At 42.1% G+C, this 257,457-nt stretch overlaps 2 protein-coding genes and 1 long non-coding RNA gene across 4 annotated transcripts; 1 reads left to right on the top strand and 2 right to left on the bottom strand.

The window, feature by feature from the left end:
• The first annotated feature begins 27,783 nt into the window (after positions 1–27,783).
• On the top strand, positions 27,784–69,131 carry LOC140458132 (uncharacterized). Its single transcript, XR_011953439.1, has 3 exons — positions 27,784–28,232; positions 67,467–67,724; positions 68,705–69,131. It is a non-coding gene; the product is annotated as an uncharacterized lncRNA (long non-coding RNA).
• On the bottom strand, positions 50,126–168,752 carry LOC140458131 (uncharacterized). The gene is given in 20 exon segments (XM_072552241.1): positions 50,126–51,571; positions 51,573–51,768; positions 79,002–79,090; positions 80,969–81,135; positions 82,726–82,863; positions 83,621–83,735; positions 84,224–84,352; positions 94,070–94,164; positions 99,624–99,690; positions 103,389–103,448; positions 104,927–105,057; positions 112,386–112,471; positions 114,113–114,233; positions 115,364–115,490; positions 116,414–116,520; positions 118,937–119,048; positions 149,012–149,186; positions 153,916–154,030; positions 155,225–155,322; positions 168,368–168,752. Coding segments are annotated over 20 exon segments (2,289 nt in total). The 5' UTR covers positions 168,490–168,752; the 3' UTR covers positions 50,126–51,532.
• Positions 168,753–178,268: 9,516 nt separating this feature from the next.
• Positions 178,269–254,523, bottom strand: LOC140458130 (cystine/glutamate transporter-like). 2 transcript variants are annotated; one of them, XM_072552239.1, is made up of 12 exons: positions 254,173–254,523; positions 250,719–250,845; positions 242,941–243,056; positions 240,884–241,009; positions 234,295–234,394; positions 210,678–210,722; positions 206,875–206,998; positions 202,713–202,816; positions 201,143–201,239; positions 196,640–196,789; positions 192,052–192,229; positions 178,270–179,747 (listed from the first exon to the last, which is right to left on the bottom strand). In XM_072552239.1, the coding sequence occupies exons 1-12, from the start codon at positions 254,390–254,392 to the stop codon at positions 179,683–179,685; spliced, it is 1,452 nt and encodes a 483-aa protein (XP_072408340.1). In that variant the 5' UTR covers positions 254,393–254,523; the 3' UTR covers positions 178,270–179,682. The 2 variants fall into 2 exon arrangements, with proteins under 2 accessions (XP_072408341.1, XP_072408340.1); XM_072552240.1 differs by lacking the exon at positions 192,052–192,229 and having other exon boundaries at positions 178,269–179,747.
• Positions 254,524–257,457: the final 2,934 nt, after the last annotated feature.

Below are 257,457 nucleotides of genomic sequence, written 5' to 3'. Positions count from 1 at the left end.
GAACGTCAGGATGCGAGCTACAAACCAGGCTTCCCTTCCTCTTAGAATCTCCAAGCTTTTAAAATGCCAACATTGCACATTGGCTTCTCTCATCTGGTCTCTCTACTTTTTAAAATTTCAGTGAAATCCTGTCTATGTCTTTTGAAAAACAACAATTGACGTGGTGATTATTGAACTTGGTTCTGAAGATCGCTGATGCATCTTAAATATTCTAAGTTCCTTGATGAAATAAAATGAAAGTTTCCCTAGTCCTAGAGGACCACTCTCTTTAGAGAAAGACAACTGCTGGTGAGTTGAATTTGAGAACCACCTTGCTTCAGGAGAGGGATGAGATTGAGAAGGCAGAACCTTTTATGGTGACCTCACCTGGAACAAGAATTGAATCTATACTGTTAGTGCCACTCTGCATCACAAACAACCATTCAGCCAGTTGACCCAAGTCACCCCAATATTTTCTTTTATACAATATTGAAAGTGTAATAGTTTGTAAGCTGTGTCGTTTATCTATCACTTACCTATTTACATCTTAACAAAGATATTTATATATATGCATACCCTGTCTATGGAAAATTTACTTTACACTCTGTTGTCACACTTTTTGGCTAGCCTTTGGATTTTCATATTTTGAATGAGATAACCGAAGGGAGCCTGCGACCATGTAGTTGCACAATCTGGCCACCAGATAGCATTGTATTATCATTTCCCCCACAACATTTTGAATTATTTTCCTCAATAACTGAAATTTTTAATGTCCAAAAAAGCTTTTCTCAAGTGGGAATTGTTTGTTGTAATTGTCTATTTTCTATAAATGTATTGACTTATTTCCCAAACACACATTGGTTTGTCATATCACCAATGTACCATCTGGCTGATATCTCTTTTTCAATTTGACTTTGTTTTAACATTAAAGTTTATGATCTTGAAGAATGTATAATTTGTCATCCATTTCGTAATGAAAATTGCATCATGGTCAGAGTATGTAAGTTGTTTTATTGATTTTATCTACTATTTTATAATATGCTTCTAAACACCTCTGACAGCATGTTCCAGACACTCACCACCTTGCTCATCTCTTTGAAAATCCCCCGCCCCCATATCTTGAACCTGTATCCCCTAGTAATTGACCCCTCCACTCTGGAAAAAACTCATACTTTCCACTCTATCCATATCATTCATAATATTATAAACTTCTGTCACACTGTCCCTTAACCTCCTGCGTTCCAGAGAAAACAAACCCAGTCTATCCAACCTTTCTTCTTAGTTAAAATCTCCCATACAAGGCAACATCCTGGTGAAGCTTTTCTGTATCCTGTCCAAAGCATCCACATTCTCCTGGTAGTGTGGTGTCCAGAACTGTATGCAATATGTGCTTGCTTCTCAATTCAAATAATACTGATCTGGAGCCTTCATCTAATAGGTAGAGTACTACCACCTGTAAATCAACAAAATTGTTCTCGCAGAAAGTTGTACAGTAAGATAAAATGTAAAATTACAATTTAATAATACGTTTATGGGTGTGTATTTGAATTTAGAGAAAATAGACATTGGAATTGATGGAGTACAATCCTACCAGAGTCTGCTCTGCCGTGCACCACCTGCCAAAATTTAATATATAAAAGCTCTTCATGCTACATCAAAATATGCAATTTAGTCATGATTTTTTGAATATAGGAAGAAAATGTTCTCCTTCAAAAACAAATCTCTGTTGTAGTTGAAAATTGCAGACTTTATGCAGTCATTATATTATCTCTATAGAATGCAAACCAGTAGGTAATGCTAAATGAAGAAAATAATTGGGGTGATTTTAAATCGCAAGATGTGTGGGGTGGAATCTGGTCAGACCTTAAAGTGTAAATAAATCTACATTCTACTGCCAACCCAACACACCCACTTTTTTTTATATATAAATGTTTTTATTGAAAATAAGATTTTAGGTTTTTTACAAAATTCCAGAAAAAAACAAAAAAAACCTATAAAAACTACAGTTCAATAACTAGCCAAGGAGAAAGAAGAAAAAAATAAACAGACAAAATAAAATTAAAACAAGTTATAACAAGGTAACTTAAATGATATTCAGTTAAATTACTGCACTCAGCGCAATCTCATCACAGCTCTCCACCACTGGGAGCAATAGTAAACAGACCTGTATTTGTTCAGGACTCTTCCTCCCAGGGGCACCCAAACCAACACAGTCCTTACGGCTAAACAAAGGTCCTGAGTAATATAGCCAATATATCTACATCAATATAATTCAAAAAGGCCACCATATTCTGTAAAACAATTCCGTTTTCTGGTGCACCACACTCATAAGGAAGTCCAGGAGTATGTGTTCAATGACTATCCTATGCCAACTTGAGAGTCCTGGGGGACTCTCCAACACCCAGCTCATTAAAATTCTCTTGTTCGCGCAAAAAGAAAGAATGCTAAACAATTTCTTCCCATGCGTGTCCAAGGAGGGAAGATTGGGAGACCCAAAAGGAGGGATACCAGATCTAACCTAACCTCAGTTCCCAGAACCTTTACTAAAGCACTCGCTCTGTCATCCCAATACCTGCAGATCTTGTGGCATGGCCACAAGCAATGAGTGAGAGTATCTACCTCCATTTTGCATGTGGGGCACATTAGGGACACTCCTGTCTTGAATTTTACAAGCTGTTCTGGTGCAAGGTGAACCCTATGAAGTACCTTCAGTTAAATAGCCTGGGTCCTATTACAAATCGAGATCTTCCTAACATTTTCCCACTTATGGTTTTAATGGAGTCACATGGAACTGTTGGGGCTGTGTGGTAGTTGAATTAAGGAAGTTACTTGGCAAATTAATTTATTTTATTCCTTCATGGCATGAGGATGTTGCTGCCTGGGTGAGCATTTGTTTTCCATCCCTAATTGCCCAGAGGACAATTAAGAGTCAACCACATTGCTGTGGAGTTGCATGTAGGCCAAACCAGGTAAGAATGGCAGTTTCCTTTTGTAAAGGGCATTAGTGAACCAGATGATTTTTTTTCCTGACACTCAACAATGGATTCATCATCATCTTTAGATTCTTAATTCCAGATCTTTAATTCAAATTCCACCATCTGCTGTAATGGAATTTGAACCTGGGTCTCTGGATTAACAATCCAGTAATAATACCATTAGACTGTCACCTCTCCTTAAATGCACTCATTATTATTCAAAGGTGTGAATACAGCAATAGAAACCAGGACTCCCAACCTTTGGGGAATCCATAGTTAAATCCGGGTGATGACTGATGGATGTAGGAGCCCCATAACTGGATTTTTGATCTCTTCCCACCTTCACCACCTCCACTTCAAGCTGCAGTTCAACTCAAACTTTTAATATCATTAAAAATGTGCAGCTATAATAATAATTGGATTTGAATAAGAAAATGGGAAGGCAAAAGGTACCTTTGCCTTCACTGCAAGAGGATTTACGTGCTAAAGTGAAGAGATCTTGCTGCATTTATACAAATTTTTTGTGAGACCATACCTTGATTGTCAACTTACCAAAGGAAGGAGATACTTGCCATTGAGGGAATGCAATGAGGTCCACCACTTCAATCCCTGGGTTGACAGGATTATTCAATGAGAGATTGAGAAAAGAGGGGCTAAACAATCTAGAAGAATGCGATATACAAAAATCATACAAGGCTTGACAGAGTAACCTGCTGAGGAAGGATATCTTCAATGAGGGGAAACTATCTCAGAACGTGGGGTAGGCCATTTAGGGCTGAGCTGACGAATTTCCTCACTGGTAAATATTTGGAATTCTGTACTCCAGAGGAAGGTGAAGATTCAGTCATTTGACTATATTTTTGACAGAGATTGTTAGGTTTCTCAATATGAAAGATGTCAAGGGATTTGGGGATAAATCAAGAGAAACGTGTTAAGGGTGAAAGTCAGTCATGATCCATTTGAATGGAGGAGCAGACTCGAGGGGCCAAATGACCAATCCTACTTCTATTTTCTATATTACGAGTGTGTTTAGTCACTTTGTTTAGTCGCTTTAGTGCCAGCAGATCTACACATTATTTGGGGCAAGTTTATCTCATATGCTACAAAAACACATATCTCTTTGGAAGAGTAGTGTTAATTCCGAATGTATTTTTCATACTGTTGGACTGACTGATAGTTACATTGTTAGTTTGCAAGAGTTGCAAAAGGTTTATGGATTTCTTTGTCAATAATTTGGTCAGCTGCCTCAGCCACTTTTCTCCTTGTAGCCCACTTGGAGTCACATGTAAGCCAGACTGGGTAAGGATGGCAAATATTCTTCCCTTAAGGACATATGTCAGTCAGATGCTTTTTTATGACCATCAACAATGAAACAATCACCATTAAGATGGCATTTTTAATTCTAGGTTTTTAAAAATTTGATTGAATTTGAATTCATGTCTGCAGGACATTAGCCTAGACTTCTGGTTTGCTAGCCCAGGGACATTACCATTGTGTCACTACCTCCTCTAATAGAATCATCATTGCCCTACAGTGTAGAAGTAGGACTTTCAGCCCGTTCAGTCCACACTGACCCCCCAAAAGACATCCTAGCTAGCTAAACTCACAAACAGGTGAACATCTGATGAAACTTTTGAAACAATATGGTGCTGGACTATGCATCAATAACAATTAGAATTAGAATCAGAATCCCTACAGTATGAAAACAGACCCTTCGGCCCAACAGGTCCACACCGACCCTCTAAAGAGTATCCCACCCAGGCCCATTCCCCTACCCTATTATTCTACATTTCCCCTGACTAATGCACCTAATCTACATGTCCCTGAACACTATGGGCAATTTAGCTTGGCTGGACTATGGGAAGAAACCAGAATAATTGGAGGAAACCCACACAGACACAGGGAGAATGTGCAGACTCCATACAGGCAGTTGCCTGAGACTGGAATCAAACCTAAGTCCTTGGTGCTGTGAGGCAGCAGTGCTAACCACTGAGCCATCATACCACCCTAAAGAAGTTTTAAAAACTCGGTGATGAAGCTGATCTCAGACTCAGGAAGTACTTGGGAAGAACAGGTAGAAAGGGACACTATGCATTGGCCAGGAATCAAACCACGTGGCAGGAGAGAATTCTACCTCTGAAATTCCAATGCAAGTGGCATTGAATGCAGTCATTCGAATGGATCAAGAAAATGCTGATGTCTTCAGAGGTCCTGGCACATGATAATATTGTAACAGCAGATGCATCGTCCACAGCTCTGGGAGCAGTCTTACTGCATATTCAGTGTAATAGGAGAAGAAGACTTGTCTGTCATGCTCAAGGGCTGTCACAGAAATTAACCAACAATAGAGAAAGAAGCATTCTCAGCAATGTGGATGTGTGAGAAATTCCCTCACCACATCTTGAGCCCACCATTTAAGATTGAAACTGCTGACAAGACCACTGGTAATTTTATTGAATACAAATGAGATTTGCCAGTCAGCCAAAGTTGCAAGCAGGAATCCAGTACTGTTGATTGTGGCTGATGCAGTATGACATTATTACAGTATGAAGTATGTGCAAAGAAATTGTCAATCTGCTGATGAAGCTGTATCAAGGATATCCTTCCCACCCCCCAACAAAAGCTTAGTAAAAAGGATGAACATTTTGTCCAAGATATCAAGCTCTCCTAGTCTTAACTGTGCAATATGTATCAGCACCAACAAGGAAGAAGTAACGAAGAATGTGCATTTACTGCCTTGATGGTTGGCCAGAGCAGGTAGGCAGTAACCAGTCCTGCAGCATCATTTTTGAAAAATATCACATCAGTGTTAATGCTGATCACTTAGACTATTAAGGGAGCTTTGTGGATCCCTAAGCTTTCTGTATGGACCTCTTCCAGACAATTCATATTGGTAATTCCAAGTATTGAACCAGGGCACAACAATCGTTATAGTGTCCAGATATCTCATGTTCTCTTCACATATGGTCTCCAACTGTGCCACCTTGGGATTCATAGGCAAGTGCCCTTAACTTTTCCAAAAAGCCTGTGGGAATTCCTGGGTATTGACCTATTTTAGTTCCAAGAGACAGTCTTTTGCTGAAAGGTGACAAGTAACATTTGCACCCCACAAATGTCATGCAATGAGAGATAATCTAACTACAACTTCTTGACATTCAATTACCATCACTGAATCCCCCAATATCAACATCCTGGAGGTTACGATTGACCAGAAACTCAACTAGACTCATTATATAAATAAAGTGGCTACGAGAGCTGGTCAGAGGCTAGGAATCCTGCAGTGAGTAACTCATCTCCTGACACCCCCCTCCCCCCGCCTAGAGCCAGGCCACCACCAACAAGGCACAAGTCAGGAGTGTGATGGAATATTGCCCACTTGCTTGGATGAGTGCAGCTCAAACAACCTCAAAAAGCTTACAGATTTAAGTTGGCACGAATCCTTAAATGGGAGCAGATTGTATTTATTCTCTAGGAGTAGTAGAGTTGATTGTCTCAATTACCTTCTCTCATTCCATGCTTTCTAACAATAGTCTCACTTGTCCTTCTAGATCTTTATTATTCTCTGTATGACAAACTGCAGACATTCCACAATCCAACACAGGAAAATGGCAGCATTTTTTTTATTTTGTGCATTTAAACAGATACATGTTCAATACAAAGTGTTAAGGCCCTCAATTTTGAAAATGTACAGCTAAATATATTTTGCACTGCACTGTAATTAATAAAAATATCCTTTTGCAGGGCCATTAATTCAGGCATAGCTAATTATATGTAAGCTCCATAACATGAGTTTAATTTTTTTTGGCAGTCTTTCCTATTATAACAGTCTTTCAAAGTTAAAAATGATAAGCATAGATTTAATATTATCAATGTAAACATTGCAGCTATGTCTTACAAACAACTCATTCAATTTCTTTCCCTAGACCAAACATAGTCTTAAATTGAATCGTTGAAGCTCAGTCAGACATTTCAGCTGTCCAGTGTTGCAGGACGTTCTGAATAAATCCATCTGGCAGAGAGAGGAAGAAAAATCTAGTTAAACTATGCATGGTATGCTGTAAGGTGTGATTTAGGATTAGTTTAATATTACTTAATATTGAGTTTGGATTTTTGAATTTGAACTAGTGGTAAATGGGTATCTGAAGGGGGTTTATTGGTTAACTTGTAAATATTTCTTTAGCCATGGGAATTTTAAAAAATAGTTTGAGTGAGGTAGTTTCGGAGGCTAATGGGAATTTGTTTACATTGGTAAAGTTATAAGTGAACAAAGTAAACAGGGTAGTGCATTAAGTTTTCAGATAGAAGATTCTGGAATTTTCTTTAGGCTTAGAGATAACACCCAAAACTTGTAAAAAAAAAGGTTGTTTTAGTTTCAGTTTGAAAAGTGCTGCAGAACCGGCTGTAGTTGAATGTATAAAGCAAATGTTTATGAGAAGTGAGAAGACAGTTTTAAAGTGTTAAAAATAAGTTATCTTAGTGTAAAGATTTTATTACTTACAGTGTGGAAACAGACCCTTCGGCCCAACAAGTCCACACCAACCCTTTGCAGAGCAACCCACCCAGACCCATTCACCTAAGCTGCATGTTTTTGGACCACCCGGAGGAAACCCACACAGACACAGGGAGAATGTGCAAACTCCACACGGACAATCGCCTGAGGCAGGAATTGAACCCAGATCTCTGGTGCTGTGAGGCAGCAATGCTAACCACTGTGCCACTGTGCTGCCCACTAGTTGAAAATCAAAAGAGTTTAAAACCCTAGATGGGTTATGTTCTGCTGAAAAACATCTAGACTCAGTTATATGAAGAACAAGGAGAGACTATCAGATTCTCATGATCAGGAATTGAAATCACAACTATGTCAAAATCTGTGTGGGATAGAATAGGGCATTCTCTCTGGTATTTGAATACTGTAATAAGATGATGTTGAGATTCATTGGTTTGCATTTTTATTGTGTTTCAAAGTCTTTAAACATATGCCATATTGATTTTTTTCTATTTTACCTTCATTTCTTATGTATGATAAGCTTCTGTTTCATGGTTAGTACCAAATATCAAAATAAGTTCTTCCAGTTTTTACAAAATTGCATGTTTACGTTTCAGTGAGAGACCACCTCGTTAAAACAAAAAAGAAATCTATGAAGCTAGATTTCAGCCTGGAATCTGACATATTCAGTAATAACATCAGCTGGATAAAAATTTGATAACCATGCAACTATTATAAGTGACCCTTGACAATGAGTGTCAACAGACTATCAGGCAGTGGGATGACTCACAGACTAAAGCATTCTACCTTTACGACATATCTACACTAATATTCTTCAAGCCAGGGTCACATTTAGGTGTGTGTATCCTTGCTAATATTTATTTCCTTCCCAAGGTTAATTTGGAGACATTGTGACTAATTATACTCTTCACACATAAACCTGCAGAGATCAGCTAACCGACCATTACTTGGAAATCAAACTTTCTCATTGAAGAAGCTCATTGAGCAACTTGGAATCTCTGAGCTCTGCTGACACTTACATTTTAGCTGAAGCTTTGTATCTCTGTAGATGTACATCTATGATTCTTAACATATGGGAGGGATAGACGATATATTATTAAAAATACCAACCTTTCTCATATTTCCGTTTAGCTGTCCCTCAGGTCATTTCACATTTCTTCACTACATTTTCTATATTCTTCAGTCAGATGCTAATTTGATGGACTCACCTATGGGAATGGAGAATTTTTGGATCCTGCTTGAAAAGTACTTTACCTGTCTTTTTCGAAACACCTTTGAGTTCACACTTTGCCAATGCGATGTTGCATGTGTAGAGTCCAAGGCAACCTCGACACTCCGAAATTCTGGTGCAGGATCTAGTTTCAATATCTGCACAGGTGCTCTGTGGGAAGACAGTAAAACCACACACAAGTTTTGTTGACTGGAATATCAAGATGCTGTTCAGCACCATAATGCTCTTGTGTCTAGGATAACAGGTCTCTCACCATATATGAACTATCAATTGTGATTAAAAGCATGAACTCAGTATTCCTTTTCTTAACCTAGAATACTTATCAAATATATAGTTATAGCATCTCCTCTGGAGCTCAAATTTGAGTTATAGATAGATTGAACCAGAGATCTTTTTTGGCTGTAGGATTATTGCCACTGTGTGAGGTGAGATATGTTTAAATGGTGAGAAACCTTTAAATATTTGAATAAAAGTTCAGACTGAAGACATAATATCAGACTCAAAAAGTTAACTCTGCATCTCCCTTGAAAAGAGTCAAGTAATTTGTAAAATTAACAAGAGTCATGCATGACTCAAAACATTAGCTCTGTTTCTGTCCCTACGGATGCTGCCAGACATGCTGAATTTCACTACATTCTCTGTGTGAACTTTTAATTATTGATGTTCAGTGAGACTTTTTTTATGGTTCATGTTTGTGTTCATCACTAGCTAGGCCAGCGTTTATTGCCCTGCCTTTAATTATCCTGAAAATGCTGTGATGAGTATCCTTCTTAAATTTTTGCAGTCCCACTCGCTGTGCTGTTGGGAAGAGAACTCCCAAGAATTTGCCCCAGTGACAGTGTAGGAATGGAGATAGGACGGTGTGTAACTTGGCGGGAAACTTGCAGGTGGTAGTATTCTCATGCATCTGCTGCCCTAAGTGATAAAGGGTGTATTTGAACAGGAAACATAAAAAGTAAGCATACAGTTCCAGGAAGCAATTAGGAAGGCAAATGATACATTTACTTTACTACAAAGAATTTGGAATTTAAGGGCAAACACGTTTTAAACTATAATACATGTCATTGATGACACCACACCTGGTGCTATGCACAGTTTTGGTCTCCTTATCCAAGGAAAGATATATTTACCATGGAGGTAGTGTTGTGAAGCTTTAGTTCTGAGAAGATTGCCCAGTAATGAGAGGTTGTGTAGATTGGGCTAATCTTCTTTGGAGTTCAGAAGAATGAGAAGAAATCTCCCTGAAAAAGATTCTGAGAGAAATTGACAGGATAAATGCAGAAAGGCTGTCTCCCTTTTGCTGGAGTCTCAATCTGAGGAATGCAGACTCAGGATAAGGGGCTGATTATTTAAAATTGAGATGAGGATGAATTTCTTCAGTCAAATCACTGTGAAACAATGGAATTCTCCACCCCAGAGAGCTGGTGAATTATCAGGCATTGAGTACATTTAGAGGGCTGAGGTAGTTTTTTTTATTGCAGGAGAGGTGCCATGAGGATCTTGAAGGGGTTGGTGTATGTTGAATGCTAATGTCTATGTGTAAGAGAGTATGTGATGTTCATAGATTGTGCCCTGAGTTGCTTTTTTTGGTTGCTTTTTTAGGCAAGTTTCCATATGCTAACCCGATTTTAAAAACTGTCTATTTCAGGAAGGAAAAATGACAAACTTCTTTAAAGTAAGTTGTAAGTTTGGCTTTCGCAGCTGTTCTTACATTACCTGAAGGTCAGCCTTGCATTAAATGCAAAATATTGAACTAACACCTTTAGGATGTAACTGTGTCACTATCCGCACCCAGGGAGAACACGGAGCAAATGCTATCATTAGCATGAAGATGAACGAAGTTCTACTTTGAGACATTATTTGGTGTCATTTCTCTCATCTCAGGCCTGGGGTTGAGATCTCCACGGTTTCCAAACTGTTGCAAACCTTAACCCTCCCGCCCAAAAATGAATGCAAGATTTCTCCGTCAGAGAGGACCCCCACACTTTTACAGTTTCTTGGCTGTACCAGGAGCAGAAAGAACAGGAAATTATTTTAAACCATTACAAACAGAAGAAAAAGAGACAAATCTCAATGTTAATTAGTTTTCATAAGAATACCTACAGCAGCAAAATATCATTGAACTTTTTTTACTGAATTCTGTTAGTTGAATTATATAAATATCGTTGTTTAATTCGAAATCCCACCAGAAGTAAACGGGAAGAGTGTGTTGTGACTGTGATTATTACCGTGTCCGAGTTGAACCTGCCATGACCCTTCAGGTAGGCGAGAAGTCTCTGCTGATGTTCTGTCTGATGTTCCTGGCTGCTGGCCACTCGCTCCTCACTCGGCCTGGTCGTGCTCCTCCATGCCTGGGGCGGGTCAGTGCTCACCCCAAGCCGCTCTTGGGCAACAGGCGGGGGGGATTGGGTTGGCTGCTGGTTGGCTGCAGCCGGCGGCTTGAGATGGGAGGCCACCGTCACTGCGATGGAGGGTAGGAGAATGAGGGTCAACATGCATGAATGCAACTTGATGCTGTTCATTTCAGAATCAGAAAATAGATCTCAAGAACACTTCTACTGAAACAAATAGGAATGAGAGAGCTTTGTACCTCTTGCAGCCTTGCTCTGCAGCGATAGTTGAGGTGCTGTCCCTGATATAGGTGAAAGACCCCTCCTCCCAGTGTTAGTCATCCCCTGGCAGGCCACCCTAAGCCTTACCTGGGATCTTACCGACACAAACTGTCCTCAGTATTTGTGGCTTCCTAACGGGCTCAGCATAGGAGTGTATCATTAGATAAGTGTTTTGCAACACGTTTGAAACATAATCCCATTTGACATGCCCATCTAGATCCTTTTGTGATGTAGTAATAATTCCCGTGCTCAAATTTTCCATTCTTGGGTTGGGCGTGTTCCCCCTCAGAAATGTCCCTCAGAATGTGTCTAAACACAGGCCATCATTGGCAGTGTTCGTTTTAGCTTTTGCACTTACTTTCTTCGGTGTCCTTTCAAAAAGACTTTTGATCGAACCTCCTTGGAAATGGTCCAGTTGAGTGAGACAGTAACTGGAATCAGTTTGTGCCTCAAAGTGGAGGCACCCGCGCAGTAGAACGCTGGTCAAACCAGCTTCGGCTTGTCATTTTAGATTGGCCTTGGAACCACTTGCAGGATGTAGCTGTAGAAATGCAATCAATGCCCAATGACAATCCTCCAAATTCCCAAAATCCAATTCAGGTCACCAGTCGCTCAGGCTCAACAATGTGGAAGTAATCCACCCTGAGCATCCTAGTATCGGGAAATTTGGAAGCAGAAAGCTGGAGGTGATGTGAGGAGCGCGTGGGAGAGTCCCTTAAACTTGGGATAGTCTTTGTACACCAGTTGAATCGTGCCAGACCAGTAACTGGACAATAAGTGTGTTATTCAATTTTAAAATGTAGGTGATTTTTACATTTAAGAACACTGTTATCGATCACCGTCTGTACGATACAGAAGTAGCAGAAAGTTCTCAAGCCTTTCTCTGGCTCCAGTGCAGGCAGAATTATTGCTGTGTATAAAGTTTCCTTTGTGAATGTGGAAGTTGGTTAGTGCCTGTAAAAGGGTTTAGAATTTTTCACTCCCTCCCATCAATTTTCTGGGATACAACCAGCCGTATAGAGTAGCAGCATATTATCAGTGCCCCATTACAACTGTATAACCACGCTGTTTCAGTGAAAATGATATTGAAACAAAGGACGTAATCAGATTTATCTGACTTAAATTCACCTTACAAGCATTAAAATGCAAACTTTTTAAAACAGTGATTAATTTTGAGGTGTTCCATTTTCACATATATAAAAACTCAGATAAGTCGTTCCAAAACGTGATAGAACTTTTTCTTTAAAATATCTGCTAAATCTTGATAAAAGTCTTTTATTATATAAATATGCAGTTTAAAATATTTCAGACTGATATTTCAATTCGATTTATCGGACTTGTTAAAAGAGGATCCTACATTAAAACAATGAAATTATATTTTTAATAAGTTTTAATATGAACACGGTAAAACAGTACGAAATACCTTACACATTTAAGAAATCAAATAAATGTTTGTTAAAAACATTTATTTGAAAATCAACTTTAACATTAAAAGGTCTTTTTTAAAAAAAACGTTAAAAAGTGTAGGCTTTCTTACTTAATACTCACGAGGCCCTTGCATGTCTAGAATGACCAGGCCTACAGTTTATAATTCGTAATTAGTGCGGAATTAGTTCCAAGTCACACTGGCTCTGGGCCAACTGTTTAAATCTGCAGCTCATCGCTAAAAGTAGCCCTGAGAGTAACATTTGATTAACACACCGTAACTTTCCAACTAAGTGTCACAGTCTGGAGGTTGTCGGTGATGCTTGGACATGTAAAACCCAAGCCAAAATAGTTGAACTTCCCTCTAAAACTGTGAGCTAATGACTCACTTTGTGTCTTGTGTCCACCATTTCAGCGCAGGCGTGAAGCAGTGCAGCATTGTAGGATGATCGGGGGGGGGGGGGGTGAGGTAATGGTCAGTTTCAAGGAAGCTCACTTGCCTGTGCTTGGTTTAATGTATGTATAAAAGAGTGGCGTTGTGCTTTTATTCAAAGGAGAACAAAATGGATTCTACAAAGGTGCTGTCCGACATTCATGTCTCAACCAATGCCTTCAAAAACATTGATCTAGACGCTGCTGTGGAATTTTCCTAAATGCAAACTGATGGCTGCATTTCCTCACTGAACAACAATAACTATAGCTCCCTGACTTGGGACGACACAAGAGACGCTAGAAAAATGCAAGTTTAGAAGACAATTGATAAGCACCAGCAGGAGCATTCACAAGGTAAAGAGAATGACCAGGAATTTCCTACTAGTCGCCTGAGCACTGTAACTTCAACAGTGCGTAATTGCAATGGCACATCCTCCTGATCACTCTCCGAGTTCCATGGATGGTTCTCCAGTTTGATATTCAGAACTTCAACTTAATTTTGAAACCCAATCATAATAATCATTAAATCATAATTATAAATCATTCTTTTTATACAGTGACTCCTTTCAGAAACTGGAGGTCAACACATGAGTGGTCATTCTCACTTTTGATCAGCTCAAGCTGGGGAGCTGATGACCTAGTGGTATTACCACTAGACAGTTAACCAAGAGAACCAAGATAATGTTCTGGGACTGAGGTTTGAATCCCATCATGACAGATAATGAAATTTGAATTCAATAAAAATCTGGGATTAAGAGTCTAATGAAGAGTAAGAAATTATTGGGGGAAAGATCTTTATTGTTAAAATTATGTCATTTGGTTTTTTGCTGCACTGTACCTTTTTGGTACCATTACTGTAATGGTGATGTCACCAGGCTCATAATCCAGAAACCCTGGCTAATGTTCTTGGGATGTGGGTTCTAATCCCATCATGGCGGATGGTGAAATTTGAATGCAATTAAAGTAAATTTTGGAATAAATAGCTCTCCTAATTCCAACTCTGTAACTATTGACAATTATCATAAAAACCCATCTGGTTCACTAATGTCCTTTAAAGAAGGAAACCTGTCATCTTTACCTGGTTTGGACTACATGTTACTCCAGAATCCAGACCCACAGCAATGTGGTTGGTACTTAGTTGCTATTTGGGCATTTAAGGATGGCAATAAAAACTGGCGTCACTAGCAATGCCCACATTCCACAAATGAATAATAATAAAAAAATCCGTATTATAGAATATATAGATACAACAAGCAATTAGGAAAGCAAATGCATAATGGCCTTTACTGTAAGGAGATTAGAGTACAAGAATAAAGAAGTTTCATTATGTTCTTTTAACATGGTGAGATGACACTGAGTACTGAGCACACTTTAGGCCTCCATATTTACTTGCTTTGAGCGCAAGATCACATTTTTGTCCCTGGGGTGAGAGGGTTGTCTTCTGATTTAAAGGGGGGGGGGGGCATAGAGTAAGCTGGCCCCATATACTGTAATGGTTAGGTGAGAGGTAATCTCATTGAAACGCAGAAAATTCAGAAGCGACTTGACAGAATAGATGGCAAGAGGTTGCTTCTCCTAGCTCAGGCATCTAGAAAACATCAGCACATCTGTGGATAAGGGACTGCTCATTTAGGACTGAGATGGGGAGAAATGTCTTCACTCAAGGTCTTTTTGAGTTTTCTATCGCAATAGGTTGTGGCTATTCGATCAATGAATAAATTTAAGGCTGGAAAAAAACAAACCTTTAGTCTCCCAGGGAATCAAGAGACATTAGGAACAAGAAGGAAAGTGAAGTTGGTACTGAAGATCAAACATATGATGTTATGATTAGTGGAGCAGACTCAAGACACTGTATGGCCTACCCTTACTCCAATTTCTTATGTTCTTTCACATAAAATACAATATAGTGTGAAAGACAGCCCGTTTAGGATCTGTCAAAACCTTGTGTTAAGCTCTCCTCTCTCTTCCCAATTGTTCTGTAATGAGACCATATCATCTTAGAAATTAGGTGTTAATTATACGAGTAACATTTACTTGATATGATGTTACATCAGAAAATATTGCAAATTCTTATCTTTAGAACATTTCAGTGGTTCTGAAGTTAAAAAATAATTCTGGAAGTACTTTTTTTTACTGTATACATCAATATTGTGTACTTTAAACAGGAAGCATTTCATCATCAGTGAACATAAAAACAATGATCCTGAGCTATTAAATGTCAAATATGAAGTGAAGATATAAAATGTAATAAATAACAAAAGACCATCTTTGACACATTACTACTTCAAGCAGTTATGTCACCCCCCCACCCCCTCACCCATCACTCCCTGATCTTAGTTGCAAAATGTCCAAGCTATCTAGTTAGTCCAATATTCTGTATTGAAATCAATGGATCAGTATCATTCTCTCACCTTCAGATCAGAGATCCAAGGATAGCCAGACTGAAGTTATAAAACTAAATATACTCTAATTATGAAGAATCAAAAGTGAAATGGGTCTGTAACATTGTAAACCCATTTCCTGGCAGACCACAAATCCTTATTTAAACTGACATTGACGTTTTAAAAAAATCTCTCATGTCAGCTATTCTCATAACTATTTTAAATGAATAATTTCACGTAAATTTCTGAATCCTTTACAGCTAGTAACAATACTTCAATTTTCCCCAAGGAATAGACCCTACTAGCCAAAAATTGAACACTACTTACTCATTTGAAAATCATTCTAAATTAGGATAATATTTGCCGTTCATTTAAAGTGAGCAGAATGGTCATTTTTATTCCTGTTTCATGCTAGGATGATTAGTGGTTCTCTTGAATAGATTTTACATTGTTTTGGTGTGAGTAGCAATAGTTATTGATGATAATTTAGGAGGATAATCATAATCATTGTTGCACAAAAAGCCATTTGGCCTATCACATTTCATGCTGGCTCCCATACAGCCATCCTGTCAGACCTATTTCCTTAATCTATCCCCATAATCTTGAAAGTTTATTACCTTCAATTATCTATCAATTCTATTTGAAATTATTGGTCACCTCTGCCTTCACTGCTCTTTTAGGCAGCAAATTCACAGTCACTATCACACACTACGTAAAACATTTTTCCTTACACCCCAACCTGGATCTCTTGTCCAAACCTTATATCTATGTCACCTAGTCCTTGTGCAACCAGATCAGCTAATGGGAGCTTCTTTGTCTACCAGGGTTCTTGAAGTTTGTGAAGACAGTAACAATTGCATCTATCCAAACTGTTCTACTTTCTAATATGATTGAACGGCAACTGACATGGCTTCTTCATTTACTTATCTAGAATTGACCAAATCTGACCACCTTTCGCTGCTCCAGAGTTAATGAGGTTACATTTGACTTGCCAATCTGATATATTGTGGCCAGTTCAGATTATATGTTGCTCTACGTGAGATTTATTTACACCTTGAAGGCCATCTGTGAACTAGAATGGTTTTATGATATGATGCTATATTTGTATTGGGCCGGAGGAAAGCTTGCTGCCCAATTAATATCTCGGAGCTCTGCCAGTGGTTGGAAAATGCTGTTGGAATGGGGTCCAAAGCTACTCAGCTCGGAAGGCAAGAAGTTGCTTCTCCTAGCTCAGGCATCTAGAAAACATCAGCACATCTATGGGACTGCTTATTTAGGACTGAGATGGGGAGAAATTTCTTCACTCAAGGTCAGTGAGTCTTTTTGGGTTTTCTACCCCAATAGGTTATGGCTATTCCATCACTGAGTACATTTAAGGCTGGGAAAAACAGACCTTTAGTCTCCCAGGGAATCAAGAGACATTAGTAATGCTGCCACCTTGTGCAAGAGAGATTGGCGGAGTGCTGGGGGCCAGAAACCCCACTCAGCACTCACAGAACTGGGACAGCATCACCCATTCTTGCACTGAAAGGCTTGTTGGGTTTTCTTTTGTGTCTCTGTGATATAGAAACTTTGTAACTTCTCATATGGACTGATAGCTGGGTGCAGGCACCACACTGGGGATGGCGATTTAAATTTAGAAATAGCCCCTGGATGAAACTCCCCCTTGAGCTCCTCAAAAGGTTTACGGGTCGTGAATTAGAGATGTGCATGTTCCCAGTTCCCCTAGACCCATCCTGTCTTTGCAGGGATATCATTACCATATCTTCTTAAGTCTTGCAAGATATTTGTTCTTGACCAAACCTTCAGATCAATTAAAGAGATGTTGGATGACTTTTGATAATATTTGTAAAAGAAAATGGCTGTTGAAATTAATTTAAAATTAGTTTCATTTAGTAGAAACATGTCAATTTTGGAAAAGGTTGACCTTTTCTTTGAAAACTTTGTAAAGGCCAGTGTTTACGTTGTCTTTACTCACGGATTTTTCTGTAACCCCTGTTATAATTAGCTATTTCATATAAGAGTGGACAGAATATAATTCTCACAGAATTCTCAACAGAATTTGATTCTCTGTATGTAAAGATGATACTTAAAGTTTAAATCAATTACAACAAAGAGGATATTATGCCCCGAAAACATGTTTAAATATAATGGCTCAAAAACCCCAAAAAACTAAGGATACTGGAAATCAGAAACAAAACCGAAAATTGCTGGGAGATTCAGCAGGTTTGGCAATACCTGTGGAGGGAAATCAGAGTTAACTCTTCTTCACAAGGTTAGCTGGAGCTGAAAGGTTGACTCTGCTTTCTGTCCGTACATGCTGCCAGATGTGCTGTGTCTTCCTGGCAATTTCTGTTTTCATGTTATATACAGTAATGGAATACTATATAAGAATATGTTCAATGTGTCTCAGCGTGATACATTACAATTAAGAGTATATTGTTGGGAGAAAGGGTGTGCCCTGGATAGATCTGAACAAGCTCCATTCCTGTTGTAGTACAATTATGAATAGAACCTAGAGGCCAGTGTACTTATCACATTATCAGGTACCAAATTGAGAAACCTTACAAAATTATCCATTTTGTTATTTATAGGCTAAGTACCATTCTCGGGAAAACATAACTGTAATTGTTCATTAGCATCTTATAACTGTGTTTAGTTGATTCAACAATTATGCAAGGCTTCCATAATTCTTGAATCAGACACCAGGTGGCACACTAAAACAGTAAGAACAGAAGATTCATGGCAAGAATTGGGAACTCTGTATTTGCAAATATTTCACGCTCATGTGCAATAACTTTAGACTAATGACAATTTCAATACAGCACATGGGACCAGCAATAAAACCAGTCAGGAAAGAGGTAGTTTTATTATAGGGAAAAAGAATGGCAAAAATACTTATTTTGCCTGTGTGTTTACAAAGTCATTGAAGGAGGAATCACAAGCATATTGGAAGAGAATAGAGAGAACCTTTTAGTTTTGATTAGTTATACAATTTAAATGTATTTTCTGTCTTTCATCTTTATGCTGCCCCTTGATGACATCACTTGAAAGCTTGTTTTCCCAGGTATACTGATGATTCCCAGTTCTACCTCACTACCAGCGTTCCCTAAATGATCAGATTGCTTATCTGACATCCAAAATGCACTCCTAATAAATACATGAAAAGCTGAAGCCATTGTTTTTAGACACCCCTCTTCCTAAGCCAGTCTGTTTGCAATTTCAGTGCCTTATTTGACCCACATTCATTTTCTAACCTCACATCTATGGCATCACTAAGATTACTTATTCCCATCTCCGTGACATTGTCCAATTTCTCCCCGACTCAGTTCATCTGTTTCCAATCCCTCACTTTCTTACTTCGAACTCAATAGTTCCAATATATTTCTAGCTAGTGCCCCATTTTTCTACTTCCTTTATTCTTGAGATCATTCAAAAATCTGCCTCCTCTAACAAAACTTTCACTAACAGTCGTCCCCTGTTATCCTTTGTTGATCCACATTGGTTCTTGGTCAAGCAATATCTTAAAATCATACTTTTTTTGTATTTTAAAAAGTTTCTCCATAGCCTCAACTTTGTCCCATCTCTGTGATCTCCTCCAGCCACTAATCCACTGCAATATTTGGACTCTTCTAATTCCAGCCTCTTTAGCGCCCTCAAATTCTGCTATTAGTGATGGTACCTTAAATTGTCTCATCGCTAGTCTCTGGAAATCCCTCTGTACATCTTCCCATTATTTCACCTCACTTCCTTTTTTAAGAAACCCCTTAAAACCCACCTTTTTGACCAAGCTTTTGGTTCTCTGACCTCATAACTCCAATGGGTCTTAGTTTGTTTTAGAATGCCCCTCTGAAGTGTCTTGGGACAGTTTATTTCATTAATGGTGCTTTATAAATAGAAGTTATGTTTTTTGTTCAATGCTTTTATCTCATTTACATATAGATTTTATTAGACTACCTGAACCAAGTGACCTGGCAGGATTACATTTACTGCAACTCTCACAACCAAAAATGATCTACATCAGATGTAATCTTTAATTTATGAAATAGAAAAGATAATTGTTAGTCCTATGACAAGTTCTCTTGCTTTGACTGCACATAAAAATACAAGATTCCGTTCGCAGAAGTTATAAATCTGTTTATGGAAGTTGTTACTTTGCTGTGGTCAAGCTATTGGGTCATTGGGTTGAAATGAAATCATGTATAAATGTCCATCCTAGTCTGCTGTAGTCTTGCGATCTCTATGATGAGACACATTTATCTTACACTCTCTTGAATATAGAACTTGTGTTGAACATATTACTGTACTGTTTGCTCAAAGAAGGGCATCAGAAGTAGCACTGACGTGACTCTTTCAGTGCTGTATGAAAGCACAGCCAGTGACAGGGTGACACGGGGCTGTGGGCTTTAAGGAAAACAAGGAATTTTGCCACGACTTGCAAAGGCAAAAATCTTCACCAACCTAGATGTGAAGGATGGTTACTGGCAACTGAAATTGGATCAAAGCAGCAGCTTTCTATCCACATTCTGAATGCCCTTTGGGATGCACTTGCAGTTTGGCATTTCCACTGCTCCAGCAAAAGATATATTTTGTGATCTCCATGGAGTGGAAGCTTTGGTGGATGATCTGCTAGTTTACAAAATATTAAGACACAATGGAAGAAGCCATTGCTAACCATGATCAAAATCGAGTGCAATCGAGCTAACCAGGTGAACTAAGCTAACCAAGAAAAAAATTACAACTATAGGTGTCTGAATCAAGTTCCTAGATTGGGTACTAACATCTGGATCCCAAAAAAGGTGGAAGGTACAGAAAGACAGTTGAATTCAATCACAAGCCATTTAAAAGCATTTTACTCATGCTGGTACTATCTACTCCAAGGCATCTGTGAAGAATGTTGCAGAGAAATGACCTAGATGTAACATACGATCAAGGGAAGCAGAAGTACGTCGCAGACATACTGCCAAGAACAGTGCTCTTAATGGAAAGAAAAGAAATTACCTCAACAGAGTGTGAAATATTACAGCTTCAATGTGAAACAGAAACTTGGAAGATATCAAGTTACAAGGACAAATCATGCAAACTACCCAACAAGATGTAAATCTTCAACTAATGTAAGAAACAATAAGTTTGAAAGTGTCAAAGAACACTTGTTGCTCTGAGAGAGAATAAGACATGAATTGACAGCCGAAGATGGCTCATTGTGCAATGGACATAGATTCATTATTCCAAATGCTTTGAGAGGAAGATGTTAAAGAGCATCAATGCAAGCCACCAAGTATTGGAGTCAAGTTTGAGGAAGGCAAGGGGTCTGCTGTACTGGCCAAACATAAGCAACAAAATCAAGAATCACATCAGCCAGTGTAGTGTTTGTGATGAGTTCCAAGCTAAGAAAGCAAGCGAGGAGAATGATACACAACATCTCAGACAGACCATAGTTGAAAATGGGAGTAGAACTCTTCACACTCTCAGGAACTGATTACCTTGTCTACAGTTGACTACGATATTGTCTACTGCAAGGCTGATCAGTTTATTTCAATGACTGCCACTAAGATTGTCAAATACCTTCAGTCATTATGGTATTCCTGACACTATCATGAGCAACAATGGCATCCTTTTCATGAAATAATAATGCAGTTACTTCATATACAGTCTATCAAAATGCTGAAGTGGTAGTGTAAAGGTATCATAAAGAAATTATGCAAATCTCTCAAAAACATGTACAAGGTAAGCTTCAAGTAGAGAAACACACCCACTGAAGGCATGGAAAATAGTCCAATTTAAAAACTAATGTTGCTGGCAAGTGACTCTTGCAAAAGCAATAAAACTGCTGAAACTAGAAATAATAATGTCTGTGTAACAAAATCAAAGTGAAACAACAGAAAACCAAATCTCATTTTGACAGACTGCTAAACCATTGATTAAGTTAAGCATTAGCGAGTCAGTCAGGGTACGATCAATGCTCACAATAAAAGCCAGTTCAAGTGACCTGTGTGGAGAAGTGGTTATGAATGACCAGACATACCTACACAGGCACATACGACCAGTTGGAGAAACTGTTCCTCAGCTGCAGATAGCTGATCAGGAAGAGATATATCCACCTCTGTACAGATCACACATCAACCATGAGAGCCAGAGGTCCACAGCAACCCAACCACAGCATTGGAACAACAGGTTCCAAAGTAATACCCAAATGAACAGCCAATGACAATAATATGACATGCACCATTGACAGACCAGCACAATCTGACAACCAAGTCTGCAAAATATGTGCATAGACTGGCAGGAATAAGGAACTGCTAAGGCATTTTATATATATATATATTTGGCGAGTTGGGCAACCCCTCTAAATATCTATGATCATGAGTGCACTTTTTCTGGATAATAAAAGGAATGTTTGGATCGAAATATGATCATGCACAAATAAGCTCTCCAAGTCTGCTGTAGTCATGTGACCTCTAGCATTAGGTGCACTCACTGTAGGAAGAATCATAGGTGTTATTTGAACAAAGACCTTGTGTTGTACACTCAAAACTTTGGGAGCCATATAGAATTGTAACAGTTTCACTCTAGATGAACATAATGTAGAATTGTTGCCATACAATTATTTTTAGTTTAATATACAAGATCATTTTCATCTCAATCTGTGTTGTCTACACTTTAAACGACTATCCATAATGTCCTATTTGTTTTCGTTCATGTTGTTATTACTGGGAAAGCCTTAAGAGTTAACCACATTGCTGTGAATCTGGAGTCACCTGTAGGCTATTCCAGGCAAGCATTCCAGGCTTCCTCTTTCCTAGAGGCTATTAGTAAACTAGATGGACTTTTATGACATTCAGCAATGGTACACTTCCATCTCTAGGCCAGTTTATTTCTGCAAGTCTAGATTTTTATTAAATTCAAATTTCACCATCTACCACAGTGGAATGGCTACAGATTTGTGTTAGGACAATTCTGTTGGAACATTCAGCCTGTGAAGACAAAATCTTCTCTCTCCTGCTTCTGTGGCAGAGAATAAAAAAAGGCAGATAGGTACTCTCTGCAAATTCCCTTCCTGAAAGGAAAATTGCCACCTCAGAAATGCTGAAAAGGCAAATCCGTAACTGATGAAACAAAGGTTAGGAATGAATGTATCCAAAGGATATCCTCAAGGGAATGGAAGGGAACTGAAGGAAAACACCTCATCAATGCCTGTAGTCCGACTGCTGCCAGAACTGTGCTTCCCTTTTTTGTTTTTCTCAACCTGTAATATTTGTCTGTGTGTATGTATGTGTATGAGATTTATTTTTAAATTATAGAGGGCTAAGTTAGCAATTAGTGTTTTTAACTGATGGCAGAAAAGAAACAATAAATTTCTTAAGTGCACAAACTTGGTGTGTGTTTTCTACTTTTCATTGTAACTAGGTAAAAGTGACAATATTAATCTAAATCTAAAAACTATTAACCTGGACTTGTTAGTGAGGTAGACTGGGATGTTTGATTGAATCTTTTCACATTTCTGATGGCTCTAGGAATCATGGAGCTTGTTTTCCAGCACGCTACCCTAATGAGTTGTGACATTATTTTAACTGATCTTGACAGTCGCAGTATGATGAGCAGTCTCCATTACTGTGTACATGCTGAGTAGAAGAGTTGGAAACTGGGGTCGTGTCACATGGTGGTAGCCTCCCAACTGCTCTGGAGGAGTGTCATAACATGTCCAAACTGGTTGATGTTAAAACTTGTTAAAGGCACAAACCTCACATCAGTTAGACTGTTGGTTCTCTAATATGTGTTGTTAGTGGTAGATTGTGGGTGTGATTTGGGGAGTTGGTTTATTGGTATAAATGGCTTATGCTCATTCTCCTGTCTTTTAATGTACATGCCCAATTAGGTTTTGAAATTATGCCAAACATGGCAGGAAATTCTTCCCTAGTTCTTTATACCTTAAAAAAGAAATCAGTGTGTGTTCTTGAAGTAGCTACACATCGGGAGAATGTACAGTCACACAGTTATAATCAAATTGACTAAAACCAAAATACTGAGAATGCTGGACAAAATACAAGAAAATGTTGGAAAAGTTGAGCAGTTCAGGCAGCATCTGTGGATGGAGAAACAGGGTTCACATTTTGAGTCCAATTTGATTCTTTTCTGGGAATGCTCTGAATTTATATTGAGCTTGACATTAGATGTGCAGTCTTTCATATTGTTGTTAGGTGCCAGTTCTGGAATGCTAGGGCCATGGCAAGTTCTGAAACACCATTTTGCAGTACCATTGATGGAATATTGTCAGGGCCCTTGGTCTTTACAGTACCCAATACCTTCAATAATTTCTTGACTCTGTGGCCAGCAGTGAAAAATCAGAATGGTGTGTTGCTTCCCTGGTGTCTCAGAGAGGGTGCAGAATGTTCTCACGGGGGAGAGGGGCCAGCAGGAGGTCATTGTCCACATTGGAACCAATGATATAGGAAGGGAAAAGCTTGAGATTCTGAAGGGAGATTACAGAGAGTTAGGCAGGAATTTAAAAAGGAGGTCCTCAAGGGTAGTAATATCTGGATTACTCCCGGTGCTATGAGCTAGTGAGGGCAGGAAGAGGAGGACAAAGCAGATGAATGCATGGCTGAGGAGCTGGTGTATGGGAGAAGGATTCACATTTTTGGATCATTGGAATCTCTTTTGAGGTAGAAGTGACCTGTACAAGAAGGACGGATTGCACCTAAATTGGAAGGGGACTAATATACAGGCAGGGAGATTTGCTAGAACTGCTCGGGCAGATTTAAACTAGTAAGGTGGGGGGGGGGGTGGGACCCGGGGAGATAGTGAGGAAAGAGATCGATCTGATATGGGTACAGTTGAGAACAGAAGCGACTCAAACATTCAGGGCAGGTAGGGACAAGATAGGACTAATAAATTAAACTGAATTTATTTCAATGCACGAGGCCTAACAGGGAAGGCAGATGAACTCAGGGCATGGTTAGGAACATGGGACTGGGATATCATAGCAATTACAGAAATATGGCTCAGGGATGGACAGGACTGGCAGCTTAATGTTCCAGGATACAAATACTACAGGAAGGATAGAAAGGGAGGCAAGAGAGGAGGGGGAGTGGCATTTTTGATAAGGGATAGCATTACAGCTGTGCTGAGGGAGGATATTCCCGAAAATACATCCAGGGAAGTTATTTGGTTGGAACTGAGAAATAAGAAAGGGATGATCAACTTATTGGGATTGTATTATAGACCCCCTAATAGTCAGAGGGAAATTGAGAAACAAACTTGTAAGGAGATCTCAGCTATCTGTAAGAATAATAGGGTGGTTATGGTAGGGGATTTTAACTTTCCAAACATAGACTGGGACTGTCATAGTGTTAAGGGTTTAGATGGAGAGGAATTTGTTAAGTGTGTACAAGAAAATTTTCTAATTCAGTAAGTGGATGTACCTACTGGAGAAGGTGCAAAACTTGACCTACTCTTGGGAAATAAGGCAGGGCAGGTGACTGAGGTGTCAGTGGGGGAGCACTTTGGGGCCAGTGACCATAATTCTATTAGATTTAAAATAGTGATGGAAAAGGAAAGACCAGATCTAAAAGTTGAAGTTCTGAATTGGAGAAAGGTCAATTTTGACGGTATTAGGCAAGAACTTTCGAAAACTGACTGGGGGCAGATGTTAGCAGGTAAAGGGACAGCTGGAAAATGGGAAGCCTTCAGAAATGAGATAACGAGAATCCAGAGAAAGTATATTCCTGTTAGGGTGTAAGGAAAGGCTGGTAGGTATAGGGAATGCCTGGATGACTAAAGAAATTGAGGGTTTGGTTAAGAAACTAAAGGAAGCATATGTCAGGAAAAGACAGGATAGATCGAGTGAATCCTTAGAAGAGTATAAAGCCTGTAGGAGTGTACTTGAGAGGGAAATCAGGAGGGCAAAAAGATGACATGAGATAACTTTGACAAATAGAATTAAGGAGAATCCAAAGGGTTTTTACGAATACATTAAGGACAAGAGGGTAACTAGGGAGAGAATAGGGCCCCTCAAAGATCAGCAAGGCGGCCTTTGTGTGGAGCCTCAGAAAATGGGGGAGGTACTAAAATAGTATTTTGCATCAGTATTTACTGTGGAAAAGGACATGGAAGATATAAAATGTAGGGAAATAGAGGGTGACACCTTGCAAAATGTCCACATTACAGAGGAAGAAGTGCTGGATGTCTTGAAATGCATAAAGGTGGATAAATCCCCAGTACCTGATCAAGTCTGATGGGAAGCTAGAGAAGTGGTTGCTGGGCCTCTTGCTGAGATATTTGTATCATCGATAGTCACAGGTGAGGTGCTGGAAGACTGGAGGTTGGCTAACGTGGTGCCACTGTTTAAGAAGGGTGGTAAAGACAAGCCAAGGAACTATAGACCAGTGAGCCTGACGTCGGTGGTGGGCAAGTTGTTGGAGGGAATCCTGAGGGACAGGATGTACATGTATTTGGAAAGGCAAGGACTGATTCGGGATAGTCAACACGGCTTTGTGCGTGGGAAATCATGTCTCACAAACTTGATTGAGTCTTTTGAAGAAGTAACAAAGAGGATTGATGAGGGCAGAGTGGTAGATGTGATCTATATGGACTTCAGTAAGGCGTTCGACAAGGTTCCCCATGGGAGACTGATTAGCAAGGTTAGATCTCACGAAATACAGAGAGAACTAGCCATTTGGATACAGGACGAGCTCAAAGGTAGAAGACAGAGGGTGGTGGTGGAGGGTTGTTTTTCAGACTGGAGGCCTGTGACCAGTGGAGTGCCATAAGGATCGGTGCTGGGTCCTCTACTTTTTGTCATTTACATAAATGATTTGAATGCGAGCATAAGAGGTACAGTTAGTAAGTTTGCAGATGACACCAAAATTGGAGGTGTAGTGGACAGCAAAGAAGGTTACCTCAAATTACAACAGGCTCTGGACCAGATGGACCAATGGGCTGAGAAGTGGCAGATGGAGTTTAATTCAGATAAATGTGAGGTGCTGCATTTTGGGAAAGCAAATCTTAGCAGGACTTACACACTTAATGGTAAGGTCCTAGGGAGTGATGCGGAACAAAGAGACCTTGGAGTGCAGGTTCATAGCTCCTTGAAAGTGGAGTTGCAGGTAGATAGAATAGTGAAGAAGGCTTTTGGTATGCTTTCCTTTATTGGTCAGAGTACTGAGTACAGGAGTTGGGAGGTCATGTTGCGGCTGTACAGGACATTGGTTAGGCCACTATTGGAATATTGCATGCAATTCTGGTCTCCTTCCTATCGGAAAGATGTTGTGAAACTTGAAAGGGTCCAGAAAAGATTTACAAGGATGTTGCCAGGGTTGGAGGATTTGAGCTATAGGGAGAGGCAGAACAGGCTGGGACTGTTTTCCCTGGAGCGTCGGAGGCTGAGGGGTGACCTTATAGAGGTTTACAAAATTATGAGGGGCATGGGATAGGGTAAATAGGCAAAGTCATTTCCCTGGAGTCAGGGAGTCCAGAACTAGAGGGCATAGGTTTAGGGTGAGAGGGGAAAGATATAAAAGAGACCTAAAGGGCAACTTTTTCACACAGAGGTGATACGTGTATGGAATGAGCTGCCAGAGGAGGGGGTTGAGGCTGGTACAATTGCAACATTTAAGAGGCATTTGGGGGACTCGGCAAGATGGCGGCGATTCTGTAAAACTGCTGTGGACAGTTCTGCCTAACAGCCAAGTCATACAGGTGTTTTTTGCTATCCCTGGCCAACTTATGTGGTGGAATTATTAGTTTAAAACCTTACAAACACATATTTGTTAATATTTGGGAGTGGGAAGGATGCCAAAGGGAAAAGGAGCAAGCAAACAGCAGCAGCGAGGACATTCCCCTGCAGCACCTACAACACCAGAGATTGCAGCAGCCTCTCCTGAAGCCCCCCTGGGGACCTGACAGACTCACAGGAATTAGCTGCAGTGATGGAGAGACTTACCTTAAAAGTTGCAGCTGCGTCTGAGGAAATCCATGGGGAGATTTGTGTCCAGGTCCAACCTATTGCATCCATGCTGCAGAAGCACGAGCAGGAGATGCAGGGCCTCGGGGAGAGGCTGGAGGAGGTGGAGGGTCAAACTAAGGCCTTGGAAGCTGCGATGGAGTCCTCATCCAGTCGGATCCAGGTGCTGGAGCGAGAGGCGCAGACCTTGCAAGACCATATCAATTACCTCGAAAATTGAGGTTGGAGGATAAATCTCTGAATTGTTGGGCTCCCTGAAGGTGAGGAAGGTGTGCAGCCAGTCAGCTTCTTTGAAAGCTGGCTGCCAAAGTTTTTGGGCCTTTGCGTTGAGTCCAGCAAGCTTCAGATTGAAAGGGCTTATTGGGTTACAATGCATAGGTCAGGGCCGGTGCAGCGTTCCCGCTCGGTCCTAGTGCACTTCCACTCATATAAGGACAAACAAAAAGTCATAGAAGCTTCCAGATCCCTTGGAAAAGATCTGCAGGCACTGCTATACAAGGGGTCAAAAATCATGTTTTTCCAGGATTTCTCTGCAGCTGTAATTTGAAAGAGGAAGTCCTTCGATGAAGTTAAAAAGAGGCTGAGGAACCTGGGCATCCAGTACTACATGAGATACCCCTCAGTGCTCCATTTCAGCCACAAGGACTCGGTTTATACATTTGACTCAGCGGATAAAGCTAAAGACTTTGTGGACACTTTAAAATAGACGGATTGACCTGAAGAATAAGGTTAATGTTTGTTCTCTTTTCTATCTTTCCCCATGTTTTCCCATCCCTTTTTTTATTCCTTTCTTTCTCCCTAATAATTTCCTTTTTGGAAATGGAGGAAAAGACTTTGGAATTAATTGTTCCTTTTTTTTAATAACTGGATTTTCTGATGGGAAATTTTGTGGATGTTCTTTGTTGTCTCTCCCTTTTTTTTGTTTGTTCTGCTTCTCTTTTAGTCATAAGTAGAAAGTTAAAAATCACACAACACCAGGTTATAGTCCAACAACTTGAGTTTAATTGGAAGCACACTAGCTTTCGGAGCGACGTTCCTTCATCAGGTGATAGTGGAGGGCTCGATCGTAACACAGAATTTATAGCAAAAATTTGCAGTGTGATGTAACTGAAATTATACATTGGAAAATTTATTGTCTGTTAAGCCTTTCATCTGTTAGAGTACAGTGATAGCTAGACAATATGTTGAAGATGTTAGCCCCCTGTGTTCTCTGTCTATGACCTGATGTTTAGATTGATTCTAATCTAAAAAGTGAGATAACAGAGTTTTACATAAATTCATGCAATGTTTGAGCTCAGAGTTCTACATGAATGTATGTGGTTTTTGAGCAAAGTACAATGTAACTCTGCAAGTACAAATTCACCCCACAAAATATATGTGTGCGCATGTGGGTCTTTGTCTGTGTGTGTGTGTCTGTCTGGGGTAGGGGCTGTATGTGTGAGAAAGTGTGTGTGTGTGTGTGTAGTGAGTGCAGAGTGTCTTAAGTCTGTGAGGGGGTGCATGTGTGAGTGTGGGAGTGTGTGTCTATAAGGGTGTGTGTGGGTGTCTGTGTGCGCATCTGTGTGTACCTGTGTCCGTGTGTATGTTAGAGTGTGTGTGTGTAGGAATATCTATGTGTGTGTGTAGTGCAATGGTGATCACCTGTAATGTGACATGAACCCAAGGTCCCGGTTGAGGCCCTCCCTATGGGTACCGAACTTAGCTATCAGCCTCTACTCAGCCACTTTCCTCTGCTGCCTGTCCCGAAGTCCACCTTGGAGGATGGTCACCCGAAGGTCCGAAATGTCCTAGATCACTGAAGTGTTCCCCAACTGGGAGGGAATACTCCTGTCTGTTGATTGCTGTGTGGTGCCCATTCATCCATTATCGTAGCCTTTGCTCAGTTTCCCCAATGTACCATGCCTCCGGGCATCCTTGCCTGCAACGTATAAGGTAGACAACGTTGGCTGAGTCACATGAGTACCTATCATGTACAAGGTGGGAGGTGTTCCCACGCGTAATAGTGGTATCTATGTCCACAATCTGACACGTCTTGCAGCGTCCACCATGACAGGGTTGTATGGAGTTGTCCTGAGAGCCAGGCAGTTTGCTACGAACAATGATCTGTTTGAGGTTTGGCGGTTGTTTAAAGGCAAGTAGTGGAGGTGTGGGGAAGGTCTTGGTGAGGTGCTCATCCTCATTGATAATGTGTTGCAGGTCACGAAGAACATGGCGTAGTTTTTCAGCCCCTGGGAAGTACTGAACAACGAAGGGTACCCTGTCAGTTGTAGCACGTGTCTGTCTCCTGAGGAGGTCATTAGAGTTCCTTGCTGTGGCACGTCAGAAATGGCGGTCGATGAGTTGAGCATCGTACCCCGTTCTAATGAGGGCATCCTTGAGTACATCCAGGTGTCCGTCACTTTCCTCCTCATCTGAGCAGATCCAGTGTATGCGTAGGGCTTGTCCATAGGGAATGGCTGTTTTAATAGGTTTTGGGTGGAAGCTGGAGAAGTGTAGCATTGTGAGGTTGTCTGTGGGTTTGCAGTAGAGTTTGGTGCTGAGGTGTCCATCCTTGATGGAGACACATGTGTCCAAGAAAGAGACAGACAGTCAAGAGTAGTCCATGGTGAGTTTGATGGTGATGTCACTGTGTAATTTTATCAGTGACTCCTCACCATGGGTCCTGAGGAAGAAAATGTCATCAATGTACCTGGTGTACAATGTTGGTTGGAGATCCTGCATAGAGAAGAAATCTTGTTCGAACCTGTGCATAAAAATGTTGGCATATTGGGGTGCAAATTTGGTCCCCATGGCTGTTCTGTGTGTTTGGATGAAGAATTGGTTGTCAAAGGTGAAGACGTTATGATCGAGGATAAAGCAGATGAGTTGTAGGATGGTGTTTGGAGATTGGCAGTTGTTGGTGTTGAGTACTGAGGCTGTTGCCGCGATGCCATCATTGTGGGGGATGCTGGTATAGAGTGCGGAAACGTCCATTGTGACGAGGAATATTCCTGGTTCAACTGGTCCGTGGGTGCTGAGTTTCTGTAAGAAATCCGTAGTGTCGCGACAGAAGCTGGAGATCCCCTGTACAATAGGTTTCAAGATGCCTTCCACATAACCAGAGAGATTCTCACATAGGGTCCCATTGCCCGACACGATGGGACGTCCCGGTGTGTTGGCTTTGTGTACCTTTGGAAGGCAGTAGAAGTCGCCAACACGAGAAGTACATGGGATGAGGGCACGTGGGGAGCTCTGAAGGACTGGATCCAAAGTTCTGATCAGTGTGTTTAATTCACGGGTGTATTCTTTGGTCGGATCAGCTGGTAGTTGCCTGTAGTGTTCCTGGTTGTTCAGTTGTCAGTACACCTCCTTACAGTAATCTGTTCTATTCTGAATGACAACGGCTCCTCCTTTATCTGCTGGTTTGATGACAATGTTGTGATTGGTTTTGAGAGCCTGGTTGGCATTGCATTGTGAACGGGTGATGTTTTGTTTTACCTTGTGGGTACGGCTGATGAATATTTATATATTTCCTGACGGTTTGAGCATACATGTCAAGGCCAGGGCAGCGGCCCTCCGGTGGGGTCCAAGTTGACACCTTCTTTGGTCGCTCCTCTACAGATCCACGTGATGACTGTTCCAGTTCCTCAGTGGGCTCCGTGGGATCACTGCTGGCACCTTGAAAGAATTCCCAGAGTCTCACTCGTCTGATGAACTCCTCTGTGTCTGCTGCCAGAACCAACGGATCCAATTTGGTGGTGGGGCAGAAGTTGAGACTCCTACTCAGGACCTCAATCTCTTCCGATCGAAGGGTGAAGATGTTATGATCAAGGATAAAGCAGATGAGTTGTAGGATGGTGTTTGGAGACTGGCAGTTGTTGGTGTTGAGTACTGAGGCTGTTGCCACGATGCCATCATTGTGGGGGATGCTGGTATAGAGTGCGGAAACATCCATTGTGACGAGGAATATTCCTGGTTCGACTGGTCTGTGGGTGCTGATAAGTTGACAATAGACTTCCCCGCAGTGATAATGTTGTCTACTGTGGTTCCAGGGCGGGCTTTGCTATTACTGGTGAGAATGCCGAGTTTCTTCAGTTTTTTTGTTCTTGGCGTGCATGTATGTGGTGTAGTTTTGTTGCCTTGTCTGTTTGGCAATGTCACATAATTGTACTGATTTATCCTGTGTGCAGGCTGTGAATGTGGACTCCATCTAAATTTCAAGGTTGTGGCGCCTGCTGTAGAGTTGGTGCACGAGATGATTGAGAAGTTTACGAGATGTGTAGTGGCAAATTCTCTCTGTGTAGTCTGTGTTGTAGGTCGACCTAAGTGGGTTCGTGATCCGTAATCCTTTCGGGATCTTTCTGCTTGCCTGCATTCCTGTAGAAACTTGATGTCTGTGTCGATATGTGCAATCTTCTTGGAGATCCTCTCCACTTTAAGCCGACAGTTAGTGGTGTCGATAGTAGTCATGATTTGGAGATGCTGGTGTTGGACTGGGATGTACAAAGTTAAAAATCACACAACACCAGGTTATAGTCCAACAGGTTTAATTGGAAGCACACTAGCTTTCGGAGCGACGCTCCTTCATCAGGTGATAGTGGAGGGCTCGATCGTAACACAGAATTTATAGCAAAAATTTACAGTGTGATGTAACTGAAATTATACATTGAAAAATTGATTGTCTGTTAAGCCTTTCAGTCATAAGTAGGGGTGACATGAATGTGTTCATCCTGACTTTGTCTTTTGTCTGTTGATTTAAGGATCATCTCCTTGTTTTTTTTTCTGGCCTAAGGCTGGGGCACAGTCCAGGTTTGAAGGAGCTATGAAGGAGGGGATGGGTTGGGTGACTGCCCCCTATGGGCAGGGGGAAGAGTCTTCCATTCAAGGTTTTATAGTTGGTTTTCTTCGTAGTTTTTTGGTAGTAACAGTTGTTTATAGTTATGATAGAGTAGTTTTTGTATATATAGTTTTTCAATTCTATGAGTCTTTATTTACTTATGCTCAGCGCTTTGTAAGCAGGGTTCTCCCTCCGAGGGGTTCAAGGGTCTCTGAAAGGGGATATGGCTAAGTGTCTTATTAAATGGTGCACCTGGAACATTAAGGGAAGCCATTTGCCTGTTAAAAGGAAAAAAGTACTTTCTAGCCTTAAGAGGGAAAGGGTTGATATCACTTTGTTGCAGGAACACCTGAAATTACAAAAGGGGGTTATGACCGGGTTTTCTTTTCATCCTTTACTACTAAAAGTAGGGGAGTGGCGGTACTTATCCAGAAAAAATTTCCATTCACATTATTAGAGCAGGTGAAAGATGATAGATACATGGAGAGGAATATGGCATTTTAAATGTCTACTTTCCTCCGGGGCATCCCCTCAAATTTTTGATTATGCTTTCTCTAAGTTGAGTGCTTTTGGAACACGGCACATTATTAAAGGGGGGAGTTTTAATTGTCTTTTGGATCCAACAGTGGACAGGATGCCTTGTGGGCCCCCAACTATTTCTTCGCAGGCCAAGCAGGTGGTTGCCTTATGCGAGGAGTTGGGGCTGGTGGATATTTGGAGATGTCTTCACCCTACCGGCAGGGACTTCACCTTTTTTTCAAACCCACATAAATGTCACATGAGGATTAACCTCTTTCTGGCTCCCTCGGCCCTTCTGGGTTTGACTATGGATTGTAAACTTGGGAATATAGCTGTCTCTGATCATGCAGCAGTGTATTTGGAGGTTAAGGCCAAGAGTGAGGGGCTAGGTTTGCTGCACTGGCGTTTGGACCCCTTTCTCCTTAAGGATTCCAAATTTGTGAAATATGTTTGAAAGAGTTTCAGGAATTCTTGACTATCAACTCAGGCATGGGTGATAGCTCGTCCATGCTATGGGAGACTGCTAAGGCCTTTGCTAGGGAATTAGCTATTTCCTATTCGGCGAGCTGGAAACGACAGAAGGAGGAACAGCAGCATCTACTTGAGACGCAGTTGAAAGCCGCCAAGGTGGCACATTTTGAGCGGCCTTTGGTGACTAAGCTACGGCGGATCACAGCCCTCCGGGCTGCCTTGAATTCAATAATGACACAAAATGCAAAGAAAGAACTTGCTTTTGCTAGACAAAGGTTGTTCGAATATGGGGATAGGCCAGGGAAGTATTTAGCGTACCTGACTAGGAAAAAGCCTGCTTCCCAATCCATTACTGTAATCAGAGATAGCGCCGGGGTCCTTACATACGATGCTAAAAAGATTAATGAGGCTCTTCGGAGCTTTTACTCTGAATTGTATCAGCCTGAAGGTTGCGAGGACAGGAGGGCTAAAATGGAGACCTTTTTTAAGAACCTGGACCTCCCAGGGATAACCTTGGAACAGGCCTCTCTCCTTAATGCCCCCTTGACAGTTCAGGAAATACAGGAGGCAGCTAGGCAACTTCAGAGTGGGAAAGTGCCTGGCCCTGGTGGTGTCCTGGGTGAGTTGTATAAGGAGTTTATAGGGATTCTGTCAGGGCTGATGTTGGAGATGTACAATCATTCCTATATGCATGAACGCCTACCACCATCTTTGAAAGAAGCTAATATTTCCTTAATTCTTAAGAAGGGGAAGGTTCCTGAGGATCGTGCCTCGTGCAGGCCCATCTCTCTATTAAATTCAGACTTCAAGATTCTGTCCAAGATCCTGGCGCTGAGATTGGAAAGGGTGTTGCACCATATTATTAAAGAGGACCAGACAGGCTTTATAAGGGGCATTAGGTCCTTAATATTAGAAGGTTGCTGAATGTGGTCCAAGTTTGTCAGCAACGATCGATTCAGGGGTTGGTGATTTCCTTAGACGCAGAGAAAGCATTTGACCGGGTGGAATGGCCGTATCTTTTTTATGTCTTAGAACAGTTTGGGTTGGGTGGGGTCTTTGTGAGGTGGGTGGAGGTTTTATATCGCTACTCTCTGGCCGCGGTCATCACCAATGGGGTGAAGTCTGGGAATTTTAGGATTGGTAGCGGTAGTTGGCAAGGCTGCCCCCTCTCACCATTGTTGTTTACGTTGGTGATAGAGCCGCTGGCAGAGGCCATTCGTCAAAACGTCCACATAACCGCTCCGGAAGTGGGATCGAGGGCACACAAGATTACACTGTATACGGATGATGTCCTTCTGTTTTTATCGAACCCGATGACCTCTGTACCCCATTTGATACAATGTATCAATTCATTTGGGGCTATTTCAAGATTTAAGATTAACTTTGCAAAATTGGAGACTATGCCTTTGGGGAACCTTCAGGATGTGCCAGAAGTTGAAGGTGGCTCTAAGTGGTCACGGGCAGGGTTCCAGTACATAGACATTTTTATTACCCCCACGTTTGATCTGTTATTTTGGAATAACTTTGCTCATTTGCTTGACAATATTAGGCGAGATCTCCAGAGATGGGAGGCTCTTCCAATTTCATAACTGGGCTGAATATCTCTCATTAAGATGAATGTTCTTCCTCATTTGCTTTATCCCATGCATATGCTCCCTATAATGTTTCCCAGGTCAACACTGCAGAAGCTTATGGGGTTCGTCTGGCATCGTGGGCAGCCCCACATCAAACTTACTAAATTGCAGTTGCCTCATGGAGGGGGAGGAGTTGATTTCCCAGACATCAGGAGGTATCAATTGAGTTCCCTGCTGTCCTTTGTCTGCGATTGGGTAGGTAACGATCCAAACTCAATATGGCTGGATATTGAGGCCTCCCAAACAAAGTGCCCTCTTATTAACCTGTTGTTCATGGATAAGATGAGGACAGTTATGGACCACTGCCGGAACCCCATTGTCATTAGTACAGTCAAGGCATGGAGGACGATGCGTCAGAGTGAGGGTTGTTTATCCAAGACTTTGCCACTTACACTTATAGATGGCATGCCAGGGTTCCGACCAGGGATGATGGACTCAGGGTTCAAACTATGGGCAGCGAGAGGAGTTTCTAGTTTGGGAGATTTTTTTGACAGGGAGGGTGTGATGTCTTTTGAGCAACTGAGCTGCAAATACGGGTTACCCAGCAGTTTTCCGGTTTTTTTTCAGGTTAGGGATTTCATCCAGCAGAAGACTACGTTTCTCACTAAACCCTATAAGCCCGATACAGAGAAGTTGTTGCTACGTTCCACAAAGACCCTTTTGGTTAGTGCCCTCTATCGCCTGCTAGATGGCAGGGCCTGGCAGGATATTAACCGGTTATGTGAAGTCTGGGAGTAAGGAGTGGAGCTAGGAGAGCTGGGAGTGGAGATCTCTTCTGAAACATGGGAGAACATATGGGAGAATACTTGAAAGATCTCAATCTGTAATAGGATATGCGCTACGCAGTTAAAAGTTCTGTACAGGGCTCATCTGGCACCAGACCGTCTGGCGAAGTTTAAAAAAGGGGCATCTTCACTGTGCCCCAAATGTGAAATAAGTGTAGGTACTCTTACCCATTGCTTCTGGACATGCCACAGGCTCCGTGTTTATCAGAGCGCTAGGGAGAGATAGGGAGGGTATTGAGGACTGAAGTCAAAGTATCTCTCCTCTACCGAATTTACCATCTTCAGACGGGCATGGGAAGAAACTATTTAATATTCTTGCATACTGTGCATGGAAGAATATTCTGATGAACTGGGAGTCTGAGAACCCGCTGGACTTGCTGGGATGGCAGAAATTAATTATGGAGCACATTCCCTTGGACCTTTTTACAAACATGGTGCACCACACGACAGACCATGTTTATAAGACATGGCAGCTCTACTTGAGTTATTTGGAAACAGATTTGTCAGTTGTCTTAACTAGGGCGTTTGTTTAACCAGGATGGTTAGATTTGTCAAGCCCTGGGCCCTGGAGGGAGTCTCCTGAGTTAATATGGATATATATACAATGCTCCCGTTCCTTTGTTTGGGAGCCTTGCGCTGAGCATAGCTGTTCTGTATTTGTGGTTTTTTTTGCTTTTCTTTCTTTTTTTGGTGTTGCTTTGCACAGTGTTAGGGTTTGTTTTGTATTAGATGGTAGGTTAATTGTTAGGAGACAGTAGTTGTATTGTAATGTGTTTTTTTTCTTTTTATTATACTGATATTTGTTATTGATTATATTTTTCAATAATTTTATATGTTTGTAAAGTTAAAAAAATTTGCTAATAAATATATTTACAAAACAAAAGGCATTTGGATGGGTATATGAATAGGAAGGGTTTGGAGGGATATGGGCCAGGTGCTGGCAGGTGGGACTAGATTGGGTTGGGATATCTGGTCGGCATGGACGGGTTGGACCAAAGGGTCTGTTACCATGCTCTACATCTCGATGACTCTATGACATGGAATGGACTGAATTGTTTGAAGACAGACATCTGTACTGCTAGGGACCTGAGGAAAAGGTTGGGATGGATCATCCACTTGATGCTTCCTCTGGTTGAACATGGATGCAAACTTACTTGTACTGATGTAATGGGCTCCCCCATCATTCAAAATGGGGACATTTTGTGGAGCTTCCTTCTCCAGTCAGTCGTTTAATTGTTCACCATCATTCATGGTTAGATATGCAGGACTCCAGAGCTTAGATTGGAGCTGTTGGTCGTGGGATCATTTAGGTTTGACGTATGTTGTTTGGTACCGACGCAGTCCTCTGGCTTCAAAGAGCTTCACGTTGAGATGGCATTTTTAGGTTGGCCTGGTGCTGCTCGTGGCAGCCACCTGCCTGTTCTTCACTGAACGAGGGTTGATCTCCCGATTTAATGTCATGGTCAAATTTCAGGCCATGAGGTTATAGATTGTAGTTGAATATAATTCTGCAGCTAATGGCCCACAGCATCTGATGAAAGCCCAGTCTTACATTGCTAGATCTATCCCAAACAGCGAAGTGGTAATGTCACATTGCACAATGGAGGCTTTCTTCAATGTGAAGACAAGACTTCATCCGTACAAGGACTGGGTGGTGGTCACTCCTACTACTGCTGTCATGGATGGAGCTATGTCCTTTAGGATTTGGTCAGCTTAGTAGTGGTGAGACCAAGCCATTTTTGGTGATGGATATTGAAGACTCCACCCAGAGACTATCCTGTGCTCTTACTACTCAATGCATCCTCCCAATGTGGAGGAGAACTGGTTGATAAGTTGGGAGGAGGGTCCTGTGGTGACAGGTGATGAACACCAGGTGGTCTCCTGGCCCATGTTTGACCTCATGCTATGACTCTTCATGGGGGTCAGAGTTTATGTTGAGGATTTCCACAGTAATTTTCTCTCAAATGTATACCATTATGCTGCCACTTCTATTGGGTCTATCCCATTGGTGGGACAGGACATATCCAGGAATGGTGATACCAGTGTTTGGGACATAGTCATTCTCACAAACACAATGCGAGGCTGCTGCTTTAGGAGTCTGTGGAATAGCTTTCTAACTTGGTAAAGACAAGGTTAAGTCTGACTCCTTCAGGACCAAGCTAGCTTAGTCAGTTTTGGCAATGGACAATTAAGTATCATACCTTTCATCCACTCTGTGTCTTTGCTACCTTCAGATCAACCACAAATTCAAAAAATGATCGTTACTTTACAGATAACAGCATGCGATCTTTGTTCAGCTCAAAAGGACTGTGAGAAAATAATTTTACATTTTGTATGCAGGACTTTTGATCTTCAGAATTCTGTTTAGTTTGTCGATATTCTTTTCCCAACTATCATAAGTGTCAAGCCTTTTATCTTTTGTCTCTTAATCGTGATTACGCATTTGGGGGTTTGTAGGAATATAGTTTAAGTTGCTTAGTTATAGATTAGAAATCCTTTCTTTTCTCTCCGCTTGCCAAAATTAAGTGTTACAATCAGTTATTTTAACTGCTACTGACAATACCTGATGTGAATTGTTCTTTGTAGCAATCGGTCCAACAAAAATGGTCACTTTAGTAGTCTCATTAGGATTTTATACATTTCATGATGGCTTGTGGAACAGTAGGATACGATTATCAATGCAAGCTTCTCAGTTAAGTCATGACAAAGGCAATTCTGTAGCTGAGGCTAAACGCCAGCTCGCGGACACCTCCTCCTACTATCCCCTTGACCATGACCCCACCTCCCACCACCAAACCATCATCTCCCAGACCATCCATAACCTCATCACCTCAGGGGATCTCCCATCCACCATCTCCAACCTCATAGTCCCACAACCCCGCACCACCCGTTTCTACCTCCTGCCCAAAATCCACAAACCTGACTGCCACAGCCGACCCATTGTCTCAGCATGCTCCTGCCCCACCGAACTCATCTCTGCATACCTCAACACGGTCCTGTCCCCCTTAGTCCAAGAACTCCCCACCTACATTCGGGACACCACCCACGCCCTCCACCTTCTCCATGATTTTTTCTTCCCCGATTCCCAACGCCTTATCTTCACCATGGACATCCAGTCCCTGTACACCTCCATCCCCCATCACGAAGGACTCAAAGCCCTCCGCTTCTTCCTTTCCCGCCGTACCAACCAGTACCCTTCCACTGACACCCTCCTTCGACTGACTGAACTGGTCCTCACCCTGAACAACTTCTCTTTCCAATCCTCCCACTTCCTCCAAACCAAAGGAGTAGCCATGGGCACCTGCATGGGCCCCAGCTATGCCTGCCTCTTCATCGGATATGTGGAACAGTCCATCTTCCGCAGCTACACTGGCACCACCCCCACCTTTTCCTTCGCTACATCGATGACTGTATCGGCGCTGCCTCGTGCTCCCACAAGGAGGTTGAACAGTTCATCCATTTTACTAACACCTTCCACCCCGACCTCAAATTTACCTGGACCGTCTCAGACTCCTCCTTCCCCTTCCTAGATCTCTCCATTTCTATCTCGGGCGACCGAATCAACACGGACATTTACTATAAACCGACCGACTCCCACAGCTACCTAGACTACACCTCCTCCCACCCTGCCCCCTGTAAAAATGCCATCCCATATTCCCAATTCCTTTGTCTCCACCGCATCTGCTCCCAGGAAGACCAGTTCCAATACCGAACAACCCAGATGTTCTCTTTCTTCAAAGACCGCAATTTCCCCCCAGACGTGATCGACGATGCCCTCCACCGCATCTCCTCCACTTCCTGCTCCTCCGCCCTTGAGCCCTGCACCTCCAACCGCCACCAGGACAGAACCCCACTGATCCTCACCTACCACCCCACCAACCTCCATGTACAGCGTATCATCCACTGTCATTTCCGCCACCTCCAAACGGACCCCACCACCAGGGATATATTTCCCTTCCCTCCCCTATCAGTGTTCCGAAAAGACTACTCCCTCCGTGACTCCCTCGTCAGGGCTACACCCCCCACCAACCCAACCTCCACTCCCGGCACCTTCCCCTGCAACCGCAAGAAATGCAAAACTTGCGCCCACACCTCCCCCCTTACTTCCCTCCAAGGCCCCAAGGGATCCTTCCATATCCGCCACAAATTCACCTGCACCTCCACACACATCATTTACTGCATCCGCTGCACCCGATGTGGCTTCCTCCATATTGGGGAGACAGGCCGCCTACTTGCGGAACGTTTCAGAGAACACCTCTGGGACACCCGGACCAACCAACCCAACCACCCCGTGGCTCAACACTTCAACTCCCCCTCCCACTCCACCAAGGACATGCAGGTCCTTGGACTCCTCCATCGCCAGACTGTAGCAACACAACAGTTAGAGGAAGAGCGCCTCATCTTCCGCCTAGGAACCCTCCAACCACAAGGGATGAACTCAGATTTCTCCAGTTTCCTCATTTCCCCTCCCCCCACCTTGTCTCAGTCCCAACCCTCAGACTCAGCACCGCCTTCCTAACCTGCAATCTTCGCCCCCACTCCACTCCGACCTATCACCCTCACCTTAACCTCCTTCCACCTATCGCATTTCCAACACCCCTCCCCCAAGTCCTTCCTCCCTACCTTTTATCTTAGCCTGCTGGACACACTTTCCTCATTCCTGAAGAAGGGCTTATGCCTGAAACGTCGATTCTCCTGCTCCTTGGATGCTGCGCTTTTCCAGCAACACATTTTCAATTCTGTAGCTACATTTGATAGGATTAAAACATCCTGTGCTGGTCTATTACCTGCCCTTGACCTCGTTATTTCCAACTGCTGCCGAGACATTGACCACCTCAACCTGTCCACCCCCCTCCCCCACTCCAACCTTTCACCCTCACAATGTGCAGCCCTCGACCCCCTCTGCTCCAACCCCAACCTCACCATCAAACCAGCGGACAAAGGGGTACAGTGGTGGTTTGGCACACTGACCTCTATACCACTGAGGCCAGGCGCCAACTCGAAGATACCTCTCCTACTGCCCCCTCGACCATGACCTCACCCCCCCATCACCAAACCATCATCTCACCTCAGGGGATTTCCCACCCACAGCTTCCAGCCTCATAGTTTGAGAACCCCACTCCGCCCGATTTTACCTCCTACCCAAGATCCACAAGCCTGACTACCCTGACCGACCCATCATCTCAGCCTGCTCCTGCCCACTGAATTCATCTCCACTTACTGTCCTATCCCCCCTGGTCCAGGAACTCCCCACATACGTACGGGACATCACGCACGCCCTCCCCACCTTCCCCAAGACTTCTGTTTCCCCGGCCCCCAATGCCTCACCTTCACCATGGACATCCAATCCCTCTACCCCTCCATCCGTCATGACCAGGGCCTCCAAGCCCTCCATTTCTTTCTCTCCCAACATCCTGTTGGACTTTAGCTCAATCTACCAGCTTACTTTCGTCTATGTGTGAGCCGAGTCCTGCGTGTTCTTTTCAATGAAGCAATAGGAGAAAATATTTGGTCTCAAACTCTTAGTTTATTTTAGCCGTAAGTGGATAAAGTATACAGAGCTCTGGGTCTAGGACTTTCCGTCCCTGACAAACAGCAAAGTGTGTCAGTTCACTAAGTCCAACGCATTCCTGTCCCTGACCCAGTCTTTTATACAGTACAGAACGTCATGCAATCACTGAGGTGGGATTGTCTTCTGATTGGGTGTTGATCTGACTCCATTCTCCGCCCCCTTGCATTCCCGGATGTCTAACCCCATGTGACTTCCTTTTGCCCGTGAAACAGAGCACCACGTGATCTCCTCTTGCACGTGAAACAGATACATCATCAAAGGCTTCTGAATGCCGTGTGGAGGAAACCATATATTTACAAGTCCCCCTTGAGACCAACAAACCAGTTTTATACATCACATTCGCTCTCCGATGCATAGTCTTCCCTTCCTGCCAGAGCCATAGTTTATGTCTCCATCTGTGACATCTGGTAGGGCGGGGGAGCCTTCCCTTCAATTGCTGTGATGATTACCCTGTTTAACAGAGATCTAATACAGGGGATACAACAACATCCACACAACACTAACACAGTCATCATACCAACGAGGGACATAAACACAGACACAATCAACCCTTTCCATTTCCCAAACCATGAGTCGAAAATGCCTCCTAGAGGATTGTCAATACCTGAATGTTCATGCATTTCTTCAGACAAGGTTCTTAGTCCTTCTGGTTACTGAGCCATCAGGTGCTGTATTGTTGGGGATGAATGTACAACATTGATCTCTGAACATAGAGCACACTCCCCCCTTTTTCCAGAACCCTCTTCCTGCAAAAATTAAAAGTTTAAGACCCTTCTACTCTTTTTCTGTTCTTATTTGTTCTACAGTTCTTGTTGGCTGTTCCATGGCTGCACACTAGCTCCAATGGCACCAGCTTTCTCCTTTCCCCTGTAGTCTGACCACATGAGTTTCCTTTCCACCACCTTGTAAGGTCCTGTCCACCTTGGCTCCGACCACTTCCGTTTGATCACCTTCAGCAGGACCCAGTCTGTGGTAGATGGCGCCTGGCTCTGTAGGTCCCCCTTTGCCGATCCAACCTGTTTGGAGAAAGCTGACACCAAAGTTGTTAGTTGGTCATAGTAAGGTTTATACCTTAGAGAGGCTCCTCCTCCCTCTAAAATCTGTATTCTAGCTCCTGGTCCCGGGAAGTGCGCCCTGTTGTTAACTCGTACGGGGTGAACCCTGTGATAGAGTTTACTGAGCTTCTAATGGACATTAAAGCTAAGGGTAGGGCATCCACCCAGCTTAACTTTGTTTGTGTACACACTTTTTCTATTTTTCCTTTTATGGATTGATTCATTCTTTCCACTTTTCCCTGTGACTGAGGATGGTACACTGTTCCAAACGCATGTTTCAGTCCTAAAGCTGCTTCAATTCTTGCAGGTCTTTGTTCTTGAAATGTGTGCCATTATCTGACCTGACTCTCTTTGGAAACCCATGCATTGGAATGTATTGGTTTATCAAGAATTTGATCACTGTTTTTGCGTCTTCCTTTTTCGCAGGGTATCGCTTCTGGCCAACCAGTGTATGCATCCACTGCTACCAAAAGGTACCGGTATCCGTTTACTCTATCATGTCAATGTAGTCAATCTCTATTTCCTGACCTGGCATCCTTGGGAGAGGGAATTTTCCCTCGTGTGTTTCACTGTTGCTTTTACATTATATTCTGTACACGTTTTACATTCTCTGATGTAATTTTCAATCATTGCTGGCAAGAATGGATGCCACCAATGTGTCAGATACCTCTGCATCTGTGCTTTTCCACAATGTGTAAACCCATGAGCTTCCTGGAGCATGGAAGCTATCAAACCTGGGGGTAGGACTGGTCTACCGTCCGGTGACCTCCAAATCCCTTCTGACTCTGTGGCCCCTCTCTCTCTCCAAACTGTCAGTTCATGAGGAGAGGCTTTCTGCTGCTCTTTTATTAACACATTTACATCGCAGGCAGGCAGCAGGTCATACACTGTTCTCTCTGTTTGCATCGTTATGTACTGGGGTGCATATCCTGCTGCTTTTTTTGCTGTTAAGTCTGCTTCCTGATTGCCCTTAGTGACTGTTGTATCAGTTCTGTCATGTCCTCTACACTTGACCACCGCCACTTCTGCAGGTTTCATTAGGGCCTCCGCTAATCTTCTCACATCTTTTTCATGTTTGATTGGGGGTTTTTGCTGTTGTTAAGAATCCTGCTCTGATCCATTGACTGAGTTCTACCTGTATAGCCCCTACCACATATGCAGAGTCGGTGTAGATGTTCACTCTTTTTCCCTCTGACCATTCTAACGCAGCTATCATTGCCTGTAGTTCAGCCAACTGGGCTGATTCTTTGCCTGTCACTTTTCCTGTCAACACTTCCTCAAATCCCTCACTTGTCCGTCGCACCACTGCATTGGCTGCTTTAAGTCCTTCAGTTGGATGTCTGTAGCAACAACCATCTGTGAACAACACTTCTTCTGGGTCTACTAGTGGTTTTGCCCATGAGTCTGCCCTAACTTTGATGTCTGTCTGTACCCTTTCCTCACACATGTGTGGTTTTCCTTCTCCCATGTTGTCAGCCATGTTGATTCCTTCGTGTGTGAAAGTTATATGTGGTGCATTCAGGATTTTCTCTAACCTGGTTTGCCGCAGTGACGTCATTGTGAAGGCTGTTGAGTTCCCATAGGCCACTATACTGTGTGTCGTCAGTACAGTTAGTGAATGGCCCATGACTATATGTGCTAGCTTTTGGAGAATTTTTGCTACCCCTACTGCATGTCTTGTACATGGCGGGTGTCTGTCCTCTTTTGGGTCAAAGGTAACACTTACATACATCAGCACCTGCTTGCCTCCCACTTTTTTCTGAAAAAGAACACCATTTATTGTGTGTGATTTTTCAGAAATATCGAGGAAAAATGGCTCTTTGTAATCTGGGACCGCTAAATCAGCAGCCCGCGTTAGGGCCTGTTTAAGAGAGATGAAACTTTTGTCTGCCTCCGTGGTCCACTGCAAATGGGCCGACAAATTTCCCATGCCTTGCTCATTTACCATGGCCCTCAGAGGGAAAGTGAGCTCCACATATGATGCAATGAATTGTCTACTGTATCCTGCCAACCCAAGAAAGGAGAACATGTCTTTGACAGTGACTGGTTCGGTATGATGCAGAATGGAGGATCTATGGGACGGAGACACACCTGTTCCTTTAGCGGAAATAACTCTACCCAGAAAAGACACCGTTTGTCTGCAGCATTGCAATTTAGCCCGTGAGACTTTGAAACCGACGTTATACAGGTGAATCAGCAACGACTTTGTGGCTGCCAGATAAGAAACATAGTCGGGTGCCGCCAGAAGAATGTCATCCACATACTGGACCCCCTTTGGGAGCGTCAGGTCCTTCAGCTGCTGTTTCAGTACCTGATTAAACACCCCCGCCGACAAAACGAACCCTTGAGGGAGCCTTGTGTAACGTAGTTGTTGGCCTTTGTAGGTGAATGAGAAAATGTCCCTCAAATGATCAGCTGGGGTCAAACAGAAGAACGTGTTGGCCAGATCAATGCACGAGAACCACTTATGGTCAGGGGTCAGCACAGACATCACAGTGTAGGGGTTTGGAACTGGAACTGTTGGAGTAGAGACAACACTATTGATCCATCTAAGATCATGCGCCATCCTATATTTACCTGTATTCTGCTTCTCGACAGGTAAGATAGGAGTGTTCCAGGCTGACTGGGAGGGTTCTAGCACCCCTGCTGCTAACAATCCTTCAATTGTGTCGGCAATGCCGGCTTCAGCTTCTGGTTTGTGTGAGTATTGTCTCTGCCAAATCGGAGTGTGGTCTATTAAATCGAAGGTGATTGGTGTGACGTGTTTGCAGTGACCAACGTCCGTTGAACTTGCTGACCACAAGGTATCTGGTAGAGTGTCAAGCATCGCTGCAGCCTGTGGATGGTCTGTTTTTCCCCTACCATGAAACCTTTCAATCTGCCTATGTTCCAGCAGTACCTTGTCAGTTGTCCTATACATAATTCTGTAGGCTTCCTCTGATGGTGAGTATTGTAAACCGGGTAGCTGAGTCCAAACCCGATCAGTTAGTGCCATCAAACGTTTGGACATAGGTCCCAGATCCTTGGCCTGATGTTTCGCACGCACGGCTAATGTGACATGAGGTATAGCTTCTTCAGACATCTCATACCATTCCAACTGTTCTGCAGTTAGTTCAACAACACCCGCCACACCTTCTTTTCCAAGCAGAATGCAACTGGAGGAAATATCCCATTGAGTCCCTTCTAGGTGCTGATAGAATGCATGCTGATAGATTTCATTGTCATCTCTATCATAATATAAGGTAACATGAAGGGGATCTGCAGGAGGAGCATAGGGGTGCAGCATCTGAAACCAGGGTCGCCATTGGTTGTATAAAGACTGTATACCGTTGTACTGCCTGTTTTTGGGTTCTAGGAGTCCCCAGTATATATCTGCCCACTGTCCTTCTGCCATTGGTGATGTGTCCGCTGGTAGCATCATTTGGGATCCAGAGTGAATCATTGTCATGGAACAGTTAACAGAGTAACCATTCGGAAAGGTCACTACCGGCCCGTCTGGTCCGCACAAAACCGAGACCCCACATCTCACCAGCAAATCACGGCCCATCAGATTGACAGGGCATGGAGGTGATGAAATATACCGGTGACGGAAGGTCTGTCCGGCCACTGATGTGATCAGTGGTGATGTCAAAGGCAGATTTTCCGGTTTACCCGAGAACTCTACTAACTGGACGCTGGAGAATGACATGTTTGACCGAGGTATGTCACAAGTGATGATAGAAAATCTTGCACCCGCGTCAACCAAAAAAGACAGTCCGTTACCCTCATTTGCATGTAGGGGTCTGCCAACCCCACATGTCCCTGAGTACTCGGGCCCCGTCAATATTCGTACCCCTGCCCTTCCGGCATGGTTTGGGGGTACTGTCCTTGCACCGGGGCTGCAGCTGCATTTGTGGCTTGGTAAGGCTGAACAGCCTGTTGAGAAGGAGGCTGTCTTGAGCGGACATACTGTCCTCGGATCGATCCCTGGCCTCCCTGGGGTCCCCACAACATGGGATAATTTCTTCTCCAATGCCCGGGTTGGCCACATTCAAAACAGGTTTTGGGTGGCTGACTTCTGAGTCCTCCGCGGCCCCTTCCTTTACCACGCATTCCTCCTGCTAAGCCTAGAGGCCTGCCCCCATAGTGGGGGTAGTGTGGCATCCAATCAGGTGTTGGGTCAAGACTCGGGAGGTTATTTTGTGGCGACGGCTGCTGAACCATCTGATGAGTTGTCTTTTGGGAGGCCTTCCTTGTATCATTAGCCTTCCTCCTAGCCTCATCGAGCTGTAACTTCAGCAACGGCACTTGAGCTGACTCGTTGCTCTGTTTTATCTTCATCCTGTTTTGTCCTGTGGCACTTCATGTGGTGTGTCAAGTGTTTTTCCCACTGTTCTGTAGAACAACCTGGGATGTCGGGATTACTCTCTATTGCCTCTTTTACTTCCTTAGGCATTCCTGCCATAACGGCATTTCTAAATAACGTGGTCTGTAGCTGACCCGACCCTGGATGGCTCCCTGCAATATCTGTCCATGTGCCCTTACATCTGGCCAAAAAGGCAGGCTTATCCTCACCCTCCTTCATTGTGAAGGTGAGTGAGTGCATCGCTCCCGGTGGAATCGGAAATCTATCCCTCATTGCCCTTCCCACGCAGGTGGCATACTGCGTGAACGGGTCTGAATCAAGTAGTAAGGTGGTCTCTGCAGAAGCTTCAATCTGCTGTATTTCCCACATACTCAATTGCTTGCCCAACAATGCTCTCCAGTCACCCATAGCTAACTTGTGGCCTAGTGTATATTGGCAAAATTTAGTCATCCAGGGCCCACCTCCCTCCATGGGTGGGGACATTTTATCCAGGATGCAGTTCATGTCAGTAAATGTAAAGGACTGATAAACATCACCCATATAAGAGCCTCTGTAAATTAATGGCATTTGGTGGTGCTGATACTTTATGGGTTGTCGTAATGTGTCTCTTTGACGCAGGTTATATCTTGTTTCAGGTAGGGGCTTCAGTGGAGGGCCGTGTTCCGTCTGCATTGTGAGTGAGCCTGTGAAAGTGGTAGGTGTGTGGATCATCATCTATCAGGGATTCTTCATCCTCAATTTCTGTACTATTTTGAGATGCCTCCTCATCCAATTTCTCTCTGTCTCTTTCTTCCCTCAACTCTCTCCTTCTTCTGTCTGAGAACCCGTCATCTAGTAACTGACCTGAATCATGTAATCTTCCCCTCTTTTCACTCTCAGCACTATATGGTGTCGAGTGAGCATCTGGCTCTTGCACTGATGAATATCTCCCCTTCCATTTTATGTGTTGTTTTTTTGTTTTTAATCCTCCCGTCCAGTAGTCAGTTGGTTTGGATGTAATATAACTGAGCAACCAACCCAATCAGAGACAAATCTGGTGGCCAGTCAGTTTGTATGGAGTACACCTGAGCAACTGACCCTTTCAGTGAGAATTAACAGCAGTTTCGTTGTCACCGTTAGGTTTCCACTGCCGATTCTCTCTCGCTGAGACACCACCGTCTTTGTCTCCGAGACACTACTGGCTTTTCTGCCACCCTCCGTACGTTCCCCAATATAATTTTAAAACTTACAACACATCAATTATAAACCAAAATTTGTGAGCGTTGCTTTTATGAGATCCTGCTCAATGGACTTTAAACCTCCTCACACTTATGTACCTTGTTGCTTTTATGGGGACTCTAACCCTACGGGACTTTAAACCCTTACGTTTTAAATCAATGCTTCATCCACTTACTATTACGAGGTCACTTGCAGTATAATGACAACAATCAATTTGGTATCTTCAATTGCAGAACTTTGATATAAACAGGCATCTGCTCACCTTTTTATGTGGCGCCGCTTGTTGTTTCTATTTTTCTCTCTTTTCTGTCACTTCTCCGTCTTCATCACGTCAGGGTCACCAAATTGTTGGACTTTAGCTCAATCTACCAGCTTACCTTCCTCTATGTGTGAGCCGAGTCCTGCGTGTTCTTTTCAATGAAGCAATAGGAGAAGATATTCGGTCTCAAACTCTTAGGGGTTTATTTTATTTAGCAGTAAGTGGATAAAGTATACAGAGCTCTGGGTCTAGGTCTTCCCGTCCCTGACAAACAGCAAAGTGTGTCAGTTCACTAAGTCCGACGCATTCCTGTCCCTGACCCAGAGAACGTCATGCAATCACTGAGGTTGGATTGTCTTCTGATTGGGTGTTGATCTGACTCCATTCTCCGCCCCCTCGCATTCCCGGATGTCTAACCCCATGTGACCTCCTTTTGCCTGCGAAACAGAGCACCACGTGACCTCCTTTTGCGCGTGAAACAGATACATCAAAGGCTTCTGGATGCTGTGTGGACGAAGCCATATATTTACAATCCCCACCAGTACCCTTCCACTAACACTCTAATTCATTTGGCTGAACTGGTCCTCACCCTCAACAATTTCTCCTTTGAATCCTCCCATTTCCGCCAGACAAAAGGAGTAGCCATGGGCACCTGCATGGGCCCCAGTTATGCCTGTCTCTTTGTCGGCTACGTAGAACAATCCATCTTCTGGAGTTACACCGGCACCACTCCCCATCTCTTCCCCCACTACACTGATGATTGCATCACTGCCACCTCATGCTCCCACAAAGAGGTTGAACAGTTCATCAACTTCACCAACACATTCCACCCCGACCTTAAACTCATCTGGACCATCTCTAATACCTCCCTCCCCTTCCTGGGCTTCTCAATCTCCAGAGATGACCGACTTAAAACTGACATTATTTACTAACCCACTGACTCCCAGAGCTACCTGGATGACACCTCCTCCCACCCTACCTCCTGCAAAAATGCTATCCATTATTCCCAATTCCTCCGCCTCCGCCGCATCTGATTGCAGGAGGACCAGTTCCACCACAGAACATACCAGATGGCCTCCTTCTTTAAAGACCGCAATTTCCCCTCCAACATATCTCATCCATGTCCCACATCTCTGCCCTCGAACCCCATCCCTTCAACTTAACAAGGACAGAAATGCCCCTGGTCCTCACCTTCCACCCATCAAACTCCGTATATACATCGCATAATCTGCTGACATTTCCGTCACCTCCAAACGGACCACACCAGCAGGGATATATTTCCCTCCCCACCCCTACCCGCTTTCCGCAAAGACCGTTCCCTCCACGACAACTTGATCAAGTCCACGCCCTCCAACAACCCACCCTCCCCTGCCACCACAGGAACTGCAAAACCTGCACCCACACCTCCCCCCTCACCTCCGTCCAAAGGAGCCATCCACATCCATCAAAGTTTAACCTGCACATCCACCAATGTAATTTATTGTATCTGTTGCTCCCAATGCCGTCTCCTCTACATTGGGGAGACCAGATGCCTTCTCGCAGAGCGCTTCAGAGAACATCTCTGGGAAACCTACACCAATCAACCCCACCAACCCGTGGCTCAACATTTCAACTCCCCCTCCCATTCTGCCAAGGACATGCAGTTCCTGGGCCTCCTCCATCGCCATTCCCTTACCACTTTACGCCTGGAGGACGAACGCCTCATCTTCTGCCACAGGACCCTTCAACCTCATGGCATCAATGTGGATTTCACCAGTTTCCACATTTCCCCTCCCCCCACCTTACCCAGTTCCAACCTTGCAGCTCAGCACTGTCCTCATGACCTGTCCCACCTGTCAATCTTCCTTCCCACCTCTCCACTCCGCCCTCATCTCTGACCTATCACCTTCACCCCCACCTCCATCCACCTAATGCACTCTCAGCCTCTTCTCCCCAGCCCCACCCCGCTCCCACTTATCTATCCATCCCTGAGGCTCCCAGCTTCATTTCTGATTAAGGGCTTTTGCCTGAAACGTCGATTTTTCCTGCTCCTTGGATGCTGCCTGACCTGCTGCGACTTTCCAGCACCACTCTAATCTCCAGTAATTGCAGTACTCTCCTGCCAAGGATTAAAACAGGGCAAGTGCAATACCACCCAGCTGGATGAGAGTGGGGTGGAACTAGAGAAGGGTTTTGTGATCAACTGTGCTAAAGCTATAAACTCTGTGACCCTGCATTGACAGGCTAAGTGAGTGTGACACTTTGTTGCCCAGAGTGAACTCATGACTTGAGTTAAAGTCAGGGGTTCAGCAGAGTTTCAGAGTCACAAGCGATTGTAATTGGTTGAGCATGTGATATAGAAATGTTTCATTTATATCTAAAATATTGGAAGTAATAACAATATTATTGATTCACAAAATTTTAAGGAAGGCAAAGGTTTTGCTTTTTTTAAAGAACATATTAAGATTGTATACATTTAGGTGTTGGAGTCTGGATGGACTTTGATAGTTTGCATTAGTCAAAAATGGACAGGGTCAAATAATGGGATCTCTGAAGTGACAAAGTTGAAAACTGTAATTACAATCAAAATGTACAAATGAAACCCACTCAATACAGAATCAACATAATGCTGCAGAATATGACATTCCATGAAAACGATGCTATCCAATGTAGAGCAATGTCAAAGAAGTACTGAATTATTGGGTTATTTGCCAGGTCTTATAAATAATATTATTTACTATATCTCACTTGGTGGGCTATAACCTTTTCCATCTGTTAATCATAGTAATGCTCTTCCTTAATCACTAAACAATTCAAGTGAGGTCAGGTAAAGCAGTTACACTGTGTCCTGAAATACATTTGTGTTCATTAACTTTATGGGTTTCAATATTGGGAAAGGGTACTCTTCTAGACATTGCTCTTTGTGTCAGCACTGAGTTTGTCCACCTGAGTTATGACTGGAGATTGGTGTAAGATGACAACTCCAATTTGATTTTCAATCTATTAGTTTAAAGAGGACAAAAATCAAATACATTTTTAAATTAGACAAATAAATGCTCCATACTGCCTAGCTTGAATATAACTCCCAAAGTACTTTGGCCTCAATTACTGAGAACAGTAGAACAGGGCTCCCTCCTGGACACTCCTCCATTCCTGATGTTAACATAGGTAGTAATTCATGCTCAATTACTGTTAAATTCTAGACAGTTTAATAGTGTATTTAGAATAATAATTTAGTGGAGGATCCTTTGAACTAACTTTGCAAAGCTTTGATCCTAATTTCTGTTCAATTGTCAACCGTTTCCTCAATATTACATAATTTTTCTGAACAAATTTAATATCCTGCTATTTTTAATCAATCCCAAAAGAATCAGGTCAAGTCTCTGCGAAGTTATTGTTCACTGTTGGCGGATGCTTTGTTCTCGTAATGGTATGTTGGTTGCTGCCATACTCTGTCAATGACCTGCTGTGGGTTCACACTATCTGTGCTGATTTGTGTGGAGATGGCTTCTTGTGACTTGAGTGAGTAGCTGGCAGCCAGTAAGCCCATCCGGATGCAAGTGTGAGTCTCCTGTTGTGTCAGAATGCCTGCTATAATTCCAGCAGCAAGGCTGTAAAGAGAAAAAAAATGATGTGATTCATAATAAAGTTCCAGAATATTCCCGACAACCTTTTGAAACAATCTGAGCGGCTTGGTTGTAGGTTTGCCAATGGGCTGTGACATTGCACTTTGTGGGTTATTGGCAGATGGAGCACTTCACTCACCTGGTGAATGACCATCATTTTGTGAAACGGACAATGAAAGCTTTTCAAATGTTAACTCTTTTAGTGTTTGTGTTTTAGAAATTAAATAATACAGCAGGCCAACTGTTAACAGGGAAACCTAGGTGACTGTAAAATGAAAGACAAAGGCTAACTCAGGACAGAAGAAGCATGTGACAGATGCAGAGATATGTACAATACGGAACAGAGCCAAAATGGTCAGAAGCACTAAGGAATTGACAAAATGTGGCTGAGAGTGGGTGAGGGTGAAACCACAGAAAAGGTATCAACAAGGACATTAGTTTTGCTTGTTGTCTGTATGTCATTTACAAATACTTTACAAGAACCGTAACAAACACTACATTGGACAAACAGGCAGAAAACTAGCAACCAGGATACATGAACATTAGCGAGCCACAAAACAACATGACCCTCTCTCACTAACATCCTTACATACAGATGATGAAGGACACCAGTTTGACTGGGACATCTATCCTAGGACAAGACAAACAGAGACACGCGTGAAAAATTCTAGAAGCATGGCATTCCAACCAGAACTCTATCAGCAAACACATTGACTTGGACCCCATTTATCAACCTTTGAGAAAAAAGAACAGGAAATGACATCACCACAGGAAATGACATCACCAACCCAAGGAAACCTAAACACATAAATAGAAAGCAGATCACTATCACCAGAGGCTCACTGATGACCTTACCGAATATGGTGATGAAATGTCTGAAAATGAACCTTCCAGCTCAGCAAGCAAACTTACATCATGGATGTGCTCGTTACTGCTAATATCCTAAGATACAGTTTTCTTCTGACAGATTGGGAGGATAGTATCTTTATGTGGAAGGGGGAGAGGAGTCTCAAGAGGAACAGAACAACAATCTGATGAGTCACACCTCCCGTTATCTTTATTGCTTTGCATTAGCTCTTTACAAGGGTCACTTGTACATTAAGAGCAAGCTGTTTGGCGTAATGAAAGCTAATAGGGGAGAGAAGCAACCTCCAATTCCTCTTCTCCTATCCAGCCATTGCTTTTTTTTTAATGATTTAAAAAAGAATACTGCAGATGCTGGAGATCTGGGAAAAATAAACACAACGTACTGGTGAAACAGTTGGTCTGGTCGAATCTTTAGACAGACGATCAGAATTAATGTGTGGAAATGTAACCGAGACCTGAATAATGTGGAAAATGGCAAGAAATGTGGTGGAACTGTGGGAGAAGTCTGGTGAAGCTGATCTCAATCTTGATATCAGGAGCAACTCACTGCTCCCTTTAACTAAGCTCCGTGTGTGGAATAAAGATTTTCGTGACACAGCAGCGAGTTGTTTACTAATGGGGATTATTACTTGTTCTTGCCTCATTAATATGTAGCTTCCTTTCCTACCAGCTGTTGTGAACAAACCAGACACCAGGAATTCTCAATGAGTAAGTCAGAGCGGGTACCTGGCAACTTTAGTTCACCCACTGCTGTTCCAAAGGACCTCCATATTAGGCACCAGGTAGCTCAGAGCATCGTCCACACACATCCAGCAAAGACAGTCACTGGCACCCGACAGGTGTCAGCCTCCAAACACCCTCATGCCACATCTTTGATCCACTTATAGGACACTTCAGCATTTTAATGCTGCATCTCAGGGCCTAATGACAACTATCATTGTAACGCTGCAGCAAAGATACTGCGTGTTCTAGGACCCCACCCAGGCTACATCTAGGGGCTGTCTGCCTGCTCTCATAACAGGGAGCCAGCCTTTACTCAGGGGATCCGGAAGTCAAGGGCAGCCCGATACCAGTCCAGAGGCTTGGACACAGAAGATAAGCTACTCAGGCAGTCAGAGTCAGGCTCCTCACCATGTGAGACATGAGCAGCCGAATGAGACAGCCCACCGCCAATCTTGACACTTTCTGCTCTGTTTCAGTCCTGAAATGAGAGGCAGGTTTTCAGAGGGTGGAGGTGGAGCTGGGGTGATCTGGGTGACTGAGTTGGCAGTGTTGAGGGCGTGCAGATTTGGTGCTGTGGAGTGGGTTAGAACGAGCGAGGGAGGATGTGCAGATCCCAGGGGAAAGAGGACGGCCCATATCTGCACCACCTCATCCAGTAGGACCTCTAAGTCTAAGTCTGCAATGTGTGGTGCCAAGTTTCCTATCACTGCTACGTCTGGGGCAAATGTCAGGAACTGTACAGGCCAGATCCACACAGGAAGTGTATGGCTAGATGTACACAGTGGCCTTTTAAAGATGGCACAGATGTCCACGATCCCAGTCAACTGAGGGATATCCCAGCAGTCACTATTTTTTCCTGGAAATGGCACTTGGCAGGATAGGCCCAGAATCTGGTGACAGGGGTGCCAAAGAGGCAGGGCAGATCATTAATGATGAGAGGTTGGTAAGGTACAGTGAGAAATTTCTTTAGACAATTCAGTGATAAACCCTCCAAAAATAACCTGATGAGACTGACACTTAAGCTGAAACAAATCAGAAGATTCAACCCAATGTTTCAAGACTAACATAAATCCTGAAGAGTCATATTGTACTTGGAATCTTAACTCTTTTAATTTTCTCTCCACAGATGCTGCCAGACCTGCTGATATTCTGCAGCACTTTGTTTTGATATTTGAAGATAGGCTGACCTAAAGGCAGCAGTGAAAAACTACAACATTACCTTCACTAAATTCCCCACCACTCTTGGGGTAACCATTAACCAGAAACTTAACTGAACCAGCTACATGACCCACCTTCTGACTTCCTGAAGTTTGACCACCATTTACTGGGTATAGATTGTGATTGTGATAAAATATTTTCCATTTGCCTGCATCTCAACAATCAAAGATCTCAATGACATCCAGGATAAAGCAGTCTGCTTGATCAGCCCCCATCATCATGCATTGAAGTAGCAGTGTGTACCATATATAAGATGCACTGTCATAACTCACTCTGGTTTCTCCAACAGCACAACCTAAACCTGCAATCCAATCCAGCAGTCAATGCACAAGAACAGCACCACTTGCAAATTCCTCTCAAAATTGCACAACATCCTGACTTGAAATATAGAGGTAATCCTTCATCATAGCAAAGTTCAAATCTCAAACTTTCCCGTCTAATAGCACTGCGGCTTCGCTGCACAGTCTCTAAATGGGAGACAAATTGTTTTTTTTCAGGGTGCAGTCAAGGGCAAGAGTGGGATTGAGAGTGAAATTGGAAAGAGAAAATTCAAAAAAACAATATCGTGGCATTGGCACAATTTGTTTATTGGAAATTTATATCCACTGAGAACTAATAGGTGCCTTAATTTCCAAATAAGAGAAAGATGTATCAACATATCTAAATACACAACTTCTATCACAACTAGATTTGATGCATAACCTAATTGGGTGGAGACACAAATGATTGTTGATACTGGTTCCAGTTTTCAGTTAAATGTGATTTCTATTAAATCTGTGACTCATTTTCTCTTTGATATCAAACTAAAAGGACAAGTACTTTGTTCTTAAAATGGCTACGACAATGGAAAATCCTAGCTGTGGGGCATTTCATAGTAATAGGTGCCATTGGATTAATATCACATGGTGGAAATATGTACTTTTGAAGGTAAAGTAGCTTCTGTTTATTCCCCACTGTATTTCTTTCCTTATCCCTTTGGGCCATGCAACAGTGGAGAGTATTAGTCTTTCTATCATTTTTCTTCCCGATACTCCATTTTTTTAACCCCCAACAGTAATTATGGTAATCCATACTTTCCATTTTGAACCAGTCAGATAAAAATGATAAATCAAACACCATTTGCTATTGTTATTAACGTTGGAGCATGTGTTGTGGTTGCACATGAGAATCTTTGGTCAATCTCAGATGGCCATTTCCCAGGACCCAAGAAGCTGCTGATAGGTGGTGGGAGGACCTTGAACCTATGACCACAGAATAACGACAAGCATTTAAGTAGCTCTTTTACACCACCGTCAGACAATTTTCCAGCTAATTAAGTACTTTTGGGATGTAGTCACTGTTATAATGTGGAAAATACAGTAGCCAAAATACTCAGTAAGTTCCTACAAGCAGCAATGTATTAATGAATAGATAATAAGCAGTTAATGTGGGATAAAATATTAACCAGGACACTGGGCAGAATTCCCCTGTTCCTCTTTCAAGTAGAACGTTTACATCCACTTGAACAGGCAGATGGATTCTCTGTTTGAATTCACATCTGAAAGGCTGGACTTTGAGTGTCATTCTTGATTTTTCTGTTGAGGACTTAAAGTGTGAGTTGAATCAGGAGTCCTGTGACTCAGGAGGCAGCAGTGTGATAGACCCAGACACAAAAAGGCCAGTCAGAGCATTGTGTTATTGGGCTGAGCTGAAAGCTGAGGCCAGAAAGTAAGCTTATCTAAATGTAATTGCCTAAGTCACGCCAAGTCAAGTCACAATTTCCAAACTCTGTGCATTTAAGACTCCAATAGATTGTGACCTACTTGTTTAATTCCAGGGGAGAATGAAAACATTGAATGGAGCCATGTTTTTCTGATGTAAATCATTCCCACTTTCATTAGCTCAGTCATTAAACTGGCTGACATTCAGAGATAGCCCAGATACTGACACTTGGTTTAGCCTGCAATCCATTTTAGAGTTCTCTGCTCAAATTTAACCTTTGTTTTTGTTTACTGCTAAATGAACTGAACAAAGACTGCAGCTGCTGTGAATTCTAGGTATTCTACTCCTAACTCTAGGAAAACAGGGAAACCACACTGAAAACAGTGGCAGAAGTGAAAATGCTGACTGGATGGTATTTATTTATCCTGGGGAAACGTGCACAGATGCCTCACAGGAACATAAACAGATAAAAACTGACATCAAATCAAAGAAGGGGGTATTAAGACAGGTGACCAAATTCTGGATGAAAGAAGTCATTTTTACACAGTGTCTTAAAAAAAGCAAAATAATGTAGTGAGGGAGAGGTTTGGGATGGAATGCCAGAGCTTGCAGCTCAGTCAGCTGTAGACACAGTCCACTGATACAGACTTATGGATCGCTGGATCGAAGCAATAGGTGGAGCTGACTAGTTCCATCACATAATTTTCATGCAGCTATCAAAGGGACACAAAGAACGTGATATAGTTTTCTAACTTGGTTGGCCTGAAGGCAAGAGTAGTCATTCCAAGCTGCAGAAGAGGAAACCTGGTGGGGGGTTAGTACCACAACAAACTCACCCTGATTCCAAAAAACTGAGTCAAATCATACATCTTGTTTGTTAGACAGAACATTGTTTCACCTAAGATTTAGACAAGATGTCCATGTACAGAACTATGGTGATTAACATAGATGTCCAAGAGTCCAGAAAAGTATGAGAAGAATTTAATCAAAACATTTTGGCCTATACTGGATCAATTATGAACTGGAGAAATCCAGTTATTTTCACAAATTCACCTTGACTTAACCGCACACATCTAAATTGACAGGTGATTATCAAAATATATACACTTTGTGACACTTTTGAAGAACTGGAAAGTACTGTAATTGCGTCAGGGTTTTAAAGCATCAATAGGGTACCTTGGATATTTAAAGTGCAAACATTTGTAGGATCATTGATAATGGCACAGGAGTGAAACAAACTGATAATGTTTTCAAAGAACCAGCAAAGGTGAGACAACTTCACAGAGGGCACTATCCTGTCACCAAATTACTTTATTTATACTACTTATAATACTGCATATTACTTGATACTGATCTGGCTTCCTCTGAGGAGGCTCTGAGTGAACAGAACCTCTGACACTCCTGTTTATATCTCTCAGCCAGGACTCCCTGATCAGACCAGGTTAACAGACCCAGTCAGGGAACTCAATTTTTAAAAATTCATTCAAGGGATGAGGGCATCACTGGCTAGGCAGCATTTATTGCCCATTCCTAATTGCCCAGAGGGCAGTTAAGACTCAACCACATTGTTGTGGGTCTGGAGTCATATGTAGGCCAGGTAAGGATGGCAGTTTCCTTCCCTAAACGACCTTAGTGAACCAGATGGGCTTTTCTGACAATTGACAATGGGTTCACAGTTATGATTAGATTCTTACTTCCAGATTTTACTGAGTTCAAATTACACCATCTGCTGTGACAGGAATCCGAACTTGGGTCCCCAGAACATTACCTAGGTCTCTGGAATAACAACTGAGCGATAATATCACTAGGCCATTGCCTCCCCTTCTGCGAGGTTCACCTGACTGACCTCAATCCTATCACTACATTCTCCACACACACCCCCCACCACCCCCGCCCCCCCCAACAATCCTGGGGATGTAGGCCTATTCTTTTTCTTGTAGCCATTTTTATTAGACTTATTAGATTCCCTACAGTGTGGAAACAGGCCCTTCGGCCCAATAAGTCCACACCAACCCTCTGAAGAGTAATTCACCCAGACCCATTTCCCTCTGACTAATGCACCCAACACTATGGGCAATTTAGCGTGGCCAATTCACCTGAGCTGCACATCTTTGGACTGTGGGAGGAAACCAGAGCACCCGGAGGAAACCCATGCAGACACGGGGAGAATGTGCAAACTCCACACAGACAGTCACCCAAGGCTGGAATCGAACCTGGGTCCCTGGCGTTGTGAAGCAGCAGTACTAACCACTGAGCCACCGTGCCATCCCATTCCTGGGACATTTTCACACTGGTCCAATTCCTCTGCCTCAGTCTCGGATATGGGCAGTGTAACTGACCATAGACCAACTCCTGTGCCCAGAGCATCTTGGAAGAAGTTCATCCTCTTTTTCAGGAAGTAAATCTGTTGAAGCTGTAACAATTGTTATGTGCATCTCAGACTTCGAGGTCTCTTTGATGTTAGATGAAGAGGGAGAAGCCAGGGGTTCAGATGCCTTTCCGACTGTTCTGAGGGACCAGGTATGTTTTGCTCCTGCCCTTTTTATGAGTTTGCAACTTTCATGTGGTGGACGTATTTGTTCAGGACCACCTCACCTACCCAAACATTGTACATCACAGGACCTGACCTCATGTCAACCATGTGTCTGACCATGCAGGGCCATCTCTGTGGTTTCAGCACCAACCTTCATCCCCTAAAGAAATCTGTCTCTGTCCCTTACAGGAGTCTTGTGTGTGACACTGGCATTCTTGATGCCATTTCACCCACCCTCCCAGGTCCAAGAAGGTCAGATTTAACCTGGTCTGGAGTCTTCTCCCCATTAGCAACTCTTCTGGAGCAATTCCTGCAATTGCATGAGGGACAGTCCGATAATCAAACAGGAAGCGGGACAGGTTGGAATCTAGTGAAGCTGTAGGCTGTTTCTTTCAGCCTCCCTTTGAAGTTGGGACTGCTCTTTCTGCCAGACCATGGGACAATGAATGGAATGGAGCTGTCCTCATATGCCAAAAGCCACTCAACTTTAGGAAATACTCAAATTCCCTGCTGGTAAATGATGGCCCGTTGTCTGTGACCAACACTACTGGTCGCCCATGTATTGCAAAAGATGCTCAAAGTTTTTTTATCGCCATCCCTGTGTTTGATGAGTGACTAGTAATGTTGAGCCCATGAAAGGTTCAAATATCCATGTGTAACCAAATCCAGGGTTTAACCAGCCAATCCCATGACTGTGGGGGAGCTGCCGGCATTAATTTTTGTCCTTGTTGGCACAGCAGGCACTGCCCCACCAACAGGCTATGTCTGCATCCAATCCTGGCCACCAGGTATAGCTTCTTGCCAATATCTTTATTTTGGAAACCCCTGAATGACACTGGTAGTTTTTAGCCAGTATCTGGCAGCAACCTTTACTCTGGACAATCACTCTTGCTCCCAATAATAACATGAGATCCTGTATGGTGATCTGGTCTCAACAGGTCCAGCAAGATTTCAATCCTGATAGAGCTGGCCCTTTTGTTTCCCCATCACCAGCAGCTGTTTTAGTTTTGTCAGGACCAGACTTTTTTGATATTGTCAGATGCGACTGGAAGGGTGGGCAGAAAGTTCAAAACCAAATGGATTCTTCAAGTGGTAGCACCATCGATGGGATATCTGCTGGTGGGAGGCGGGTCAAGGCATCCAAATTTGCTACTTGTTTTCTGGACAGTGTTCCAACTGGTAATTGTACGCACCAGAATGATAGCCCATTGCTGAATGCCATCTGAAGCTGTGGGTGGCATGGCCTTTTGAGTAGTCCTTGCAGGGTGTTGTGGTCTTTATTATTACAAGTTTATGTCTGTAAAGGTATTGATGAACATTCGCACACCAAAGATGGCCACCAAACTTCCTTTCCTCTCTGGGCATTACGCTCTGCATCAGCCAATGTCCGGGAAGTATATCATATTGGGCATCCCTCTCCACGGGGCAATCCGTGAGTCAACACTACCCCAATACCATATGGGGCAGCATCGCATATCAGCACAGGATCTCGCTTGGGATCATAGTGTTTTGCCAGGATGGTTTCCAACACCTTAGATGATGATAGCTGCTTCTTCACTTTCCTAAAGCCTGTGGCTTGGCTACAATACTATTTCCAAGGCTGACCCTTTTTTATAGATGAGATAAGGGTGCCAGGTCCATAATAATTCACCAATCCAAGGAATACCTGGAAGAGGTATTTCTCCCTTCTAAGGTGCATGCCCCCACCCCACTCACCCTCCCAGGGGAAAGGTCTGAGGACTATGTCCAAGTTCTCTAAGTGCTTCTTACTGGTCTTCCAGCACTATGTCATCTAGGTAACTGGTGATCTGAGGTAGACCTTATAAAATGTTCTGCATCGTATGCTGAAAAATGGCACAGACTGATAATACTCCAAATGGCAGTCTCATATACTGATACAAAGCCTTGTGGGTATTAATTGTAGCACACGTCTGGGAATCCTCATCTAACCGCAAATGCAAGTACACATGGCTCATGTCCGTCTTCGTGATAGACTGTCCCTCCTGCCAGTTATGTGTACAAGTTCTCTATGTGAAGGATTGGATATTTATTCAGCTGCAAGGAATGGTTTACTGTTTATTTAAGATCCACACAAACGTGAATCGACCCATCGAGTTCCACAATTGGTATGACTGGCACTGCCCATTCCACAAGCTAGATTGGTTTGGTGATTCCTTTGCTTTCAAGCCTTTGGACTTCAGCCTCTACTTTTGCCCATCAGGCAAATGGCACCTGGCGGGCCTTGCAGAATCGTGGGATTGCTTCCTGGTCAACATGCAAGGTGGCCTTGGCTCCTTTGATAGTCCCTTGACCTTGCTGAAAAATGCCCAGTATTTAATGAGGACTCCCCTCAGGCAGTCATTTTCTAATCAAAAATATTGAGCCAATCAAGGCAAATCTTTTTGAACCATCAGGCTTGGGCCCAAACGTTTCACCACAATTGGCAAGTGAACCAGCTGTTTCTCATAAGAGACTAGAACCAGAGTTGTCCCCTTAATCTGTAAAGGTTGCCTGGCATAAGACCTCGGCTAGACTGAGAACCTATGAAAATTTAAGGTCGGAGTCCAGACTGGTTCTGAAATCACTGATACAGCTGTGCCAGTATCACCATTCATTAGAATCAGGTGGCCATTTAACCAGACTATTTTGATTGGTTCTGATTTGGATGTTGGTAAGCAATTTAACTGTTCCAAGCCAGATGTAGGTGCACCCTCCTGGATATCAGCCTACTGCTCAATTAAGGCCTTTTGCTGTCTCGAGTTTGTATACCAGTAGCAACTTTAATTGCTTGCTGGCCGAGTTCCTGAAGAAAATGTTAACCTGTTTGGCTGAGGTTTTGGCTTTGTTTTGGTGTTTTGCTGTGGGCAGACCTAGAGTCCCTAGGTCCTGAGTGAAGCTATACAATTTCCTTCACTCAAATGGGTGTCCTCCAAGCTCAGACAGCCTTGCAAGGGTGTTCACTTCCAACAGTATATCCTGAAATTCATATGCTCCACTTGCTGCATTTTCCAATGACAAGGCCAGTTGCAGTGCCTGCTTGAAGTTCAGTTGGGCTTTGGCTAGTACGCACTTTTGCATGGTTACATCATTAATCCCAAATACCAATTAGTTTCTCAGCATCTTAATAAGGGTTAAACTAAAAACACATGCCTCTGGCAGCTATCTTAACCTTGTCAAAAATCCCGACACAGATTATCCAGGGTTTTGAACTACCGAGTAAAACCAATAGCATCTCAGAATTAGAGGAAGCTTGGGGTTGTATCTTCCTTAACTAAATCCGTCAACTCTTGAAATGTTTTACTATCTGGTGCTTCAGGAAATGTTAGGCTCCTAATAACCAAAAAAGCTGCAGGTCTACAAGCTGTCAGCAGAATTACTCGTTGCTTTTCTTCTGCCCCATTCATTGCCTGGAAAAAATAATGCATTCTTTCTACATACTGGGCCCAGTCTTTGACAACAGCAGGATTGAATAAGTCAAGCTTAACAAATAACAGCATGATGCCAGAACTGCTTATCCCAATTGAAAGGCAACTGTTGCGAGTGAATTTCTTCAGGAGCATTTTTTTTTGCTCATTGCTACTTAAATAATCCACAGAGGCCGGCATCCTGTCATCAAGTCATCTTTTATTTACACACGTATAGTACTTAACATTGTTCTGGTTTCCTCAGAGCCAGCTCTCTGAGTGAACAGAACCTCTGACAGTCCTGTTTATGTCATTCAGTCAGAGTCCCTGACTGGACCAGATTAACAGCCCCATCCTGTGAACTCCACCTGCTGACCTCATTGCAATCACTACATGGTACAATGGGCTGAGTGGCCTCTTTCCGTGTTGCATCATTTTATGATTCAAGAATGTGTAAGCCTCCTTCTCCCACAAAAATAGTTGCTACTGAAAGGTGTATCTACAAATTGTAGATAATTGGCTATTTGAAATGTTCAAACTTTATTTTCTTTTAGTTTGTTATCCAGCTGATTTCTTGCAGACCCTGTGCAGGTTTTGAGACTGAAAACTATCAGTAACACCTATTGCCTTTCACAGTTATTGCAGTAAGATCCAATCCATCTCAAAGCCTTATCTGTAGATAAAATGTATGTTTTTGCCACTTTAAGTGTTAACACTCCAATACAGTTTTTTTTAAAATGGTAAAAATTTCTCAAATGACCTTTGTTTATCTTTAGTAATTTTTCTGATCTTTGCATCACTTAAAGAAATTAGGATTTGTGTATTCATTCATTCATTCAACCAAATGGAAAGGCACAACAAACATACGTTCTAAACCAGAGAGTAAGAAGGGATTATGGATATCTGATGGTCTGACATGTTATAATATCAATGGTGTAGTACAGCAAGCTTTAATCACCCTTTGACCAAACTTTGAACATCTGGCCTAATGTGCTTCAGTGCAGATTATGGATGATAATACTTATAAAGTGCTCTTGGACATTCTTTATGCTGAAGCTTCTATAGAAGTCACTTTACCTGGGTGAGTCGAGTGATCATGGCAAAGCCCTGTGAGATCATATTACATTGTGCAGCCCTAGAAAATATAGTATCTGACTTTCAAACTGCAATGCTGTGCAGATGTTTTGAAGATGCCAACAGCTGATCCTTGGAAGGTTACAGCAGCAAAGTTCAGGGCCACAGTGACTTTGATGGATATTCACAGAGCATGATGAGCAGGGCTGCAAAGTGTGAGACCTGTGGCAATGAAGGCACAAGTAGCAGCAACAATTTACCTGGAGAGCTGTAGTCTCCTGCAGTATTGGCTTCATCACCTGTGGCAGATCCTATGTCGGGACATGGCCTCAGCACCCTTTCTGCTTGTCAATCCTCATCACTGGAACCAAAATTGCTGGCCACTTCCTTACATTGCCAAGGACAGTTGAGAGGCCATCTGACCAATCTTGTTCCTAGTCTTGCACCCTCCCAATACAAGGAGGGTGCCAACCATCTGCACTTGCCAGTGTGGTTACCGCTCACTCCTTTTGTCAGATATACTCGGCCAAAGGTACTTGACTATCAGTGGAGGCAGCCACCTCTGCCATTGACTTTTATGGGGTACAGCTAAATCCTGGGGGTGCCTGTGACCAGCACCCACCTGCACACCCATCTCTCCAACTGGTCTGTTCCAGTATGTGCAATCTCTGCTCTCCTGTGCAAATCCTGACATTCTCACATCAGCAAGTTCTTAATTAGCACTTTAATTAGTTTTAATTAGGGACTGGACAGGATCACAGGATTGCCCTCTCCCCACCCTCATGAATACGGTCAGCACTGGATAATGCATCAAAAAACTATCATATCGAAAATACGATCGCCAATCTCCAGCCACAAATATCCTGGCCAAAGCCAAACATCCATCTCAATATTTTTGATTGAACTATTCCCAAAGAAGCCGCTTAGGAAATCTGCTTCTTATTCTCTCCTCTCAATGAGGAATTGTAGCTTATTTCTACTTCACTACCTGCTCCTGTTGTTGAAACTAATACTGAGAAGCCCAAGTGGTTACTTTGTGAATGTAACCTGTATGCGATTTAGGAGAGATAAAGAACACTAATCCTTGCATTCTGTGGCTGAGTATGGCACGGAGTTGACAGCTTTTGCATTTTGATTCCATTTTCACACAACCGCATGAACAGGACTTTCCCCTTGGTGTCAGAGTTAGCAATAATTCTTCAGCAGCTTCACAGATTTCTTGAGCACCTTCCACCCTCCATTGTTGGAAACAGAATAGGGTTACCCTTATAAACAAAAGCTTGGTAATAATTGACTAAATCATTGTGATTATTATCTGTGGCTTTCAGAGTTCTCCGAAATGCTGACATAGTTTTTTTGAAGTTAAAAATCACACAACACCAGGTTATAGTCCAACAGGTTTAATTGGAAGCGCACTAGCTTTCGGAGCGATGCTCCTTCATCAGGTTATAGGAGCGTCGTTCCGGAAGCTAGTGTGCTTCCAATTAAACCTGTTGGACTATAACCTGGTGTTGTGTGATTTTTAACTTTGTACACCCCAGTCCAACACTGGCATCTCCTAATCATAGTTTTTTCAACTTCTAGATAACGCATATGCTGTACAATTTTTAACTTTGATTTGAACAAGTGTTTAAATTATTTAAGACTGCATCCTTCTGTATTACTTAATCGTAAAAACACCCTTATTTCAAACAAAACAAAACATGCCTGAGAGTATAACTGAAGCAGTTATATCTATGTTGTTTTAAAATTATAAAATGGAAATTGAAAAATGAAAGCCAAGAAATGTATTTCTCCCCAGAAGTTTGTAATTTCTTGCTCTAATATTTGGGGGTACTGTGATCTTTGCAAGACAGAACACGGAGCACTAATCAAGCAGAGATTGTAGGAAAATATGACATCAGTGTTTGTACAATGATTATTTCAGCTATTACACTGGTAGTTAAGGACATTGTGATGGGGTTTTTCATTTACTATTCTGTATCTAGGCGCTTACCAATACATAAAAGGATCCAATAATCACCAGTGAATGAATGCAGTCTGTTTCCTGAGGCCAGGCAGCATTTGCATCCACTTTGTTAACTTGTCTCCGACACAAAGCAACATCTTTATAGCAGTTAACATTTTTAAAAAAAATTCATTTCCTCAGTAAACAGTATCAAAAGTGTATCCAAACCTATCAATATTTGTTACTCCAATCTCCTGTCATTGACATAGTCCTTGGACATATGATCCACAAGGCTCCTGGCAAGCATTCAATATCTTGCTGAAGTAGCTAATCTTCATGAATCAGGTTAGACAGCAGGAATTTACTGTCTATTTGGCCAGAAAGACAGGACAGGATGTGACAACAACACCTTGCATTTATATTGCACCTTTACAATAATAAAACATCACAACGCACTTCACAGCAATGTTATAAAGCAAAATTTGATGCCAAGCCACACATATTAGGGAAGGTAGCCAAAGCTTAGATCAAAGAGACAGGTTGCAAGGAGCATCTAAAAGAAGGAAAGAGAAAAGAGGAGGCTTAATGAGGGGATTCCAGAATTTAGGCTCCAGGCAGATTAAGGCATGGTCATGAATGCAAAGGGATGCAAATTGAGGGTGACCAAAAAGTCAGAATCAAAAGTACAACAGTTGAAGATGATTGTACCTAGGATGCTATCTTGAGGAACTCCTGCAGAGAGGTGTCCTGGAGCTGAACGACTTACTTCTAACAAGCACAAGCATCTTCCTTTGTGCCAGGTATGACTCTAACGCAGGCTCCTTTAACACCACTTTCCAAATCCAAGGCCACAACTATCTGAAAGGGCAGAAGATACGTGGGAACACCACCATCTGCAAGTTTCCATCCAAGTCAACATGGTGACTTGGAAATATATCGCTGTTCCTTCATCGTTGCAGGATTAAGATCCTGCAGTTCCTCTGCCAATAGCATTCTGAGTTAACCTGCAGCACCAGGTCTGCAGCATTTCAAGGAAGCAGCTCATCACCACTTTCTCAAGGGCAATTAGGGACGGGCAATAAATGCTGACCAGTGAAGTCCATGTACCATCACTTAATTTATCAAAAATCTGAGGACTTTCAGAATAGAGGAGATTACAGAGGCAGGAAGCGATAAAGCCAAGTAGAGATTTGAAAAGGAGGCTGAGTTTTAAAATCAAGACGTTGCTTGATGGGCGAAGTAGACTTGGTGTAATTAAAGGCACAGTTTTTGATAGTCTCATGGTTTTAGATAGTAGATTGTGGGAATGTGGCTGGGGTGTATTTAGTCAAGTCTATGGGGGAAGACCATAGAGATTCCATTTCAGCAAGGAATATTAGATCGCAATAACAATGGGTCATTGACCTCGGGATGCTGAAATCAATCTAACATTCCCTCTGGTAGTTCTAAGCAGCTACCACTCACACATATTCCTCTATTAGTAAATAGATATGTTTGGAATCCTATTCAAAGGCAGATAGAGTAAATCCATGGATGAGATAATAGGTGTAATCAAATATTAAAAGACATTTAAATAAGTACATGAATAAGAAATGTTTGGAGGGATATGGGCCAAGTGAAGGCAGGTGGAACTAGTTTAGTGTCAGCACAGACTAGTTGAACCGAAGGGTCTGTTTCCATGCTGTATGACTAAATATATGATAGATCTTTTAGCTTCCTTAAATAGTTCCATGAACAGGTAAAACAATGTGACCCCCTTTTAAAAAAAAGGACTAAACTAATGGTTTAAAGGTTTAGTGTGTTCTCAGTTTTAATCATTTAGCCATTGTGATGAAACTTTGAGATTTAGGTCTATGCATTTTAACACAGTTTACTGCAAATTTGGATTTGAAATTCTAAGTTAAACATACAGAGTTGTTTTCACCTTGTTTATCTTCATTTCTGTTTTTAATGAACTCTTGTTTTATTATTATAAAACAAAGACTGCAGAAATCCATGTCTAATCTTTGGTAAAAGATCACTTCAGTAAAAAAAAAACAAAAAATATCTATTTAGCCAGTTTCCAGTCATGGATCGGAATGATCCAGTAATAATATCAACTCAGCCCATAAAAACTGGGACTGCTAGATCATAAGATTATCCTACTGACTGCTTTCCCTGAATAAATACTGTGGTTACAGCTTCTCTTATTCATAATTGTTGCCATTTATTTCAGGCATTTCTTTGAAGAATTCTGGCAAAATAGAACTTTCTCCGATCAAAAGTGGATAGATGATACAAAAACCATTGGAAACACAACATTTGATGTGGAGAGAGTTTAAAATATCACATAAAAGAGTCAGATTGAAAATCAGAAACCACTTGATTTCTACAGATCAGAGAAAAATGGGACATGGAAGGAGGGTAAATGCAATTTATGAAGAAAGAAAAAGAAGAAATGCTGAACTTTTGGTGGCTGCTCAGTGGAGGGAAGGTATGCCTGGGTTTTCTTCATTAGTGCTGTGAGCAGTGTTACAGGATAAACTAGTTTAATTCCTTTGCTCAAGTCAACATTTACAATAGTCAATTCCATGAGTGCTATATCACTCTGAGCTAGAGAACAGAAACTAGAGATAATCTACCTTTTCATGCCCTAATTTGAACCCAGTGAGAAGTATTGTACAAATCACTGTGGGCTTCTTCCTTTCTTCATAATCCAAAATGTGACACATGTTTTGTTGCCAAAGCAGCAAGTTGCTTAAATGCCTTTGGCCACAGGCTCACAGTACTTGGATCATTTCTTGCTTCATAACCCCTGCCTTCCTGCATTCTCCCGCATATAATTAGCTACTCCCCCTGAAATGCATCATCGCTAGCTGCCTCATCTCTACCTTATGGTAGTGAGCTTATATTCTAACCACTCTGAATAAATATGTTTCTCCTGAATTCCCTATTTGACTTATAATCTATTTTGTATTTATGGCACCAAGTTCTAGTCCCCTCTATAAGTAAAAATACCTCTATGTCCAGTCTATCAAACCATCACAGAATATTAAAACCTCGATATGGTCACTCTTCAGTTTTTCCTTTCTATGAAAAGGACCCCTGGCCAGTTCAACATATTAGTTTTGCTCCTATTCTAGTCCCTATTCCAATGTCTCCATATTATTTTTTATAATATTCAGAACAGGATTTTGTTCACAATAGTACTCTAAGCACTTCAAGCATTTCTCAATGATTTAAAGAGGGAAAAATGTGGCCAATTCATCGTGCAAAAATAAGAGATCTTGCAAAGTGCATGCACTATTTAGCTTGAGAGCTTTTCTTGCAAATTAGATGAGATTTTTTGGTTTAAGTTTCATTATTTTGTTAATATAACTGTAGGATGAAAGAAAGTCTGTATTTTAAAAATATCCATTATTAAAGAGAGGAGGAGCAGCTGCTCACAACAAGATGTTGTGGTTCACCATGCAGGCATACAAATCAAAAAGACCGAATTCAAAAAGGCTGCAAGGTTCACAGAGGTTTCACTTGAGGACGAATATCTGGGGGTGGAGCCAGGGGCGCAGACTGGACTCAGCCTTGCTGTGAAAGATATTTCAGAGGTTATAAATTCCCAGGCTGAGAAAGGAGAAGAACAGAAGCAAACCTGATGAAGCTAAAAATTACTTTGGACTAACTAACTGTGGGAGAACTGAATGTGTAGAGATTGTATGAAGTACTTTTGAAGTTGTGCTTTAAAGTTTTTTGCCTCTAAAGAAAGGTTTTAGTCAATATTGCTTTTCGTTTTTTGTTACAGTAAAACGCTTTAAAATTTGTAATCTTGTTATGTGATCCGATTAGCTATGAATGGGAAGTTCAAATTTCTTTTTGTGATTCTCTGCAAGAATTGTAACATAATTCATTCAGTGCTTCTCCTAAAATATCTGCCATACTGATCTATTTAAAGCAGTTTAAATTCATATTTTAGGCAATACTGTATATTCACCAAATTTTGCTTAATTATATTAATATCTTCAAATAACTTGAGAAAATGCTAATTTTCACTCCAGTATGTATTTCCATCCAATTTTGCACCATGTAGCACATGGTTCAATTTACAGTGCCATGAAAACAGAAAACTGTGGAAACCCTAGCATTGCATTATATGAATATGAGACATTAAACAGCATTATACAACCCTGCTTCATTGCCACACCACTTCAACATACTTAAATACATACTAGTTTTAACATTATCTGGATCATAAAATTTCATGCTACCCCCCACAGTTTAGTAACTATCTCCACCTGTTGATTTTATCAAAATAAGGTTTTCTTTGTTCAGCGAGTTTTTTCTTACAAATTTTTTATTTGCAGTTTTTATTAAAATGTTTCTTTCCTTTTCTTTCTCCTTTTCCAAAGTTTTTTTTAAGCCATGAAAGCTCTGCTCTACAACTGTGAACAATTTCCTGATTGAACTCTTGCTTGACCTCCCTGTTCAGATTTCATCAGCTTTTTCCCCAGAAGATTCAAATCAGAAACAGTTCTACTTTCATTCCACGATAGACAGGATCAGGAAACTCTTCCTTAATCAGGGCAAATTTCAAGTTCAAGCCATGCCACAATATTGCTTCCTTTTATATTCTTAACTTAGCTATGACTTTTGTCCAAACATCTTGCAAACTATCCGAACAATGTGGCTCTCAAATATTGATATTCCACATAATGTTAGTCACTTTGACGCACACACTGAATTGGATTTACAGTTATTTATGTTAAAAGCCAGAATTCATCAAGAATGATAATTAAAAGGCTAGCTCATCCTCCCAGGTATTTTAGAGATTTGTAGGATGTAAGGATGGCCAAGAATGAATTGGAATAGCAGTGTTTGGAGGGTGCAATGCATGCTAGAGGGTGAGGGTAGCATAAAGACTGAGGTGAAAACAAAGACAGTTAATCTTAAGATAAACGTGGACAGTCTTTGTGAGACTGAACTTGGAGAAGACATAGGAGGTGGGAGGGAAACCTGAGGGACAAGGGAATTGAGGGCTGTGACTAGAGGAAAACCAGCTGGATATTTGGTTAAATCTGCAAGGAGATGGGGGAAGCAGTAGAGAAATGTGAAAGTTGGTTTCAAAGAACAAAGAGGTCATGAGATCCTTGACTTGCAGGTGATGAGGGTGGAACAGATAGGGTTTTATTGAAGCAGCTGATTATACAGTTAACATTAACCCTCATTGGGCAGGAACATTAATTTATTTTTAAACAGGAAAAATTAGCTCTCAAGAACAGAAGCTTTTGTTTCTAATTCTTAAAAATAAATCAGATTTGATTCTGCAGGGCTGGGAAGTGATGAAGCAAAACACCACAACCTGTTTTCACTGTAATTTTGTGAGAATATCTTTAAACTTTAAAATTATGGAAATTGCAGCTGAGTGTCAATGCAAAGATCTGTTAAAAATTACAACATACAATTTTGGAAGCTGATTTGAGATTGTTGCCTCAGGATTTAACAAATGTGTAAGTCACAGTTTTGAACCTGCAAAGCTATTAACATTCAATGAGTGTGCTTAGGTGGATATGAGCATTTAACAAAATCTGCAGGCTTAAACACAGCATGATCCGTTGCTATTGCCACAATGACAAATAATAAAAAAAACATTGACTGGCGAGTAAGGAGGAATCAAAACTAGTATGAGAGAGAATTGAGGATGACAAATATGACTGAGGTACAGAACAGGTAAGGCACGACCATGAACAAAATTTTTTAAAGAAAATTACTAATATATTTAATAAGGAGAAACTGCAATTACTTTCAAATACTTGATTCCATTTAATTTGAATTAAAACACAAAACTTGTCACTTATCAAGAATTCAGTTATCAATTAAATAAATTAAATGCACAATTTGTTTGCATTCCTCTGTTTAGAATGTGGGATAGCTCTTACAGGGTAATATGATTTTAATATGGCCGTAAGTTGATCAACTGTACATAACCAGGGGCTGTATATATGAAGAAATTTTACGGGGATGATTGATTATTTTTGAGAATGCTTTATTTCGCACAATTATCTACAATTCAAACAACTGGGATAGATCCTAATGATGCTGTTTTTGTGAGTTGGCTTAACTGTTCAGCTTCATTTAATCCAGAGTAAATTCGCTCTGACCTGCTGCCAAGTTTGAGCCTGTGGAGAAGGCTTGCAGAGGATACAGGACTATCCCACTTTCTCAGTATACAGCTGAACAACACCAGCCCTCCCGCCCATAAGCAGAAACCATGGATTCGAAGCTCCCGGAGCTCTTGGCTTACACTGGACTAATCTAGACGCAGGAGTTAGGATGCTACAATCAGTGATAGTCTATCAATAGCAATGTAAACTTCCTCCCTGGGTTTGAATGCAATTATGATCTTTAAGGATTTAAGATGTTGATGGTATTTTTTTTATATAGGGTAATGCTGGTAAAGCACAGCAGGTCAGGCAGCATCCGAGGAGCAGGATGAAGAGCTTTTGCCCGGAACATCGATTTTCCTGCTCCTTGGATGCTGCCTGACCTGCTGTGCTTTTCCAGCAACACTCTAATCTTGACTCTAATATCCAGCGTCTGCAGTCCTCAGTTGTGCCTTTTTTTATATATCCAACTGCACTATCAAATACTTCCAAGCCATTTAGAGTTTCAGGTAGGGAATTAGTGAAGCTTCATTTACATTGCCCTGTTAGCCTCTCCCTGATTAAGTATCAGATGTCATAGTTATAGATTTGCATATCCCTGTTTGCACTTTAAAACAAGACCAAAATAACATCAGTTTAAATGCAAATTTACTGCATTTGTTTGGTGCTCTCTCTGACCTTGACCTAGAAGACTAGAGCTCATTCTGGAAATGGGCAGGACCGTGATCAATGTTAATCAGGATGTGATGAAGTTACAGCCTCCAACTAGCTCTATTCACTGGATTATTATCTCCCATTGATGTCCCACTGAACATCTGCAGTCCGAAGCAGGGCAGAGCCATTTTGAACATATATTCAAGGGATGTTCAACACAAGTCAGGTAAAACTGGATGAAGGTGGAAATATAGTGCCTTTTTGAAAGCTACTGTGTTCAAAAGTGTATACATGTTCCATTTAAGTGTCCCAGCTGTAACAGGTGCTATACACATTTTGCTGCTGCTCAAAACTGGGACTTCCTTTCACTTGTAAAGTTTTCTGAGTGTGTAGGCCAGCCAGATGAACACTGAAATAGTGTGTTATGGGTCTCAAGCTCACTTAGGTTGAAATTTTTGCAAACAGTTTGATTTAACCTGAGTCAGTAGCTGGAAATCACTGGCAAGGGTTTGTGGACTGAACATGACAGAACAAAATGGTTTCGGGCTCTATTATGTTTAAACAGATTATTGAAGACTGCATGTTACAGAAGCAGTCTGACAACACAAAGGCAGTGGAGCATTTGTGGAGATGTAGTAGAGATGTAGAGCTGGGTCTTGTTAACGTACTTACAGGAGCCCATCCCAACAGAAGATATCCCTGAGGGACAGCGTGTCGAAGGTGTGGTGGAGGAAGAAAAGTGGGTCCTGGAAGGTGTGGGGATGGTAGTTGAGACAGTGTGGAGAAATAATTGTATAACAGAAAGGAACCAAACCCAACAGAGAGAGGAAATTGGAGGAGTATCATGTGCTAGACTGTGGCGAAGGCTGCAGAATAGTGGTGAGGAGATGAGGATGAGAAGAGATAAGGAGAAAAGAAATGGAGCAAGTGAGGACATCATTCAATATGATCATGACTGATCATTGTTCTTCAGTTCCCCTCTTGCTTTCCATATCCCTAACCATGAATGTAGGTTGTAAATAGCTGAAGCCCTGAATGCTGATGCTTTCACCATTTCACTAGTGACAGCCCTCCAAGTAAAAAAATGCCCCTTATTACTCTTATGGTTTCCTGTCTGATATCCAGTCCTCTAGCATACTAATATGACCTTAACTCCATGACCCCTTATCAGGCATATGACCTTTTGTATTGTATTGCATCTTATCATATTCCACTTGGAAGTTCATAAGAGTAACACTACCGATGCACTTTTATCCATCCTCAAAAAAGCTTACATTTTTCAAATATTATTTCCCTTTCATAAAATCACATTAGAAGATCATAGTATGATTCAAAAAAGTGCATTGCTCAGACTTCCTTACAATGTGACTCTAGCATTCTTACGGTGACCGATGCGACATTAACTGTCTGTATCCTGTTTTATTTCTCCACCATTAATATACTATGGACAAAGCCAGCCAACGTCTGTGAAGGGATTGGAAGTCTTACTGGTGAGATTTAAAAGTGGAGCTGCAAAATGAGTAGCAGCAATCTGGAGGGGAAGAGATTGTTAGAGATGGGGTGATAGTCTGCAAGGATGGAGGGAGTTACTAAGAGCTACTTTTAAAAGTATGTGGATCCTAGCAAGGATCTCTTTTGATATTTTCAAGTACGAGACTTTGTACAAAAAAAAGACCACATTGATGACTAATCCTTATAATTCGGCCAATGGGTGCACCCTCGGTCAGTACTCTCTATCACTCACTAGGTAATAATGTATTGAAGGACATAGAACGGCTATATAAAACCTGGACTCAAGAATTAAGGATGGAAATCTCCTTAGAGATGTGGGAGGACATCTGGGAAAATGTCAGGAAGATCTCTATCTGTAATAGGACTCAAGCTATTAAATTGATGATACTTCATACGGCCCATATAAAAACAGAGTGACTTGCAAAGTTTAAGGCAGGAGCATCTCCAATGTGTCCTAAATGTAAAATAGAAGTTGGTACTCTCACTCATTGTTTGTGGACATGCCATAAGATTCATAGATACTGGGACAGTGTAGCGAATGCCTTGGCAAAGATTTTGGGAACGGAGATTGGGTTAGACCTGGTGTCTCTCCTTTTTGGCTCTTCAAATCTTCCCTCTCTAGATGGATATGGGAAGAAATTATTTTCTATCCTCTCCTTTTGTGCAAGGAAAAACATATTAGCAAGCTGGGTATCCAAAAGTCCTCCTGGACTTTCGAACTGGCATAGGATAGTTATGGAATATATCTCTCTAGACTTCCGTATGAATATGGAGCACCAAAAAACAAAACTGTTTTATAGAACGTGGAGATCCTTCCTGAGCTACACCAATGCAGATGTATCAGCCATATTGTCTAGGGCCTTTGTTTAGCCATGAGGACTATGTCTGTCGGTTCAGGGGCCCCTGGGAGGAAGAATCCCATATAAATATGCGTTTTGTTATGACTTGATGTAATTTTACTTTGAATGTTTATTTATTTACTTTTTCCTCTTTTTTCCTCTCTCTCTTTTTGTTGTTAGTTATGTACTATACTGTAGAGTCATAGTCATAGAGATGTACAGCATGGAAACAGACCCTTCGGTCCAACCTGTCCATGCCGACCAGATATCCCAACCCAGTCTAGTCCCACCTGCCAGTACCTGGCCCATATCCCTCCAAACCTTCCTACTCATATACCCATCCAAATGCCTCCTAAATGTTATAATTATACCAGCCTCCACCACATCCTCTGGCAGCTCATTCCATACACGTACCACCCTCTATGTGAAAAAGTTGCCCCTTAGGTCTCTTTTATATCTTTCCCCTCTCACCCTAAACTTATGCCCTCTAGTTCTGGACTCCCCGACCCCAGGCAAAAGACTTTGTCTATTTATCCTATCCATGCCCCTCATAATTTTGTAAACCTCTATAAGGTCACCCCTCAGCCTCTGATGCTCCAGGGAAAACAGCCCCAGCCTATTCAGCCTCACCCTATAGCTCAAACCATCCAACCCTCGCAACATCCTTGTAAATCTTTTCTGAACCCTTTCAAGTTTCACAACATCCTTCCGATAGGGAAGAGACCAGAATTGCACGCAATATTCCAACAGTGGCCTAACCAATGTTAATATATAGATTTTTTTCTTCCTATATCTTATTTTGTGTTTTGGTAGTTTGTAGAGTAGATTAACAGCTAACTTTTTTCATATTGATAGTCATTATACTGTAAAGTGGTTTCACTATTTTGTGTTAGTTTTGTAATTTTGTAAAAAACCTAAAAACGTTTTTTTCTGTTCAATAAAAATATTTATAAAAAATGTATGTGGATAATACATGAGAAGAAATATATGATATGAGCTACTGTGGGCACCAGGAAGGCAAGTAGGGCGATAAATATTTCATAAAGATACAGTTAAGAGAGTAGATGGTAGATTTGAGAACAAATAAGCTTAGAAAGTTTGGCAAAAAATAAAAATGAGAAAGCTCACATCATGCTGTTGGCATCACACTGCATTGCAAACTAGCTGTCCAGCTAACTGAGCATAGAAAACTATGGCGTTGGAAGCTCTTTGGTCTGTCGGGTATGTACCATCTCTACCAAAGGGCAATCTGGTTAGTCTCTCTATTTAGCCTTTTGCCCATATCTTGCAATACTTCCTTTGGCTACTGAATTTGAATTCATAAGCCTTTGGAGTGCTGCTCCTTTGACAGGTATATGAGCAGCACTCCGACAGCTTTAGATTTCAAATAAAGCTGTTGGACTATAATCTGGTGTTGTGCGACTTCTGATTTTATTCCAAAACTAAACCAAGACCTTTTTCATCTTCTTTCACCTTGCTGCCTCGGCATCTTTTGTCAATCACTTTGATCCTCCAGGTAATGATGTATCTCTTTGACATTGTCAAAGCTCCAAGACACCCAGTAAGGCATCACTCTGTGCATTGCATTTCATATTGAGCATTGAAAACTGGATTACTGAAAAACCATCAATTTATATACTGCAGACGTAAATGTGATCTTATCCACTTCAATTCTGCCTGGTAATGAATCAACTGTAGCTATATATGCTGAATCATAGGATGAGTTGCTGACTCTACCTGTCATTCATCCCTAAAAGTGCAGTATTTTGCTGGCATCATTATCTAGTTAAATTTGAGTAGAATGTTGTGAAAATAGATTTGCCACACAACAGTACAATTTACTTTAAAATTACAAGGTAGGAGATTCATAGGATAATTCATCACTGAAAAACCAATCAGCACAATAGGTTGTGCAGGACCTTTCAAAGAGCTTTCAATTCATCTCACATCTCTGCCCTTTACCTATAAATCTACAAAATTTCCCCCATCAAATACCCCAGAAACTCCATTAACGAAACAAACCTTGGCAACACCAAGATCTCCATAATGTTGGACTATGCTTTGAAAATGGAGCAGACTTGGGTGCATGATTTGACAGTCACGTGTCAATTCAGAGTCCGGCTGAAAGTAATTGATGAATAAACCTCTCCAGTTCTCACCCGGTATTCCTAAATGCCGAGGTGATTTAGTTGAACTCTTTTGCACAATTTTGAGCTGTCGTACAAGTCTGTTTCAACATTGTAGTTCCACAAGTGGCTATTGTGTCTAAATCTTCAGGTAAATAACAAGAAAAGAGAAGCTCTCTGAATTAAAGCAGGACTATAGGATGTTAGGTGTAAACTTCCAACAAACAGAACTGGTGATCATTCCAACACTGCAACCATAATCACCAGACCAAACAAGACTGGGGTTAAAGAAGGAAGAAAAGCACAGAGAAATTGTTTTTAAGTAGAAGAATATATTTTCAGGGATTGGAATGGAGGTCAGACCGAATACACTACAAAGAGGTTTTGTATGTAAGGTGGCCCCAAACAGATGGGCGGGCACTCCCCAATAAATTGAGTAGGAGGAAGATTCCTTTCAAGGGCGGGTTGGCGGTCCACGATCAGAGTGGGTAGGACACTGTGCAATTTCCTTGCTGGTAGGAAGAACGCGACAAACATGAAAGAACAAGTTTGCAGAAAATAGTCACCATTTCACGCACGCGAGGTTGGCTACTTCGAATTGTTGCCTTTCTACCAGAAACGGCTATGGATTTCTTATCTGAAAACAACTAATACAGAAATATGGAAAAGGTAAAATCTGGGATCGACTTTTATTTAATATTTATGGTAGTGGAGGTAAATAATCCATTTTAATGTTTGTCAGTTAGTTTATTTCTATTCAACATCACCCTTCACATGTTTTCTACGTTCACAAATTCTGTGCTAATCTGTATAATCAAAGGAAATCCCTTGCTTCTTTGAACTAATCCTTTCCAAATCGTTACTTTACTGTGGTTAGGGTGGGAAGATGATAGCTGTAACTACTGCAGAATGAAGTGAGATTAGAAAGCTGGTTGAGGGATTTGTCACCTTGTTTGAGGTGCATTATTTCCAATACTTCTGTACATGCTCCTACAAATGGCAAAAACTAGAACCTCGTCCTCACATAGTCTGGTTGTAACCAAGCTTCTTGGACACATTCTCTATCACATGACTTGATAATACAGTTTCAAGTGTGCTGCTTGAGTGACTGCTTGAGTAAAAATGTTTACAGTAAGATAACTGAAAGATGTGCCACAGCCTGAAGTGTGATGAGACATAATTCAGTAATGGCTTAAATTGCAACCCAATTAACATTTCCATTCTTCCAACGTAGCTAGTCCTTCAAAACGTTTTCATTCTAACTGATTGTGGAGATTCCACACCCTCCAAGATGAAGTGGACTTCTTGCTGAAGTGTAGTTCCACAAGAAACACTCACCTGCCAGACCTCACCAATGTGCCCATTATTGGTATACGGATTTTGGTGTTCAGAAAATGTTCCCTCACTCACTGGGTTACAGGACCCAAATATATTCTCGCTGATGAACAAACTAATAAACTTTCATTAGGTGACCACCGGATAGCAATCCCAGAGCTCTTGTTTACTGAGCACTTAGCTGGAAGCTCAACCCAAGGATTTCCCTGGTTCAGATTCTGCACATAGCTATCACAGATTGGAGCATATATGTCACCATGTGAAGCTCCAAAAATCCCCCGAAGCTCCGAAAATGTGAACTGCCAGTGTGGGTGGTCACCGTTTTGAAATGTGGAAGGTCATTTATATTTATATGGCATGGTTTGCTGAATGGATTAATCCTACAGAATTAGCTTTAGCCACAATCAAACAATTCAGAAATCTGTCAAAGTCACTGTCTTTAACCTCTGATGAAAAGAGTTCATGGAATTTATTCTGAGTGAATTTAGCTGGCTATGACATCATCACAAATATCCCACTCTGGATCAGATGCGGTTCTTTCAGTTTCATAACTGTCCCTCCACCACGACCCATCTCCCTCTCAACTCACTGAATTGGATAGTCTGCATTTTTTGAACAATCTGGTGCCAATTTGTGCACTGTGATCCCATGGTCAACACGTGGACACCCACATCAGGAAGTGGGTCAGACATATCTCCACTTTTTTATGCAGTTACTCGCTCTCAATCATTCACCTATCCTGTTGGGTGTGAAGATGATTTTTGAAAGACTTGTTGGAGGCACATACTGAAAGGTTGCCCTTCTTACATAACTGCATCTTAGCAAAATGAGGTCTTCTTATAGGCTGGGTTGATTTGCACACAATCTGTGATACTTGTCTCCTCTCATAGCTCGGTTGAGTTTGGAGGTTACAGGCAGAAATAGTGAATTTGTACCCAATATCTACACATTAACTTTCCAAAAGAATATTTCAGAGATTCACCTTGTTTAGAATCAGTGTCGACTGGAAAAATTCTTTCTAGAATAACACATCCAAATGCAACTGCCCAAAATGAAAATATTTCTCTAACTGAGAAGATACATTTCATTGTTCATTGACAGAATCGACACAGAGTTATCAGATGCACATCAGATGGTTAAGGTGCCTTACCTGTCACCAGCTCCAGATACATTCAATATTTCTTTGGGTTCAACAGCAATTGCTGGGTAATGGATAGCACAAACTTTACCAGGTACAATCTGGAGAAAGTACAAAGACATTTATATGCAGAGTCACCACCTATTGGAGCACATGGTGTGGGGTAATGGAATGCGAATGAAAATGTGCAGAAATGGAGTGACCAGTCTTAACCACGCTGTTTGAAGGAGGTGTCAATCAGAAGGTCAGTACTTGTCCCACTTGGAGAACAAGGTAGACTGGAGATTGGGTAGCCCCAGTCATTCTTGGTTTCAGGAATGAGTGTGTGCTTAAGGATTGTCACATTCTTTTTCCTACCTTTTGTAGGTAACTCACTGGCCAGGGGCTAATTTGACATTACATTATGGGACAAACTCAAGAACAAAAATCTGACAGTAAGAACACAATAGAAAATTAAGGAGCGTGGTGATACAGCAGGGAACATGGGTGACCATCAGAGGGGTGAGAAATGGACAATAAAAACAAGATGGCCCAAGAAAATTTACATTTTTAAATAAGTCTAAAACAAGGAAAATTAGGTATCTAAGTAGGTTTTTCAAATATGGCATTAACACAGAGTCCCAGGTGGAGAGCTCAGCAATATGGGTATAAACATAGTAATGACAGAGGATTCAATTGTTGGAAAGGCTAACTAAACAAGACCAACGTTTTAATGTATTCTAGCTGCTAGGCTCCAGTGTACCTGGGCTTTGAGAAGGTTCAAGGGAACAGAGTTGGTAGCATATTAAACTGAATTACAATTAATGTGTAGAAACTAAGGCAGTTCTCCCAGATGGTTTTTAAGTAGGAATAGATTTTCTTGAAGATTATGTTCTGAGAACATTTCTGTTCATTACATCTAACCAGAGTGTTCAGGATGTGTCATCATCGAAGGTTGACCTAGACAAACAGATTGATATGACGAATGGGCAGGAAAGCAGAGTGGAAGCCCTACAGTAACCTGATTGCTTTGAATAAACAAGCAAACCCAACAGGCTACTGGGTTTACTCCGGCTCCTGTTTCTTATATTCTCAACAATGATTTACAGAGAAGATGGGATTGGTTGATGCTGAAATTTGCAGATGATACCAAAATATGTACAGTCTAGGCTTTATCACCAAGTGTAGATAACAAGAATCCAACATGAAAGATCTTAACAGGATCTTCATTCACGCTAGAATATATTGCAGATTCAACAGAAAGGTGTCAGGTAAGAGAAATATGAAGAAAACCATGAAATATTGGATCATTTTTCAACAGACAAATATAAATGATCAATGGTGAAATAGAGGAACTCATGGTAATGAAAGGATGTGACGCAGAGTAGCTGAAGGGGCAAGATTGAAGATTAATAATTACAGGAATAAATAAACATTATTCACATGACAAGAGAACTGAGGCTATGAAATGATATTCTGGGATTAGTGCTCTAGTTAAAACCTGTGAATATTCAACATTAAGTGGAATAGATAGATGGAGCAACAGGGATTGAGTATTTGGCAATATAGTGAGTAAATTTAATTATTCATTTGTGTGAACTTAAATTTTAATGGAATGTTTGCACTAAAAGTTTGCTTTTATATTTTAACTTTTATGTATTTGCAAGGTAACAACTCATTTCAGTTGTGCAGTGGTAGCCAATGATGTAACAAAAATCGAGGAGCTACTCCGTGGGGAGTTATTGGCTTGTGACAACACACTAACGTTCTATATATGGATTAACTGAATTGTGTCCTAACCCAACAACCACTCCCACCTCAGACACCACTCAACAACAACTAGTAACCTTGGAGCAAGTTGCTGATCACCTTGTTGCCAAAGCAATGTGTGCAATGTTTGAGAAGGGACCAGAATTAATATCAACATTTTGTGAATGAATAAACAGAAGATGTAAATAGGTTTCAAGTCAATGAATGAACATTTCAATTTAGTTGCATACCTTAGAAGCTTTCTTTGGCTGAAGAAAAATAGTTCCTTCTTCACTTCTGCCACACAGCAGTACGCCTTGGTGACCCAGAGTTACAATCACACATTGCAAGTGTTTCAACAGTGGCTGTGACATGTCCAGCGCAACACCAATGACCTCATCCATCAATGTGGGCAACTCTGCAATTGAGAAAAGGAGGATGATAACCTTACAGACACTGAAGGAAAGCTCAAATGATGAGTGGATGTTGAGTGCAGAAGTGCATTGATCTAACAAATGGCCAACAGCTATGTGCATTCATATTGACAGAACATCACATCTACACTGCTTGAATAAAATAATGCCACCAATTCTGATCGTTTTTCCTATTCAAATGCAAGTTATTTAGAAACAGAACAAATTAACAGATATATTAGATTGTCCAAATGTATAGGATTTAAATTCCTAAGAATGGGATTTACATTTCCAGTGCTCAGTAAGAGGCCTGATCCACCTCCCATGGATTGTACATTCACAATATAAACTGATCACCTCATGGGCAAAGATGGAGATATACAAATATTTGTATAAAATATAAGCCAATAGATGTGCTTCACCAAAAAGTGATAAATGTCAACCATTGCTTATACTGAGTTGCCCTCATGGCATCCTCCTCCTTGTTTCACAAACTTCTAACTAAAATACTTCCAAAAATACAAGTCAACTCCCAATGCAGTGACATATCAGTTTATAGAGCTGGTGTGTTACTGTAGTGTGGAGAGTGTGTGTGTAAACACACGCACGAACACAGTTTTTGATTGTTGCTGTGTTGACGTAGCTCTACTAAAAGCAGTCGCTCCCATAAAAGATGTATCTATGGGAGGTCAATTCCCACAGGAGGATTTGTATCAGAATGAACAATGGGCCTGTGAGGAAGAAAATATCTTTTTTTGAAGAAATAAAGTGGAGTCTCAGTATTAATCAAACATAGAATGCCCAACACAAATATAGTAATGAAAGATTGAGTTTGTGACAATAAGGGGAGTAATGGGAAATACTTGCTCTACTAATTGGGAAGTCTAGTTCCAAAAGGCTGCAGATGTCAACAGTGACTGTGCCTCTTGGAGATGCTGGTGCTCACACATGTTCAGAACCTGATCCTCTGTTTGCAGGTGTCCCTTCCCCCTGCCCTTTGCAGCAGCATGTGGCTGAGGAGAAGGCAGATATTGCTGGTGCTGGTGTTGCTATTCCTCACTGCAGCTGCAAGCTACAGCTACATAAGCTGTTCCAATCACACAGTGAAGGTTGATAGCAGGAAACTGCAGGTGAAGGTCAGTGAAGTCTGAAGTCACCTGTCAAGAAGTGAGAGCACACTCTCAGTACAAGTGCTGTGAGCACCAGACTCGCTCACAAGCAGGACTTGTAGTTATTTCGTTTCTATGCTTGAAGCCTTCCCAGTTTTATTGAAGAAACATTATCCTCTTCACATGCACCGAGTTGACTGCAGCTTGAGGAACCTGTACACCTGCTCTAAACACCAGATTGTTGGATTAAATTCACAGCTAACTGCGAATTTCAATACTTCAATTCTTTACCCAGCAGCCCCACAGTTTAATAGCAAACCTTGAAGTGGGTGGGATTGTGTTAGGTTTCTGCCCCTGCACCATTTTGTGAAGCTTTAAACTTGCTCACACCTGAAACCACCTGACAGTTTGAACTCTGCCTTTTACCTGTGTTAGCTCAAATTTGTTTGAAACGTGCTGCAAAATAAACACATTGGAAATGATCACCTGTTGGCACTGGTAGTCCAAGAGCCTCATTCATTGCCCGTAGTTCCTGCAGATTGGGTGATGTGAATGTCAGAGATTTCCAACTATCTGACTCAAATGGTTTGCAAGCTGCGATAGAGTCTGTCGGTTCAAATAACACTGCAGACAAGACAATGCATATAAAAGGTGGTGAAGTTTCCTTTAACATCCCATGGTTTTAGCAACCACATTTAAATACTGTTTCTGTTACCAAGAGAATGTCAGTTTTTTTGTGCAGAAGTGGCATAACTATCATTGCTGTTGCTGCTTTGATGGAACCAGTACTGGATAAATACTGTTGCCCTCAGCAGTTAGTTGTACTGCATAGTAAGACACCTAAGATCGCCTTTCAATGTATAAATGAATAATTTTTTTGTCACATATATTTAGGGAGATATAGTGAAAAACATTTTGTTGCCACAATCCAGTGCCATTTTAAGTTACAAAAAGAATAAAGTCCTTAAATTGAGTTCATCTTCATCAGTCAGTGTCCCAAACACAGGTCCAGGCCTTTTGCAAGATCTCTACACAATTGGTGTCAAGGATTCCCTGCTCCAGGTACAGCAATGATGACGCTGATGCCCCAGGAGACCCTGGCACCTCATGCTGCTGCTGTCCTATTGACACTGTAAGAGACTCCACTTAGGGCCTGCTAATATCTGGAGGCCCCACTGCAGCACTGACACTGTCGCGACTGATGAGGGGTGAGGTGCCCCTAGGCAAATTAACTTGGAATTGCAGTAATAACAACTAAATGACCAGTGGAACCATATTGTTGTGTAATCATTAACGAGTCTTTAGGTCCTATTTTGTTTGGTTTGAAATCCTAACTCATTGATGTAACACTTTCAGTTATGTACCTGGTGCAGTCCATTACCTGGTGTTCCATGTTCTTTCGCAACACTGCAGACATAATGGATAGTCGATGCAGGGATATTCCCATCTAGACACACTAATGAGGCTGATTGGAGTTGCTCCTTGAATTTAGAAACCTAACAAATAACAAGCAGTTCAGAAACACAGAGATCAGAATTATGGGAGCCAGGGGAACAAACTCTGTGGAAAAGTGAGCTGGTAGAGTCATTCTCTCGCAGAAATTCTATCAATTCATTCTAATGTCAGTTTCTGTGTGTATGTGCCGATTAATGCTAGGGATAGTAATTCTATCTGCTAATGTCAGTGTTAACTTTAATTAAATGGCAGGAACAAGGGTTGGTTTGGGTCAGGCTCCCATTTTATACCTAGTCCAATTCAACAGGACATTGATTTAAATGGAAAGCATACGTCATGGAACAAAGATGGGGCCTTCAGCTTTGCATGATTCAAAACCATGTCACACTGTTGCCAAGAAGGAAGTTGAGAAAGAACCAAATTGGTTTAATTCCTCTTTTGTTGTGTACAGTTTCTGAAATGTAAAGGTTACCACAGCTAGTCTGACAAGGGGCAGAGGATTGTGGATGAGGAGTTGGGTTTCTCTTACATACTGCTCTGTTATTTGTCGGTGAATGTCCATGTCTCCAAGGCCCAGGCTTAGCTCTCCATTTGCTGCAATCACTGCACAGTACACTGCTGTGCTATGTCCTGGTAATACTGCCACACCACCAGTATCCTAGAAAGCAGGAAGACAGTATCTTAATCTGAGCGCAGTCAAATAGCACCATATAAAACAGAATCGGTAATATGTGCTATGTACTTCCATGTGCTATGTACTGCAATGGTACCATTGTGACCAACATCAACTTGCACTTATTTGTCACCTTTGATGCAAAATAGATCCTGGATTCTTTTAGGACATTCTCTCTCCAGCCTGTAATCTTTCCCTCCAGCATCTGCAGTCCCCACTTTTGCAGTACCATGTATCCAGTACCCAGTCCTGTCATTTTTTGAAAAAGATTGTCATTCTTATTACATTTCCACTTGGTGATCTGCACCTGTAGCTCACCAACCTTACTTACCTCATTCTGAATATTCACATACATAACATGTTGAATAAAAGATTAGTCACAAGAGAACACTAGCCACTAGGATTGTAAATAGCGAACAACCAGTAACCATTGGTTAACTATTAAACACACTGAATTATATTGTAAATGAAGAAGTGATTAACAATCAATAGTTAATAAAGACTGTATATTTACAAACTTAAACTAATTATATTAACTGCCTGTATTTTTAAAAGGATTGTAGGTCATGTGGGAAAACTTGTGGTCGGTGCATCATCGAGGGCCTGTACTGCACCATAATGTTCTATGTTCTAAAACAAGGAACAAGACACCTCAGTAATCTTACTGACAGCATTATCTTGGAGTTTTAAATCATAAACACACTCATGAATAAAGGGCTGTTTATTTTAAAGATGAAATCAACACTCTAAAACACTGTAATGTCTCATCTTTAAGGCAATGAGCACACGCGGATAGATTCAAACTGACCATTCCGACACTATGAACAAATTTGATTTCAACACCAACTTTTAATTAGTTTTTGGTGGTGGGAGGGTAGGTAGCGTTCCATCTCACTGAGTATGAAAAGCTTGCAAGAACAATTATATATAACTGCATGGTTTATCTTGAGACAGCAGGACAGTATATTCCTGCCTCAGGACAGGATTAGATTGATCTGAATTTACCTCATTTTCAGTGCCAGTTCTTGTCGGTTACTTTCATTGGTGAGTCAGACTCCTCTCAGTGCAAAAACTGGAGGAGGTTGGTGTTAGGGAAGGGAAGGTTTCCAGTCCTCAAACCGGGTTCTGGACTGGCCACCCAGTTCAAAGTCTGTCCTCTGTTTTCGATTTGGGATAACCACTTTTTGTATTCTTTGTTAGCCAGTTCAATAGTTCTTAGATATTAGATGTGTTATTATATTTAATAAAACTTGGTATTATTCATTGACTTCACATTCTTCTTTTGCCTGATGGAAATCTAAAGCAGCTGTATGAAATGGTTAATTCAAGACTTTTAATTTGATGTGCACAACCAAACTGAGCTAATTTAAATTACTGAAAGAACAACTTTTCCACCTTGTAGAGGTGATATATTTACATTAAGATGGGATTGCCTAACAAATAGGAAACAGAGTCAAGATAAACTGGTCTATTTCAAGTTGGCAAATTGCAACTAGTGGAGTGCTTCAAGGATCAGTACTGGAACTTCAACTATTTAGAGTCTATAATAAGGACCGTGGCAAAGGAACCAACTGTACTGTAGCCAAATTGCTGACAGTACAAAGATGGAGTCAAGAATGTGGTGCTGGAAAAGCACAGCTGGTCAGGCAGCATCCGAGAAGCAGGAGAATCGATGCTTTGGCTATCAGGAATGAGGGCTGAGAGATAAATGGGACGGGGGTGGGGTTGGGGGGGGAAGGTAACTGGGAAAATGATTGGTGGCTGTAGGTGAGGGAGAAGGTGATAGGTCAGAGGGGGCAGTGATGGACAGATCTGGAGGGCAGTGCTGAGTTGGAGACTTCAGACTGGGATAATGTGGGGGGAGGGGAAATGAGGAAGCTGTTGAAATCCACATTTATCCCGCATGTTGCAGGGTCCCAAGGTGGAATCTGAGGCGTTCCTCCTCCAGGAGTCGGGTGGTAACAGTTTGGTGGTGGAGAAGGCCGAGGACCTTTATGTCCTTGACAAGAGTGGGAGGGGGAGTTGAAGTGTTCAGCCACGGGGCGGTGGTGTTGGTAGGTGCGGGTGTCCCAGAGGTGTTCTCTGTCATGGAGGGAATGGTCTTTTCGGAACACTGATAGGGGTGGGGAGGGAAATATATCTCTGGTGGTGGGGTCCGTTTGGAGGTGGCGGAAGTAGTAGAGGATGATGCGTTGTACGTGGAGGTTGGCGGGGTGGAAGGGATGTAGTGGAGGATCAGGTTGGGGGGGTGGTGTGGGTGGTGCCGATGTAACTGCGCAAGATGGACTGTTCCACATATCTGACAAACAGGAAGGCATAGCTGGGTCCCATGTGGGTGTCCATGGCTATCTCTTTGGTTTGCAGGAAGTGGGAGGATTGGAAGGAGGAGTTGATGAGGTGAGAAAGCAAGTTGGGAGGAGGGACAAAGTGTTTGCAAAGGTATACATGGGCTAAGTGAGTGCACAAAGATTTAGTAGATGGAATACAATGGGAGAAAATAAGAGGCTTTCCACTTTGGCAAGGAGCACGGAAGAGGAGAATTTATTCCATTATTTAAATGGATAGAAATGGCAGAATGCAGCAATGGAGGGATTGGAGTTTCATATATGAATTATAACATGTCAGCACGCACAGTAATTAGAACAGCAAAGGAATATTGGTCTTTTCACAAGGAGGACTGAATATAAACATTTGGAGAGGATTCCAGTTTTGATCAACTTATTTAGGAGAGGACGAACTCCCAAAGAAAGTAGTTCAGAGAAGATTCACTAGGGTGATTCCTGAGATGAGGGTTTTAAAAATATTTGCTCAGATTATGTGGGTGTTGTGGACTAGCCCAGTATTTATTGCCCTCTCTAATGATCCCTGAGAAGGTGTTGCTGAGTTCATGTCTTGGACTGTTGCAGTCTAGAGTGAGTAGGTACAATGCTGTTAGGGAAGGAATGATAAGGCTTTGTAGCAGTTTGGTACAACTGAGTGGTTTGCTAAAAGCAAATTACTGCAGATGCTGGAATCTGAAATCAAAAAAGAGAAAATGCTGGAAAATCTCAGCAAGTCTGGCAGCATCTGTAAGGAGAGAAAACAGCTGACCTTTCGTGTCTAACTGACCAGCTTTGACAAAGGGTCAGTTAGACTTGAAACGTCAGCTCTTTTCTCTCCTTACAGATGCTGCCAGACTTGCTGAGATTTTCCAGCATTTTCTCTTTTTTGGCGAGTGGTTTGCTAGACTGTTGCACAGGGCAGTTAAAGGTCAACCACACTGATGCAGATCTGGAGTCACATGTAGACCAGATAAAGTGAGGACAGTAGACTTCCTTCCCGAAAGGAGATGAGTCAATCAACAATAGTTTCAAGGTCTGTTTTAGACTCTGTTTTAATTCCAAATTTATTAGCAGCCATAGTGAGATACAAACCCATGCTCCTAGAACCTTACAAACAAAGGGACATGGATAGGTTCAATAGCCAAGGTCTTTCCCCAGGGTAGGGGTGTCCAAAACTACAGTGCTTAGGTTTACAGTGAGGGGAAAGATTTAAAACAGACCAAGGAGCATCTTTTTTATGTAAAGGGTTGTGTGTGTATGGAATGAGCGGCCAGAGGGAATGGGGAGGCTGGTACAATGACAACATTTAAAAGGCATCTGGATGGGTATATGAAGAAGAAGGGTTCAGAAGGATATAGGCCAAATGCTCACAAATGGGACTAAACTAGATATAGGATTAGAATATCTGGGCGGCACGGATGAGTTGGACAGAAGGGTTGTTTCTGTGCTGTATAACTTTATGACCTTACAACCTTTTCTAATTATAGCTTAGAAAAATGGGAGGTGATCGTATTGAAAAGTATGGGATTTTGAGAGTGGTTGACAAGGTAAGGTGCTGGCAGGATGTTTCCCTTCAAGGGGAGCATTTAAGGCCAGGGGAACACAATTTTAAAATAAGGGCTCTTTAATTTAACTCAGGGCTGATGAGGAATTTCATCTCTCAAAGGGTTATTAGTCTTTAGAATTCTCTTCCCCAGTCAACAGTAGTCGCTTGAGTGTAATTAAAGCTGAGCAAATTTTGATTGACAAGAGAGTAAGAGGTAACAATGGAGCAGGTGGGAAAGAGGTGTTAAGGCTACAATCAGATCAGCTATGAGCTTACTGAATCGTTGAGCAAGCTTGTGGAGCTGAATGTAATAAACTCACAGGATTGGACGAGGGTGCTTGAGATCTTCCTTGGTTCAGAGCAGAAACTACAGAGCAGTTTTCTCAGCTGGATGAAACTGACCAAGATGTCAGTTAGTAATAAGGCCATTATAGCCAAAGGCCAACATGCCCCTTTCAGCTGGCAGTAAGGCCATGGAATGCATATTGAGCTCAGAGGAACATAAGAATATAAGAACTTGGAGCAGGAGTAAGCCATTTGGCCCCTCGAGCCTGCTCCACCATTCAATAAGATCATGGCTGATCTCTACATGGACTCTGCTCCACTTATTGGCACTCTCACCATACCCCTTAATTCCACTATTATTCAAAAAAAAAACTCGGTTTTAAAAACATTGGCTGAAATAGCATCAACTACTTTCCTAGGCAAGGAATTCCATAGATTTACAATTAACTCCTAAATCTGCTCCCTCTAATCTTGAAGCTATGTCCTCTTGTCCTAGTTTTACCTGCCAGTGGAAACATCCTCTCCAGTTCTATCTTATCTATTCCCTTCATAATTTCATATGTTGTGATAAGATCCCTCCTCTTTCTTCTGAATTCCCTTGAATATAATCCCAGTCTACTCAGTCTCCCTTCATAAACCAACCCCCTCAACTCCAGAATCAACCTGGTGAACCTCCTCTGCACTCTCTCCAGTGCCAGCACATCCTTTCTCAAGGAGACCAAAACTGCACACAATACTCAAGGTGTGGCCTCACCAGCACCCTGTATAGCTGCAACATAAACTCCCTGCTTTTAAACTCAATACCTTTAGCAATGAAGGACAAAATTCCATTTACCTTCCTAATTACTTGTTGTACCTGCAGACCAACCTTCTGTGATTCATGCACAAGGACACCCAGGTCCCTCTGCACAGCAGCATGCTGCAACATTTTACCATTCAACTAATAATCCTTTTCACTGTTACTCCTTCCAAAATGGATGACTTCACATTTATTAACATTGTATTCCATCTGCCAGACCTTTACCCACTCACTCAAAGTTCCTCTGCAAAGTTTCACAGTCCTCTGCACACTTTGTTCTGCCACTAATCTTAGTGTCATCTGTAAACTTTAACACACTACACGTGGTCCCCAACTCCAAATCATCGATATAAATTGGGAATAATTGCAATCCCAACACCAATCCCAGAGCCACACCACTTGGTACTGATTGCCAGCCAGAATAACACTCTTTTATCCCTACTCTTTGCTTCCTGTTAGTCAACCAATCCTCTATCCATGCTAATATGTTACCCATAATGCTATGCATCCTTGTCTTACGCAGCAGCCTCTTCTGCGGTACCTTATTGAAGGCCTTTTGGAAATCTAGGTACACCACATCAACTGGGTCCCCATTGTCCACCTTGCTCGTAACATCTCCACAGAATTCCAAAAAATGTGTTAAGCATGACCTACCCTTCATGAACCAGTTTTGCTTCTGCCCAACAGGACAACTTCTATCGAGATGCCTTGCTATTTCTTGCTTGATAACAGACTTAAGCATCTACCCCATTACAGAGGTTAAGCTAACCGGTCTATCATCTCCATCTTTTGTCTAACTTCCTTTTTAAACAGTGGTGGCACATTTGCTATTTTCCAATCTGCTGGGTTTGCCTCAGAATCCATCAAATTTTGGAAAATTACCACAAGCGTACTTGCTAATTTTCCCACCATTTCTTTTAGTACCCAGGGATGCATTCCAGCAGGGCTAGGAGACTGGTCTATCCTTAGCTCCATTCACTTGCCCAACACTACATCTTCCATAATAATGATTGTTTCCAGATCCTCAACTACCTTCATCTCTTTGTTAATCAGTGCCCTCCACTATGAAGACTGAAACAAAATACCTGTTCAATGCTTCAGCCATTTCATCATATCCCATAACTAAATGCCCCTTCTCACCCTCTAAAGGACCAAAATTTACTTTAGCCACTCATTTTTGTTTTGTATATTTACAGAAACTTTTGCTATTAGTCTTTATATTCTGTGCTAGTTTTTTCTCATGTTCTATCTTACTTTTCTATATAGCTCTTTTTGTGTTATTTCCCAATCTTCTACTTTTCTGCTGTTCTTGGCCATTTTGTATGCCTTCTCTTTCACTTTGGTAGCCTCCCTTATTTCCTTAGACACTCATGGCAGGAGCCCCTTTTCTTACAGTCCTTCCTTTTCACTGGAATATATTTTTGCTGAGCACTTTCAAAAATTGCTTTGAAAGTCCACAGCTACTTGTCAACTGTCCTACCATAAAATCTTTGTTTCCAGTCTACTTTAGCCAAGGCCTCCCTCATTCTATTTAAGTTGCCCTTGTTTAAGCACAGGATCCTGATATTGGATTTTACCTTCACACTCTCCATCTGTATTCTAAATTCAACCATACTGTGATCACTCCTTCCAAGAGGATCCCTACCTATGGGGTCATTAATTATTCCTATTTCATTACACAGGACCAGATCTAGGATAGCTCATTGCCTTTTCAGTTCCATTATACACTGTACAAGAAAACTATCACGGATACCCTCAACAAACTCCTCCTCAAGGCTACCCTGACCGAGCTGGTTTGACCAATCAACATGTAGATTAAAATCCCCCATGATAATAGCCATACCATTTTTACAGGCATTAATTATTTCTTTGTTTATTGCCTGCCCCAATGTGATGTTGTTATTTGGTGGCCTATAGACCAAGCCTATCAGTGACATTTTCTTCTCAGAATTTCTAATTTCCATCCAAATGGATTCAAGCTTATTCCCCATAGAACCTACATCATCTATCAGCACTGCCCTGGTATCATCCTTGAATATTAGGGCTACACCACCTCCCTTACCTTCCTATCTGTCCTTCCGAATAGTCTAATACTCCTGGATATTTAACTCCCAGTCATGACCATCCTGTAACCATGTCTCCATAATGGCTACCAAATCATAATCATTCACGACGATTTGTGCCATTAACTCATCTACCTTGGTACAAATGCTATGAGCATTCAAGTAAAGTGCCCTTCTGCTATATTTCTTATCCTCACAATTTCCAACATCTCTAATAATATCTCCTGAGTTATCCTTCCTTCTTACTTCTTCCATAGTCTGCTTTGAACTTAAACCCTCCTGCTAACCTGCTACTTACCTTATTATTTACCATCATACTCCCTGTTGCTTTCCCTTTCCCCCAACTCACTTGGTTAACGTCCCAGTGACTGCCCTATTTATCCTTTTTGCTAGAACACTGGTTGCAGATCGGTTCAGGTGGAGACCGTCCCATCGGTACAGATCCCCCCGCCCCCCGGTTCCAAAACTGATGCCCATGCCCCATGAAATGGAACCTCTCTTTTCCACACCACTCCCTTAGTCACATGTTTACTTCCCTACTTTCCTTATCCCTAAGCCAATTTGCATGTGGCTTGGGCAGTAATTGGGAGATATGACCCTTGAGGACCTGTTCCTTAATTTTGTTCCGAGTGCTTGATAATCCCCAAAAAGGTCCTCCATCCTAGCCTAGCCTATGCTGTTTCTCCCAGCGTGGACCACAACAACTGAATCATCGCCTTCCATCTCCAATATCCTTTTAAGCCAGTCAGAGATGTCCTCGAGTCATAGGGTTGCTCAGCATGGAAACAGACCCTTCAGTCCAACTCGTCCATGTCAACCAGATATCCAAAATTAATCTAATTCCATGTGTGAGCACGTGGCCCATATTCCCTCTAAACCCTTCCTATTCATACACCCATCCAGATGCCTTTTAAATGCTGCAATTGTACCAGCCTCTACCACTTCCTCTGGCAACTCATTCCATACAGCAGCATCCTTTGTGTGAAAAAGTTGCCCCTGAGGGCCCTTTTAAATCTTTCCGCTCTCACCTTAAACCTTGTGGGAGGCACGGTGGCACAGTAGTTACCACTGCTGCCTCACAGCGCCAGAGACCCGGGTTCAATTCCCACCTCAGGCGACTGACTGTGTGGAGTTTGCACGTTCTCCCTGTGTCGGCATGGGTTTCCTCCGGGTGCTCCGGTTTCCTCCCACAGTCCAAAGATGTGCAGGTCAGGTAAATTGGCCATGCTAAATTGCCTGTAGTGTTAGGTAAGGGGTAAATGTAGGAGTATGGGTGGGTTGTGCTTCGGCAGGGCGGAGTGGACTTGTGGGGCTGAAGGGCCTGTTTCCACACTGTAAGTAATCTAATCTATGCCCTCTAGTTCTGGCCTCCCCCACACCAGTCAAAAGACCTTGTCTATTTACCCTATCCATGCTCCTCATAATTTTATACAATACAATAGACAATAGGTGCAGGAGTAGGCCATTCTGCCCTTCGAGCCTGCACCACCAATTAATATGATCATGGCTGATCATCCTTAATCAGTATCCTGTTCCTGCCTTATCTCCATAACCCTTGATTCCACTATCCTTGAGAGCTCTATCCACTCTTTCTTAAATGAATCCAGACACTGGGCCTCCACTGCCCTCTGGGGCAGAGCATTCCACACAGCCACCACTCTCTGGGTGAAGAAGTTTCTCCTCATCTCTGTCCTAAATGGTCTACCCTGTATTTTTAAGCTGTGTCCTCTGGTTCGGGACTCACCCATCAGTGGAAACATGTTTCCTGCCTCCAGAGTGTCCAATCCTTTAACAATCTTATATGTCTCAATCAGATCCCCTCTCAGTCTTCTAAACTCAAGGATATACAAGCCCAGTCGCTCCAGTCTTTTAGCGTAAGGTAGTCCCGCCATTCCAGGAATTGACCCCGTGAACCTAAGGTCATCCCTCAGCCTCTGACACTCCAGGGAAAACAGCCCAAGCCTATTCAGCCTATCCCTATAGCTCAAATCCTCCAACCCTGGCAACAATCCTTGTAAATCCTTTCTGAACCCTTTCAAGTTTCACAAGATTTTTTTTAGGAGAGAGACCAGAGTTAGACACAATATTCCAAAAGTGGCCGAACCAATGTCCTGTACAGTCGCAACATGACCTCCCAACCAAGGATGTTGATTCAGATCAATATCTCTCCCACATCTTGCTGTATCTACCCTGAAGTGAGGAGGTTTCAAGCTAATGCCCAGTTGTTTGCAGTGTGGGTAAAGGTAGAATTCAAACCCCAGCTGCCTGTGCATATATGCCATCTAGCGGAGAGCTTCAGAATGGCATCTCTGGAAGGGTTTACTCAACAGAGGCATGGTCCTAAATAAAGGTATAGAGGTGCTGGTGTTGGACAAGTTCATAAGTCACATGACACCAGGTCATAGTCCAAACAGGTTTATTTGAAATCACAAGCTTTTGGACTGCTGCTCCTTCATCAGATGTCACCTGGTGAACGAGCATCACTTCAAAAGCCTGTGATTTCAAATAAACCTGTTTGGACGATGACTTGGTGTTGTGTGACTTGTGACCAGCTCCTAAGTAAAGGGGAGGTGCAGATAAAGGCATTTTTAAAAGAGGCTTTGAAAAGCATCCTGGGTCAGTAATATATTTATTAAGTTGCATTTAGAAAAGAGTTACTGATCTGAACGAAACACATAAAAAGCCTACCATGTGACTGCAAAAGGAAAGAACTGCTTCTCCATTGTCATCCTTTCCAATGGCAGAGATGAACAGTGGATTCAACCCTAAGCGACTTAGACAGTCTGAAAAACAGGAAGAAATACAAGCCTTGGTAACTGTGCAGTCAGCTCTCCCTTTACTCAAACTGTGGATGAAACAGGTCCATAAGAACACTTAAAGGGATTGATCAAGTTATCTTAGCAGTTGTTCATGTCTAACCCTGGGCTTCCTTTAAATGTTTACAAACTGTTCTCAAGGATTAAATCTGCAACGAGTAGAAAACTGTGTTGTCTGAGAAAAAAGAGAGTAAACAATGAACCTGACATAGAGAATGTTTCATTACAGTGATTCCTGACTCACCAGCATTAAATAATCCCAATCAAAAAGCACAACTACGATGATTAAAGTTAAGAAAAGCACAAATTTGTGTTAAAGAAAAATAATGTGATGTATTATATCTTTTTTCTTGTATTGCAGAGGGTGCACATATCAATGAACCAAACTGCCTGATCTACCAACCTTACCAAATGGTCTGTGCCATTTCTCAGGATAGCTAATTACACTTATCAATGGGAAAAGCAGTCATGAACTCAACTAAGCCATTCAGATTTCCTGTATTTCTGTGGTAGAGCCAGTAAGTGCTAGCTAAGTTGAAACCCTTAAATCAGGCAATGGAGGGGTAAAATGTGGTTCACAAAGAAAATGCTCAAACTGCGATGACCTGTTTTAAGCGGCAATACCACAAAAAGATGTGGCAGGGAATTCCATCAGGAATTGGGTCAGCACGGTGGCTCAGAGATTAGCACTGCTGCCTCACAGCATCAGGGACCCAGGTTTGATTCCAGCCTTGGGTGGCAGTCTTTGTGGAATTTGCACATTCTCCCTGTTGTTATAACATGGGGTAAACCCTCCTGCTTAATTTAAATCAGCAACACAGAAAAAATCTATCCCATGCAGTAACCTGTGAAAATTTGAGAGGCCAAGAACTATTTAAAATAAAAATTATCAACTTTATTTTTTAAAGTATCACAGTGAATAATTAACTCACAACTATTTACACCTCCTTTCTCTAACCTATCTTTACTTTCCCTTCTATAATACTAGTCCAATAAACTCCCAATTAAGATTTACAGGAAAATTCAAATTTTAAAACCAGCCAGCGGCTGAATCTTCTCTCTATCTTTGTCGGTAAATTGGCTCTCCAGGTCAGTTTTGAGGTTTCTCTCTGCGCAAACTCCTTCTCGAGACAGGTATCTCTCAGAGAGTTCTGACTGGCAGCTGTTGGCCTGGTGGTAGTTCTCCTCCCAACTATTCAATTTTCCCTGGTCTTATACCCCAAAGCGTTGGGTTGTGTCATTGGCTTTTAAGATTGTCTATATACTCACTTTAAGCTTGATTGGAATTTGGTATTTTTTCTGGGTATAATTTAAACTGATGGGTCGAATTCAAACCTGTTTTGTTGTTTCCAGACAATAAGCTACCCCAGTAGCTGGAGCACATGTTACATTGTGTCTTATTGAGAACACTTGGTGCTGTCACTGCGAGCTTTTACTTTCTTGAAGGTATAGTACACCTACGTCTTCAAAACACTGTCTGTGTGTGATTCCTCCGGGTGCTCCGGTTTCCTCCCACAGATGTACAGGTTAGATGGATTGGCCATGCTAAATTTCCCACAGTGTCCAGAGATGTGCAGGCTAGGTGGATTAGCCATGGGAAATGCAGGGTTACAGAGACACAGGGTGTAGGTGGGATGCTCCTCAGAAGGTCAGTGTGGACTCAATGGGCTGAATGGCCTGCTTCCACACTGTATGGATTCTATGATTCTTCTATGAAATGACAGAAATCAGAAAGACCAACATTCTTTTTGCCTCCTAGTGGATGATTCAGGTCGTGATGGAAGAACGATGGGTATAAATCCAGTAAAGATCATATTGAGTGTAGAGGTGCACAGTAGGACAATAGCGAAATGAAGAGGAGGGGAGAAGGCGAGTTCTGTACAAAGCAAAAAGTTTACATCTAAACAGGACTGGAACAAACATCCTCACAAGCTTTAAACTGGATAGTCAGGGGATGGGATCCTGTGGGCTGATTCAAAGCACAAAACAGGTAACAGAAAATTAGCAAATGACCCAGAAAGATAGGAGGAACACAGGTTAAAAAAATAAACAGCACGCGTGCTTGGCAGTGTTAAAAGATACATATGTGAATACGAGGAATATAGCTGACAGCACAGAATAGCTCAAGGCAGAATGATACCACTGCTATTTCAGAAATGTGGCTTCATGAGAGGCAGGTATAAGACCATAAGACCATAAGACATAGGAGTGGAAGTAAGGCCATTCGGCCCATCGAGTCCACTCCGCCATTCAATCATGGCTGCTGGGTACTTCAACTCCACTTACCCGCATTCTCCCCGTAGCCCTTAATTCCTCGAATCTATCAATTTCTGCCTTGAAGACATTTAGTGTCCCGGCCTCCACTGCACTCTGCGGCAATGAATTCCACAGGCCCACCACTCTCTGGCTGAAGAAATGTCTCTGCATTTCTGTTCTGAATTTACCCCCTCTAATTCTAAGGCTGTGTCCACAGGTCCTAATTAGATTAGATTAGATTATTTACAGTGTGGAAACAGGCCCTTCGGCCCAACAAGTCCACACCGCCCCGCCGAAGCGCAACTCACCCATACCCCTTACCTAACACTACGGGCAATTTAACATGGCCAATTCACCTGACCTGCACATCTTTGGACTGTGGGAGGAAACCCACGCAGACACGGGGAGAACGTGCAAACTCCACACAGTCAGTCGCCTGAGGCAGGAATTGAACCCGGGTCTCTGGCGCTGTGAGGCAGCAGTGCTAACCACTGTGCCACTGTGCCTAACGGAAACAATTTCCTAGCATCCACCCTTTCCAAGCCATGTATTATCTTGTACGTCTCTATTAAGTCTCCCCTTAATCTTCTAAACTCCAATGAATACAATCCCAGGATCCTCAGCCGTTCCTCATATGTTAGACCTGCCATTCCAGGGATCATCCGTGTGAATCTCTGCTGGACACGTTCCAGTGCCAGTATGTCCTTCCTGAGGTGTGGGGACCAAAACTGGACACAGTACTCCAAATGGGGCCTAACCAGAGCTTTATAAAGTCTCAGTAGCACAATGGTGTTTTTATATTCCAACCCTCTTGAGATAAGTGACAACATCGCATTCGCTTTCTTAATCACAGACTCAACCTGCATGTTGACCTTTAGAGAATCCTCGACTAGCACTCCCAGATCCCTTTGTACTTTGGCTTTACGAATTTTCTCACCGTTTAGAAAGTAGTCTGTGCTTTTATTCTTTTTGCCAAAGTGCAAGACCTTGCATTTGTTCACGTTGAATTCCATCAGCCATTTCCTGGACCACTCTCCCAAACTGTCTAGATCCTTCTGCAGCCTCCCCACTTCCTCAGTACTACGTGCCTGTCCATCTAACTTCGTATCATCTGCAAACTTCGCTAGAATGCCGCCAGTCCCTTCATCCAGATCATTAATATATAATGGCTGCTCCATATAACTATGTAGGATTTTCAGGCATAACGGTGAAGAGGATAAAAGAAATGTGGTGTGTAGCTCTAGTGGTTGGGTTTCCTTTATTAACATGTCCAAAAAATGGAAACCTATATAGAAATGACTATGTACTAACTGAACCGAAAATTACTGGTTCAGTAATTTGAATTTTTAAGAGTGAAATAACATTCAGTAACTAGAAATAATAGCTTCTTAAGACCACCAGACATTTGCATTACTGTACCTCACAAACTCTAGTCAAAAAGCTGGAGTCAACTGTCTAAAAAAATTAAGAGATAATCATCTTGCAGAAGTATAAGTGAGCATCTTCTGACCTATTTACCAGACCCATCTAAAAAAATCACGTGTATTCAGCTGGGAGGAGACCAAGCATTAGATTCAATCACTTCAGATGATGAACTCTAGCCAATAAAAGGAACTCATCCAGCCATAATCCAAATCATGTAAATCATGGACCTACAATAAACTAGCAATGACCATCTTTGTACAAGTGGTAAAGTGCGAGAATGGATCATGTCACGAGTCAACTAACTCTCCTTTGTGTTTAAGAAATTGTTTTCTTCCAGGTCACAGGACAGAGCAGAAGAGATGCCAAAGAAGTAGGATCCCTAACATGAGGTACTCTCTCTTTCTCTATATCCTTCCAAAGGCAAGATCCCTGCCTGCCAACTGACAAATTGTGCACTGCAGTATCAACCTTCCAACTGTCGTCTCCATTAGAAACGGTAAATTTTCTCTATGCCAAACCTGGGTGGACCATTGACCTCAGTCTGAAATCATCGAAATGCATTCAAACATATACTATTGGTATAAACTGATACACCATAAACTATTAGCTTTTACTGATTTAAAATACTGCTTAATCTATCCTTCCAACTTGTAACTTGTGTGTGTGCATGTTGTGTACCCTTAAATGCATGTGTTTGAGAATGTCAATGCATTTTTAAATCTTTTTTACTTAAGCTGAGTGTTAAGTACAACAAATACTATTTCCCCTTTTAAAAATCTTAAAGGAGACTGAGACATCTGCCATTTTTGGTTACAGAATGTTAACATTTAAACATCAACTAAATAGGCAAGCATATCCTTTTTAAAAGCATGGCTGTGTAGGCAAGCACTAATGGAAGCGAGGAATGAGAACATAAGCCTACTACTCTTCACCTAACCATAACACAGTACAGAACATCGGTTCAGTCTCAATAGAGTATTGTGTCAATTTTGCGCATCAGACCATAGGAAAGATGAGAAGGCATAGTAGTGCAGAAAAGATTCACATAAACGATCCCAGGGGTGAAGAACTTCAGTTACATAGACTGCAGAGGTTGGTATGCTATTCCTTGAAAGAGATGTTTGAGAGGACAATTGATATAAGTATTCAAAACTATGAAAGGTCTGGTCAGAGTAAATAAGGATAAACTATTCACATTGGTGTAAGAATTGAGAACCATTTAAGGTAATTGGGAAAAGAAGCAAAGGCAACACGTGGGAAAACATTTTTATGCAGTGAGTGGTTATGACTGTATTGTATTGTCTCGCCCAAGATATAGTGGAGACAGGATACATTAAGATATCCAACTGGGAACTGAATGGTTATCTGAAAATCAGAATATGTAGGGACACTGGGAGAAGACATCCGAATAGCACAAGGGAAACTAGTCCAATGGAAAGTCAGTATATAGAGGCAAAAGGCCTTTCTCTGTGCTATATTAATTCTGTGATTCTGTCCTGGCATTATTTTCTAATGACCTGCTCGATATTCCTTCCATGACCTTGAAGACAGATGACCTGTGTTCACTTTATTGGCGACAGTATCTGATGGACAATGTCATCAAATAGTGCTAAAAGGCACTAATATCTCTATAACATTACCGCAGGAGCATAAAGAAACGATATCCAGTAGATTGTTTCAATTACTGCCATTAATTATTCCCTCAACATTCAATCTAAAAGGACCAAGAGATGACAAAACTGTACCTGCAAGGTTTCTACCGACTCCCCCTATTGACTGGCGTACGGTACCACGGTTTGTGGATCCAGCAAACTACAATACAATAAAGAAACAGACTGCATTGAGACAGCAGATGTAACATCAAAGCCTACACATTTTATTCAGGTGTCAGAGATGGCTTGGTGGTAGAAAGTTCACCCCCAAGGAAGGCGCGGATATTGTCGAGCCCTACTCTACAATTATGAACATTTGAATAAGGAGATGGGTAGACCATTCAGCCCCTTGAACCTGCTGTGCTACTCATTAACATTATTGATGATCTGCTTGTGTTTCAAACTCTGCACTTCCACCTACTGTCAATAATCTTCGATTCTCTTACCCCAAACAAGAATCTATTGGCTAGTGCCAGAAAAATATTCAGGGCACTTCAATAAAGTCACCCCCCTCAATTTTTCAAAACTCCACAGGAAACATGCCCAGACAGTCCAACCTTCCTAATAAGCCAACCCTCTCATTCCAGGTATTAATTCAATAAACCTCCTCTGAACCACCTTCAAAATATTTACATCTTTCCCTGAATACAGTGACCAAAACTGCACACAGTTTTCAAGATGTGATCCCACAAATGTCCCATATCACTCAAGTATAACATTCTTACCTTTATAATCAATTCCTTTTGCAATAAGGGAGAGCATTTCATTCACCTTAATTACCTAATGTATCTGTACATAACTTATACAGCCTCATACGTTAAAGCATCCAAATCTCTGATTCTCAGAATTCTGCAGCTGTTTTCCACTTAAGTCATATGTTGCTATTTTTATTCTTTCTGCTGATGTGAACTATTTTCCATTTCCCCACATTGTACCAGACCTGACAAACATCTGCGCACTGCCTTAACCCTTTTAATTCAGCTGCCAACAAATTTCTTTTACGTCTTCTTCACAACGTGCTTTCTTACCCATATTAGTGACACTTGCACATTTAGCTACTATATCTTCACTCCCCTCATTTAAGTCATTGACTTGACTGAAATATACTGATTTGGAGATGCCGGTGTTGGACTGGGGTGTACAAAGTTAAAAATCACACAACACCAGGTTATAGTCCAACAGGTTTAATTGGAAGCACACTAGCTTTCGGAGCATCGCTCCTTCATCAGGTGATAGTCGCTCCTTCCATCAGGACACTTAAACCTTCCAATTAAACCTGTTGGACTATAACCTGGCATTGTGTGATTTTTAACAAAATATACTGAGTGAGTCTACGTGCACCATCTCTCTCAGTCTGAGTCCTGTAAGCCTACATTCGCCCCCTCCCTCAGTGTATACTGAGTCAGCCCACATTCACTCCCACCCTCAGTCCAAGTCCTGTCAGTCTACATTCACCACTCCCTCCCTCAGTCCTGTCAGTCTAGATTCAAGTCCTGAGCCTCCTCCACTGCCAAATCGTAGCCATCCGACGGCTGGAGGAAGAACACCTCATCTTCCACCTCATCCTCCAGCCACATGGAATCAATGTCGATTTCACCAGTTTTCTCATCTCCCCTTCTCCCACTTTCTCCCAGATCCAACCCTTCACTCAGCACCACCCTCTTGAACTTTCCTACCTGTCCATCTTCCTTCCCACTTATTTGCTCCAGCCTCCACTCGGACCTATTATCATCTACCCCTACCTTCATCTACCTATCACGTTCCTAGTTACCTTGCCTCAGCCCCATTCCCCACAACCTCCACATTCCTGATAAAAAGCCTACATTCACCCCCTCCCTCAGCCTGAAGTCTGAATGAGTCTCTCTTTAACTGGCCAAAGATTTCTGTATTTTTATCAGATTCTTTATTTTCCTGCCATCTCTAAGTCTTCTTTATGGTAATAGTTCAGGAGTTCTCTGTGAGATGCCTGTGCTCTAAATTACTTACCTACTATAGGTCTTGGAACTGGTGAAGACAGTGAGCACAAGTATCCTGCTCAATGCCACAACCAAAGTAAACTTCCATCCCGACAGGATGTCACTGTCTCATCATGTGAACGGATGGTTATTGTCAGGCAACAGGGCCACCAAGTGGCCAGAGTGATTAAAACCACACTTTATTCAGAGCTGGGTTTTATTTGTAGTAATGAAGGAATTGCATTTTAGAAGGGGAGTAAGAATTAAAACTCTCTATCTCAGCTCAGGTCCTCCACTGAAAGCACTGGACCCGATAGAGAGTCACAGTTTGGACTGCAACAGAGTTTGCACTTGCTGAGAACTGATTCTCAGTGACTCTTGTTTTGATTTTGAATGTGAATTTCTAATCAAAAAAGAACGCTGTTGTCAAAACCATTAATGCCTTCTCCAAAATTTATTTTGGGGGTTGGAGCGCTCCATGATTAAAGTACTGTTTGAATCACTGTGGCCACTTGATAGCACTGTTGCCTGACAATAAACACAAGTCCTTGCTGAAAAATGTATTAGTCTTTGAGGAGGTAATGAGCAGGGTAAATAAAGAGGAGACAGTGGATGATATATATCATTTATAATTTCCAAAAGGCATTGATAAGGTACCACACATACAACCCATGGTGTTAGGGGTAGTATATTAGTATTTACAGAAGTTTGGCTAACTAATTCAAGACAGAGTTAGAATAAAGGGGAGCATTTTCACGATGGTAATTGTAAACCTGTAGAGTGCCACAGCAATCAGTGCTGGGACCATAATTATTTATAAAGAATACTAATAATTTAGATGATGAAAGTAAATATATTATCACCAAGTTTGTGGATGACACAAAATAGTTGGAAGATAAGTTGTGAGAATAAACAAAGAGTGTATGCGGGAATACTGGCAGGTGAAGTGAGTGGGCAAAAACTTGGCAGATAGAATATAATGTAGGAAAATGTGAGGTTGTGCACTTTGGCAGGAAGAAAAGAGGAGTTAAATTTTAAATGAAGTAAAACTGCAGAAAACTGCAGCAGAGAGGGATTCAGGTTCAGAGTGAATCACATAAAGCTAGAATCCAAGTTCAGCAGTTAACAGAGAAGGCAAATTAAATATTTGCCTTTATTTCAAAGGGAATGAAATATAAAAATATGGCAGATATTGCCAGAACTTTACACAGCACTGGTCACACTACAGGTAGAATACTGCAAACAGTTTTGGTCCCCTGAAGCAGACATCTGCTGGCATTGGAGGCATTCAAGAGAAAGTTCATCCTGAGCATGTCTGATTTTCTTATGAGGAGAGGTTGGGCCTTTTCGGAGAATGAGAGGTGACTTTTTGAAATACACGAGATTCTTAGATGGTTTGATAATGTAGATGCAGAGTGGTGCTTCCCTTTGTGAAAGAGCTGGGACCAGAGGGCAGAATGTTGGCTGAGGGCTAATAGATTGACTGATAGTGCAAAGAAATATCCTGCTCATCCTCAAATAGCACCATGTGATGTTTTCCATTCAGATGGTTCAGTTTAACGTTGCTTCCAAAGATAGACACTTCTGACAGCATCATATTCCTTCAATACTTCAAACAAGCCCATCCGCGTGACTCCCTATCCCTTTCTACTTACAAGTTACAAAGAGGCAACAATGAGGTTACAAAAGCCAGGAATAAAAATAGAAAATGCTGAAAATACTCAACAGGTTAGGTAGCATCTCTGAAAACAGAAATAGAGTTAATTCTCCAGGTCTGTGACCTTGTATCAAAACTGGGGAAGAGGGGAGGGAAAGGCATGGAAAAAAATGGGGGATGGATATGATAACATGGAAGGCAGGAAAGAATAAATGATAAGAAACAAAATATGCCGTGCTTACTTACCACCAGATCACCTCCTTTTGCCTTTGCAATGAAATCAACATTGCAGCCACCAATTACAACCTGTGGACGCACATCAAAGAGGAACAGGCAGTCAAGTTTCAGTTTAAAAAGAGCGGCATTTTCTCTTCCGTTGTTCCTGACATTTTACTTGACTTTAAATTGATGACAGAGTGACAGTATATAGCACTGTCTTAGCAGAACAGGCTGTCTAAGCAATTCAGCCTTTTAGGATTTTATTTTTGAATTTCCTCTATGACACAGCAAAAATATCGAGCCTCCTTACCACCACAAACGCTTACTTAATTAATGAGATTGGGCAATTTTTCTGCGTCACATCACAGGCAAAATGAGAAATGGAAAAATGTTACTGGTCCACAGCATATCTAAGGAATTCAAATATTGCAAGTCAGAAGATGAAACTGCTTCTTTGGATCCAAAATAATTTAGCAACTTAACAAGCCTCAAAATATATAATTTTTATAATTGTCATTACAAAGTTTCACAAGCTGTCTTTTCAAAGGGATCACAATCTACATGCATTCTCTATGACAATACCATCATTATGGACATTGCTGTTTTTCTGTGCCCTACTGTAAGTGGAATCTAATTTTATAATTTGAATTATAATTAGATCTGCTGCAATATTTTTACAATTAACTGATTTACCATTGAACAACCCTTGTAAATAAATAAATTATTTATTATATAGGGGTTTTATTACTCAGTACTATGGGAACTTTCTTTGATCTTCCTGTTGAAGTTGAGAGAGCTCAGACATGATCTGTTCCTAGACCTCTACGTCTGCAGGTCTGAACAGAGGAGGTGAACCCAACAGTAACAAATAACAATTACACATAGAGTTTACTTTTTAGGCTCTGTGGAAATAGGATCGATTCTTTTTTCAACTTAACCTCTCTCCCTCCCCCCCCCCCCCCCTCAATGAGAACATGGATTATTCCATAAAGTGATACCTGAAGATCATTAGAATGAGCTTAACATCACAGGACATTCTGGACTCTGCCTGACCCCAGATGTCTGAGAAAGCTTGCTGTGTCTATTACTGAAGATATTGCCTTTCGTAAATCCAAGACATAGAACAGATTCTGAACATTTTCTTCAATGTTGTGGAAGGAAATTAGACTGAAATCTCTTCAGCTTGCACATGCCTTTTCTGGAAGTATTTTCAATTGACATCAGTTTCTGGCCTGAGCTCTACAGGACAATCTATCAACTACTCATTCAGTAACTGCAACCAAAGGTTTTGATTTAAAGCACACTTAAAAAGGACGAGTGTGTCACACCGTACCACTTGATCCAGATTGTATGAAAGGGAAGGTTTCATGCTTTCCTCTTTGTTAAAAGAGGCAGACTCTGTGTTAAAAACTGGATTTCTCCATCCCTTATGGATCAGGACAACTGCAGACAATTTTAATGGTTATCAAGTGCTTCAAGGCAGTGACGTTTTTTGTGAAATTATCATGTTTGCTGTAGCATCGCATAGTGTTAGGGGAAAACAACACAGTCTGAATGTAACTTACCAGCTGTGCAAAGGAATCCTTCTTTAACCTTGATGGCTGTGACAGAGTGCTGGATTTGTGGTGACACTGCCTGCTGAGGGCACACGCGATGCGACTACCCACTTTTGCATTGTTCTTGATGAGAGCGATATCTTTTTCAGAGTTAAGGGTTGAAAATGTATCAAGTGCTATATGGCTCACCAAACCTAATCCTCCAAAGTTCTATCATAACTTAACATAAGCTGCTTTCCACAGGCAGGTGAGGGAAGAGATGAAAAGTCCCCTCGCTCCATAGTCAACTCAAAAGTCATAATTCAGTTCACAATCTCACAAGCCCATACTTACAGATCTGAGCATCTGCCCTCCACAGGAGGCTCACCCTCAGTGCTAGCAAATTGCCACATTGTATAAATATAATTGTTTACAAATGGGAACTAAGATTATAAAAAGGAAGGACAGAAGAAGATCATCAATTTGTATTAAAGTTAATCAACGAAACGCAAACTGCAATTGCAGGAAATCTGTAGGGCACAGAGCAATCACTCTGTGAAGGGAAAATAAAACTCTCCAGTCAGTTCTGCTATAACATAGTTAAAGATCACACAACACCAGGTTATAGTCCAACAGGTTTAATTGGAAGCACACTAGCTTTTGGAGCGACGCTCCTTCATCAGGTGATTGCGGAGGGCTCGATCGTAACACAGAATTTATAGCGAAAATTTGCAGTGTGATGGAACTGAAATTATACATTGAAAAATTGATTGTCTGTTAAGCCTTTCATCTGTTAGAATACAGTGATAGTTTCACTTCTTTCATGTGTAAATCACAAAACCTTTTTTTTAAAGTTGCATTCTCGGGTTAGCTGTTAACAATGGGTGATAGCTAGACAATATGTTGAAGGTTTTGGCCCCCTGTGTTCTCTGTCTATGACCTGATGTTTAGATTGATTCTAATCTAAAAAGTGAGATAACAGAGTTTTACATAAATTCATGCAGTTTTTGAGCTCAGACTTCTACATGAATGTATGCAGTTTTTGAGCAAAATACAATGTAACTCTGCAAGTACAAATTCACCCCACAAAATATATGTGTGCATGTGGGCCTTTGTGTGTGTGTGTGTGTGTCTGGGGTGGGGGTTGTGAGTGTGAGAAAGTGTGTGTGTAGTGAGTGCAGAGTTTCTTAAGTCTATGAGGGGGTGCATGTGTGAGTGTGCGTGTCTATGTGCTCGTCTGTGTGTACCTGTGTCCGTGTGTATGTCTAGCTATCACCATTGTTAACAGCTAACCCAAGAATGCAACTTTAAAAAAAAGGTTTTGTGATTTACACATGAAAGAAGTGAAACTATCACTGTATTCTAACAGATGAAAGGCTTAACAGACAATCAGTTTTTCAATGTAGAATTTCAGTTACATCACACTGCAAATTTTTGCTATAAATTCTGTGTTACGATTGAGCCCTCCACTATCACCTGATGAAGGAGTGTCGCTCCGAAAGCTAGTGTGCTTCCAATTAAACCTGTTGGCCTATAACCTGGTGTTGTGTGATTTTTAACTTTGTACACCCCAGTCCAACACTAGCATCTCCAAATCATGACTACTATAACCTGGTAGCTCCATTCTCATTTAATCCGTGTTCGATGAAAATTGAGGAATAGCAGCACCATTCAAACTAATGGGGCTGGAATCATGTTATAACCAATACATGTTATAAGTTCATGCTATAGAAACCTGAGCTACAAATCTTCTCAAAACTTGGTACCACTGTCCCCAATTTGTCAATCATGTTACAGTGAATTCACACTTGCGTTATAGCAGAATGACCTGTATTTGAATCTGTACTCTCAGTTACAACATAACTCAAATGTTGTGACACACAGTTTGACCCACACATCCATGACAGGAAAAAAACCTATTCAGCCTAAACACCAGCTCTACATTGGTGGTTTTGTGGGTGATAGCACCTAAACGTACATTTTTGTTTAAGTGAAATGGAAGTTCCTGCATCTATTTGTACATTTAACATTCCCACTTTCTAGAGAGTTAACACTCCCTTTACTTATTCTTTTCCTTTCTAATCTTCTTGAAGAAATTCATGTTAACTTGACAACAATGTCATGAATCTCCTCTGCATTCTCTCTCTAGTGCAATCACATCCTTCCCTTAATGCAGTGACCAGACCCACATGCAATAACATGGAGATAACTTTCAATTTCTTTTTTAAAAAACAGCCACAGCATAACCTTCCTGTTCTTAAATTCTATGCGTCAGCTAATGAAGTTTGGAGCCAACTTGCTACTTGCTCTTGGCTTTCATGTGGGATCTTGTCAAAAGTTTCATTATAATCCAAGTGGACAATGTCTAACACTGGTGACCTCATTGACCTATATAAAAGCAAAATACTGCATTTGTAAGAGATAGAGTTACAAGGCATGGAAACAGACCCTTCGGTCCAACTTGATCATGCTGACCAGATGTCTGAAACTGATCTAGTCCCATTTGACAGCATTTGGCCCTTCCTATTCATGTACACATGTTTAAATGTTGTAATTATACCAGCCTCCGCAACTTCCTCTGGCAGCTTGTTCCATACACGCACCACCCTCTGTGTGAAAAAGTTGCCCCTCAGGTCCATTTTAAAATTTCCCCTCTTACCTTAATCCTATATCCTCTAGTTTTAAACTTATCTACCCAGGGAAAGAGACCTTGACTATTCATCCTATCCATGCCCCTCATGATTTTATAAACTTCCAAAAGGTCACCCCTCAGTCTCTGATGCTCCATGGAAAATAGACTCAGCCTCCACTATAGCTCAAACCCTCCAATCCTGGCAACATCCTTGGAAATCTTTTCTGAACACTTTCAAGTTTAACAACATCTTTCCTACAGCAGGGAGACTAGAACTGAGCACAATATTGCAAAAGTAGCCTCGCCAATACCCTGTACAGTCTCAACATGACATCCAAACTCCTATACTCAGTGCCTTGACCAATAAAGGGAAGCACACCAAATGCCTTCTTCATCACCCCGAAAAACCTGCAACTCCGCTTTCAAGGAACTATGAACCTGCACTCCTATGTCTCTTTGTTCAGCAACATTCCCCATTAAGTGTATATACCCTGCCCTGATTTACTTTACCAAAATTCAACATCTCAAATTTATCAATATTAAATGCCATCAAGGTCCTGTCATACTCTGAGGTAACCTTATGTCCTGTCCACTACACCTTCAATTTTGGTGTCATCTGCAAACTTACTAACTATATCTCCTATATTAAAATGCAATTCATTTATATAAATGTTGAAAAGCAGTGGACCCAGCACTGAACCTTGCAGCACACCATTGGTCACAGGCTCTTGTCCAAACAACCACCCTCCACGAACACCCTCTGTCTCCTACCTTCAAGCCAATTTTGTACCCAAATAGCCAGCCTCCCCCTGGATGTTCCAAGCGATCTAACCTTGCTAACCAGTCTTCCATGCAGAACCTCGTTGAATGCCTTGCTGAAGTCCATGTACAGATAACGTCTACCACTTGTCTTTCATTAATCTTTTTTGTCACTTCTTCAAACTACTTAATCGAGTTAGTGAGATAGGATTTCCCAGGCACAAAGCCATGCTGACTATCCCTAATCAGTCCTTGCCTTTCCAAATGCATGTAAATCATGTCCATCAGAATCTCCTCCAACGACCTACCCATCACTGACCTCAGGCTCACCAGTCTATAGTTCCCTGGCTTTTCCTTACTGCCTTTCTTAAATAATGGCACCACTTTTGCCAACCTTCAGTTTTCTAGCACCTCCCCCATGGCTATCGATGATACAAATATTTCAGCAAGAGGCCCAGCAATCTCTTCCCACACAGTTCTGGGGTACACCTGATCAGGTCCTGGGGATTTATCCACCTTTACATGCTTTAAGATGTCAAACATCACCTTTTCTGCAATATAGACAATTCAAAATATCACTTTATTTCCCCAAGTTCTTTAGCTTGCAAATACTTTTCCACAGTAAATACTGAAGCTAAGTACTCATTCAGAATCTCACCCATCTCCTGTAGTTCAACACATAGACGGCCTTGTTGATCTTTAAGTGAACCTATTCTCTCCCTAGTTATCCTTTTGCCCTTAATGAATCTCTTTAGATTCTCCTTATCCATACTTCCCAAAACTATCTCATGTCTCCTTTCTCCCCCTGTTGATTTCCCTCGAGTATACTCCTGCTTCCCTCGAGTATACTCCTCTAGGAATCCACTCAATCCCAGCTTGTCTGTGCCTGACATAAGTCTTTTCTTGACCAGAGCCTCAATTTCTCCAGTCATCCAGCATTCCCTACAACTACCAGCCTTGCCCTTCACACTAACAGGAATATACTGTCTTTGACCTCTAATTATCTCAATTTTGAAGGCCTCCCGCTTTCCAGCCATCCCTTTACCTGTGAGTAGCCTCTCTCAATCAACTTTTGAAAGTTCCTACCTAATACCATCAAAATTGGCCTTACTCCAATTTATAACTTCAACTTTTAGATATGGCCCATCCTTTTCCATAACTATTTCAAAACTAATAGAATTGTGATCCAAAGTGCTCTCCCACGGATGCCTCAGTCACCTGCTGCCTTATTTCCGAAGAGAAGATCAAGTTTGGCACCTTCTCTGGTGGGTACATCCACATACTGAATAAGAAAAGTTTCTTGATCACACTTAACAAATTCCTCTCCATCCAAGCCCTTAACACTATGGCAGTTCCAGTCTATGTTTGGAAAGTTAAATCCCTTACCATGACTACCAACTTATTCTTACAGATATGCGATTTACTTACATAGTTGCTTCTCAATTTCCTGCTGACTACTGGGAGCTTATAGCAGAATTCCAATAAGGTATTCATATCTTTCTTATCTCTCAGTTCCACCCATATAACTTTCCTGAATGATCTCCCAGGAATATTCTCCCTAAGTACAGATGTAATGTTATTCCTAACCAAAACCGTGACTCCCCCTCCTCACTATCCCTACCATAGCATCTATACCCTGGAACATTAAGCTCTGAATAAATACAATAGAAGTGTTGGAAAAACCCAGCAAATCTGGCAAGATCTGTGAAGACTGAAGCAGAGCTAGTGTTTTAAGTTCAAACATTACCGTTGTTTAGAATCCTCACTGACCTTCCTCCTTGTGACCTCCTCAAAAATTCAATCAAATCAGTCAGACACAAGCTTCCATTTAAAAAAAAAGATGGAAAAGCATAGCAGGTCAGGCAGCATTTGAGGAGCAGGAAAATCGACGTTTCCTGATGAATGGCTTTTGCCATTCGATTTTCCTGCTCCTCGGATGCTGCCTGACCTGCTGTGCTTTTCCAGCACCACTCTAATCTTGACTCTGATCTCCAGCATCTGCAGTCCTCACTTTTGCCTTAACAAAATGATGCTGACTGTTCTTTATAATCCCTGCATTTCTAAATGCAATTTATACTACTTTTCAGAACAGTTTCCAATAATCCGCCTGTCATCATAATTAGATTTAGCATCTGTCTATTCATTAATACCTTTTTAAAGCAGCACACCTGTAGCTATAGATGATTGGAAAATAATGCTGAGAGTTTCGATTATTTCCTCTCATGATTGGGATATGCCTCATCTCAGCCTAGCGTGAAACCTCAGACACCTGCTCAGCTTCAATCCTGAATGCTTACTACACACTGGCCTAAAAAAAAAGTTACATTGAATGTATTTTACGAACATTGCAATCTCCTGCACTGATATTACCCGGTTATCCTTATTTTTACTACTCTATTGATTATGAACTGCTCAGGAATTTGTCAACAATTTGCTCTTCATGTTGAGCTGCACAGAACATTTATAAATGCGCCATCACTAATACGTTATGGGGGATTAAAAATGTAAAACTTTCAGCTTCTGAAAATGGTACCAGTGTTTCTTTAGTGTAAAGGAAAAGGATTGAGGATACCACAAGCTTTTAGTCAGTGCGTAGTAAATCACACAACATTCCTTGTCTTTTTTGCTGATTTTGCTATAAAGGGCAGAAACTTGGGGCTGGATTTTTGGACCCTTTGCTGGACATTTTTCAGTAGGGGAGAGGGTAGTAAAATATGTAAGGTGACTAGCCAATCCCAAGACTGACCCCGATAATACACTAGGTGGACAGACGTGACAATTGGCAGCCTGATGGAGTTATGCCCTGGAGCAAACCTTCTGAGAATATCTCCTCTAATCCCTCTCCGCCCTTAAACTTGAAGACTCTGCTTTCCCTGGAAACCCACCCCCTTCCCAGCCCCCATAGAATTCAGCCCTTGGTGATGACTCTGAGTGGGACTGGCTTTTTGAAAACAGTATCCACTTCACTGTGTACCTTCGTATCATAGTTCCTGTTCCAATGTTGATGGAGATCAAGTATCATGGAAAAGGTGTAGTAGCTCCCCTTATCAAGTGGACCTAGACTTATAGCTGAAAATGTGTTGCTGGAAAAGCGCAGCAGGTCAGTCTGCATCCAAGGAGCAGGAGAATCGACGTTTCGGGCATAAGCCCTTCTTCAGGAATCCTGATTCCTGAAGAAGGGCTTATGCCCGAAACGTCGATTCTCCCATTCCTTGGATGCAGCCTGACCTGCTGCGCTTTTCCAGCAACACATTTTCAGCTCTGATCTCCAGCATCTGCAGTCCTCACTTTCTCCTCGACCTAGACTTATATCCAATCTATAAATGGAGGGATGAAATTCTCCCTCTGCTCATTTCAATGAAACATGGATGGAATCTAATTCTGAATTGAATTTCAATGACAGGGATTTATTTTCTGTGGAGCTAATTTTGTAGTAGTTTCTTAATTCCCAGCAAAAGTTAAAGTACTTTGAGGGGATATGATTCGAAGCTAGCAACATTGACCTGGGGCTGGTACAGCCGAACCAGGCAAATTGATCATTTAGGGAAATAATTAGACTATTAAGTGATACAAGTTGATAAATTTGAACTTACTAACAAAAGATTAAACAGCTTGAGTCACTCATATAACCCCAGAGTCTCTATAACATTTATTTCACCAAACCTAAAACTTTATTCAGTCTAACACAAAGAGGTACCAGCCCAAGTTCTGTATTTGGTTACTCAGGAATTGTGAACATTAGACAATAGATATCTGTCCTTAAAACTTCCAATAAAGTAAACCGTTTACTTCTACCATTGCTGCTGAAGCTAAAAATACATCCAGTATGCTGACACTAGTAAATCTATAAGGTATTTTTCACTTGAACTTTAACTATTGTGAGTTTCTAACATCACCCATGATGCTGCCAGGTAACTACCTGACAGGAATGACCATAAAAGCTCATCTAAAGGTTGAACTTAACTTTGCAAATCTTCAATTTGCATATCTGGACCCACTTAATTCTTGTGCTCTCGTGTTTTTTGTTCATTTGGATTAAATTTAAATCCTGTATAAGAACACTTATGGAAGAAAATTGATTCAAAATATGAAGGATACTTGTAGTTAAGGAAAGTCCTTTGGTGAGCTCGTGAATTCTGGTTAGAATGAAGGGAGTAACTTCCTTGCTCTGAATACCTTTATTCCTAATGGTGGCGAATCAAAAAAAAAGCTCACTGTCACAATCAGTCAATCCAAGATCAGAAATGTCCAAACTCTTTGTTTTCCTGGTCACAACAGGGATCACATGTAAATATGTTAGCATATTTCTCAAAGTCAAGATTAGAGTGGTGCTGGAAGAGCACAGCAGGTCAAGCAGCATCCTTTTGCCTGAAATGCCGATTTTCCTGCTCCTCGGATGCTGCCTTTTCCAGCACCATTCTAATCTTGACTCTAAGCTCCAGCATCTGCAGGACCCACCTCCACCTATATTTCTCAAGGAGCTGAGGTGGAGAGATATTGGGGTTCTGATATAAGAATTATTCACTAATGAGTCAACAATGAGAAAAGGAATATTTTCTAAACCTGCAAACTGACAGAATTCAAAAAGAACGAGCAAATGAATAAGAAAGATGAATATACTTAACACATAGCTGCCTGGGATTTGAGGGTCAGAAGCCTTTTTTGGGGACCATGGGAATGGAAATTTGTGTATTTACAATCAGCACACAGTAAGAAAATAAAACAGCCTCAGCCAGTGTGCACTCTTTCCTTGTCAAGTAGAAATAGTTGCGCTCACTTGAAATTTGGTATTCTTGCAATGGTCTTGATGAAAAACCTGAGCAACATGTCTCTCTTTCAGTAATATGGTGATTACACCCAGGTGAATTGTGTAACATGAGCTCTTCAAAGACGAAGATGTTACAAATAAAATGTGCTTGATGAAACAGAACAGATTAGGAAAGCAGTCTCCAATAGATAGATGTAGCTTGGAAATTACCGGACCTATTGAATACTTCAACAGGATCGCTTTGTGTTAATTCTCTGAACTGGAGGCTTTCCAGAAGGCTGAATATGAAACTGGTCTTATTAATTTTATTGATCATGATGAAAGATGCTAACAGAGAAATTCAGCCTGATTTTTGTTAAGAATAGGTAGTCAAAACCGAAGCAAGTAAACCACCATCTCTCAGACAGATGTTTCATCATGATACCGAACAGTAATGGCACCCAAGCATTTCTGCACTTGGATTATTGACTAACCAGACCAAAACAAACAAAGTTTTGTTTCTATTTGTTCATGGGATGTGGCCATTGCTGGCTAGGTCAGGTATTAGTGCCAATCCCCAATTGCCCAGAGGGCAGTTAAAAGTCAACCATGTTTCTGTATGTCTGGAGTCACACATAAATCTGACTCTGTAAGGATGTCAGATTTCCTCCATAAAGGATACTAGCAGACCAGTTGGGTTTTACAACAAGCAACAGTGGTGACATGATTATCATTCGAGAGCTTTTACTGGATTCAAATTTCACCATCTGCTATGGTGGGATTCAAACTCTCCTCCTCAACATTAGCCTGGGTTTCTGGAATACTGGTCAAGTGACATTATTACTACGCCATCACCTCTCAGTGGAGAAAAATAAAACTTAGCAGACAAACTTCCTAATTATTTGTTGTAAATGTATAATGTAAGTGACAAATAGAAGGAGCGCTCCTTACTCCTGTTTCTGGTGTTTCCATGGTGCTTTTTAAACAGATTAAATGGGAGGAATCCTTGTGCGATTCACCCTCAAAATAACACCATTCACTAGAGTCATTACTGACATGTTATTCTTGTGCTTCATACCTGGCTTCTACCACAGCCTGCTGGATTGCATCGTCAATAACCTGGCTTGATGCTGCCTGCTCCTCTGGAATAGGGACAGCGATTAGCACACCACTGTCATGGCCAAATCTACGGGCAGAAGCTATTAAAATTAAACAACAAATACTTACACTTTATTATCTAGTCACTTTTAGCCACCCTAACACCCTGGCAGTAAAGCTCTTGAAATTCAGTAAAGACCCTCCGAAGAGCATCCCGCCCATATCCACCCCACTACCTTATCCTCGTAACCCCACATTACCCATGGCTAGCCCACCTAATTTGCATATTCCAGAACACTATGGGCAATTTAGCATGGCCAATTTGCCTAACCTGCACATCTTTGGACTGTGGGAGGAAACCGGAGCACTTGTCAGAAACCCATGCAGACATGGGGAGAATGTGCAAATTCCACACAGACAGTCACCCGAGGGTGGAATCAATCAAGGGTACCTGGTGCTGCAAGGCAGCAGTGCTAACCACTGAGCCACCGTGCCGCAGATGTGCAGGTTAGGCGGACTGGCTATGTTATATTTCCTATTATGTCCAGGCATGTGCAGGTGAGGTGAATTAGCTTTGGGAAATGCCGGGTTTATTGGGATAGCATAGTAGGGTTAGTCTGGGTGGGATGCTCTTCAGGGGGACAGTTTGACTCAGTGGGTCAAAGGCTTACTTCCACACTGTAGGGATTCGATGATTGGTTGATTTTACCAACTCATCATCAGAAAGTATCAATGGATAAACTAAATTTACAAGAATTTTCACACAAATCTAAGTTCAGCTCAAGCTAAGATAGTGCATGAGCGTGATCATTCCCCATACTATGCACAAGTGGTTGACTTATATTTTATTCTACCTGGGTCTAGCTAAGGCCTAGTCATCCTGCTTCCTACTAAACCATTTCCAATCAGTTTAACACTGATGATTTTTTAAAACAACTTAGCCTAAAGTCAGACATTACTCCAACAGTGGACAGCAGAAGCAAATAAAAGATAAATTTTACTTTAATATAGTTCATTGTGAGATTTGCACATACTTCAGAGATTAAACAACACTGATCTAGAACAATAATTTGAAACTGGTGTAATCACTGCCACAACGATATGGTGTTTCTTGACCTCCCCAATGCAGATCTCTGAAACCAGAGGATGCAGTGCAGATTTTCAAGCATTATTTATAAGGTGCCATTTATAGTACGGTAATCTCAGGAAAAACAAAGCAGTTAGAACCAACCAATAAGCTGAGCTGCTTCCTCTTCATCAGTGACATTCCAAGGAGACTGAAAACCACTCTTTGGAATAAAGAATGCTGGGAAGTCACGTGTCTTTCCAAACGTGGCCACACAAACCCCATGGGTCTCCTATACCAACCAAAAGAACGTTCACAGTTTATATCGAATAATAAAACACTGCTGAGACTTCATTTTCATCTTGTATCACTTATAGGTCCATTTCAAATAGGATGAGCAGAATCCAATGCTGATCTTATATTCGTACCAGGAGGTAAAGGAAGAGGTGAAAATGTGGATCAGAGGAATATTGATAAGGGGAAAAGAATGTGATAAAGGGAGAAAGGAATCGGAATAAAGCAAGAGGGACAATAGAGAACCAAGTTGCCACTTGCTGCCCATCCACATGGTTTTAAAGGCAAGTTATTTGAGGAGGGAGTCACTGACCTCACAGCCCATGACACTTCAGACACGACAGCAATGTGATTAGGGGGCTCTAACATATTTGGACAAGACAGCTTGGAACAAATGAGGAATTGGTCCATTCATATTTCTATTTTGCATCAATGTTGGTGTGCTGGTACAATATAGCTTACTGAAAATACTACTTCAGTAAGTACTGAACCTTGCTTTGTGTTCAATGTGATCGGATCAAAAGCCAGTAGTACGTTGCTGGCCAATTAGTGTTGAATATGCAATACAGTTCATCATTGTTTTGTTTCTCAACTATTTCCAGCATTATGTACTCCAAATCCAGTCCAAATTAAAGGCTTTTGTCTTTAGAAGATCCAACAACATGCTCCAACCCATATACTAGTGTAACATTTAGTTTTCAATACCAGCGTTGATGGAGACTGCCATGAAACTCTAACGTAGTGTCAATGGGTGTTAAATCATTTGCTGTTTTCAATGTGGATTCATACCTTCTCTAAACAAATATGAGATAAATTGAAACCTATTTTACAAAGGATGAAAAAACAGAATAATCAATCAGACTAAGACAGCTATGACAGGATAATATTTCTGTATAATTGACAACCAATGAGCCATGATACCAAATATTCCAATGTTCGCCCAATATCTAGGATGGATTTGACTCCTGCTGAAACCACTGTAACAGGAGTGCGACCCAGTTCAGTCAGATCTGTGCTTACGTCCATTGCTGTAAAAGTTAAAAATAAATCTGTCACACTAACAGCATTTACTGTAGTAGTCTTGCTGCACATCTCATGGAACAATTTCTAATAACATGTACTAATCTTAAAAATATTTAACATACAATAACTGGTTCTTCACATACAAGTGCTGCCTAAATGGTTGGTAAAAATATGCAGGTGTTTTAAACCAGAACTTCAGTAACATTTCTCGAAGTGTGACCGTATCTTGAGTGGTCAATTAGTGTATATTGCTCAGTTCCTTTCAAATTAATTCTACATCACATTGTTACACAAAACTACCATAGAACAAAATTTGTCTCAATCAGTTCATGTTGGCGCTTATTCTCGAAATAAGAATGGCCCAATCCCATTTCCATATCCAAGATTCTCTTTTCCTTCCACTGTACTGTATCTGGATTGAGATTCTCTGTAATGTTTCGTTCTTCCAAATTGAGAGGATCCATACCAAAAACACCTTTTCCTAGAATGAGGTATCCATACGGAAACACTCTCTCCTGGATAGACTGCGTCTCTAAATTCTAGTCTCTAGTGAAAAATAAATAATCTGAAAATAAACTTAAGGCATAGCAGGACAGCTCAGTTTCATGGAATGCCAATGTTGGCCAGGTTGACACTTAACATGGCCAAGACAATCTCAGGAGTGGGAAGGGTTTCCTGGCAGAAATACTTAAGCCCAAGGTTTTAGAACTGGAGTTACTGTGGTGCATTTGTGAAGCTGAGAACTACATAGATGGCACATTTAACAAAATGGCCGCACACCATTCTATGACCAGGCAGGCAAAGAGGGAATTGACAAACCATCTCGGAAGCTCAGGCACGTATCTTGAGTATCTCTCTCTCACTTACTAATTGATTTTCTATTTGGGCATTGTTAAGGACAATGGTTCATAAGAGAATGCAGCAGGGGCCAGAGGGCATTCAGATAGAACAAAAACAAAGCAAGAGATGTAGAAAAGCTGTTCATGAAAGTGGAAAGCAGCAGAAACTATTCCTAGTATGAACCTCGGTCAAATTATAGAAGAGTGTTAAAAAGCATGTATCTGAATGCATGGTGTATTTGCAACATGGTAGGTGAATTGATAGTGCTGCAGGGTGAGCAACACTGGAAAATTAATATTAAAAGGACATTCAGCATTTAGGAAGGATAGGCAGAAAAGACAAGGTGGTGGGTAGGGATGACTTTAAAGGATGGGAGCAATGTATTTGTATGAGAAGATCTCTGATCAGAAGAGCAAAACATAGAATATTTTTGGATACAGCTAAAAATCAGCAAAGGCAGCAAGAATTCATTAGTGTGGTATAAAAAAACTCTGTTCTGGATTAGTGGTGCTGGAAGAGTACAGCAGTTCAGGCAGCATCCAACGAGCAGCAAAATCAACATTTTGGGCAAAAGCCCTTCATCAGGCTCTGAACAGGCTGTTGTTGTAGACCATACTGTAAACTTGGAAACGAGAGGTGCACGTAACAACAGGAATGCAGATATCATGGGTGACTTCAATCTACATAAAATCGAAATCTAGTTAACAACTATGTTAGAAATAGAATTCCTGCAGTGTGGAAACAGGCCCTTCGGCCCAACAAGTTACACCGATCCTCCAAAGAGTAGCCCACCCAAACCCATTCCCCTATTCTATATTTGCCCCTGACTAATGCAACTAACCTACACATCCCTATGGGCAATTTAGCATGATCAATTGACCTAACCTGCACACCTTTGGACTGTGGGAGGAAACCAGAGCACCCGGAGGAAACCCACACAGACACGGGGAGAATGTGCAAGCTCCACACAGGCTGGAATTTAACTTGGGACCCTGGCGCTGTGGGGCAGCAGTGCTAACCACTGAGCCAAAGTGCTGCCCATGTTGGAGAAGGAGAATTCGTGGAATATGTTTAATATAATTTTCTGGAGCAATATATTAGGCAATTAGAGCCCAGGCTATTTTAGATTTAATCTTATGCAAAGAGGAAGGGATAATGAGTGATCTTGTTCCCTAGTCTGACAGAATTCCCATTAAGTTTGAAAACAGTAGATCAAACTGAAACTAAGATCCTAAATTCAAACAAAGGCAATAATCGTGGAACAAGGAAGAATGTGGTTTGGAAAATTACATGAAAAGATTTGTTGATATTTGGCATGGCTATTATTTAAAGAATTATTTCTTGCTGTCTTCCTTTAAGACAAAAATACCCTACAGGTAAAGCAAGAGAGCTATGGCTAACAAGGGAAGTTAAACATATTACTAGATCAAAAGAGGCAACTTAGAAAGCTGTCAGAAAAACAATATAAGCCTAAGGATTGGGAGAATTTTAGAATTCAGCAAAAGGACCAAGAAATTTTGATATTATGATCATGCTGAGTATGACTTTAGGATATTTGAAGCAGGTCTACAAATTTCTTACAGTTTTGGCCATCATGATGCACTCCTCCAATCCCACCAGTCACAAACAATGGAATTCCAACTCTGTGTGCTACCATCATAGTAGCTGAAACTGTGGTACCACCAGATAGGCCCTGATAGAAAACAAACAAAATCAACATTACTGTGCCTAAACACGTTGTTACGTTTCTCAAAGCACATAAGTAAGACACAAGATACCTTACTGGAGCAAAGCTTCAATATTGGCATCACAGCACCTAATATTCTGGAATGTACACTTAAATTAATCTTTTTACTCATGTCTGAAACAAAAGCAAATTTGAATCAATTAGTTATTGGCAGGATGTGCTGACCATGCCAAACTATCTTCGAATCATCTTTCATCAGCTTATTAAAAAGGTTTATCATTATCAATATTGAGGTCACTGATCCTAGTTACAAGGTGAAGCAGGAGTTCTGGAGGCCCACTCAGTTCCAACTGACTTCACAAAATAGGAGCAGTGTTCATAGCAAGTTTCCAGAATAACTAACAGAATCCTTTTTAAAAAATTCTTTCATTGGATGTGGGTATCACCGGCCACATGTATTACTCATCCCTAACTGTATTATGTATCAATTGTATTGCTGTGGGTCTGGAGTCACTTGTATGCCGGACCAGGTAACGGTGGTAGTTCCTTCCCAAAAGGACATTCGTGAACCAGATGGGTTCTGGAACAAATCAACAACAGCAAGACTAGGGTAAAAGAATCTAAGTCAAAGCAAATCAAAGCCTAAGTTTGCCAGCAGGAATATTTCACCAGGAAATGAAGGGAGTTTAGAGCTGCAGATTAACTGCTAATGCGGAACAATGTTCACATTGACAAATGGACAATAACTGGTCTAGAATTTAGACAACTTCAAAACAAAATGAGAAAATGAATGTTCAAGTATGGTGGAGAAAGATCTGTTACTATTTTTAACAAATCATTTCCATATTTAGGTTTATCTCTCGCCTTGTGGGCAGAGTATGTTTTGTCCAAGATGCTTCAGCCACCAGACCAGTACACAGGAAAAGGACTGAATAAGTGTGAAGTTTATAAGACTGCAAAAAAATCACAGTTTACAAGCAGTGAAGGCTAAAATCAGGAATGAGTTGAAGAACTGATGACTCAAAATTGTACAATTAATAAATACGACCAATTTTTGTTCAAAATTCTTTCTTGCTGGATTAATCTTAAAAATTGTGGTCACATACTTATGGCAGTAAAAGTAAATCAACAAAACAGAGCGATACTCAAGACAAAAGTGTTTCTGAAAGTGACAAGTAGCAGATGCAGCGGAAAATTATAGAAACTGACCAAAAACCTGAATGATATCTCCTAGGTATGGCATTGTGCTGTGTGTTGTTTTATTTCAATCCACATTTATTGTACTAGGTCATCACAGAAAGCTAATGTTAAACGTAGAGACCAAACTGAGCAATTACAAAACTTAACCGATCAGCGATCAGGGATGAAGTACAGGCAATGAAACATTTAAAGTTTTAAGGGCTAATAAACATGAAAAAAAAACACATGAATAACTGTATTCTTAAATTCGCATTATCAGGTGAAGAAAGTGGACGTTTTATTGACATTTCATGTACTAATCTTGCTGATGGGTATTGTACATATCTACCAGAAACTACCAGACACCGCGATGATTTAAACATTTACTGCTTGTGGCTAATTGGTGGTGGTGAGCTACCTTAGAATCATAGAAACAGCATGGAAACCGACCCTTCAGTTCAAACCACCCATGCCAACCAGATATCCTAAATTAATCTAAATTAGTCCCATTTGCCAGCATTTGGCCCATATCCCTCTAAAACTTTCTTATACATATACCCATCAGATGCCTTTTAAATGTAATTGTACAAACCTCCACCACTTCCTCTGGCAGCTCATTCCATACACACACCACACCCTGCATGCAACACTTTCCCTTTTATATCTTTCCCCATCACCTGTTTTATCTCTTTTCCCCCCTTCACCCTAAACCTATACCCTCTAGTTCTGGACTCGCCCACCCCAGGGACAAGGTCTTGCCTATTTACCCTCTTCATGCCCCTCATGATTTTATAAACTTCTATAAGGTCATCCCTCAGTCTCCAATGTTCCAAGGAAAAATGCCTCAGTCTATTCAGCCTTTCTTATAGCTCAAACACTCTAAATCTGGCAACATCAAGTCCCAGTTCAGCAAAGATCAGCAATTTACTATTAGCTCCGAACGAATGGAATACTCTGCCCCGAGTGGGGCCCCTGTGTGCACTAAGCCCAAGCTGCACAAATATACAACCTTTGCACCTATCTCACAAATCGCTTTTTAAAAAAAATCGGCTTCCCGTTTGCAGTGAAATTGTTTTATCTTTCCGATAAACTAACACAAGGCCAGCAGTTAATACTATTTGTTCACATTAAAATCAGAAGGTCTCGCACGCAATCTGTACGCTGTTAGTCCCACTCCTTTTCTACATTACATTTGTCAATTTACTCCGACAGCACTCGGCCCCTCGATCTTGCTGAGAGATTTACACATTTGGTTCTTTTGAAATTAGCTTGATAAACAAACCTCCAAACCAGCAGTTGCTCCATGTTCTCTTACCTACCCTTCCAATCCCTCGGGCAATGTGTCTATAAACGATGAACTGTGACCTGACAGGACTGAAACTTCCAGACAATCAAACCCCTCTGTTCCACTAGAACAATTCTGGGGATTTCTTCAATGTCACTGGCACAGAGGAGCTCTCCTGAGAGATGTGTGTCAGAGGCTCTCACAATTCCCAAGCAACTAAACTACCAAGTAATTAACCGGGACATGTACATTTTGAATAGACAATTCTTGAGGAACACTCGAGTTGACTGATTAGCTTCAGAGGGTTCTGACATTACGAGCCCAACTATTAGCCAGGAAGGTTACAGTATTAAAGTCTGTAGTAATTCCTGGACAACTGTCAAATAAAACTTATCAAATCCAAAGATGCACAGGTCAGGTGAATTGGCCACATTAAATTGCTCATAATATTAGGTGCATTAGTCAGAGGGAAATGGGTCTGGGTGGGTTACTCTTTGTGGGAATCAGTGTGAACTTGTTGGGCCAAATGGCCTGTTTCCACACTGTAGGGAATCTAACCTAATCTAATAAAAAGAATCTTCTGGGTACACTGAACGATGCCCACCCCACATTCTTCCTCATTCCTGCCTCCATAGTCACACCACTGACATCCCCAGTGCGAAGAGCTGACTGATTTATCCCTGCCACCTCCCACGACACTCAACACCCCCACAGAAACCCAAATGCCCCCTTCCCCTACCCCTGCCATGGATACTTCACCAGCTGGCTGCTCAACTGCCCATAATAAACACAACACGCATTTTTAACACAAAGTATTAAACATGTATTTATTAACCAGGGAACATAAACCATATTCCAGTCTGTTCTCAATAACTTTATTGGTTTGCCTCTTTTATGAGATAAGTAAGGGAATACATATCGATAGACAAGACTTTTGGAACTGCCATAATGGGTTTCCTTATTTTATTGGAGGAAGGTAACTGTTGAAAGTAATTATTCTGTCATGTCTCCCTTTGAGTTAATTTTTTAAAATCTCCAATGGCCTGACTCTTTTTGGCACTAATTGAAGAATTGTCTTTTAAAAGTTGTTCACAGGATGTGAGCATTGCTGGCTAGATCAGCATTTATTGTCCATCTCTAATTGCTGAACAAACAGTTAAGTGAACTACATTGTTGTGGGTCTGGAGTTACATGTAGGCCAGACCAAATAAGGATGGCACATTTCCTTCCCTAAAGGACCTCAGTTACAATTTTACATTAGTGATTACATGGTCACCATTGGCTAGCTGCTTATTTTATATTTTTGATTAATTCAAATTTCAACACCTACTTCTACCAACATGCTCCCACTGGACAATACTACCCACCCCCCATCCACCCCAGTTATCAAGATCCACATTGAGACTCAAGACAACGTGGACCACATCTCATACCTTGGGATGGTCCTTTCAATGAGGTCAGGCATTAATGAGAAAATTTAATTTTGGCTCTAATATACTAGTGTGGCTTTTGGCCATTGAAGAGCTGAGTATTTGATAACACGGATGTCAAGTCTAACATAAACCTCATGGCTGAAGACATGGATCTATAACAGACATCTGAGGTTCCTAGAGAAATATCATCAGTAATACTTCTGCAAAAATTTACAAATCCTATGGCAGTATAAAGTTAAAAATCACACAACACCAGTTATAGTCCAAAGGTTTAATTGGAAGCACACTAGCTTTCGGAGCGACGCTCCTTCATCAGGTGACCTCCAGTGTCAACGTTCTCTCTGAGGTCAACAGTGAGTCTCTAATTCTGATCAGTCAGCTGTGTTGGGTGGGCCACATCATCTGTGTGCCTGACACAGCCATCCAAAACAAACTTTCTTCTCTGAGCTTTGTTGTAGCAAACAGTTACCTACAAAGAGGAAAAGGGCATTGTAGATCTTGGCAGAGACAGTCTGGAGTTTCCATCCTACAATACCTACCCTGTGGCTTGGATTGACCTAGCACTGCAATGCACTGACTTTGTGCTTGATCATGCAATGCACCACCCAGTGGTGGTATTGATGATAACTACAGCCAGGAATGTTTGTACTGACACCACAGCTTTTCCTTCCATTAGCCACCATTGTGAGGTAGTTAAACATCTTGTGGTTCTTGGTATTGATGGAGGTTGTAACGATTGAATCCATCTCCTCCCAGATAGCTTTCACCACCTCACTAAGGTGCATCCAGCCGAGCTGAAGTTTACATAGCGTAGAGGATAAAAGGGCTATACAGGTTATTGGTTAGGCCACTTATGGAATATTGCATGCAATCCTGGTCTCCCTCTTATAGGGAGTATGTTGTGAAACTTGAAAGAGTTCAGAAAGGATTTACGTTGCCAAGGTTGGAGGGTTTGAACTGTAGGGAGAGGCTGAATAGGCTGGGGCTGTTTAACTACCTCACAGTGGTGGAGCGTCGGAATCTGAGGGGTGACCTTACGGAAGTTTATAAAATCATGAGGGGCATGGATAGGATAAATAGACAAAGTCTTTTCCCTGAGGTGGGAGAGTCCAGAACAAAAGGGCTTGGGTTTAGGGTGAGGTGGGGGGAGATATAAAACATACCTAAGGGGCAATTTTTTCATGTCAATGGTGGTGCATGTTTAGAATGAGCTGCTAGAGGAAGTGGTGGAGGTTGGTACAATCACAACATTTAAAAGGCATCTGGCTGGTTATATGACTAGGAAGGATTTAGAAGCATGGCCAAGGGGACGAGATTAGTTTAGGATATCTGGTCGGAATAGGCTAGGTGGACTAAAGGGTCAGTTTCTGTGCTGTACATCTCTATGACAGCTAGGAGACTTTTGAGAAATGTGCAGCTTGAAGGTTTGAAAAGTGAACAAGGTGGAGTTGTATTCTGTTGTAAGTTCTGCTTGCAGATGTTTCTCCGAGAATTTTCTTTGGGTAGATTTGCTGCCATCAACCCTTCTTACAATACTCGTCTACAGGGCCTACCAGTACTATGTTGTGAAGGACTAAGTGCTAATAAATCTTTGATTGAAGAGGAACGTTTTTGAGTAACAAGAGGTAGTTTATTATATAATAGTAGATAACAGTAACAGGGTACATTAGCTTAAAATAGGTCAACTACATTAACATTTGCTATGAGACATTGTTATTCCTTAAGAGACAGTAATTAGGACTGTTCTACAGGGCTGTAGATTGTAGGACTGACTAACAACCAGTAAGAAAGCTAGAACAACTCACTAGCTCTGTCCAGAGATAGTAATTTGTATATAAGTGGGCAGCGCTGTTACAAAGCTTCCAAGATACTCTTACAGGCCAAATGCCTTATGAAACAAATACCAGCCTGACCTAAAGGGGAGAGGAAGGAGAGTATTAGTGTGTTCCAAAAAAAGAGCAAAGAGAAACTGAGTATTGTGCACTGGGCTAAGGTGAGAAGTGAACCTGTGTAACATTGGGACACTAAATAGCCAGGATTGAACCACAGTGTTCCAAAAGTGGCCTAATCAATGTCCTGTACAGCCACAACATGACCTGCCAATTCCTACACTCAATGCACTGTCCAAGAAAGGCAAGCGTACCGACTGCCTTCCTCACTACGTTATCTACCTGCGACTCCACTTTTAAGGAAGTATGAACCTGCACTCCAAGCTCTCTTTGTTCATTAACACTCCCCTGGACCTTCCCATTAAGTGTGAGGTCCTACCCTGATTTGCCTTTCCAAAATGCAGTACCTCACATTTACTTAAATTAAATGTCATCTGCCACTCCTCAGCCCATTATCCTTCTGATCAAGTTCCCATAGTACTTTGATGTAACCTTCTTGGCTGTCTATTACACCTCCAATTTTGCCTTCTTGAAGCACTGTATTTATTCTATGGAATTACTTTAAATCCTTGCTGACACTCATAAGTTTCTTCAAAATTTTGAGATTGTTTTAAAAATATGCCATGGGTGGCATGGTGGCTCAGTGGTTAGCACTGCTGCCTCCCAGCACCAGGGACCCAGGTTCGATTCCAGCCTTGGGCGACTGTCTGTGTGGAGTTTGCACATTCTCCCAGTGTCTGTATGGTTTTCCTCCGCATAGGGATTCTAATTCTATGTGGCATAGGTAGACCCACATTGCTCTTAAAGAGAGAGTTCCAGGATTTTGATCCTGTGCTCGTAAGGAATGGAGACATGGTTCCAGGTCAGGATGGTGTGGTCTTTGAAGGGAACCTGTAGGTGGTGGTGCTGTCAAGTATCTGCTGTCCTTGTGCTTTTAGGTGGTAGAGGTTGTGGGCTGTGGGATGTGGGGTGTCGCTGGCTCATCCCTAATTGCTCCTGAGAAGGTGACAGTGAGTTGCCTTCTTGAACTGCTGCAGCCCCATGTGCTGTAGATAGACTCACAATGCCTTAAGGGAGGGAATTCCAGGATTTTGACCCAGTGACAGTGAAGGAATGGCAAAACATTTCCAAGTCAGGATGGTGAGTGGCTTGTAGGGGAACTAGCAGGTGATGGTGTTCCCATGAATCTGCTGACCTTGTCCTTCTAGATGGAAGTGGTTGGGGGTTCAAAAGGTGCTAAGGATCTGAGATTAGATTAGATTCCCTACAGTGTGGGATCAGGCCCTTCAGCCCAAAAAGTCTATACCAACCCTCTGAACAGCACCCCACCCAGACCCATTTTCCTCTGACTAATGCACCTAACAGTATGGGCAGTTCAGCACGGCCAATTCACGTCACCTGCATATCTTTGGACTGTGGGAGGAAACCCATGCAGACACAGGGAGAATGTGCAAACTCCACACAGATAGTTGCCCAAGGGTGGAACCTGGGACCTTGGTGCTGTGAGACAGCAGTGCTAAGCACTGAACCACCGTGCCAGCCCGATCTTTGGTGAATTTCTGCAGTGCATCTTACCAAAGGTACACGCTGCTGCTACTGAGTATCCATGATGGAGGGCGTGGATGCTGGTGGGGTGTGGTGCCAATCAAACAGGCTGCTTTATTCTGGATAGTGTCAAGCTTCGTATTTGAATTGTATCCATCCAGGAAAGTGAAGAGTGTTCTATTACTTGTGCCTTGGAGATGGTGGATAGGCTTTGGAGAGTCAGCAGGTGAGTTCCTTGCCACGGTATTTCTAGCCTCTGACCTGGTCTTGTAGCAACTATGTTTATTTGATGAGTCCAGTTGAGTCTGTGGTCAATGGTAACCTCCAGAATGTTAATAGTGAGGTATTCAGTGATGGTAATACCATTGAATGTAGGGCCGGTGGTTAGATTGTCTCTTATTGGAGATGTTCATGGACTGGCAATTGTGTGGGGCAAATGTTACTTGTCACTTGTCAACCTAAACCTGGATATTGCCCAGACTTTGTTGCATTTGGACATGGACTGCTTCAGTAGCTGGGCATTCACAAATGGTGCAAAACTTTGTTAATGATTGCACATCCCCACTTCTGATGTTTGTGAAGAAAAGATCATTGATGAAGCAGCTGAAGATGGGTAGACCTTGGACACTACCATGAGGAACTCCTGCACAAATGTCCTGGCGCTGGGATAACTGACCTCCAACAACCATGACTTCTTCCTGTGTGCCACGTCAGACTCCGAGCAGTAGAAAGTTTGCTCCCTGATTCCAGTTTTGCCAGCACTCCTTGTTGCAACAGTCCGTCAAACGTGGCCTTGATGTCAAGGGCTATCCCCTCTCACCTCACCTCTGGTATTCAGCTCTTTTCTCTATATTTGAACCAAGAATATAATGAGTTCAGGAGCTGAGTGGCCCTGGTGGAACCCAAACTGGGTGTCACTGAGCAGGTTATTGCTGAGCAGGTGCTGTTTGATAGCACTGCTGATGACACCTTCCATCACTTTAGGTGATGATTGAGAGTAGACTGATGGGGCTGTAATTGGCCAGGTTGGAATTCTCCTGCTTTGTACAGGACATACCTGGGCAATCTTCTACATCGTCAGGTAGATGCCAGTTTTATAACTGCATTAGAGCTTGGCTAGAAAAGCAGCATGTTCTGGTGCGCAAGTCTTCATTACTATTGCAGGAATGTTGTCAGGGTCCATAGCCCTTGTAGTATCCAGTGTCTCCAACCATTTCTTGATGTTAGGTGAAGTGAATCAAATTGTCTAAAGACTGACATCTGATATGCTGGGACTACCGGAGGAGGCGGAGATGGGTCATCCATTTGGCACTGTTGGCTGAAGATTCTTCAGCCTCATCTTTTGAAGAAACTTTAAGAATTAAGCACATACATTTCAAGTGCAAGATCTTTTGAATTTGTTTTTCAATCAAGTGACTACTGCGCCCCAATGTAATTAACAAATGGTTTAATATATTTTTAAAATATTTTCACTCATTTAAAACAAAGGTTGCACACATAGGTGGTGGACTAACAGTGATGTAAAATGCCCATCTGTCACAAACTCCCTTTCCACAATATTAATCAAACTGCACCTACCTCCCAAAAAAAAATCAAGCGCATAGCAAAGACACAGCCCAACTGCATTGTATTGTTGCCAAAAAAAAACAATCGACAAATACAAAATCTACAAAATGGTAGAAAAATCAAAAAAGGATGCAATTTTCATGCAGTGGCTTTTTAATTTTTTTTCAAAAAACGAACACAACTTCTGACACTCCTGTTATCTTCCTTTCTCCTTACCCCCACACTACCGCCTAACTGCAGTAGTGCTTATTTTGTCCCCAGCACCCACTTGTGTGCGCGCACGCAGGTGTGAGACACAGTGAGGGACACAAGGTGTACGAATCTTTATTCAATTTTCACCACCAGGAAGAAAGGAAAACACCCAAGGGGCCGGTGACAAGCACTGCCCTTCACATCAAAGGGCAATGCTGTGTGATCAAAACAGTGAAGGGGAGGGCAGGGGTTAAATCAAAATAGAGTTGGACGGGGAAATAATGCACTCTACTCCCTGCGGCGCCCACCTCTCCCTGAACAACTCCAGGGTGTTGGTGGACATCACGCGCTCCTTCTCAAAGGACACCCGGGCTCTAACGTAACCGCGGAAGAGGGGCAGGCAGTCGGCCCTAACGACCCCCTCCATGGCCCGCTGTCTGGACCTGTTGATGGCCAGTTTGGCCAGGCCCAGGAGCAGACTCACAAGAAGGTCTTCGGACCTACCCTCCCCACCTCTGTACCAGGTGCCCGAAGATCAGGAGCGTGGGACTGAAGTGCAACCAAAAGCAGAGGAGGAGGTTTTTAAGAAAATCAAAAAGGGAGTGCAAATGCCCACACCCAATATACACGTGGTCCACGGACTCCACAGAACAAGCAGTTGGGTTGGGAGTCCGTGAACCACCGCAATCTGCGGTTGCAGGGGACCCTCTGTGTGCAGCACCCTCCACCCCAGATCCCTGAGAGAAAGGGGGAGGACTCCCGCGTAGAGAGCCCTCCACTGGAGATCCCCACCGCCCGGTGGCAAATGGGCACGCCAAGGCGTGTCCGGGCGGTGGATGAGGGAGAAGAGGTGGATGGTGTGCAGCAGCAGTCTATACAGGGCCTGCCTTTTTACATCCTTAAAAAGGGACAGAAATGAAAATTCTGGAGGCAGCTCAGGTTCCCGCGGGAAGTACGGGACTTAAGGGCCAATGTCAAATTCCGTCCGGGCTGGGGTGAGCGTGGACAGGATCCCACCGCACACCTGAGCGTCCAACTGGTGCACTACATCGGGTCCGAGCACCACCGTTTTAAGGCGTCGGATGGCGGTGGCCACGTACTGGACGTCTACCGCTGCCCTGCTCGCTATGTCCTGCGGCAGCGTCCAGCCCAGGCCCCCGGCACCCAGCACGTCCCCCGACCCTGGTCACCCTCGCCACCACAGCCCTCCCCTCCGACAGCCACTCGAACCCACGAGTACAGAGGTGCAGCTTCCTGAGCAATGGCTCCCTGACAACAGCCGCTACTCCAGCCGGAGGGTAGGCACGGCGCGATTCGACCATGTTCCAGACAGTGATCAGGTCCTGGTAAAAAACAGGGAGGGGGGGTGGGGCGAGGAGTGGAAGGAGGAGAAGGAGGGAGGAGGAAGAGGAGGGAGGAGGAAGAGGAGGGAGGAAGAGGAAGGAGGAAGAGGAAGGAGGAAGAGGAAGGAGGAAGAGGAAGGAGGAAGAGGAAGGAGGAAGAGGAAGGAGGAAGAGGAAGGAGGAAGAGGAAGGAGGAAGAGGAAGGAGGAAGAGGAAGAGGAAGAGGAAGAAGAGGAAGAGGAAGAGGAAGAGGAAGAGGAAGAGGAAGAGGAGGAGGAAGAGGAGGAGGAGGAGGAGGAGGAGAAGGAGGAGAAGGAGGAGAAGGAGGGAGGAGGAAGAGGGGGAGGAGGAAGGAGGAGGAAGGAGGAGGAAGGAGGAGGAAGGAGGAGGAGCGAAGGGGGGAGAAGGGGAGGGGGGACGGGTGGAGGAGAGGGGGGGAAGGGAGGAGGGGGGGGAAGGGAGTGGGGGGGGGGAAGGGAGTGGGGGGGGGAAGGGAGGAGAGGGGGGGGAAGGGAGGAGAGGAGGGAGGGGGAAGGGGGGGAGGAGGAGAGGGGGAGGAAGGGGGGGAGGGGAAAGAGGGGGGAGGAGGGGAGGGGGAAGGAGGGGAGTGGGGGGGAAGGGGGGGGGGAAGGGGGGGGGGGGAAGAGGATGACGGGGGAGGAGGGGGACGGGACGGGGAGGACGAGGGGGACGGGACGGGGGGGACGAACGGGGGGACGGGGAGGGGGGGGACGGGGGGGGGGGGGGACGAGGGGGACGGGGAGGGGGGGAGGAGGGGAACGGGGAGGGGGGGACGGGGAGGGGGGGGACGGGGAGGGGGGGGGAGGAAGGGGACGGGGAGGGGGGGGGAGGAGGGGGACGGGGAGGGGGGGGGGAGGAGGGGGACGGGGAGGGGGGGGGAGGAGGGGGAGGAGGGGGACGGGGAGAGGAGGGAGACGGGACGGGGGGAAGAGGGGGACGGGGAGAGGAGGGAGACGGGACGGGGGAAGGGACGGGGGGAGTGGGGAGGGGGGAGACGGGGGAGGGAAGGGGGGACGGGAGGGAGGGAAGGGGGGGGACGACAAGGGGGAAGGGGAATGGATGGGGAAGACGGGGGGGGACAAGGGGGACAAGGGGGAAAGAGGGGGAGGGGAAAGAGGGGATGGGCGAGGGAACAGGGGGATGGTGGGGACGGGGGAGGAAGGGGGGGACGGGGGAGGGAAGGGGGGACGGGGGAGGGAAGGGGGGACGGGGGAGGGAAGGGGGGACGGGGGAGGGAAGGGGGGACGGGGGAGGGAAGGGGGGAGTGGGGACGGGGAGGGAAGGAAGGGGCGATGGGGGGGGGATGACAAGGGGGACAGGGGGGTACGGGGGACAAGGGGGAAGGGGAATGGAGGGGGGAAGACGGGTAGGGGAAGATGGGGGGGACAAGGGGAAAGGGGTCTAAGAGGGGACAGGGGGAAAGGGGGGGGGGGAAAGAGAGGGGGACGGGGGGGGGACAGGGGAGGGAAGGGGCGAATGAGGGAGGTACAAGGGGGAAGGGGGATGAAGGCGTACAAAGGGGAAGGGTGACGGGGGGGGGGGGAAGGGTAGGGAAGGGGGACAAGGGGGACGGGGGGGGAAGGGGGAAGGGGCGAGGGGAGGGGGAGGGAGGTAGGGGGAGGAGGAGGGTAGGAGGAGGAGGGGGAAGGGGGAGGAGAGGGAAGGGGGGGGGAAGGGGGAGGGGGGGAAGGGGGAGGGAGGGGAAGGGGGAGGGGGATGGGGGAAGGGGGACGGGGGAGAGATGGGGGTACGAGGGAATGAAAAGGGGGACGGGGGACAAGGGGGACGGGGGACAAGGGGGAGGGGGGACAAGGGGGAGGGGGGACAAGGGGGAGGGGGGACAAGGGGGAGACAGGGGGAAAGAGGGGGAGGGGGGACAAGGGGGAGGGGGGACAAGGGGGAGGGGGGACAAGGGGGAGGGGGGACAAGGGGGAGGGGGGGAAAGAGGGAGACAGGGGGAAAGAGGGGGAGGGGGAGGGGGAGGGGGGGAAAGAGGGGATGGGCGAGGGAACAGGGGGATGGTGGGGACGGGGGAGGGAAGGGGGGACGGTGGGGGGGAGGGAAGGGGCGACGGGGAGGGAGGGAAGGGGCGACGGGGAGGGGGGATGACAAGGGGGACAGAGGGGTACGGGGGACAAGGGGGAAGGGGAATGGAGGGGGGAAGACGGGTAGGGGAAGATAGGGGGGACAAGGGGAAAGGGGTGTAAGAGGGGACAGGGGGAAAGAGGGGGAGGGGGGGAAGGGGGACGGGGGGGGACGGGGGAGGGAAGGGGGGAACGAGGGAGGTACAAGGGGGAAGGGAGATGAAGGGGTACAAAGGGGAAGGGTGACGGGGAGGAAGGGTAGGGAAGGGGGACAAGGGGGACGGGTGGGGAAGGGGGAAAGGGAGGGAGGTAGGGGGAGGGAGGTAGGGGGAGGGAGGTAGGGTAGGGGGAGGAGGGGGAAGGGGGAGGAGGGGGAAGGGGGAGGGGGGAGGGGGGAGGGGGAGGGGGAGGGAGAGAAGGGGGCCGGGGGGGGGGGGGGGGGGGGGGAAGAGAAGGGGACGGGGGGGGGGGTGGAGAAGGGGACGGAGGGGGGAGAAGGAGACTGAGGGGGGTGAGGGGGGAGGGGGATGGGGAAGAGATGGGGGGACGAGGGAACGACAAGGGGGACAGGGGGTACGGGGGGGGGAAGGGGGATAAAGGAGGAAGGGGACAGGGGACAAGGGGGACGAGGGGTAGGGGGACAGGGGGGGAGGGGCACGGGGGGAAAGGGAGATGGGGGGAAGGGGGCAAGGGGGGGGGGCAGGGGAAATGCGGGGAGAGGGGAAGGGGAAAAGCGGGGAGAGGGGACGGGGACGGGGGAAAGGGAGGGACAGAGGGAAGGGGGAAAGGGGCACGGGGGGACGGGGGGGAAGGGAGATGGGGGGGAAGGGGGCAAGGGGGGGGGGAAGGGGAAATGCGGGGAGAGGGGAAGGGGAATGGCGGGGAGAGGGGACGGGGACGGGGGAAAGGGAGGGACAGAGGGAAGGGGGGGAGGGGGGAAGGGGAGAAGGGGAGAGGGGAAAAGGGGGGTAAAGGGGGAGGGGGAAAGGGGGGAAGGGAGGAGGGGAGGAAGGGGCGAGAGGAGGAGGGGGAAGGGGGGGGAAAGGGGGGGTAAAGGGGAAAAGGGGGAGGGGGAAAGGGGTGGTAAAGGGAGGGGAAAAGGGGGGGAAAGGGGGGGGAAAGGGGGGGAAAGGGGGTAAAGGGGTTGGAAGAGGGGGTAGAGGGGGGGAAGAAGGGAGGTAAAGGGGGGAAGAGGGGGGTAAAGGGGGGGGAAGTGGGGAAGGGGAATGGGAGGGGGAAGGGTGGAAAAAGGGGAGGTAAAGGGGGAAAGGGGGTAAAAGGCAGGAGGGGGAGTAAAGGGGGTAAATGGAGGAGGGGGTAAAGGGGGGAGGGGGGAAGGGGGTAAAAGGGGGGTAAAGGGGGAGTAAAGGGGGGAGTGGGGGGTAAAGGGGGGGGTAAAGGGGGAGGGGAGGGGAAGGGGGGGGGGAAGGGGGAAAAGGGCCCCACGCGTTGCGTCGCCCTGAGCTCCTTCTGGCCGGTTGGACGCTCACCCCCCTCCCTGCCAGAGGCTGAAACATTGGAAGCCTCCAGCTTAGCCCCCGGTGCTGGGGCTTGTGGCGTTGACTTCGGGGGAGGGGGAGTGGGTGTGGCGGCGCCACCCTCAGCTGTTGGTGTGGGCTGGGCAGCCTTCTGGGTGGGGCATTTTTTTCTAATGTGCCCCACCTCGCGGCACAGGTGGCACTGCACACCGTCTGCTGTCCAGAAGACGCGATAGGCCGCGCCCTCATGGAGGAGGGTGAAAAAGCCCTCGGTGACCTCCTCCCGGGCCAGGCAAATGAACACCTGGCGTCGGAAGGAGTATACATGTCGGAGGGCAGGGTCCTTAAGACTGAGCAAGAGCAGTTGGACACACGACCGGATCTCCCCAAGGTGGTGAGGTGGGGGAGAAGGTGCTCACTGGCAATGAAGGGCAGGACGTTGGAGATCATGACCCTCTTGGCCATAACCTCCAGAGGGTCGATGGGGCAGATGTGTCCCACCCACAGTGAGCCCCCTCTCCAGGGCCAGGTGGACCGCCTGCTCGGTCTTTAGGAAAAAGACGGCCTTCCCGTACATCCGGGCCGCAGCGACGATGGCCAGTGGGCTGACCACACTAGCAGGCCTCGATGGTCATATTGGGGTGGGGATAGGCCTTGACCCCCAGGCGTTTAGTTAGGTGCCTGAAGGGGGTTGCGGTTGCGGCCGGGGTTGGGACAGCCGAGCCTAAGGCAGCGGCTACCCCGGCGTCGGTGCGGCTGTGACCTTCGGGTTCGCCATACTCTGCTGCTGGATATTGGTAGGCCCCAGGCGGCAGCAGTGGAGGTGGGCCTCTGGCAGCTGCAGCGGCGGAGGTCCTGAGGAGGTGCCCAAGGCGAGTCACCCAAGGAGAGTCCCAGGAAGCAATGGTGGAGACCGGCCTCAGGAAACAGCAGTGGCGGAGGCAGGCCTCAGGCAAGTCCCAGGTAGGCCCTTGGTCACAGCGGTGAGGGCAGATCTGTTGGGGAGGGTTCCCAAGGCAAGTCCCAGGCAGCCCCAAAACTTAATCCCAGGCAGCAGCAGTGGAGGTGGGCCTCCAGCAGTAGTAGTGGTAGAGGTCCTGGGGAGGGGTCCAAGGCGAGCCCCAGGCAGCGATGGTGGAGGCAGGACTCTGCGTTGGAGGCAGGCCTCAGGCAACTCCTAGGCAGGCCCTTGGTCGCAGCAGTGGGGGCAGACCTGTTGGGGAGGGTCCCCAAGGCAAATCCCAGGCAGCAGCAGTGGAAGTGGGCCTCTAACAGCAGTGGCAGTGTTGGAGGTCCTCGGAGGGGCCCCAAGGCAAGTCCCAGGCAGCAGCAGTGAGGCAGGCCCCAAGCAGTAACAACGGAGGCAAGTCCGGGCGGGGTCCCAGCGACCAGCAGCAACACCCCCTTGACCTGGGTGAGGCCCAGGCTGCAGCTCCAAATGTAGGCCCAGGACTCAAAGTTCTCACCTCCTTCTTTCTTTCTTCCTTCCTTCCTTCCTTCAGCTCTCTGGATGGGGGGCAGCTGGTCCAGGGACTGTCCCCTTCCTCTCAGACCCCTTCAAGGAGGAGAGTCCTTGCACGTGCACTCACACTGATCCAGCTCTCAAAAGGAAAACACCCGAGTGACCAGTTACAAGCAGTACCCTTCACATCAAAGGGCAATGCTGTGTGATCAAACAGTGAAGGGGAGGGCAGGGATTAAATCAAAATATAGAGTTGGACGGCGAAATAATGCACTCCACTCCCTGCGGCGCCCACCTCTCCCTGAACAACTCCAGGGTGTTGGTGGACATCGCGTGCTCCTTCTCAAAGATACACCTGGGCCCTAACGTAACCCCGGAAAAGGGGCAGGCAGTCGGCCCTAATGACCCCCTCCACGGCCCGCTGCCTGGACCGGTTTATGGCCAGTTTGGCCAAGCCCAGGAGCAGACCCACGAGGAGGTCTTCAGACCTGCCCTCCCTCCTCCGTACCGGGTGCCCGAAGATCAGGAGCGTGGGACTAAAGTGCAACCAAAAGCAGAGGAGAAGGTTTTTAAGAAAATCAAAAAGGGAGGGCAAATGCCCACGCCCAATATACATGTGGTACAGTGTTTTTTTATTGTGTGGTTGCTGTGGCCTACCTAATTGATTCAGAGGATAGCTACTCCATTTTAATCTGAACAAATAGTACTAACTGATGGCATTGCACACGTTTATCAAGGGTTAAAAAACTATTCCATTGCAAAAAAGGGAGCTGATTAAAAAAAAGCAATTTATGAAGGACAGTACAAATTTTGTATCTTTTGCTACTGATTTACAGATCAGCTTATTTTTCCAGTCATACCATTGTTTTTTTTTCTGCGAAGAGTAAAAAATCTTTTCAGTTGTTGCTCTATAGCATCCTCATACCCTAGCATTCAAGAGGTATCTGAAATCTACTGGCCTCCCATAACCCTCACAGGTCAAACCTCTGAGAATGAAGCATAATAATAATTTAATTGATCTTCTACAATGGGAAGATACAGAAGGATGCTGCATTGTAACCAAGACCGGACCACAACAATCTAAAACGTAACAAAAGATGTTGTGAAACTTGAAAGGGTTCAGAAAAGATTTACAAGGATGTTTCCAGGGTTGGAAGATTTGAGCTGTGGGGAGAGGCTGAACAGGCTGGGGCTGTTTTCCCTGGAGCGTCGGAGGCTGAGGGGTGACCTTATAGAGGTTTACAAAATTATGAGGGGCATGGATAGGATAAATAGGCAAAGTCTTTTCCCTGGGGTCGGGGAGTCCAGAACTAGAGGGCATAGGTTTAGGGTGAGAGGGGAAAGATATAAAAGAGACCTAAAGGGGCAACTTTTTCACGCAGAGGGTGGTACGTGTATAGAATGAGCTGCCAGAGGACATGGTGGACGCCGGTACAATTGCAACATTTAAGAGGCATTTGGATGGATATATGAATAGGAAGGGTTTGGAGGGATATGGGCCGGGTGCTGGCAGGTAGGACTAGATTGGGTTGGGATATCTGGTCGGAATGGACGGGTTGGACCGAAGGGTCCATTTCCATGCTGTACACCTCTATGACTCTATGAAAAGGAAAGGGGGAAACTAAACAGGACATGCAAAGAACAAGACACTTTCATCAGTAAACTATAACCTGAGTTGAAATACATTTTAGAGATATGGGATTTTGTTGCTTCAATCAGATATTTAAAAACTCATACCCATTGGGAACCTAGACGAATCTTACTGTTGGATACAAACTCTCCATTCCCTGATTTTAAAAAAAGCACAGTCATAATGATTTGCAGTTTCTGGGGGGAAAAAATGTGGTGGCTGCAATAAATACAAAATGGCCTGTTAAACAGTAGCAAAAGGTGCGAAGGTTGCACCGTCCTTTGAAATTGATGTTTTCTAGACTCCCTTTCATGCAGTGGAATTGTTTTACATCCCTGATAAGCTTGCACAACACCAGCAATCAATACTAGTTGTTCACACGAAAAGGCCTCGCACGCATCTGCATGCTGTTAGTGCCACTCCTTTTTCACATCCAGCTGGTCAATTCACTCACTCAGACAGCACCTGGCCTCTGAAACTTGCCAAGAGATTTACACATTTGGTTCTTTTCTAAATTAGCTTAATAAACAAATCTCCTCATCAGCAGTTCCTCCATGTTCTCTCACCTACCTTTCCAATACCTTGGGCAATGTGTCTGTAAATGATGAACTGCAACTCAGCAGAACTGTAAGCCAGGACGGTTACAGCACTAAAATCTATGTTAACATCTGGACAACTTCAGCACTCCCACCAACTCAACCTCTCGTGGGCATGTGGCTTACTCTTTCTTAGTGAGTCCTAGGCACCCTGACTATCAAAAATACAGAATCTCAACTGACTCCTACTACCATAAACAGCTATCAAACCTGCCACCCATTGGCACTAGATACCCCTACAGAGACCCAACCACCCTCACCCTGACATAGATTCACATCTTCTTGTTATTCTGTGATAACACTGCACCAACTCCAATTTGTTTGCATTAACAGCCAGTTTAAAATGACTGAGCATTATCTGCTGTCGGTAAAGCCCATTACAGCTTTCAAGCGGTTTAAAGGCACACTGACACTTCTCTGTCCACTCAAATTTCTTGTATTTGTTTATGAACTTTTCAAAGGAATCAAAAGAATACTGAAGTATGGAGCAATTCTGGGTAAACCAAGATGGAGGACGGGTAAAAAACTGTGGCTGTGAGAGCTGCTTCCTTTTTTGAAGTATTTTCAGTGTTGGAGCTGATTTCCTTGAATTCTAAGAGCAGTAATTACTGGTTTATAAGCTGGTGTATTGTTTTGGAGCTTGGAAGATAAAATATCAAAACAACAACATTTCAACAAGGAGAAAGGGAGATAAAAGCAGTGACCACATGGGAAGTGATTCAAATGGAGCAGTGAACCTACACTGCTGTTTGATCCAGCAGTAACCTGCACAGCTGCTGCCTTTGCTGTTTGGTCTCAAGTATCTCTGGACATCAGAGCTCCTTCTATGAAGGATAAACAAACAGCGAAATTCACAGTTGACCTCGGAGAAAATGGTATGTGGGAGCTCACAACAGAGGAGCAGTTAAGTGTTAGTTTTAAAATGTAACCTTACTGCTTCTCTTTGGTAAATCTACAATAGCGAATAGAGTAGGTTCTTTTTTGATTATATATGCTTTTATTGAGATCTGTCTCTTGATTAAACTGTAAAAATGTAAAAGACATAGGTACGAAGCTAGCCTGGAGCAGGGTTTTTACAGCAGTAAGACTGTGCTATTTTCTGAGTCTGTAGATTAAGGTGCAAAGAAGGCCTTTAGTAGAGAGATGTACTCTTCCTGTTGGATATGGGAGATTAGGGAGAGTTTTGATGTTACTGATGATTATGTCCACAGGAAGTGTCTTTGGTTGTACATCCTATCCAACTGTATGGATCAGTTGAAGCGACAGAGGAAATGAAGAATTCACAGAAACCAGGGGGTGTAATGGATGGCAGTTGTAGGAAGGGAGATAAATGGAAGGTACAGTCAGGTGGATGGGTGACCTCCAGGAAAGGTAGGAGAGGGAAGCAGTTAGTGCAGGAGTCTCCTGTAGCTATCCCCATCTCAAACAAATATGCTGTTTTGGAAAATGTAGGAGATGATGGACTCTTTGGGGAATGTCATATCGACAACCAGGTTTCTGGTAGAGAGACTAGTTTGAATGTAACGAAGGGTACACCAGGTTGCAAGCAACTGATTGTGATAGGGGCTGCTCTAGTCAGAGGCACAGATAGACATTTCTGCGGCCGACAGCAAGACATCAGAATGGGGTATTGCCTCCCTGGAGCCAGGATCAAGGATATCTTCGAGACGGTGCAGAGTATCCTCAATGGGAAGAGGAACCAGAAGGAAATAACAACACAGGAAAAGGATGAAGTTCTGAGGAGAGCATACAGGAAGTTAGGCAGGAATTTAAAAAGTAGGTCCTTGAGGGTAGTAAAATCTGGATTACTCTCGGTGTCATGGGCTAGTGAGGGTAGTAATAGGAGGAAAGAGCAGATGAATGCATGGTTGAGGTGGTGGTGCAAGGGAGAATAAATCATATTTTTGAATCACTGGAATCTCTTCTGGGTAGAAGTGACCTGTATAAAAAGGATTGGATTAGATTAGATTAGATTCCCCTCAGTGTGGAAACTAATGCACCTAACACTATAGGCAATTTAGCATGGCCAATTCAACTGACCTGCACATCTTTGGACTGTGGGAGGAAACCGGAGCACCTGGAGGAAACCCACGCAGACACGGGGAGGATGTGCAAACTCCACACAGACAGACAGTCACCCAAGGCTGGACTCGAACCTGGGATCCTAGCGCTGTGAGGCAGCAGTGCTACCACTGAGCTACCGTGCTGCCCATGGATTATGATTATGCTGGATTACACATGATTTAGAAGAGGACTAATATAATATAGCAGAGAGATTTGCTACAGCTGCTTGGGAGGATTGAAATTAGTAAGGTGGAGGGGGATGGTGGAGATGGGACCCAGGGAGATAGTGAAGAAAGAAATCAATCTGAGACTGGTGCTGTTGGGAAAAGGAGTAAGTCAAAGAGTCAGGGCAGGCAAGTTCAAAGCAGAGAATGAAGTAGGACTGATAAATTAAAACTACATTTATTTCAATGTAAGAGGCCTGACAGATAAGGCAGATGAACTCAGGACATGGTTGGGGACATGGGACTGGGATATCATAGCAATTACAGAGTCATGGATCAGGGATGGACAGGACTGGCAGCTTAATGTTCCAGGGTATAGATGCTACAGGAAGGATAGATTAGATTAGATTCCCTACAGTGTGGAAACAGGCCCTTCACCCCAACAAGTCCACACCGACCCTCCGAAGAGCAACCCACCCAGACCCATTCCCCGAACGCCACGGGCAATTTAGCATGGCCAATTCAGCTAACCTGCACATCTTTGGACTGTGGGAGGAGACTGAAGCACCCGAAGAAACCCACGCAGACACGAGGAGAATGTGCAAACTCCACACGGACAGTTGCTCGAGGCGGGAATTGAACCCGGATCCCTGGTGCTGTGACGCAACAGTGCTAACCATTGAGCCACCATACCGCCCCAAGGAAAGAGGACAAAAGAGAAGGGGGAGTGGCTTTTTTGATAAGGGATGTCATTACTGCTGTATTTAGGGAGGATATTCCAAAGATTGTGTCCAGGGAACTTATTTGGGTGGAACTGAGAAATAAGAAAGGAACGATCACCTTATTGGGATTGTATTATAGACACCTCTCCACCCCCACCTCACCCCTCAATAGTCAGCAGGAAATTGAGAAACAATTTTTGAGGAGATCTCTGTCATCTGTAAGAATAATAGAGTGGATATTGGTAGGGGATTTTAACTTTCCAAACATAAGCTGGGATTGCCATTGTTAAGGACTTCGATGAAAAGAAATTTTTATAAGTATGTACAAGAAAATTTTCTGAAGCAGTAAGGAGATGTACCTACTAGAGAAGGTGCAAAACGTGACCTACTCTTGGGAAATAAGGCAGGGCAGATAACCGAGATTTCAGTGGGGGAGCACTTTGGGGCCAGCGACCACAATTCTATTAGATTTAAAATAGTGATGGAAAAGGATAGACTGGATCTAAAAGTTGAAGTTCTAAATTGGAGAAAGGCCAATTTTGACGGTATTAGGCAAGAACTTTCAAAAGCTGATTGGGGGCAGATGTTCATAGGTAAAATTGGAAATGGGAAGCCTTAACAAAATGAGACAAGAGTCCAGAAACATATGTTCCTATTAGGGTGAATGACAAGGCTGGTAGATGTAGGGAATGTTGGATGATTAGAGAAATTAAAGGTTTTGGTCAAGTATAAGAAGGAAGCCTAAGTCAGGTAAAGACAGCAGAAATTGAGTGCTTCCCTAGATGAGTATAAAGGCAATAGGAGTATACTTAAGAGAGAAATCAGGAGGGCAAAAAGGGGACAAGAGATAGCTTTTCAAATAAGGGTTAAAGAGAATCCAAAGGGATTCTGCAAATACATTAAGTACAAAGGAGTAACTAGGGAGAGAGTAGGACCCCTCAAAAGATCGGCAGGGCCGCCTATGTGTGGAACCGCAGGAGATGGGGGAGATACCAAACTTGTATTTTGCATCAGTGTTTACTGTACAGAAGGATATGGAAGATATAAAATACAGGGAAACAAATAGCAAAACTTTGAAAAATACCCATGTTACAGAGATGGAGGTGCTGAATGCCTTAAAATGTTTAAAAGTGGATAAATCCCCTGGACCTGATCAGGTATACTGTAGAATTCTGTGGGAAGTTAGGGAAGTAATTGCTAGGCCCCTTGCTGAGATATTTGTAACATCAATAGCCACAGGTGAGGTACTGGAAGACTGGAGGCTGGCTAATGTGGTGCCATTATTTAAGAAAGATGGTAAGGAAAAGCCAGGGAATTTTAGACCAGTAAGCCTGACATCAGTGGTGGGCAAGTTGTTGGAGGGAATCCTGAGGGAGAGGTTTCACATGTATTTGGAAAGGCAAGGACTGATTAGGGATAGTCAACTTGACTTTGTGCTTGGGAAATCATGTTTCACTAACTTGATTGAGTTTTGTTTTGAAGTAGTAATGAAGAGACTTGATAAGGGCAGAGCATGGATGTGATCGATGGACTTCGGCGAGGCATTTGTCAAGGTTCGTGGTAAACTTGTATTCAAGGTTAGATCCCATGGATTACAGGGAGCTATTTGGATATAGAATGGCTCGAAGGTAGAAGACAGAAAGTGGTGGTGGTTGTTTTTCAGATTGGAGGCCTGTGACCAGCAATATGCTGGGTCCACTGCTTTTTATCGTTTATGTAAATTATTTGGTTGTGAACAAAGGAAGTATGGTTAGTAGTTTTGCAGATGACACCAAAATTGGAGATGTAGTGGACAGGGAACAAGGTTACCTCAGAATACAACAGGATCTTGATTGATGGGCTGAGGAGTGGCAGATGGAGTTTAATTTAGATACATGTAAGGTGCTGCATTTTAGAAAGGCAAATCAGCGCAGGACTTATACACTTAATAGTAAGTTCCTCGGGAATATTGCTGAAGAAAGAGACCTTGGAGTGCAAGTTCATAGTTCCTTGAAAGTGGAGTCACAGGTAGATAGGATAGTGAAGGCGGCATTTGGTATGCTTGCATTTATTGGTCAGTGTATTGAGTATAGCAGTTGGGGGACATGCGGTGGCTGTACGGGACAATGGTTTGACCATTTTTGGAATACTTCATGTTGTGAAACTTGGAAGAGTTCAGAAAAATTTACAAGGATGTTGCTGGCGTTGGAGGGTTTGAGCTATAGGGAGAGGCTAAATATGTTGGGGCTATTTTCTCTGGAGCATCAGAGGCTGAGGGGTGAACGTAGAGGTTTATAGGATCATGAGGGACATGGATAGGGTAAATAAACAAGGTCCTTTCTCAGAGGTCGGGGGGAGTGCAAAAATAGAGAGCAGAGGTTTAAGGTGAGAGGGCACAATTTAAAAGAGACCTAAGGAGCAACTTTTTCTACACAGCGTGTGGTATGTGTATGAGCTGCCAGAGGATATGGTGAAGACTGGTGCAATTACAACATTTAAAAGGAATTTGGATGGATATATGAATAGGAAGGGGTTAAGAGGGAAATGGGCCAAATACTGGCAAATGGGTCTAGATTTATTTAGGATATCTGGTCGGCATGGACGAGTTGGACTGAAGGGTCTTTTTCTGTGCTGTATACCTCTATCACTCCAAAAGAATCACTGCTGACCAAATGCTGCAAAATCTCTTGTTTTGTCTTAGGCACCAGAAAACCAAGACCACCCTTTGTTTTGCTTTTCAGGTGTTACTTGGCCTCGCTCCACAGTGTGAGCCAAATTAGTTAATTTTACTTTGTGCTGAGTTTCTAACCAAATCTACTCTTTGTAACTGATCAATTTGTTTAATGGTGTAATGGTTCTCCCATGTTTGGCTGAGCACAACCAAATACAAAAAGCATAGTAGCATAATCCTTCAATGATTGCTTTGTCTTACCACTGAGAAATTACTGTGCATTTTTCATTTCAAATGGCACTTTATACTATTAAGCTTTTTCCGAGGTTACAGATGTTCATCCTGAACACAGGCTAACTTTGCTGGTCAAGTGAATGTTCTTTTGTGGATGACACATCCCTTACATTAATAACATCTGTGGCCAAAGAAGTTTCCCTGGCCTACTTATACAAATTACTTTATGAGTCTGTAATTGCTTTCAGAAGTCACCTCAATACAGTAATTTTCAGAAAAAAACAGCATTAAATTACATCTAATTTTTTAAATACTATATTATCCAAACTAACTATGGAGGGTCAACTAGAATTTTCAATTCTGAAATCGCTCCAATATATTTATTTAACTTCCTCATTTTTCCCACCACGGTAAACAGTTCTCTCCTGATTATCCTCCTATCATATTATTTTAACATAGAAACATGGTACACTCACTGATGTTTCTTCCTGCCTGTGTACTCCTTTTATAATTTACATAATTGAGTTTCTTTGGTTCATTTGAAGCAGGTAGTGATTCTAACACACTTGTCTTCAGTGACAAAATTTTGAGCTTTGACACTTCTTTCTACTGTAGCTTTCATTGGTCATTAAATGATTTTCAAATATCTTTTGGCCAATTTACCTGCTTTGGGTAATTGTTCCTGAAAACATAGAAGTCTCATGACACCAGGTCATAGTCCAACAGGTTGATTTGAAATCACAAGTTTTTGGGGCACTGGTCCTTCATGAGGTGAAGGAGCAGCGCTCTGGAAGCTTGTGATTTCAAATAAGCCTGTTGGACTATAACCTAGTGTTGCATGACTTCTGACTTTGTCCACTCCAGTCCAACAACAGCACCTCGACATCCTGAAAACATGATACACTAAGTGTATCTCTGAGTTTTGGTTTAGAAATTTCTATTTAAATGAATAAGAGGTCTTCTCATTTCATGCTCATTCATCAGTTCAAATGGATTGGATCCTGTGGGCTCATGAGGTGTGTCCATAATGGCTGACAGTATCAATATATCCATCATTGGGATATACTTGACAAGGAGCTCTAATTATGGTCTTTAAAGCTTCACACCATCTTTCCAAAGCTCCTTGTGGCTGCAGATAAGTTTTTTAAAAATTGTTTTATTCTCAAACTATTCATAAATTCTTTAGATAGCTGAGACACAAAATTGGAACCTTGATCTGATTACATTTTCCTGTGTAATCCAGATCTTGTGAAAAATCAAACTAACTTTTCCACTACCACTTTTGCTGTAAGCTTCCAAAGGCACTGCCTTGGGAAATGTTGTTCAAGTATCCAAAATTGATGCTGGTTTTAGGTGAGGATCCTGCAAAATCTATTTAAACCTGCTAAATAGTTCTTCAAAAGCTGGAATTAGAATTAAACGTGCAGACTAATTAATGGTTTGGCTTTCCCCACCAAGTCTGGCAAAATTTACTCACATTTTAATGAAATCTTGGTTAATAAAATTATTTTAGTACTTTTGCCTATGTTCTCCTAATATCTAAGTGACCTACAATTGGTAATTGGTGAGCCACTCAGAATTATATGAATGGATGCAATTCATCAAGTGTTTGCTTTATAGAAAGAAACAAATCTAGAGGAGGTCATCTCCCAATGCAATTCTTTATTCTAGATGTAGTGACTTTTGATCTAATTTGTTCTGAAATTTCATTTGCATATATTAATGCTGATTGTACTGTAAAAGAAATAAGGAATTTACTAAATGTACACTAATTAATTCCAACTGTTACTTCAGGCCCACTATTCCACATGTCACAACACAATAGAAAAATACTTTTTCCAATTATCAATTAAATATCTTATCAACACCAGGATATAAATAAGATCTTATCAACCAGGTTGCTTAATAAACTAAATTATGAATGTCTTATCAAAACAAAACTTGTAATAAAGATATAATACTTAGTTAACGTAGACTGTCAGCAATCTAGATGCACAAAACATAGGCGATCGCATGCATAAACATACCCTCTCTCTCCATGGGGGGGGAAGAAAGGGAGCAATTTCTCCAGAGATTGGTTTACTGAAAACAAGAAACACTTTGGCCAACCAGTCATTCTTAAAAACTAAAGGATAAAGCATTGAGGTTCCAGAAACTGTTGCTCTCATGTGCTAGCACGTAGTCAAATCATTCATCACGCAGAGTTGTATTTTCGCAGCAAACCTTCAGGGTTAGAGTCGATCTTGAGGTGTGCCTTTCATCACTCAAAAGAAAGAAAAAGGAAAACCTCAAACTCAAAAAAAAAGGTTTCCTTTCAGACCGGTGGTAGACTGGCTGAGCAGCTTCTTCTCAGCAAACTCCCTTTCAATTTAGTTTGTTCTCAACTGAACCAGATAGTTATAGGGATGAACAGCACAGAAACAAACCCTTCTGTCCACTTTCAAGGAACTAGGAACCTGCACTCCAAGGTCTCTTTGTTCAGCAACACTCCCCAGGACTTCACCATTAGGTGTCTGAGTCCTGCCCTGATTTGCCTTTCCAAGTTGATGGTGGTCTTGGGTTACAGGAGGTGATAAAGAAAACCATCTAGCTAGATGGACAGATCAGCGGCTGACGGAATTGCATCCTGATAAGTGTGCAGTGATGCACTTTTGAAAAAGAAATGGCACAAGGGAGTACTCAATGAATGTCAGATACTAGGAAACTCAGAGGGATCTTAGGCTGTTTGTCCACAAATCACAGAAGGTGGCAGAACAGGTTAATAGGGTAGCTCAGAAGGTGCATGGGACACTTCTTTTTAATCAGTCGAGGCAGGGAGCTGATTAGTACTTTGGTTAGGCCACAGCTGGAGTACTGTGTGCAGTCTGGTCACTGCACCATAGAAAGGATGTGATTACACTGAGGGGGTGCAGGGGAGATTCAACAATATTACCTGGAATGGAACAATTTAGCTATAAAGAGAGGGTGGGTAAGCTCAGGTTGGTTTTCTTTGGAGCAGACAATCATAGAATCCCAAAAGTGTGGAAAGAGGCCATTTGGCCCATTGAATCTACACTGACATTTCAAAAAGCATCCCACTCAGACCCAGGCCCTCCATATCCCTGTAATCCAACATTTATCAAAGCTAATCCACCCAGCCAGCTCATCCATGGACAAAGCAGGGCAATACAGCACAGCCAATCCACCCAACCTGCACATCTTTAAACTGTAGGAGGAAACTGGAGTACCAGGCAGAAACCCACACAGACCTGGAAGATGCCGATGGTTACCCACGGCTGGAATTGAGCCAGTGCTAACCACTGAGCCACCATGCTGCCCAGGCTGAGGGGAACCTGATAGTGGTGTATAAAGATTACGATGAGTATGGTCAGGAATGGGCATGAATAGAGCTATTCCCCCAAGTCAAGTGGTCAATAACAAGAGGGACATAATGTTAAGGTGAAAGGCAAGAGATTTAGAGGGGAAATGAGAAGTACACTTTTCACCCAGAAGACAGTGAGAGTCTGGAATGCACTGCCTGGGAAGGTAGTTATAGAGGCATAGAGATGTACAGCAAAGAAACACACCCTTTGGTCCAACCCATCCATGTCGACTAGATATCCCAACCTAATCTCGTCCCACCTGCCAGCATATGGTCCATATCCCTCCAAATCCTTCCTATTGATATACCCATCCAGATGCCTTTTAAATGTTGCAATTGTACCAGCCTCCACCACTGCCTCTGGCAGCTCATTCCATACACGTATCACCCTCTGCGTGAAAAAGTTGTCTCTTAGGTCTCGTTTATATCTTTCCCCTCTCACCCTAAACCTTATGCCGTCTAGTTCTGGACTCCTATACCCCAGGGAAGAGACTTTGTCTATTTATCCTATCCATACCCCTCATGATTTTAAAAACCTCTATAAGGTCACCCCTCAGCCTCTGATGCTCCAGGGAAAACAGCTATTCAACCTCTCCCGATAGCTCAATCCTCCAACCCTGGCAACATCCTTGTAAATCTTTTCTGAACCCTTTCAAGTTTCACAACATCTTTCCGATAGGAAAAAAAAGAGACCAGAATTGCATGCCATATTCCAACAGTGGCCTAACCAATGTCCTGTACAGCTGCAACATGACCTCCCAACTCCTGTATTCAATACTCTGACCAATAAGGGAAAGCATACCAAATGCCCTCTTCACTATCCTATCTACCTGCGACTTCAATTTCAAGGAGCTATGAACCTGCACTCCAAGGTCTCTTTGTTCAACAACACTCCCTAGGACCTTACCATTAAGTGTATAAGTCCTGCTAAGATTTGCTTTCCCAAAATGCAACACCTCGCATTTATCTAAATTGAACTCCATCTGCCACTTCTCAGCCCATTGGCTTGAATGAGCACTTGAAATGTTGTAACATTCAAGGCTAAGGCCTAGTTTGATGGTACAGACTGGATAGGCTGAGGGCCTCTTTTGTACTACATGATTCTATGAACCAGATGAAACAAGAAGTCTGGTTTAAAAAAAAATCCCATGTCCACAAGTGACTTCTTTTAAAGAAAATACTCCAGGTATGTCCACAAATCTTGAAGTAAATCCATTTCGCCACAATCCTTCAAAACCCAAGTCTTCCAAGCAATATTGGATATCAAGTATTTTTGTAAATGATGTGGCTCATTGGCATTAACTGGTGATTCACTTATGCCTCACAAAGGAACAGACTAAAACTGTGGGTGCTGGCAAAGTACACGTTTGTCATATATGTCTCTGTGAACTAATGCTTGAGAAAAGTGTGTGAAATTTGACCCTAGTTCTATCCTTCAGCTTTCTGGAGTATAAGAGAAAGGAATGGTATACTGTTCAAAAGGAGAACTGATTTGGTTAAAGAAGAAAAAAAAGCTACTCCACTGTTTGCTGTAAAACAAATAGGCCATTGGGCAATAAAATAGCAGAAGGGAGATAAAGGAACAAGGTTTTTCATAAAGATTCATAAAGTTAAACTAATAACACAGCAATTCCAATTATCCAACTGAGTAAACAACAATGCAAAGGGGCAAAGGAGGAGAGAAAAGTCTCAAAATGTGTAGAAGAGTACCTCTTTGAACAATACGTTTTAGAAACTTGATTTAGTATCTTTAATACAATAAAAAGACCCCAAGAAGCCTTAAAACTGGGCATCAAGCTATAGGAAGATGACCAAAGGTTTGTTCAAACATATAGGCTTTAAGTAGCACTCAAAGGAAGAACGAGAGGCAGAAGTTTGAAGAGGTTCAGGGAGGAAATTCCAGAATTTATGAGCTAGTCAGCTGAAGTAATGGTCACAGCAATTGAATTAGGGGATGCCCAAGAGGCCAGACTTAGATGATTGCGGGACTGAAGGACATTACGGATAGGGAGACTGATACCATAGAGGCATTTGAAATGAAAATTTTAAAATTAGGACCTTGGTAAATCAGGATTCAGGTCAATGTGTACAGATGTGACAGGGAACGAGTCTCAGGTCAAATAAGGACAACGGCAGAAATTTTGGATGGCCTCAAATTTACAGGGGGTTGAATGTGGGACACTGGCCAGGAATGTATTGAAATTTTCTAATGTTACAATGGCATGCATAAAGATTTCAGCAGGAAATTGGCTGAGATATGCACAGATGATGTTACAGACTATGTAAGTTTTGTAATGTGCAGGTATGTGATCAGGAGCTCATCTTAGAGACAATTATGGAACCAAGACGGAAAACAGTTTGGTTTCATCTCTACTTGCCAGGGAGAGGAATGTAGTTTGGTGCAAGGATCAAAGACAATGGCTTCAATGTTCTCAATATTTATTCAGAAAGAATTTGTGCTCAAGCAGACTGATCATTTTGCAACAGTGAAGAAATGGAGAGAGGTTGCTAGGCCCAATAAGGATGGATCTGGCTCTGGAAAATAAACTGAAGGTGAATGGAGTATGTTTCAATGGAGAACATCCAGGGAAAAAAATGATTATTTTACTATTAGGTTTAAAGCAGCTATCAAAAAGGACAAGGGAAAATCAATTTTGTCAAAAAGAACTCAATAGGAAATGGAATCTAGCTCAGACAGATTGCAATCAACGACCGGCAAATAAATGAACAATGGGAAATCTAAGAAGAGAACGTGTTTTATGCACAGAATAGTCACGTTTCTTGGGGAAAGGAAGACCATCTGCAGCTAGAGTTCCCTGGGTGACCAAGAGAAAAGGAAGAAAGTTCATTTCACAATTCAGCACAAAACCAAGCTGCATTCAAAAGGAACAGGGAGAACTGGAAAAAAAAAGTAAAAAGACCAAGTAAAATGAAACACTGTCAAAGGTTGAAATAGACTACTTCAAAAGCCACCTTTAGTGATTCATTCGAAGTTCAAATCATGCTGTGGGCAAATATTCTAATGTTTCCATTTGCAATGGAAAAACTGTCTTCGATCTTCCAGTCCTTACCTTGCTGAGGATGTAGGGTAGATCTCTCCGAGATAATTTGAAGGTTTCCTTGCTTTCCGCCAGGTACTGCAGGTCACTGTCTGATAGCCCAACGTGAATCCTTCCTTTCACAATGCCAACTGTTGCAGGAACTGCCCCATGACTTTTTACAATCTGCTCAACTCCTTTAGCAGTACTGAAACAAATCAGAAAACCTTAAACAAAATGACATTTGCACTGGCCTTTAGAAATACTCTTAGTTCAAAAGGTGTCTACTGACTGATTGGCAGAATTGTTAAGATCCACAGGGAGGTTCTTGGTGATGGGCCTACAGGTAAGTCACACTTCCACTTGGAGCAAGACAGCTGGCTACAAGGGATCAAGTGAGTCAAATAATGAGGTGTGGGATCGTCCCTGTTGTTACCTTATAAGGTCATTAAAAGGGCAGACAGGTATTCATTCCCTGAGCTCAGAGCATTACTTTGGCTCTCTCCTTAGAAGCCGAAATAGCAGTCAGACCTTTGGACAAAGAATCCATGCCCTCTTTGAGGAGGCGGGCTGATGGAGATGTAGAGCTGGAGAAGGGAAATTCTAGCAGAGTCCCTGTGCAGACCTGAGCCACAGCTGGAGGAGTCTGACCAAACTGTGTCTGCAGTGATGGTCCCAACATGTCATCCTGCATGGGAAGGAGGGTAACTGCCTTAGAGACCCAGAGCCAACAGAACACATAATGGTTGTCAAATATGCACTTGAATTCTAACTCCATCATACTAGCCATAAGTAAAGTAATGGCGAGGTGAGGGGGGTGGGGCAGCTCAGAGCCATCCAAAGTGCCTCTGCTCAAGGGGTCAGGGAGGTGCCATCGGGTAATAACAAGGAGGCAGTGTTCCAGAAACCATCCGGCTGAATTCATCCCAGGATGCTTCATTGGGGCTCTGTCTTTCCAGCTCCTCTCCACGAGTGACCCAGTCACCTCCAGCCGTTCAGGCAGAGGAAACTGCACAAGTACCTGTGCAGGTGAAAAATTGCTAGGTCTTAAACCATGAGAGGAGAAAGTGAGGACTGCAGATGCTGGAGATCAGAGCTGAAAATGTGTTGCTGGAAAAGCGCAGCAGGTCATCCAAGGAACAGGAGAATCGACGTTCTCCTGTTGATTCTCCTGTTCCTTGGATGCTGCCTGACCTGCTGCACTTTTCCAGCAACACATTTTCAGCTTAAACCATGAGACCAAACTCATCACAGAGAATAGGCTTTAGCAGTCAGCAGGTTCCCTCCAAATCGCTCTGGATATTAGGGCTGCACTGAGGCATACTGCTAGGAAAGAAAAACAAAGTAATTCTAAAAGCACAAAGGTGGCATCGGTGTTTAATCACTGGACAAATTAAACACACACTAGAAATTCTACATTCAATTCCACTTCAAGTATGTTCATTGCAGTTTATTTTGTTGCTAATTCCTGCAACGTTTGGATGCATTTAAGGGCATAGCGACTCATTCCTGATCAGTTTGGTTCCCCACTGAGCACAATGACTATTAGAAGCATTGCACTGTCTTGGCACATCATCATATTTGTCGGAAGAGGTATGTGAACACACTGTAGGGAACAATCCTTCAGCACTTATTTGAAGCCCTCCCTTCTGTCTTGAGGTATTTCTGTCCAAGGGGAATCTCTGTATACAGCACTTAGGATTGGGGAAACCCTGGCCTTCATCCACCCCATCATGCCATCCTGGAGGATCAATGCCAAGATCACCTCTTATTGATACAGCCATGGCTCTGCAGGCTAGCTCCTCCATTATGGAGTTTCCCACTCCCAGCCTCGGATCAACACCTTCAGCTTGCCTTCAGATAATTTCCTCCACCCTCTTATCAGACATAGAGTCAGAGTTATTGAGATGCACAGCACAGAAACAGACCATTCAGTCCAACTCATCCATGCCAACCAGATATCTCAACCCAATCTAGTCCCATTTGCCAGTACCTGGCCCATATCCCTCTAAATCCTTCCTATTCATATACCCAGTCAGATAGCTCTTAAATGTTGCAATTGTACTAGCCTCCACCACTCCCTCTACCAGCTCATTCCATACATGCACCACCCTCTGTGTGAAAAAAGTTGCCCTTTAGATCCCTTTTATATCTTTCCCCTCTCACCCTAAACCTATGCTCTCTAGTTCTGGACTCCTATACCCCAGGGAAAAGACTTTGTCTATTTACCCTATCCATGCCACTCATGGTTTTATAAACCTCTATGAGGTCACCCCTCAGCCTCTGACATTCCAGGGAAAACAGCCCCAGCCTATTCAGCATCTCCCTATAGCTCAAACCCTCCAACCCTGGCAACATCCTTGTAAATCTTTTCTGAACCCTTTCAAGTTTCACAACATCCTTCTGATGGGAAGGAGACAAGAATTGCACGCAATATTCCAAAAGTGGCCTAACCAATGTCCTGTACAGCCGCAACATGACCTCCCAACTCCTATAATCAGTACTCTGACCAATAAGGGAAAGCATACCAAATGCCGCCTTCACTATCCTATCTACCTGCGACTCCACTATCAAGAAGCTATGAACCTGCACTCCAAGGACTCTTTGTTCAGCAACACTCCTCAGGACTTTACCATTAAGTGTATAAGTCCTGCTCTGATTTGCTTTTCCAAAATACAGCACCTTGCACCCATCTAAATTAAACGCCATCTGCCACTCCTCAGCCCAATGGCCCAACTGATCAAGATCCTGTTGTAATCGGAGGTAACCTTCACTGTCCACTACACCTCCAATTTTGGTGTCATCTGCAAACTTATTAACCATACCTCCTATGTTCCCATCCAAATCATTCATATAAAATTACAAAAAATATTGGACCCAACACTGATCCTTGTGGCACTCCACTGCTTCATTGGGGCTCTGTCTTTCCAGTCTGAAAAGCAACCCTCCACACCACCCTCTGTCTTCTACCTTTGAGCCAGTTCTTTATCCAAATGGCTAGTTCTCCCTGTATTCCATGAGATCTAATCTTGCTAACCAGTCTCCCATGGGGAACCTTGTCAAACGGAGACATGACCACCTATCAGGGACATTCTAGGCATCCCAACACACTGTGCAGAGGTACATTATCCCTGTAACTCTCCTGTAAATCTCAATCTGCCACTGATCATCCACAGCACTACGTCATCATCCTGAGCATCCCACAATTCTCTCACATCTCAGGACTTCGCGAGTAATCTTCCTTGTTTCAGCATTGGTCTCGCACAATCGTTTTGGTCTTCATGACCTAGTATCCTCCACCTTACCCCACAAGATGATGGGAGGCCCTCCCTTGATCTGCAGCAGCGGTGTTTCGTTCAACCGTGTTTCTATATCAGGTGAGTGAGTGAGTGAGTGAGTGAGTGAGTGAGTGAGTGAGTGAGTGAGTGAGTGAGTGAGTGAGTGAGTGAGTGAGAGAGAGAGAGAGAGAGAGACCCATGTAGCACTGCCACTGTCTGGAGGTTGACTATACCGATCAGGACACACCTAATCAGGGCTCACAGCTATTTAGCTCTTGTTAAAATGGTATCCCTAAGTCAGCCAATTTTTCATCCACCCAAAATAATTGATAATAGATATAGGAGCAGAAGGCAGCTTAATCAGCATCACATCTGCTCTGTCATTCAATGAAATCATGACTGATCTGATAATCTTTGGCATCACTTTCTGGCCTTTTCCTGCCAACCCTTACTGGTTAAAAATGTCTATCCCATCCTTGAATAATTTTAATAATTCAGTCTCAACAGTCTTCTGTGGTAAAGAATTCCAGTGTTACGACTCTCTGAGCGAAGAAATTTCTCATTTCTGTCTTAATCGGGTGATGCCTTATATGCTCGGTGATCAGAGAGTCTCCTCCAGAGGGAAATAATCAGCCCACATCTACCCCTTCCTCCCCTTCAAACAAACAATCTTGTATCTTTCAATAAGGTAATGTTTCATTCTTCTAAACTCCAAGGTGTATGAGCCCAACCTAATTAACCTCTCCTGTTTAGAAAATCCCTTCATACTGGGATCTACTGAATGAACCTTCTTTGATCTGCTTCCAAATGTCAGTATTTATCTTTCTTTAAATAAGTATTCCGTTTGTCCTCTCACTTTGAGGAATTGGGCTTTTGATATTTTTTGCATTTTCAGGGCCATCTCCTAGACATGGTGTGAATCACGTTGGAGACTTGTGCCACCACCTTCTCTCTTCTTTCAAATGACTTTCAAACAGCACCCCAGCCAACTTCAACACAGGCCACAGGTTCCCTCTGAACCTGCCCTCTTTACCCCATGATCTCCACATACATTCAAGAACAGGTTTCAGGTAGAGAAGTACGTTCCCCTTAATTAAGCCCTCATGTTAACTGCACCTCACAGTGATCTTCTCTGTAACTACCTCACCCCTGACCGCACATGTTTCCACAAGATCTACCAATATTTTGGTTTGTATTTTGTAGATTCCTTCAGGTTAATTTTAACTGCTAGCGTTAGTGGACCAGCTGCCTGCTGCATGTTCCACTCCATTGTGAAAAGAATGTCAGGCAAGGCCCATAATGGATAGTTAATGTGCTCTCTCTGAAAACTAAATTCAGCCCCTTACATAGAGAACCAAGCCTGGCAGTTTGTGGTGACTGGTTAACCGGGTTTCTAGAATTTTCCAAGGGCTTTAATGGTGCTTTAGGGAGTACATCCTGCAAAACTATAGAGACGCCCTTTTTTTAATGTAAGAGGAACTCTTCCTACTTGTATTCCTGGCAGCATCGCTGGAATATATTTCAAAAAGAACGATTTGATCCCTAGCAGTGGCTGATGATATCAAATCCAAAATTGCCTTCTGAAGAGAGGGCAGATCATGCTACAACTGTAAACCCCCCAACTTCTCCACACCCAGTGTTCTGAAAGAGTCCACATACCTCAGGTTGTGAGGGTATGGCATGCCATGTGTGATGATCGTGCTCTCCAAAGCCACCACAGCCTTCTTCTTGGCTATTGCTTCAGAGACCTCTGGCTGAAGTTTAACCAATCCATCTGTTTCAAGCAAAAAATGAGCTATTATTTCAATTCTTTTGAATGCACTTAATTTGTTTTTTTTTTTGCAAGGACATAGTTGCATTATTCCCTTCCCATACAGAAGGCTCCCTTTGTACCTAGAAGGAACACATAGACCAGGGAGATGGGAAAGAGTGGCCGAACATCCCTACTGATGTCCACATTCTAGGGCTACTGGACATTCCTGGCCCACTGATGTGATCAATTCAGCTTTATTTGGTTGTTAACTTGACTCAGCCAGTGTAGCCACTTTATGATCTGCGCACACAATCTCAGTTGTACCTTTTCATGGAGTATTGTGTGATTCAAGATCACCATCTTTTCAACAGAGCCTTAAACTGCAGCTACACCTGCAGATACAAAAAATCACTTAGCACTGTGTAAAAAAATGAAGGAGTTCTCATCTGTCCTAATCAACATTCCTCATCAACCAAGACCACCACATTGCTGGCCACTTGCTATTTGTGAAAGTGTATAAAAGTTGGTTCCCATACTTGCTTACATAATAGAAACTGCACATCCAAAATCATTAATTGTATGTGAAATATTTTTAAGATGCCCTGAAAGTATGAAAAAATTCTATATCAATGTAAGATTTTTCTTCAAGTCCAGTAGACAGCAGCTACAGTCTGATCAGTGTATTTTAAGTCGATAAATAAAGGTAATTTATTAATTTGCTAATCTGCCTAGGTAGTTATTGGATCATCTGGCCCATACATGATAATCTGCTGTCTTCTTCTGCAACCTATATTGGATAAATCTGAAAGAGCATGGATTCAAGTCACAGCCATTTAAGACAAAATGAACCAGCAAACTGACCTTTCAGATAATTGATGGAATAATGGAATCTGCACATGATGACAATTAGGGTGTTCTTCGAAAGTTGGAGCAGAGGTACAGTCACAGGGGTAGAGAGGAAGGAATTTAATTCTGCACCTAATCCATTTATATTGCACGGCTTGATGCTGACCCCAAATGCCAAAATATAATGTTGGCCCAACTTTAACAGACTTTATACAAAAAAAAGTGATTTTTTTTTTCATTACAGCTAGAATTTAAAAATTTGAATAAAAGATACTAAATTACAAACTGCAAAAAAAAACCAAATCTATTGAAGACCGAAATAAATTCAGCAGCAAAGAAAGAGTTGTGTAAAAAGGACTGTTAACAAACCATAGAGAAGTCTTCGAGCAATGATGAAACCCTGAGCTGCACAAGGTTGGGCCAAGAGATGCATACTTTTACACAGCATTCTCCAGTGAGTACAGGCACTGAGGAGGGGAAAACAGAGTCAGATCAATCATCTATTTTTTTTTGTTCCTCCTGATCAATTTAAATAAGGTTCGATACGTTTGGAATTGGAGGGAGCATCTTTGGTGTCATGGCAGGAGATTTTTTTGTTTGGAAAGGCTTTTTTGTCCTGAAAAGGGCAATTTAATTTGGAGATTACACATCAGCTTTCACCATGATAGACAATTTTAGCCAAAAGTCAATCCTGCTGTGGGGGCCCAAAAATGTCAAATTCCATTCAACATCAGTTAAGAAAAATGTATACGTATATGTCTTTTCAGAGTTTTCAACCCATCATGTCACCTTTCTCATCACATTTTAATTGGCTGGAACCAATAAGTTTCAACACTGGCTAATCTATGGGTATGTAGATTTGTGAATCTATAAAACGTGAATCAAAACAATCAAATCACTCAAACACTTCTAGAATCATTCTGGTTGCCAATCCAAGAGTTAAAAGTAAAGATGTTAAACTACATCATAAATAAATTATTACCTAATTTCACAATGAAAAGATGATTAACTAATCACACTGTCAAATTTGCCATTGAGTATATTAAGTTCATTGAAGTCTTCAAAAAGTTCCATTTGCCTCTTCAATTCTTAGCTCCAACACTTATTCAGTGTTCACAGCCACTTTGGTACAGAGATTGAGACCATCTATTCGTTTCCTCTGCATGCCCACCTCTCTCTTTTTCACCAAAAAAAAGGTTATGCCAAGCTGTTGCCTGCTTAGCTCTGACCAGAGGTTCTTCTCCAATATTTCTCCAGTTTGAGTGTGTTGGGTTCTCCAGTGTTATGCAGAAGACAGCCATGAACTACAACAGCAGTACAGTTTGAAGACACCACATTTGACAACAAAACAGACACTTCTTCTGCACTGCTGTCCATCATTCAGCTCAATGGGGCTATCCTGACTGGTTTCCACCTTTACCCATGTAATCATAACCAGAACATCTCCAGCAATAATACTGCGTCCAGAATCCCCAAATAATCCATTCGGAGGTTCCTTCTCATCTTGTCCTTTGGGACTATAAACATAACTTGGGAGAGGGGAGCTGTTGGCAGAAAGTTGCTTGTGTCTTCACAGGAATGCCAGATGTAGGTGCTCAGTCACCAACCTGAGACTGGCAATACGTTGTCATTCTTATCCTCTTCCAGAGCAGAGAGTCTTCCCTCGTGTTCCACAGTCTCAGTGTTTGAATGTTTGAAAGTGGGAATATTCCTTCTGCATCAACATCTCCTGAAAGGAGATTGAACAACAGGGCAAAGTTACTAGTTAAGGAATGTGTGCCACATGTCATGGGAAAGGAAGAGGTTTGATTATTCAAATTCAAGTAGAGAAGGGGGTGTTTTGTTCCCATAAGTAATTATGTTTTGAGAACTGGGCACACTCAGATTACAACTTGAAATCCTAAATTACTGATATCAAAAGAACACTTAGACAGACAATAGTATTTTTGTTAAACACGCACAGCATCTTTATTACTAGCAAGGGACTCAACCTTACAAAGGGGTCTGTCTTTCCATGGTTACAATCATGTTGTCACACACAATTCCGTGTCAATCATATATCAATTTCTTCTTATTGACCAATTACATATTGATTTTCAAGCCTTGGCAACACAATAGACCAGTCATATTCTGCTTTGGTTATGCCTCACTTAAGAGGTCTTTTGCCTTAGACTCCCACCACAGAAGTTAAATGTGGTTCACAGTTCCTCTTTGCTTAATGAGGAGGAAGTTGTTTTGTCTTGAACCTGTCTTGTTTAATTTGTCTTTGTTTTATTTTAACCCCTTCCACACTTCCCCATTTTGTCCTGAAAGGGCAATCTTAGAAGTCAATCTGAACCAGTCTTCAGAATTCAACATCTTTATCCTCTGATGTGGTCACCTGCTGGACCGTGGCACTGGCTGTAGTGCTTTTTTTTACACAACTGGTGCAAAGCGTTCTAATTCACCCTATCAGGACCGAGACCATCATGATCAAGACAGTAGCCCAATACACCACTGAACAATCGAGCTTCCCCAATTTCCAAAAAGGCTATGTAACCAACTAAAGGGCCCCAGCCATTGCTGGGTTCTTTTAACTTGTCCATTTCCTTTCTGACGTGGTCAGCCAAGTTAGTGATTTCTTCGGAGTTATCAGGGCCGTGGGTGCAACATTCTTGACCGGAGGGCACAAGTGCCATTTTTCTCAACTAAGGTCCAGTGCAGAGCAATGCGATTCTGCTTGGAGGTGACTCATTATCATCATACATCGACTCAAAATCCCCCATTTGAGGTATCTGTATGTCGTTTTTGTTTTCTTCCTTTCACTACAGCTCACTATCATCGTTTTAAAGTCAGTTTCTCTATGGATTATCTGTCAGCGTCTTATCATTTAAACTATGTTCTTGTACCTTACAAGCCACAGGAATCCATTTGTCAAGTAGGTGTACATGTCGAAGGCCCATTCTTCAGTGTAATTATTTTTCCCGCCAGCACCCACTCATGTTTGTTACTTCTGAGGTAACAATTACTTTTGCACACTTACATCGGTGTCCCAAGACTGTCATGCATTCTTGACTCCCATATGATCTTATCAAAAGATCTATGAGATTCTACTTATCTCTCCACATACCAGCCTGATGCTTCAGGAAGTGGCTTGATCACCAAGTTCACCAAGGAAAGACAAGGACACAAACATCACCAAGAGAAAGCTTTTAGATTAAGTACTATCACCTAAATTTCCTTTTCATTAAAATGCATTATAACTTCAAATGCCATTTCAATCCATTATCCGATTTTTTTTTCCACTAATCCCCATCCCCAATTGTTGTTTGTTCTTTCTCTAAGATTACCCATATATCTTAAACTTACTTTATAACTCATTCTAGGTATTTGATACATTTCTATGCAAGTTTGTCTAAATTCAAAATTCTGCTTTGAGACCTCTTATAACGACAGCTCTTCCATAATTTTATACATTTTTTACTTGTTCTTTCCAGAAATTCCAAATAATAATCAGTACCCTCTGATCTCTCATCTTTCTGCAAAACCTTCTGAATCCTAACCACAACGTCTAGCCAACAGTCTGTTTGTCATATATGCTTATCTGCTTCGAAACAGTTTCAACTGTAACTTCAACTCTGCTCTTCGCTCTCGCTTTTGCGACATAACAGTCTTTAGGTGTTCTTGGCCTTGTCTGGCCCTTCTGGTGTCGGAGTCGGTTTGACGTGTGATGCGTGGATCCACATGGGCCATTCTTCCATCCTCACTGCAGTGTGCATCACCAACAGTACTCAGTACAACCCTTCCCACCTGAATCCTGAACAGTTCTTTTGGCGGAACGAATTCACGAACCCATAGTCTCCTGGCTGATAAATGTGGCAGCTTTCCTCTGTGGTTTCCTTTTGGGCTTCAACTGCCTGTGAAAGGAAGGCTTTCAGAGACTTAGTTAATGCCATACAATAGTTGAATAGGGCTTCATCCATGCGGTGGATGTTTATTTGCTTGGTGGTAAGAGGACCACTTATTGGCAGTTTAATTGCTCTACCCATTATTCTCTCATGGAGGGACAGTCCCTTTACCCTGTTAGGACTTGATCTCATTAACATAAGTGTGATAAGTAATGTCCCTGGCCATCTCAAGCCAGTTTCCCCAAATAAGTCAGTTACATTTTTAAAAATATTCTATTGTGCATTTCTACTGCTCCAGTTGACTAGGAATGATATGGGAATGACAGGTGATGCTTGCTCTGTCGTCCTTGAAGCAGTTCCTTAACTATTTGTCCTGTAAAATGCGGTCCATTTCCGCTTGATATTTGTTCTGGCACTCCGAAATGGGGTGCAAAGTCTGGCAGCCAGATCTTGGCCTCTACGATGACATCATTCATTCAGGTAGGATAAGCTTCCATTCACCTGGAGAATGCATCCAAAATAATGGATACATAACTAAAACCTACACATTTAGGCGTTTAAATAAAGTCCATTTGCAGATAGACAAAGGGCCTTATGGTTGGGCTGTGAAGCAGGCTTAACACTGGGGGTTTTTCCCACATTAAACATCTGACATACCATACATCTGGCACTTATTTCTCTGCTATGGTCGCGAAGCTTGGTGCTTACCAGGATTGTTGTACAATAATATTCAGCAGCCCCTCCCACCTTGCCTCTGTGTAAAATGGTGGCACACGCGGGCAGGCCAGGGTAACAAGGCAAAGGGTGCTATCACACAGCCATCATGGGAGATCCAGAAGCCATTCAGTTGTCAGTGATGTTCTGCAGTCTGCCAGGCAGATTGTTCTGCAGTGCTGGGTTCGGATTGAAAATTGATAATTTCCTCAAGGGATGGGGCAGAATTCTTAGGGGCAGTAAGGGCAACACATAAATGTACCATTGTCCTAGGCCATTGTGCGGTTGCTGCCTTGGCTGAAAGATCATCGTGACAGTTTCCTAAGTATAGATCATTACAGGGATTAGTGGGAGCTGACCTTTATCTGGGATTGCCAATTTCATTCCTGCTATTGCGACTGATGCAAAAGAGGAAAGGGATTGGAGAGACTTGAAGTACACTACATTCTCCTGCAACTTATTTGGATACTCTCGGGACCAATGGCCATATTGGCCACAATTAAAACAAAATCTTGACTTGCCTCTTCCCCCAACCTGACCACATCCCTTGCCTCTGTCCACATTGATCCAGTGCGGTCTGTGGGGTGATCTAGCTCCATCAGCTACAAAGATCCAATCAGATCTTTCCTTTTTTTTCTATCTTGAGCTGTAATTATTAATGTCAATGTTGTAGAATACTCAAGATTTAATGCAGACACTTAGTTTCCTGTCCTATAAAGATGGTACAGAACATTTATTTCATACATGTTGCAACCCATTTACAACAGCACTTATAAGGGCGGGCATGCTCAAATCTCCATCAATACCCAAATATCGTTCAACGTAACTTCCACATCCTCATCAGTTTTCTCAGATTTTAGAACATTTCACTGGAGTTGTGTTCAAACAGGGTTGCATTTCCAAATATCCAATTTTCACAAAATACATTTTACAATGAGGAAATTGTAGCGCTACATGAATATTTTTCATCAGTATTCACACTGGAAAATGACAATGTTGCCGGGGAGAATACTGAGATACAGGCTACTATACTAGATGGGATTGAGTTTCACAAGGAGGTGGTGTTAGCAATTCTGGAAAGTGTGAAAATACACAAGTCCCCTGGGCTGGATGAAATTTATCCAAGGATTCTCTGGGATGCTAGGGATGAGATTGCAAAACCTTTGGCTTTGATGTTTATGTTGTCATTGTCTGCAGGAATATTGTCAGAAGACGGGAGGATAACAAATGTTGCCCCCTTGTTCAAGAAGGGGAGTAGAGACAACCCTGGTAATTATAGACCAGTAAGCCTTGTTTTGGTTGTGGGTAAAGTGTTGGAAAAGGTTATAACAGATAGGATTTATAATCATCTAGAAGGGAATAAGTTGATATGGTATAATCAATACAGTTTTATGAAGGGTAGGTCATACCTCACAAACCTTCTATTGCGTTCTTTGAGATGGTGACCAAACAAGTGGATGAGGGAAAAGTGGTTGATGTGGTGTATACGGTTTTCAGTAAGGCATTTGATAAGGTTTCCCACAATAGGCTATTGCACAAAATACAGAGGCATGGGATTGATGGTGATTTGGTAGTTTGCATCAGGAATTGGCTAGCTGAAAGAAGACAGCTTCTTTCAGGGTGGTAGTTGATGGGAAGTGTTTATCCTGGAGTTCAGTTACTGCAATTGTTTTGGGGCCACTGCTGTTTGTCATTTTTACAAATGACCTGGATGAGGGCGTAGAAGGATGGGTTAGTAAATTCGCAGATGACACTAAGGTTGATGGAATTGTGGACAGTGCTGAAGAATGTTGCAGTTAGAGGGACATAGATAAGCTGCAGAGCTGGGCTGAGAGGTGGCAAATGGACTTGAATGCTGATAAGTGTGAGGCGATTCACTTTGGAGAGAGCAACAGGAATAGAGAGTACTGGGCTAATTGTAAGATTCTTGGTAGTGTAAATAAGCAGAGAGATCTCGGTGTCCATGTACATAGATCCCTGACAGTTGCCACCCAGGTTGACAGGGTTGTTAAGAAGGCATATGGTGTGTTAGCTTTTATTGGTAGAGGGATTGAGTTTCGGAGCCAGAAGGTCATGCTGCAGCTGTACAAAACTCTCATGCGGCTGCACTTGGAGTATTGCATACAGTTCTGGTCACCGTATTATAGGAAGGATGTGGAAGCTTTGGAAAGGGTTCAGATGTGATTTACTAGGATGTTGCCTGGTATGGAGGGAAGGTCTTATGAAGACAGGCTGAGGGACTTGAAGCTGTTTTCATTAGAGAGAAGAAGGTTGAGAGGTGACGTAATTGAGACAAAGTAATCAGAAGGTTAGATAGAGTGGACAGTGAGAGTCTTTTTCCTCAGATGGTGATGGCTAGAACAAGGGGACATAGCTTCAAATTGAGGGGTGATAGATATAGGACAAATGTCAGTTAGTTTCTTTACTCAGAGTAGGAGGAGCATGGAACATACTGTTTACAACAGCAGTCGACTGGCCAACCTTAGAGCATTTAAGTGGTCATTGGATAAACATACAGATGTAAATGGAATGGTGTAGGTTAGATATGCTTCAGATTGGTTTCACAGGTCAGCACAACGTCAAAGGCCGAAGGGGCTGTATTGCACTGTAATGTTCTATGTTCTATTACCTTACATATTAAAACAGTATTTGGCCAGAAAATGAAATTCCACATATGAGAAATTCCAATTCCAAGAGGTAAATTTTTACAAAGCATTCCAACGCAATTTTTAAAAATCAAGTTCCAGGCAGAACACTAGACTAATTGTTCCTCTAAAGGACATTACATTAACCATGCATGTTCCAAACTGACACAGGCACAGACTACATTTTCAAATCACCACGGATTTCCAAAATGCAAACTAAATTCAACAATCCTGGATCTAGAGTTCCAGGGAATGAAAATACAAATATTACACTCAACCATTTAACTACCAATGAATGAAAGTATATCCAAAACAGACCATCAGCTGTTAACTCTTACTTCAGTGAACACAGTGTCTTTCTCTCTCTCTCCGTTTCCTTTTCCTTTCTGTTTTTCTCAAAGTTTCTGCCAATTGTTTTATGCTATCACAATTAAATGTGCCAACAGGTAGAAATGGCTTCTAAGGTCCTTGGTGTCCGTTTGACTCATTTGTCGACAAAGTTTTTGTTTCAGATTCAGGTCCACAATGGATATACATGTATGCTAAAGTGTTCCCTTCTAAGGATGTGCCTCATGAGAGATGTTGATTCCCATTCTTTTGAGTGCTGTGTCTCACACTCTGACACACACACACACACTTTAATGTCTATATTACAATTTACTAAGCTGCCCAATCTCTTCTCAGATAACTGTCAGCTGGGGTCTCTGACTTCTTCATCCCAGATTTTCGTCAGCTGGGGTCCCTGATGCCTCTAGCAAACTTTTCTAAGACCTTAGAATAACATTCACTGACATCACACATCCAAATCAGTCATATCGTCACTTCTAATCAGCTTCCCTCAGTGCTGGAACACAGGTCACAACTGTTCCTCGCCAGTAACCAAACCAAAGGGATCGAAGTTGCTCCCTTTTGTAGGCTGCGGCTGATTTGTTTACCAGTGAGGCGTGATCCCCAGACCTGTGCCTTAAGCCAAAAAGAGTTAGCCATCGCTGTGGGACCTCCAAAAATTGTCGAACGAACACTTAGTCAGATGATAGCATTCTTGTTACACACACACAGTGCCTTTATAACTGCAATACAAGGGACTCAAGGGACAAAAGTCACCCTTGCCTAAGGAGTCTGCCTTTTAGCGGTTACAATCATATTTTTACACACAATTCCATGTCAATCATATATCGGCTTCTTCTTATTCTGCTTTGGCTACGCCTTATTTAAGAGGAGGTCTTTTGCCTTAGACTCCCGCCTCAGAAGTTAACTGTGGTTCACAGTTTCCTCTTTGCTTAAAATGGAGAAAGTTGTGATTTGCTACATATCTAACTGCTCAAAACCTAGCTTTTATATGGAATGATTTGTGGTCAGTGCTTCTCCACATATATCTTGTTTTGAACCTGTCTGTCTTGGTTAAATTGGATTGGTTTTATTTTAACCCCTTCCAACACTAACTTCTTGAACTCGAAGTGTACCTCAGAGTCATAGAGATGTACAGCACAGACGTAGATCCTTTGGTCCAACTCGTCCATGCCGACCAGATATCCCAACCTAATCTAGTCCCACCTGCTTGAAGACTTGGTGATAGTGTTGGCTCAATTACAACACTGTGCCTCATTTAAAAGGTCATGGAGACTCTGGAGACTTGATATCAAAGAAAAGTTGCAAAGACATCACTTAGACGTTTCAATTTTCATTTCAAATATTCGGACATACACGCAGAATTGCATATGCTGCGCCAAATAAGTAGCGTAGCCTTTTTTGGAAACAAGCAGAAAAAGTAGAAGGAAAACACAACATAAATTTGTGTCAGCGACTTGTCCTATACTCAATCGTCTATGGTACCCTGTCCTGTTTGCAGCCAAAACTTCTGCAAATTGGCCTTAGCAACTGAACCACATACCTCAGAGGGTGAACATAGTCATCTTTGTCTTGAATTATGAACAAGAAAGAGGAGACTGTAGCAGAAAAAAAATGCATCACTGAGAATATGCTACACTAAGATGTCATCTTCCATTTGGAGTTACAGACAATTGCGCTCATCTCGTCAATTCATTCACGGGATGTGGCATGCTTGCTTGGATAACATTTATTGTTCATTTCTAACTGCCCTTGAACAGGTAAAGGTAGAGCAGTCTTCTTGACCTACTGCAGTCCTCGGAGTGTAGACACACCTTCAGTGCTGTCAGGAGGTAATTGCAAGGCCTTGACCCAATGACAGAGAAGGGCTCTGCTACAGTTTCAAATCAGGATGGTGTAAGGCTTGGAGGAAATATGAAGATGATGTTGATTCCATATATCTGCTCCCTTTATCTTTCTAGGTGGTAAAGGTGTGGGTTTCGAGAAGCTATAAAAATTAAGCTGGCACTTTGGGAGCAAAGACATTTATAAGCACATTAATAAAATGTAGGGAAAATGTCCATATTAAAGAAGAAGTGCTGGATGTCTTGAAATGCATAAATGTGGATACATTCCCAGTACCTAGAAGTCTGTGGGAAGGTAAGGAAGTAATTGCTGGGCCTCTCACTGAGATATTTGTATCATCGATAGTCACAGGTGAGGTAGTGGAAGACTGGAGGTTGGCTAACGTGCTGCCACTGTTAAGAAAGGTGGTAAGGACAAGCCAGGGAACTACAGACCGGTGAGCCTGACCTCGGTGGTGGGCAAGTTGTTGGAGCGAATGCTGAGAGACAGGATGTACAGGTATTTGGAAAGGCAAGGACTGACTAAGGATAGTCAACATGGGTTTGTATGTGAGAAATCGTGTCTCACAAACTTGACTGAGTTTTTTGTAGAAGTAACAAAGAGGATTGATGAGGGCAGAATGGTGGATGTGATCTATATGGACTTCAGTAAGGCATTGGACAAGGTTCCCCGTGGGAGTCTGGTGAACAAGGTTAGATGTCATGGAATACAGGGAGAACTAGTCATTTGGATACAGAACTGGCTCAAAAGGAGGCCAGTGACGAGTGGAGTGCCACAAGGATCGGTGCTGGGTCCACTACTTTTTGTCATTTACATAAATGATTTGGATGTGAGCATAAGAGGTATAGTTAGTAAGTTTGCAGATGACACCAAAATTGGAGGTGTAGTGGACAGCGAAGAAGGTTATCTCGGATTACAATGGGATCTGGACCAGATGGACCAATGGGCTGAGAAGTGGCAGATAGAGTTTAACGGAGATAAATATGAGGTGTTGCATTTTGAGAAAGCAAATATTAGCAGGACTTGTACACTTAATGTAAGGTCTTCGGGAGTCTTGCTGAACAAAGAGACCTTGGAGTGCAGTTCATAGCTTCTTGAAAGTGGAGTCACAGGTAGATAGGATAGTGAAGGCGGCGTTTGGATGCTTTCCTTTATTTGTCAGAGTATTAAATATAGCAGTTGGGAGGTCATGTCGCGGCTGTACAGGACATTGGTTAGGCCACTGTTGGCATATTGCATGCAAGTCTTGTCTCCTTCCTTTCAGAAAGATGTTGTGAAACTTGAAAGAAGTCAGAAAAAGATTTACAAGGATGTTGCCAGGGTTGGAGGATTTGAGCTTTAGGGAGAGGTTGACTAGGCTAGGGCTGTTTTCCCTGGAGCGTTGGAGGCTGAGGGGTAACCTTATAGAGGTTTACAAAATCATGAGGGGCATGGATAGGATAAATAGACAACGTCTTTTCCCTGGGGTCGGGGAGTCCAGAACTAGAGGCATAGGTTTAGGGTGTGAGAGGAAAGATATAAAAGAGACCTAAGGGGCAACTTTTTCACGCAGAGTGTCTGGAATGAGCTGCCAAAGGAAGTAGTGGAGGCTGGGACAATTGCAACATTTAAGAGGCATTTGGATGGGTATATGAATAGGAAGGGTTTGGAGGGATATGGGCCGGGTGCTGGCAGGTGGGACTAGATTGGGTTGGTATATCTGGTTGGCGTGGACGGGTTGGACTGAAGGGTCTATTTCCATGCTGTACATCTCTGTGACTCTATCACTCTAATTGACAACTGTACTCTTATGCAATTAACAAATGATTCTGTACATTTTTAAAAGATATCTTCAGTCATTTAAAAAACGAAGATTGCGTACAGGTGGTGAATTAACAGTGAAGTAAAATGCTCAGTTCTGTCACAAACTCCCTTTCCATTATACTATTCAAACTATATCTACCTACCAAAATTGAGAAAATAGCAAGGAGAACACTGTCCAACTGCATTTTTTTTGAGAAAATCAACAAGTATAACATCTACAAAGTAGTGGAAAATCAAAAAAGGCAGGAATTTTCACACAGATCATTTATTGCACCCAATGTGAAAACTCTGCCCATAGCAACTTACTGTGTGTGGGTGCTGTGGCCTACCTGATCGATTCAGAGGGTAGATTCAGACAGTTTGGTAAGACTGGAATTATAGTAGAGCCAAAATCTTTTCATTTGTTGCTATATGGCATCATCGTATCCTACCATTGCAAAGGTATGAAATCTATTGGCATCTCACAACCCTCTTTGCAGCCTCACATATCAAATCTCAAGGAGAATCATAGAATCCCTGCATTATGGAAACAGGCCATTCGGCCCATTTAGTCGACCTGGACCCTCTGAAACGCATTTCACTCAGACTCACCCCACTACCCTAACCCTCTAACCTTGCATTTTCCATGGCTAACCTACCTAACTTGCACATCCCCAGACAGTATAGGCAATTAGTGTGGCCAATCCACCTAAATGTGCAAATCTTTGGACTGTGGGAGGAAACCGGAGCACCTGGAGGAAACCCATGCGGACATGGGGAGAATATGCAAACTCCACACAGATAGCCACCCAAGGTTGGAATCGAATCCAGGTCCCTTGTGCTGTGAGGCAGCAGTGCTAAGCACTGAGTCACTGTGGTGCCCGTGAGAATGAAGAATAATAATAATTTAACTGATCAGAAAAGATGGGAAAATACAGGATGGCACTGAATTTTAACCAAGGCTTAAGAGTCACAGAGCTGTACAAACTGGAAACAGACGCTTTGGTCCAACTCATCCATGCCAACCAGATACCTTACATTAATAGAATCCCACTTGCCAGCATTTGGCCCATGTCCTTCTAAATCTTTCCTATTCATATAACCGTTCAGATGCCTTATAACTGTTGCAACTGTACCAGCCTCTACCACTGCCTCTGGCAGCTCATTCCATACAAGCACCACCTTCTGTGTGAGGAAATTGTACCTTACATCCCTTTAAATCTTTCGCTTCTCACTCCAAACCTAGAGGGTATAGGTTTACACTTTCCAACCCCAGGGAAAAGAACTTGGCTATTCACCCTATCCATGCCCCTGATGATTTTATAAATCTCTACAAGATCACCCCTCAGACTTCAACGCTCCAGGGAAAATAGCCCCCGTCTATTCAGCGTCTCCCTGTAGCTCAAACCCTCCAACCCTGGCAAAATCCTGGTCAATCTTCTCCAAACCATTTCAAGTTTCACAACTTCCTTCCTATTGCAGGGAGACCAGAACTGTGTGCAGTATTCTCAAAGTGACCTAACCAATGTACTGTACAGTGGCAACATGACCTTCCAACTCCTATACTCAATATAGGTAAGCATATCAAACATCTTCTTCACTATTTCATCAACCTGTGACTCTACTTTCAAGGAACCATGAATCTGCACCCCAAGGTCTCTTTGTTCAGCAACACTCCCCTGGATCTTACCATTAACTGTATAAGTCCTGCCTGATTTGCCTTTCCAAAATGCAACACCTCACATTTATCTAAATTAAACTCCATCCGTCAGCCTACTGGCCCAAGGTCCCCTAGTACTTTGAGGTAACCTTCTGCCCTATCCATAGCACCAATTTTGGTGTCACCTGAAAACTTACTCCCCAAAACTCGTACTTAACACAACAATCCAAAATGTTACAAAAGGTAAGTGGAAAATAAACAGGATATGGAAAGGACAGGACGTTTTAAACAGCAGATTACTGGAGTTTTTAGAGATAGCAGACGAAGTTATTTTTGCAGCTTCAAAATAAATCAGTTATTTAAAACACTTATGTCCATTGGGAACCCAGAGGAATTTCACTGCTGGATTCCAAGACCTCACGTTCCTATTTATATATTTTTTAAAAACACTAACGATCAAGAGCAGGTCTCCATGAACTCATCACAGAGAAACAACGGTGTGGCAGCAATGAGTACAAGTTGGCCGACAAAATCTGATTGTGTGTAACTGCAGTTCCAGCATTCGTCAGCTAGTGTCTGTGCTGCAAGTTGTTGATTCGAACACAGTTCCGCACTAATCCTTTGTACTCACGTTTCCAGTTGGACACGGACCTCACTGCAATCCAGTTCTGCAAAGATCAGCAATTTATTATTAGCTCCTAATGACTGGAATACTCTGCCCAAGCTGCACAAAAGTACGACCTTTGCACCCATCTCACAAATCGCTTTTTTTTCATCGGCTCCCCCTTTTGCAGTGAAATTGTTTTATGTTTCTGATAAACTAACCCAAGGCCATCAGTTAATGCTGTTTTTTCACATTAAAGTCAGAAGGCCTTGCACGCAATCTGTATGCTGTTAGTCCCACTCCATTTCCGCTTTAAACTTCTCAGTTCGCTCGGCCCCTGGATCTTGCCGAGAGATTTACACATTTGGTTCTTTTGAAATTAACTTGATAAACAAAACTTCTGATTAACAGTTGCCCCATGTTGTCTTACCTACCTTTCCGATCCCTCGGGCAATGTATCCATAAACGATGAACTGTGACCTGACAGGACTGAAACTTCCAGCCAATCAAACCGCTCTGTTCCACTGTAACAATTCTGGGGATCTCTCTGGTGTCACTAGAGTCGAGGAGCTGGCCTTGGAGATGTGTGTCAGAGGCTCTCACAATCCCTGAGTGGCTAAAGTATTCGGTAATTACCGGGTCATTTACATTTCTAATAGGCAATTCTTCTCTGGGAACTCTCGACTTAGATTCAGTAGCTTCAGAGAGTTTTGCTATCATGAGCCCAACTGTTAGCTAGGAAGGTTACAGTGTTAAAATCCTGGACAACTGTAAACAAATGGAGAAAGTGAGGACTGCAGATGCTGTAGATCAGAGTCGAAAAGTATGGCGCTGGAAAAGCATAGCAGGTCAGGCAGCTTCCGAGGAGCAGGAGAATCGATGTTTTGGACATGCTTTTCAATAACTGTAAAGAAATAATTATCAAATCTTCTGGGTACACCGAACAAACCCCTCCTCACACCCTTCCTCATACCTACCGCCATAGTCACTGACATCCCCAGTGTGAAGAGCTGACTGATTTATCCCTACCACCTCCCACACAGACACTCAACATGTCCACAGAAACCCAAATACCCCTACCCCTGCCATGGATACTTAACCAGCTGGCTGCCCAACTGCCTGTCCACCTGTGTATATTATACACAATACACACTTTTAACATAGCAACACGACGGCTGGAGGAAGAGCGCCTCATCTTTCGCCTAGGAACCCTCCAATCACAAGGGATGAACTCAAGATTTCTCCAGTTTCCTCATTTCCCCTCCCCCCACCTTGTCTCAGTCCCAACCCTCGAACTCAGCACCACCTTCCTAACCTGCAATCTTCTTCCTGACCTCTCCGCCCCCGCCCCCACCCCCAACCCCCACTCCGGCCTATCACCCTCACCTAAACCTCCTTCCACCTATCGCATTTCCAACGCCCCTCCCCCAAGTCCCTCCTCCCTACCTTTTATCTTAGCCTGCTTGGCACACTCTCCTCATTCCTGAAGAAGGGCTCATGCCCAAAATGTCGATTCTCCTGCTCCTTGGATGCTGCCTGACCTGCTGCGCTTTTCCAGCAACACATTTTCAGCTCTGATCTTCAGCATCTGCAGTCCTCACTTTCTCCACACACTTTTAACACAAAAGTATGAAACGTATTTATTAGCCAGGAAACATAAACCATATTCCAGCCTTAGTGACTTGCTCTAGTTCTTCTCAATAACTTTATTGGTTTGCCCCTTTTATGAGATAAGTAAGGGAATACATAGCTATAGACAAGACCTTTGGAACTGCCATAATTGGTTTCCTTACTTTATTGGAGGAAGGTAACTATTGAAAGTAATTATTTTGTCATGTCTCCCTTTGAGTTAATTTTTAAAAATCTCCAATAGCTTGACTCTCTTTGGCACTAATTGAGGAATTGTCTTTTAAAAGTTGTTCACAGGATGTGAGCATTGCTGGCTAGATCAGCATTTATTGTCTGTCTCTAATTGCTCAAAAAGCAGTTAACAGTGAACGACATTGTTGTGGGTCTGGAATTACAGACCAGATAAGGATGGCACATTTCCTTCCCTAAAGGACCTCAGTTACAATTTTACATTAGTGATTACATGGTCACCATTGGTTAGCTGCTTATTTTATATGTTTGATGAATTCAAATTTCAACATCTGTCTCTGCCAACATGCTCCCACTGGACAACGCTATCCCCTGGTTATCAAGATCCAAATTGAGACTCAAGACAATGTGGACCTTGGGAGGGTCCTTTCATCGAGGACAGGAATTAATGAGGAAATTGAACATCGGCTCTAATATGCTAGTGTGGCCTTTGGCCATTGAAGAGCTGAGTATTTGATGACACGAATCTTGAATCTAGCATAAAACTCATGGCTGAAGACATAGATATATAGCAGACATCTGAGGTTCCTAGAGAAATATCATCAGTATTACTTCTGCAAAAATTTACAAATCCTATGGCAGTATAGTTGCTCCAGTGTCAACGTTCTCTCTCAGGTCAACAGCAAGTCTCTAGTTCTGATCAGTCAGGTGTGTTGGGTGGGCCACATCATCTGTGTGCCTGAAACAGCCATCCAAAACAAACTTTCTTCTCTGAGCTTTGTTGTAGCAAACAGTTACCAGAAGTGCAGAGGAAATGCTTCAAAGGTGACCTCAGAGTTTCCATAAGAATTGCAAATCAACATCAACAAATAGAATCGCTTGCCTAAAGACACCTGAACTGGGGAAAAAGCACCTGTTAAAGGTGCCATCTAGCTCAAACATCTCCAATAGCCAAGTACAAAGAGCATGCAAAGACTTGTGCATTCCATGTACTTGCCTCTTCAAATGTCACCTTTCTCACTTGTGGCAGGGTGTGCACTTCCACACTGGACTGTTTAGTCACCTCGGGACTCAGAACTCTGGAGTGGAATAAAGTCCTACAAAGAGGAAAAGGGCATTGTAGATGTTGGCAGAGACATTCTGAAGTTTCCATCCAACAGTAACTACCTTGTTGCTTGGGTTGACCTCGCACTGCAATGCACTGACTTTGTGCTTGAGCATGTAGTGCACCACCTAGTGACGGAATTGGTGATAACTACAGCCAGGAATGTGTGTACTCACACTACAGCTTTTCCTTCCATTGGCCACCATTGTGAGGTAGTTAAACATCTTATGGTTCTTGGTATTTAGAAGTGATGAAGGTTGTAACGATTGCATCCACCTCCTCCCAGTCAGCTTTCACCACCGTAGTAAGTGGCATCCAGCTGAGTTGTTGTTTACAGAGAGTGGAGGGGGAAAGAACAGCTAGGAGAGCACTTGAGAAATGTGCGGCTTGAAGGTTTGAAAAATGAACAAGGTGGAGTTGTGTTTTATTGTAAGTTCTTGCAGCTGGCAGACGGTTCTTCTGGGATCTTCTTTGGGTAGATTTGCTGCCAGCAACTTGTCTTATAAGCCTAGACTACAGGGCCTACCAGTATTAAGTTGTGAAGGACTAAGCACTAATAAATCTTTGGTACAAGAGAAATGTGCTTGAGTAACAAGCGGTAGTTTATTATGTAATAGTAAGAAAACAGGGTACATTAACTTAAGATGGGTTAACTACATTAACACTAGATAGGAAACATTGTTATCTCTTAAGAGGTAGTAACCAGGTCTGTTCTACATGGCTATAGATTGTAGAATTGACTAACAACCAGCAAAAAAGCTAGAACAACTGGTTGAGCCGAAGGGCCTGTTTCCGCACTGTAGGGAATTTAATCTAATCTAATCTAAAAAAAACTGACTAGCTCTGTCCAGAGATAGTAATTCGTATATCAGTGGACAGAGCTATTCCAAAGCTTCCAAGATACCCTTACATGTCAAATGCCTTATGAAACAAACACCAGCCGGACCTCAAGGGGAGAGGAAGGAAAATATTAGTGAGAAACTGAGAAAAGAGAAAATGAGTATTGTGCACTGAGGTAAGCTGAGAAGTCTACCTGTGTCATATTGTGATACTAAATGGCCAGCATTTAACAACACTAAATCCCAATTTCATATCCAAAGCAAAAATGAAGAAGCATTCCATAAATTCTGCTGCAACATTCTGCTCTGTCAGTAATAGTTAACAAAATTGTGATTTGGCCTCTCTGAATTCTCAATGCTGCTATTGGCCATCAGTCTACATTGCGGTTTGTTTCTGAGTTGTCATCATTTTGAGGATGCACACAATTTTGAAGCTGTGATATTCCCGTATTGAAACAAATGAGTCCCTCTTCCTGTCAATTCACAGCTCCTCCATCACCATCATGAACACAAGCACACTTACGTGTTTCTGAATTACATGTATACAACTATTGGAAGTGTTTTAATTTTGAAGTGGTTCATAATGTCAGGTTTATGTGATGAACACTTTTGTATCCCAAAATATCCTGGGAATTACTTGTACATACCAGTCTTGAATTGACTCAAAGATGCGAGGAAACATCTTAGTAATATACAGTTTTATTTTGTGAAAATGCAAAATTAACATTCCAGTTTGCCTGTATGAATCTTTATTGACCACTTTGTTGGCACTTTCTAGCTTGTGACAACAAACTTAAGTAGTTATTCTAACATTTGCTGATATCTGCCATACATATCAAGCTTAAACATATACAGTAAGGCCTATTTCAAACAAAATAAGACACTTTAAAAATGGTTTCCCAGATTTAGAGATTTATAAATACTCCCAGTACCACTTGAAAGCGAGTTTTGAAAAATGACACAGCAAATCATTAAGTGGTTTGTAGAGGTGAGAGAACTTTAGATGCCTGGGACACTGGGACATGTTTTGGATGTGACCTGAAGAGGTCAGGCATGATGCAATTTGCTATTGCTATTGGAGTAAGTTTAAACTAACTCAGAGGTGTATGAACAGGAGGTCACATTCTCGAGGAATACACGATTCATAGAGACAGATAGTATTGGAATAAGAAATAGTAATTTACTAGATTGAGTCAGGGTAAGACTGAATACCATAAGATCTAAGTTAGGATTATTATGCATGTATGTGAAAGAATGGAATATTTTAAGTAAGAGTGGTGAGGTTTATATCTGCAGTTGAAGATAGCTATGTGGAAATAGAGACAAGGCACAAAGAGCACAGAACTGAGAATTAAATGGCCTAGATAGAAGATATTCAGGAAATAGGGAAATAAAGAAAGGTGCAAAGGTAGCAGTATTAAGATGACAGTGCTGTAGAGGGAGGATATCTTTGAGTGGTCATAGACAGAATATATTTCATTAGAGCAAAGAAAAAATGTAGGTACCTTATATTAATGTAAGTATTCTACTATCTGCCAAATATGAGAAAAGTATAGTTGTACAAATTTGGGAGGACATTACAAAAGTATAATAGTTATAGAGTAATTGTAATGGGAAACATTAGCTGTGCTATTATAGACTGGGCTGGTGTTTATGTAACTGGCAGAGAGGGGCATGAGTTTAATAAATCCATTCAGGAAAATTTCTACATTGGTATATTTCAGATCAAATCATCAGCAGGGGAACATTTAGGGGCAGTGATCACAGCTTCATAAGGTTCAGATTGGCTTTGAACTGAGCAAGAAGCAATCCAGAGTAAAATTAATTCATTGGGGGAGTACCAACTTCAATGAAGTAAGAATGGATCCCGTCTAAGTTAATGAGAATTAAAGAGCAGCTGGTAAAATTGTAACTAAACAATTTTTTTAAACAGAAGATAATTCAGGTACATTTGAGATACATTTTCCTGATGAGTGAATATAGGATAAAAGATTCGGAGTTCCCTGAATGATTAAAACGATGTAGAGTAAGGTGAATTAGATTATGGTGTGTATAACATATCTCGGGTGGATGATGCAATTGGGAACCAGGCTGCATATATTAAAGATTCTGATAGGAAATGAAAAATACAGAAGCAAAAAAATCAATTATAGGAAAAATCTTGAAATGAAAATTGCACAAAAAAGCTTTCTATAGACATTTAAATAGCAAAAGGCAGAATGGGATCAGAATGTGTTTGCATGCAGAAGTTGAGAACTCCATTTCCCAGCAGGCCTAGCTGCCCAATGTTGACTCAGCCCACTGATTTTTTTTAAACAATTAAAAGACCATCCAGGTCATTGGAAGTGTGCGGTAAACTGGGAGTCATGGGAGTCTATGGGCCTATGTTCCATTGGTTCCAAATCTGGTTAGCAATGATTTTGGTGAAAAATAACAGAAGCTAAACATAATTAAGAAAACACAAGAAGTTATATGAACCAGGAGACTTTGCCTGAGAGACTAAGCAATTGAAGACAGTTGGTCAAGGAATCAAAGGAACTGCTGCAGGCCATGGCGTATGGTAATCAATTTATGAGAATCCTGTGGAGTTGAGAAGCAACTGAAGGTTAGCCATTTGATTAGTTAACAGCAGGCCATCCTGCCCAAATTGTGGCAGCTGTTCCACCTCAAGACAAGTAATTGCTTTGAGTCATCTCGTGAGCCACTGAAGTGGGAATGAATTCATCCTTGACACTTTCACCAGGAGGGTTTGGTGTGGAAATTCTAGCATCTCGTTACATCTGACTCATGGACATGAAAGAACAGCATTTTTATTGCTGAAAGAAGATACAATTTTGTCAAGGCCTTTCATCTTGCACTCATCAGGATAATTTGCAAGGATTTCAGTTCAAGGGGAAGGCCAATGTTTATACTGAATGAGAGTGTTGACTGTTTGGCAATGAACTCCTGTCTGGTAGAGGGGATGCTATGGAGAATGCACTGGTTAAATATGATTGACAGTTAATTGTAAGGCTTTGATTAATTTTTTGAACTGATTGTCAGTGTAATTAAACATTATTCACCAAATGTTTGCCAATTGTGCTATCATATACAATGTTGGATAATGTGTTACAGGATTCCATATCCAGGCTGTTTGTGTACAGTCATTTCCTTGTTGTGAACAATCAAAGGGGTAAACTGTTTAATATGATGTATTAGTGTTTGAGATGTATTACCTTTGTACCTGGTACAGCATTGGCACCAAAATTCATATCACATTACTCAATTCTGTAATAGACAGAATGTCTGATTGACTTGACATCAGCATCTTGTTTGTGGTAAATGCGGTTGTCTTACATCTACTGTGGCAGCTCAGTCTGGGTTCTGTCAGAGTCATTCAGCTCCTGAACCTTATTATAATCTTGGTTCAAACATGAATAGAAGTGTTGAATTCCAGAGGTGAGGTTTGATTGACTGACCTTGGTATCATGGCTGCATTTGATTAACTGTCTCATCAAAGAGCTTTGTTAAAACTGGTGTCAAAGGGTACTGGGGGAAAGCTCTTCACTGACTGGAGTTGTTCCTGGCACAAAGGAAGATGGTTGAAATTATTGGAAATGGTTCATCTCAGTTCCAGGACAATTCTACAGGAGTTTCTCAGGATAGTGTACTAGGCCCAACCAACTTCAGCTGCTTCATCAATGACCTTCCCTTCATTATAAAGGTCAGAAGTGGGGATGTTCACCAATGATTGTGCAATGTTCAGCACCATTTATGACTCCTCAGCCACTTTAGCACCCCATGCTAAAACGCAACAAGATCTGGACAGTACCCAGGCCTGGGCTGACACTTAAGTCTTAATAAACATGGAACACACATCAGAAATATCTATCTTGTTATAGGGCTGCAGCAAGAAAAAGGCCCTTCAGCCCATCGTGAGTGTTCATCATCAAAACCTTTAGTCTGTTTTCCAAAACTTGGCCTGTTGCCTTTTATGCCATAGCATAGCAAGTAATCATTCAAACACTGAAATGTTGTGATGATTCCTGCCTCTATCACACTTTCAGGCAGTAATTTCCAGATATCCATCACCCATCTGGTGCAAAAATCCCTTCTTAACCTTTTCCCTTGACTTTAAATCAATGCCCCTTAGTTTTGGACCCTCTAATAGATAGGCAGGAATATCATCATTTCCAATAAAAGAGAACTGAAGAATTATCCCTTAATATTCAGTGGCATAATCATCTCTGGATTCTCTGCTATCAAAATCCTGCAAGTTACCATTGACCAAAAAACTGAACTGGGCAAAAGTGAGGACTGCAGGTGCTGGAAATCAGAGTCAAGATTAGAGTGCTGCTGGAAAGGCAGAACCTGTCAGGCAGCATCTGAGGAGCAGGAAAATCGCCGTTTCGGGTAAAAGCACTTCATCAGGACTGAAGGCAGAGAGCCTCCAGGGTGGAGAGATAAATGGGAGGGGGGTGGGGCTGAGGGCTTTTGCCCGAAACATTGATTTTCCTGCTCCTCGGATACTGCCTGACAGGTTGTGCTTTTCCAACAGCACTTTAATCTTGACTCTGATTTCCAGCATCTGCAGTCCTCGCTTTTGCCTAGTTGATTTTAACCTTATTTCAAATCCTCTTGCAAGGATGCCTACCTTGAAGTTCTCCTCCTTTCTCCATAAGAATCCGTGAGTGTCTTTCTCTTCAACCCCCAGGTCATCTTCTCTGACTCTTTGCTACCTTTTCCCCAGCCCCACTCCCCTCCCCTCCCATTTATCTCTCCACCCTGGAGGCTCCCTGCCTTCAGTCCTGATGAAAGGCTTTTTCCCGAAACATCGATTTTCCTCGGATGCTGCATCTTTTCCAGCAGCACTCTAATCTTGACAAAAAACTGAACTGGTCTAACCAGATAAATACAATGGTTACAAGAACAGGTCAAATGCTAGGAATTCTGCAGTGAATAATTCACCTTCCAACTTCCCAAAACCTGTCCATCCTTTACAAGGCACAAGTCAGGATTTTGTTGGAATACTCACCATTTTTTTTGGATTCATGCAGTTCTGAAGAAAGTTAACACCATCAGGTGTCAAGATTGGCACCACATCCGCAGACATTCAGTCCCTTTAAGATTTGTAGTTCAGGTTGAGGTTCTGGATGGAGGCCTGCTCACTGAGCTGGAAAGGCCACATTCAGACGTTTCGTCATCATACTTGGTAACATCTTCAGTGAGCCTTCGGTTGAAGCATTGCTGATGATTCCTGCTTTCTATTTATACATTTGAGTTTCTTAGGGTTGGTGATGTCATTTCCTGTGGTGACTGCCAGACTACTCAGACCCCTTGGCATCATGGTAGCCCACAAACCCACCAACACATTAAAACAGCAGCTAATGAACTTGAAAGATCCTATACAGACAACAAGCATAACTAATGTCATTTACAAAATACCATGCAAGGACTGTAACAAACACTACATTGGACAAACAGGAAAAAAACTAGCTACCAGAATACATGAACATCAACTACCCACAAAACGGCATGACCCTCTTTCACTAATATCCTTACATACAGACGAGGAAAGACACCACTTCGACTAGGACAACACATCCATCCTAGGACAAGCCAACAGAGACACCTAGAAGCACGGCATTCCAACCAGAACTCTATCAACAAACACATTGACTTGGACCTGATTTACCACTCCCTGAGATAAAGAACAGGAAATGACATCACAATAGGAAATGACATCTCCAACCCAAACACATAAATAGAAAGCAGGAATCATCAACAGTACCCATGTGGGCGGCATGGTGGCACAGTGGTTAGCACTGCTGCCTCCCAGCGCTAGAGACCCGGGTTCAATTCCCACCTCAGGCGACTGACTGTGTGGAGTTTGCACATTCTCCCCGTGTCTGCATGGGTTTCCTCCGGGTGCTCTGGTTTCCTCCCACAGTCCAAACGTGTGCAGGTTAGGTGAATTGGCCATTCTAAATTGCCCGTAGTGTTAGGTGAAGCGGTAAATGTAGGTGAAGGGGTAAATGTAGGGGAATGGGTCTGGGTGGGTTGCGCTTCGGCGGGTCGGTGTGGACTTGTTGGGCCAAAGGGCCTGTTTCCACACTGTAAGTAATCTAATTTTAAAAAAATACTTCATCCGGAGGCTCACTGTAGATGGTACCTAGTATGGTGACAAAACATTTGAACATGAACCTTCCAGCTCAGCGAACAAACCTACATACAGATTCAGTCCCTCCACTACAAATCCTCAGCAGCAGCAGCAATGTCCACCATCAACAAGAGACACTGCAGAAATTCACCAAGATCCCTTAGAGATCAACTTGCAAAACTATAACTACTTCAATGCAAAAGGACAAGAGCAGCAAATACAAAACACTACTGCTGCAATTTTCCTTTCAAGCCACCCACCATCCTGACTTGCAAATATAGTGCTCTTCCTTCAGTATTGCTAAGTTGAAATCCTGGAATTCCCTCTGTAACAGCATGGCAGTTGTACCTGTATCAAATGAACTGCAGGAGTTCAAGAAAGCAGCTTGCTATTATCTTCTCAAGAACAACTAGATGGGCAATAAATACTGGCCCAGTCAATGAAGCCCACATCCCATTAATGAATAAAAACAAGTATGCAGTATACCTATATCAACTCAACAAATACGTGCCAGCCATTTGCTTAGCTATCTCTCAGGGTAATGCCTTACCCAATCAGAGTGAACCTACCTGGTTTAAAACTGACAGATAGTGTCATCACAGCTGTTAATCAATCAGCATTTCCTTCTCACACATATAGAAGTTAGTTTCCCCTTAAATTAGTCCTCTTCTCAATTGTCTTCATAATTACAAGATGAAAGCCTCAACAAAACATGGCTGTTTACAGCAATACAAAAGCGTTATTACACAGTGAATAATTTGGATCTGGGATACATTGCCTGAGAGTCTGGTAGAGGAACGTTCTGGTGGAGGAAAATTCAATTGAGGAATTGAGATTGAGAGCAAATTGGATAGTTATTTGAAAATATTTGCAGGCTTCCAGGGAAATTGCAGGGAGTGGAACGAGGAGCGTTGCTATTGCAGAGGGTTGGCATGGATATAATGGAAAGAATGGTCTCTTCTGCTGTACTTAATTTATGTTTCAGTATAAATTGGAGCCTCAATTTTTGGGCCACCAAATGTTTTTAATCAGTTAATCAGTTTGCATATGTACCAACAATCATTGCATTTCACAGTAATCCATTCTGCATGAAAATATTAAGAAAACCGACAACTACTATTTCCTTCTCTTTTTGATGTGTATACTTTTCTTTATTTAATACTTTCTCCCCAGTTTGTTGCTATGTAATAATAAGTCCTCCATCTCTGACAACTAAGCCTAATTTACTTAGCAACCAACTTCCTGTTGTGTAATTCAAGCAATTAGTCACAAAAGAATTGAGCTAGCGAAGTTAACACAGAATTATTTAATGTAACAGAATTAGCAAGAGTGCTTTTCTCACATAATGATCATATCCCAGCCCTCAGATGGCATGCTTTGTTGAGGGTCTCTTGCAGTGATAAACGTGCAGAAAGATTTGAGTGCTCTCGGTTACTGATTCTCAGAAAGTCACAATCTCCTGTTGAACCACTTCCATTAAAATCTGCAGTTTGAGAGTGAAAATATCTGAAAAGCAAGTAGATACAGTTTACTATTGAAGAACTAGAACCTGTAAAAGTCAAATGATTAAAGCATATTGAAAGATAATTTCATCAAATAAACATATCAGGATGTTGAAGTTAATGATGGTTCTTTCCATTAAGTGGAGTATCAATGAGCCCAATTGCTTCTTTAATTGATAATCTGATAGATTGTGGATGTGTGGTAGTGTAATGATTTGGAGTCATAGAGGTGTACAGCACGGAAACAGACCCTTTGGTCCAACCCGTCCATGCCGACTTGATATCCCAACCCAACTAGACCCACCTACCAGCACCCAGCCCATATCCCTTCAAACTCTTCCTATTCATATACCCATCCAAATGTCTTTTAAATGTTGCAATTGTACCAGCCTCCACCACTTTCTCTGGCAGCTCATTCCATACACGTACCACCCTCTGCATGAAAATGTTGCCCCTTAGGTCTCTTTTATATCTTTCCCCTCTCACCTTAAACCTATGCCCTCTAGTTCTGGTCTCCCTGACCCCAGGAAAAAGATTTTGTCTATTTATCCTATCCATGCCCCTCATGATTTTGTAAATCTCTAGAAGGTCACCCCTCAGCCTCCAACGCTCCAGGGAAAACAGCTCTAGCCCATTCAACCTCTCCCTATAGCTCAAATCCTCCAACCCTGGCAACATCCTTGTAAATCTTTCCAGAACCCTTTCAAGTTTCACAACATCTTTCCGATAGGAAGGAGACCAGAATTGCATGCAATATTCCAACAGTGGTCTAACCAATGTCCTGTACAGCCACAACATGACCTCCTAACTCCTGTACTTAATACTCTGACTGATAAAGGAAAGCATACCAAACTATCCTATCTATCTGCAACTCCACTCTCAAGGAGCTATGAACCTGCACTCCAAGGTGTTCAGCACCACTCCCTAGGACCTTACCATTAAGTATATAAGTTCTGATAAGATTTGCTTTCTCAAAATGCAGCACCTCACATTTATCTAAATTAAACTCCATCTGCTGGTTCTCAGCCAATAGCCCATCTGATCTGAGGTAACCTTCTTTGATGTCCACTACACCTCCAAGTTTGGTGTCATCTGCAAACTTACTCAGCATTCCTCTTGTGCTCACACCCAAATCATTTATATAAATGACGAAAAGTAGAGAACCTAGCACCGATCCTTGTGGCACTCCACTGGTCACAGGCCTCCAGTCTGAAAAACAACCCTCCACCACCACCCTCTGTCTCCTACCTTTCAACCAGTTCTGTATCCAAATGGCTAGTTCTCCCTGTATTCCATGAGATCTAACCTTGCTAATCAGTCTCCCATGGGGAACCTTGTTGAACGCCTTACTGAAGTCCATATAGATCACATCTACCGCTCTGCCCTCATCAATCCTTTTTGTTACTTCTTCAAAAACTTCTATCAAGTTTGTGAGACATGATTTCCCATGTACAAAGCCATGTTGACCATCCCTAATCAGTCCTTGCCTTTCCAAATACATGTACATCCTGTCCCTCAGGATTCCCTCCAACAACTTGCCCACCACTGACATCAGGCTCATTGGTCTATAGTTCCCTGGCTTGTCCTTACCACCCTTCTTAAACAGTGGCAGCACACTAGCCAACCTCCAGTCTTCCGGCACCTCATCTGTGACTATCGATGATGCAAATATCTCAGCAAGAGGCCCAGCATTCACTTCCCTAGCTTCCCACAGAGTTCTCGGGTACACCTGATCAGGTCCTGGGGATTTATCCACTCGTATGCATTTCAAGACATCCAGCACTTCCCCTTCTGTAATCTGAGCATTTTTCATGATATCACCATCTATTTCCCTACATTCTATATTCCATGTCCTTTTCCATCATAAATACTGATGCAAAATACTCATTTAGTGTCTCCCCTATTTTCTGTGGCTCCACACAGAGGTCGCCTTACTAATCGTTGAGGGGCGCTACTCTCCCCCTAATTACCCTTTTGTCCTTAATGTATTTGTAAGTAAACATCCTTTGGATTCTCCTTAATTCTGTTTGCCTTTTTGCCCTCCTGATTTCCCTCTTAAGTACACTCCTACTGCCTTTATACTCTTCTAAGGATTCACTTGATCTACCTTGTCTATACCTGACATATTTAGATTTAGATTACTTAGTGTGGAAACAGGCCCTTCAGCCCAACAAGTCCATGCCAACCCTCCGAAGAGCAACCCACCCAGACCCATTCCCCTACATTTGCCACTTCACCTACCACTATGGGCAATTTAGCATGGCCAATTCACCTAACCTGCACATTTTTGGACTGCGGGAGGAAACCGGAGCACCCGGAGAAAACCCACGCAGACACGGGGAGAATGTGCAAACTCCACACAGACAGTTGCCTGAGGCGGGAATTGAACCCGGGTCTCTGGCGCTGTGAGACAGCAGTACTAACCACTGTGCCGCCATATGCTTCCTTCTTTTTCTTAACCAAACCCTCAATTTCTTTAGTCATCCAGCATTCCCTATACCTACGAGCCTTCCCTTTCACCCTGACAGGAATATACCTTCTCTGGATTCTTGTTATCTCATTTCTGAAGGCTTCCCATTTTCCAGCCATCCCTTTACCTGCGAACGTTTGCCCCAATCTGATTTTGAAAGTTCTTGCCTAATACCGTCAAAATTAGCCTTTCTCCAATGTAGAACTTCAACTTTTAGATCTGGTCAATCCTTTTCCATCATTTTAAATCTAATAGAATTATGGTCGCTGGCCCCAAAGTGCTCCCACATTGACACTTCAGTCACTGCCATGCCTTGTTTCCCAAGAGTCGGTCAAGTTTTGCATCTTCTCTCGTAGGTCCATCCACTTACTGGATCAGAAAAATTTCTTGTACACACTTAACAAATTCTTCTCCATTTAAACCCGTAACACTATGGCAGTCCCAGTCTATGTTTGGAAAGTTAAAATTCCCTACCATAACCACCCTATTATTCTTACAGATAGCTGAGATCTCCTTACAAATTTGTTTCTCAATTTCCCTCTGACTATTAGGGGGTCTATAATACAATCCCAATAAGGTGATCATCCCTTTCTTATTTCTCAGTTCCACCCAAATAGCCTCCCTGGATTTATTTACAGGAATATCCTCCCTCAGCACATCTGTACTGCTATCCCTTATCAAAAACGCAACTCCCCCTCCTCTCTTGCCTCCCTTTTTATCCTTCCTATAGCATTTGTATCCTGGAACATTAAGCTGCCAGTCCTGCCCATCCCTGAGCCATGTTTCTGTAATTGCTATGATATCCCAGTCCCATATTCCTAACCATGCCCTGAGTTCATCTGCCTTCCCTGTTAGGCCCCTTGCATTGAAATAAATGCAGTTTAATTTATTTGTCCTACCTTGTCCCTGCCTGCCCTGACTGTTTGACTTGTTTCTATTCTCAACTGTACCAGTCTCAGATTGATCTCTTTCCTCACTATCTCCCTGGGTCCCACCCTCCACCTTACTAGTTGAAATCCTCCCAAGCAGTTCTAGCAAATCTCCCTGCCAGTTTATTAGTCCCCTTCCAATTTAGGTGCAATCCGTCCTTCTTGTACAGGTCACTTCTACCCAAAAAGAGATTTCATTGATCCAAAAATGTGAGTCCTTCTCCGATACACCAGCTCCTCAGCCATGCATTCATCTGCTCCATCCTCCTATTCCTGCCCTCACTAGCTCAAGCACCAGGAGTAATTCAGATATTACTACTCTCGAGGACCTCCTTTTTAAATTCCTGCCTAACTCTCTGTAATCTCCCATCAGAATCTCAACCTTTTCCCTTCCTATGTCATTGGTTCCATTGTATACAATGACCTCCTGCTGGCCCCTCTCCCCCATGAGAATATTCTGCACCTCTCTGAGATATCCTTGATCCTGGCACCAGGGAAGCAACACACCATTCTGATTTTTCGCTGCTGGCCACAGAAATGTCTGTCTGTATCTCGGACTAGAGAGTCCCCTAACACAGTTGACCTCTTGGAACCTGACATACCCCTCATTACATTAGAGCTTGTCTCAATACCAGAAACCTGACTGTTCGTGCTACGTTCCCCTGAGAATCCATCACCCCCTACATGTTCCAAAACAGCATACTTGTTTAAAATGGGGATAGCCACAGAAGACTCCTGCACTAACTGCCTACCTCTCTTACCTTTCCTGGATTTAACCCATCTATGTGACTATATCTGTGACTTTTCCCCTTTCCTATAATTGCCATCCATCATATACTGTTGATGTTGCAAATTCCTCATTGCCTCTCACTGTCTTTCCAACCGATCCATTTGTTCTGATAGGATTTGCAACCAAGGGTGTTTATTGCAGATATAATCCACAGTAACATGTAAACTCTCTTTGAACTGCAAGGTTTGTGAAGGTTTGTAGCTCAGGTTAACTCTCCTTAAACTCCCACATCTGACAAGAAGTGCATATTGTAAATAAATTAAATCGACAGTTGCAAGATTGCGTGAAGAAAACAAATTAGTTCGGTAATAAGAACCTGATGAAATCACCTTCACCCAAACCCATTAAATATCGTCTAATTCTAATATACTTTGAAATGGCTTCTCAAGACACACAGTTATAGAGTCATTGAGTCATAGCATGGAAACATACTCTTCAGTTCAACTCATCCATGCCGACCAGATAGCCTAAATTAATCTTGTCTCATTTACCAGCATTTGGCCCATATCCCTCTCAACCCTTCATATTCATATACCCATCCAGATGCCTTTTCACTGTTGTTATTTTACCAGCCTCCACCACTCCATCTGGCAGTTCATTTCCATACATGCACCATCCTCTGCATGGAAAAGTTGCCACTTAATCCCTTTTAAGTTTTTCTCCTCTCTCCTTAAACCTATGATGTCTAGTTTGGACACCTCACCCCAGGAAAAAGGCCTTGACTATTCACCCTATCCATGCCCCTCATGATATTTATAAGGTCACCCCTCAGCCTCTGACACTCCAGGGAAAAATAGCCCCAGTCTATTCAGCCCTTCCCGAAAGCTCAAACCTTCCAAACCTGGCAATATCCTTGTAAATCTTTTCTGTAAATTTTTCAAGTTTCACAACATCCTTCTTATAGCAGGGAGACCATAATAGCATACAATATTTCAAAAGTAGCCTCACCAATGTCCTGTACAGCTGCAACATGACCTCCTAAATCTTATAATCAATGCATTAACCAACAAAGGCAAGCATACCAAATGCCTTCGTCACTACCTTATCTACCTGCGACTCCACTTTCAAGGAACTATGAACCTGTACCCAAGGTCTCTTTGTTAAACAACACTCCCCAGGACTTACCATTGAATATATAAGTCCTGCCCTGATTTGCTTTTCCAAAATGTAGCACCTCACCTTTATCTAAATTATATTCCATCTGCCACTCCTTGGCTCATTGACCCATCTGATCAAGGTCCTGTTGTACTCTGAGGTAACCTTCTTCGCTGTCCACTACACCTCCAATTTTGGTGTCATCTGCAAACTTACTAAACAGACTGCCTATGTTCATTTCAAAATAATTTATATGAATGACGAAAAGCAGTGGCAGCACCGATCCTTGTGGCACATCATGGTCACAGTTCTCCAGTCTGGAAAGCAACTTTCCAGCGCCACCCTCTGTCTTCTACCTTCAAGCCAGTTCTGTATCTAAATGGCTAGTTCTCCCTCTTTTCCATGTGACCTAACCTTACTAACTAGTCTCCCACAAGGAACCTTATTGAACGCCTTACTAAAGTCCATACTGATCATGTCCTCTGCTCTGCCCTCATCAATCCTCTTCATTGCTTCTTCAAAAAACATAATCAAGTTAGTGAGACACGATTTCCCACGCACAAAGCCATGTTGACTATCCCTAATCAGTCTTTGCCTTTCCAAACACATGTAAACCCTGTCCCTCAGGTTTCCTTCCAACAACTTGGGGCGGCACGGTGGCACAGTGGTTAGTACTGCTGCCTCACAGCGCCAGAGACCCGGGTTCAATTCCCACCTTAGGTGAGTGACTGTGTGGAGTTTGCACATTCTCCCCGTGTCTGCGTGAGATTTCCTCCAGGTGCTCCGGTTTCCTCCCACAGTCTAAAGATGTGCAGGTTAGGTGAATTGGCCATGCTAAATTGCCCATAGTGTTAGGTGAAGGGATAAATGTAGGGGTCTGGGTGGGTTGCGCTTCGGCGGGTTGGTGTGGACTTGTTGGGCCGAATGGCCTGTTTCCACTCCTGTAAGTAATCTAATCTAAAAACTTGCCCACCTCCGATGTCAGACTCACCAGTCTACAGTTCCTTGTTTCTTTCTTACCACCTTCCTTATTACCTTGGCACCATGTTAGCCAACCTCCAGTCTTCTACAGTCACATATCTCTGACAATAAGAATGGATAATAAATGTGGTAGTGTGAGTGCTTCCCACTTTCTGAGAAAATTAGATTAATCTAATGCACTGAAGAAATGTCAAGGTTAAGGCATGGCATATCTAAATTCTTGCATTTGCCACATTCAAGACATTTTGTACGACTTAACTGAAAAGTAGAAATGGAATGTATCCTGAACAAGATGAAGGACAATACTTTCATTGGCAAAATTTTGATGCTTATGTTAATGCTGTTAAAGTGCCCAGGAAATATAAACTGTGGTATAAACTGTCTTAAATGATTTTGTTACTGGCATTTTTAAATCGTGTCAAGTTTCTTTGGAATACATGAACAGAAGAGATTTTTGTTTGTTCATTCATGGGATGTGGGCGTTGCCCATCCTGACTTGTCCAGAGAGTAAGGTAAAAACAATGACTGCAGATGCTGAAAACCAAATACTGGATTAGTGGTGCTGGAAGAGCACAGCAGTTCAGGCAGCATCCAACGAGCAGCGAAATCGACGTTTCGGACAAAAGCCCTTCATCAGGAATAAAGGCAGTGAGTCTGAAGCATGGAGAGATAAACTAAGGTGGGGCTGGGGAGAGAGTAGCATAGAGTACAATGGGTGAGTGGGGGAGGAGATGACCGTGATAGGTCAAGGAGGTGAGGGTGGAGTGGATAGGTGGAAAAGAAGATAGGCAGGTCGGACAAGTCCGGACAAGTCATGGGGACAGTGCTGAGCTGCAAGTTTGAAACTAGGATGAGGTGGGGGAAGGGGAAATGAGGAAGCTGTTGAAGTCCACATTGCTGACCTGAGGTTGAAGTGTTCCGAGGCGGAAGATGAGGCGTTCTTCCTCCAGGCGTCTGGTGGTGAGGGAGCGGCGGTGAAGGAGGCCCAGGACCTCCATGTCCTCGGCAGAGTGGGAGGGGGAGTTGAAATGTTGGGCCACGGGGCGGTTTGGTTGATTGGTGCGGGTGTCTCGGAGATGTTCCCTAAAGCGCACTGCTAGGAGGCGCCCAGTCTCCCCAATGTAGAGGAGACCGCATCGGGAGCAACGGATACAATAAATGATATTAGTGGATGTGCAGGTAAAACTTTAATGGATGTGGAAGGCTCCTTTAGGGCCTTGGATAGAGGTGAGGGAGGAGGTGTGGGCACAGGATTTACAGTTCCTGCGGTGGCAGGGGAAAGTGCCAGAATGGGAGGGTGGGTCGTAGGGGGTTGTGGACCTGACCAGGTAGCCACAGAGGGAATGGTCTTTGCGGAAGGCGGAAAGGGGTGGGGAGGGAAATATATCCCTGGTGGTGGGGTCTTTTTGGAGGTGGCGGAAATGTCGGCGGATGATTTGGTTTATGCGAAGGTTTGTAGGGTGGAAGGTGAGCACCAGGGGCGTTCTGTCCTTGTTACGATTGGAGGGGTGGGGTCTGAGGGCAGAAGTGCGGGATGTGGACGAGATGCGTTGGAGGGCATCTTTAACCACGTAGGAAGGGAAATTGCGGTCTCTAAAGAAGGAGGCCATCTGGTGTGTTCTATGGTGGAACCTTTGGCCCTCGATGTTGCGCCGATCCAAGCCCACCTAACCGACACTAGCCCACTATCCTCCATATGCCTATCCAATGCCCGTTTAAATGCCCATTAAGAGGGAGAGTCCACCACTGCTACTGGCAGGGCATTCCATGAACTCACGACTCGCTGAGTAAAGAATCTACCCCTAACATCTGTCCTATACCTACCACCCCTTAATTTAAAGCTATGCCCCCTCGTAATAGCTGACTCCATATATGGAAAAAGGTTCTCATGGTCAACCCTATCTAAACCCCTAATCATCTTGTACACCTCTATCAAGTCACCCCTAAACCTTCTTTTCTCCAATGAAAACAGCCCCAAGTGCCTCCGCCTTTCCTCATACGATCTTCCTACCATACCAGGCAACATCCTGGTAAACGTCCTCTGCACCCGTTCCAGTGCCTGCACATCCTTCCTATAGTATGGCAACCAAAACTGCACACAATACTCCAGATGAGGCCGCACCAGAGTCTTATACAACTGCAACATGACCTCAGGACTCCAGAACTCAATTCCTCTACCAATAAAAGCCTGTACGCCATATGCCTTCTTCACTGCACTATTTACCTGGGTGGCAACTTTCAAAGATCTGTGTACATGGACACCAAGATACCTTTGCTCATCCACATTACCAAGTATCCGACCATTAGCCCAGTACCCCATCTTTTTGTTACTCTTACCAAAGTGAATCACCTCACACTTACCCACATTGAACTCCATTTGCCACCTTTCTGCCCAGCTCTGCAGCTTATCTATATCCCGCTATAACCTGACACATCCTTCCTCACTGTCAACAACTCCACCGACTTTCGTATCATCCGCAAACTTGCTCACCCAACCTTCTAGCCCTTCCTCCAGGTCATTTATAAAAATGACAAACAGCAATGGTCCCAAGACAGATCCTTGTGGAACACCACTAGTAACTGCACTCCAAGATGAACCTTTACCATCAACTACTACCTTCTGTCTTCTTCCAGCCAGCCAATTCCTAATCCAAACCTCCAACTCACCCTGAATGCCATACCTCCATATTTTTTGCAGTAGCCTACCATGTGGAACCTTATCAAACGCCTTACTAAAATCCATATACACCACATCTACTGCTTTCCCCTCGTCCACCTCCTTAGTCAACTTCTCAAAGAATTCAATAAGGTTTGTGAGGCACAACCTGTCCTTCACAAAACCATGCTGACTATCCCTGATCACATTATTCCTATCCAGATGTTCATAAATCCTATCCCTTACAATTCTCTCTAAGACTTTGCCCACAACAGAAGTGAGACTCACCGGCCTATAGTTACTAGGGTTATCCCTACTCCCCTTCTTGAACAAGGGAACCACATTTGCTATCCTCCAGTCTTCTGGCACTATTCCAGTAGACAACGAGGACATAAAAATCAAGGTTAATGGCTCTGCAATCTCTTCCCTTGCTTCCTAGAGAATCCTGGGATAAATGCCATCAGGCCCCGGGGAATTATCTATTTTCACCCTTTCCAGAATTTCCAACACCTCTTCCCTACATACCTCAAAGCCGTCCATTCTAATTAATTGTGACTCAGTATTCACATCGGCAACAATGTCCTGTTCCTGAGTGAATACTGACGAAAAGTATTCACTCAGTATCTCCCCAATTTCTTCAGCCTCCACACACAACTTCCCACTACTATCCTTGACTGGACCTATTCCTACCCTAGTCATTCTTCCTCATAATGTTTTCTGCAGTCATTATCTCTCCAACCTTTTTTACAATTTACTGTATTGAATTTTTAACCTGGACTGGATATACCAAATAAAATTAATCGCTCTGTTTTTGATCTCCCTTCCATGTTTTGTAAAGATCGTAAAACCAAAAAACAATTGTGATTTCTTGCTAGAATGAGACGATGTACAACTCAAAAATAAAACACCGAGTTGTGGGTGCTAGAGATCTGAATCAAAAATAGAAATTGCTGGAGAAAGTCAGCAACCAAACCTGTTCAGGTTCTCCAACTCACTTGTTAATATTCAACAGCCAATCTATAAATTGGAATAATATCATGTCATGAGTGCAAGTATTATTTGGTGGAAGATTTGAAACAAAATTGCCAAAATTAAATATGTTTATTTAAGGAGAATTTTTGTTACATGAGTACTGCTGCAGAAATATTTGATAAATCAAGGATGAGGTAAATTAGCCCTATTTGAATTTTCATTTTTTTAGTAATTACAATGAAAAGTTCTATCCTGAATAGATTGAACAGCTTGTCCATTAGAAATTCTAACAGCCTTGGTGAAATTATTGGAGGTTAAGAGAGAAAAAGAAACCTCTCGGTATGAGATAAAACATCGAAAAGGAGCTGTTGAAATATATACAGATTGAGCACATGAAAACTAAATAGATGACAAAATACTGCCAGATCTACTCTTATTGTTTGTACTTCAGCTCTCCAGCATCCACAGTAGAGTCTTAGAGTGTACAACACGGAGGCAGACCTCTCGGTTCAACTCGTCCATGCCGACCAGATATCCTAAATTAATCTAGGCGCATTTGCCAGCATTTGGCCTATGTCCCTCTGAACGCTTCCTATTCATATACAGAACCAGATGACTTTTAAATGTTGTTATTGTACCAGCCTCTACCACTTCCTCTAGCAGCTTGTTCCATACACACGCCACCAAGAAAACAGCCCCAGCCTGTTCAGCCTCTCCCTATAGTTCAAACCCTCCAACCCTGGCAACATCCTTGTAAATCTTTTCTGAACCCTTTCTGTAGCAAGGAGACCAGAATTGCACACAGTATTCCAAAAGTGGCCTAACCAATATCCTGTTGAGCTGCAACATGACATCTCACCTCCTATACTCCTACACATGCATTCCAAATTCCTTCTTCACTATCCTTTTTACCTGCGACTCCACTTTCAAAGAACTATGAACTTGCTTTTGATTTCAGAAATTAAGTATTAGATTAGATTAGATTACTTACAGTGTGGAAACAGGCCCTTCGGCCCAACAAGTCCACACCGACCCGCCGAAGCGAATACCACCCAGACCCATACTCCTACATTCACCCCTTCATCTAACACTACGGACAATTTAGCATGGTCAATTCACCTAACCTGCACATTTTTTTTTGGATTGTGGGAGAAAACCGGAGCACCCGGAGGAAACCCATGCAGACACAGGGAGAATGTGCAAACTCCACACAGAGAGTCGCCTGAGGCGGGAATTGAACCCGGGTCTCTGGCGCTGTGAGGCAGCAGTGCTAACCACTGTGCCACCGTGCCGCCATTGTTTTAATAGAAAACAGAAATATCTTCTCATGATGGTATAATTAGGTTTCTTTTGCAGCCTCACCCAAAGTACAATTTCAACAACTTGAATTTGCCCTTGTCACATGCATATGTGCATCAAATCTTGGTCTGATATTAAATATATTCCAGATGCAGCATTATTGAATTGTCCCATTTAATGCTTAATTTTTTAAATCACAGGATGTTGCAATTTCTTCAAGGTAAAGATGAGTTTCATGATTTGCTTAACCCAACCTTGAGTCTTGCCAAATAAGAGACCTGTACTGGAGAGGCAACAGTAAAGGTTATTATGCCTAATTGTCTATCAGTTGGAGTAAATCATTGGAAATTTGCAAGCTTTGCAAATTGACTACATTGACATTCTGAGTCAATTCTTCAATTCCAGTTATATGATGCAACACTTCAGCTAATTTCTCTCAATTTTACACTAAAGTTTAGTAAGATTAATTTCTCATAACACTGTGTTTATCAGGTCCTTTGGTTCTTTCATTTTGATTCTATCTCACAGCAAAAGCTTGTATTTATATCTCACATTAACATCATAAAATCCCAGGGCACTTCAGAGGAGCATTATAATGCAAAATGTGACACAGAACCACATAACAGTATGTTAGAGTAGGCAATCAAAGATTAGACAACAATGTAGGCCTTAGGGAGGATGTTAAAGGAAGAAAGTGAGCTATATAAATGAAAAGGTGTAAGGATAGAATTGCAGAATTTACCGCCTCGATGGCAGAAAGTGCAGCACTAATGATCGAATGATGAAAAGGGCAGAACTAAAGGAGTGTAAATATCCTGGATAGTTATGGAACTGAAGGAAAGTTCGGAGAAAGGGAGGACTGAGTTGATAGATGTCTTCAGAAACAAAGATGAGAATTTTAAAATTGATGCATTGTTTAACTGAGTCAACTTAAGACAGTAAGCACAAAAGTGAAGGTTGAATGGGATATTTGTATGCATTAGGACAAAAGGCAACATGGATTTGGAATACCTTAAGCTTACAGAGTACAAAACATGGGAGGTCATTCAGGAGTGTATGAAAGTAGCCAGATGAGGAGGTATGAATTTACAGTTATTACTTTACATCTGTACTTACAAAGTGCTTTTCTCCACCAGGCTGGTCCATGAGGTCGACTTACTATTAGGTAATAGACAGGTACACCAGACAGTGTTAAAGCACAGCCAATCCCGGTGTTGATAGGGTCAGAGTAAAGGGACATGACTACAAGAAACAGGCACATTACAGTAAAGATTCCAGGAATGATTATTGGAACCTAAAGGAGTTAAAAACATTTTTGATCAGCTCACTTACAGTCAATTTTAACAGCAGTGTAGTTTAAAAGCTTCATAACAAGCCAATGTTTTGTAATTTATTAATAAATATAAAATAATAAAATGTACATTTTATATACTATACTCTAGTTATATCATCTCTTGACTATTTCCTTTTTGTTAAATAATATAATATAAGCCTTTATCATATGAGATAGTCAAGACTGTGGCAGTGCTCACTATATCAGGGACATACTGATATGTTGATATAGAGGAGGACTGACTTCATTCAATTTTGTGAAACTAGTTCAGTTTCTGAATTAGAAAAATGTCCCCATGGAAGCCAATGGGTTAGCACAGGAAGGACAAAGATAGCATTGCTTGAATTTAATGGGAAATACATTTTGTGCCTCAGCTGTTTTCACCCACTGTTTGATTTGTTAGAAAAGTAGTGAAACTTCTTTTTGGGATGAAGCTTTAGATGGCAAACTGCAGATGGTACAGCAAAGGAGTGTGTATGCTATTTGAAATGAATGGCTACCGTCTTCTCAAAGCATAGGAATATGCTGGTTAGATGGAGGTGACTGAGTGAATATTTGCAGCGTTCATAGGAAGCAAGATCTGGGAGCAAAATGCACTGGAAACAAAAGAAGCATGAAGATATGGAAGGAAACTTCTCTTTTTTGGGATGAAGTTCCAGATGGCAAGAGTTCTGCTTTTTTATTATTCACTCTTGGAATGTGGGTGTCACTGGCCGGCCAGCAATTATTGTCAATCCCTAGTTGCCCTTGAGAAGGTAGTGGTGAGCTTCCTTTTTGACCTGCTGCATTTCAGGTACTGTAGGTTGACCTCCAATGCTTTTAGGGAGGGAATTCTAGGATTTTGACCCAGTAGCAGCAAAGGAATGACGATATGTTTCCAACTCAGGATGGTGAGTGGCTTAGAGGGGAACCTGTAGGTGATGGTGTTCCCATCTATATGCTGTCCTTGTCCTTCCTGATGGAAGTGATCATGGATTAGAAAGGTGTTGTCTAAGGATCTTTGGTGAATTTCTGCAGTACATGTCATAAATGGTACACACTACTGCCACTGAGCAATGGTGTTAGAGAGAATGGATGCTTGTGGTTATGGTGCAAATCAAGTGGGCTGCTTTGTCCTTGATATGTCAAGCCAATTGTGTGTACTTGGACCTGTAGCTATCCAGAAAAGTGGGGAGTATTCATCACACTCCTGATTCATGCCTGAACGATGGTGGACAAGCTTTGGGGAATCAGTAGCTGAACAATTCGCTGAAATATTCCTCACCTCTGACCTACTCTTGTCGCTGTTACATTTATATGGCAAATGCAGTTGAGATTCTGGTCAATGGTAAGCCCAAAGATGTTGATAGTGTCAGATTCAGTGACAGTAACATGACTGAATGTCAAGGGACAGTGGTTAGATTGTCTTTGGATGGAGATGCTCATTGACTGGCATTTTTGTGACATGAATGTTACTTGCCACTTGTCAACCTAAGCCTGGATATTGTCCAGATCTTGTTCCATTTGAACATGGACTGCTTCGGTATTTGAGGAGTTTCAAATGGTCCTAAACATTGTGCAATCATTGGCAAACATCCCCACTTATGATCTTATGATGGAGGGACAGTCATTGATGAAGTAGCTTAGGATGGTTGGTCCTTGGACAATACTCTGAAGAACTCCTGCATTGATGTCCTGGAGCTGAGTTGACTGATCTCCAACAACTACAACCACCTTCCTATGTGTCAGGTATGATTCCAACCTCGGAGAGTTTCCCCTCTGATGCTCATTGGTTCCAGTTTTGCTAGGGCTCCTAGATACCACACTCAGTTGAATGTGGCCATGATGTCAAGAGCTGTCACTCTCACCTCACCTCTGTAACTCAGCTATTTTGTTCATGTTTGAACCAAGGCTGTAATGAGGTCAGGAGCTGAGTGGCCCTGGTGGATCCTAAATTGGGTGTCACTGAGCAGGTTATTGCTGAGCAGGTGCTGTTTGACAGCACTGTTGATGACACCTTCTATCACTTTATTGATGAGAGAGAGTAGACTGATGGAGCAATAATTGGTCAGGTTAAATTTGTCCTACTTTTTGCACAGGATATACCTGGGCAATTTTCCTCATTGTTAGGGTAGATACCAGTGTTGTAGCTGTACTGGAACAGTTAGACTAGGGGAGTGGGAAGTTCTGGGGCACAGGTCTTCAGTACTATTATCAGAATGTTGTCAAGGCCCATAATCTTTATGATGTCCATTGTCTCCAACTGTTTTTTTGAATCAAATTGTCTGAAGACTGGCATCAGTGATATTGGGAAGCATTGAAGGAGACTGAGATGGATCATCCACTCAGCTCGCTGCATCTGACCTGCTTCAGGGCTCATGAATACAAACATACAACGTAGGGGAGAAGTAGATCCTTCAGCTCCTCAGGCCTGCTGCACCACTGAATAGGCTCATGGCTGATCTGTTTGTTATTTGAAATCCAGATTCCCAATTTACCCTCAAGAAATTTTTAATTCCCTTTCCTGAAAGAAAATGCTTACTTTTCTCTTTAAAATATTCAATGACCCTACCTATCCAAACTATCCTCATAAGATAAACTATTCATTCTGGGTTACCAATCTAGTAAATTTCCTCTGACCCATCTCTAATGTATTAGATTAGATTACTTACAGTGTGGAAACAGGCCCTTCGGCCCAACAAAGTCCACACCGCCCCGCCGAAGCGCAACCCACCCATACCCCTACATATACCCCTTACCTAACACTACGGACAATTTAGCATGGCCAATTCACCTGACCTGCACATCTTTGGAGTGTGAGAGGAAACCGGAGGACCCGGAGGAAACCCACGCAGACACGGGGAGAATGTGCAAACTCCACACAATCAGTCGAGGGAATTGAACCCGGGTCTCTGGCGCTGTGAAGCAGCAGTGCTAACCACTGTGCCACCGTGCCACCCACGTATTGATATCCTTATATAAGACTCACCAAAGCCCTGTATAACTGAAGTATAACATCCTTACTTTTATGCTGAATTTCTCTCAATAAAGGAGAAAATTCAATTAGTTTTCTTGCTACACCTGCATACTAACATTTTGAAACTAATGCACTACTGCATAGGACCCTCTGCAGCTCAGATTTCTGCTGTCATTCTCCACATAAATAATACTATGTTCGCTTTCTCCTTCTTGCCAAACTGAACAACTTTGCATTTCCCATGTTATACTCCATCTATCAGAATTTTTCCAGTTCACTCAACTATTTATATCCATCTACAATGTCTTTAACCACCTGCCAGTTCAACACGCCACCCGGTTCCCAGGCCCACATCTCCGGCTCAGGGTTGCTGCAGTGCTCCAGTGAAGCTCAGCGTAAGCTGAAAAAACAACACCTCTTTTTCCACTTGGGGACCCTGCAGCCTTCTGAACTCAATATTGAGTTCAATAAGTTTTGGGCTTGAACTCTCCTAGGTCCTCACCCCCACCTCAACACACTAGGCCTTATTATCACATAGAGTGCTCTTATACACAACCCATTATGAGCCACCGACAGTTCCCATTAACACCAATCACCCTCCTAGCCAGACTGTTATCCACTCTTTTGTCTGTCCAACTCTTTTTCTTTCTCTTTGAGCTCTATCCCCACCTATTGTTTGCTCCTTACCTCCTCCCCCCACCTTATCCTCTGCATAAAAACCGACATTTTCGAAGCTACCATCAGTTCTGAGGAAGGGTCGTCGGACCTGAAATGTTAACTCTGATTTCTCTTCACAGATGCTGCTGGACATGCTGAGCTTTTCCAACAATTTCTGTTTTTGTTTGTAAGCTCTGCTTCACAACAGACCTTCTTACCCATGTGTCAGTGGTAAATTTATCTTCCATGCCTGCATTACCCTCATCTATGTCATGGATATAAATTGTGAAAAGCTGAAGTCCCAATATAGACATCTTTTGAACTCACCTTGTCACATCCTGCGATTAAAAAAAATCATGCTTATTGTTTTTTGCTCACCACCCAGTCTTCTATCCATACTAATATATTACCCCCTCTTTCTACTTTACACATCTTGTCAAATACCTTCTGGAAGTCCAAATACAGCATATTGTACTTAGCAGCTCCTGTCAAGAAGCAGAATGGTAGAGGGAAGGAGGAAATTACACCCCTAAAACAACAGGAATAGTGCTTCATTACTAGAAAATCTCATGTGGTACCTTAATGGGCTAGAAATGACACAAAGATCAGAAAACGGTCTTCACCCTGACCTTAGTGGAGATCAGGGCTTTCAAGAGGCAAGCCAGTGAAACAGAATGAAAGAAAGGGAACTTGTTACCAGACCCAGTACCTTGGTACTGTGTTGCCTTTTGGTTAATGAATAATCTATTATACTCTACCTTGAATGGACGATGTATATCTGGCTGTTTGTAACGGTGTCGGATAAGTCCAAGGGTTACACACCCCATAAACAACCAGCGAGGAAAGCTATTTAAATTCAGCAAACCATAGAGATCACCAATGAAAATCATCAAAATGATCAGCGGATACTGAGGAAGACAAATAAATAGTTTATTAACATTCGACAAAATGTATTAGATATTTTAATGCAAATAGTAGGACATATAAACCCAAGTATGTGTCCAGCTTTGGGAACCACATTTTAGGAAGAATGTGAAGGCTTTAGAGAAAGTCCAGGATAGATTCATAGGAATCTAGAAATGAGGATCATCGGATGAGTGTATAGATTGGATAAGCTGAGCCTGTTCTCCTTGGAGAAGAGATAATTAAGAGAAATTATTTTGGAGGTGTTCCAAATTATGAAGAATCTGGACAGAATAGATAGGAAGAAACTTCTCCCATTGGTGGAATAATTAATGGCCAGAGGACAATGCTTAGGGTGATTGATAAAAGAAGCAACAGTGACACGAGGAAAATCTTTATATGCAGCAAAATCTGGAATACTTTAAAATAAAGTTAGATAATTATTGGACGCGCTGGACTGAAAGGTTTATTTCTGTGCTATTTGACTCTTTGACTCTTTAACCGATCCATTTGATCTGATAGGATTCACAACCAACAGCATTTATTGCAGATATAATCCACAGTAACCTGTTAACTCTCCTTAAACTCCCATATCTGACAAGAAGTACATATCACTCTGCTAAAGACCATTTTTGCTCCTTCACAATCTACAGACCCAGAAAATAACACCGTCTTATTCCTCTACAAAACACTGCTTGAGGTTAAGTTAATAGTTATGGCTTATATTTTAAGTTTAATCAAGAGACATATCTCAAAAAACATATACTCACTCTACTCACTCTACTGCTGACTTTCTGTTGGCCACACTTAAAACTATTCACTTATCTGATTCTGTGCTGTGACTTTGCCAAAACAATTCCTCCAAGATTCCTCCAAGAGTAAGTTTACAGATGACACCAACATTGGAGGTGTAGTGGACAGCGAAGAAGGTTACCTCAGATTACAACAGGATCTTTATCAGATGGGCCAATGGGCTGAGAAGTGGCAGATGGAGTTTATTTCATATAAATGCAAGGTGCTGCAATTTGGGAAAGCAAATCTTAGCAGGACTTATACACTTAATGGTAAGGTTCTAGGGAGTGTTGCTGAACAGAGACCTTAGATTGCAGGTTTATAACTCCTTGAAAGTGGAGTCACAGGTAGGTAGGATAGTGAAGAAGGCGTTGTGAAAGAATCCTGGAATGGTTACAGCTTGGAAGGGGCCATTCAGATTAATGTGTGTGTGCCAGCTCTGAGCAACTTACCTAGACCCACTTTGCCATCTTTCCCCCATGTTGTTATTGAATCCAATTTCCTTTATCAGTCAGAGTATTGAGTACAGGAGTTAGGAGGTCATGTTGTGGCTGTACAGGATATTGATTGGGTCACTGTTGGATTATTGCGTGCAGTTCTGGTCTCCTTCCTATCAGAAAGATGTTAGAAACTTGAAAGTGTTCAGAAAAGATTTACAAGGATGTTGCCAGGGTTGGAGGATCTGAGCTATATGGAGAGGCTGAACAAGCTGGGGCTGTTTTCCCTGGAGCGTCGGAGGCTGAGGGGTGACCTTATAGAGGTTTACAAAATTATGAGGGGCATGGATAGGATAAATAGACAAAGTCTTTTCCCTGGGGTCGGGGAATCCAGAACTAAAGGGCATAGGTTTAGGGTGAAAGGGGAAAGGTATAAAAGAGACCTGAGGGGAAACTTCTTCACGCAGAGGGTGGTACGTGTATGGAATGAGCTGCCAGAGGAAGTGGTGGAGGCTGATACAATTGCAACATTTAAAAGGCATTTGGCTGGGTATATGAATAGGACAGGTTTGGAGGGATATGGGCTGGGTGCTGTCAGGTGGAACTAGATTGGATTGGGCTATCTGGTCGGCATGGACGGGTTGGACCAAAGGGTCTGTTTCCGTGCTGCACATCTCTATGACTCTGATTCTATGACTCAATAACAACATGGGGGAAAGATGGCAAAGTGGGTCTAGGTAAGTTGCTCAGAGCTGGCACACACACATTAATCTGAATGGCCCCTTCCAAGCTGTAACCATTCCAGGATTCTTTCACAACTGTTAGAAGCTATTATCAACAGTGTTAACAAGTTGCAGCAAAATTACAATACTTTGCTCATTTATACTTAGTTTGGATCAGTTGGCTCCAGCTGTCGTCAAAGCTTCAGTTCAAAGTTGGACAAAGAACTGAACTCCGGCGTTAAGAAGAAAGTGACTGTCTTTGACATCAAAGTTGCATTTCACCGTGAATAGCATCAAGGATAATTTAAGTCAGTCGGTTTTGGATGGAAATTATCAGGAATTGGATGGCATGGTGACTCAGTGGTTAGCACTACTGCCTCGCAGCACTGGGGACCCAAGTTGAATTCTAGCCTCGGGTGCTTGTATGTGTCTGCGTGGGTTTCCTCTGGGTGCTCCCGCTTCTTCCCGCGGTCCAAAGCTGTGCAGGCTAGGTGCATTAACCATGGTAAATGCTAACTTACAGGGATAGGATGGGGAGTTGGGTCTGGGTGGGATACTCTTTGGATGGTCAGTGCAGACTTGATGGGCTGAATGGCCTCTTTCCACACTATAGGGATTCTGTGGTATGTCTTCTGAAGCCTCCTATATTCATATCAGAACAACTTGGATAGTATCAGATTTGGATCTCAAATTAACAAGTAATGAGTGCACAATATAAATTCCAGATCTCCTATGAAAGTGTATAACCAACTCTCCATAACATTATGGAGCACTACCATCACTGAGAACTAGACAATTCTAAAAGATATTTAGAAACTAGCATTAAATTCTCGCCTTGGCAATGATGCCCAGATCCATGAATCTAAGAAATAAAACTGCAGACTTTGAGAAAATCTAAAAGAAATCACGTTCTGGGGATGAGATTCAATTAAAAGGTATCTAAGATAGTGGTATCTTAAAAACAATTGATAATTACGAGGGAATTATATCAGTCTAATAGTTGGCCCTGTAGTTCTACCTCCAGAGATGTTTAATGTGATGGCAACTTGAAGTTAATGCAGAAAACCAAATAAACACTGCAATAATATTGAGCTTTTATTGCTTAGATGGGGAAGACCACGATATTTCCTAATAAAGGAATTATTACTTTTATGTGAATAAGACATTGATGTAGAATTTCATGTTTTTGTTAAGTGGGAAAGCACTTTCTGACTAATGGGTAGTTCAGTCAGCTGGATGGCTGGTTTGCAAATCAGACTGATGCTAACAGTGTGGGTTCAATCCTGTACTAGCTGATGTTATCATGAAGAATTCTCTTCCATAACTCCTCACCTGAGGTTTAGTGACCCTCAGGTTATACCACTGCCAGTCATCTCTCTTTAAGGAGAGAACAGCCTAACGGTCTGGTAAGACTATGCATACTTTAGCACCCAGTTGTTAAGAGTGGGTGATTCAGCAATAATAGTTCTGTTGATTAGATTATCTCAGTGATAAGGTTTTCTCTTGCTTGAGGTGGTCATTGCCTAGCACTTTGTGGTAGGAATGTAATTTACCATCTGTCAACGAGCTTGGATGTTGTCCATATCTTGTATACAGATGCAGACTGTTTCAGTATCTGAGGTGTCACAACTGGCACTGAATATTGTGCAGACATCAGTGAACATCCCAATTCTGACCTTATGGTGGAAGGGAGGTCATTAATGAAACTGCACTTGTGGTATGATGGAACACCCGTTAAGTTGAATAATAACATGGCACAGCCAGCACACAATGCATGACATACTGAGGGCAGCACATGTCTGGAGGTTTGGTGGTGAAGATCTCTAAGATGCCCATCAAGAAATAAGCACTTGTCTGTGTGCATGGATTCACATATTTTTGAGAAGGCATTGCAGAACACCAATGAAAATACTTAGTGGGCTGGATAGAGAGGAAGGAATGGTTTACAAACACAGGAGGAAATTACACTAAGTACTTCAATCTGTAGTTACAGTGTGGGTTATGAGGATGGTGTCCAGAAGTGTGTAAAACATGTTGGGAAACTCTTCCTTGACATAAGGTCAGCAACCAACTTTGCACAGACATAAGCTTCATTGAGAGTTAAGTATCATTGAGGAAAATAAAGCTTCCATTGAATGAAATTTAAAATATGGTTTGAAAGATGATGGCAGCACAGTAGGAGTGCATTTCCCACGTGAGGTCCTGCATTCAATGTCTAACATCTGTGGCTGAACAACAGCAAATTAAAAGTAGTTCAGAATATTCAAAGCCAATTCAAGTGATCTGACTTCCACCACAACACAAGATGGAACTGAAAAACAATGGTATTTGGTGCAGAATGTTTTGTTTGACACATGCGTTAGACTGTGGCCAGTTCTGCTGGGAAGTAACTGTGATCTGTACTCACCATTAAAAGTACAGCTGGAAGAGGAGTGTGGTGTCGAATGTGGATCATTGAGAAGAGAGTTGGCCATTGATTTTCCCTTGAAGCCACGAAGAATACCCTTTTGCAAGACAGAAAATAGCAGGTATTATCAATGATTTTGGACACGCTGTCTCCACCCATTCATCTCAGGGTCAGTTCCTGATCTGCACAGCTCTCAGTGTGGAAAAGAATTGTTGTGTTAGACACTAGCTCAGATAGTTCTCTTAAGTTCAGTGTTATAACTGCCCCTAAAGAGTCGTTTATCCTAATAAACTGGAATATGAGCTTGCAATGCAGAAGTAGCACTGCCCAGAGCCGCCTTCTATTAACTTAGTATGTGGGTAATGAAAGAATACATATGAGCAGATTACAATTTAGGCTATAAAATATAAATCAGGTTTAAGTTAAAACAGTAGCACAAACCCAATGCAATCACTTTAATTTGGCTACAGAATTTCAACAGGCAAAGACTTTTCTAATTCTCTTCATAAGGGTTCTCAGAGATGTTCCTTCCACCAATAACTTCCCTTTTTGACATAAATCCATCTTACAACTTGCTCCTGGATTTTTGTTTTTGTTCACGGAAAGCAGTTTTGTCCCATGACTAGGTGCTTTGTTAATTTAGGTACTTGTCCCATATAACACATATTGCCAATGCAACTTACTGTCATTGAATCTACACCTCTTCTCAACGAATCCTTGAAGAACCCATTCAGCTACTAGAATAGGCATGAGTACGATAACTAAATATAACAATGGGTCTGTTCCTTTCAAATATTAGAAGCAATTCTGTGACAGAATGTAGAATTTGAAACTCAATTTCAATGAATGACAAATCCAATAATAGCAAATCATATTGAGTAGCCAATATAACACACTAGCTTAAACTGGCCTCTTGTAGATGCTAAATTTTATGTTATTATCTGCAGTGATGTTTGATTGCAGTTTTACAAGATGTGATGTGTAGTTGTTGCAGGCTGTTCTGAGTCTAGCTGCTAGCATGGGCTTTTAGCAAGTATGCTTTGATGCAGTGTCAGACTTCCTATCTCATCAGTAACTAATCTTTAATGTTAGAGGAAAATGGAAGGAACGTTCTTCTCATTGTAAAAATACCCTTTATGCAATATCTAAGCGATTGAATTGACAGCACTATGGCTTTCAAAATATGCCTTGCTCTGGGCTAAAATTGTACAACACATACCAATGTATTCAAGGTGTTTGTCTCAGCTTGGATTTTGTTTGGGAGTCAGAGCTGCAGTTATTCTTCTTTGATTGTCAATTGATTGTGCGCATGAAACCGATTTCAGGTTCATTTCAAACTGCAGCATAATTGGTTCTTCGTTCTACTTAGTCTGCTACTCGAAGTATTTATCAATTTTTGATGGAGAAAGGGGAGGAATTTATTTCTTAAACCAAATAGCAAGCTGAGAAATGAGGAAACTTGATATGTTGGTACAATGAAGCAACTAGTTTTAGTGTTTTTACCTTCAGTTTCTGGTTTCAAGGAGGCACTTCATAATATTACACATACTTTCCATATGCTGAGCCATACCTGGAAACTGCAAATAGACCTCCAGTTATTGCCCCAAGGCATGACAGTGACACAAGAACTTGAATCACTGGGGTAAAGCTTTCCAAAGTCCTCTCTCCAAAGGTCTAATTAAAGCAAAACTCAAAATCATTATTTGGAAACACAGGTTCCCCTCCATACAGTTTTACTGCAATGTTGACCAATGACTAATAGGGCAGTATTGTACAGTTATGAACAATTGGCTTGTCCCGAGGCAGAAGTATTTGAATGTTGTAGGACTCTATTAGGGCTGACATGTGGGAGCAATGACATTCCCATCTGACTTATCCAGCTTCTTTCAAACAACTCGCATTAATGTAGAACTTAGATGGGTTTAGGAACAGAGCTCTGAAGTGTGGTGTTGAGAATATTGAAGAGCCTTTCATTAAAAGTGAGGAAGGGGAGAATATGGCATGCAAAGTCCAGAGAAAGAAGATAAAATGATGTGGAAAAAGGATATAAAGGTAGAGACAATTATGTAGAAGAAATATTGCCTCAAATTATAATTTTTATTAATGCTTTTTCAGTTTATGCACATTTTTATGCTGTTTGTCACATTAGAGAAATGAGAGCTGAAAGTTTACTCTGATGAGAATTCTGCAAATTAAATTAACTTTGGTGTGTGTGTGTGTGTGTGTTACTGGTCAGTAACCAGTTTGGATATTCTTGCTCCCTTGGCACATGAGGCCTAACAGAACATTGGTGCCTCATATAGCACGGAAAAACCAGGCCTATCAGGCTGACATGTGCCAGGTATGAGTCGATTACACCATTTTCCTCACCTCCCCTCCCATCACCTCATTCCAGATCCAACCCTCCAACTTGGCACTGCCCTTTTGACCTGTCCCACTTGTCCATCTTCTTTCCCACCTCTCTGCTCCACCCTCTGCTCTGACCTATCACCATTACCCCCCCACCTGCAACCACCTATCACCTTCCCAGCTACCTTTGCACCAGCACCCCCCCCCCCCCACTCTCCCTCCTACTTATCTCTCTGCCACCCCCTCCTGCCCCAAATTCGTGATGAAGGCTTTATGCCTGAATCATCGATTCTCCTGTTTCTCGGATGCTGCATGACCTGCTGTGCTTTTCCAGTGCCACACCTTTTGACACAGATATGAGTCAGCCTTATGGCTCAGGTCATACACACGGCGTAGGCCTCTGAAAAGGAGGACTCAATATAACTGGGGTATAAGGTAGCAGGATGAGTGAACAGAGCGGTGTTCATACATCTATCTAACATGGGAATGCTTCTTTATTTTTGGTAAGTACGTACTCAAGCAAGCTGAGTTCAAAATTCACAATAGGGAGATCTTATTTGCGAAACAGAGATATTTGAGTACGGTGATAAGCCGGGTAGGTATTTAGCGTACTTGGCCAGAAAGAAGAACGCTCGCCAATCTATTACCTCTATTAGAGAGAGTGCTAGTACTTCGACCTGCGATGCCAAAAAGATTAATGCAGCATTTAGAAAGTTCTATTTTGAGCTGTATCAGTCAGAGGGCTGTGAGTACAGAATGAGGAAGATAGAGTCCTTTTTAAAGAATTTGGACCTTTCGGGTGTAACCTCGGAGCCGGTGGCCTTTTTGAGTGACCCCTTGACAATTCAGGAAGTGCAGGAGGCAGTGAGGCTGCTCCAGAGGGGTAACGCACCCGGGCCAGATGGATTTCTATAAGGAGTTTATAGATGAACTGGCCCAGCCACTCTTGGACATGTACAATTATTCATCCTCTTTGAGAGAAGCAAATATCTGTCTCATCCTTAAGAAAGGGAAAGCCCCGGAAGATTGTACTTCATACAGACCTATATTGTTATTGAATGTGGATTTCAAAATGCTGGCATTACGGCTGGAGAGGGTATTGCTGTTTATTGTAAAGGAGAACCAGACAAGGTTTATTAAGGGTTATAGGTCTACCAATAATATTAGAAGAGTATTAAATACGGTTCAAGTATCGGGTTTGGTAGTTTCCCTAGACACAAAGAAAGGGTTTGATTGAGTGGACTGGCCATATCTTTTTTATATCATGGAACGATTTGTTTTTGGAGAGATTTTTACCAAATGGGTGGCAGTGCTGTATAGTGACCCGAAAGCAGCAGTGCTCACTAATGGTATAAGATCATAGTTTTAGTGTTGGCAGAAGGAAGTCGTCAAGGATGCCCTCTTTCACCACTATTATTTACATTGGTGATCGAGCTACTTGTGGAAGTCATTCAGATGGATCCCAATATAACAGGAGGATCTTCCAGTATCTTGGTTGGGCAGAATAGCTCTGGTCAAGATGAATGTTCTTCCTGGCTTATTATATCCCATGAGAATGTTCCCTTTGATGTTGCCAAGGCAAGCGCTGTGCAGGCTTTATAGCTGGCTCAGATCATTTTATTTGGCATCAAAGGTGGCCTCTTATTAAGTTGGATAAATTGCAACTTTTGCAAGAAAGGGGGCGGGGGGGAGCGGTTATAGATTTTCTGGACTTTAGGAAGTTCCAACTGAGTTCCTTGTTATTCCATGTGGCTGATTGGGCTTCTTGTGATCCGTGATCAATCTGGTTGGATATCAAAGCCTCTCAGGCAAAATGCCCCCTTATTAACCTGTTGGTTATGGATAAGGTGAGAACTTTTACGGATCACTGTAAAAGTCCGATTGTCCTAAACACAGTCAAACCTTGGAGGATGATGCGGCTGGGTGAGGGCAATTTACAAAAAGACCTCCCCTTTCACTCCTATAGTGGGAATGCTGGGATTTCAGCCAGGTTTGATGGACTCTGGCTTTAAACTTTTGGAGTCTAGAGGAATCTCTTGTTTGGGAGACCTATTCGATGGGGAGGTCATGATGTCCTTTGAACAGCCGGGTCAGAAGTTCGGGCTACCTAGGAAGGATCTCTTGTGATATTTCCAAGTTAGAGACTTCATACAAAAAAAACCACATTGATGGTTAATCCTTACAATTCGGACATGGAGAGGAGAGTACTCCAGTCAGCGAGTGCCCCCTCTGTTAGCACTCTCTACCACTTACTAGGTAGTAATGTGTTGAAAGACATGGAATGACTATATAAAACCTGGACTTAAGAATTAGGGGTGGAAATCTCCTCAGAGATGTGGGGGGACATTTGGGAAAAAATGTTAGGAAGATCTCTATTTGTAATAGGGCTCAGGCTATTCAATTCAAGGTACTCCATAGGGATAGGCTGGCACCAGAACCGCTTGTGAAGTTTAAGACAGGAGTGTCCCCAATGTGCCCCACATGTAAAATGGAGGTTGGTTCTCTTACCCATTGTTTATGGACATGCCACAAGATCCGCAGGTATTGGGATGATGTAGCGAGTGCTTTGGCAAAGGTTTTGGGAACTGAGATTGGGTTGGATCCTGTGTCCCTCCTTTTGGGTTTTCCAAATCTTCCCTCCCTGGATGTACATGGTAAAAAAACTGTTTAATACTCTTTCTTTCTGCACGAGGAAGAACATTTTAATGAGCTGGGTATCGGAAAATCCCCCAGGGCTGTCAAGTTGGCATAAGATAGTTATGGAACACATCCCTCTGGACTTCCATATGATGATGGTGCACCAGAACACGCAATTGTTCGAAAGAACATGGTGGCCCTTTTTGCATTATATTGATGTAGATATTTCGGCTATATTATCCAGGGCCTTTGTCTGGCCGTGGGGACTGTGCCTGTCGGTTTGGGGGCCCCTGGGAGGAAGAATCCTGTATAAATATGGGTCTACTCACTACTGCTCCCAGTGTTGGGGAGCGGTGATGAGAATGTGCTGAGTGTAGTAATTCAATTGATTGTAACTTAAACTACCTTGTTTTAACGTGGTTTAATTTTATTTTGTCCCTTTATTTATTTTTTCTTCTTTCTTATTGGTTATTTATTGAACTGTAGTTTTTATAGCGTTTTTTTGTTTTTTGTGTGTTTTGGTAGCTTGTGGAGTAGATTAGTAGTTTGGTTTTTCTTTTTGTTTCGTTGTTGCTATTATATTGTACAGCAGTCATACTATTTTGTACTAGTTTTGTAAATTTGTAAAAAACCTAAAATCGTTTTGTCAATAAAAATATTTATAAGAAAAGTTCACAATAACGATTGAAAAGGAGGAAAAAATGTAAAGGAAAAATAGATGATAGTGAGTGTTCTTGGTTACCTACCACAGCTACTGCACCAGATGCTAACACCTCATCTGCTGTCAATACTGTGTAGTATGCCACATTTACGAGTAAGTAGAGTATTGTAACAATGATCAGAGAGGAGATAGTTGCCAGAGGAATATTCCTGCAAAATACAATATATAATCAGAAACTGGTTAATAATGAACTTTGCTTAAAATTCATTTGAAGATATTGATGATTAATGACAGTTTGATAATGTTTAACCTTGTGATTACATGGTGAGAGTAAATGTATACAGAATTACATACATTCTGAGATAAGTACTTAGCTTGCTCAAAGTTTGGGAAAGATTTGTAGCTCGGGTGCTCGTTGTTGTGGTTGTGTTCACCGAGCTGGGAATTTGTCTTGCAAACGTTTCGTCCCCTGTCTAGGTGACATCCTCAGTGCTTGGGAGCCTCCTGTGAAGCGCTTCTGTGATGTTTCGTCCAGCATTTATAGTGGTCTGTCTCTGCCGCTTCCGGTTGTCAGTTCCAGCTGTCCGCTGCAGTGGTCGGTATATTGGGTCCAGGTCGATGTGCTTATTGATTGAATCTGTGAATGAGTGCCATGCCTCTAGGAATTCTCTGGCTGTTCTCTGTTTTGCTTGTCTTATAATAGTAGTGTTGTCCCAGTCGAACTCATGTTGCTTGTCATCTGAGTGTGTGGCTACTAAGGATAGCTGGTCGTGTCGTTTCGTGGCTAGTTGGAGTTCATGGATGCGGACTGGGATTTTGTACACTACAAACCAACCGCCACTCTCAGACAACAACTCACCAAGACGAAGGACCCGATACCCAGCATGAGCAAAACCAATGTAGTGTACAAAATCCCATGCAAGGACTGCACAAAACACTACATAGGACAAACAGGAAGACAGCTAACAATCCGTATCCATGAACACCAACTAGCCACGAAACGACACGACCAGCTATCCTTAGTAGCCACACACTCAGAAGGCAAGCAACATGAGTTCGACTGGGACAACACTATTATTATAGGACAAGCCAAACAGAGAACAGCCAGGGAATTCCTAGAGGCATGGCACTCATCCACAGATTCAATCAATAAGCACATCGACCTGGACCCAATATACCGGCCACTGCAGCTGACAGCTGGAACTGACAACTCAAAGCGGCAGATTCAAACCACTATAAATGCCGGAGGAAACATCACAGAAGCGCTTCACAGGAGGCTCCCAAGCACTGAGGATGTCACCTAGACAGGGGACAAAACGTCTGCAACACAAATTCCCAGCTTGGCGATCACAACCACAACAACTTAGCTTGCATAGTGTACAGAGTTAGGAAGGTGACCTATTTCATGCTGCTCCCACCCTATTCCTGCTAGCCTGGGATTCTAGAAACAGAAGCAGACTGGACTAGAAGCAGACATTTTGAGAGTGTAATTAGGAAATTACTTCTTCATTCAAAGGTTGGTAGAAGTTTAGAACTGTTTTCTGAAGCTGGATCAATTGTTATTTTAAACTTATAGATTTTTATCCGCCAAAAACAATAAGGGATATGGAGCAAAGGCAAGGCATCTACTATTGGATTTATCTTGGGGCTTTGTGACCTCCACATTGGGACCTCTGTGTTTCCTAGGTTTGTACTGGCTGGCAGTAGGATCAGCAGCACTCTCTTCTAAAAACTACTTTCTAATTAAGACAATAAATTGGTGAAAGTGTAAAGATTGGGGGTACCTTGGAAGAATTGCATTACCATATAGTGGATCTGGCTGTAGACATAAAATACAATGATGATCAACATGTGGGATAGCCTTACGGATAGTGATGGAGACAAAATACCTGAAGGCATTTAGTGAATAATAAGATATTGCTGTGGAAGTCATTGAAGGCTCATCTGAATGGCTTTTGTCATTGATAATTTTTATGATTTGGTGACTGTAAAGACTTCTGAAACAGCATGCAATACAGACACAAAAAGAAAAAAGGCAATTTAAAAAGGGACAGGAATAATTTCGAATGGATAAAATCCATTATAAGTGGAGTATAAGATAAAGCAAATAAAATGAGCAGGTGCTTTATTACAGTTTATTTGATGTATTGCAATCAAAGGGAATCAACATTCATTTACTTAAAGTGCATCTTGAACAAAAAAATCTCTGTCAAACATTTATCTCTTTACAAGGCAGATCATAATTGCATCACTTTCACCATATGCCATGCACATTTCACAGCATAATTACTTAAAAGTAATTTGCCTTGTCGACTGTGAAAAAACAGTGATACTGCTCCAAGGATGATACGTGTGTTGGAGGTGAACTTGCAGATGTACCTGTGCATCTGCTGCCCTTCTCCTTCTAGGAAGTGGAGATCATGGGTTTGCAGGTTCATAGCTCCTTGAAAGTAGAGTCACAGTTAGATAGGATAGTAAAGAAGGTGTTTGCCTGTATTGATCAGTGCATTGAGTATAGGAGTTGGAAGGTCATGTTGAGGCTGTACAGGGCATTGGTTAGGCCACTTTTGGAATATTGTGTGCAATTATGGTCTCCTTCCTATCGGAAGGATGTTGTGAAACTTGAAAGGGTTCAGAAAAGATTTACAATGATGTTGCCAGAGTCAGAGGGTTTGAGCTATAGGGAGAGGCTGAATAGGCTGGGACTGTTTACCCTGGAGTGTTGGAGGCTGAGAGGTGACCTTATAGAGGTTTATAAAATCATGAGGGACATGGTTATGATAAATAGACAAAGTTTTTTCCCTGAGGTGGGGGAGACTGGAACTAGAAGGCATAGGTTTAGGGTGAGAGGGGAAAGATATAAAAGGAAACTAATAGACAATATTTTCACACAGAGGGTGCTGTGCGTATGAGCTGCCAGTGGAAGTGGTGCAGGCTGGTACAATTACAACATTTTAAAAGGCATTTGAATGAGTATATGAACAGGAAGGGTTTAGAGGATATGGGCCAAGTGCTGGTAAATGGGACTAGATTAGGTTCGGATACCCAGTCAGCATGGACTAATTGGCCTGAAGGATTGTTTCCATGATGTACATCTCTATGACTCTGAGTCTATGACTCAAGTGAGTGAACAGTTTTCCCTGATTCACATCCCCTATTTCCCATTGACTTCAATTTTCCTTGAGCTCCTTGATGCCACACTCAATCAATTGCTGCCTTGATGCCAAGGGCAGTCACTCACACTTGACCTCTGGAGTTCAGTTCTTTTCATTTGATAAGTTGATTTTATAGTTACACCATATAAAATGTGTTCTGGGAAGAGATGTCAGTATCTTTAGAGTGTTGCTTTGAGGAACTGGTCGACCTGATGTTTCAGCAGCGTATTTTGCCTGTCTTGTTGAAGAGTGAGTGGAACAAGTTAAAGAGAATGCAGTAACTAGTAGTGGAAGGGACAATGAGGGCTGTTTATTGATCAGACTATTGTGTTTGTAGTAGATGTGTACGTACTAGCATGCTTGTTGCTGATTGATCCACTGAGTATAATTGATGATAATATGTTTCTTGTGGAAGGGTATTTGAATGTCACTGATCACAAGGCCACTGCTTTTGGAAACTGTGACACTGGTAAATCTTGATGGTGTTTTTAACTGAGATTCAACAGAAGAGTAAATCTCAACCAAGATAGTTGTTGAAATCTCTAGCCCTTCTTTCAACAATTTAATGGAGATCTCTATAATCACCTACATAGGCAGACTGAACCTCAGTTTAATCATTTTTCTGAATGACATTAAATGATGGAATGTCATTTAAATCCTTTGATTCTGATTAAAGGATTATAACATTATTTATTTGCTTGTTGATACGAATTAGTACAACTGTCATACATACCTTTCTGGGTTAATTATCTCCTCTGTGACGAAGTTCATATAAAACCTAAAAGAAGAAATTCAGAATTGACTGTAATTTTAAAGAAGCATCAACATATAATTAGTATCCCTTGTCATTCACACAATCATGCAGCATCCTTCACCTGTTGATAAGCACTATATTAACTCACATCAGCCACATATTCTTTACCAGGTTAACACACACAACTCACATGTCCTTTATACTATCAGTGTAAATAATTCATATTATGTAACATTTACTGGTTCACACACTCCATTTATAGCCTTTTCAATTAGTAATATGCATGAATGACTATAATTCAGGATTGTCTCTAACTATTTTGAATTATTTAAGTGGCTTGACAATCATTTCTGTATACAAAGTGATTCTTTTTTACAAAATGCATGTTCCTTGCTGTGTACAGATTGATATGTATGGAATGAGGATCTCACTTGCTCATGCGAAGAGTCTGCGTGTGATCTCTTTTAACATGGAGATACTGTTGCTCTGTAGCTACCACATGGGTCTTGCTGACCAGGAAACCTTTATGCTCTTTACCCCTGCCATAGGTTATTGGGAGAGTTTACAGGTTGCTTGGCTGTATTATGACACAATCCTCCTTGACATCAAGTCATGAATGGGACTTGAAGCTTCTTGCCTGGAGGTTGGGACATTATCATTGCACCAAAAACCTGTAATGGATTGTGTAGGGGTTAACAGTTTTCTGCCAATGGTGTAAACTGCTGACTAAAGAATATATAGGATGACCAGATGACAGAAAAAACATTGCAGCACAGCCAAGCTTTACATTGGACAAACAATTATCCTTGGATCACTCAGAATGTTTTGTGTCACAATTTCTTGCAGTCAAGACTTTATTTGGGGGTGTCATAAAAAAGGAGTGAAATATAGAAAATCTCCATTTTGCCAACTGTAAAATACAGAAAACTGACCCCCCCCACCACCCCCCCCACCCCCACTCCCAGTAAACAGTAAAGTTATACAGCATTACTATTTAACAGAATTGAAAGCTTTACAAGAAAGAAAATAACATGCGGTTGCAATACTATTCAATTTCAATTGCAGCATTGCTATTTATAGAAGTAGATGTCTTCAAGGGGAAGAGATTGCAGTAGCATTCAGAGACTGGAGAATTTAAAAGCTTTGAAGTAAGAAGAATATGCAATCACATTAGGAAGATTTAATAACAATGATAAACCATTTGGAACACAGGACTGCCTATCTTGGAAAAAAGAGTTCTTAAAGATATAGAATTTCTTCAAACTTACGTACTAAATCACAAGATGAACAAGTAACTAAATTATTGTTTCCAATAGGACCTATAGCTGATAACATTATAAATTGTCACATATGATAGACACAGATACTTTTGAAGGAGTATATAAGCTTTGGTTTACTTTAATCTGTGAATGCATAAAATTCTTGAAAGAGCAGAATTTAAGTTAAGATGTTATCACCCAGAAGAATCCATAGATTATTTCATTAATGAATTTTTAAAGATTAGTGGAAAATTGTAACTATGGAGCTTTTTAACCAGACTGTAAGAACAGCAGAATTATTGGAATTATTGATGAATCTTCATTAAATTTGTTACGTTTCATTGAAGATCTGTCTGAGGACAAAACTATTCAGATTGTGCTGGAAGCAGAAACCAGGAAGAACCACAGACAAATGTGGAGAGAAGGACAAAACTGTCACAGGAGATCAAAAGAACCTATCCACTGAAGTATAAACATTCTAAAGAGACATGTAACAGGCCAACACAATGTGTAGGCCAAACAGAGGATACTAAGTGTCAATGTCAGTTCTGTGGAACATGAAAAGTTTACAAGTACAAGTAATGCTCAATCATGACACAAGAATGCTTCATCTACAAAATGTAATTCACCTCAAAAGTACAGAAGTAAGTCACAATTTCAGAGCAGCAAAATGTCAAAAAATGACTCATACATGTATGTTAATGTGGTAGACTAATTCAGCAGGGCGATGGGACCTAAATTGTAGCTCCAGTGTTCAGGAGGTTGAGAGTAGTGAGGTTAGAAATAAGGTTTCAAGGTCGCAAGGGTGCACCGGCAAGCAGGAAGGTGGTTTGAAGTGTGTCTACCTCAATGCCAGAAACATCCAGAATAAGGTGGGTGAACTTGCAGCATGGGTTGGTACCTGGGCTTCGATGTTGTGAACATTTCGGAGACATGGATCGAGTAGGGACAGGAATGGTTGTTGCACATGCTGGGGTTTAGATGTTTTAGTAAGAACAGGGAAGGTGGTAAAAGAGGGGGAGGTGTGGCATTATTAGATTAGATTAGATTACTTACAGTGTGGAAACAGGCCCTTCGGCCCAACAAGTCCACACCGCCCCGCCGAAGCGCAACCCACCCATACCCCTACATTTACTCCTTACCTAACACTACGGGCAATTTAGCGTGACCAATTCACCTGACCTGCACGTCTTTGGACTGTGGGAGGAAACCGGAGCACCCAGAGGAAACCCATGCAGACACGGGGAGAACGTGCAAACTCTACACAGTCAGTCGCCTGAGGCGGGAATTGAACCCGGGTCTCTGGTGCTGTGAGGCAGCAGTGCTAACCACTGTGCCACCGTGCCGCCCTGTCAAGGACAGTATAATGGTGGCAGAAAGGATGGTTGAGGACTCATCTACTGAGGTAATATAGGCTGAGGTTAGAAACAGGAAAGGACAGGTCACCCTTTTGGAAGTTTTGTATAGGCCTCTGAATAGTTCTGGAGATGTGGAGGAAAGGATAGCAAAGATGATTCTGGATAGGAGCAAGATAACAAGGTGGTTATTATGGGGGTCTTTAATTTTCCAAATATTGACTGGAAATACTATGGTTCAAGTGAATGGGTGAGTATTAGTCCAATGTGTGCAGGCGTGTATCCTGAAATGGCTAACAACGGGCAAGGCCACATTGGATTTGGTACTGGGTAATGAACCCAGCCGGTTTTAGATTTGGAGGTCGGCGAGCACTTTGGTGATAGTGACCACAATTGTTTACTTTAGTGATGGAAAGGAATAGGTATATACTGCAGGGCAAGAGCTATCGCTAGGGTAAAGGCAATTATGATGCGATTAGGCAAGATTTAGGATTCATAGGATGGGAAAGGAAACTGCAGGGCCTGGGCACAATTGAAATGTGGAGTTTATTCAAAGTACAGCTACTGCATGTCCTTGATAAGTATGTATCTGTCAGGCAGGGAGGAAGTGGTCTCATGAGGGAGCTGTGGTTTACGAAATAAATTGAATCTCTTGTCAGGAGGAAGAAGAAGGCTTATGTAAAGATGAGATGTGAAGGCTCAGTTAGGGTGCTTGAGAGTTACATGTTAGCCAGGAAAGACTTAAAGAAAGAGCTAAGAACAGCCAGGAGGGGACATGAGAAGTCATTGGTAGGTACGATCAAAGAAAACTCTAAAGCTTTCTATAAGTATGTCAGGAATTAAAAGAATGAGTAGAGTAACATTAGGGCCAAGCAAGGACAGGAGTGGGAAGTTATGTGTGGAGTGCGAAGAGATAGAAGGAGCGCAAAATGAATATTTTTTGTCAGTATTCACACTGGAAAAAGACAATGACGTCAAGGAGAATACTTAGATACAGACTACTAGACTAAACGGGATTGAGGTTCACAAGGAGGAGGTGTTAGCAATTCTGGAAAGTGTGAGAATAGATAGGTCCCCTGGGCCAGATGGAATTTATCCTAGGATTCTCTGGGCAGTCAGGGAGGAGATTGCAGAGCCTATGGCTTTAATCTTTATGTCATTGTTGTCTACAGGAATAGTACCAGAAGACTGGAGGATTTCAAATGTTGTTCCCTTGTTCAAAAGGGGAGTAGAGACAACCCTGGTAATTATAGACTAGTGACCCTTACTTCGGTTGTGGGTAAAGTGTTGGAAAAGGTTATAAGAGATAGGATTTATAATTATCTCTAAAGGAATAAGTTGATTAGGGATAGTCAACAAGATTTTGTGAAGGGTAGGTCGTGCCTCACAAACCTTATTGAGTTCTTTAAGAAGGTAACCAAACGGGGGGGGGGGGGGGGTGAGGGTAATTGGTTGATGTGGTGTATATGGATTTCAGTAAGGCATTTGATAAGGTTCCCCATAGTAGACTATTGCAGAAAATACAGAGGTATGGGATTGAGGATGATTTGGTGCATTGGATCAGAAATTGGCTAGCTGAAAGAAGACAGAGGGTGATGGTTGATGGGAAATGTTCATCCTGGAGTTCAGTTCCTAGTGGTGTACCACAAGTATCTGTTTTGGGGCCACTGCTGTTTGTAATTTTTGTAATTGACCTGGATGAAGGCATAGAAGGATGGGTTAGTAAATTTGCAGATGACATTAAAGTCGGTGGAGTTGTGGATAGTGCCACAGGATGTTGGAGGTTACAGAGGGACTTGGATAAGCTGTAGAGCCGGGCTGAGAAGTGGAAAATGGAGTTTAATTCAGAAACATGTGAGGTGATTCACTTTGGAAGGAACATCAGGAATAGCAAGTACTGGGCTAATGGTAAGATTCTTGGTCGTGTAGATGAGCAAAGAGATCTCGGTGTCCATGTACATAGATCCCTGAAAGTTTCCACCCAGTTTAATAGGATTGTTAAGAAGGTATGTGGTGTGTTAGCTTTTATTGGTAGAGGGATTGAGGTTTGGAGCCACAAGGTCATGTTGCAGCTGTACAAAACTCTGGTGCGGCCACACTTGGAGTATTACATACAGTCCTGGTCACCGCATTATAGGAAGGTTGTGGACGCTTTGGAAAGGGTTCAGAGGAGATTTACTAGGATGTTGCATGGTATGGAGGGAAGTTTGGTGTTTGTCAATTTAGAATAGAGCCCATTTCTATGTATAGCAGTCTGTTTTTGTTTCTAGTCCTTGAAGTTAAACTAGTCTGTAATTGATGGACCTATTCTTTCAACCATCCTTTTTGAAAAGAGTGTAATATTTGTATTCTCCAGTACCTCTGGTACCACCCCTGAGTCCAGGAAAGATTGAAAGATTATAGCCAGTGTCTCTACAATTTTTGGTCTCACTTCCTTCATATTCTTGGATTCACCTCATCCAATTCCTTTGGCATCAAGGACAAGGAAACCGGTAGCTTTACCTTGGCTGAAGAAATAATAGCCCGGTTTGGTGTATATGAGGGAGGGTTTGTTAAAATAGGTTACTGAAATGTTATAGCACAGGTTCTGGTCAGGTCTATGGGAGTAAAGGGCCAACATTTTGCAAGAGACGTCGTTTGAGCACCATAAGAAGTGGGCAAAATGACTGTTGAGTGTTCGCACTGTATGGTGGACAATGGTCCTCAACATTCTGTTCCCATTAGGCTCTCCCTTAGCTCTATTGCACATGGTCTTGGCAACAGTATCAGATTCTGAGAAGAGAAAAAACGTATAAATGTGCAAGGGCAGGGTTCCATTTCGGATCCGTACAAGGAGATGGGTATAATTACAGTTGTCCCCTAGCCAATGGAATGCAAGCTGTTTGTGTACATGGGCAGGAGGTATAAGACCCCTTTGACTTACACAAGTGGTCGAGATAAGTCTCAAATAGGCAGCAGATGTTATGTGGAACATGAACAATTGCACATCCAAACCTAGTTCCATTAAAAAAATTCACATACAACCCTGCCGTAGAGTCAAAAGACATCAGCAGACAGGTGGCAGGAGGGCTAATATGATATTGGAAGTGATATTTCTCTTCAGAGGTTCGGCAGTAGGGAGCCTGACAATTAGATTGGAATCGGGGACTGGGACGGGGCAAGTATGTCATCTACTGATAGAGAGAAGTAACATCCTACTGACTCTGGGGTGAAGAGTGTCTTGTGGGTCATTTGTGGATTGAGGAGTTTCCCTTATCAGGCTTCTCGTTTGTCAAGTAGGGCTGTCCTGCAAAAAGGGATGGTGCTCCGGGGCCTCCTGAAAACATTTACCATAGTAACGGGGTTGATCATTTCTATCCTCACTAGGCTTACGTCTGCAGGTAAAATCAAAAAGACAGCTTTGGTACCAACACAGTAATTTTCACTGATTTTTACTGTCCAAATGGACTATATGGTCTTTCTGATGTAAAAGCCCATTGTAATAATCAATTTTAGTCACGATCTACACGTCGAAGATGCCTGGTCCAGTACACTGGACAACATCTCCTTGGCATAGGTGATGGATAGTCTCAGATCGTTCTGGATCACATCAATACTTATTGGCTTTCCCAATCAGGATGTCGTACATGATCAAGCTGATCAGTAAGTAGGCAATCCCCTACATGTCTCTCCTCTTAGTTCAAGTATCTGTGATAAGAATAGCATTAAAACAACAGCAAAATTCAAAAACCCAAATGGACAGGATCTCGGTTTCCTCGGATTCCAGTATTCTCTCCTCCTCTCCCCCCTTTTGATTGGCGCGGCAATCAATTTACTATAGTGTAGGCAGACCCAAGCCAAGCGACCAGTGACTTTGACTGTGGTAGGAGTGGTAAGTAAAACCTGGAAGGGACCATCCTAACAAGGTTGGAGACCCTTGTGAGTTCAGTTCTTAATGAGCACACACGAACCAGGTTCCACCCGTGACGAGGCTGAAAGGGAGGGAACATCAGCGTAGGCCATGCGCACCTGGGAGTGAAAGGCATGTATAACGTTAGTTACAGCAAGAACATAACTAATCATTTCTTCAGCCATGTGGTGGAAGTGGACTGAGGAGGGAGCCGAATCATTCCAAAGAGTACAGAACAGGCGACCGTAGAGAATCTCAGCTGGAGACAGTTGGGTCTTGCCTGCCGGAGTGGATCACATCTGGAATAAGACCACAGGGAGCAGCATAACCCAGGAGAGGACAGTCTCAGCCATTACTTTGGCAAGTTTAGTCTTAAGAGTCTGGTTAAAACATGCAAAAAGGCCGACAGCTTGAGGACGATAAGCACAATGCAGTTGCCAATGAATAGAAAGCTGGGAACAGAGTTCTTCATTAATATACCCACAAAGTGCGGCCCATTGTGGCAGCTAATGCACGCAGGTATACTGTAGCAGGAAATAGTTTCCGTAAGAAAAATCTTCACCACAATCTCAGCAGTAGCATTAGTAGGAGGGCTGCTTCAATCCACTTAGAAAAGACATCTACAATAACCAAAACATATCTATTACATTGGCATTTACTCAACTCAATGTAGTACAGTTGGAGTATCTCAAAATGGCTACCGGGAGACGGGTATATTCCCCTGATCACAGGGAACACCCTTGCTGTGGTTATGCTCCCAACAGATCAGGCAATGGTCACTAACCCTCTGAGCCAACAAACTGCAGGCATGTGCTCAGAAGTAAGTCACTAACTGCTCTGGCACCACAATGAGTTGTGCAATGAACACATTCAATAACCCATAGTACAAGATCACCAGACATACAAGTTTCATCTGTGGAAGTAGTCCAGAGTTGAGTGTCAGGGTCATACAAACAGCCCAACTTGGACCATAACAGCTTATCAGCGTCAGGGGCATCCCCCTGAAGTTTAACAACCTCTTGGATGGTTCGCATTAATTCATCTGAAGTAGACTGGTTTTTGTTAGAATTTGTAGGTTGCCTCATCATTCTGGGCACAACCATAAGATCCCCTTTAGAGGCTGCTTTTGCTGCTGCATCTGCCAAATGGTTGCCAATGTCAATTAAACCTTCCCTATTATGATGAGCAGTATATTTTATAAATTTATCAGCTGTAAAAATTATTTTTGAGAATCTCTCGATCTGTCTTATTTTCCTTTTTATTTTGTAACATTTGGTTTTGCTCCTCCCAAAGCCTCCTAACTCATCCACTCTCTCTATATTGCAAGACTACTATTCCAAAATCCGGTGTTGAGTAACCCAGAATTTCTTCAAATCAAATTTTGGATATTTTAAGCCATCACCCACTGCCAGGTTGCAATTTTTATCTTTGTACTTGTTGGATTTTGAACTGAAGTCCCAGTTTCACATCATTTCTATCAGAGGTTGTTTATTTGCACCTCTGCATCTTTCTCATAATTTGCCACTGAAACTGCTGTACATTACAGCTTTGTCACTTGCAGACTTGACTGCTTTGATGGTTTCCCAGATATGGTGTCACCTCACCAGTGAGTCCTAGTTGACTATCAACAGCATCCCCACTGAGCTACATTGTCTTTTGACTTAAACGGAATTTGATGTGTACTTCCATGAAGATTCATTTCCCCTTTGGAAGTATCACTGTCTATTTAGAAAATTGTATTTTAAAGATTTAAATTCACTTTTAAAAATGTCTTTTAATATTGTGTTGTCACATATGTTGAAATATTCATCTGTTTTAAATTGTTTTGAAAATAAGAAATTATGGGAAATGATGTAGAATCCAATTCATGGATTCAAAGTCTCCTTCATTAATTTAAGGCCAACCTTTAAACTGTACAGTTCTTTAGTATTGCCATTACATTTACATAGAGATCTCTCAGATTGTAACCTTTTCTCGTGTGCACATTCCTTTTTAAGAACTTCAACCAGTTTAAGAATACCCTCTTTGGTCAATTTGATGCCCAATTTAGTAGCATTTTCATGCCAAGAGGCTAGTAACAATTATCTTTAAATTCCTGACAATATTGATGCCAAAGTCCAATTTATAGTGCAAGACTACTGCAAAAAATCCTATAGTTTTTGAGCCCATATTTTTTCGCCAAATTTGCTGTTGGGCTGACTTTACCATGTCTAAATTCTTCAGACCTCCAATGACCAATGTTCATCACCTAATTTTTTTGTTTGGGTCACCAGACAACTGTCTAAAACTTTGGGCTATTTCCAGATATTTATCACATAACGCCTGCAAAGGATAATCTTTCTTAATGGTTGAATCTACATCATTTCCCATAATTTCTTATTTCCAAAACAATTTAAAACAGATGAATATTTCACCATATGTGACAACACAATATTAAAAGACATTTTTTAAAGTGAATTTAAATCTTAAAAATACAATTTTCTAATCCAATTTAAATATCTAAATCACAATTTCTTTAGTCAAGACAATTATTTTACGTGTAGAGCTGCAGAACATAAGACACAAACATTCAAACACATATGCATACAAACCAGACAATGAGTTAAATTTTCTACAGGCTGAAAGAAAACAGAAACAGCACTGTGTCTCTTCTCTCTCTCTCTCTCTCTCTCTCTACTGCCCCCGTTTCCTCCCCACCCCCCCCAACACAGACACGCACACTCTCTAACCTTTTCCTCTTTCACCATTCAATTCAGGACAGGTTTTTAATGCCGTTTTGCTACTCTGCGATGCAGGAAAATATACAACTAGAATTGATTTTAACTTTATCCCTAAAAACAAGATTTTCTTCCCAAATTTATATTGATTGACTTTTTCGTCGATTACATACATATATCAAAGTTTGTGAGAAGATTTGTAGCTTGGGTGCTCGTTGTTGTGGTTCTGTTCGCCGAGCTGGGAATTTGTGTTGCAGATGTTTCGTCCCCTGTCTAGGTGACATCCTCAGTGCTTGGGAGCCTCCTGTGAAGCGCTTCTGTGATGTTTCCTCCGGCATTTATAGTGGTCTGTCTCTGCCGCTTCCGGTTGTCAGTTCCAGCTGTCCGTTGCAGTGGTCGGTATATTGGGTCCAGGTCGATGTGCTTATTGATTGAATCTATGGATGAGTGCCATGCCTCTAGGAATTCCCTGGCTGTTCTCTGTATTGATATATCCTTGGGACCTACAACTTTTACCTTATATTCCTATTAGTCCAAGTAACTCAGTCCCAACAAAATTTTCTCTTGGCAATCTGTCTTTAATGAATAAAATTCACAACTTCTCAGTCATTGTCTTTATGACCAATTGATCACAGAGTCGGTGTCCCATCAGTATTCCGTTTTGGAACCTGAGCCAGCAACTGGTATCCTATCGGACGTCTGTACGTCTGTTTCGGAACCTGAACTACCTTTTGTATGATACCTTTTGTATAATCTCTCAGTTTATCATACCATTACAATATATCGCGATATTTCTTTACGTCTGTCTTCTCACACAATAATATAAAATCTGTTTATCACAAAGTCAGTATCTCATCCACATTCTGTTTCGGAACCTGAACCATCGACCAGTGTCCCATCGGACTTCCATTTTGGAACACGAACCACCTTTTCCATATAGATCCTAATGTCTTTAAATCAAACTTTTGTCTCATAGATCAAAATCTCTTTTTCTCTTTTAACAATTACAAATTCATTTTTCCAAATGACATACTTGACCGTCCCTTTTGGACTTTTAAGGAGAGTCCACGACTCCCTTTTTAAAAAATCCTTTGACAACCATCTTTTACCAAGACTGATCCTTTTCAGGCTGGACGTTGACAATGAACAGCGAGGGGTTGAGTCAGCTGCAACTTGAATGAGAGGAAAACCAAATGGATAAAATACTCACGTCTGGCTGGCTGATTCCTCTCCACTCTAGGAATTGAGTCTGCACTAACCTTCTGGAGGACTCTAGGCTCTTCCACAATCTGTCTGTACTGAATTGAGTCATGGCACCGAATGAAGATCTGAAACCCGGGGGGGTGTCTCTCGGTTCCACAATCGGTCAATAAACAAACCTGTAAATGACTCTTTGTCAATCACACAAGCAATCATTTATTCTTTGATAGGGCTGGGTCAGTAGACTCTGATCAGCCCAGAAATATGAGTACTCCTAGACCACCAAGAGAATCCAATGACTCACAGAGTTTGCATATGGTTCATATACATTGTTCATAGGCAGGCATGGAGCATGATTGCTTGGTAGTAACCAATAAAATAGCATAAACCATTCATGCATACAGTATCAGCCTATCACGACTTTTTGTAAACAACTTGTTCTTACAATTGTATTTGTCCTGCCTTGTGGTTAGGGTTAAACCTTTACTTATGCATTTTATCAAATCTACATCAGTCTGCAGTTTCTTGTTTCTGTCTGGTTCAGTGCAATCTAATTTAGCAATGCAGAAGCCATTTTGTGCAGCTCCTTCAGCCATTTTGTCCTACCTGCCAGATGCCCATATCCTCACATTCATTTCTAAGTCATTAATGTACATAACAGATAGCAAGGGTCCCAGCACTGATTCCTCTGGTGTACCACTGGTCAAGGGTTCCAATGAAGAAACAACCCTCCATGGTGACACAGTGGTTAGCACTGCTGCCTCACAGCGCCAGGTAACAGGGTTTGATTTTGGCCTTGGGTGACTGTGTATGTGGAGTTTGCAGATTCTCCCCATGTCTATGTGGGTTTTTGTTGGCTACTCTGGTTTCCTCCCACAGTCAAAAGGTGTGGAGGTTAGGTGGATTAGTTATGCTAATTTACACTGAAGTGTCCAGGAATGTACAGACTAGGTGGGTTGCCATGGGAAATGCAGGGTTACAGGATAGGGTGGGGAATGAGTCTGGGTGGGATGCTCTTCAGAAGGTTAGTGCAGACTCAATGGGCCAAATGACCTCAGCACTGGAGGGATTTGAGAGTCTTGTTCACTGCCACAGAACCACCTCTCAGTTCCTGTTACATTTGAGTCCACTATCACTGAAGCTGTCTGTCTTTATCCTCCCCTGCTGTGCTGCAGAACCAACCATAGTCCTGATTTGGAGGTGCTGGTGTTGAACTGGGGTGGACAAAGTTAAAAATCACACAACACCAGGTTATAGTCCAACAGGTTTATTTGGAAGCACTAGTTTTGGGAACACCACTCCTTCATCAGGTGATTGTGGAGTACAAAATCGTAAGACACAGAATTTACCACAAACATTTACAGTGTGATGTGTCTGAAATTATATATTGAAAAAGACCTGGATTGTTTGTTAAGTCTCTCATCTTTTAGAATGTTGGTTTCAATTCTTTCATATGTAAATCGCAGAACTTTTTTAAAGGTACATTCTCAAGTGAACTTTATCGATTGGTGTCATGTCGGCCCAGATAATGCATTGAAGGTGTGAGGTGTCCTGTGTGACACAGTATCCAACATGGTATATCTGTTCGAGAGGGGATTAGTTACAGGGGACTCCTGCATTGCCTGCCTATGGTTGCTAGTCTTCCCGATGGTCACCCAACTCTTTTCTGCCCGTGTAGCCCATACATATGTTGTGACCAGCTCGCCAAGTATGCAGCCTCAGCCTCATGGATACTGTATAACAATTCCATATGGTCAATCAGGTGTTGCAGCTAAACACACTCCCTGCATACAGTCGCCTTGGATACTGGAAGTGATCCTGACTTCCCACACATTACAACAGGACGATTCTACAGAGAAACAAGTGCCCTGTCATTGTGAACCTTCCCAAATACAAACAATAAATGGATGAAACTAAATGAATCATTCAATGGACTAAAAAATTATTCAAAATAGAATTATTAGTCACATGGACAAACATGGGTTAATTCAGAAGGGTCAGCAAGGATTTGCCAAAAGAAATTGGAGCATTTTGAAGAGATAACAAAGAGGCTTGATGAGCACAAGGCTGTTGATGTGGTACATACAAACTTCCAAAGACTCGAGATACAGTGCCACACCACAGACTGTGAGGATGGGCAATAAATGCTGGCCCAGCCAGTGATGCCCACGTTCCACAAGTGAATAAAACAATCCACAATGATGGAGCTCCATAGTTCTGGTTCAGACATTTGAACTGGGCCTCTTCCGAAATATGGACTACACCTGTTTTCAGAATCCTATTTTGTACTGTAGGATTGTTGAGGAAGTCCAAACCACACCCACTTTTTATGGCACTGGTTCATTAATTCATTAACATATTAAACAATTTTTAGAAATTTAAATTGTTTTTCAGTGTATTAATGACTGAATGTAAGTGAGATAAGTAGGTCTGGTGGCAGAGAATGGTGGAGCGTGGAAGGCCGCCTGGTCAGGTCAGTTTGGGTTGGTTTGGAGGGCTACTGAGGCCTTGATTAGCAGGTCAGAGGTGAGGGTTGGAGGATTGGGGCAATCAGAGGGTCAGGAAGGATTCAAAGGTTTGAATGGGAATGTCAGAATGGGGGGTGGAGGAGATCAGATGACTGGTGGGACGGAGGATTAGGACAGGTTAGTTTGCAAAGGTCAGTTATATTCAGGAATTAGAACTGTTTTTGACTTATCTAACATATTAACTATTCAGGTAAGTAAGTTGGAGCCCTCTAAATTTTCAAACGAAATTTGGAGACTTTTGGAGGTTCCAGATGTAGGGCAGTTGCCCATTGAAATTTTAGACTTCCTGTACAACTTTATTGTCAATATGTCAGCACATCTAAGGGATATTAATATATCTTATTAGGGGTGTGTCTGCTCTCCGACGGTATGCAGGCTGGAAGGTTGACCCTGCATGTCAAATATAGTGGGGTTAGTACACTATCATTTAACCTTTAAAAACATGATTGAATCTAGTTCTGAAAAATTATTATCAGCATTTAATATTAATGATTATGTGGATAGATTAACAATTATATCCATTGTTTACCCAACATGCTGAAGATGTAGCTAAGAAAGAATATTGATCTCCAACCAAATGTCAAAAAATATACTAGTTATTTACAGGATATTCTTCAATATGTTTATATATCATTTTTGTAAAAGAAAAATGGTTGTGAACTGGAGGTGCCTTCAAGATTTTTATTTTTTGTTAGGCTTTCATTAGTAGTTTTAAAAACTCTGTTTACAGTTTGACATTAATTAGTAATTACATAGGTTCAAGAATTTTGTTACTTCTATTCAAACTGAACTATTGAACTTTTTTTTTAGCGTTAGCAAATTTTACACTTATGTCTCATTGCTTAGTTATAGCTACAGTTAATCTGCCTCAGTGAATTTGGACTTGTTTCAGATCACGTGTCAAAAACTGAAAGGTTTTGTGCTTGGCTACAATGAACTCAGTTGAGATTGTGGCTGTTTCAGTGTTACTTCTTATTAATGTTTTCATGAACAAATTTATACTGAGTGACAAACTTTAGCACTGGTATTTTTCAAAACATTTTTCCACTCTTGCCAAAGACACTTTTCAAGCTTAACTTCGCTCAATTATTTTGTCATTGAGAATGATTACAGTTTCATTGTGACAAAACTGACACGGTCAATATATTCTATGAAGCCTAATAGGTAAACATTTTCAATATACTTGATTCACACTTGAAGGGCCAACTGGAGCATCATTCTCTTACTAAGTGAGTCCTTATTTGAGATTATGCCATTTGGCTGTAGACTCTTCCACAAAGGGAAACAACCTTAAAGCATCTCCCCTGTTAAACCCTCAGAACCTAATATCCTCTCATTCTCCTAAACTCCAAACTATTCAACCCCGCATCATAACAAAAATCCTCCATACCTGAGGTCAACCTGATGAAGCTTCCCTGGATTGCCTCTGATGCCAGTGTATTGTTCCTTAGATAAGGGGATCAAAACTGTTCACAGTATTCCAGAACTGATTTGACTAGCACTTGTATAGTTTTAGCAAAACCTCCCTAATTGTATACCGCATTACCTTTTGAAATCAAGGCCAGCAGTCCACTTGCCTCCTTCGTACCTCCTGAACTTTGGATGCTAGTTTTATTTTTGTGATTTATGCACGATGATTCCCAAATCCTTTCTGCAGTCTTTCCCCATTAATAATATACAGCTCCTGTATGCTTCCTCCTAAAGGAAGAATATGTCATATTTTCCTACATTATGTTCCAACTGCCAAGTTTCTGCCCAAACACTTGAATTTTTACTATCTCCCTGAAGACTCTTCATGTCATCCTTAACTCTTGCCTTCCCCATCTATTTTTTGTTTCATCTGTAAACTTGACTATAGTACATTCACTTTCCTCATCCAAGTCTGTAATATATATTATAAATAATTGCGGTCCCTTCGCTGAACTAGCTACAGGTTAGAAGCCTGACATTGCTCCCTTTACCTCTACTCTCTGGACTAAATTACAAGTATTATGGAGACACTCTTGTTGTGAGGCTGAGTGAGTTTTCTCACCATACCTTACTAAACTCTCCACTATCATTGTCATTTGAGCCCCCATACCAAAAATAACAGCCTGTTTTCATTCCACGTGCCATTCCCAAAGCAACTCATCATTCACTGGAGATCGCAGAATTGACAAGTATTCCTGGCACGGGTATCCTATTTAAAAGAACTTTGCCAATTTGATAAGCATTATCAGTCTGGGACTGTCCTGCGCAGTTGTTGAATAGTTCTTGGATATAGTAGTCAGGGTTGTCCCATTTGTCTCCCACCTTTTTGATAAAGATGTTACATGGGCTAGGGACGTTTCCTGACTCGAAGGATTTTTGGAAAATTACTAGCATCCACTCACTCTGTAGTCACTTTCTTTAGTATCCTGCAAAACATCCCAACAAACAAACCCCTCACTACATGCACACACACCACTTGCAACCCTCAATACATTCACGCACACCACTTGGGCACCCATCCCACACACATCACATGGACATTCCTCAAAACACTCATACACCCTTCAGTCTATTCCAGGGGTGGGGAACCTGCGGGCTTTGGGGGTATTAGTTGTGTCCATCTACCTATTTGTCCGCAAATACTAAATCCGCCTCTTTAAATCTGTATACCATTTTTAAATGTTTTACTAGTAACCCAGTCATATCAAAAACTAAGAAAAGAATGTGTAAAGAAGAGAACAGAGTATTCAATTGCAGTATTATGTAGTTGCTGTGAAAGATAAAATGATGTGTCTGCTCTGCAACACCATAATTGCAACAGTGAAGAAATACAATGCATATCAGCATTATGCAACTCATAAGGACAACAATTATGCTAAACTGGAATGAGACCCCCAAAAGTGTACACTTAAGAAAATGAAAGATCAAAAGCAGCAACAGCAGCAAGTATTTAAAATAATGTCAGGACAATGGACTGACATCACTGAAACAACTTATAAAGTAGCATATATACTTGGAAGAAGATTTAAGCCATTTAGCGATGTGGAAATCATTGTTGAAATTGTAGGATGTTTAGATTCAGATAAGGTTAATAAGTACAAACAACTGCCTCTTTCAAGAAGGACCATAACTGATTGGCAAGATGAATTAGCCGTCAATGTAACAGAACAACCTCATACCATATGCCAATACAAAGAAATTTATTATTTGATTGCCTTGGATAAATTCACTGACACTACTGACTCTGCACAAGTGTTATTTTTTATTTGAGTGTTAACTGCAGATTTTCATTGCCACGAGGAGTTACTGGCTTCAGGAACACTTACGGCAAGGATACGTGGAATTAGCACCATCACTATCTTCACAGTAAAATGCCATGAAGCGAAACTGAATATATGTAAGTTAGTAAGTGCATGCACAAATGGTGCACCTTCCATGAGAGGAAAACATGAAGGATTTGTTGTGTTACCACAAAAGGAACTGCCAGTTCCAGATACTTTGACTTGTTTTCATTGTCTTTTGCATCGACTGAATCTCTGTGCCGAATCTAGTGTTTTAAGTGACACACTAAAGTGAGCTATAGGTATTGTAAACCACATTCAAGCAAATGCATCATGGCATTTACAATTTCGCAACATGCTTCAGCTTGATGATGAAATATTCAGTATGGGACTGCCATGTCATTCGAAAATGCACTGGTTGTCAAAACGACAAATACTTATAGAACTTTTATCTTTGCAAAGTCAAATCGCAAGATTTTTTGAGGAACTGAATGAACCATGTGAATTGTCAAAAGAGGATATCTGCAGGAATGTTGCATTTTTGTGTGATATGTCAAAGCAAAATGACCTGAATGTTTTCTTGGAGGGAAAAAAACGATATTTATATATGATATGTGGCGAAATATCTGGCATTTCGGGAAAAAGCTGACCTTTTTCAAAACTCTCTTTACCTGACTGGAACTTTCAGCTGAACACTTTCCTGAACTGGCAAGGTAATTGTGAACAGAATACAAACAAATCATTAAGGAAATGTAATGTGAAAGAACACATGGCTTTCCTAGACTCCCTGATTGAAGAGTACAATGAAAGGTTTGCAGATCTTGAGAAACATGATTTCACCCTGAAACTAGCTTTTTGATCACACCTGATTGCTGCCTCCAAAGCACCTGATAACTTAGAGATGGAATTGATTGATCTGTCAGAAGATAATATTCTGAAGTCTCTATTTGATGCTAAGAGGAATCCCATTAAAATATGGAAAGATGCCATTGATAACCCACTTCTATGTCAACATGCTCGTCGAATACTGTTTTGTTTTGGCACAACCTACTGTTATGAATCAACATTTTCATATCTGACACATATTAAAATGTGCTTAAGATCTCAGGTGATGGATATTCACCTGGAGGACTAATCAAAGCTACGGTCAACAAAGTTGGAACCAAATATCTAATCCCTATCTCACAACAAGCAATCACACAAAAGTCATTAAATGGTTTGATGTCTAAGTTTTTCACTTATTATTAATTCTGTTGTCAACTTTGCCAAACAAATAAATGTGTCTTTGCTGAATTTTTATTTTGTTTGAAGACCTCCTATAATAACAGGCGTTAAGTAAAATTAGTAAATATGTCAACAAAAATATGATATTTTGTTGTATATGTGAAAGTCTTAGCAGTGTCCTAATAGGTTCTCCATTAATAAAATGAGACCTTCCAATGTAAAACAGTTCCCTGGCCCTAGTCTATTCACACATACCGCTTGTGCATGCTGCACTCAATTCACAGGTCAACATACACCCAATCGTTTCATTCGCATAATTTTACACCCTCACTCCATTCATAAGAATGTAAGGTATGGGAAAGATGAAGAGCTTTATGGCCCCCTCAGACCTGCAGTGCCATTCAGTAAAATCATGGCTGATCTGATTGTGGCCTTAACTCCAGGTTCTGCCTGTCACCAACAACTTAGCCTAGGTTGTACTTAATGACCAGTCTCCACTACTTGCTAGGGAAAAGAATGCAAATGACTCTCTAACAAAAGAGTGCCCTAGGCCCAACCAACTTCAGCTGTTTTCTCTTTCGCTCCATTATAACGTCAGAATTAGCCGCCACCACCGTCTTAAGTGCAATAGGAATGAGTAATAAATGCTGATCCAACCAGAGACGCCCACATCCCATCAATGAATTAAAAAAAAGAAATCCTCTCCATCAGCAACTTAAAAGAGACACTCCTGATTTTGAAATGTAATTCCTAGTTACAGATTTCCTACAAAGGGAAACATGTTCAATGTATTTCTTCTTAAATCCCTTACAATTATACAAATTTCAATAAAATCACCTTTTGTTTGTAATAAAGTCAAGTGAATATAGGCCCAACCCGACTTAACTTTTCCTCATAAACAAGCCATTTGTCTCAGGAATCAGCCAAGTGAATCTTGGGTGAATTGCCAACAATGTAAATATGTCTCTCACTAAGTAAGGTGAATAAAAATGTACCTGTAGCAATTGTAATGAGGTCAGCAGCTGGACCTCATGGAATAGGAGTTCCTTGATTGAGGCTGTTAATCTGGTCCAATCAGGGCGCCCTGATTGACAGACACAAACAGTAGTATCAGAGATTCTGACACTGAGAGCTGACTGAAGAGGAAGTATTGGAATCAAGGACTTTTCACATGTAAGTAAAAGGTGACTTGGTGACGAAATACAGGTCTCTGTTGAGTTAGCTCAGTACCCAGTGCCTTAGATGTGGTGTCGTCAATGCCTTGCACTGTTGTAGCAAGGCTTCCCTACTTTTGCCCTCCATGCTCCTTGTAATAAAAAACAATATTCCATTTGCATAATTATTTTCTGTAATTCCCTATGGACATTTTGTGAATAATGTACATAAATCCATTTCTGCTGCAGTCTCTCCTGTTAAGTAATATTCTGCTTGTCTATTCCATCAGTCAAAGTGGATAAACATCACACTTTTCCACATTATATTCCAACTGCCAAAAGTTTGTCCACTCACTTAACCTAGCTATATTTCCTCATATTGTCAGCAAATTTAGGTTCAATACAGTCAATCTCTTCATCCAAGTGATGGGTAATAGTTGAGAAATGATTACTGATCTCTGCAGGTTGCAGTTTGGCATCTCGAAGATGATCTATTTATTCTGACTGTTCTTCCTATTAGTTAGTCAGCCCTCTGTTCATGCTCCACTATCACCTCCAACACAGTAAGCTCTTATTTTGTATAGTTTAAACTAACTCTGCAGGGGCATGGGAACCTAGACTGTAGCTTTAGGGTGCAGGACCTGGAGTGTAGGGAGGTTAGGAACATGGCATTAATCTGAAAGGAGGGTGCCTGTAAACAGGAAAGTGGCTTGAGGTGTGTATACTTCAATGTAAGAAGTATACGAAATAAGGTAGGTGAACTTGCAGCATGGGTTGGTACCTGGGATTTCGATGTTGTGGCTATTATGGAGACATGGGTAGAACAGGGACAGGATTGGCTGTTGCAGGTTCCAAGTAGGGTCAGAGGTGGGGGTAAAAGAGGGGGAGGTGTGGCATTGCTTGTCAAAGATAGTATTACAGCAGTGGAAAGGACGATAGATGAAGACTCGCCATCTGAGGTAGTTTGGGCTGAGGTTAGAAATAGGAAAGGTGAGGTCACCCTGTTAGGAGTTTTCTACAGGCCTCCTAATAGTCCAAGAGACATAGAAGAAAGGATTGCGAGGATGATTCAGGAGAAGAGTGAAAGTAATAGGGTGGTTGTTATGGGGGACTTTAACTTTCCAGATATTGACTGGGAAAGCTATAGCTTGAGTTTGTTAGATGGGTCGGTGTTTGTCCAATGTGTGCAGGGGGGTTTCCTGACACAATATGTAGACAGGCCAAAAGAGGTGAGGCTATACTGGATTTGGTTCTGGGTAACGAACCAGGCCAGGTGTTAGAATTGGAGGTAGGTGAGCACTTTGGGGACAGTAACCACAATTCAGTGACTTTTACTCTAGTGATGGAGAGGGATAAGTGTGCACTGCAGGGCAAGAGTTATAGCTGGGGGCAGGGAAATTATGATGCAGTGAGGCATGACTTAGGATGTGTGGCTTGGAAAAGTAGGCTTCAAGGGAAGGGCGCAATCGATATGTGGAGCTTGTTCAAGGAGCAACTATTAAGTGTCCTTGATAAGTATGTACCTGTCAGGCAGGGAGGAAAGGGTCGTGTGAGGGAGCCGTGGTTTAATAAGGAATTGGAATCCCTTGTTAAAGGGAAGAGGGCGGCCTATGTAAAGATGAGACATGAAGGTTCAATTGGGGCGATTGAGAGTTATAAGGTAGCCAGGAAGGATCTGAAGAGAGAGCTAAGAGCTGCAAGGAGGGGACATGAAAAGTCCTTAGTTGGTAGGATTAGGGAAAACCCAAAGGCTTTCTATAGGTATCTCAGGAATAAAAGAATGACTAGGGTAGGAATAGGTCCAGTCAAGGATAGTAGTGGGAAGTTGCATGTGGAGGCTGAAGAGATTGCGGAGACACTGAATGAATACTTTTCGTCAGTATTCACTCAGGAACAGGATATTGTTGCCGATGTGAATATTGAGTCACAATTAATTAGAATGGATGGCTTTGAGGTATGTAGGGAAGAGGTGTTAGAAATTCTGGAAAGGGTGAAAATAGATAAATCCCCTGGGCCTGATGGCATTTATCCCAGGATTCTCTGGGAAGCAAGGGAGGAGATTGCAGAGCTATTGGCCTTGATTTTTATGCCACGTTGTCTACAGGAATAGTGCCAGAAGACTGGAGGATAGCAAATGTGGTTTCCTTGTTCAAGAAAGGGAGTAGGGATAACCCTAGTAACTATAGACAGAGTCTCACTTCTGTTGTGGGCAAAGTCTTAGAGAGAATTGTAAGGGATAGGATTTATGAACATCTGGATAGGAATAATGTGATCAAGGATAGTCAGCATGGTTTTGTGAAGGGCAGGTCATGCCTCACAAACCTTATTGAATTCTTTGAGAAGGTGACTAAGGAGGTGGACGAGGGGAAAATGGTAGTTGTGGTGTATATGGATTTTAGTAAGGCGTTTGATAAGGTTCCCCATGGTAGGCTACTGCAAAAAATACGGAGGTATGGCATTGAGGGTGAGTTGGAGGTTTGAATTAGGAATTGGCTGGCTGGAAGAAGACAGAGGGTAGTAGTTGATGGTAAAGGTTCATCTTGGAGTGCAGTTACTAGCGGTGTTCCACAAGGATCTGTTTTGGGACCATTGCTGTTTGACATTTTTATAAATGACCTGGAGGAGGGGCTAGAAGGTTGGGTGAGCAAGTTTGCGGATGATACAAAAGTCGGTGGAGTTGTTGACAGTGAGGAAGGATGTGGAAGGTTACAGCGGGATATGGATAAGCTGCAGAGCTGGGCAGAAAGGTGGCAAATGGAGTTCAATGTAGGTAAGTGTGAAGTGATTCTCTTTGGTAAGAGTAACAAAAAGATGGGGTACTGGGCCAATGGTCGGATACTTGGCAGTGTGGATGAGCAAAGGTATCTTGGTGTCCATGTACACAGATCTCTGAAAGTTGCCACCCAGGTAAACAGTGCTGTGAAGAAGGCATATGGCGTACTGGCTTTTATTGGTAGAGGAATTGAGTTCCGGAGTCCTGAGGTCATGTTGCAGTTGTATAAGACTCTGGTGCAGCCGCACCTGGAGTATTGTGTGCAGTTTTGGTCACCATACTATAGGAAGGATGTGGAGGCACTGGAACGGGTGCAGAGGAGGTTTACCAAGATGTTGCCTGGTATGGTAGGAAGATCGTATGAGGAAAGGCTGAGGCACTTGGGGCTGTTTTCATTGGAGAAAAGAAGGTTTAGGGGTGACTTGATAGAGGTGTAGAAGATGATTAGGGGTTTAGATAGGGTTGACCATGAGAACCTTTTTCCACGTATGGAGTCAGCTATTACGAGGGGGCATAGCTTTAAATTAAGGGGTGGTAGGTATAGGACAGATGTTAGGGGTAGATTCTTTACTCAGTGAGTCGTGAGTTCATGGAATGCCCTGCCAGTAGCAGTGGTGGACTCTCCCTCTTTATGGGCATTTAAATGGGCATTGGATAGGCATATGGAGGATAGTGGGCTAGTGTAGGTTAGGTGGGCTTGGATCGGCGCAACATCGAGGGCCAAAGGGCCTGTACTGCACTGTATTTTTCTATGTTCTATGTTCTATGTTCTATAGTAACCTTTGATGTGGTGCCTTGTCAAATTGCCTTTTGGAATCCAAATACACATGTTTACTGGTTCTTCGTTATCTACCCTGATATAACTCTAATACATTGGTCAAACATCATTTATAAATGGACAAACATCTGAATTAAGTGCAGAATTAGGATTACCCTTTTATTAAACAATATTGTCTCCACCTGATTGCATTATGATTTTCTCAATGACCTACTACCTCCTCACTGATGGATTCTATCATTTTCTAATGACAGATGTTAGGCTAACTGGCTACAACATCCAGTTTTCTGCATTCCTTCTTTATTGAACAGAGGTGTTATCTTTACAGATTTCCAATCTGCTAAAATATTCCAAGAAGCTGGATAATTTTGGAAGATTACAACCAACGCATTGACAATGTCTTCACCACTTCTTTTAAGACACAGGTTCCAGGTCATTTGGTCCAGAGGACTTGTTAGTCTCAAGTTCAATGAACATTCCATCAATTTTTCTCCAGTAATGGTGATTGTTTTAACTTCCTCCTACCATTCTGCCTTTTGATTTTCAACTGTTCTTGTAATGCTCTTCCTGTCTTATATTCTGAAGATAGATTGCAAATACTTATTTAAAGCCTCTGTCATTTCTTCATTTCCCATTATTAATCTCGAGTCTCATTCTCTAAGGGTTTAATATCCTCCTCAGTTACACTTTTCCCTTTTATATTCTTTTATTGCTTGTATAAACCAATTTCTTTCCTCTTCTAATCATCTTTTGCTAGTTTCTAAAACATTCAAACATCATTTCTACAGCCCTCACTCTCGTATTCTGAATACAAACTCCTTGCTCTGTTCACATACTCAACCTTTGTATCCCTCAAACTATTCATATGCCATTTACACACATCCCTCATTCCCTAGCTACATTGCCTGTCAGTTCACACTGTTATGTTCTGCACATGTTTCACTCACTTCACTTACTTTTCTCACTCTCATTCACCTTCCCTTACTTTCTTTGGATTTATTCACTGTTCCTTTTAAATATAATCTGCTTACAATCTCATTTAATTTCCACACATCTTTAAAGCTCACCCTGCTGTTTTCACGTTTTATTACATTGCTAACAACAACTGTTCTGTATCATATTTCTTTCAGTGCTAATCTTTTTATAGAGGAATGTAGGGTTCCACTTTCAATGCATCTAATCAGCTGAATCACAAGTTTGAATTGTAGCTTTCTATCAAACAACAAAGACAGCTTTTGTTTCTTGTATCATGAATTGAGTACAGTGTGGGATTTTGCAACTTCATGTCAACTGAGCACAACTATTGACTTAAGTAACTTTATGCTGATAAGTGGAGGAGAAGTATGTAGTTTAGCTTGTTGCTAAAAATAATGAAAAGCATATACAATGAGCAGTGCCCAAGTTGTGTAAACATGCATTTCCTCTTACACCCTCATGCATGTTGGATATCATCGAAGTGCTTACATACCAACCACTGTAGGCAAACATGCCTGAGTAGAAAGCCAGTGGAATTCTGTCAAGTGTAATCGTATTACTGTCGAAGGCATTTTGAAAGTTTTCGGTGCGTCCTGTGTAAAGAACAGAAACTGAGTTTAACAAAAGATAAAGATAGACAGGTTTCAAAGTTAAAAATCACACAACACCAGATTATCATCCAACAGGTTTATTTGGAAGCACTAGCTTTCAAATCATTGCTTCTTCATCAGGAGCAGAACCATAACACGAAGAATTTATAGCAAAAGGTTACAGTGTTATGTGGCTGAAATATATTAAACAAACTCAGATTAAATCTTTCATCTTTTACAATGGTTTTGCTAATTTTGGTTCGTTAATATGTAAATCCCAGAACTCCTTATACATCATACTCTCAAGATAACTTCAGATTTTCTAACAAAATGTGTCATCTCAGCTCAGACAATGCATTTACAGTATGAGGCTAAAGTCTGTCTGTGTCCTAATCTTGAGTCAAACTGGTTCCATTTCTAAAGGGGGTTTTACAGAATCGTACGTGGATTGACTGTAGGTTATGCATTTTTTGAGCAAAATAAAATACAATGCTGCGAATACAGATTCACCTCAAACTTATGTGTATGTGTGTGTGTGTGCAGGAGAGACGGAGTGAGTGTATGTGTGTGAGCGCGGGAATGTATAGTGCATATGGGTGTGAGTGCATGTGAGAGAGTGTATGTATGTGTGTGTGTGTAAGCTTGGTAAAGTAGGTGTGTGAATGTGAGGGGGTATAAACCTGTGAGAGGGTGTGTGCATGGGTGTGAGTGTTGGGGGTGTATGAATGTGCATATGAGAGAGAGCTTGGGTATGACAGAGGGTCTTTGTTCAAAACATGCATAACCTACAGTCAATCCATGTAAGATTTTGTAAATCCCACTTTAGAAATGGAACTAGTCTGACTCAAGATTGGGACACAAACAGACTTTACGTTCATACCTTTAGTGCATTGTCTGAGCTGAGATGACACATTTTGTTAGAAAACCTGAAGCTATCTTGAGAATGTGACATAACAGGAGTTCTGGGTTTAACATATTAGTGAACTGAAACTAGCAAAACCATTGTAAAAGATGAAAGACTTAATCTAAGTTTGTTTAATACTTTTCAGCCGCATGACACTGTAACCTTTTGCTATAAATTCTGTGTTGAGAGTGTGGTGCTGGAAAATCACAGCAGGTCAGGCAGCATCCGAGAAGCAAGAGAATCGACATTTTGGGCATAAGCCCTTCATCAGGAATGGGGCTTGTGGGCTGGGTTTGAGAGATAAATGGGAGAGGGGTGGGGCTGGGTGCAAGTTAGCTGAGAATGCAATAGGTAGATGAGAGTGGTAGAGAAGTCATAGGTTGGAGACGAGGGTGTAGCAGATAGATGGGAAAGAGGATGGACAGGTCAAGAGGGTAGTGCCGAATTGGAGGCTTGGGACTGGGAGAGGGGGAATAATAGTCATTGCCAAACTCTAAGCATCCAACGCCTGGAGGAAGAATACCTCATCTTCTGCCTTGGGACCCTGCAACCCCTCGAGATTAATGTGGATTTCACCAGTTTCCCCATTTCCCCTCTCCCCACCTCATTCTAGTCCCAGGCCTCCAACATGGCATCGCCCTCTTGACCAGTCCATCATCTTTCCCATCTATCTCCTACACCCTCCTCTCTGACCTATCACCTTCTCCCCCAACTTCATCTACATCTTGCACTCTCAGCTACCTTCCCCCTCCCCGCCCCACCCCCCTCCCATTTATCTCTCAGCCCCCCCCGGCCCACAAGCCTCATTCCTGATGAAGGGCTTATGCCCGAAACTTTGAATTTCTTGATCCTTGGATGCTGCCTGACCTGCTGTGCTTTTCCAGCACGACACCCTCGACTCTGATCTCCAGCATTTGCAGTCCTCTGTGTCTTATGGTCCTGCTCCACAACCACCTGATGAAGCATTGCTTCGAAAGCTAGTGCTTCCAAATAAACCTATTGGACTATAACCTGGGGTTGTGTGATTTTTTAACTTTGTCTACCTCAGTGCAATACCAACCCCTCCATCTCAGAAATTTCAATATTTTGTAGATCACAAATTTGTCTCAACTAGGAGTATGGCATGTAAATATTGAATAAATCTTTAATTATTAATGTAATAAAGAAACAACTTCTCTAAAAATTATGGTAAACATATATGTGAGGGATTATGTTTGTATTTAAGTCTATTAGTGAGGTAACATTGAACAGATACCTATAGACACAGCGAGGTACGCTGGACATAAAGCCTGAAAAGAAGAGATAACAAATGATAAAGGTAATCCAAAGGGAAAAGCACCACCAATGCTAAGGAAGTTAAAAAGGAACAAGTTCAGTTAAAAGTTAGAAGAGAAATTTGCAAATTAAACATTATAGAACAATGGTGAATGGTGAAAAAGGAAATTAAGGAATGGACCAGATCTATTCTCACAAGAAGTAAAGATAATTTGGCAAAATTGAGCTGGTTCAATGAGTAGAGAAATTAAAATTGGAATACAGCTTAAAAAGAGTCAACACAGCTCTATGAGCCAAATACCTTCCTGCTCTGCTTTAACCTGCTGTCTGCGCTATTTTGTTTCATTATTTTATATACAGACATTAATTGTCACAATTGTGGAATCAGATGTTTAACCTTAATAATCTTGATTCGGAGATGCCGGTGTTGGACTGGGGTGTACAAAGTTAAAAATCACACAACACCAGGTTATAGTCCAACAGGTTTAATTGGAAGCACACTAGCTTTCGGAGTGACACTCCTTCATCAGACAATCACCTGATGAAGGAGCAGTGCTCCGAAAGCTAGTGTGCTTCCAATTAAACCTGTTGGACTATAACCTGGTATTGTGTGATTTTTAACTTAATAACCTTGAGACACTTTTTTAACATGAATACTCAGTCAAACCAGATCACATGCTTCTCTATGATTATGTGATTCTTTATTATTGAATTCATAATTAATTCATTAATATTGAATCCACTATAAGAACTCGAGTACCATACTTCACAATTCCACCATGACTACAGCATGTTACAGTTATTTTAAGTGCAGTGACTTCTTCAGAGCAGTTCTGATGAAGGGTCACTGGACTTGAAATGGTAACTCTGCTTTCTTTCTACAAATACACTCCCAACAAGACGGTGGGGAGTATTTTGTTCAGATAATTGATTGTTTGGATAACTGGAAACAAGTGGTAATTTATGAGTGCCGATTATCCAAACATTACTCAGTTATTCAGCAATGCATGCCATAATGCCATTTAACCAATAACTGATCTACTGTAAACAAGTAGTAATTTGACTGCCAGTTATCAAATCTTTCTCGGTTATCTGGCAATGCACGCCATAATGCCATTTAACTGATAACTGAATACTGAGTTGCTTTCTGCTGTTTTTATGAGACCTTGAGATCTTGTTTGGATAATCCAAAATTTGGATAATTGATGTTTGGATAATCTACTGTACTGCCAGGCCCACTGCGTTTCTCCAGTAATTTCTGTTTTTGTGTATTTCAAAGTGCCGGCATCTGCAGTCCTTTGTTTTATTTTAGTGCTACCTTCCATGCATACTGACACTAACTAACAATACATCAAAAGACTCATAATGCATACTGTTGATGACATGAACCCCAGAAAATACAGTTACAGTACTGTGTAGGATGGGTTAGAATTGTTGATGATATTTGACAGCTGCATGACCTTGAATAAGTCATCGCAATGGACAACTCATTCCTGTCCATGCCGCAGATGACATAATCAACTTGCTTTTCTGTACTTGTTGTTTTTTACACTGTATAACACAGAGGGTTTTGTTCTGAGTTATTGAACTTCACCTCAGACTGGGATTGCAAACAGTGCCAAAGCAAACCTCAGCCTCCAACCAGCCATCAATTGAGGGATCTCCATGGACAGAAGGGTGTGAGGCTCATTGCTTTTTTTCTTTTCCATTTTTTAAATCATTACTTAATAAACTTGCATATTTAAGCAAATTGCTGTTGTCGAGTCTTCTTTTACTTCTTAGATACATTTTGTGATCCAAGTCAAGTACAAAATACATTGTGTTCCAATTATTCAATAACAAAGGTGATGTGGTCAGCTTTACCCCTTCAATCACTTCACTCTGAACACAAAAAGCAGGACAAATCCAACCCAGCCAGTTACTGGGCCATCAATATTCTCTCGGTCATCGGTAAAGTGTTAGAACGTGTCATCAATAGTGCTATCTTTCAGCTCTTGCTGAGTAACTACCTCCTCACTGACCCTCTCATTGTGAGGTCAGATGGCTACATTTGACCAAGTGTGACATCAAAGAGCCCAAGCTAAACAGAAATCAATGGGTAGTAGGGGGAAGACTCTCCACTGGTTGGGATCATACATCTTGGCATGTAGGAAGATGATTGTGGTTGTCGAAGGTCACTCATTTTAGCTCCAGGACATCTCTACAGGAGTTCCTTAGGATAGTGTCCAACCACCATCAGCTGCTTCATCACTGACCTCTCCTTGATTGCAAAATCTGAAATGGAGATGTTTGCTGATGGTTGCATAATTTTCAGCACCCTTCATGATTCCTCAGATACTGAAGCAGTCCTTGTTCAAATGCAGCAAGGCATGAAGAATATCCAGGCTTGGACTGAAAACTGCTCAGTAACATGAATGCCACATAAATGCCAGGTGATGGCCATCTTTAACGAGAGACAAATCACTCTATCTCCCATCATCAACATCCTGGAGGTTGACCAAAAACTGAGCTAGACTAGTCTTTTAAGGATATTGGCTACAACAGATGGAACACTGTAGTGAGTTACTCACTGCCTGATTCCCCAAAGCTTGTCCATTATTTACAAGGCACAAGACAGGAATATTCCCTCCTTGCCTGCCTACAACAACACTCAAGAGGCAGAACACCATCCAGAACAAAGAGCGCACTTGATTGGTACCACATTTACAAACATCCAGTCCCTCCACAACTGATGTTCAGAAGTGGTATTGTGTACCATCTACAAGATGCACTGCAGAAATTCACCCAGGTTCCTGAGACAAGACCTTCCAATTATCCACTCACCACTTCCATCTATACGGACAAGGACAATATATACATGGAAACACCATTGCTTCCGCATCACTCACCATGCTGATATGAAATATATTGCTGTTCTTTCACTGTTGCTGAGTGAAAATCCTGGAATTCCATTTTTACAAAATTGTTTGTCTATCTGCAATAATTCAAGAATGCACCGACCATCACCTTCTAAAGGGCAATGAGGGTTGCACAATAAATGCTGACCCAGCCTGCAGTGCCCACATGCCATGAGTAAATTAAAAAGAAAGTGACCACACCAATGTGTCACAGACTCTTAGACATGGATGAATAGCTAGCAATTAAGCCTGCCTCACAAAACATCCTTGCTGAGCTGCGTTTTTTGAATTCATTTATATCAAAGCTACCAACAGCCAAGATATTTAGGTACATGGGTTGTGTGAATCTGCATTCCAACATAATGATTCTATGATTCTCTAAAGAACAATTACATAAAGGTTATATAACAGATATAAGCCCAATAATGCAGAAATTCAATCAAGCCACGCAGAGAAAACATGGAGAGAAAAAATTGGTAAGGTTAAGAGACAATATGAAGAAAGGTTGGTAATTAACAAAAAGCGTAGTAATTAAGAATAAACTCAAAATGAAAGAAAAACTGACAGGTTCGTAGATTGTAAAATAGATGTCAGATTAAATTAATTGCTGAGAAGTGCTTCATGGTACATCTTAGGGAGGTATAATGAGGACAGTTTATATCCTGTAAGTAGTAATGTATTAGTAGAAGATACTTCAGATACTGATAAATATTTGTCGTAAAGCTGATAGGATAAACTGAAAATGTTGTAAATAAAAATCGTATCATAAAATACTTCTTGTAATTAAGGTTTTGGAATACATGCCCAAAGGGATAATACTAATCCTATATAAAAGATTGAATAGACCAAATATAGAATAGTGTGTCCAGATTTGGTTGCTTTCTTTTGGAATAATGTTAAAGATAGGATAGAGAACAGATGTAAAAAGATAAACATAGATATGAGAAACTTTAGTTATAAAAGAAACTAAAGAAATTGGAGACTTTTTTAAAGGAAACAAAGTAGTTTAAGAGGAGATCTGATAGAGGTGTCCAACATAATGAAACATTTTGCTAAATTGGGAAATGCTATTTCTAATAATCAATGGGCAGTAACTAATGGATTTAATTTTAATGTCGCCAGATGAACAAAAGAGTTTTGGAGATTTTATTTCTGCAGAGGTTTGTTTGGTCATGCAATGTCCTACACAAAACAGTCATGGAAACAAATTGTACAGTAACTTTTAAGGGAAAATGTGAATATTGTTGAAATAAAACAAGTTCATTAAAGAATTGCGAAACTAATAAGTGAATGTGAGAAGTTGTTGACAGCTGTTTCAGAGATCTAGTACACATATGATGACATCCTCTGTGTTGTATATGTATGACTTGGAAAAGATTCTCAAAATCAAATAAACTATTTTTGGATATTTCATACCTTCAGACAAGGCCATCATCCCTGGAACAATGATTAATCCTATTGCCAGCAGTTTAAAAATTGTGAGAATGACCTGAATGCGGGCAGTCCAGTTCACACTGCAGGAATTTATATACACCACCAAAGCTGCAGGAAGGAGAAACACAGAACAAGATCTTTGTCATGAAACAAATCCAACAGTAGTTTTAAAATACCATAATTAAGAACTCAAAAGTACTCAGCAGATCTGCAATTTTACCAGCTGTGGGGAAAGTGATGGGAGGTCTTGCTCACAGAATGGACCGACTGAGGTCAGGCCTTGTTGCTGTCATTATTGGGAATTCACCCAGGTGATGGACAATTGTTTTAGAACTACACATTCTAGACCTAACCAGAAAGAAAGCTCTTTCTGACACACTAAAATTCAGAAAAGAATTTTCAGCAAAATAAGGAGGAGAAATTACAAATTGTCAGAGAGCTAGCTAAAAATACAAAACAGGTAGTGAGAATTTCTATGGGTATTGAAAAAAAGAAAAAGTAAAATAAAAGTGAACATTGCTCTTCAAGAGACAGACTGTGGGAAATTAATAATGAGAAATAAGAAAATTGTGATGAATGCATTGGCAAGCATTTTTTGCCGATCTTCAAAGTAGAAGACACAAATAACATCACAACAATTCTTGGAAATCAAGAAGTAAAGGGAAGGAGGGTTTGGGTCTTATTGTTAACCAGAAACTGACTAGACCAGTCAAAAATGTAGTCATGCCGTAGTCATATAAGATCAGATTGGAAGCTAGGAGGCATGCAGCAAGTAACTCACATTGTGAGTGCCCAAAGCCTGTCCACAATCGATAAGACATGTTAGGAGAGCGAAGTAAGACTATCAAGTTGCTTAGATGAGTGCGACTCCAGTAATACTTAAGAGGCTTGACACCATCCAGCACAAAGCAGCTGCTTGATTAGCATCACAACCACCCATATCGACTCCCTCCACCACAGACATTCAGTAGCAGCAGTGTATACAATGTACTATAGGCACCACAAAAATTCACCATAGATCCTTAGACAAAACCTTCCAAACCCATAACCACTTCTATTTAGAAACACAAAGGTACATGGGAACACTGCTACCTGCAACTTCCCCTCCAAGCTGCCCACCATATTGACTTGGAAAATATCACTGCTCTTTCAATGTCGCTGGGTCAAAATCTTGGAAATTTCTCTCTGACAGCATTGTCGGACTACCTACAGCAGGACTTGAGCAGTTCAAGGATGCAGCTTGCCACCCCTTCTCAAGGGCATCTAGGGATAGGGGGAATAGGATCAATAGACAAGGTATTTTCCCTGGGTTGGGGGAGTCCTGAACTAGAGGGTATAGGTTTAGGGTGAGAGGGGAAAGATATAAAAGGGACCTAAGGGGCAACATTTTCTCACAGAGGGTGGTGCGTATATGGAATGAGCTGCCGGAGGAAGTGATGGAGGCTGGTACAATTTCAGCATTTAAAAGGCACCTGGTTGGGTATATGATTAGGAAGTATTTCGAGGGAAGTGGGCCATGTGTTGCCAAATGGGGCTAGATTAGATTGGGATATCTGATCGGCATGGACAAGTTGGACTGAAGGATCAATTTCTGTGCTGTACATCGCTATGACTCTAATAAATGCTGTGCCAGCCAGCCACACCCATGAATTAATTTAAAAAAAGAAGAGAGACAAAGGTGTGTAGACTGGAAAGGGTTGAGGCCACAATGGTTCACTCAGGAGCTTATCAAATGATGGAGCAGGCTTAAGGGACTGAATGGACTACTCATGCTTCTAAATTGAAAATATATAAATAAAAAACAAAGGATATTTCTACTTTAGTTGGTACTTTCTGTAGCTCTTAGCAATAGTTAAATGTGATCATAATGAACCTACCAAATCCAAGCAGTATACCCTGCAGTTAAAACCTGCTCAACCATGCAACTCAAATTACAGTATTTACATACTTAAAAACATGAGAAATTTCAGACCCAAATGCTAACCTTATGTAACACAGATCATATTTCTGTGACTGACAGGTATACCAATGTTACTTACAGACTCCTGCAGCTGTGAGAAGTTTTACTGCCAAAACTGGAGCTTGGCAAGGGGCAAAGAATGGCTCAATAATGTAGCGTCCAAACGACAAGCCAACAACAGCAGTGATTGCCGGTCTGCTCAAAATAAAGGGGACATTTTATTATGGAGCAGAATGTAAACGTTGTATGGAATTTATGTGTGTTTATGAGAGAAGTCGAGAGGTTAACTAGCACTCCTTTTTCAATTGCATAACTTTACATTTCATTTCTCCTTATAATTATACAAAACATCATCCAAATGTTTGGAGATTAAACACCAAAACAAAAATATATTGCAAATTCCAACTCAATCCTTTCAAAACATTGAAGTTTGTGAACACCTTTCTTAGAATGTAATTTTTATCTCTTTCTACACATCTATATACACAACAAACTTCACAACAACTTGTATGCTTAGAGGTTGTGCAATAAGTTATGGGAAACTTCATATTGTTATTGACCAGACCAGCTCCCCTCAAGTTATATTAAGAAGGTAGCCTAGACCCTAATATTTCTTATTTTAAATGTAAATATCAGGTGCTGTGTTGTAGATGCAGTTTGATTGATCAAACTACTCGATGTTAGGCAAAATACAATTTATTCTGACACAGTAATTAAAATACAGCAAAAGAAAGAAGAACTTGGAATAACTTAACTTCACTGGAAAACTTAACAGAATAATAGATACAGTAGCTACGACTAATTAACTGTTTCAGTATAGTAATATCCCGTACACAACAACAAATTCAGAAAATAGATTGTCTCATATTCAGTTCTCCAGTGCAGGAGCAAAGAACATCAAAAGATAATTCTGAGAGAGAGAGTGTAGCAGCTGGGAGATACTCACTGCTTTCCAACCTTGCTGAGACCCCCAGAATAACTGCTGCTGAAATTACTATAAATCCTGGTTCTATAAGAGCTCAACTACACCTTTTAAGGCTACTTCTATTATTCCACCTTTTAAAAATCTGCTCATCACTGACCCAGCTGAGTAAAGCCTGGTGCAATAGGTTTCTAAGAGTAACTGCAAGCACTGTTTATTTCGTCATGATTTGTCCTCATGTTTTTTTTTAAGAAAATGGCAAAGGAATAGTGAATTTGGAGAATTCCTTCTTCAGGTTTCATTTTTATTACACTCCATAAATAAGCATTGAAAGCTGAAGCTGGCTGGCATTCTTGCTTTGATTAGGTTGTGGAAAAGCAGTATCAGTGTTTTGATCAGTTTGAAGACAACATGTGAGGGCTGCTTGCAGTATGCCAGTGATTACAGTCAATAGTGGGTTCCCAGGTTCGCTCAGCAGTTCAGAGTGTGGTGCTGGAAAGGCACAGCAGGTCAGGCAGTATTCATGATGAAGGGCTTACACCTGAAATGTCAACTTTCCTGCTCTTCGGATGCTGCCTGACCTGCTATGCTTTTCCAGCACCACACACTCTCGACATTCTCTGGCATGTCTTTGCTTAGCCTGTCCCAGGATAGGTGTGTTGTCCCAGAGAATTCCTAGAGGCCTGGCACTCCACCCCAACACCATAAACAAACACATAGATCTAGGCACCAACTATCAACCCCTCAGAAAACGAACAGGAAATGACATCACCACAAACCCCAGGAACCCCATCCAGGACAAACATATAAATAGAAAGCAGGAGACAACAGCTTCGCTTCACTTGGAGGTTGCCACTGATGATGTTACCTAGCCAGGTAATGAAACATCTGGATATCAAACCAACAGCTCAGCGAGCAAACCTACACCCTAAAGCCCCCCCTCAATATCATTAGAGAGAATCTGGCAAACAGACTGGGAGCAGCCACTTGCAGGTAAGTCTACATTTGGAAAGTGGGAGACTCTTAAAAGTCGCAAAGTGAGAATTCAGGGCTAGCATGTTCATCTTAGAATGAAAGGCATGGGCAGCAAGTGCAGGAAACCTTGGATACTAAGGATATTGGGAGTTTGATGAAGAAAAAGAAGGAAACATATGTCAGGTGCAGTACATGAAAACAGGGGAAGCCCTTCAAATGTATACAGAGTGTAGGGAGGTGCTTAAAAAGGAAATTGGAGGGCAAAGGATGGTCATGAAATATCATTGGCAGATGAGATGAATGAAAAGCTTTTTGTAAGTAAGAGTAAGAGGGGAAGTAATGAGATCTAACAGAGACTAAAGGGGTAGCCTGTGCGTGGAGCCAAATAATGTGGGTCAGGTCTTAAATGAATATATTTCATCTGTATTCACAGAGGAGAAAAACATTGTAGTCAAGAATTTCAGTTAGCCTGATGAGGTTCCAGAACATGTTAAGATTAATAGGGAGAGATTTTTAGATGTTTTAGAGGCCATAAAGGTGCATAAATCCCCAGGGCCTGAAGAGATGTATCCCAGGCCACTATGGGAGGCAAGGGAAGAGATTGCTGGAGGCCTGGTGGAAATATATAATACTTTGCTGGCTGCAGGTGAACTGCCGGACGACTGAGGATAGCTATTGTGGTTTCTTTGTTCAAGAAGGGCAGCAGGGATCGGCCAGGTAATTGCAGATATCAGTGGTACAGAAATTATTGGAAAGAATTCTGAAGGACAGAATTAATCAATACTTGAAAGGCAGGGATTAGTCAAGGATAGTCAACGCAGGTTTGTTAGAGTGCCATCTTTATGACTAAATTAATTGATTTTTTTTAAAAGGTCACCAAATAAATTAATGAGAGTAGTGTAGGTGATGTGGTTTACATGGACCAGAAAGACATTTGACAATGTCCTCAATGGAAGGTGGGTCCAAAAGGCTCGAGTCTGTGGGATCCAAAGCATATAGGCAACCTGGATCCAAATCTGACTTACAAATAGGAGGCCACGTGGGATAGTGTGGAGATGATTTTTGATTGGAATCCTGTGACCCTTGCCGTTTGTGGTGGTTCCGTTTGCCGAGCTGGGAATTTGTGTTGCAAACGTTTCGGCCCCTGTCTAGGTGACATCCTCAGTGCTTGGGAACCTCCTGTGAACCGCTTCTGTGTTTTGTGCAGTCCTTGCATGGGATGTAGTGTACAAAATCCCATGCAAGGACTGCACAAAACACTACATAGGACAAACAGGAAGACAGCTAACGATCCGCATCCACGAACACCAACTAGCCACGAAATGACATGACCAGCTATCCTTAGTAGCCACACACTCAGATGACAAGCAACATGAATTCGACTGGGACAACACTACTATTTTAGGACAAGCCAAACAGAGAACACCCAGGGAGTTCCTAGAGGCATGGCACTCATCCACAGATTCTATCAACAAACACCTGGACCCAATATACCGACCACTGCAGCAGACAGCTGGAACTGACAATCGGAAGCGGCAGAGACAAGCCACTATAAATGCCGGAGGAAACATCACAGAAGCGCTTCACAGGAGGCTCCCAAGCACTGAGGATGTCACCTAGACAGGGGATGAAACGTTTGCAACACAAATTCCCAGCTCGGCGAACACAACCACAACAAGCACATGAGCTACAAATCTTCTCCCAAACTTTGAACCCTTGCTGTTTGTCATATACATTGACAGATTAGATTAGATTACTTACAGTGTGGAAACAGGCCCTTCGGCCCAACAAATCCACACCAAAGCATACCCACCCAGACCCATTCCCCTACATTTACCCTTTCACCTAACACTACAGGCAATTTAGCATGGCCAATTCAGCTAACCTGTACATTTTTGGATTGTGGGAGGAAACCGGAGGAAACCCACACAGACACAGGGAGAATGTGCAAACTCCACACAGAGAGTCGCCTGAGGCGGGAATTGAACCCGGGTCTCTGGCGCTGTGTAGCAGCAGTGCTAACCACTGTGCCACCGTGCCGCCCACAGCTTGAATGTGTATGAAGAAGGTGTAATTACTAAGTTTGTAGATGACTTGAAAAAATTGGTGGCGCTGTCGATAGGTCACAGGCTACAGTCTGATATTGATCAGCTGGTAAACTGGGCAGGAAAATGGCAAATGGAATTTAATCCAGATTAGTATGATGTGATGCATTTTGGGAGGTCTAATAATGGAAGGACATAAACAGTAAATGGTAGGTGCCTAGGGAGTACTAAGGAACAAAGGGACCTTGGTGTACAAGTCTAAAGGTCCATGGAGGTGTCAGCACAGGTGGACAGGGTGTTGAAGAATGCATACAGGTTGCTTGCCTTCATTGGCCAAGGCATAGAACATTGGAAAAAGGAAATCTTGTTATAACTTAATAAACTATTGATTAGGCTACAAATGGAATATTGTGTGTAGTTCTGGTAACCATGCTATTGGAAGGGTGTGTTTACTCCAGAGAGGGTGCAGAGGAGATTCACCAGGATTGTTTTCCTTGGAGTAGAGGAAGCTGGCAGGGTATCTGATTGAGGTGTACAAAATTATGAGAAGTATAGACAGAGTACATAATGAGAATTTCTTCTCCATGGCAGGCATGGCTTAGACTCCAGGGCATATGTTTAAGGTAAGGAGTAAGTAGTTTAGAGGGATCTGAGAAAAAGATTCTCACCCAGAGGGTGGCACCTTCCAAACTCACAACCAGTTCCGTCTAGAAGGATGAGAGAAGTAGATGCATGGAAATGCCACCACCAGCAAGATCCCCTCCAAGCCACTCACCAGCCTGACTTGGAATAAATCTCTGTTCCTTCAGTGTTGTTGGGGCAAAATCCTGGAAATCCCTCCCTAACAATATTGAGGGTCTATTTACTACTACTACCTTCCCATGGGTAACTAGGAATGGGTGATAATTGTTGGCCTTGATAGTGACATCCACATCCCTTTAGTGACTTTAAAAAAAACACTGTAGAAATTCAAGAAGATGGTTTACCACCATTTTCTCAAGGCTAATTAAGGATGGACCTTAAATGCTTACATAGAGTCGTAGAGATATACAGCATGGAAACAGACCCTTTGGTCCAACTCATCTGTGCTCACCAGATATCCTAATCTAATCAAGTCCCATTTGCCAGCACTTGACCCATATTCCTCTAAACCCTTCCTATTCATATATCCATCACGAATGAATTTTAAAAATGCCATGACAATTGGACTCAAAAGAATATTTGTGTGCTGTGATCTCCACATGGTCTCACAAAATATAATTTATGCATATTCTATTTCTGCTGGGACTTAATTGGCTAGTTCATGTATTTGGGTCCATGATTCAAGAACCACATAAAACTTTGTAAGAATTGTTTTAATGCAACAGCACTGTTTAAAGCCAAATTGTATATCTCTTGAAGGTGCTGCGTATTTGTGCTGCAGCAGAACAATATTAGGCCTTCAGCAAAGAATGACAATAGAATGGCCTAGAGTCATTCATGCAGGAGATGGCCTGGAGTAGAGTTTCTCTTCCCTCAGGAGATAGTGTGAAAAGTTAGCATGTTCTCTGCTCCGAAATCTTATGTTGTGATGGTCAGTAACACCAGTATAGCATTGAGTTTGAATGCTTTTAGTAATGTTTAACAATCTTACACCAGCAATCATAGTTAGTCAATACATTCTTTCATTCCAAATCCTGCCAATTTGGCTTACTCACTGCTCCTTTCACCATATTTGCTTCACTCACTTAACAATCTATATCAGAAAGAATCAAACCTGACATTCATGCACTCACCTCATCGTCACATACTTAGCACTTCTGCAAGTTGCCCATTCAGGTCTCACAGCTGGCACCTGTAGACAGCTATTCAACAATGGGGTATGCACATCACCCAAACACTTTGAAACATGCCCACTGATATATGTCAGTTCCTTTTGGAGGACAACATTGCCATTATAATTAGTAGCAGAAATAAACATAGGAGGGGTAGCTTTGGTGCGTGCTGACCTTATTGAAAGAAATTGTGCTGGAGATAATGGAGTGGCCATCACTAATGCAGTGGCCAACAATAGTGCTGAAGTTATCAAGGATGATTGTATGGTCCTGCCTCAATCCAATGGAATGTCTGTCTTAATGTAGAAGCTGCAAATGTTGTAAGCATCTTATTCATGTTTCCTTCTATACTTGAACCCTCACTCCAACACTGCTCTTTCACATTTCTGTTTGCAGATATCCAAGATATCCAGCCAATGGACCATGAGGCTAAAGGCCTAAAGGGAGAAACACTCTAACGTCAACCCCCACTCATATCGACTAGCTAAAATACTGACACTGCTCATACTTAGCAGAGTTGTGTTGGGTCAAAATCAACACAGGGTGAATCACGGACACCATGGCATGACATGGGAAAATTTAGCAGCTGCTTCAGTTTTTTGGAAGATCTAATTGCACCCAGAATCCTCTGTAGAGGACTTGGATGAGGACTTTAATTGGATGATATACAGAAAACTCCTGATCAGCATTTACACAGAAATGGTTAGTGCATTGACAATAGGCACCCAGGAGGATTACCAAAGTTAAGGATGTTGGTAAGGTTTTGGTAAACTGTTGGTAAGATTGAAATTTACAGAATACTGAGAGGCCTGGATAGAGTCAACATGGAGAATATGTTTCCACCAGTAGAAGAGACTAGACTAGAGGGCAAAGCCTCACAGTTGAGGGATGATCCCTTTGAACTCATTACCACAGAAGGCTGTGGGGTCCAAGTCATTGAGTGTATTTAGGACGGAGATACATAGGTTCTTGATTAGCAAGGGGGTCAAGGGTTACAGGGAGAGGGCAGGAAGTTAGGGTTAAGAAGCATATCAGTCATGATTGAATGGCAGACTCAATGGGCTGAATGACCTAATTCTGCACCTCTATCTAATGGTCTTATAAGGAGCATGGAGGAGTTGGTACTGACTTGACACACAGTTTTCTGAAGTCTGGAGCCCATGTTTTGCAGTAGGTAAGTGGTCACCAACTGCATGTGAATACATGTGGATCCAGCCATGACACAACACCATACAGCCAATATCTCAGCTTCCACTGCAACATAAGCAGAGGCTACATAATATCTCAGTGTGGCAGTGGCAGATCAGACTGAAGATATGAAATCTCCACCTGTTGCCATGCAAGTCCTGACTGCTGCCATTACTTGTTCTCACACAGTCGGAAGTCACACAACACCAGGTTATAGTCCAACAGGTTTATTTGAAATCACAAACTTTCAGAGCTCTGCTTCTTTATCAGGAGCCGTTAATGTGACTTCTAACTTTGTACACTCCATGTCCTCAACGTCATGGCTACTTGTTCTCAAAAGGTTTGGGAGATCCTACATCAGTGCAGCAATTTATACTGGAGATGGACACATTTGTAATTTGTTCATTGTTGTGTAAGGTTAATGGGCTCTTTATTCAAAGAGAATTAATTACATTTAATTCTAACTTGAAAGAGACAAGCAGGCACAGCTCAGGTTTGTGAGGATTGCCTGTTTCCCCAAGGTGCACTTATTGTAAAAGAGATTGCTTTCTAAGTGCCACATGTCAACTCTGACCTATATCAGAACTGAAAGGGATTGCACTCTGTTAATGCCCAGCTGTGTGTGACCACAGGCAGCAAATCATTTAGGTTAATGTCTGAACTCCTCACAGCATTTGTGAAGCCTTCATTTGACTACTGTTGACATACGTAGCAAAAGAATGCAGTTAGCATGGTCATGGAAATGAATAAGCAGCATGAAGTTGGCCTGGTGCCTTTAGCTGGCTGTCTGCATTAATGTATTAAGTGGGTCAACTGTACATTGTAATCTCTTTCCCCATTTTCAGTTTAGCTTCCTAAGTATTTCATTTGGTAGAAAGTACTGAATTATTAACATTCCACAAAGGTACCTCACCTGATTACAATGATTTCACACCACAATCGAACAAATGCTGGAAGTGGTCCCAAAGTCTCCAGAAGATAGATATAGTGTCCACCAGATTTCTTAATGCTTGTTCCAAGTTCTGCATAGGATAGAGCTCCTGGTGCATAGTAAATAGAAAATATGTCAGCAGATATCACATTCTACAACAAACTTACAACTTGTTGTTGAATATAATTATTTTCCCCACATTTTTCTCTTTCAATTCCTTAAAAGTTCCACGCACATTTTATTTTCTGATATCTGAAGATGTGTTTGTCTTTTTTTGAGTCTCTAAATTCCTCAGTGGAGGTGAAGAACAGGCTGTTCTTTGACTCTTCCCCTGATAGGAAATGCTTCCTTTTTAACTGTCTCCCTCTCCTAATAACTCTGGATCAAACTATATTGTGCATAATGAGGGGAATTGGGTGTCTCCTCACTCTAATGCACTTAACCCGTTCTAAAGCAATTCAACTTAATTTATCGCAAACCTTTAAATGAATGATGACCGCACACAATAATAGATGTGGGAATAATAGACGTTTTTTCATGCAGTGTCACCCAGTGAAAATGTATTGGTGCACTGTGCTAGACCATATGTCTTTGTATCAGTTAAAGATCTCCAGGACAAGAGCTGAATATCAGGCTCCTTCCCTTTCTGGGGAACTGGCTGACATAACTGATAATTAAGCATGCCTGTGCCTTCCTAGTTCTCAGGATATGAACCATTAAATGGTTATATTGAGAGATACTGACAGGAGGAGGTTGTTCAATCAGATCAAGATTGATATTTGACCATATTTTTCTACTGGTCTTTAATCCATATCAAACAATATCTTTGGGTTAGAATTTAGAATTAGAATCCCTACAGAGTGGAAAAGGCCCTTTGGCCCAACAAGTCCACACCGACCCTCCGAAGAGTAACCCACCCAGACCCACCCCCCTACCCTATATTTACCCCTGACTAATGCATCTAGCCTATACATCTCTGAACAGTATGAGCAATTTAGCATGGCCAATTCACCTAACCTGCACATCTTTGGATTGTGGGAGGAAACCGGAGACCCAGAGGAAACCCAATAGACACAGGGCGAATGTGCAAACTCCACACAGACAGTCACCCAAGGCTGGAATAGAGCATGGGTCAGGCGCTGTGAGGTAGCAGTGCTGACCACTGAGCCACTGTGCCACTACTAGCAATCTCAGTTTAAAATTAACAATTGTTAACAGCATCAATTGATGTTTGCAGACGAATCAGCCTTTGCAAATAGAAGTGTTTCCTAATTTTACTCCTGAAAGATCTGGCTCTGTGGTCTGGGTTACACCTGCTCATCCTGGGCTCCTCAATCATATCAGCTCCCTATAATAGCTGAAAAATTCAGATGAAATTATCTCTTAACCTTTTGGTAAGGGAACGCAATTTGTACTTGTGTAATGTTATCCTAAGCCAATTCTTGGTAACCAATCTCATTAATCTAAATTGCACTTTTTCCAAGATCATTCCATTCATCCAAATATATGGTGCTCAGAATGGCTTACAGGTGTGGTCTAACCAGGGTTTTAGAAAATATGACTTTTGTTCAAGTTCTCTAAATAAAAAAAATCTATCATTACACTTGCCTTTATTTTACCTTCTGTACCTGTTCATGACATTTAATAGTCTATGTACATGGATTTTCAAGTCTCAGTGGATAGTTCACTGTTTCCAGTTTTTCACAATTAAAAGGTATTCTGTCCTATCCTTCTATCCAAAGTGTTTGGCCTTAGTTTGCCCATGTTGAATTCCATTTCACCATTGCTGGCCACTTTATCTATTCATCCATTTTTATAATTTTATATTTCCAGCCAAATACAGTTGCTTGTGGAATTTTGTTATATAAAGTCAGTTATAACCTGCTCATTAACTGAGTCAGTGAGTCAGTCGCTGAACCTGGTTAATAATTTACCTTCAATTTCATAGCTTCAACTTCAGTGAACAATCTCTTATAAATACCTTCTGAAACCCAATATAATTAAGATCCATTCCCTGTCTGTAATTTTAGTCATCTCTGAAAAAAATCATGCAGGATTCCCTTTTCTAAATCCATGCTGGCTCTTTCGGATCAGCTGAGCATTTTCAAAGGATTACTCATTCTACCTTTAATTAGGAACTTTTGTAATTTCTTGACAATTGTTCCCATTTTTTAGGTATGGCAGTGAGAGTTCACAAGTTACTTGCTCCCAATCTCATTAAAGCAAAGACAGAAAATTTGCAGGTACAATTAGGGGAACTTGATGGATACAGGAAAACACTGGTGAATGCGCACATTCAGGTGCTTGATGCATTGGCAAGGCTGCCAGACATCCTGTTGTCACTGAGAAGAACAACAGAGGAGTTCGGCTTCAAGTGAGCATGAGTGCATTGCACATAGCTTGTCCTTTCCTTAGCCTCTGCTCCATCTCTCTGTTAAATGACCAACTCAAAGGCACAGCCACCGCTACCCCAATAACTGCTGCAGCCTTTGTGCGAACAGATAACCAAATCCTCTGCCCATCGTTGTGAGAATGCAGCAACACTCCCTGTTAATTCCAGGAATTCTCCACAGTCCCTTCAAATGAAAGATGCAGTATTTATAGAGATCTACTTAAGCAGAAATTCTTCAGAAGTTACCTTACTTGGAACCTGGATGCCTAGCCTTTACAGGAGTGCCAGCACCAGCCCATCTTGCAGATGAATATTTTATTTTTGATGAGTCAAATAAAAATTTGTTGAGTGGACTTGCATTATCTACACGTGGCAAATAGGCATATTAGTCAATGGGGCTGTGTGATATCATGAAAGGACACATTTGGTGATTTTCAGTACTCACAGGGGATGAGTTCCCATTTCCAGCTAGTTTGCTATGTGGGTTACATATTCAGCAGCACCTTCAAGAGGCATTAATCTCAGGAGGGATTCTGATCTGAATCTCATGTTCCAATACTTTAAGCATTTTATTGAAACCCATTTCATAAATTGCAATTTCTATCTTCAATACATTTTAAAATATTTGAAATCTTCCTCAGATACACATCATAACACAGTGTGGTCTTCAGCTATTGTTCATGCTAGCTTTCAAATGATTTCAAAGGTTGTATGCCAGTGACAATGGAGCAAATAAACAATATTCTTGCCTATATTTAGTACTTTTGATAACCACCTCTGAATGGTTCATGGATACATGTGGAAACCTTTGCTTTAAAATTTTGATCTTGAAATATGAACACACAAGTGGTGAATGTGTTTGGACAATGAAGTGGATGAACACTTTGATTAAGATTTGGAAGAAATGAATTAAATATGAACAATTTGTGAAGAGCGTAACTTTAAGCCATTGGGACTGCATCACATTTGCTCTAATTCAGTGCTATGGAACAGAGATGTCAGTCTGCTGTATCTCCACAAACATTAAGAAAAATATGCACTTACCAAACATTGAGAGTATTCCGCAAGCCAACCAGATCACCAGGGATGTACCGACATTGCCAGAATTCATCAGAACTCCTTTAGGTGAAATAAATATACCGCTGCCTATTATTGTACCAATTAAAAATGACACAGATCTCAACAAGCTAACCTTCTTTCTCAAAAACACAGCTTGCTCCTTAGACTCAGTTATAATCTTAACACTTTCTGAAGAACTTCCCATGATTTTAAAGATAAATCACTTCAGAAGGTGAGTTGGTGAAATTTGAAAAAGAAATCTTTTAACCTTCCTACTGTTAAGTATCTTCTTGAATAAAATATCTTTTCTTTACAGAGAACAAAACCTTCGGTCCCTCCACTCTGTCAACTGGAAGAAATGGTAAACGTGAAGCTCATTTAAATCAGCTGCAGTTTGGCGAGAATTCCCAAAAAGACAAAAAAAATGGTGGAATGAAGCCAACAACTTTCCAAAAGAAAACTAAGCGAATAAGAATTAATTTTTGCAATAAGTTTTGACAGCTGTAGCACAGAAACTCATGTAATATACAAATAGCAAGTTAAAATTAACCAGGTGAACCTTTTACCACTTTCTCAAAAGGAATGCAAAATAATAACAGAAACGTTACGCTGTCTCTAATAACGTTTAAGTTAGAGTGTTCCAATACTGAGATCAACTCCCAGCTTTCTTTCTTTTTCTGTTGTTCTGTGATACTCAGCTGAAACATAGACAACAGCAGTGCATCACACTTGTGACTACTTAGCTATTTCTTTAAGATAACATTTGTTCTCCTTTCAAAAGTATGTTAATAAAAAGAAGTTAAAAATCACACAACACCAGATTATAGTTCAATGGGTTTAATTGGAAGCACTAGCTTTCGGAGCACCGCTCCTTCATCAGGTGGTCTATGACCTATGTTGTGTGATTTTTAACTTTGTACACCCCAGTCCAGACCGGTATCTCCATATCATAATAAAAAAATAAGACTTGCATTCATACAGCACTTTCCATGACCTTTGTACATGCCAATGTCCTTTTGAAGTGGAGTCATAGGTGGGATGTAACCTAATGGGAAACACAGCAACTAAGTTGTGCACAGCAGATTCCTACAACCAAAATGTGATAATGACCAGATAATCTGTTTCTGTGATATTCATTGGGGATAAACAGAGGACAAGGCACCAGCAATGTTCCCTCTAAACTGCGACACTGCTTCTGTTTGCAGCCACTCCAAGGTTCCGTGCACCACTGATGTTATGGATTACCCCATCTTGTATTTTGAATAATTTCACTTGCAAACCTGTAGTCTTTTGCCACCACTTGGCTATTTTAGGAATATTAGGCATTGGAGCCAGATGCAGTTATTGTGGGTAGGTTTGCTAAGCCTGGGAATTTAGATTGCGGACATTTCATCCCCTTTCTAGGTGACATCCTTGGTGCTGTAGAGCCTCCTGTGAAGCGCTGCTGAACTGTTTCAGTTGGAATTTATTTGGTTTCATTCCTGCTGCTTCCAGTTGCCAGTTCCGGTTGTTCATTGCAGTGGTCGGTGTGGTGGGTCTAAGTCAATGTGTTTATTGATGGATCCGTGGGTGAACGCCATGCTTCTGGAAATTCTCTGGCTGTCCTCAGTTTGGCTTGTCTTCTTATTGGAGAAAGTGAGGACTGCAGATGCTGGAGATCAGAGCTGAAAATGTGTTGCTGGAAAAGTGCAGCAGGTCAGGCAGCATCCAAGGAGCAGGAGAATCGACGTTTCGGGCATGAGCAAGATATTTTATTCAAGAAGATACTTAACAGTAGGAAGGTTAAAAGATTTCTTTTCAAATTTCACCAACTCACCTTCTGAAGTGATTTATCTTTAAAATCATGGGAAGTTCTTCAGAAAGTGTTAAGATTATAACTGAGTCTAAGGAGCAAGCTGTGTTTTTGAGAAAGAAGGTTAGCTTGTTGAGATCTGTGTCATTTTTAATTGGTACAATAATAGGCAGCGGTATATTTATTTCACCTAAAGGAGTTCTGATGAATTCTGGCAATGTCGGTACATCCCTGGTGATCTGGTTGGCTTGCGGAATACTCTCAATGTTTGGTAAGTGCATATTTTTCTTAATGTTTGTGGAGATACAGCAGACTGACATCTCTGTTCCATAGCACTGAATTAGAGCAAATGTGATGCAGACCCAATGGCTTAAAGTTACGCTCTTCACAAATTGTTCATATTTAATTCATTTCTTCCAAATCTTAATTAAAGTGTTCATCCACTTCATTGTCCAAACACATTCACCACTTGTGTGTTCATATTTCAAGATCAAAATTTTAAAGCAAAGGTTTCCACATGCATCCATGAACCATTCAGAGATGGTTATCAAAAGTACTAAATATAGGCAAGAATATTGTTTATTTGCTCCATTGTCACCGGCATACAACCTTTGAAATCATTTGAAACCTAGCATGAACAAATGTCCTACTCAAATTTGTGGTCGTTGTTGTGTATAGATACTAGGAATAGCTGGTCATGGCATTTAGTCACCAGTTGATGTTCATAATGTGGATCGCTAGTTGTCTGCCTATTTGGCCTATATAGTGTTTTGTGCAGTCTCTTGTACATCATGTTTGTTCTGCACATGTTGAGTATTGGGTCTTTTGTTCTGGTGAGTTGTACTCTCAGCGTGGCTGTCGGTTTATGTCCTGTCATAAATCTAAGTGGTTAGAGGAGTCTGGCTGTCAGTTCTGAGACTTTTTTATATAAGATAGTGTGGCTAGTGTATTAGGTCATGGTATGTCCTTGTCACATTGTTCGTCTGCTGGAATCTGTGCTTGAAGCTGCTTCTGCTATTATACAACGGCGCTGTTTACCTCATTTGACAGAATCTTAGCCAGAAAGATAGCCTCCTAGACAAACAGAACAGATGACATGATGGGGAACCAATCAACAAGGACTACACACTCACACCACTGGACCTGTGCTTGATGATGCACTTCACATTCAACAGCCAGATGTATGAAAAATCTATGGGTTCACCCATCTCCAGGCTCGTAGCAGAAGCAACATCATCTGCAGATGCCTGGCATCTAGGTTACATTGCATGTAGTCATCATTTTTGATGTTTCTGTTGATGCTACCCAATAAATAGCTGATTTGACCCTGAGTTTATGTTTCTTGATTCACATATTTTTTGGTTATCTTCTGGAGAAGTTTCTCTTACATCATTCAGGTCTGATTATTCTGAATCCAGCCAGCAGAACATCATTATCTAGTGAGATGTCATCTCTAATAGGCCATTGTGTCTGTATTG

The sequence above is a fragment of the Chiloscyllium punctatum genome, chromosome 32 (genome assembly GCF_047496795.1).
Source record: "Chiloscyllium punctatum isolate Juve2018m chromosome 32, sChiPun1.3, whole genome shotgun sequence".
Classification (NCBI taxonomy): Eukaryota; Metazoa; Chordata; class Chondrichthyes; order Orectolobiformes; family Hemiscylliidae; genus Chiloscyllium; species Chiloscyllium punctatum.
Note: the sequence above shows the minus strand (reverse complement) of the source record. Positions and strands in the feature narration are given on the sequence as shown.

Excerpts from the sequence above, each read along its gene's own strand:
- LOC140458130 (XM_072552239.1), bottom strand. The coding sequence starts at position 254,392 with ATGGGAAGTTCTTCAGAAAGTGTTAAGATTATAACTGAGTCTAAGGAG. Across the intron at positions 243,057-250,718 it reads TGTGAAATCATTGTAATCAG|ACCGGCAATCACTGCTGTTG; the intron begins GTGAGGTACCTT and ends TATTTTGAGCAG. Across the intron at positions 202,817-206,874 it reads CATCTGGTGCAGTAGCTGTG|ACCTTTGGAGAGAGGACTTT; the intron begins GTAGGTAACCAA and ends TGCTTTAATTAG.